Source organism: Oncorhynchus masou, chromosome 30, assembly GCF_036934945.1.
Source record: "Oncorhynchus masou masou isolate Uvic2021 chromosome 30, UVic_Omas_1.1, whole genome shotgun sequence".
Lineage (NCBI taxonomy): Eukaryota > Metazoa > Chordata > Actinopteri > Salmoniformes > Salmonidae > Oncorhynchus > Oncorhynchus masou.
In genome coordinates, this window is record NC_088241.1 from 10,521,479 (window position 1) to 10,809,836 (window position 288,358).

At 43.7% G+C, this 288,358-nt stretch overlaps 12 protein-coding genes across 26 annotated transcripts; 9 read left to right on the top strand and 3 right to left on the bottom strand.

Annotated features, from left to right (window-relative positions):
- The first annotated feature begins 6,362 nt into the window (after window positions 1-6,362).
- LOC135522044 (protoporphyrinogen oxidase-like) lies at window positions 6,363-14,334 on the top strand. Of its 2 annotated transcripts, none has more exons than XR_010452641.1 (13): window positions 6,363-6,466; window positions 8,107-8,214; window positions 8,382-8,516; window positions 8,600-8,715; window positions 8,855-8,987; window positions 9,081-9,225; window positions 9,352-9,545; window positions 9,691-9,751; window positions 9,901-10,019; window positions 10,129-10,242; window positions 11,797-11,946; window positions 12,688-12,797; window positions 12,921-12,963. XR_010452641.1 is itself a non-coding variant. In XM_064947948.1 (13 exons), exons 2-13 carry the CDS (start codon window positions 8,128-8,130, stop codon window positions 13,268-13,270), a joined length of 1,431 nt encoding a protein of 476 aa, XP_064804020.1. In that variant the 5' UTR covers window positions 6,363-6,466; window positions 8,107-8,127; the 3' UTR covers window positions 13,271-14,334. The 2 variants fall into 2 exon arrangements, 1 of the variants encoding a protein (XP_064804020.1); XM_064947948.1 differs by lacking the exon at window positions 12,688-12,797 and adding an exon at window positions 13,137-14,334.
- A 31,559-nt stretch (window positions 14,335-45,893) lies between these two features.
- Window positions 45,894-65,590, top strand: LOC135522045 (G protein-activated inward rectifier potassium channel 4-like). Of its 2 annotated transcripts, none has more exons than XM_064947949.1 (5): window positions 45,894-46,051; window positions 46,197-46,329; window positions 56,329-56,476; window positions 56,650-57,529; window positions 64,526-65,590. In XM_064947949.1, exons 3-5 carry the CDS (start codon window positions 56,387-56,389, stop codon window positions 64,885-64,887), a joined length of 1,332 nt encoding a protein of 443 aa, XP_064804021.1. In that variant the 5' UTR covers window positions 45,894-46,051; window positions 46,197-46,329; window positions 56,329-56,386; the 3' UTR covers window positions 64,888-65,590. The 2 variants fall into 2 exon arrangements, with proteins under 2 accessions (XP_064804021.1, XP_064804022.1); XM_064947950.1 differs by lacking the exon at window positions 64,526-65,590 and adding an exon at window positions 61,643-62,412.
- A 21,573-nt stretch (window positions 65,591-87,163) lies between these two features.
- LOC135522048 (rRNA 2'-O-methyltransferase fibrillarin-like) lies at window positions 87,164-90,782 on the top strand. Its single transcript, XM_064947954.1, has 8 exons — window positions 87,164-87,274; window positions 88,082-88,216; window positions 88,332-88,469; window positions 88,641-88,906; window positions 89,053-89,185; window positions 89,271-89,383; window positions 89,600-89,745; window positions 90,323-90,782. Exons 1-8 carry the CDS (start codon window positions 87,265-87,267, stop codon window positions 90,345-90,347), a joined length of 966 nt encoding a protein of 321 aa, XP_064804026.1. The 5' UTR covers window positions 87,164-87,264; the 3' UTR covers window positions 90,348-90,782.
- A 1,311-nt stretch (window positions 90,783-92,093) lies between these two features.
- LOC135522050 (dual specificity tyrosine-phosphorylation-regulated kinase 1B-like) lies at window positions 92,094-180,711 on the top strand. 5 transcript variants are annotated; one of them, XM_064947960.1, is made up of 11 exons: window positions 92,094-92,811; window positions 169,472-169,617; window positions 171,986-172,105; window positions 172,846-173,034; window positions 174,653-174,800; window positions 175,296-175,582; window positions 176,809-176,955; window positions 177,031-177,192; window positions 178,375-178,693; window positions 179,387-179,490; window positions 179,633-180,711. In XM_064947960.1, exons 2-11 carry the CDS (start codon window positions 169,555-169,557, stop codon window positions 180,392-180,394), a joined length of 2,301 nt encoding a protein of 766 aa, XP_064804032.1. In that variant the 5' UTR covers window positions 92,094-92,811; window positions 169,472-169,554; the 3' UTR covers window positions 180,395-180,711. The 5 variants fall into 5 exon arrangements, with proteins under 5 accessions (XP_064804032.1, XP_064804027.1, XP_064804029.1 ...); XM_064947955.1 differs by lacking the exon at window positions 92,094-92,811 and adding an exon at window positions 135,561-138,056; XM_064947957.1 differs by lacking the exon at window positions 92,094-92,811 and adding an exon at window positions 135,561-138,056 and having other exon boundaries at window positions 177,031-177,171.
- A 6,479-nt stretch (window positions 180,712-187,190) lies between these two features.
- Window positions 187,191-200,846, top strand: LOC135522051 (taste receptor type 1 member 1-like). 3 transcript variants are annotated; one of them, XM_064947962.1, is made up of 10 exons: window positions 187,191-187,265; window positions 187,384-187,569; window positions 188,112-188,245; window positions 188,504-188,593; window positions 197,490-197,689; window positions 197,800-198,100; window positions 198,294-199,040; window positions 199,154-199,366; window positions 199,501-199,621; window positions 199,773-200,846. In XM_064947962.1, the coding sequence occupies exons 4-10, from the start codon at window positions 188,510-188,512 to the stop codon at window positions 200,693-200,695; spliced, it is 2,589 nt and encodes an 862-aa protein (XP_064804034.1). In that variant the 5' UTR covers window positions 187,191-187,265; window positions 187,384-187,569; window positions 188,112-188,245; window positions 188,504-188,509; the 3' UTR covers window positions 200,696-200,846. The 3 variants fall into 3 exon arrangements, with proteins under 3 accessions (XP_064804034.1, XP_064804033.1, XP_064804035.1); XM_064947961.1 differs by having other exon boundaries at window positions 188,112-188,593; XM_064947963.1 differs by lacking the exons at window positions 187,191-187,265; window positions 187,384-187,569; window positions 188,112-188,245; window positions 188,504-188,593 and adding an exon at window positions 196,160-196,657.
- Window positions 200,847-200,895: 49 nt separating this feature from the next.
- LOC135522052 (aldehyde dehydrogenase, mitochondrial-like) lies at window positions 200,896-213,432 on the bottom strand. Its single transcript, XM_064947964.1, has 13 exons — window positions 213,191-213,432; window positions 212,435-212,539; window positions 211,849-211,989; window positions 209,143-209,222; window positions 208,093-208,204; window positions 206,911-207,039; window positions 206,235-206,348; window positions 205,992-206,094; window positions 204,982-205,166; window positions 204,157-204,321; window positions 201,785-201,942; window positions 201,531-201,645; window positions 200,896-201,336 (listed from the first exon to the last, which is right to left on the bottom strand). Exons 1-13 carry the CDS (start codon window positions 213,305-213,307, stop codon window positions 201,304-201,306), a joined length of 1,557 nt encoding a protein of 518 aa, XP_064804036.1. The 5' UTR covers window positions 213,308-213,432; the 3' UTR covers window positions 200,896-201,303.
- Window positions 213,433-225,013: 11,581 nt separating this feature from the next.
- Window positions 225,014-226,381, bottom strand: LOC135523074 (telethonin-like). The gene is made up of 2 exons (XM_064949796.1): window positions 226,122-226,381; window positions 225,014-225,886 (listed from the first exon to the last, which is right to left on the bottom strand). Exons 1-2 carry the CDS (start codon window positions 226,271-226,273, stop codon window positions 225,484-225,486), a joined length of 555 nt encoding a protein of 184 aa, XP_064805868.1. The 5' UTR covers window positions 226,274-226,381; the 3' UTR covers window positions 225,014-225,483.
- Window positions 226,382-230,732: 4,351 nt separating this feature from the next.
- On the top strand, window positions 230,733-246,548 carry LOC135522053 (frizzled-6-like). Of its 2 annotated transcripts, none has more exons than XM_064947965.1 (8): window positions 230,733-230,986; window positions 232,745-233,147; window positions 237,519-237,715; window positions 238,014-238,422; window positions 240,292-240,894; window positions 243,538-243,686; window positions 243,903-244,340; window positions 244,460-246,548. In XM_064947965.1, the coding sequence occupies exons 2-8, from the start codon at window positions 232,965-232,967 to the stop codon at window positions 244,614-244,616; spliced, it is 2,136 nt and encodes a 711-aa protein (XP_064804037.1). In that variant the 5' UTR covers window positions 230,733-230,986; window positions 232,745-232,964; the 3' UTR covers window positions 244,617-246,548. The 2 variants fall into 2 exon arrangements, with proteins under 2 accessions (XP_064804037.1, XP_064804038.1); XM_064947966.1 differs by having other exon boundaries at window positions 232,836-233,147.
- A 1,153-nt stretch (window positions 246,549-247,701) lies between these two features.
- Window positions 247,702-254,698, top strand: LOC135522056 (collagen triple helix repeat-containing protein 1-like). 2 transcript variants are annotated; one of them, XM_064947969.1, is made up of 5 exons: window positions 247,702-248,008; window positions 248,872-248,955; window positions 252,007-252,225; window positions 252,522-252,738; window positions 253,588-254,082. In XM_064947969.1, the coding sequence occupies exons 1-5, from the start codon at window positions 247,898-247,900 to the stop codon at window positions 253,728-253,730; spliced, it is 774 nt and encodes a 257-aa protein (XP_064804041.1). In that variant the 5' UTR covers window positions 247,702-247,897; the 3' UTR covers window positions 253,731-254,082. The 2 variants fall into 2 exon arrangements, with proteins under 2 accessions (XP_064804041.1, XP_064804042.1); XM_064947970.1 differs by lacking the exon at window positions 248,872-248,955 and having other exon boundaries at window positions 247,704-248,008; window positions 253,588-254,698.
- Window positions 254,176-266,314, bottom strand: LOC135522054 (solute carrier family 25 member 32-like). 3 transcript variants are annotated; one of them, XR_010452642.1, is made up of 8 exons: window positions 265,386-266,314; window positions 264,988-265,138; window positions 262,466-262,551; window positions 261,654-261,808; window positions 256,013-256,126; window positions 255,534-255,679; window positions 255,008-255,245; window positions 254,176-254,968 (listed from the first exon to the last, which is right to left on the bottom strand). XR_010452642.1 is itself a non-coding variant. In XM_064947967.1 (7 exons), the coding sequence occupies exons 1-7, from the start codon at window positions 265,573-265,575 to the stop codon at window positions 255,122-255,124; spliced, it is 966 nt and encodes a 321-aa protein (XP_064804039.1). In that variant the 5' UTR covers window positions 265,576-266,314; the 3' UTR covers window positions 254,176-255,121. The 3 variants fall into 3 exon arrangements, 2 of the variants coding, with proteins under 2 accessions (XP_064804039.1, XP_064804040.1); XM_064947967.1 differs by having other exon boundaries at window positions 254,176-255,245; XM_064947968.1 differs by having other exon boundaries at window positions 254,176-255,245; window positions 266,006-266,311.
- A 59-nt stretch (window positions 266,315-266,373) lies between these two features.
- Window positions 266,374-269,643, top strand: LOC135522057 (tRNA selenocysteine 1-associated protein 1-like). Its single transcript, XM_064947972.1, has 7 exons — window positions 266,374-266,509; window positions 266,888-266,985; window positions 267,161-267,260; window positions 267,483-267,535; window positions 267,797-267,950; window positions 268,108-268,141; window positions 268,365-269,643. Exons 1-7 carry the CDS (start codon window positions 266,486-266,488, stop codon window positions 268,508-268,510), a joined length of 609 nt encoding a protein of 202 aa, XP_064804044.1. The 5' UTR covers window positions 266,374-266,485; the 3' UTR covers window positions 268,511-269,643.
- A 2,616-nt stretch (window positions 269,644-272,259) lies between these two features.
- Window positions 272,260-279,452, top strand: LOC135523075 (syntaxin-12-like). Of its 3 annotated transcripts, none has more exons than XM_064949797.1 (10): window positions 272,260-272,361; window positions 273,347-273,501; window positions 273,955-274,024; window positions 274,785-274,878; window positions 275,293-275,430; window positions 275,610-275,656; window positions 275,799-275,910; window positions 276,377-276,449; window positions 276,611-276,693; window positions 278,807-279,452. In XM_064949797.1, exons 2-10 carry the CDS (start codon window positions 273,402-273,404, stop codon window positions 278,897-278,899), a joined length of 810 nt encoding a protein of 269 aa, XP_064805869.1. In that variant the 5' UTR covers window positions 272,260-272,361; window positions 273,347-273,401; the 3' UTR covers window positions 278,900-279,452. The 3 variants fall into 3 exon arrangements, with proteins under 3 accessions (XP_064805869.1, XP_064805872.1, XP_064805873.1); XM_064949800.1 differs by having other exon boundaries at window positions 275,613-275,656; XM_064949801.1 differs by lacking the exon at window positions 278,807-279,452 and adding an exon at window positions 277,096-278,795.
- The last annotated feature ends 8,906 nt before the right edge of the window (window positions 279,453-288,358 follow it).

Genomic DNA, 288,358 nt, shown 5'->3' on the forward strand with positions numbered 1-288,358 from the left:
CTCGGGGACTGGATTGAGTGAATCACCTTATCCTGTAGTTCACCTGTAGTGCATACATCTTGGACATGCAGGTTTGGTTAACAAACAGTTTCTCATATGTTCTATCTGATTATATCTTTAACTTCTATGCCTACTTGTTAGCAAACATTTTTGTATTATTAGTTTATTATTGTCACAGGATACTAGGAGTCGTGGGTTGGAATCAGGTGCAGAGGGCAGGGTTCAGTAAATCGTGATTTATTCTCTGGCCAAAATACGGTCACGCCGACAAGCAGGGCGCATAAAACAGACCAGCCCAAACACAGGACCAAACAGTCCGGAGAATACAAACATGAAAACCACAACCAACAGAGTAACAAAAAACAATCCCGCACAAAACAAAGGTGGGTCAAACTACTACATATAGGGAAGCTAATTAAACTAAAATACACACAGGTGAAACTAATAAGACAAAACCAACAGACAAACGAAAAAGGGATCGGTAGCGGCTCGTAGGACGGTGACGACGACCGCCGAGCACCGCCCGAACAGGCAGGGGAGCCAACTTCGGCGGAAGTCGTGACAAATATCCAATAGGCCACTAAGTTTCCTATTCTAGACCACAATTTACCCATCCCCCCTTTGATACCTGGCTATGCAAAGGGAACAGCCTTTCCTACCCTAAACAATGTTCTGACATTATCATGTAGGAACGCCCCTTTCATTCTCCACTTGTCCAATTATCCCTTGGGCATCCATTCATATCTATCCTGTACCAATTCTCTGTCAAGTGTCTTATCTATTTTAAAATAAAAATATTCAATGGATAATTAAAGCCAAAACGAATGCTAACCATATCATATCCCTTTCCTGTGTTAATGAAATCTCTCCTTTGGGAATCCACTGTATTTGATCTAAAAATAACATGGGTTAAACTTAAAAATCAGTCACATCAATAATTTAATATATGTTGCATAGTTTGAGATACCTTAACTACCGTAATTTACCATCCCTAAGAACTGCAACTTATTTCTATTTATAAATCATTTTAATGCTTATAAAATCACATTTTCTATCATGTATTTTCCTGCCCTATTGGCTTAAACTGTGTCCTGTCCAAACCTCAAAAGACCATCCTCTGTGGTTCAAAACTAATAATTGTGGTTCTGAACTAATAATTATGTCCAAGAGCTATAAACTCCATTATAATTAATTTACCTTAAAAACCAGTACCACCCATGACCACAAATTCATATTCAAATGGCTCCCCCCTGATCAGACCACCTGAGAATGCCATGAAAACTGGTCAAAAGTTACACCACCCCTTTACATTTGTGTTCCATACCATATTAGACATATTAAAGAACCCTTTATCTTACATTTTTTTTCACTTGTCGAATTCAAACTCAGAAAATAAAACTCCTAAAATTCCATATGTGAGTGTACCCCTTTAAGATATCTTGTCTCTGAGAACATGGAAATCCCCTTAACCCAAACGTTTACTACGAAAAAAAAACCTAATAATTATGATAATACCCTCAAATCATTCGTTTTAAATTTCTTCGATGTTTCATGTAACTCATTCAGTCTTTCTCCAAATTGTCTCCCCAAAATACTTTATACCCTGCCATTACACTCACACAACTGTGATAAACGTGCACTGTCCCTTTAAAATAAAACACTACCAGCCAGCCATACCCTATTGTAGACCTTTCATTGTTCCCCGTAATGAAAACAGATAATGTTTAGAATACATTAACTTCTTGTTCGAATTCACTGGCGTTATCTAACCAAAAATCAATACCCGGGAAACAACTACAACTTTTTACGATTCAACTATTCTTACCTCCCTATCTTATAGCAAATGGAACGCCTAGCAATTCTGTTGCTAGCTGTAGCATCTTTTCAGACTATCCTGACGATATTCAGCTACCTTTTAAAAATGTATATGGAACTTTTAGACACTTTTGAAAAGTGACTCAAAGCTATAATGCACGCATTTTCCCTCTAAATGACACAACCCATTTTCTCTGTCATAATTTGAGGAACGTTATTGTGTATTCAACGTAATGACGCAGCAAGTCAGCCTGCCTCTTGTCAAATATATATCCCCTATTCAGATTGAGTTCTGCTTGAAATTCTATCGAAAAAGTCAAACCAACCGAACTTCCCAACTTTCTATACCCCAAAATGTAAACGTACCATGTTCTTTGCTAAATTTATATCGTATGTCAGTCGATGCATAAAACAATATATAACATCCTGATGGCACAAAACTTTATCGTATCTCTCCGTTATTCCTTAGAATTCATCAGGTTTAGGTAACTTTCTCTTCTATGATACATTTATTTAAATATGACTCCCGTCTCAATATATTACACCAGCAGATAATTTTGGGCAACATAACGTATTACATCGAAATTGCCTCGCCATTATTTTGAATGAATTATTCTCTCAATTCAACCTGAACAACCTATTAAAAACGTTCAGTTCATATCTTATACAAACACTTGCGACCGTAAAACGTACAAATAGTTGAATTACAATTTAAAAAATCACATTTTATTCAAAAGAATTTACCGGGAAGCGAACTCATAATTCAAGTTTGTAAGGCAGCTATTTAACCACTGAACCACCAACACTATTTGGAATGACAGAAATTCCCCGCCAATGATCATATTATTATAATTTTCTGCAGTCGCAAACTCCGGCACCGAGAATTCCCAGAAAGTAGTCCTAATTTAAACCCTTCCTGACTATTTTAGCGGTATCAGTTTCTATTCAGGGTTCATCATCGTCTTTGTCTGAGTCAGACTTTGGGCGCCTCCCTTCCTTTTCCTTTGTTCTCAGCTCTCTTCCTCGCCTCAGCGAACCATTTCTGAGCTGTATTTAGCCCCTCTGCCCGTTGTTTATCTGTCTTGTCAATTCAATTCAATTCAAGGGCTTTATTGGCATGGGAAACATGTGTTAACATTGCCAAAGCAAGTGAGGTAGATAATATATAAAGTGAATATATAAAGTGAAATAAACAATAAAAATTAACAGTAAACATCACACAGAAGTTTCAAAACAATAAAGACATTACAAATGTCATATTATTATTGTCTCCACTAACCCTATTTATTTGTTTAATCATTGATTCCAGTTTTTCTTTATTTAAACGTTCATCAAATTCGTACTTACACCTCCATGTCTGGCTAAAATAGGTGTTCCTCTTATCTTCTTCCTGCATATATTTCTCTTCTCCCGTTAATTTCGGGACCTCCTCTGAGGATTTACTACTCATGTTTAATAAATCCTTGCCGCTCCTAGTAGCTATGGTATTTATCACTATCTATGTGTATATATTTTTATGATCTATGTATGTGCTGTTTACCATTACCTAATCACTATGGTTGTTCTACTGCCTGACTATGTGTGTCTCTTTAATGATTACAATCTATGTGTATGGATTTCTATTTGTATTTTCTCCTTTTTGGAAACCTTATCAATAGCTTTGACTGTCGATCAGATATTAGGTCTTACCTATACAACTATAAGCCCAGGGGTCGTAAATCCCTAGTTAACATCTTATTTCACGTTGTGTCGGAGGGCTTTTAAAGTACACTAATATCTCCTATCTCACGCCACTATTTTAGGTTTCCTTCTCTCCTGGACCCTTTTGTCTATAGATTTGGCCTTTATCCCATTCCTCTAGATTTTGGCTTCCCTCCTCCTTATTTGGACTTTATTTCAGTACTGTTTGTTGAATCGGAACGATGGTCAATTCTCCCAGAGTTTAATTGACCATTCAAGTTATCTTGTATGCATAGAATTCCCTTCCTGTCTCCCCAAGCCTAGTTAATATCCCCTCTTAATCCTATGGGTTATCCTTTTTGCACAAGATCACCGTCCTATCTCCCAGCACCTATTTAAATATCCCCTCGTGATTAGGTTTATTTTATTTATGGTAGTGCACTTTACCTGAGGTCATTTCAGACCTGCCAGTGTATATGGGTCATACAGAACCCAGTGTATATTGGTCATACAACACCCTGTGGATCTGTTTGGAATAGTACAGCTCCTATTAATGATAAATTCTACACATTTTAGAACATCAAATCAAAGATAACTTAAATCATTCCCCCCAGAATCGAGAATATAGGCTACTGACCTTGTCGCCGACTGGGAAAAGCAATATTAGTTGGATCTAGTCACCGTCCCTGTCAGTCTGGGGTGGATACCGGCCTGTTCTTTAACCTCAATTCAGAGGCCAGGTCTTAAAATAACGGGAATAGACCCGCCCGTGCACGATTTTCGGCGTACGACCTTCAGATGGCAGAGACAGTTATTTAGACCCGGCGTTCGAAGGACCAATTGTTAGAGGAATTAAATTCCTATATGTTTATTACCCAATTAAATTAATACACTCAGCCCATTTCTAAGGATTTGTAAGAAACTTATTTGCAGAAAATGGGCGGAGACCATTCTCAAAATCAAGCACTAGCGTTTATTCTCGAGAGTACTGAACATGATACAATTTACAACAGGTTAAAAACTGAAAATGACGTCATTAGGTTTCAAACTGTCCCGTCCTTCCTCCACTCCGATACAATGGCAGTATAGTTCTCAAGCCTTCCTACCTCATCCTTCACTAGTTTAGATAATTTATGACTAGGCCAAGGCCTCCTTGTGTAGATAAGCATTCTAGGCAGTCTGACGATATGTCAATTCGTTTCTACCAAGGAACAGACAGTCATTGTTCTAATTCTTGATTATAATTAGACACATTATATTCAGTACTAGGATTAAAATAAAATTCATACATCTATACACTAACATAATAGTATTCTGATTCGTCAGTCCTGATTGAAATGTATACATAATTAGTCATTATTGATAAAAAAAATCCCTTAACAAAGTCCTGCCTCTCCCATCTCCTCATTGGTTTATAGAAGCAGGTACCCATGTGCCATCTCCTCATTGGTTATACCCACGTGGGTGATTGAAAGACAACCTGTTTTGCCGGTTGTCGTGGTAATACTATGAAAGTATAGATGCCATCACCATATAAGATCAAAGATTAAAAAGTCTGGAAGAAGGAGAGATGACTAGAAACAATTTGGTTGGCTGTTCTATGTGTGGATTAATTGTCGGAGTATAGGACCTTGTGCATTTCAGGTAAAATAACAACTCAATGTTTATATCCCAGGACAAATTAGCTAGCAACAGCAAGCTAGCTAAATAGGACAAATTAGCTCGCAAGTGCAAGCTAACTAGCTAAATCGCCATACATGTTTAATGCTTTTCGACCTGTCCCCAAATGAATTTCATTGGTTCAGAATTTGTTTTGATATTTTAACCTGCGTGTGGTGATCGCGTTTGGTGTAGGGGGACAAAATAAATGTATGCGCATGCGCGCAGACGGTTTGGGTTACAGGCAGTATGCCCATTTATCATCTCCAATATATGGCTTCAACCAGCCTATGAATTCAGAGTTTGATTCCCACTCCTCTCTGTATTTTTGAGTGTACAGTTTAGACTGAGACATGATGAGCTAGCCAGCTAGATGTTTAACTTATGTCACAGAGAGGCACACACACAGTGGACAACATGAGTAAGTGACTGAGGCTATGTGAGTCAAATAGAGTGATTTATCTTTGTGCAGTGTTTTATTTTAGACAAAGAACATTTTACATTTACAACCTGCCCTGAATGTAAGCCAGGGCGGGATCAGCCAGCGGAGGCTTCCTGCATGTGCAAATCATTTGGTGAACATCTCCTGCTCTGACTGCAGCTGGGAGGGACTGCTGCGTGAGGACTGGGCGCGTGTGAGTACTTTGGGAGTACTTTGGGACCAGGGTGGGGCCCACCGCTGCTTGTTGAGAAGAGTAAGAACGATACCTGCTTTCATACGTGTCTCCATAAGTCTCCAATAATACCAGAAAAAGTTGCTAGATTTGTCGCTAGTCAATTTAAAAAAATAATTGTCACTAGAGGGGTATGAATACTCGCTAAATATAGTGACAAAGTTGCTAAGTTGGCAACACTGGTTAGTGAACCAGGCGAGGCATTCATTCGAGAAACCAAGGCTGTTGAGTCTGCCGATAAGAATACAGTGATTGACAGAGTCGAAAGCCTTGGCCAGGTTGATGAAGGTCGATAATAATCATTGTATGAGGAAGTTGTATCTAGTTTATGAAGTTATGGGTCATTATGGTTGATAAAATAACATTTTAAAACACTAAATACAAATACCGGTTAAAATGACTCATTGATTTTTTGAATGATTATGAACTCCACATAGCAATAAAAGAAAGCCATGTTGTAATTGCTTTCCCGTACACTAGATGGCAACCATACAGAAAGAACAAGCAAAGGATTTCCAGCAAAGAAGACGAAATTGGTGTAATTGGTTGTTCAAAGCAGCAACGACGAAGTCCGCTGTCATCAATGATATGTCACGGAGGTTCATATGAGTCGTGACTCCAACTTTAGACCGCAAAAGGTAAATTCTAGACATTTCTACATTTATTCCAATCAGCATATCGATATGTCTGTTTACCTCTCGTGAGGTTGTACCTTCCTTTGCAACGTATGCTACATCTTTTTCCCAGTTGTGTTGCATGCTAACCGGCTAACAACGTTTACGGTTATTTTGAATGCATTGGGTAACTCCTTGAGAACAGGTGTTGTGAGCGAAGACTCCTTCAAAACGAACGTTACTTTGTTCCATCTGATATGTTGCCGGTGTATTGTAATTTACAGTAAAATTGCACAAAACCGAATGACTGCCTTTGGTCCCTAGTGTAATTTGGCATCATGCCTTTGCACGTTCACTGGCCTTACTTATCAAACTTGTTATTAGCTAGCAAATCAAATCAAACTTTATTTGTCACATGCGCCGAATACAACGTGTAGGCCTTAACGTGAAATGCTTACTTTACAAGCCCTTAACCAACAGTGCAGTTCTAGAAGAGTTAAGAAAATATTGACCAAATAAACCTAAAGTAAAAAATAATAAAAAGTAACACAAGATCATCTTCAAGCTAGCTGGATTTAGGCTATTGCTGTATCCAGCTACTGCTAGACATATGCTCAACTGGAGCAGAGTGAAAACTGTCACTGACTGTACAGAAAGTATTTTTTTCAAGAAAGTACATTTCTCTTGTCTCTGAGTCTCCAGACAGCAAGCAGATTGAAAGGGGCTGTCATTATGTCATCTTATCAGGGGCCACCACCCAGACCCAACCCTCCTTCTCCACTCAATATTAGTGGGAGACATGGGCTACAACTCTCTCTGAGTCAGTTATCTGTTTGATGAGTGAGAGACACCGTCATATTGTTTTAGTAACGGGCCCTTGTAGCTAACTAAACTCAACTCTGTAGTGAAGGAAGTTTCTGATTATCTCTACCCACGGAGTTGAGCAGGGACCAGGCTTTGTGGAAGTCAGTCTCTGACTACATCGATTCACCCAAGGTCAATACTTAAAAAAAAAATGTCAATTATGAAACACTTACTGTGTACCTATGTTTGTCTTCTGTAGTTGCGTGCCTTTCTTTGGCCATGTTTTTAACAAAACGTTGTCAAATACAACCACTGACCATTTCAACTTTTCTATTGCTCAAAAACGTACATTACCCTGCCTAATCTGAGATTCAATTGGCACATTTTAGAGCAACAGAAATTAGGAAATGGTCGGTGGTTGTATTTGACGAACGTTGTTTTACAAAGTATGGATTTCAGCAAACAGGCACGCAACTACAGAGGACAAACATAGGTACACAGTAAGTGTTTAACAATTACAATTTTTAGAAGTATTGACCTTGAGCAAATTGATGTAGTCATAGCTGAATTCCACAAACCCTTGTCACTGCTTCACCCCGTGGGGAAGCTCATCTTCAAAAACACTTCATCATGGGGTCAGGTAGGCTTGGCCAGGCCTTTGATAGTTACCGGTCTGACAGTGTGCAGCTGTCCTTGTTTCCCCCCACTTTAACCAAAGCCAAGCTTGGGCACTTCACTGAAGTCTCTATTAACATTACTTGGCTTGCTCAGTTGCTCTTAATGCCATTTACACATGGATGCTTGAGGGATTTGTGTGGTACAGAATAGACATTACAGCCCTGTTCTGTCCCATTGCACAGAGCTGGGCATCCTAGGGCTGAATGCAGAAGACGGTGGCTGTCCTGGGAGGGGGGATTGGGGGCCTGTCAGCCTGCTTCCACCTCAGCAAGAGCCACCAGGTCTCCAAGGTAAATATCATTACCACAACTATCTCCACATATGCTACAGGTAGACTACATCTCTACTGTAAGTCCAAACATACTGTAATTAAGCTGTTATTACACTATTGAGATGCCCACTAGGCCCTGCACATGTACACCATTAGATTAATATCTCTCCCTATCTGTCTGTGTAGATAGTGCTGCTGGAGAGGGCTGGACGGTTCGGAGGCTGGCTAAGTTCAACTCGTAGGGAGGATGGAGCTGTGTTTGAACATGGACCCAGAGGGATACGACCTGCAGGAGCTGTGGGACGAAACACACTCAACATGGTAGGCACTGTAATGTGTGTGTGTGTGTGTGTGTCTGTGTGTGAGATTGATAGTAGGTAGAAATCTAAGTCTGTTTTCTACAGGTGGAAGAGTTGGGGCTGGAGAGCGAGGTCCTCCCAGTCACCTATGATCATGTGGCCTCTAAGAACCGTTACCTCTATGTGGGAGGCCAGCTACACAAGATGCCTTCTGGCTTAGGGTAAGGGGGGTAAGGATGAATGATAAAATAGTACCACGTTAGACACAAACAGCTATGTTCATGCATTCACAACATGGTGAATTGAATCAACTGTAGGTAGTCTGTCTATCCAAGTCACCCTCTGCCTCCCTCCATCCAGTGGAGTAGTGCGTACAGTCCCTCCGTTCTCTCGTCCTCTGGTCCAGAGCGTACTGAAGGAGATATTGATCAGCAGAGGAAAGGAGGAGGATGAGTCTGTTCATTCCTTCGTGTCGAGAAGGCTGGGCACTGAGGTGAGATGGCATTAAAAACAATACCCTGCATGATGTCCACACAACTTCCACATCAGTTCAGAGTGACAGTATTCTCTTCTTCTCTCTCTGCAGCTTGCAGACATTGCCATCGACAGCCTGTGCAGGGGAGTTTTTGCAGGGGACTGCAGGAAGCTGAGTGTGCGCTCTTGTCTCCCGCCACTCTACAACGCAGAGAAGGCCAGAGGTTCCATCATCCTGGGAATGTTGCTGGGCCCAGGTGAGAGAGAGTCCGCCACCACACTGAAGCTACATAGGAATTCTGAATCTTAAATGTCCCCATACCAGTCATATTGCTGACCTGTCTAATTGAGTAGATGAATAACAAGTGTGACTGTCCCCCCAGGCCCTGGACCAGACATACCCCACTCTACCCTGACCAAGAGGGCTGCTCAGGAGAACTGGGCCCAGTGGTCACTGAAGAGGGGCTTACAGAACCTTCCGGAAGCCCTGGAGGAGAGGATGAGGAATGGGGGACGTGTAGAGGTGCACAAAGACACCCCTGTGATGGGGCTATGTATTAATGGCACCGGCTGGGAGGTGAGACAGCTGGAGATCTGGGGGTTGGGACACATGTATGTGTACTGCCATTGCACTGGAGTTGTGGTATGTGTATTTTTAAGTTGTTCATTAAATCCAGTAAATGAATCAACTGATGTCTGTGCAATTTATTTTTTTAACACAGATTCAACTGGAGGACGGCACCATCAAAGCTGATCATATCATTGCTGCTCTACCAGCAAAAGGTAAATGAACTTTTACTAAACTTGATCACTGAGCCTAAATCTTTTAACTTCACACAGTGATTCTTAAATTCAGTCCCTGCCGTTCTGCCTGTGGACCTGGAAGCCTGTGTGGTTTTGGTCTTCAGTTGTGCATGTGTGTGTTGTTTTAGCTCTGGCCTCAGCACTTCTCACTGCTGCACAGCCCCTGTCACAGCAGCTACGTGAGATCGCCACAGTAACCGTTGCCGTGGTAAACCTGGAGTACGAGGGTTCCGTCCTGCCTGTCACGGTGCGAACAATGAAGCAATTTTTTTGGGGAAGATTCTTTATTTTCTATGGATATGTGTGTGTTTCAGAATGTGTGTATCTAATGTGAGTGTTGTCTTGTGTGGCCTCAGGGCTTTGGCCACCTGGTGCCATCCTCAGAAGACAGAGGTCTCCTAGGGGTGGTCTATGACTCTGTTCCCTTCCCCCAGCACAACCGCACTGGAGGACACACCACCAGACTAACAGTAAGAGACACAATATATATGTACTATATTCTCTCTCTCATACACAAACAATTACATAATGTGCGTGTTATAGGCCGTGCAAGAATGCTTTCCTATGTTAATAATGCACAGCATGGCAGGGACCAACCTTCCATGTATAAACTACAGTAGAACCCATCAAGATATGCAGTGTTCCTCTCAGCGTAAATTATACATGCTTTAGACAACAGGATGACAGATCTCCAAGTCACTTACAAACACAGTCCAGCCTCTGTCAGGCTTATGGGGTCATGTCACAAGGAGGTGGTGGTGGTAGGCGTTTTCTGTTTGGAATACCCTGGTGTGGAAGACATATAACTAACTGACAGAAATTGAATAATGTGTCCCTGAACAAAGGGGGGTCAAAATCAAAAGGAACATTCAGGATCTGGTGTGGCCACCAGCTGCATTAAGTACTGCATCTCCTCATGGACAGCACCAGATTTGCCAGTTATTGCTGTGAGATGTTACCTCACTCTTCCACCAAGGCACCTGCAAGTTCCAGGACATTTCTGGGGGGGAATGGCCCTAGCCCTCACCCTCCGATCCAACAGGTCCCAGACTTGCTCAATGGGATTGAGATCTGGGCTCTTTGCTGGCCATGGCAAATCATACACAGAACGAGCAGTGTGGCTGGTGGCATTGTCATGCTTTAGGGTCATGTCAGGAGCCTGCAGGAAGGGTACCATATGAGGGAGGAGGATGCCCGCAGGTGTGATTTCCGGATGTACCGATCCTATGCAGGTGTTATAACACGTGGTCTGCCACTGCGAGGACGGTCAGCTGTCCGTTCTGTCTCCCAGTAGCTCTGTCTTAGGCGTCTCACAGTACAGATATAGCAATTTATTGCCCTGGCTACATCTGCAGTCCTCATGCCTCCTTGCAGCATGCCTAAGGCACGCTCACACAGATGAGCAGGGACCCTGGGCATCTTTCTTTTGGTGTTTTTCAGAGTCAGTAGAAAGGCCTCTTCAGTGGCCTAAGTTTTCATAACTGTGACCTTAATTGCCTACTGTCTGTAAGCTGTTACTGTCTTAACGACCGTTCCACAGGTGCATGTTCATTAAAAGTTTATGGTTCATTGAACAAACATGGGAAACAATGTTTAAACCCTTTACAATGAAGATCTGTGAAGTTATTTGGATTTTTACGAATGCTCTTTGAAAGACAGGGTCTTGAAAGAGACGTTTCCTTTTTTTTAACGAATTTTGTTCCATTTCTTCAGCAACGGTCTTATAGGTCCTTTAGGACAAAGGATGTTTGATGATTAATTTATTATTTAACTGGCTGGCTGGCAGACAGACGGTTCTCTAAATCAGGGTTTCCTAAACTCAGTCATGGTGCCTCCCCTGGGTGTACGCTTTGGTTTTTGCCCTGGTAGTACACAGCTGATAAAAAAATAACTAATCAAGCTTTGATTATTTGAATCCGCTGTGTAGTGCTAGGGCAACAACCAAAATGTTGGACAGAGTTTGGGAAACCCTGCTCGAAATGGTTGGTGTCATGGCCTTACTGTGTGCTGTCTGTGTTCCCTAGGTGATGATGGGCGGGGCCTGGTTCCAGGAAGTGTTTGGGAATCCAGAGGAAGTGACCGAGCAGCTCCTCCTGGACAGGGCCACCCAGGCGATGACATCACACCTGGGCGTTACTACACCACCTATCTGGAGCGTCGTTGCACTGCTCAAGGTAAGACGTGTGAGCGAACTGTTTCACATGTCTTCATTTGTGTTTCAAGAGACTTGAATGAAAAGCCTCTTGTTCAATTTCATTCTTTAACCACTGTGTCACCATAGGTCCTCATTGGGCCCTGTATTCAGTTAGTATTCGAACCAACCAATGATATATTCAGTTGAGCTCCACTATGTCATAACTTATCAATGTCCCAGGGGAGCAAGACTGGAGCAAACAGATCAACAAGCCTGTTGATGATCACTATCTCACCGGATGGATGGCTCCTCTGTTTCTGTATTGGTCTTTCTGCCCATTCCCTCTATGGAACTGGATAGGCAAGATGGAGAGAGGCACTGGGATGTTAGATCATCTTCCCCTTTTCCTACACACACATCTTCACAGACACACACTACCCTCTAAGTCAGCTACATCAGTATTCATAGTGCTGCATCTCCCTGTTTCTAGCTCAAATCGTGATGTTTCCCTTGCTCCATGTCATTCCCCCTGTTGTATGCTCAGATGTTCTTGTCATTTATTTCATCAGCACCAACAAATCATTTTCCATTTGTGTTATCTCTGCACTCCCATGTCAACCAACAACCAGGCAGCAGAGATAGCAGGAAGTTTTGAGCAAGACAAATAGTTCAATTTGAATGTTATGGTCTGTATAGATAGACGACTCGATAATCACTTCCGAACTGACACTGTAGGGGAACAAATGTTTTTTAATTTTTCTTTATATACATTTGTTGACAGGATGGATTCATCATTCACTGCTATCTTCCATAAATGTGATCTGAGTGCCTGCTTTCCTGTCCAGTCAATCTTAGTTTTAACATCCTCCACCATTTGTAGGCTGGTTCCAGGTCTGTATGTGCTTTGCCAACTCCTTGGCATTACGATGATAGTTAAGCGATAGCTTTAGCTCATACAGGTCTGGGATCAGGACAGCTAAATAATTGTCTTAATATGCAATTTATCTCCTCTAGGACTGCATTCCTCAATATTACCTTGGACACTGGAAACGACTTGGTAAGACGGGGACAGTCTTCATGTAATAGATTTGACTTTTTCTATTGTGCTGGGTATCTGATTGTGTGTTCTGTCTTATCTCTGTGCCCTGTACTGAATTTTTTTAAATAATTTTTACAATATACCTATCTACCATGTATCTGTTGATTTGGGCTTGGTTTTTCTATCAACAGAAAATATGAGACAATACATCAGAGACCACAATCTACCACTTAGTCTGGCTGGGTCCTCTTATGATGGCGTCTCGGTCAATGATGTCATCTTCAGTGGACGGACGGCAGCAGAGGGCCTTGTGGGAAAAGTCTAACCAGACGTTCAGGTTACCAACCATGGATATAAGCTTATATTGTGAAAGATCTTGTTTTTTTTCCCTCATCGCATTGCGTTCTACATCTAGTTTTGCTTTTACACAACTGTATCACAACCGGCCATGATTGGGAGTCCCATAGGGCGGTGCCCAATTGGCCCAGCTTCGCCCGGGTTTGGCCGGTGTAGGCCATCATTGTAAATAAGAATTTGTTCTTAACTGACTTGCCAAGTTAAATACAAATACTAATAAAAATGTACATACAATTTACTAGTCACCCTCTGCATTTAAGCCCTCTGCAAAGGGATGTCATTTTTTTGCGCAATATTCCTGATTTATAAGCAGCATATTTATGAAGTTTACCATTTCTATCTCATTTGGACAAAGTACAGATTGATCCTCTAGAGATGATTCTATGTCTGAGACATCACGACTAGCCTGGAAACCACGGGTAACCCACAGAACAGTTCTCATTCTAATAAAATATTGTTTTTGAAATCAAGGGCTGGATGAAAGTAAATATGTCGTCACTACGTCAAATGGAACCACAATCTGAACTGTTTTAGGATGATTTGTCCCCGTAACCTTACTTCAAGGATTTAATTTTCCATGCAGTAGTTCAAAATGTAGAGTAACATTTTAAATTCAGGATGAGATTTCATATTTTAGTTATGGTGCCTTTTTGCTAACAGAAATCACCACCCCTTCATGAATGTACAGGCATATTTCATGTGGGAGACATGTTAAAGATGTGATAATCAGTGGTGTGTATATTCCTACTCCAACTCTCCTTTCCAGCCATCCATTTTTTTACCCTATCCTCTCTGTGAATATAGCAGACAAAAATATATTATTATTATGGTAAAGTATGTGCGCTGATGTTTTATCACCATGTTAACAGAACCACACAGACTGATGTGGTGATCTCGATATAGCAGTAGCGTGCTGTGGGCCTGGGCCTTCAGTGAGGTCCTACACAGTCCCACCCGAATTAATCCACCTCTTATTACCATCATTATGATGCCATGGCCCACAAACTTTGAGCTTTAAGTCCCCCCCCCCCCCCCCCCCAAAAAAAAAACATACAATGTGTTCACTAAACAGCGCATTGTCGCACCCAAAGCAGTTTCACCGTGATGATAAAGACATGACTATTCACTGAAAATAAAAGAAAGAAATAATTTGCAACATAGGCTATTTGCCATTTTATTTTGTTAATATATAGGCTATTTAATATTAATGAAATAAAATGCGAAACATACATACAATGCATTTAATTTATTAAATGTATATGCCTACTCACCAAAGACTGATTATTTGAACACACAATCCTTCCTCCTTTCTTTCCTCAAGAAGACTTCAATGACTCTGTTGTACAGTCTATCTGTGCGTTTTAGTTCCACCAATACGTCCTTTTCTATCGACAGGGAGGCTAATGCTGAAAGCCGAGTCTGTCCAGTAGCATTTCTGGAATACGTTTTGATTTGCTTTAAGGCCGAGAATGACTGCTCGACAGAAGCCGTGGACACAGGGATGGTCACTGTCACACATGCCAATGTGTAAAGTTGCCCCATGTCCTCATTCAGATTTTTCTGCTTAAGGAAATCAGGGAGATCAGAGGGACTTTTCCCTTAAATCAGTCATAGCATACATTACAGTCAGTTCTGTTTTTAGCTTGGATAGGTCGAACAGTGTTCCGTGACTCTGTTATGCTGGAGAAGGCTGTTTGTGGGATTTTTTTTCCGGTAGGTCTGAAAGTAATGGGGGTCCAGGAGGGAGAGAAACACAAATTTTTCATGGTCTTGAAACCTGTTTCGTATCTGGCAAAGAATGGTGTCCAGAATATTGCTGTGGAGTTGTTGGTAGTATGTGCGAGGGTCTCCTTGTGCTGGGCCTCTGCGTGCGTTGGGTGAACTTGAGATGCGTGCTGTGTCATCGTAGATTTGACTGAACCTGCGCCTCTCTCGCTCAATTGTGTCACAAAACTCGTTCACCCTTGTCAGGCAGAATTGTACATCCAAAGTTTGTTTCTGTAGAATTCCAAAAAGCACATCCGAATAATTAAAAATCCCATTGAATGTTTCAAGCAAAAAACAAAACTCAAAATCATCCAAACGTGCATTAAATCCATCAGCCATGAGCACAGTCATGGTCATCATGATGTTCCAGTAAGTGGTTCAACAGCTCCTTTAGGGCAACTCTCTTTTTAAAAACTGCATTGACCAATCTAGATATATATTGCCACCTCGTTGGTGCAACCTTAGGAAGCCTGTGAGCCATTGATAGCGCTCGTAGTTGGAACTTTGAAAGTGGCGAACAAACCCCTTTCCCACCTGTGACAGACTTTGTAGCGTCGGTGTCGGGCGACCTCTCCTTACAATGTCTAACTTTTCTTGAAAAGTTTGTCTTGAGAATGGCGTTATAATTATATCCTCGACCAAATCGATATCTTCTCCTTCCGCCATTGTGGGTTGAAAAAACAGCTTAGTAGTATGCAAATTAATTTGTTTATCAAATTCAGTTTCCTAGTTCTAAGGTTCTGACTATACCTGCCCATAGGACCTGCCTCTCAATATTGGTAATCCAATCAAAAGACGAGCACGCACTACGCCTGCTAGCTGGCTCCTGTGTAACACTGGAGCCAGCCAGCAGACATACAATAGCCAACTCTAAAGCTGATTGGTTGACACTAAAGTTTCATTTCCATTCACTTTAAGCTACAAGCGCCAGCACTGTTGATTCTGAAGGCCTGAGGGCAGATTTTAGACCCCTGGCAACACATGATGGCTGAATATGATTGGATAAAAGATCTAACATAAAGACTAGCCCTCCAATTCTCAACCTGGGGCTGGAAGCAGTGCAACCAAGAGGAAAGCTATGAAATGAAGAGTATAACTCTTACTCTGGGGAATAATTTAATACATATTTGTGGGAAAATATATTTAAAAAATATATATATTCTGATGTTTAGGCCAGCAGAGAAGGCCTCACTGGCCCTGATGGCCCACCACTGTGATATGGTGATCTATCATGTATTTGGAATCTAATTACGATATTGGAAACTTTAATTTATAGAGTGCATGTACAGTGGCAAGGGGATGGCTTGATAATGTATTTTTATACACAACTTTATTATTTGGAGAATGTTGCAGAGCAAAAAATATGATGCTTTATCTTGTCTGTCATGGACTGTCTCGGTGAAGGACAAATTGTCTGTAAAAAAAAATATATATAATGTTTGGCCTGCATCATGTCCTTTTCAACTGACAGTGAATACCAATATGTTTTACTACCCAATGCCCATAGCCAGGGTCCGAGGAAAGATCCTGCAGAGTAACCGCTTTACAACAGTGAGCTGATGACAGATTTAGGCCATAAGTCACTTCCCTCTGATCTGCTTCACTGAATGAAATAAAACAACTTGAGACCTTGAAAGTCAGTCGCATAAACGAGAGAGCGCCTTCCTGCTGCCTCTCCTTAGATATCTTGCGGACAGTTTAGACGCCACATTTAGGGCGAGTCGAACTGAATATAAATGTTGAGCGGCCTTGGCACGGTTAAGAGCTTTGCTTGACATACAAATTGGTTTCATGTAACCACTCAACGCTGGAGCAGACTTCCTCGTTGGTTTGGGGTTGAATTCAGGCATAACAACGGCATCTCACAGAAGTCCTCCACCTGCGAATCCGAGACCATTATTATTATTTTTTCAGTTGTGGGTGTGGTAGCGAAGCAACCTTTATTTGCATGCAATTAACATGTATTAATATTCATTACAATTCCTCTCGAAAGTGGAATAACTGCTCTGGCGCACTGCATGAAAAGGTGTGCTTCACCAACACCCCACCAAAAGAGTGGCAGAGGCTGCATAACTATTGTCAAAAGTCAGACAGGGCGCACTAAATGGTTTCAGAAGGCACGCATGCAGCATTCTAAACAATGGCGGCTGGCGGTCGGGAGCACCGGGACATTTCCCGGTGGCCTGAGGGTCGTTTTGGCTTGCCGTGAATAGTCAACTTGACCAGCGATAATATAGCAAACAGGAATGAGTTGACGGCGAATCCACGCATCAGGCTCGACTCTCACTCTCTCGCTGCAGTGTCCCCGCGACCAAAATGACATCGCGTCTCTCCGCGACGCACATAACCGTCTACCTGCTTCTCTACGGATAACATTTTAGACAAGTCGCACGGTGAAATGGACGGTCGGAAGAGGAAAGGTGGAGTAGAGAGGCAGAGAAAAAAAGAGAAAGGCCCTTGCCACACTTGCAGATAAATGCTGGAAAATAAGCTAAATGTTCGCCAGTAAGGGACCAGGTCAGTCAAAAACACTAGCTAAAACACACACACTGACACCCAGCATGGCTAGCTAAGTAGCATATCTAATAATAGTGACACAACGGCCGGTAGGCTGAACAGTTTGCGCGTCTTACGTGTTCCTGGAGGAATTATATCATAGCAATGAGTGCAACATTACGATCGTAATGTAACGACCCTGGGTTTATAAGCGCGGATATCGACTCTGCCACACGAGCATGTTTTTGGGGCACAGTCGATAGCTCGCAGTACTTCGGGCTAGAAGCTCGAGTGTTCGAGGTCTGCTCCCTGCCTGTTTTATTACAATAATATGGCATTGAATGCAATATGTTTCAACTAGTAAAAAAATAGTAAACCTAGACTATGGACTTGCCAGCATTCAGTCATGACATAAGCTTGGGAAAGTGCACATACACTGTACAGCGAGCCAGGCTACAGTAACCTAACCAGAATACATCCATGAACGTAACACAGTAGTAGCCTGTGTTATACAGCACAGACAAAGATCATTAGAGGCATTAGTACCAGCATTACAAGTTACTACAATAATATGCAGCTCTGGGGAAAAACTAAGAGACCACTCGTAATTTTTTCCCGAGCTGTATTAATGTAGCCTACTGATATACTAATGATAGTGAGTATGATAATAGAGTATTTTCTTTGCAAAGGTGGAGAAGGAAGCAGCAGCACTAAAGCTTCACGTGCTCCTGCAGAACTGGAGATGATGGTCAGTTCAGTCATACTCAGAGCAGGAACCTTCAGGCACAACTTAAGAGCACAAACCTTTTATTTTTATTTCACCTTTATTTAGCCAGGTAAGATAGTTGAGAACAAGTTCTCATTTCCGGCTGCGACCTAGCCAAGATAAAGCAAAGCAGTGTGACATAAACAAGCGTACAGTCAATAACACAATAGGGAAAAAAAGAGTCTATATACAGTGTGTGCAAATGGCGTGAGGAGGTAAGGCAATATATAGGCCATAGTAGCGAAGTAATTACAGTTTAGCAAATTAACACTGGAGTGATAGATGAGCAGATGTGCAAGTAGAAATACTGGTGTGCAAAAGAGCAGAAAAGTAAATAAAATAATATGGGGATGAGGTATGTAGATTGGGTGGGCTATTTATTTACAGATGGGCTATGTACAGCTGCAGCGATCAGTTAGCTGCTCAGATAGCTGATGTTTAAAGTTAGTGAGGGAAATATAAGTCTCCAGCTTCAGCGATTTTTGTAATTCGTTCCAGTCATTGGCAGTAGAGAACTGGAAGGAAAGGCTGCCAAAGTAGGTGTTGGCTTTGGGGATGATCAGTGAGATATACCTGCTGGAGCGTGCTACGGGTGGGTGTTGCTATGGTGACCAGTGAGCTGTACCTAGCATAGATGTATTGATGGCCTGGAAACAGTGGGTCTGGCGACAAATATGTAGCGAGGGCCAGCCGACTAGAGCATACAGGTTACAGTGGTGGGTTTTCTAGGGGGCTTTGGTGACAAAACGGATGGCACTATGATAGACTGCATCCATTTTGCTGAGTAGAGTATTGGAAGCTATTTTGTAAATGACATTGTCGAGGATCGGTAGGATAGTCAGTTTTACGAGGGTATGTTTGGCACCGTGAGTGAAGGAGGCTTTGTTGCGAAATAGGAAGCCGATTCTAGATTTAATTTTGGATTGGAGATATTTAATATGAGTCTGGAAGGAGAGTTTACAGTCTAGCCAGACACCTAGGTATTTATAGTTGTCCACATATTCTAAGTCAGAACCGTCCAGGGTGGTGATGCTATTCTGGCGGAAGGTGCGGGCAGCGAATGATTGAAAAGCAAGCGTTTGTTTTTACTAGCATTTATGAGCAGTTGGAGGCCGCGGAAGGAGTGTTGTGTGGCATTGAAGCTCGTTTGGAGGTTAGTAACACAGTGTCCGACGAAGGGCCAGATGTATACAGAATGGTGTCGTCTGCGTACAGGTGGATCAGGGAATCACCCGCAGCAAGAGCGACATCGTTGATATATACAGATAAAATAGTTGGCCCGAGAATTGAACCCTGTGGTACCCCCATAGAGACATCCCCCTTTGAAGAGGGGGATGACTGCGGCAGCTTTCCAATCTTTAACATATAATCGTTAACATAAACGTGTAGGCTATGGTTTTAGATTAATATGTGCTTTATTTCTGAAATTATCCGTAGGACTGTAATCGGGGGGCAAACAATTGATGACTACACAAGTAATACAAGTTTAAGTTTAGGTTATTTACCATGTTAATCTCATTCTGCAGAGCAACCAGTTGTGCAGAGAGAGAGAGAGGTTCAGAGCCCAGAACAGGGAAAATAGAAAGGGACAGCGAAAGAACTGAAAATCCATTTGTATATTTTGCCCGTCCTCAGTCCAAGGATTTTGACTTATTTTTCCAGTACCACCCAAAACAACCCCCTCAAAGAGTAATTCCCAATGTTTTCCACTCCAACGATGGCACAAACAGAAAATGGCTGACATACAATGAAGTAACTCACTCCTTGTTCTGCTCAGTATGTCTTGCATTCGCAAAACCTCCAGCCAGTGATAGTGCATTTGTCAAAGGAGACATGCAGGCCTGGAAACATGCCCATCTGATAGTACAGGAACATGAGAGAAGCAAGACTCATAGAGAAAGCGCAGAAGCTTTTTTCCTCAGAGCCAGCAAAGCAGACATCCGTACCCTTCTGAGTGATAAGCAAATGTCAGTTCAACGAGACCAGGTCAGAAAGAGGAGGCAGGTCATGGAACGTGTGATTGAAGTTGATAAAGTTATTGGGACACAGGCACGAAGCAGCAAATAACTTGGAAAACATGGCCGTCAAACATGGCAAGTTTCCTGAGCTTATATTGTTGCTAAGCAAATATGTCTGTCTACAATAGCATGTTAGTGATTGCATTGAGAAGAGCAAGAAGCAGATGGGAAGTAAAGGAAGAGGGTCCTTGGTAACTATGATGTCCAAAACAACATCAAATAAAGTAACTGAAGTCATCAGAATGTTGATTCAGCAGACAATTGCTGTTGAAGTGAAAAGGGCAGGGATGTTCTCAATACAAATGGACACAACACAGGATTTAACATCCAAAGACCCGTGTGCAGTAGTTTTGCGATATGTCACTGATGTTGTCCTCAAGAGACTCATTGCGGTCATTGACTGTGAGTCATCGACTGGACAGTACTTTGTGGACCTTGTGAAACAGACCCTTGAGAAGATGGACATAGATATCAAACAGTGTGTTGGTAATGCAACAGACGGAGCAGCTAATATGCAGGGACAATACAGGGGCTTCTCTGCATTGCTAACAGGTACACATATGGTGTTACTCACATGTCCTCAACCTTGTGCTAACTGACACCACTGGGGTTGTTGTGGCAAGTGAATCCCTTTTCTCAATACTGAATGACATTGTAGTATTCGTTCGAGATTCCTACAAGCGCATGAAGCTATGGGAAGAAACCAGTAACGACAGGAGACACAGACATCTTGATGTAATTGGTGAAACACACTGATGGTCCAAAGACGAGGCCTTGAGGAAAGTATTTGGAAGCTTTGCAAAGCGTGACCGTGCACTTTACACGGATGTGGTCATCACTATGGAAAGGATGTGACCATAAAACCTGCCATCTGAAGCAAGGCCCAAGGGTATAAGGATGCTCTCCTAGGGTTAGCCTACAAAATTAGCAGTCTGGTGGATTGCGTGGCCTGGGATGGAGTCGAATTCCCGGCCTGAAGTATTGTTTCAGTCCGCCCCTGATTCTTCAGTGCGTTCAAGACAATTGTGAGCTCCGACTTGGAAAATAATTTTGGACTCTGGCATCTTTCTAGAACTCCAACCTGAAGATCACTTGACGTCATGATTTGACCTCGTTTTTTTAATCGGCTTCTCACCTTTCGATCCTTCTCGCCAAGGCCAATCGCATCGCACCGAATGTGGATCTAGCATTCGTCTGCCAATCGTTAAGTGCGCTGTAGACGTCTGAATGCTGACATTTTTCACGCGATTCTACAAATAGAAATTGGTGCTCAAATTACATTCCGAGCCCTTTGGTGACAGCCCCATTGTGTTGGTTATCTAGGCTAATGCCCCAATTAATCAGTATTTATATTTGCATTGGGGCAGGTAGCTTCCAGAGGCAGTTTGAAACTCGATAGCGAGTGTTGCGACCGAGGACAGACAATTTTTACGAGCTTCAGCACTCGGCGGTCCCGTTCCGGTGAGGTTGTGTGGCCTACCACTTCGCAGTTGAGACGACGTTGCACCTAGATGTTTCCACTTCACAAGAACAGCATTTACAGTTGAGCGGGGTAGCTCCAGTAGGGCAGAAATTTGACGAACTGACTTGTTGGAAAGGTGGCATCTTATGATGGTGCCACGTTGAAAGTCACTGAGCTCATCAGTAAGGCCATTCTACTGCCAATATATATCTTTGGAGATTGCATGGCTGTGTGCTCGATGTTATACACCTGTCATACCCGAATCAACTCATTTGAAGGGGTGTATATATACTGTATTACAGGTCAGTGAAACATTTTTCAGTGCCATAATTCCGGTTTGTTTATCATCCCCGGGTCGCTGGCTTCTGAATGAAAACAGACAAGCATATTGCCACAGCCGATTCATTGTAGGAATGTGCCATGGCGACGGGGTAGAATGTGGAACTGCATGAATGGGGCCCTAGAATTGTTGTTGAATCATTTGATGTTTGACCGTCTTCAAATTTCATCAGGACCATTTGGCGGAGCGACCGTCCTCTCTTGGATTCCAGACAAAACCTGCTTAACTAGCCTACTGCTTCTGGCATCCACTGTATGGAGAGCAGTGGCAACTGCTGCTGCTGTTGAAAACTTTAAAATGGTTCCGGACACTGGCTTCCTCCACAGCGGATGGCCCTTGTCTCGAAGAGGAGGAGAGAAGTGATTGTGCTTCTATTTGATAAAAAAATCTATTGAGGAGGAAGTCAGGAAGACAATGAGATTTTTCCATCTATCTACTGTATTGCTCTCTCCAAGAATAGGCTGAAGGTAATTTCCTCGCTTTTTGTTCCTTGTCCATCAGTCTTAGGGCAGTGTGTCAGCATTTAAAATGATGTAGGCTATCAAGAAAGTAAGATTTCATTTTAGATTTGTGAAGAAAGTTTAAAGTTGGTGGTTTGATTTTTGTAGCCAATGTGTTTGTCTTAAGTTTGTACTCTTTCTCCCTCTCTGACCCCTCTTCTTCCTCTTCTGTAATTCAACAAGACTGAGAAACAGGGTTAATTCTCTCCCCACCACCCTCTTAAAGGAAAATTCCACACAAAACTATTTTTTGGTATTGGTTTCATTAGTTCATTGTTGACAGTCTCAAAATGTTTTGTTTGTCAGCAATCAAGTTTTCAAAATACAGGGATGATTTCTGATTTTTGAAAGTTACATATCTTGAAAACTTGATTGCTGACAAGCAAAACATTTTGGGACTACACTCTTAGAAAAAAAAGTGCTATCTAGGACCTAAAAGGGTTCTTTGTCTGTCCCCATATGATAACCATTTGAACAACTCTTTTTGGTTCCAGATAGAACCCTTTTGAGTTCCATGTAGAACCCTTTACACAGATGGTTCTACATGGAACACAGAAGAGTTCTACCTGTAATCTATAAGGGATCTACCTGGAACCAAAAAAGGTTCTCATATGAGGACAGCTGAAGAACCCCTTTGGAACCCTTTTTTCTAAGAGTATCAAGGGACTGATGTCAACAAGGGACTAATGAAACAAATACCAAAAGATTGTTTTGCGGTGGAGTTTTCCTTTAATGGTGTCTGGCAAAGAGAAACGGCAATATCGGCGAGCCGCATGGCCACCAACTCCAGACTCTCCTCTGGAACATAAAATCAGTCTGTGAATGCAACTTTCATTACATTTGTGAAACGTTGAGAGGTGAAGTGATTGGAGCAGACCCCGTCTACGTAAATCAACAGCCTCTTCAATGTTTATCCTCCCTCATCTGAATCGTTATACTGAAATGAGAATACTTGAAAGGTTATACTTTATTAGTTGATTTCAGGTTCAGATACTCTGCACAAGTTTTAAGTCAACTTAATTGGTTGTTTTGCCTCACTTTGAAGAGTTTTGTTTTTCATTATCACAATCTGGTGGTTAGGCACCTGCTTTCATTAATTTAGCGCTAACCCTCTATCTTCTTAGGCGTCGACTAAATGGGCAAATTGTAATGGTTTACTGTCTCTCCTCTGTAACTGCCAATCAAATATGTATCCTTTCACTTTGCCTGACTATATTCCCTTACTGTGTCTCAATGAGAGAGATATATACTGTATATTTACTATTTCTTTACTAAAGCCTGTTGTAAAACATTCTGCATTATGAGAGAATCATTGACTTTCTGTGGGAGTGGAAAACAAATGAAGATTGTCATCACGCTCTTAATTCTGACTCCCTGCGTGAAGGTGAACATATGAAATTTACTGCCCTTAACCAAAATGAGTTTTCCTTCCCTTTTTATTTAGAATACAAATATTGATAGCAGTTGGCCAAGGTTGTCGACCAGGTTATTGCACTCGAGTTGGTATTAATATCGTTGTGAAGTCTGCGTTGGTGATTGATAGCTGGTGTATTTGCACTGTGTTCTTTGGAAAGTCGAAGGTCATAAAAAGGCCCTCAGGTGTAGTGCACTTAAGATTATCTGAGTACTACAGTAATTATGGGTGAAAAAATATTTGCAGCTGCCACAGTGGAAAGGGGAGATGCAATGCATTATATAATATGGTGGTGTGAACCATAACACATTTTCATAAAGCTGATAATCCAGAAGGTTTCGCTTTCTGAGTGATGGTTTGATTTCCATTTTGGCTGCTAGTTTTCTGTTAGCTCGAGATTGTATTGTATTTCCCAATCAATCAGAACTGTCTAAGAGACACATCAGTGCTGTAACCTGTAAATGGCCATTTGTGTGGAGCCTTGTTTTCAGCTCAACCAACTCTCTCTGCAGGTCTCCTAAGAGGATTCAGTTGGACTAGTTTGTCAGTGCCCTGGACAGCCAGTTTATCTGGGCTTCCCCTCATAACCCACACTTTCTGTTTCAGTCAGACCATTACTATACAATGATCTCTGCTCTGCTGCAGTACACAGAGTCTGTCAGGCCACACCATGGACAGGAGAGGAGAGAGAGAGAGAACGCTCCCTCTGAGCCTCATTAGGGCTAGATTATGTAAAATACTGGCGAGCTAACTGCTTCACTGCAGCCGAGCCTGATTCCTGGGAGAAGAAAAGGGCCCCAGCAGTTGTAGAGTGGATATGGTCTGCAGTGCAGCACATGAGATGAAGTTTCTCAGCAATTAAAACCAAAGACAATGTCCCACTCCTTTGAAATGCGGCTAAGAGGTTGCCATTTCCACAGCCCTTACCATCTTATCCATGTTTAACATGCAATCAAGACAGAGGGAAGGAGAAAGACCATTCCCACTCGGCACACACTGGTTGAATCAACGTTGTTTCAATAGATGTTGAGTTGACGTCTGTGCTCAGTGGGTTGTGACGGTTGTAAATGTATCTAGGCACTTGACTCATCAACATGGCCCCCAAACCCCCGTTGAGTGCTGTTGGGCTGTGTGTGTTTAGTGGGGTTATATATCACTCTCCCTGTTTCCTTTCATGTTATGGATCATATTGACAAACTTATTACCACTGCATGCAATTACCAGGCCGTCTACGAGGAACATAAAAAAAACACTGTTGTCGAGTTTGCATCCAACCTCTTCATAAACATGATCCACAGGAGTCGAATTAATCAGCTAATAGCATTATCTCTGTCTGAGAGAGGAGGTGCAATTCGTGTGTGACAGTCTCTCTGCTTTTTACCCAAGCTGCCTACACTCACTCTGGCAGATCTGAAATAATAATGGATTTCCTTCGTCTTTAACGCGTGGTTTTACGTCCCGTTAATGAATGTATTATCATCACCCTTAATCCGCTCATCCAGCACCCCTCCCACCATGCGTTACTAATGGTCCCTAATCATTACTCCTTTTTCCCTCCTCCACTCATCTTCTCCTCCACTCATCTTCTCTTCTCCTCCACTCATCTTCTCCTCTACTCATCTTCTCCTCCACTCATCTTCTCCTCTGCTCATCTTCTCCCCCGCTCATCTCTCCTCCACTCATCTTCTCCTCTACTCATCTTCTCCTCCACTCATCTTCTCTTCTCCTCCACTCATCTTCTCCTCCACTCATCTTCTCCTCTACTCATCTTCTCCTCGACTCATCTTCTCTTCCACTCATCTTCTCTTCTCCTCCACTCATCTTCTTCTCCTCCACTCATCTTCTTCTCCTCCACTCATCTTCTTCTCCTCCACTCATCTTCTTCTCCTCCACTCATCTTCTCTTCTCCTCCACTCATCTTCTCTTCTCCTCCACTCATCTTCTCTTCTCCACTCATCTTCTCCTCTACTCATCTTCTCCTCTACTCATCTTCTCCTCCAAGCATCTTCTCTTCTCCTCCACTCATCTTCTCCTCTACTCATATTCTCCTCCACTCATCTTCTCTTCTCCACTCATCTTCTCCTCTACTCATCTTCTCCTCCACTCATCTTCTCTTCTCCTCCACTCATCTTCTTCTCCTCCACTCATCTTCTTCTCCTCCACTCATCTTCTTCTCCTCCACTCATCTTCTTCTCCTCCACTCATCTTCTCTTCTCCTCCACTCATCTTCTCTTCTCCTCCACTCATCTTCTCTTCTCCTCCACTCATCTTCTCTTCTCCACTCATCTTCTCCTCTACTCATCTTCTCCTCTACTCATCTTCTCCTCCAAGCATCTTCTCTTCTCCTCCACTCATCTTCTCCTCTACTCATATTCTCCTCCACTCATCTTCTCTTCTCCACTCATCTTCTCCTCTACTCATCTTCTCCTCCACTCATCTTCTCTTCTCCTCCACTCATCTTCTCCTCCACTCATCTTCTTCTCCTCCACTCATCTTCTCTTCTCTTCTCCTCCACTCATCTTCTTCTCCTCCACTCATCTTCTTCTCCTCCACTCATCTTCTCTTCTCATCTTCTCCTCTACTCATCTTCTCTTCTCCACTCATCTTCTCTTCTCCACTCCTCTTCTCCACTCATCTTCTCCTCTACTCATCTTCTCCTCCACTCATCTTCTCTTCTCCTCCACTCATCATCTCCTCTACTCATCTTCTCCTCTACTCATCTTCTCCTCTACTCATCTTCTCCTCCACTCATCTTCTCCTCCACTCATCTTCTCCTCCACTCATCTTCTCCTCTACTCATCTTCTCCCCTGCTCATCTTATATATATTTTAGAGGTCGTAAGTGACTGATGGAAATGGAGACTAATTGAAGGGAAAGCCATTCGGGATGTTTCCAGAGGGAATGAGGAAAAGATATGAACAGTTTCAATTAGACGCCCTGCCACTCACCCTAGCCAACAGCCCCCATCAGGACTCATGGAGTTTAACCCTGGTGTAGAGGTGAAGACTGTGATACCATACATTACTAACTAACTCTGTATCTCTCCTGTATGTCCTTTGAATCAGGATCCTAGGGTCTATTGTGTGTGTGTGTGTGTGGGGGGGGGGGGGGTTCCAGAAAGGCTCAGAGTACTTTTTATAAAATATATTTTTATTTGATGCTCTCTGTGCCCCACTATGCTCTATGGCAGGGGTACTCAAGTACTATTTGAGAAGGTCTGGTCACACAAATGTCCTAAGGGGCAAAGACCCGAATGGATAGTCATTTATCAGCATAGTAACAAGCCCCCACCTCACAACCCATTCAACCTCAAATTGTTCACACCCCTCATGTTGGCAGAAATAAATTGCAGTATTAAAGCTAATTTCCTGCAATTCTACACATTTTGCCATTCCTTATGTGTGTTCATATACCAGGGGTTGAAGCTCAACTGAGTTCCAAAAAAAATACCAAAGTGTCCACAGTCCGCCTGTTGAGCATGGCTGTAATGGTCTTCATGTAGAGTAGTGCTTTTAAAAGCCATATAATAACTCCAGCCGTGTGGTTGGAATATAGGAGCAGCTAGGACGTCAATAGCAGGTATTATAGTTAATGAGTGGTGTATGTTTCTCACATTAAATGACTCCTGAGACCTTGAGTATCCTACGTAGTGCTGCTGTGGTAATCTTGCTCCACACCGTACCAAATGGATACCTTACTGAGTGTACAAAACATTAGGAACACCGTCCTAATATTGAGTTGCACCCTATTTTGCCTTCAGAACAGCCTTAATTTGTCGGTGCATGGATTCTACAAGTTGTTGAAAGTGTTCCACAGGGCTGCTGGCCCATGTTGACTCCAATGCTTCCCACAGTTGTGTCAAGTTGGTTGAATGTCCTTTGGGTGGTGGACCATTCTTGATACACACGGGAACCTGTTGAGTGTGAAGCCCAGCAGCGGTGCAGTTCTTGACACTCAAAACGGTGCGCCTAGCAACAACTACCATACCTCATCTTCAATCTTTTGTCTTGCCCATTCACCCTCTGAATGGCACACATACACAATCCATGTCTCAATTCTCAAGGTTTGAAATTGTTTGTTAACATGTCTCCTCCCCTTCATCTACACTGATTGAAGTGGATTTAACAGGTGACATCAATAAGGGATCATAGCTTTCATCTGGATTCACCTGGTCAGTCTATGTCATGAAAAGAGCAGGTGTTCCTAAATGTTTTGTACACTCAGTATGTATGACTGTGGGAAATGGATTTGATGCAGTTAGAATAAGGAGCGCAGCCAGGATGTCAGATAACAGAGCGGACCTGAGTCCCCACCCTGCAGCGTGGCCCCAGCCCCAACTACACTGGTGATGTCAGATAACAGAGCGGACCTGAGTCCCCACCCTGCAGCGTGGCCCCAGCCCCAACTACACTGGTGATGTCAGATAACAGAGCGGACCCGAGTCCCCACCCTGCAGCGTGGCCCCAGTCCCAACTACACTGGTGATGTCAGATAAGAGCGGTGTTTGTGTAGCTTTATTAACGCTTTTCTACCACAGTTTGCACCATCCCTGTGCGTCACTAACAGGATAATCAACTTGTTTATCCCTGAATGAGGCTGAGCAAGATAGATGGACACATATTGCAGTACACACACACAGGTATATGCACAGCACGGGCACACATACACAGGTATATGCACAGCACGGGCACACATACACAGGTATATGCACAGCACGGGCACACACACACAGGTATATGCACGGCACGGGCACACGTACACAGGTATATGCACAGCATGGGCACACACACACAGGTATATGCAAAGCACGGGCACACACAGGTATATGCACAGCACGGGCACACACAGGTATACGCACAGACACACAAAGGTGCATGCAGACATACACAGGGATGGAGGTATGAATAATTCCCTGTTGGATCCACCAAGTGCTGTAGATATCAATCTTTTCATTTTGAACTACAGCAGAATTGTTTCAAGTCACCCAATTGAGCGCTGCATTATATTACTATGGGATTAAACAATTATTACGTTTTCTTGCAATGTTAACTCAAAAGTCTGAAAATGGCCAAATTAAATGCTGTTTTGTATTTTCCTCAAACTGGACCGTCCCAAACATGACTAATCTACATCAAACAGCCTCTGTGAGTTGAAGCAGTGACTAGCTTTCAAGTCTTTGAGAACATTTCTGAAAATACTCTCCTAAATCTGTATCTCCTGAGAAGCTGTGCTGGCAGTGGGTTTTCTGTTGACTTTGTGCTTAGCCTGGAGTCTTTAGGTGTAGTGCTGCGGCTGCCTCCCCCATCCTCTCCTTAAGCCCTTCTGTGGCTTCAATTCAGTTCCTGTCTGGCTTGCGGGCGAGGTTAAAATTGCTATTCTTAATCTTTAAGTACCTCTGATATCAGCCAAGGCTTTTTAATAAAACTCACTGTGACCTAAAGGCTTTATAAAACACCCACCTTTTCTGTTTTCATATTTGGCCATTCTAGTTTCATTACTTCATTCAAAGTATTATAATGGGGTAAAGTAAGGCCAAACCAAGCCTCCTGATGATCTCTTCTACTGTCTCATTTGTTTGAATGAAATGTAGCCCTATGGGTGTTTTCATCCGTGTAATTACTTTGTAAAATTGTTATGAGTATGAATTGTTATAAACATAAGACGTGTTATATTATGGTCTGTATCTTTTGCCATGGATGGCATTTTCTGAGGAGGCATTCATGGATGAAGTGCAGTAACAGTACAGCATGTTGCCAGCCTGCCTGCTTCCTTAGAGAGCTGGAGTTGCTTAACATCTATCCACGTCCTTAGCCAAATCATGAGGAGGACTTGGGCCTCACCAAAGCCCCTCTTCAAATACATTTAACTATGTACCCAAATTCAAGGTAACAACCTGGAGAGGTTGTCGGTGTTTATGTGAATTCCTTTGTGTCCTGTTGGCTTTCAGACCAATGGCTCAATTGAATGGCATCATGTTTTGTTTGAGCTGCACTCAATCTGTCTGTTTTACAAATAGGTCTGAAGAGTTTGTAGTATGTGACAGTGGGGTGATGTTAAATCACATATATTACTTGGACTTGTAATCAGCTAAGGGGATCCGAAAGAATCAGAAATGGGAGGGGGGCAGAAACTCAAGGGGAGAAATGTTTGCATAATTTGCCACTAGTATGTCATTGATTGCGAGATTAAACATTTGAGGGGCATTGACAAGAATAGCAGCTCTTTCCCTGGTAATCACTAGTCTTTGGCATTTACACTTAACCGGGTCTCTCTGAAGTGACTGGGACGTGGCTGGCATTAAATGAGACCGCAGAGATCTTTACTGCTCTCTCTCACTGGTCATGTCAGGAGTCTGTTGAGAAGACTGAGAGGGTAGGAGAGAATGGATGTGAGAGAAATTAAAATCTAATCAGAGAGAGTCCCTATGCGTCCTGAGAGAGGCATTCATTCAACACCAGTACAGTGTTTTTCCTAGTAAGAACCAAGGACTGTAGGGTATACGTGCCTAGTTAAATTATTATTATTATTATTGTTTTATTTTTTTTTATACCGGAAGGACATACTATCTGAAAATGACCTTTCACATCAACCAAACTATATCAGTCCAGGTGGTAATGTCCATTATTAGATGACTCCTGGGTTTAACTCCTGTGCTATTTCATACAACCATCTGGACTCTTGGTATGAACCATTCCCTTCGCTGCCATTGGACATTTGCTCTTCATTTCCAAAGGTTAACATATTCAGTAATGTTAGGAACAGCGTTTAGATCCCATCTTTCTGCCCACGCTGTTGTCAACTCGATAAACAAGGTTGATGAACGTCATGCCTTTTACTAAGAAATAGTAATCCGCCTGGTATGAAGTGTATCTTCCTACAGACCTGAATGTACCACCCAATTAGATGAGTGCATCGCTGCATTAATCCCATGTTCCAAACAGCTTGTTAGTAAGCAGATGCACAGAGACACAAACATTCTGAAGAGGGATCAAGGGATTTTCTGAAATAATTCCCTTATTTCTAAAATGCTTTAGTAATTCTGTGTGTTTGTGTGACTGCCTGCCTATAGGCTCTGAGTCAGTAGTTTGTTTGTAACATACAGAAGTAGATTCTCAGATTCATGTGAAAAGGGAGAGTTGTTTAGATTGTGCGCCACTGTATTCAGCATCGCCAAATTAAACTTGACTAAAATTGGAAGTAATTGGGCCGCTACAGTAGTAAAGTGAGTTGATTGCTCCATGAGATAATCAGAACCTTTTCCAACTCTTGAAACGCTTCCCTGCATGTGGTATTCTAAACATCTAATCTCTGTCAAATAGCAACTAATGATAGTACCTCTATCTCCACAAGCCAAAATATTTGTCACTCAATTCGGTATAATACACACACGCGGGCACACACGCACACAATAGGCTTCAGATATATGGTTTTTATGATTTATGAAATAATAAATAACCCCCTGACATCTACTACAATCCAGGGAGATTTGCATGAGTCTCTCACTGCTGGATCCCTGCTCAGATGCAGCAGTTTCCCTTGCAGGTGTTGTGAGTAAGTGACATCTACTACAATCCAGGGAGATTTGCATGAGTCTCTCACTGCTGGATCCCTGCTCAGATGCAGCAGTTTCACTTGCAGGTGTTGTGAGTGAGTTTATGATAGGCAGAAAGGTGTGGAGGATCACCAGTGAATCCCCAGGGGCTCTGAGTCCTACCGTCAGCCCCTCTTCATCTCCTCCCCAGCCCCCAGATACAGGACAAGGGTGTTTCTCCACATCTATTAGGCCTGTAAATGTGATGTACACACCAACACGACATCGTTAAAAACGGTAACTGCTTTTTGGGCAACCATCCTTCATCATAGGATTACACAGCAGCACCCAGTATGAATTCTTTTATGATTTCTGTGAAAGAATGGAGAGGAATGGAGTCTCTGAATGTGCTCTCATGAGAATTGAGATACAGGGGAGGGGAAGTTGAATAAAGGATGGGGAGTGGGGAATGGTGAGGAGAAGGAGAGGGGAAAATGGAAGGAAGAGTAAATAAAATATCAGTGGAGTGTTTGTGTGTACTGCACTAAGCAGACTGTCTGGGTTCAGTGGCAGTGAAGTGTATGAAACAGAGCGGGGGAGAGGCATGGGGAAGTGCTACTTAGAAATCCTGGGACCGGTACAGGCTGACTCATATCGCTGCAAAGAGATGAAAACAAGAGCATAACTGAAGACAGTGGTGTCTCCAGTCCTGAGTGTACAAGGTAAATGCTCTGTAGCTTAAGTGTGTATAGCCAGCCGCACAAAATTAAACATACCTCTATTATCAGCTCGCTGGACAATAATTAAAAATGAATGATCAGGGCTGGATGGAGGCATGAAAAACACGAATTCTACCCCAATGGATTGTTCTTTCAAATTGAGTAATGAATAAATGTGCTTAATTCAAGCACACATGGGAACGCAAATGAGAGTGTAGAATTACAGTTAATTCGTGAAGGGGGTCTTAGGACTGAGATGTAATTTTGTAGTTCCCCATTAGCTTCCAGAGAACAGTACAGAACAACAGCATTGTGGCATGAGGTGGCAGCTCGGTCTCTGAATGTACAAACACATCCTGCCAGTGCCCCTCTGATCCCTACTCAAGTAAATAGAGAGTGGGAGAATTTCCCACCCGTGTGTGTGTATACGTTAGATGTTATTTTTTTTCAGAGCATAAAAACACAGCACAAATGGAGACCAATCATGCACTGGGAATTTCTGGAGTGCTTTTAACATGGCTGGTTTTCAGGCAATTAGAAGGACCAAGCCAGGACTGGAGAGAGAGTTGAGAGGTAGTGGTGATGATCAAATCACATGTTATTGGTCACATACACATGGTTAGCAGATGTTAATGTGAGTGTAGCGAAATTCTTGTGCTTCTAGTTCCGACAGTGCAGCAATATCTAACAAGTAATCTAACAATTCCACAACTACCGTATACACACAAATCTAAAGGGATGGAATTTATGTATTTATTTCACCATTATTTAACCAGGTAGGCTAGTTGAGAACAAGTTCTCATTTACAACTATAAGAATATGTACATATGAATATATGGATGAGCGATGGCAAAGCGGCATAGGCAAGATGCAATAGATGGTATAAGATACAGGATATACATATGAGATGAGTAATGTAAGATACGTAAACATTATTAAAGGGGCATTGTTTAAAGTGACTAGTGATCCATTTATTAAAGTGGCCAATGATTTGAGTCTCTATGTTGAGAGCAGCCTCTCTGAGTTAGTGATTGCTGTTTAGCGGTCTGATGGCCTTGAGATAGAAGCTGTTTTTCAGTCTCTCGGTCCCAGCTTTGATGCACCTGTACTGACCTCGCCTTCTGGATGGTAGCAGGGTGAACAGGCAGTGGCTCGGGTGGTTGTAGTCCTTGATGATCTTTTTGGCCATCCTGTGACATCGGGTGCTGTAGGTGTCCTAGAGGGCAGGACACCTACAGGTAGTTTGCCCCCGGTGATGCGTTGTGCAGACCGCACCACCCTCTGGTGAGCCTTGCGGTTGAAGGCGGTGCAGTTGCCGTACCAGGCGGTGATACAGCCTGACAGGATGCTCTCAATTGCGAATCTGTAAAACTTTGTCAGGGTTTTAGGTGACAAGCCTAAAGAAGGGGAGAGAGGAGGATAATTGAGCTGTACATCATGCCTACTGTATTTGCAGTGTAAAACCAGCTCTCTAGCTTCCTGGAAGAGCTAAAGGTGCTTTAAACCTAGAATCTGCAGTTGAAACAATAACAAAGCTACCACCCCGCCTTGGTTTTGGTAAAAATTGAAGGATGGTCTTGGAAAAGTGTAACAACTCTCAAATTCATAGACGGAGCTATGGATTCAAGGACTGATTAACCATGGTATAAAAATGATAGTTTAAACCATGTTTGAGGCTATACAGTGTTAGTTATTTACAGACATTGGAGTAAAAAAAAATCTTATTGTAGGTTCTGATGGGGTACGACAGTTGAACTAAGCTCATGAGGCATGTATAAGTTATATTCTTGAAGAATCAATGGGTATACAGTATATAATTCATTTATAAGTCCAAAAATTGATGTAGCAACTAAGGATTCTAGCTTGAAATTAAACAAATAATAGCTGCAGAGTGAGCAGGAGAACAGAGAGACGAGAGGAGGTGGGAGGATGGGACAGTAGACCTCCGTTTGAGGTCAGTGCTGTAGTGCTAACATATCACATTTTGCAAGGTTGTCATGGAAGGTAAATCAATGGTATACTAGAGCCTATTGTAAGACTGACTGTGTCTGGGAGATTTGTGTTCCAAGAGAAGTTTGTCTGTGTTGCTTCCAATACCTTTTTGCAGAGCAATATACTGTCTATCTCTATATATGGCTCCAGAGTTTTGTATTTGATGTCATCACTCTGCCATAGTTCATTTTGTGCGGAACTGTTGACATGAATTATTTAATTCAAACACTCTGACTCTCTCTCCCTACCCCTTCTCTTTCTCTCTCCCTCTCATATCTCCTGTGCACTGCTCTGTGCTGTCCCGCCTGTCTTCTGTCCATCTTGTCTTTTCCTCCCCTCCTCTCCTTTTCCCCCTTTCACTCTGTCTGCCCTTTGAATGGTGCAATTCCGCACTCACACACACCAGCACTGGCAAGATTTCTTCCCATTCATTACTGACCAAAGTGTTCTCCCCTCACAACGCAGCTGTGCAGATTAGATAATGCATGAGCTACCTCAAGACAAGTTCTTTCAACACTCATCATCCCTTTAGGAAAAGGAACAGTTGCTAATGTTTAGTGGAAGGAGATGGATGAAATGAGACCAAGGGTATTCTCAACATGGAACCCTGAAAGTGTAGGTCTTAAGTCAAACAAGATCAAAAAGATGTAGAATTTGTTATTAGGCTGAGAGAAAAACGGCACGTACTCTCACACTGCCTGACTGCACTTGAAGTTCCCAGAAGCACCTGCTCCTCTGTGAAATAGAATACAATAATATTGGAGAAAACTACCAGACTGCATCCTCCATTAACTGCATCAATGTGCTTCAGATTCTGCACTTAATAATGGGTCTCGAATCAAAGCGGTGATGTCACTGTGACATGGTGCCAGAACTTCTGAGGCTGCATCAAAGGCCATCATCCAATAAAATGACGGCTTCATAAAGACATGAAATTCATCCCTCAAACTTCTTCATTGATTGCCATCTTCCTTCACTCTCTCCCCATCTCCCTCTCCCAATCTTTCTCCCTCTCCCCATCTTTATCTCCCTCGCCCCATCTTTATCTCCCTCGCCCCATCTTTATCTCCCTCTCCCCATCTTTCTCTCCTCATCTTTCTCTCACTCTTCCCATCTCTCTCCCCCTCCCCATCTCTCCCTCTCCCCATCCCTCTCCTCATCTCTCTCCCTCTCCCCATCTTTATCTCCCTCTCCCCATCTTTATCTCCCTCTCCCCATCTCTCTCTCCCTCTCCCCATTTTTATCTCCCTCTCCCCATCTCTCTCCCTCTCCCCATCTTTCTCTCCCTCTCTCCATCTCTCTCCCTCTCCCCATCTCTCTCCCTCTCCCCATCTCTCTCTCCCTCTCCCCATCTCTCTCCCTCTCCCCATCTTTCTCTCCCCATCTTTCTCTCCCTCTCCCCATCTCTCTCATCTTACCCATCTCTCTCTGCATCTCTATCCTCTCCCCATCTCTCCCTCTCCCCATCTTTCTCTCCCCATCTCTCTCCCTCTCCCCATCGTTATCTCCCTCTCCCCATCGTTATCTCCCTCTCTCTCCATCTTTCTCTCCCTCTCCCCATCTCTCTCCCTCACCCCATCTCTCTCTCCCTCTCCCCATCTCTCCATCTTTCTCTCCCTCTCTCCATCTTTCTCTCCCTCTCCCCATCTCTCTCTTCCTCTCCCCATCTCTCCCTCTCTCTCTCCCTCTCCCCATCTCTCCCTCTCTCTCCCTCTCCCCATCTCTCCCTCTCCCCATCTTTCTCTCCCTCTCCCCATCTCTCTCCCTCTCCCCATCTCTCTCTCCCTCTCCCCATCTTTCTCTCCCTCTCCCCATCTCTCTCCCTCTCCCCATCTCTCTCTCCCTCTCCCCATCTTCTCTCCCTCACCCCATCTCTCTTCCCATCTCTCTCTCCCTCTCATCCTCATGATGTCCTCTCACACTATGGAGCTTCAACCGCTACATATCCTTCACAGGAACCTCCTGGAGGCAGGCACTGTAATAGCCTCATTTCCACCATTTAGGCATTGTACAGTCATTGTGATGGGTAATTTGGTGGTAATTTATGCTGGGCCGTGGCCCCTGAAGGAATCCCATTTCACAGTGATGAAGGCTGTCTCCGGGACGACTGTGTGCCTCACTGAGCCACAGAATGGGCTACGCACCCCCCCCCCTGAATTTTTAGCAGGGATAATTGGCAGTAGCCAAAGCTTTTCCACTGGCCTTGAAAACAAAGAAGGGCAGAGGGTTGTACCTGCAGTACTATATGTAGCGTTAGTGTGTCACTCTGGAGGACATTCTCTGCACTACTGTGTCAGTCCATCAGATGGAGATATTTATTAAGAATGGATTGTGGTCATGGATCATACCCTGCAGAAAGGCATCCTAGCTAAGTGAGCCTGCTGGTATTATAGTTCCTCTGTGTGTTGAGCTGGTCTCTAATGATGACATCCATGGAGAGTGGTAGCTAATGGACACATCATTGACTGTGGGTTGAGTGTTTGGCTCAGTAACAGGGAGACAGAAGCAGGTGTGTATTTAATAAGATGCCATTTTCATAATTCTTCTCAGGTTGGGTGCAGTTACAGTTATTGTTGTGTGGAGCCAGAGTGGGCAGAGGGCCCTCTTAGTGCTCTTCAAAAGGCCCTCGTCGCTCATAATTAGGGGGGACATTTGAAGACGCGCTGAGAAGAAGAAACAGCACCACAAGCTCCTCAAGGGGGGCGGCCTCAAAGCCCAAGAACCTTTTAGAGAGAGAGGGAGAGAGGGAGAGAGGAAGGGAGGGAGGGAGAGAGAGAGAGGGAGGGAGGGAGGGAGAGAGAGAGAGAGAGAGGGAGGGAGGGAGGAGGACCACTTGTTTGTTATGTACAAGGACAGAAAGTCCTCAAGTTGCTCGTAGAATTATAAAAATAGTTGAGACTATCGTCAAGTATACTCTGCATAATACATTTTATTGTGCGAGTGTGGTGCAGTTATCCTTGAAAGTTTTCATTTGAGAAAGAGAGAGAAAGAGAGCGAGAGAGATGAAAAGGACTACTTCTCTTGTTTGTTATGTACAAGGACATAAATGCCTGTTGCACTATAAAGTGTTAAAAAATCCTTTGGCAAAATAATGTTCATGGTAAGAGACAGCAGAACATTCATCTATGTAAATGCCACAGAAGCACTGGACCTTAAGAGTTTTCCTCTGTAAAAACTACTTTACAATACTCAAGCTCCAAATTACAGGCACACACAGAGAGCACTGCCCTTACAGTCAATATAATTGTGGATGCGATAAGTTGGAGGGAGGTGGGAGGGAGGTTTGAACAATGTGAAATTTAGGACATGAGTAAGATTTTTGACTTTGTCAATTACCAATCTGGGTAAATGATGCAATAGAGATGAATACAATATGACACCTGATTGATTACCCTGCCATTCAGTCTTATCACTCAAATATCTATTCCTTACACAAAAGGAATTATGCTTGAGTCAAAATATTTTTTGAAGCATACCACACACGCTAATTGATATTCCTTAGTCTAGAATTGACTCCACAATTGTCTGGTCATGTATCACATTCATTACCTCTCATGAGCAGTCACTCTGTTCTCACTCACACACTCTCACCACTCCTCTTTCTCTCCATTCCTGTTTTCTTCTTCTTTCTCCTTCCCTTCTCCTTCTCCCTTTCCATCCTATGCTCCCCCCCTCCCCATCAGTGGTGTAAATTACTTCAGTAAAAATACTTTAAGTACTATTTAAGTTGTTTTTTAGGGTATCCGTACTTTTCTATTTATATTTTTGCCAACTTTTCCTTTTACTTCACTACATTCCCAAAGAAAATAATGTACTTTTTACTCCATACATTTTCCCTGACACCCAAAATACTTGTTACATTTTGGCAGGAAAATGGTCCTATTCACACACTTATCAAGAGAACATCCCTGGTCATCCCTACTGCCTCTGATCTGGCGAACTTACTAAACACAAATGCTTCGTTTGTAAATTATGTCTGAGTGTTGGAGTGTGCCCCTGGCTATCTGCCAATAAATAAAAAATTGTGCCTTCTGGTTTGCATAAGGAATGTGAAATGGTTTATACTTGTACTTTTGATACTTAAGTACATTTTAGCAATTCCATTTAATATTGATACTTTATGTATATTTAAAATCAAATACATTTAGACATTTACTCAAGTAGTATTTTACTGGGTGACTTTCATTTTCTATTAAGGTATCTTTACTTTTACTCAAGTATGACAATTGAGTACTTTTTCCACCACTCCTCCCCATGGCTCTTTCTTCGACCCCCTTGCCATCTCTTTCTTCATCTCTCTCTGGCTTGATTCAGTGAAGTTATCATTTACCAACTATACCAGTTCTACTAGCTGCTCGTCTCTGGTCTGCTGAGGAAGTGCTTGTTCTGAAGGGAGTGATAATGACGACACCACACTACACCAGCTTTTCCCGGAACGTCACAGGATTACCGTCCTCCTCCCCTCCCCTGGCTGTCACTCTCTGCCTCTCTCCCCTCAGCCTGGTGATGTATAAATACAGGATTACCATCCTCCTCCCCTCCCCTGGCTGTCACTCTCTCCCCTCAGCCAGGTGATGTATAAATACAGGATTACCATCCTCCTCCCCTCCCCTGGCTGTCACTCTCTCCCCTCAGCCTGGTGATGTATAAATACAGGATTACCATCCTCCTCCCCTCCCCTGGCTGTCACTCTCTCCCTCTCTCCCCTCAGCCAGGTGATGTATAAATACAGGATTACCATCCTCCTCCCCTCCCCTGGCTGTCACTCTCTCCCTCTCTCCCCTCAGCCAGGTGATGTATAAATACAGGATTACCATCCTCCTCCCCTCCCCTGGCTGTCACTCTCTCCCCTCAGCCTGGTGATGTATAAATACAGGATTACCATCCTCCTCCCCTCCCCTGGCTGTCACTCTCTGCCTCTCTCCCCTCAGCCTGGTGATGTATAAATACAGGATTACCGTCCTCCTCCCCTCCCCTGGCTGTCACTCTCTGCCTCTCTCCCCTCAGCCTGGTGATGTATAAATACAGGATTACCATCCTCCTCCCCTCCCCTGGCTGTCACTCTCTCCCTCTCTCCCCTCAGCCTGGTGATGTATAAATACAGGATTACCATCCTCCTCCCCTCCCCTGGCTGTCACTCTCTGCCTCTCTCCCCTCAGCCTGGTGATGTATAAATACAGGATTACCGTCCTCCTCCCCTCCCCTGGCTGTCACTCTCTCCCTCTCTCCCCTCAGCCTGGTGATGTATAAATACAGGATTACCGTCCTCCTCCCCTCCCCTGGCTGTCACTCTCTCCCCTCAGCCTGGTGATGTATAAATACAGGATTACCATCCTCCTCCCCTCCCCTGGCTGTCACTCTCTCCCTCTCTCCCCTCAGCCTGGTGATGTATAAATACAGGATTACCGTCCTCCTCCCCTCCCCTGGCTGTCACTCTCTGCCTCTCTCCCCTCAGCCTGGTGATGTATAAATACAGGATTACCATCCTCCTCCCCTCCCCTGGCTGTCACTCTCTGCCTCTCTCCCCTCAGCCAGGTGATGTATAAATACAGGATTACCATCCTCCTCCCCTCCCCTGGCTGTCACTCTCTCCCCTCAGCCAGGTGATGTATAAATACAGGATTACCGTCCTCCTCCCCTCCCCTGGCTGTCACTCTCTCCCTCTCTCCCCTCAGCCTGGTGATGTATAAATACAGGATTACCATCCTCCTCCCCTCCCCTGGCTGTCACTCTCTGCCTCTCTCCCCTCAGCCAGGTGATGTATAAATACAGGATTACCATCCTCCTCCCCTCCCCTGGCTGTCACTCTCTCCCCTCAGCCTGGTGATGTATAAATACAGGATTACCGTCCTCCTCCCCTCCCCTGGCTGTCACTCTCTGCCTCTCTCCCCTCAGCCTGGTGATGTATAAATACAGGATTACCATCCTCCTCCCTCCCCTGGCTGTCACTCTCTGCCTCTCTCCCCTCAGCCTGGTGATGTATAAATACAGGATTACCATCCTCCTCCCCTCCCCTGGCTGTCACTCTCTGCCTCTCTCCCCTCAGCCAGGTGATGTATAAATACAGGATTACCATCCTCCTCCCCTCCCCTGGCTGTCACTCTCTCCCCTCAGCCTGGTGATGTATAAATACAGGATTACCGTCCTCCTCCCCTCCCCTGGCTGTCACTCTCTGCCTCTCTCCCCTCAGCCTGGTGATGTATAAATACAGGATTACCGTCCTCCTCCCCTCCCCTGGCTGTCACTCTCTGCCTCTCTCCCCTCAGCCAGGTGATGTATAAATACAGGATTACCATCCTCCTCCCCTCCCCTGGCTGTCACTCTCTGCCTCTCTTCCCTCAGCCTGGTGATGTATAAATACAGGATTACCATCCTCCTCCCCTCCCCTGGCTGTCACTCTCTGCCTCTCTCCCCTCAGCCTGGTGATGTATAAATACAGGATTACCATCCTCCTCCCCTCCCCTGGCTGTCACTCTCTGCCTCTCTCCCCTCAGCCTGGTGATGTATAAATACAGGATTACCATCCTCCTCCCCTCCCCTGGCTGTCACTCTCTGCCTCTCTCCCCTCAGCCAGGTGATGTATAAATACAGGATTACCATCCTCCTCCCCTCCCCTGGCTGTCACTCTCTGCCTCTCTCCCCTCAGCCAGGTGATGTATAAATACAGGATTACCATCCTCCTCCCCTCCCCTGGCTGTCACTCTCTCCCCTCAGCCAGGTGATGTATAAATACAGGATTACCGTCCTCCTCCCCTCCCCTGGCTGTCACTCTCTCCCCTCAGCCAGGTGATGTATAAATACAGGATTACCGTCCTCCTCCCCTCCCCTGGCTGTCACTCTCTGCCTCTCTCCCCTCAGCCAGGTGATGTATAAATACAGGATTACCATCCTCCTCCCCTCCCCTGGCTGTCACTCTCTGCCTCTCTCCCCTCAGCCAGGTGATGTATAAATACAGCCATGGATCAATACCGAACAATGGGAGAAATGTATCATTAAGTCTCCTCGCCCCCCGTAACCTCTTTGACCTTTAGAAGATCAGTTCAGCGTACTTCTCTACACCCGAGCCCCACTCTGTTCCCCACTCTGAGGACATGGGCCTATACTGTGTATTATATGGATTATAATTCATGGGCATTTTTGTTGGGGTTGATACATTTCTTGTAAGGGAAAATCATGTCTAAAATTTCTAAGTGGAAACTCCAAACTTCAGAAGCCTTTTTAAACCTCAAATACACTACATGTTTTACATTTCCTGCATATACTCTGTAGCTACTACTGTGAACAGATTGGGAGCCTTAGATTAGCCTTTCCACACTGCATTCACCCAATGTGATGGAATGGAGTCATAAAACAGATTGTGACAGTGCTTTGGGGACTTGTGTGCTGCACGACTTCAACTGGGAATGGAAAAGACGGTAAGCCTTGAGTGAGCAAGATCACTGATTTACTCTTGTGGGTATCAGGAGGACTGATGGTATTCAACTTCAACACTTGTTTGGGTGTGTACAATTGGATAGATAGTAGTAAGCCTATCTGTGTACATCCTGTCTGTGTATAGCATTGTGAGGCTGAATAAACATTAAAGCGCCCTGAATCCTCTGTGAGAGTATAATTCCACATTCCATATCTGCAGCAGGCATTTATCTCTTTCATATCATTATTATGAAATCTATATTCTGTCAGCTCCCTGGCGCCATAATTTGGTTCTGAAGTATATTCACAAATAAGGTGCATGTAGATTTGAAGATGTAATGTTTTTTTTCCTGGGGAAAAATAATTATTCAGTCACTACTACATAGCGGTCATAAAAAATAGATGTGATTTGAATGAAAGCCCCGCGAGCCAATTAGCAACGGTAGTTTGAACGGGAGAGTGGGTCGATTGCTCACAGAGGAATGTGTGGGAGGGGGTGGGGGCATTCATATACAGAGAGAAGTGTAATTTCTGAAAAATACAATTATGTTCCGACCTTGATTCATTGTCACTAGTTACTTTTCTGCACCTGTGATTCAAGATGGAATTGGAAAGTGGCATCTCTCTTTCTTTCTCTCTAAATCATTAGGCTACTCAGGAAGAGACTGACATTGTTTTCTTTCTCTCTAAATCATTAGGCTACACAGGAAGAGACTGACATTGTTTTCTTTCTCTCTAAATCATTAGGCTACACAGGAAGAGACTGACATTGTTTTCTTTCTCTCTAAATCATTAGGCTACACAGGAAGAGACTGACATTGTTTTCTTTCTCTCTAAATCATTAGGCTACTCAGGAAGAGACTGACATTGTTTTCTTTCTCTCTAAATCATTAGGCTAACCAGGAAGAGACTGACATTGTTTTCTTTCTCTCTAAATCATTAGGCTACACAGGAAGAGACTGACATTGTTTTCTTTCTCTCTAAATCATTAGGCTACACAGGAAGAGACTGACATTGTTTTCTTTCTCTCTAAATCATTAGGCTACACAGGAAGAGACTGACATTGTTTTCTTTCTCTCTAAATCATTAGGCTACACAGGAAGAGACTGACATTGTTTTCTTTCTCTCTAAATCATTAGGCTACACAGGAAGAGACTGACATTGTTTTCTTTCTCTCTAAATCATTAGGCTACTCAGGAAGAGACTGACATTGTTTTCTTTCTCTCTAAATCATTAGGCTAACCAGGAAGAGACTGACATTGTTTTCTTTCTCTCTAAATCATTAGGCTACACAGGAAGAGACTGACATTGTTTTCTTTCTCTCTAAATCATTAGGCTACACAGGAAGAGACTGACATTGTTTTCTTTCTCTCTAAATCATTAGGCTACACAGGAAGAGACTGACATTGTTTTCTTTCTCTCTAAATCATTAGGCTACACAGGAAGAGACTGACATTGTTTTCTTTCTCTCTAAATCATTAGGCTACACAGGAAGAGACTGACATTGTTTTCTTTCTCTCTAAATCATTAGGCTACACAGGAAGAGACTGACATTGTTTTCTTTCTCTCTAAATCATTAGGCTACACAGGAAGAGACTGACATTGTTTTCTTTCTCTCTAAATCATTAGGCTACACAGGAAGAGACTGACATTGTTTTCTTTCTCTCTAAATCATTAGGCTACACAGGAAGAGACTGACATTGTTTTCTTTCTCTCTAAATCATTAGGCTACACAGGAAGAGACTGACATTGTTTTCTTTCTCTCTAAATCATTAGGCTACACAGGAAGAGACTGACATTGTTTTCTTTCTCTCTAAATCATTAGGCTACACAGGAAGAGACTGACATTGTTTTCTTTCTCTCTAAATCATTAGGCTACACAGGAAGAGACTGACATTGTTTTCTTTCTCTCTAAATCATTAGGCTACACAGGAAGAGACTGACATTGTTTTCTTTCTCTCTAAATCATTAGGCTACACAGGAAGAGACTGACATTGTTTTCTTTCTCTCTAAATCATTAGGCTACTCAGGAAGAGACTGACATTGTTTTCTTTCTCTCTAAATCATTAGGCTACACAGGAAGAGACTGACATTGTTTTCTTTCTCTCTAAATCATTAGGCTAACCAGGAAGAGACTGACATTGTTTTCTTTCTCTCTAAATCATTAGGCTACACAGGAAGAGACTGACATTGTTTTCTTTCTCTCTAAATCATTAGGCTACACAGGAAGAGACTGACATTGTTTTCTTTCTCTCTAAATCATTAGGCTACACAGGAAGAGACTGACATTGTTTTCTTTCTCTCTAAATCATTAGGCTACACAGGAAGAGACTGACATTGTTTTCTTTCTCTCTAAATCATTAGGCTACACAGGAAGAGACTGACATTGTTTTCTTTCTCTCTAAATCATTAGGCTACACAGGAAGAGACTGGCATCTCTTTCTTTCTCTCTAAATCATTAGGCTACACAGGAAGAGACTGACATTGTTTTCTTTCTCTCTAAATCATTAGGCTACACAGGAAGAGACTGACATTGTTTTCTTTCTCTCTAAATCATTAGGCTACACAGGAAGAGACTGACATTGTTTTCTTTCTCTCTAAATCATTAGGCTACACAGGAAGAGACTGACATTGTTTTCTTTCTCTCTAAATCATTAGGCTACACAGGAAGAGACTGACATTGTTTTCTTTCTCTCTAAATCATTAGGCTACACAGGAAGAGACTGACATTGTTTTCTTTCTCTCTAAATCATTAGGCTACTCAGGAAGAGACTGACATTGTTTTCTTTCTCTCTGAATCATTAGGCTACACAGGAAGAGACTGACATTGTTTTCTTTCTCTCTAAATCATTAGGCTACACAGGAAGAGACTGACATTGTTTTCTTTCTCTCTAAATCATTAGGCTACACAGGAAGAGACTGACATTGTTTTCTTTCTCTCTAAATCATTAGGCTACACAGGAAGAGACTGACATTGTTTTCTTTCTCTCTAAATCATTAGGCTACACAGGAAGAGACTGACATTGTTTTCTTTCTTTCCCCAGCCACTTACTCATGTTTTACATAATGGTTGAAATACAGTATATTCCATGTTTTACATGATAGACAGATGAATCTGACAGTATTGACCCAGGGTGTCTGTGCATCTTCAGAGACTATTTGAGCTCAGTTAACTAAAGCCCAAGGCATCCGCTCAGGGAGCTAACGTTAATCTTATGATTTCAGTTATAGTTATGTGACAATGTAGTCAAGCAAACTTCATACACTCCCCCTTTAAGCCCCTTTAACCACCTCCTCTCCACAGTCATCCTAGGTCATCTGTATGCCACAAGACGGGTTAGCCCACTGAACTAAAGCCGTACCCACTGGGCAAAAACGGATTGTATCAGCATTGTTTCCATTTAATTTCAACAGACAATTTCTGTGATTACGTTGAATCAATGTGGAAAACTGATTGGATTTTTAAAAAGTAATAAAAGTAAGGGAATTTCTTTCTTTTTTTTCACCCAACGTTGAACCTAAATCTAAGAACATTTTGTTGTTGACTTCAAATAGAATTCAGGTTAGTTGACAACTCAACCAAATGTGAATCAAAACTAGAAGTTGAACTGAGGTCTGTGCTGTGCCCAGAGGATAGGCATTAGCTTGGTGAGTTATAGCAAGTTTATGGTCTCAGCCAAGGTTTTTCATCATGCAAGAGTGTCTCACACATTAATGGGTGATACAATGTAATTGCTCTTAAATTAGCTCTTGAAAATGTAATCTCATAGATAGGTCATGCAGCCACCTACCTCTGCATTTCTTATAGTCTACCATTTTTCAGCAGGCAATCTTAGCATTCCCGCTGAGAAAAAAATGATCACTCTTAATGAACGGTAGATGAGAGGGGATGGTTTGTACCGGGTCAAATGGGACTACTGATGCCACCGCGCAGAGGGCAGTCAAAGCCGAATAGTAATGTTATCATACCAAGATGATTGCCACTCCACAATAGAGGTCTAGCGCTGAGCACTAAGCACAGCACGGAAACCCATATATTAGATCGCACATAATGAGAAAAGCCTAGCGGTCTGCAAAGTACAGGGGGCGGATGAGGGGGAGGGGATTTTTGCATTACGCGTACAGTAGGAGTGGCAAGCCTAGTCCGTTCCTTCGCGCACTATGAACTGTAGACTACAGCTGGCTGTTACGTCCAGTCTGTGAGACCGGGGTGGTCTACAAGAGGAACAAAAAAGTGACAGTTTACTGTGGTCTTACTTACAGCTTTGAATCCGCCACCTGATCTGCTATGGCAGCGATCATGGGACTCTCAAATCCAGTTCGGAAAGAAGGTAAGCACAGCGCAAACAGAGGATGCCTTGCCACTCATGGATAACCACCAAGCCAATATAACCAGACGTGTTAATTCCAAAATACTATATTGATAGTAAATGCAACTTATTATTTTAATTAATGCAGTTTTCTTTCAAATTACAGGAATACGATGTGTTGATATGTGGACACGCACTGGCGGCGCGCTCGGTGGTCGTGTTTGATGTAACCTACCTTTGACAGGTACTGGTCAGAGCTCGTGCAGACGTGTCGAACCAAGCACTGTTGTAGAACCGAGGTGAGGTATTTTATTAACTACCATAATTATTAAATGCTTAATACATTAGTAACCCTGACAATGCTGTATATATGTCCGTGGTAGCCTATATGACTGAACAGACAAGGCTATTAGACAACCAAACTGGGTTCATGTATGGTCGGAGTCTGTCAGGGGGGCAAACTTAATTTGCTTCAGTTTTGCGTAACCTATATGATGCTGGGTTGTTAGGCTATGTGTCTATTAAACTAGTGAAGTCAACATGCGGACAACTTCGTTTATTGAGGTTTCCATTTGTTGTGGTTCTAATTAAAAACCAGCGGGTAATGTGAGCTAACCTAGCCTTGTCAATCAATTAGGCTCTTAAAAGGCATGCATTTCAACAGTAACTAGTAGGCAACTAGAAGCCTAGCATAAAAAAAAATGAACAAATGATTTCTGAAAGTAATCTACTTAATTTGGGTATAAAAGTTGACTAATTACTGATACATTGTTGACGCCAATTAACAATTTAAAACATTGTAATACATTGTTAATTTATACTGTATTTATTTTCTATCCCCATCCATCCATCCCCAATTTATCTACGCTATTTCTTTCAGTCTCTTCCCCGCTCTCACTTCTCCCCTCTTTTTTATTCTCTCGGCAGTTTTTAGTGTGTTGCGTTATCGCCCTGTTTCATGTTGTTTTTCAGCAAGTGAGTGAAAACGTGCCCACGTGTTCTTCTTATGCTCCAACGCATTTCACGCTCGCCTAGGATTTTGACAGTTCGTCCAATTCTTTAGCCTACCCGGTACCCAAGTGTAAACTACAATTTAAAACAGCCCTACTCTTCCTTCCTGCACATCATGTGAAATGTTCCTGTATTATTTCTTACCCCATTATTAATGCGCTTTGTTTTAATTGCGCCTTGCTGCTGTTCGTCATCAACGATTCACGTTCTGAATAAATAATAGTTCCAGAACTAACAGTCAACTGCGACTATGCCCTGTGCGCTGTGTGTTCAACACATTCTGTTATCCATGTCAAGGATGTTTAGAATAAGATATTTTCTCTAACTATTCACACGTTGTCAAATTGGTTATATTTTTTACATAAAATATTCTTGAAATTCTAAAAGGAAGGCATGGCTGCTCAAGAGCAATTGACATGCTTCAGATTTGATGACAGCGAAGTGGATATCATGGAACCATCGGAATAGGATATATGGGCGTCAGATGGAATAGTTTAGATTTGTTCTTGAATATTAAATATGACTGGGAATTGCTAAATGGTTACACTGCCTACCCAGCTTAACCACTATTCATGGCTCTGAAGATGACCCTAAGGTCAGTGGGGTATTCATCTACCAAGGCTTTGTAATGGGTTGAATTTAAAGCCTTGGTGTATTATGAGTAGCTTTTGATGAAATTACCCTTGAGCATATTGCGAGAACATATTTTCAGTATGTTTTCACTAAGTTCAATATACAGTTTAAGTTAATAAAATATGATATTCCAAACGTGAATGTGTGTTGAATAATTATATCAAGGACTTTCAGCTAACACGCATTAGGAAACTCTCAAGAATTATATATAAGCTCTGAAAATGTTAAGTACTGTAACGACCCTGGGTTTATAAGCGCGGAAATCGACTCTGCCGCATGAGCATACTTTTGCGGCACAGTCGATTGCGCGCCGGACCTCGGGCTAGAAGGTCGAGGGTTCAAGATCTGCTCCCTGCTGTTTCATCACAGTACTGTTGTTTCTTCAAGTCCATTTCGTCGTAGAAATAGCCGTGTAGAAATAGCCTCTGTTTAATTCTAGGAATGTATTCATTTTCAATCATTGTTTGTGTGTCTATGTTTTCCAGCATTGTGATTTGTATTCTCTTTGCTGATTTAATTTAATTACTTGGCATGCATGCCTACACCTAAGGGATAATCAATTGAGGGGCGTTCTATGGAAAATAATGAAGGATGTGGAAAGTGTGTTCCAAAAATCACGACGCGCTAGCAGACTGGAACCTTGTATGGAGCTGCGTTATTTCCCAGAGAACGTATAGCGCCCTGAGTTGATTATCCCTTTTATACCATGGCTATAATTTAACATATTTGCTGCTATAAATGTGTTCATTTGCTGATAGAAATGTGTTTAACACCCACTGAAGTAGCTAGCAAGTTTACTAGATAGCTACAGTAGTTGCCGTGGTAACCAAACAAACAGACTTGCTAGTTTAGCTAACCAAAACATCAGTCCTGGCTTGCCATTATGAAAATCCATTTCAACAATGCCAATAATGTTTTCGTTTCAACCTTTGCTTTCAAAAGCAGCTCAAACATGGAACATGTAAGAATTAACTATAGCCATTTAATTTTACCGTGCAAATATACTGTGCGTTATAGGGAAATAATGCACGCTCTAGAATGCCCATCAAGCCAATCAGAAACAAGTATTCAACAATGTCATGGTACAATTAAGCAATAAGGCATGAAGGGGTGTGGTATATGGCCAATATACCATGGCTAAGGGCTGTTCTTATGCACAACGCAACACGGAGTTGCCATATACCACAAACCCCCGAGGTGCCTTATCTCTATTAGAAACTGGTAATCAACGTTATTAGAACAGTAAAATAAAATTGTCATACCACTTTCAGCCAATCAGCATCCAGGAGCCAAACTATTTGGTTTATATTATTATGTTAACACTAGTTGGATAATTTTTCATTTTTCAAACACCAAAACCAGCCATTTTCCTGCAATCTAGAGCCATCATCATTATGCTTAATTCTATTCAAAATGTATGTTTATTTTCATGCATATCTAAGCATACCTCTTAAGCTGTATCTGCCAGACTGGGGGTTATTTTTTAAAGAAACTAAATATGCTTCTCTGCTAAAATCTGGTTGAAAGATTGAAAGGAATGTGATCTGAGGGCCTAGTATTCACTGTGTCCGCTATGGGCATGAAGCCTCTGACTATTACCATGTCAGCCTGCCAGGTTTGGCTTTGGACATGATGCTGCAACAACGCTCCTCATTCACATTGTTCAGTTCACCAACAGCCGTAACCACATTATGCATTTTTCATATTTACTTTCCATTGATGTTGTTAGTTACAAATCTCTACATACATTTTTTGTGATTCTAAACTTAACCTATACGGTTCACATAGAGAACATTTGTTCCATTCAAGGTTTAAAACATTCTCTCTCTCCCACCTCCTTATCCCATCATCAGTCAACCTATCACTGAGTGGCTTTCTATTTCCCAAAGATAAATTAAAGGGTTTGCTTGTATGCCTCATCTGCCTGAACTTGTCTATTTTAGTTCATTGGGCTGGAAATGAGGCAGTGAGGGAGAGCGATTGGGAGAATATTAAGGACTACGGGTGTTGGCAATGACAGTGATTTGATTAAGAATACAGAGGTGCTGTTCTGGCATACTGCTCATGCTCAGCCACTCAGCACTCAGCAGAGTACTGTGCATTGGCGGAGCATAGGATCACGTATTGAGTTGTCCTTTTCACTTTCAAATTGCTCTCAAATTAAAATCAAAAGTGGTTTATGACACAATCGTGGCGAAGAGCAAATAAGTTGACACCATTTAATTCTGTCAATTTGTATTCTGTGTGCGGAGGAAGTTTATTTGATTTCTACATCTAATAGTGTTTCATTTTATCTGTAGCATTACACAGACAGTTAGAATGATGGCATGGAATGGAAACAGCTCAGACAAGCTCCACCAGTAACACTCACAGTTTACAGGCAACCTACAGTTGAAGTCGGAAGTTTACAGACACCGTAGCCATGTACATTGAAACTCAGTTTTTCACAATTCATGACATTTAATCCTAGTAAAAATTCCCTGTCTTAGGCCAGTTAGGATCACCACTCTATTTTAAGAATGTGAAATGTCAGAATAATAGTAGAGAGAATGATTTATTTCAGCTTTTATTTCTTTCATCACATTCCCAGTGGGTCAGAAGTTTACATACACTCAATTAGTATTTGGTAGCATTGCCTTTAAATTGTTTAACTTGGGTCAAACATTTCAGGTAGCCTTCCACAAGCTTCCCACAATAAATTGGGTGAACTTTGGCCCATTCCTCCTGACAGATCTGGTGTAACTGAGTCAGGTTTGTAGGCCTCCTTGCTCGCACACGCCTTTTCAGTTCTGCCCACAAATTTTCTATGGGATTGAGGTCAGAGTTTGTGATGGCCACTGCAATAGCTTGACTTTGCTGTCCATAAGCCATTTTGCCACAACTTTGGAAGTATGCTTGGGGTCATTGTCCATTTGGAAGACCCATTTGCAACCAAGCTTTAACTTCCTGACTGATGTCTTGAGATGTTGCACCCAATATATCTACACCATCCCAACCATGAAGCACAGGGGTGGCAGCATCATGTTGTGGGGGTGCTTTGCTGCAGGAGGGACTGGTGCACTTCACAAAATAGAAGGCATCATGAGGGAGGAAAATTATATAGATATATTGAAGCAACATCTCAAGACATTAGTCGGGAAGTTAATCCCCTCCTCTACACCCTGTTCACCCACGACTGTATGGCCAAGCACAACTCCAACACCATCATTAAGTTTGCTGACGACACAATGGTTGTAGGCCTGATCACCGACAACGATGAGACAGTCTATAGGAAGGTCAGAGACCTTGCCGGCAGTGTGGTGCAAGGACAACAACCTCTCCCTCAACATGAGCAAGACACAGGAGATGATTGTGGACCACAGGAAAAGGAGGGCCGAGCACGCCCCCATTCACATCGATGGTGCTGTAGGGGAGCGGGTCAAGAGTTTCAAGTTCCTTGGTGTCCACATCACCAACAAACTATCATGGTCCAAACACACCAAAAAAAGTAGTGGAGAGGGCACGACGATGACTTTTCCCCCTCAGGAGTCTGATCCCCAGATCCACAAAACGTTCTACAGCTGCACCATTGAGAGCATCCTGACTGGTTGCATCACCGCCTTGTATGGCAACTGCTCGGCATCCAACCATAAGGCGCTACAGAGGGTAGTGCGTACAGCCCAGTACATCACTGGGGCCAAATGTCCTGCCATCCAGGACCTCTACACTAGGTGGTGTCAGAGGATGGCCCAAAATATTGTCAAAGACTGCAGTCACCCAAGTCATAGAGTTGCGAAGCAGTCTATGGTACTGCATCTCAGTGCAAGAGGCATAACTGCAGCCCCTGGTTTGAATCCAGGCTGCATCACATCCGACTGTGATTGGGAGTCCCATAGGGCAGCGCACAATTGGCCCGGCATCGTCTGGGTGTGGCCGGAGTAGGCCGACATTGTAAATAAGAATTTGTTCGTAACTGTCTTGCCTAGTTAAATAAAGGTTACATTTTTAAAAAGTATGGCAAGCGGTACTGGAGGGTCAAGTCTAGGTCCAAAAGGCTCATAACAGCTTCTACCCCCAAGCCATAAGACTGCTGAAAAGTTAATAAAATGGCCACCTGGACTATTTTCATTTTACACTACTGCTACTTTATGTCTATTATCACTTTACCCCTACCTACATGTACAATTTCCTTGACTAACCTGTGCCCCCGCACATTGACATGGCACCGGTAACCACTGTATATAGCCTCATTATTGTTATTTTTATTTTTTGTTAACTTTAGTTTATTTATTAAATATTTTCTTAAAAAATTTTTTTTTTTTTTAAACTGAGTTGTTGGTTAAGGGCTTGTAAAGTAAGCATTTCACCTGTTGTGTTCAGAGCATGTGACAAATAAAATTGGATTTGATTTTAAATGAGTTAAACACGTCCTTCAGCTAACTTTAACTGTTGAAAAGTCTCAAGTATAAATACTGTAAAGTACATACACTAAGGGGTAAAACAAAATGTTAGAAGCAATATAATGTTTTTTGGAATGAACTGCAAACTTCAAGGAGTAGGACATTCAAGGAGTTGGTCGACTGGGACTCTGTGCTGTCATCGGTCTTCCCTCTTGCTTGAGGAACAATAGAGTAGCAATAGAAAACAAAAGAGGCAAGCCCCCCCCACACAGACACACACTTGGGCTGTGTAATGACTTACCTGGGCCACCTATTGAGATGTGCCTCTTGCTAAGTAAATCAGGTGTTAAATGAGGTGAAAAGGAGACCAATAAGAAAGAGATTTCAAAACCTCTCTACCAATAAGAGCTAGTTTTCAGTTTTCCCCTTTCCACACAGACCAGTCTTAGTAACATTTTTGCTTGGGAAATTGCTCTTCGCTAAGAGTCTATTTTGTTTATTTTTACCATTTTAATTGGAAACAATTACAGTAAGGAACTTAATTTCAACCCAGAAATGATTTGATATTAAGATAGCCACGGTTGCATTAGACATTTAAGATCATATCTAGCCATGTAAATGATTATGCTCATATCTACACAAGCTGTTTAAAAATAAAAAATAGCAGTTACAACTCATTCTCTGCCCCCCTAAGATGAAGTTCTCTCAAGGGCAGAGTGTTTAAGTGTGGTACAAAGCCCTTCATTAAAGATAGTGTGTAGACTACAGTGTGAAGTGGGAATGCAGTGAGTCTGCCTGGCTCTCGTTTCAGCCTCGCCCACTTCCTTTTACCCCCACTCCATTCTCATTCTTTTCACTTCTTCTTTCTTGCAGGAATCTTAAATTCCGTCTACTCATTCTTTCTCCCAACCACTGTTCTCTTTGGATATGTAATTTAATGGCTGAGGGGAGCTCAAGCATCCTCTCTCTGTCCTGGCAAGTCTGTCTGTCTCACTGTCTACCTGTGGCTTTCAGTTTGTACTGGACAGGTCATTTCATTATAAAGCATTACACTTCAATGAAGCCATTATACCCTCATCATCCTGAGCCAAAATGGGAACCCAGATGAAATGAGAAAAGTGACTAGGGAAAGAGACGAAGGAGCAGGGGAGAGTGATACATGGAGTGAGAAAATAAGAAGAAAAAAGTAGAGAATCACTGGTGCTCACGACAAGATTCTCACAAAGGCGACACAGAAAATGAGGCCATCTTTTTCTCATACTGCTGACATGACATTTCATTCCAACAGGCTGGCCTCCATCCCTTATCCCTGACAGAACTATTCTTTATTCTGGGTGGCATTGGCACTGTAACATGCTGTGCCAGTGGAGCTGTGCTGAGGAAGCAGATGCTGCCTGGCTGCTCTGCACTGGGGTCAGTCCTGTCTTTAGGATGAAGCCATGTTGGTTGACTGAGCCTCTAGGGAAAATGCTGTGGTCAGAAGGAAAACTTGGAGAGAAGCCTGTGAAAACACACACAGACATGGCCACTGCTACTGCTACTGGCAGTAGTGGTACTGGTGTCAACACTAGACCTAACACTCACCGATTCACCTAACACCTGGCTATTCCAGCCTCTCCACCAGTCACCATCTTCCCTCTAGCTTCTCCTCTTTCCAACCACACCTGTCATTTCCTTTCTAACCATGAACCCCTTCTCTCCATCTCTCTCTTTCAGTCCCTATTAAACTATTCTTTACTGTCTCTCTCGTTATCTCCCTCCCTGAAACCCTCTACTTGACCGATCTGCTCGCCAATCTACTCTGCCACCCTTGCCTTTTGCCCTGTCCAATGCTACACCTTACTCTGTCCCTCTCTTTCCTTCTCATTTTCACTCCTCATTTGTTTCTCTTTTCCCTTTCCTATATCTCTTTATCTACTTCCTTCTCCCTGTTTGTTTACTTGTCCCCCTCCCTCATTCCCTTGCTCTCCGTCCCCTGCCAGTCCTTGGCTAATGTCTCTCATCCCAGTCATACATGTATGCAGCATGTTGTCCCCTTGTCTCTTTAATCTTCTCTCGTCAGGCGGGCCCACCTCTAGATGGATCAGTGGCTGATTTGTGGCCTCCCAGCGTGTTCCGTCTGTCTCTGCCTGTCCTCCCCCCACGTACCCCACAGAGACCTGCATTATTAATATGGCTTTCAGCTTTCACACATTTGCTGCTGACTAACAGGCAACTCCTCATCACACCCACACCTACTGCCAGTGTTTTACCACTGGACAGAGCATGGGGAATGGAGGCTGATCGTTTTAAGCGTATGACTTCAAAGAAGTTTAATCAGGTGTGTGTGTGTGGCAGAGAATGTTTTCATCTCAACATCTAAAACCAGGGACTTAATGAAAATCTGCTGTTAGGTAGGGGTCATTAGAGAAATATGCTGAGAGTAGGTGGTGTTGGTAATGATGAATTATTTGTCCATTATACAGTGGGGCAAAAAAGTATTTAGTCAGCCACCAATTGTGCAAGTTATACTTCAACTATGACAGACAAAATTTTTAAAAAAATCCAGAAAATCACATTGTAGGATTTTTAATCAATTTATTTTCAAATTATGGTGGAAAATAAGTACTTGGTCAATAACAAATGTTTATCTCAATACTTTGTTACATACCCTTTGTTGGCAATGACAGAGGTCAAACGTTTTCTGTAAGTCTTCACAAGGTTTTCACACTCTTGCTGGTATTTTGGCCCATTCCTCCATGCAGATCTCCTCTAGAGCAGCGATGTTTTGGGGCTGTTGCTGGGCAACACGGACTTTCAACTCCCTCCAAATATTTTCTATGGGGTTGAGATCTGGAGACTGGCTAGGCCACTCCAAGACCTTGAAATGCTTCTTACGAAGCCACTCCTTCGTTGCCCGGGCGGTGTGTTTGGGATCATTGTCATGCTGAAAGACCCAGCCACGATTCATCTTCAATGCCCTTGCTGATGGAAGGAGGTTTTCACTCAAAATCTCACGATACATGGCCCCTTTCATTCTTTCCTTTACACGGATCAGCCATCCTGGTCCCTTTGCAGAAAAACAGCCCCAAAGCATGATGTTTCCACCCCCATGCTTCACAGTAGGTATGGTGTTCTTTGGATGCAACTCAGCATTCTTTGTCCTCCAAACACGACGAGTTGAGTTTTTACCAAAAAGTTATATTTTGGTTTCATCTGACCATATGACATTCTCCCAATCTTCTTCTGGATAATCCAAATGCTCTCTAGCAAACTTCAGACGGGCCTGGACATGTACTGGCTTAAGCAGGGGGACACGTCTGGAGAGTGTGGCTTTCTGCCCTGCCCTGCCCTGTCCCCTCCCCTGCCCCCCACACTTACCATGGGAGACTGGAACAAGGAGCTTTGATCCCAGCAGCTCACATCAGCAACTTCTGTCAATACAAAGGAACAGATGGCCATGGAGCAGTATCCTTGGACTGAGTAATCCTTAAGCTCACTCCCTCTCACATTATACCTGCTATACTGCCTTTAGATACCAATAATCAGCTCTGGAATCTACATAACGACAAATGAGGAAGCTGAGTTGTTTTGTTTTGCTGGTGGCAGACATTGCAAGTTGCAGTGCAACTAACTGAGATTTGTCTCAGGCTGATGATCATGCAATCTACAGCTCCAGTAGTCTGCGACCCATCTGAAGTTCAGTCGATCTCATCTTTAGAATCTTGCAAGTCACACACCGCGGTGGTGGATAGATCTGGATTGACTGGAGCGATTTGGAAGGATGACAAAAGGCATAATGAGGCAGATCACTTAAAAGGGTTTCACTTTATCCTTTCTAAAGTGAGCCAGGAGTCATGTAGTTAGCTGTGAAATAGAGAGGGTCATGGTGTATGTGTGTGTTTGTGTGTGTGTGTGTGTGTCCCAGTGTTTTATGCCCCAGTGTGTATGTGGGAAGGTGGGATTTAACACTGTGAAGTTGTTCTGAGCATAATGAAATACTGGCGTGTTCTCTGTTTGGCTTGAGGGTGTCTGCTGTCGCCGATCAATGACAGAAATGAACCATGTCTCTGAACCTCGCCTGCCCAGGCTGACAGAGGTGAACAGCAATAATGAGTTGATCTGGAGAGCTGTTCATAAAAGCTTGCGTTGGCTCTTCTATATTTTATGATGTATTACTAAAAAACCACCACACCTCATTTCAGTTTGATATGAAATGTCACAGGTTTGTCGCTAGTCCGCTACACAGTGGAATTTTAATCATCTTTCATGTAAATATGCTTTTATGTTTTCCAGCTAGAAAGTGTACTGTTTGGGGCCAGAAACAGCGACTGTGGCCCAAAGCTTTGAGGCCATGAATTGCTTCAAAAGGCGTTTTGGACAGGATGTGGAGAAACAGGACCAAAAGCTGTCAAAACCAAGATGGGATACACCCAAAAACAAGGTGATGGAAGTTTTGATGGAATGTATCAATTTAGCAATAACTTACTTTGTTAAATCACACAGTCATTAACCCTCTTCTTTTTTCTTTCTTTCTTTCTTTCTTTCTTTCTTTCTTTCGTTCTTTCGTTCTTTCTTTCTTTCTTTCTTTCTTTCTTTCACATGAACAACACACAGGTGCCCACAGACCGGACCATGGTGGTGGGTGGCAGGCAAGGTGGGGGCTGTAAAGGTTTCAACCGTTCAGGACATACCCTGAGGAAACGGCGCCAGCGCTACGTGGAGAAGGACGGCAAGTGCAACGTGCATCACGGCAACGTGCGTGAGAAATACCGCTACATGACAGACATCTTCACTACCCTGGTGGACCTGAAGTGGCGCTTTAACCTGCTGGTGTTCACCCTGGTCTACACAACCACCTGGGTATTCTTCGGTCTCATCTGGTGGCTCATCGCCTACATCCGCGGAGACCTGGACCACACCGACGATGGAGACTGGATCCCCTGCGTCAACAACCTCAACGGCTTCGTCTCCGCCTTTCTCTTCTCCATCGAGACGGAGACCACCATCGGCTACGGCTACCGGGTCATCACTGATAAATGTCCAGAGGGGATTCTCCTGCTTTTAGTCCAGGCCATCCTGGGCTCCATTGTCAATGCCTTCATGGTGGGATGCATGTTCGTCAAGATCTCCCAGCCAAAGAAGCGAGCCGAGACTCTCATGTTCTCCCACAAGGCGGTGATCTCTGTGAGGGACAGCAAGCTGTGTCTGATGTTCAGGGTCGGAGACCTAAGGAACTCACACATCGTGGAGGCCTCCATCCGGGCCAAGCTGATCCGCTCCAAGCAGACCAAGGAAGGGGAGTTTATCCCTCTCAATCAGATGGATATCAATGTGGGCTTCGATACGGGGGACGACAGGCTCTTCCTGGTGTCGCCACTCATCATCTGTCATGAGTTCAACGAGGGCAGTCCCTTCTGGGAGATCTCACAGGAACAGCTGGAGAGAGAGGAGTTTGAGGTAGTGGTCATCCTGGAGGGCATGGTGGAAGCCACAGGTGGGTTCATCTAATTTAAGGTTCGGACCTAGGGAGAATAAGATGATCCTAGATCTGTGCCGACAAACTTCTACCTTGTGAGATTTTTATTGTAATCATAATCATGTAGAAAATGATTATTAAAATGACATTAATAACACTATAAGTACAGGTACTTTAACGTATAATATGAGAATCTAATGCAGGTTTGTGTGACATTGTTTATAAGCATTCATTCACTTGGTGGGATGAAGAGGATGCAGTCGTCAAGGAATCACTCGAGACTTGCAGGGTATCACCAATTAACGTTGGCTGTGAATGCATTTGACAAGGACTGCAATTACACTGTCCTAAATGGCCACAACATTGTCCTGTACGCTAATGTCGTGTCTTTGGCTATGCCGGATTAAGTGATATGACATGCTATTCTATAAAATAATTTCTCCATAATTGATATCACCTGATTGAGCTAATCATGTAAATGTAATTAACTAGAGAGTTGGGCACCACAAAATAATAGTTATAGAGCTGTTATCTTCCAAATAAACTCTTAAAGACCTAGTAATATTTTACATCAATAGCAGTCAATATCAATCGTCATCTTAATTCAGTCTCATCTGAAAGTTGTAAATTCTTAGTTATCTGTACGAACCCTGGCTAACAAGTTGAATCAGCATTACAAAATTGGGTTTAATCATTTATTTACTAAATACCTAACTAATCACACAGAATTACACATACAAATAATTAAATCATAACTTGATTACAAATTACATCATAAAGCCCTAGCTGGCGGAACAGATATGACAGCTTGTTACACAAAAGAAAAGGGGCTGGGTTTGAGTGAAGGAGCGGGAAGACTGAGGAACAAAGACGAAGATGTGCTATCATAAATACAGTATCTAATGCATTCTAAATTACCGCCCATGCGCTTCATTAGGTTGGTGGTAGATGGAAGGCCGTGTTGCCCAACTGAGTCCTTTGAAGAATGTCTCTGGTTGTCAATTGCATACACTGTAGTAACGTTGTTGTGTGGTAGATGGGATACTTTGTCTGTTCCTTCCTAACCTGCGATTGCATTTGCTGTTGCTAACTCAACAGCTAGGAGGTATCACTTCTGTAGTGAATAAGAGTTCAAAGTTCATACCATTCGCAACCAAAGCTCACGCTGATGTTGGCTTCGTTCTGTAGTTATTATCTGAACCATTCTGACATAGGACCTTCGTCCTCGGAACAGGAAGTTATATTGTCGTCAATGGCTTATATAGGAAGGGAGAGGAGGGCGTGTTTGAAAAGTTTTATAGCCCATGTCCCTTCACAGGGGCGGGCCACTGATTGAGCAGAGCCCTATCTTATGAAAACCCAAATCTCACATTTTAGAAGCTAAAATCACATTTCATCCCATCACAAATAATTTTATATTCAAACATTTAAATTGAACAATTCCATGTGAATCCGATAACTCTGATGTGTAGACTTTCTACTGTAGAGTTTATGTCATCTTATCATTGATGAGAATGTCTCAGATGACAACCGAACTGACATCATATTCATTAAGTAACACTGTATATGTTCAATTGATTGGATTGTCAGAATATAGTTCACTTCCCCCCACCTTATGATGTTCCCAGAATCTCTATGTTAACCAAGTGTTTTGCAAATGTAACCTCAGTAGGGTAGAGAGAGGAAAAAGGGGGGAAGAGGTATTTATGACTGCCATAAACCTACCCCCCAGGCCAACGTCATGACACTAATATCCTCTATTAGGGTCTTCTGGCTGCTGTGAGAAGCGGAAGGGACTCCACGGAAGCCCGTCTGTGTGTTTGTGGGAGAATCCCAGACCTGTCAATAGCACCGCCTCTGGAAAATTAAATGAGTAGAAGACGTTGAGGGAATTCTGGTCGAAATGGTGATTGAATTGGGTCGTTCCAACAATTTTGTGCCTTTTGTGAAGTGTAAATTGGACAAAAGAAACGTTTGATTTCACCCACATAAAGAGCACATGATCAACTTAATAAAAAACTTGTTTTTGCATTTCAAGAGGATAAAAAAATATAGATAGATACATAGATAGATAGTAAGTGCCTATTAAGTGCCAAATAAAGTAACAGGGTTTAACGTAACAGGGTTGTCAATTTCTTCTTAAATCAGCCATAAATACCCTTGTGACAGGGAGAATGGAAGCTTGTTGTGTGCATCAGGGAGTGGCAATTGAATGCAAGCTTCCCCCCAAAAAGTATTTGTTAAAACATTTCTAGCCTGTCTATCTACGGTTGACGTGTTATGTTTGACCCTTTTAGTTTTCCACCACAAAACACCAGAAAATGGCCAAAAAGATTAGAACCAGCTCACCTGCTTTTACTCTAGGATTTGACTATTAGATGTTCAATGTTTCTGTTAGAAATGATTAGTTTCACCATATTAAAACGAGAGTTCAGTTCACTTAACAGGGTTGACCTTAAAATGCGGGACAGACGTAAATGAATCACTAATCACATGAAATAAATAATAATCTTCAAAAATGACTTTGTCATAGCAACAATATAACTAACTAGGTCTTTACAATGATGGTGAAACTTGGAGACATTTGGGGATTAAGTGGGTTAAAATCTTCCTAGAAGTGACATAGGGTTGACAGAGGGACATGTCAAAATGCAATGTCACGGTCATCATAATGAGGAGACCAAGGCGCAGCGTGATAAGCATACATAAATCTTTTAACCTCTCTGCGTACCGAACCCGTTAGCGGGATTAAATTCGACAACATACGGTGATCGCAATAAAGTAAATTGTTTTCCTTTGGCGATCTTCCTCTGTTTGCAATCCCAATGCTCATAGTTACACAATGAATGGTCTTTTGTTTGATAAAATCCATTTTTATAGCCTAACACAAAACATTTTGTGAACCGCCTGTGTCGTGAATTCCGTCTCATTCCATTTTCGACGACACATTCGATGTAAATACACACACTAAACGTGACTTTTCTAGTCATGTTTGGTTTCATTGCAATCAACTGGTTTGTTTGTAACACAACCAAACGTGATGGGTCATTTCACGGGATGTATTGACTGAAAGAAACCGATTTGAAGACAACAAGTAATGACATCATTGTGCACCAATGATATGACCGCTGTTTCGTTGATTGACTGTATTTTAACCCAATGACCACTGATCGTCTTGAACTCGAGCTGGGTAGATAGCCAATGATCTGAGGTAAACGGCAATATGGAATGTTTATGTGTTGGAAGACCAACCCATGTAGTAAACTCCGGCATAAAGAGGGTCAGGAGCCACGCATGTTACGCACAGCATTGTTTTGGTAAAGCACATCTTCAGCTGTTTATGTATCAATCAGTATGGCGACTAAGTCAGGGAAAGCTAAATCTAAGTCTAGATATACAGATGTACACACAATTTTAGAATAAATTGATCGGGAAAGTGAGATAGAGATTGTTGGAGGACGATTCATTTAGCGATTCCCAAATGGAGGAATATTTTTTGAACGGACAGGACATCGTTTAGGACTGGTAAGTTCTTCTCATGCTAATGCCGTTGTTTGAAATTAGAGCTGTAGCAATATATAAAAATGTAATGAAATGTGTAAAGTACACGTTGGCTATACATTGTGGGTGGGGGTATGTTTGTATGTATGTTTATGACCCATAGCCTATGTTTGTGTATATGTATATATATATATATATATACACACACACACACACACACACAGTGAATTAGAGGGAGCATGGCTGAGATGCGTGTGTCTGCCGCTCCACCCCACCCCCACATGAAATAGCCTATTTGAGGCTGTTAAATGGAGAGCTGGCCCACAACAATGGCCAAAGTGAAATGGAGACAGTAGATACAGCTGGTCTGTTGTAATATAATAAAGACAGTAGATCTAGCTGGTCTGTCATAATATAATAGAGACAGTAGATCTAGCTGAAATGTTATAATATAAAATAGACAGTAAATCTAGCTGGTCTATCATAATATAAATGAGGCAGTAGATCTAGCAGGTCTATAATAATATATTCAACCCTATGTTCCCTGTCCTCTATATATATCTGTTTATTATACCTGTTGATACAGGGCTCATATGTGAAACTATATTAACTGAACATTTTTTTTCACAGTGACACTGACTCCGAATGGGTGCCCCCAGTGCCAAGGTGTCCATCCCCCACTGAAGCTGGTTCATCCAGCTCCTGCCACAAGTGGTGTTCATCTGTCCAAATGTATTACTGCAGGCATGGATATGCCTCAGGGCCAAAAGGGCACAGCATGGAGGCGTCGCTGTGTTCTCTGCAAAATGAAGTCCCCCATCACCTGCACCACATGTTTGTGGTGCAGGTGATGTTGTGCATCGCCCCACGGACCTCCTGGTTGCAGCCGGTTACGACAGAGCCTAGGCGGGAACCCAGAGTCTCTGGTGACACAGCTGGCGCTGCAGTACAGCGCCCTTAACCACTGCGCCACCCGGGAGGCCCTCAGCAGCACAATATTGTGTAGAGGACTGAGGGTCTTCCAAATATTGAAAGTGTTATTTTGTAAATGTATATATATTTGTTCATGTTTTTTCTCCATTTGTTTTTTTTTTTGGGGGGGGGTGTTAGAATACCATTTTGGTATTTTGTATATAGTTACCCCATTCAAAATGTATAACTTCACCAATTTGGCCACTTGGGTACATTTGGGCTACTTGTGTGGGACACCTGGGTGACTTCATGATAAATGTCATGTAGCACACTCATTTTGGAAGTTATCATTCTGAAACTTTGCACAAGTACTGTTGCCCTCATGTTTTTCACTGAAATTGTCCTCATCATCCTATCTGAATGTTTGTTTTGTCTTGTTCATTTTAAAGATGATGATACAACAATAAAAATTAAAACTAGTTTTTTTCATTGTATTATCTAAACCAGATCTATTGTGTTATATTCTCCTACATTCAATTCACATTTACACAAACTTCAGAGTGTTTTCTTTCAAATGAAACCAAGAATATGCATATCCTTGGTTCTGGGCCTGAGCTACAGGCAGTTAGATTTGGGTATGTCTTCAGGCGGAAATTGAAAAAAGTAGGGGGTAGCTGTAATTAAAAGAACAAACACTGAACAAAATGAACCATGAAGCTATATGTCTAGTGCAAACAGGCAATTAAACATAGAATAACAACCCACAAACTAGCCAAGTAATATGGCTACCTAAATATGGTCCCCAATCAGAGACAACGATAAACAGCTGCCTCTGATTGAGAACCAATCTAGGCAACCATAGACATAAAAACACCTAGACTAGAAAAACCCCATAAACATACAAAAACCCAGAGACAATACAAAACTACACAAACCACCCTTGTCACACCCTGACCTAAGCAAATAATAAAGAAAACAAAGATAACTGAGGTCAGGGTGTGACAAGCAAGCCTTTAGTCATCTCATTTATTGAATTATCCATATGGTCTATATTAAAGGGCACTTAATTTAATATAACAGACTTTTAAAAATAAATATTGGTGCACAATTTCTACTTAAAATATCAATGGGACACAAAAGGCACTCTTTTCATGGAATGACCCAATTCCATTTCCCACCCTATCCCTCCCACTGGCAAGGATTATCGGTCCAGGAGTGGGCGGTGGCAGTGAACTGAACCACTGCTCAAAGACACACTGCGGGTGATTTACCTTTGGGTTTGTTCATGAGGATGCAGACCGGGTGGGTGTTATTGCTTCAGATTTGTTTTTGATATTCTACTCAATATATAGACTTTGGTTTAACAGAGGGAGAACGTTTGATCCATCGCACAGCAAGGGCTGTTTTTTCCTCAGTATCCCATGTCAATATTGACAGTTCAGTCAAGGGACAAACTAAAAGATAATGCTTTATTGAATTTTTAAAGCTATCGACAACAGTTTGTTGTTTTGCTCTTTTCCCTCAGGGATCAAACCCAATCAGGCCTTGAAGTGGGATTTGCCTGAAGTAGGAAAGAGTTTACTGGTTTGCTGTTAATCTCTCAGGTGCTTAAAGAATGGGAGCTTCTGCAACATAGATGCAGGGAGTCAGGAAGCAAGTGCAGTTGGTGAGTTTAATAAGGAAGAACATGACAATATACAAAACAAGAGCAGCGTACTGGGAATCAAAACCAAGACTGACTGAGGCTACTGAGGGCTAAATAAAAGGGAACTAATCAAGGTACTAATGAAGTCCAGGTGTACATAACGATGGGTGCAGGTGTGCGTAATGATGGTTGCCAGGTGTGATGCTTCATGAAAATACATAGGCTAATTGGTATGTTGATTGTATATTAAAAATCATCAGCAGGCACAGTATGTAGGTATCCCACAGTACACGCACAATATCTATCTATCTATCTGTGTGTGTGTGTGTGTGTGTGTGTGTGTGTGTGTGTGTGTGTACATTGGTCTGTCTACCTTGATATACCCCTGGTGCTGGCTGTGCATGGTCTGTCGGTTTGTTTCTTCATTCCTGTGGATAATATGTACTGTAATTGATGTGGCTCTTCACGGTTTACTTGAGCAGAGGATGAAAATACTCACAAGCTATTTATAGGCAATCCACGTATAAATATTCAGAAAGGTGTGTGTGTGTGTGTTTCTGCATCTGTGTGTTTGATGTGTGTACACGTGTGATTGAAAGAGAAGATGCACATCTCTGTATTAGAACCACTCGTCAGCCTATTTCCTTTTCCCCAGTGAGATCCTGTTTCTCTCTTGTCTCAGTTGTTTTAGTACAACCCTGGAAACTCTGCTAAAATGTTTGCTCAATGAAAGGAGTACAGCTCATTTAAAGTCAGGAAGACAAAGCATAGCAACCCTTAATTAGATCCTCAAATTACACCGACAGAGCTTGGATCCAGGTCTTAGTATAATTCCATGACAAGGGCTTTGAAAAAAAAAAACCATTTAGATTATACCCAATCACACAGTCGTTTCAAGTTCCTATCCTCTATTTCATGTCAGTATTGTCTGTCTCCCTCCCCCCTTTTCTCTCCAGGAATGACATGCCAGGCGCGCAGCTCCTACCTAGACTCAGAGGTCATGTGGGGGGAGCGCTTCACCCCTGTGCTCTCCCTAGAGGAGGGCTTCTACGAGGTGGACTATGAATCCTTTCACCACACCTACCCTACCCCGACCCCCACCTGCTCTGCCCGAGAGCTGGCCGAGCTGGCCAAGAAGGGAGAGGCCATCCCCCTACCTCCCCTGTCCCCACCTCCAGTCCTGGAGCCACCCCCACCAGGTCCAGAGAAGGAGGAAGACAGAGGGGAGGAAGAGGTTGGGGTGGAGGAACTAGGGGATGGAGAGGGGGATAACATTAGCAATGGAGATGCCAACAGGATGGATGATGGGCATGAATGAGTGTGCATTGGTGAAAACACAAACCATGTCATGTGATGATGCTGCTCACTGGTTTAAAACAAGTTCATACATGGAAACAAGGCTACAAGAGGTAAGATTTCAAAACCACAACATCATGAAGATAGGCAAGAAGTACTTGTGCAAGTGACTCAATGTCTCAAAATGGCTTTGATATCAAATTTCATCAACTGATGAGTGTCAAACATAAACTACGATATACTATAGTTTTTGACTACTATTAGAGGGACCAAAGGTAAGTCTTCACACAGACTCATCATTTTTTTATTACAGCATTTAGTGCCAATATTCTGATCTAAAACAACTTGAAGAACTGGGTAAATATGATTTTAAAAGTTTCAAATAATGGTATGTAAATGATTGAATACTTTGTACTAGACTAGAGCAATGTGTGTAAGAATGAATGTGAAAGAGGATGAATTAAAGGAGGCCTGGCCAAATGCCCATTCATTTCAAGTATTTTGATACACGTTTTGCTTACATGTGTTCATTTTCGTGAATGAATATTGACCTTGTATTCAAATCTTAAATCACCAAGTTTGAAAGGCCTTTGCCTTTGAATTAATTGTTTAAAGTTATGGTTTGGATTTCTTGCACCATTTTGTTGGCTTCACAAATGATTCCGTTCAAGGCATTTTGGAAGGGTTTGCTATTAGTGGGCGTTGGCAACCACCTAATAAATAATTGAGCGCTTATCATGGAAATTGAAATGATTGAAGCCTTTTTTGTATATTTTTACATTCACACCACAGTGACCACACAGTTTTTATAGAGGTTGATCATTCACTCTGAAGTTGTGCCATATCGAGTCTTACCTTGGTGAAGATTTCCCTCTACTGGCTGTAGAACGTCATGACAAGAGCAACCTGGTCCTCTCGGGTCTCTCTCCAACTCCTTCCAAGCCTGATCAAGTGAGGAAAAAGATGGAAGGAATGAATAATCAGTCCAATTTTGTTACCCAGTCATATATAAATCAGTCATTAATCATCTCACTTGATCGCTCTCGGATGCGGTGCAGCCAGCGGGTTTCTCCACGCATCGCGCCGACAGAAACAAACACCTTTCTGGTAAGACGAGTGGTGGGGCCTTATGGCTAACGAGACGTGGTGTGATCACAGAAACATACGGGAACTCAAATCCTTCTGTTCACCTGATTTAGAATTCCTCACAATCAAATGTAGACCGCATTATCTACCAAGAGAATTCTCTTCGATTATAATCACAGCCGTATATATTCCCCCCCAAGCAGACACATCCATGGCTCTGAACGAACTTTATTTGACTCTTTGCAAACTGGAATCCATACATCCTGAGGCTGCATTCATTGTTGCTGGGGATTTTAACAAGGCTAATCTGAAAACAAGACTCCCTAAAATGTATCAGCATATCGATTGCACCACCAGGGCTGGCAAAACCTTGGATCACTGTTATTCTAACTTCCGCGACGCATATAAGGCCCTGCCCCGCCCCCCTTTCGGAAAAGCTGATCACGACTCCATTTTGCTGATCCCTGCCTACAGACAGAAACTAAAACAAGAAGCTCCCACGCTGAGGTCTGTCCAACGCTGGTCCGACCAAGCTGATTCCACACTCCAAGACTGCTTCCATCACGTGGACTGGGACATGTTTCGTATTGCGTCAGGCAACAACATTGACGAATACGCTGATTCGGTGTGCGAGTTCATTAGAACGTGCGTTGAAGATGTCGTTCCCATAGCAACGATTAAAACATTCCCTAACCAGAAACCGTGGATTGATGGCAGCATTCGCGTGAAACTGAAAGCGCGAACCACTGCTTTTAATCAGAGCAAGGTGACTGGTAACATGACCGAATACAAACAGTGCAGCTATTCCCTCCGTAAGGCTATCAAACAAGCTAAGCGTCAGTATAGAGACAAAGTAGAATCTCAATTCAACGGCTCAGACACAAGAGGTATGTGGCAGGGTCTACAGTCAATCACGGACTACAAGAAGAAATCCAGCCCAGTCATGAACCAGGATGTCTTGCTCCCAGGCAGACTAAATAACTTTTTTGCCCGCTTTGAGGACAATACAGTGCCACTGACACGGCCTGCAACGGAAACATGCGGTCTCTCCTTCACTGCAGCCGAGGTGAGTAAAACATTTAAACGTGTTAACCCTCGCAAGGCTGCAGGCCCAGACGGCATCCCCAGCCGCGCCCTCAGAGCATGCGCAGACCAGCTGGCTGGTGTGTTTACGGACATATTCAATCAATCCCTATACCAGTCTGCTGTTCCCACATGCTTCAAGAGGGCCACCATTGTTCCTGTTCCCAAGAAAGCTAAGGTAACTGAGCTAAACGACTACCACCCCGTAGCACTCACTTCCGTCATCATGAAGTGCTTTGAGAGACTAGTCAAGGACCATATCACCTCCACCCTACCTGAAACCCTAGACCCACTCCAATTTGCTTACCGCCCAAATAGGTCCACAGACGACGCAATCTCAACCACACTACACACTGCCCTAACCCATCTGGACAAGAGGAATACCTATGTGAGAATGCTGTTCATCGACTACAGCTCGGCATTTAACACCATAGTACCCTCCAAGCTCGTCATCAAGCTCGAGACCCTGGGTCTCGACCCCGCCCTGTGCAACTGGGTACTGGACTTCCTGACGGGCCGCCCCCAGGTGGTGAGGGTAGGCAACAACATCTCCACCCCGCTGATCCTCAACACTAGGGCCCCACAAGGGTGCGTTCTGAGCCCTCTCCTGTACTCCCTGTTCACCCACGACTGCGCGGCAACGCACGCCTCCAACTCAATCATCAAGTTTGCGGACGACACAACAGTGATAGGCTTGATTACCAACAACGACGAGACGGCCTACAGGGAGGAGGTGAGGGCCCTCGGAGTGTGGTGTCAGGACAATAACCTCACACTCAACGTCAACAAAACTAAGGAGATGATTGTGGACTTCAGGAAACAGCAGAGGGAACACCCCCCCTATCCACATCGATGGAACAGTAGTGGAGAGGGTAGTAAGTTTTAAGTTCCTCGGCATACACATCACAGACAAACTAAATTGGTCCACTCACACAGACAGCATCGTGAAGAAGGCGCAGCAGCGCCTCTTCAACCTCAGGAGGCTGAAGAAATTCGGCTTGTCACCAAAAACACTCACAAACTTCTACAGAAGCACAATCGAGAGCATCCTGGCGGGCTGTATCACCGCCTGGTACGGCAACTGCTCCGCCCACAACCGTAAGGCTCTCCAGAGGGTACAGAGGTCTGCACAACGTATCACCGGGGGCAAACTACCTGCCCTCCAGGACACCTACACCACCCGATGTTACAGGAAGGCCATAAAGATCATCAAGGACAACAACCACCCGAGCCACTGCCTGTTCACCCCGCTATCATCCAGAAGGCGAGGTCAGTACAGGTGCATCAAAGCTGGGACCGAGAGACTGAAAAACAGCTTCTATCTCAAGGCCATCAGACTGTTAAACAGCAACCACTAACATTGAGTGGCTACTGCCAACACACTGACTCAACTCCAGCCACTTCAGTAATGGGAATTGATGGGAAAGGATGTAAAATATCACTAGCCACTTTAAACAATGCTACCTAATATAATGTTTACATACCCCACATTATTCATCTCATATGTATACGTATATACTGTACTCTATCATCTACTGCATCCTTATGTAATACATGTATCACTAGCCACTTTAACTATGCCACTTTGTTTACATACTCATCTCATGTATATACTGTACTCGATACCATCTACTGTATCTTGCCTATGCTGCTCTGCACCATCACTCATTCATATCTTTATGTACATATTCTTTATCCCCTTACACTGTGTATAAGATATTAGTTTTGGAATTGTTAGTTCGATTACTTGTTGGTTATTACTGCATTGTCGGAACTGGAAGCACAAGCATTTCACTACACTCGCATTAACATCTGCTAACCATGTGTATGTGACAAATAAAATTTGATTTGATGATTTGATTTGACAAGGCATAAAAAACCCAAACACAAGCAAACTGTGACATTGTCAAGTATGGTGAAAGGTGTGTTTATCATAATGAAGTAGCAGGGGTCCCTTAAAACTGCACCCATTCTAATTGTAAACAAGGAATACTGCACTGCCACTGAAAGCAAAGCTCAAAATGACATAATACTGTCAAATCACATTAGAAATCAAATTATACATAAATCAAATCATACACAATCAAAGTCCTACATGTGATCGCTACATGTTGTCATGTAGGCCAGGGCAGAGGTAGCTCTACAGCTGGAGATCGAATGGGAATATTGAAACAATGTTGCAAATGTCAAAGAGACAGACAGCAAGGTTTATACAAGTCTCAGATGTTGAAAACTAAATGTTAGTCTAAAATAAATGTGAGATAATGTCTAGATGCTTTTTATAGTGGAGATCAAGTTTATAAATTCACTGGCTGGGTTGATGAGATAGTGGATTGCACAGTCAGATGGAACAGACTGCCATTTTAACATCAGAGATTTAGCTAGTGGTAATTTGTGGAATAGACACTGGCTGGAATGATTACTGGGGTGGAATGAGGTTTTAACCAATCAGCATTCAGGATTAGACCCACCCATTGTATAACCTTTATTATAAACTGAGTGGTTCGATCCCTGAACGCTGATTGTCTAACAGCCATGGTATACCACGGGTAAGACAAAACATTTATTTTTACTGCTCTAATATATACCTCATTATACCACACCCCCTCGTAATCATTGCATGCAATATGCATTTGGAAACCTCAGAAACTATACTTTCATAGCACACCAAAATAGTTTTCTGGGGTCGTATTAGCGCAGTATTCTGCCTTTGTTCAGCAAGAAATATCTTGCTAAAATGCTTCTTATTGTAATTTCTGCTTGGCCTCAGACAAATATTGTGCTTGACTTGCATTTCTCCAGTCGGATGAGAATTCACCAAAGTGTACCTCTGGTATTTTTCTCAGCGTAGCCTACTTTTCTCTGGTACAATGCAAGATTAACTTTTAAAAAAACATTAGGAAATGTAACTGGCTACATTATTTATATGATAAACATTGGAAATATAATGGCCATGAATTGTTTTTGCAAAAAAAAAAAAGACCTTGCCTTTTAATTGAAAGCTCATTTACTTGTGTGGCTTCTAGCCAAATAGCATTGCACTGCTGTTGTCAGCTGATGAAAATTAAGCTATTTTCTGCCAAATGTGTTGCACTCATGTATTTTCTGTGAAGGAAAACTAATTGCACACCCCTGATCACGCTATGATCAAGTGAAACGGTTTAAAATGCAGATTTATTGATGGTCTGCGTTTTGAAAATATAGATTTCTGAACTCTACATGACTCCTGGGAGTCAGGAAGCAGGTGCAGATGGTGAGTTTAATAATAATGAACATGGAGAGTTACAAAACAAAAGCAGCGTGGAGACATTAAAACAGAACCAATACTGCCTGATGACTGAGGTTGGTGAGGGCTATATGTAGGGAGAGTAATCAGGGTGGCGATGAAGTCCAGGTGTGCTTAACGATGGGGAGCAGGTGCGAGCAATGTGGGTTGCCAGGACCGGTGGTTAGTAGACTGGCGACATCTAGCGCAGGAGGGAGTAGGAATGACAGTAGTAACCCCCCCGCCGATGTGCAGCCTCTGCCGCAAGATGACACCGGCCAGGAGGACGGCCCCAAGAGCGAGGAGCGGGCCGAACGACGGCAATGGATGATGTTGGGATGTCCGCCACTGGGCCCCATCAGGACTGTACCCCTCCCACTCCACCAGGTACTGGAGCCGACCCCCACAACATTGGGAGTCATGGAGAGACCTAACAGCATAAGTGGGGGTCCTCGAAGTCCAGGGGAGGGGTATCGCAGGGGATTGCATCAGCCAGGGGACCAGGAACCACCAGCCTGAAGAGGGAAACAAGGGTGGGATCTGGTAGTTGGTGGGGAGTTCTAAATAATAGGTTACCTCATTGACCCTCCTGAGGACCTTGAAGGGCCCCACAAGCCAGGGGCTCAGCTTCCGGCAGGTGGAATGGGAGGTTCCTGATGGAGGGCCAGACGTGATCACCAGGATGGAACACGGGAGCCTCACTGCGGTGGTGGACCGCCTGATCCTTCTGACGGCGGAACCACGCTTCAATTGCAGGGGCCTCTTTTGGCTCGGAGACCAAGGAACCAGGGGCCGGCTGATATCCCAGGATGCACTGGCTGAGAGTCAGCCTGGTGGTGGAGTGACGAAGTGAGTTCTGGGCGTATTTCGCCCAGGGAAGGAACTCGGGCCCACTCTCCCTGCAGGTCCTGGCAGTGACTCCTTAGGAACCTCCCCAGCTGATGTCTTCCAGAAGGCCATAGTGCCAGAAGACCTGCTGGAATAGTGCTTCAGCGACCTGGAGAGCGGTCGGTAGACCAGAGAGGGACATTAAAGTCTATGTACAGATGTGATCAAGGCCACTAAGACACGGGAAGGGGAGGTAGTTTACCTGCTGGAGCATGCCAGGAAATCTGGATTGAGTACATACCGAAAATGAGTTGACACAGTCGGCGACGTCCTGCACCAAGTGGGCGGCCAGTATTTATCTGAGAGGGATTGGATGGTGCGGGTGATACCTGGGTGTACAGCGGCGAAGGATGTGTTCTCAGGTCAACAGCCAATCTCTCACCCCGTGGGGATGTAGATGCGCTCTGGAGGGCAGATGGCAAGAGTGGATTCTCTCTCCAGAGCCTGGCGGATGTCCACATCTACGTTCCAAAACATTGAGCCAACAATACGGGAGGATGGCTTGATAGGCTGGAGAAGACTCGCATGACCCTCTAACGGTGTGAAACCAAAGGGTGCGGGAAAGCAGGTCCTCCAGCATCTTGGTCCCCAGGCGGTGATTCTCATCTTTGACCAGGAGATGATGGGGTTATGTTGTTGGAGCCACGGGAGGCCGAGTATGACTGTGTACGGGTGCGGTTTCCTGGTGCTTGGGTCCCATAGTGCGGGTGAGTGGTGCTGTGACATGATTAATTGTGCCAGTTCACAATGGTCACATATCCAGGGCTTGGACAGGAAAAGGAGAGGAGAGCGTGTATGAGGTTAAGTTCAGGGAGGAGGCGAAGGCCTGGTCGATAAAGTTCCGTGGCACTGGAGTCCACTAGAGCTGTAGAGACAACACTTTGAGGGACAGCCAGCGAAACGGAAACCAGAAAGGGTTTGGCAGAAAACGATGATAATGGCTCACGCCTACCCTGGGAGATGAAAGGTCACGGGGCCACCCCTCTGCTCTAATGGAACCCGAGTTAAGATGCGTCGGACACCACTAAAGCTGGTGCCCCTTCTGGCCGCAATAGGGACAGAGCCCCAGCTGTCTCCAGTGACTCTGCTCTGATGCGGAGAGGTGTGGCCCCTAACTCCATGGGTTCAGGCTCTGTCTCAGGACAGTCAAAGGAGGGAGGTGAGTGGTGAGGTGGACACTCCCAAAGAAGGTTATCCAGACGGATGGCCATCGAGAAGAGTGCGTCCAAAGATATGTTGTCATTCCGGCATTCCAACTCGGTCTGAACCTCTTTGCGCAGTCCACTGAGGAATAGAGTGCGGAGCGCCAGCTCATTCCAGCCGCTGGAGGCTGCCACATTCCGAAGGGTGAAGGCGTACTCCGCAGCAGTCTGGGCACCCTGCTGGTGTTGGAAAAGCCCTCCCTCTCTGCCCTCTGGAGGATGGTCGAAGACTGCCCTCAACAGAGCCATGAATCTCTCATAGGAACCCAGCTCTTCCTCTCCTCTCTCCCAGATGGCCGTAGCCCACTCCAACGCCGTCCGGTCAGCAGGGAAATGACCGTGGCAACCTTGGACATCTCTTTGGTGGGGGCTCCCGTCTGATAGGTAAAATAGAGGGAGCACTGGAGTAGGAAGCCACGGCATTCCGATGGAGTTACGTCATACTTCTCCGGAAGAGACAGTCAGGAATCGCTGGGCGGATGGCTGGGTAGACTGGGGGACTGGCTCACTGTGACGACCCATGGTAGGAGGCCCTCTGTCAAAGGTATGGAGAACCTTGCTGGTGTTGTCCAGGCGGTTGACAATGAGGAGGACCTCCTTCATGGTCGTACCCAGTAGACCCAGCTGGTCGTGGTATTGGTGGAGTAGATGACCCTGTTCCTCGACCGTCTGGAAGATAGTGTAATCATCTGCAGGGAGTCAGGAAGCAGGTGCAGATGGGGAGTTTTATAATAATGAACATGGAGAGTTACAAAACAAGAAACGTTGAGACATGAAAACAGAACCAATACTGCCTGATGACTGGTGGTGAGGCCTATATGAAGCGAGAGTAATCAGGGTGGTGATGAAGTCCAGGTGTGCTTAATGATGGGGAGCAGGTGTGCGCAATGAGGATTGCCAAGTGTGCACAATGTGGGTTGCCAGGACCAGTGGTTAGTAGACAGGCGACGTCGCTGGAGAGGGGAGCAGGAGCAGGAGTAACAGATACACTTACTGTCTGCTGTTTTAACACAGAATCCCACAGAGCTATTTTGCATTGCACATTGACCTGAACTACAAATGGAAATTTGGGAGGAAACAAAAAAACCTTGGCTTGAAGCTGTCCTACACAAAAAAAATCTTGGTGGAAATCTGTCATGAAATCTGTCATGAAATATTGTATATTTTGCAGTCTATTTGTAAAATTTATTTAGGGTGATAATTAAGTTGAGTGTTCAAGGTTTCCAAACCCGTATCAGAATCAAGGATCAGTTGTTTTTAGGTAGAGTGTTTCACGCTTTGATCAGTTCCCCTCAGCTAAATCAAAAGAAAGATTCGATAACTCTAATGCATTGTAGTCAGAAGGGTAAAGCCGAGGATAGGCTCCTTCACACAGAGCTAAATCAGAAGCCAGTGGCCTACGTGTAGTGTCTAAAAATGCATATAATCTTAAAGAGAAAATTAAGCTGGATTGCTAAATGCAAATGCAAATCCATGGAGAACAACTTTTCGATATCTTGTATGTCGTCACCATAGTCCCTATGGCAGGGGTCACAAGCTACATTCAGCCGCGGGGTGATTCTTTCTTGAGTGGATGGTCGGGGGGCTGGAACGTTATTATAAATAATTTGTACACTGCAAATTGACCACACGAAGCTCAAACAATTATAGAATTTGACAAAAACATAATTTAAAATCTTGATTACTTCTTCTTATTCTTTGGTATCATGGAGGTTGTGCATGCTGCCGCCTACTGTGTGGTAGTGTGTGTTCAATCACATTACATTTTGTTTGTGCATGCTGCCGCCTACTGTGTGGTAGTGTGTGTTCAATCACATTACATTTTGTTTGTGCATGCTGCCGCCTACTGTGTGGTAGTGTGTGTTCAATCACATTACATTTTGTTTGTGCATGCTGTCGCCTACTGTGTGGTAGTGTGTGTTCAATCGCATTACATTTTGTTTGTGCATGCTGCCGCCTACTGTGTGGTAGTGTGTGTTCAATCACATTAAATTTTGTTTGTGCATGCTGCTGCCTACTGTGTGGTAGTGTGTGTTCAATCACATTACATTTTGTTTGTGCATGCTGCCGCCTACTGTGTGGTAGTGTGTGTTCAATCACATTGCATTTTGTTTGTGCATGCTGCCGCCTACTGTGTGGTAGTGTGTGTTCAATCACATTACATTTTGTTTGTGCATGCTGCCACCTACTGTGTGGTAGTGTGTGTTCAATCACATTGCATTTTGTTTGTGCATGTTGCCGCCTACTGTGTGGTAGTGTGTGTTCAATCACATTGCATTTTGTTTGTGCATGCTGCCGCCTACTGTGTGGTAGTGTGTGTTCAATCACATTACATTTTGTGTGTGCATGCTGCCGCCTACTGTGTGGTAGTGTGTGTTCAATCACATTGCATTTTGTTTGTGCATGCTGCCGCCTACTGTGTGGTAGTGTGTGTTCAATCACATTACATTTTGTGTGTGCATGCTGCCGCCTACTGTGTGGTAGTGTGTGTTCAATCACATTGCATTTTGTTTGTGCATGTTGCCGCCTACTGTGTGGTAGTGTGTGTTCAATCACATTGCATTTTGTTTGTGCATGCTGCCGCCTACTGTGTGGTAGTGTGTGTTCAATCACATTGCATTTTGTTTGTGCATGCTGCTGCCTACTGTGTGGTAGTGTGTGTTCAATCACATTGCATTTTGTTTGTGCATGTTGCCGCCTACTGTGTGGTAGTGTGTGTTCAATCACATTGCATTTTGTTTGTGCATGCTGCCGCCTACTGTGTGGTAGTGTGTGTTCAATCACATTACATTTTGTGTGTGCATGTTGCCGCCTACTGTGTGGTAGTGTGTGTTCAATCACATTGCATTTTGTTTGTGCATGCTGCCGCCTACTGTGTGGTAGTGTGTGTTCAATCACATTGCATTTTGTTTGTGCATGCTGCTGCCTACTGTGTGGTAATGTGTGTTCAATCACATTACATTTTGTGATGCAAAAATGTAAAAGGAGAGGGAAAAGGAAAGAATTGCACCACCAACTAACCCTCCGCCTACAGTATATACCACTATTTCATAAATACATACAAATCACCACCCCATTCCACTACTTTGACCCTAACTGATCCTACACCAGGCCTATGGCCTGGGGGGACGGGACTCTTTCATTCAACACAACTTGTAACTCTTCTGCAGTAAAACATTGTACACCTGAGTACTTCTCCGCAACTGCCACCACAAAGAAACAATTATGTGATTTACTTTTCATTTCTGAGGTACAACTGATAACCATGGCAATGAATGCTAAGAAGTTAACCTTACTGAAGCACAACCTCGTATCACTCTGTACTGGCCTAGGCCTACTGCTCATCCTTGACCTCTCATCCTCTACGGTCTTCACTGCCTCAGCATATGGCACAATGTGTTCTACTCTGACTTTGGCAATCTTAACCTAGTTAGGTAGTTTGCCCCCGGTGATACGTTGTGCAGACCTCACTACCCTCTGGAGAGCCTTATGGTTGTGGGTGGAGCAGTTGCCGTAACAGGCAGTGATACAGCCCAACAGGATGCTCTCGATTGTGCATCTGTAAAAGTTTGTCAGTGCTTTTGGTGACAAGCCGAATTTCTTCAGCCTCCTGAGGTTGAAGAGGCGCTGCTCCACCTTCTTCACCACGCTGTCTGTGTGGGTGGACCAATTCAGTTTGTCCGTGATGTGTATGCCGTGGAACTTAAAACTTACTACCCTCTCCACTACTGTCCCATCGATGTGGATAGGGGGTGCTCCCTCTGATGTTTCCTGAGTCCACAATCATCTCCTTTGTTTTGTTGACATTGAGTGTGAGGTTATTTTCCTGACACCACACTCCGAGGGCCCTCACCTCCTCCCTGTAGGCCGACTCGTCGTTGTTGGTAATCAAGCCTACCACTGTAGTGTCGTCCGCAAACTTGATGATTGAGTTGGAGGCGTGCATGGCCACACAGTCGTGGGTGAACAGGGAGTACAGGAGAGGGCTCAGAACGCACCCTTGTGGGGCCCCAGTGTTGAGGATAAGCGGGTTGGAGATGTTGTTACCTACCCTCACCAACTGGGGGCGGCCCGTCAGGAAGTCCAGTACCCAGTTGCACAGGGCGGGGTCGAGACCCAGGGTCTCGAGCTTGATGACAAGTTTGGAGGGTACTATGGTGTTAAATGCTGAGCTGTAGTTGATGAACAGCATTCTCACATAGGTATTCCTCTTGTCCAGATGGGTTAGGGCCGTGTGCAGTGTGGTTGCGATTGCGTCATCTGTGGAACTATTGGGGCGGTAAGCAAATTGGAGTGGGTGTAGGGTGTCAGGTAGGGTGGAGGTGATATGGTCCTTGACTAGTCTCTCAAAGCACTTCATGATGACGGAAGTGAGTGCTACAGGGCGGTAGTCGTTTAGCTCAGTTACCTTAGCTTTCTTGGGAACAGGAACAATGGTGGCCCTCTTGAAGCATGTGGGAACAGCAGACTGGAATAAGGCTTGATTGAATATGTCCGTAAACACACCAGCCAGCTGGTCTGCGCATGCTCTGAGGACGCGGCTTGGGATGCCGTCTGGGCCTGCAGCCTTGCGAGGGTTAACACTTTAAATGTTTTACTCACAGTAGGCTGCAGTGAAGGAGAGGCCGCAGGTTTTGGTAGGGGGCCGTGTCAGTGGCACTGTATTCTCCTCAAAGCGAGCAAAAAAGTTATTTAGTCTGTCTGGGAGCAAGACATCTTGGTCCGCGGCGGGGCTGGTTTTCTTTTTGTAATACGTGATTGACTGTAGACCCTGCCACATACCTCTTGCATCTGAGCCGTTGAATTGTGACTCTACTTTGTCTGTATACTGACACTTAGCTTGTTTGATTGCCTTGCGGAGGGAATAGCTACACTGTTTGTATTCGGTCATGTTTCCAGTCACGTTGCCCTGGTTAAAAGCAGTGGTTCGCGCGAATGCTGCCATCAATCTACGGTTTCTGGTTTGGGAATGTTTTAATCGTTGCTGTGGGTATAGCATCGCCGATGCACTTTCTAATGAACTCGCTCACCGAATCAGCGTATTCGTCAATGTTGTTGTTGGACGCAATGCGGAACATATCCCAATCCACGTGATCGAAGCAGTCTTGAAGCCTGGAATCAGATTGTTCGGACCAGCGTTGAACAGACCTGAGAGCGGGAGCCTCTTCTTTTAGTTTCTGTCTGTAGCAGCTTTTCCGAAAGGAGGGCGGGGGAGGGCCTTATATGCGTCGCGGAAGTTAGAATAACAATGATCCAGGGTTTTACCAGCCCTGGTAGCACAATCGATATGCTGATAGAATTTAGGGAGTCTTGTTTTCAGATTAACCTTGTTAAAATCCCCAGCCACAACGATTGCAGCCTCAGGATATGTGGTTTCCAGTTTACATAGAGTCAAATAAAGTTTGTTCAGGGCCATCGATGTGTCTGCTTGGTGGGTTATATATACGGCTGTGATTATAATCAAAGAGAATTCCCTTAGTAGATAATGTGGTCGATATTTGATTGTGAGGAATTCTAAGTCAACAGAAGGACTTGAGTTCCTGTATGTTGTTATGATCACACCACTCCTCGTTAATCATAAGGTATACCCCCTGCCCCTCTTCTTACCAGAAAGATGCTTGTTTCTGTCGGCGTGATGCGTGAAGAAACCAGCTGGCTGCACCGACTCCGTTAGCGTCTCTCGAGTTAGCCATTTTTTCGTGAAGCAAAGAACGCTAAAGTCTCTGATGTCCCTCTGGAATGCTACCCTTGCTCTGATTACATCAAACTTGCTGTCAAGAGACTGGACATTGGCGAGTAGTATGGTAGGGAGTGGTGCGCGATGTGCCCGTCTCTGGAGCCTGACCAGAAGACCGCTTCGTTTGACCCTTTCACCGCGTTGTTTTTTTAGGGTCGCCGGCTGGGATCCGATCCAATGTCCTGGGTGGAAGGCAAAACACAGGATCCACTTTGGGAGAGTCATATTCCTGGTCGTAATGATGGTGAGTTGACGTTGCTCTTATATTCAGTAGTTCCTCCCGACAGTATGTAATGAAACCTAAGATTACCTGGGGTACCGATGTAAGAAATAACACGTAAAAAAGCAAAATACTGCATAGTTTCCTAGGAACGCAAAGCGAGGCGGCCATCTCTGTCAGCGCCGGAAGAGTGTTCAATTTCTGAGCCATCAGAGACAGTAGAATAGGGTTTGTACTTGGCCCAATTCTTAATCAACACACATCTTCCTACTACACTCTTCTCCTTCTTCCTCGCTGTCCATAACCACGTATATCTGTTCACCACGCACGCGCTTGCCGCGCTTTCATTGCTTGCAGAGCATGCACCGGCATTTCTCCAAAGCCCAACTTCTGTTTCTTAGCCCAAATTACTAGTCTGGCTATCTCTGGCATCTCCGTGATTCCATTTCCAAACCTTGATTACATTGGGATAAAATCAGTAGTGGGGTGTGGGTAAAATCACTGGGGAAGCCCCCCAAAAAAGGAATATTACAATTTATGCGGTGTGATAATTGCATTGTTTGCTCTATAAAGAGCTAATTCATATGCCTTGCGACCTCCAATATAAAGGCCTAAAGACAGAGACAATAAGAAGACACAGTGGCAGAATAAATTAAACCACACATTTGTTTTATCACAAAACTGGAGAGCAACCTCTGCCCAGTGGAGTAAACAAAGCATGTAACAGACAGTTACATGACCTACAGCATGGTCAAGCAAGTTAATGTTTACAACATTTTTGGACCACTAAACAACTATTGATTTGGAACCAAAGAGGGTTACCGCAAGTCATAAAGAAAACAGGAGCTGCCTCCACTATACCTGCACCATTTAAACTTGAACATTTCAATATCATCAAATCACCTCTGCTTAGTCTAATAAAGGGACAACTAAAAGTTACCAAAAACTATTTAGTCCAATCCACATAAGCTACATATGATGTGGTGGTCAATGTTTCTGATTTCTGTGTGCGTCTGTAGATAGTATCTGTGCATGCGCGTTAGTGCAAGTAGAAAAATCATGTTGACCCTACTTGTAGAGGAACGCCAATGCCATCCTCCTCTCTTTCATGTTGACAAAACGGTCTTTCACTCTGTCATGCAGTACATGCTTTCATGTTTTGTTGTCCTAGGCTACCTGGCTAAAATGCTTGCTCGCTAGCCTAACTTTCATTCATGGGCAACGTTAGCCTTTTACATCTAGCTACATATTGAACATCCATCCTCTCAGGCCAGGGGCACAACAATGTATATATTAATGGTTGGATCAGAATCACCTTCATAATCATTGGCCTGTAGGGAGAATGAAGGAAAACCAGTCCAAATCCCAGTCTCCATCCATGGCTAATTTAGGAAAGGGACAATTTTAGGTAGCTAGCTAGCCATTGAAGGACAACAATACATTAAGCTGCAACAATTCAAGTTCTTTCTGTACACTGCATTCGGACAGTATTCAGACCCCTTGACATTTTCCACATTATGTTGCAGCCTTATTCTGAAATGGATTAAATAGTTTTCCCCCCTCATCAATCTATACACAATACCCCATAATAACAAAGCAAAAACAGCTGTTTTGACATTTTTTTAAATGTATAAAAAAAATGGAAAGATCACATTTACATAAGTATTCAGACCCTTTACTCAGTACTTTGTTGAAGTACCTTTTTGCAGCGATTATAGCCTCAAGTCTTCTTGGGTATGATGCTACAAGCTTGGCACACCTGTATTTGGGGAGCTTCTCCCATTCTTCTCTGCAGTTCCTCTCAAGCTCTGTCAGGTTGGATGGGGCAGCGATGCTGCACAGCTATTTTCAGGTCTCTCCAGAGATGTTAAATCGGGTTCAAGTCCGGGCTCTGTTCTGGGCCACTCAAGGACATTCAGAGACTTGTCCCGAAACCACTCCTGCGTTGTCTTGGCTGTGTGCTTAGGGTCGTTGTCCTGTTGGAAGGTGAACCTTCTCCCCAGTCTGAGGTCCTGAGCGCTCTGGAGCAAGTTTTCATCAACAATTTGTCTGTATTTTGCTCTGTTCACCTTTCCCTCGATCCTGACTAGTCTCCCAGTCGCTGCCTCTGAATAACCTTCCCACAGCATGATGCTGCCACCACCATTCTTCACAGTAGCAATGGTGCCAGGTTTCCTCCAGAAGTGATGCTTGACATTCAGGCCAGAGTTCAATTTTGGTTTCTTCAGATCAGAGAATCTTGTTTCTCATGGTCTGAGAGTCCTTCAGGTGCCTTTTGGCAAACTCTAAGCGGGCTGTCATGTGCCTTTCTACTTAGGAGTGGCTTCCGTTTGGCCACTCTACCATAAAGGCCTGATTGGTGGAGTGCTGCAGAGACGGTTGTTCTTCTGGAGGGTTCTCCCATCTCCACAGAAGAACTCTGGGACTCTGTCAGAGTGACCATCTGGTTCTTGGTCAGCTCACTGACCAAGGCCCTTCTCCCCCGATTGCTCAGTTTGGCCGGGCGGCCAGCTCTAGGAAGAGTCTTGGTGGTTCCAAACTTCTTCCATTTAAGAATGATGGAGGCCACTGTGTTCTTGGGGACCTACAATGCTGCAGAAAGTTTTTGATACCCTTCCCCATATCTGTGCCTGGAGACAAGCCTCGGACAATTTCATCAACCTCATGGCTTGGTTTTAGCTCTGACATGCACTGTCAACTGTGGGACCTTATATAGACAGGTGTGTGCCTTTCCAAATCAATACAATTTCCCACAGGTGGACTCCAATCAAGTTTTAGAAACATCTCAAGGATGATCAATGGAAACAGGATGTACCTGAGGTCAATTTAGAGTCTCATGGCAAAAAGTCTGAATACTTATGTAAATAAGGTGTCTGTTTTTTTAATTTTATTTTATAAATTATCAAAAATGTCTAAAAACCTGTTTTCGCATTGTCATTATGGGGTATTGTATGTAGATTTATGAGGAACATTTTTATGTAATCCATTTTTGAACAAGGCTGTAACATAACAAAATGTGGGAAAAGTGAAGGGGTCTGAATACTTTCCGAATGCACTGTAAGAATACAACCAAGACAATATGTGAATCTGGGGGGATAAGAGGCCACAATCCTGTCCTTCATACGCCAACCTATCATTAACTATTACTATATATTCCACAAGTGCCAAGTCATCCACAGCAGCAATACATTCCAAGTTAACCTTCAAAGTAAAGAAGTTATGGCTCAATTCAGTCAAATCTGCAATAGTGTTTTTCGCCTACACCTGAGCTTTTTTGTATATGGGAATTCACGGTAACAGAATTACGCTTTGACTCAGATTTTTCACTTTAAAATGTATGCCAAACAAAATCCATACAACTATGCTGAAGGACTACTTTGAAGAAATAAAATGTAATTTCACAAAAACACATTTACTGGAAGAACTGTGCAGATGCAAAGTTTGGTAACAGAATATGAGCATAGAATTCATTTTTGTTGTTGCAAAAAACTATCCATGGCCATAATATTTATAATGCTTATCATAGAAAGAATGTGGCCAGCTACATTTCCTAATGTTTTGTTTTGAAGTTAATCTAGCATTTTACTGTGGAAAAGTAGGCCACACCGAGAAAAGTACCTGGAAAAAGTGGCTTCATACCAGTTAGAGCGCTGTCTGCTCATAGAATGCCCTTATGTGAATTCTCATCCAAGTGGAGAAGTGTAACTGAAGCAACAAATTAGTCTGATGCTAAGCAAAAATTACAATAAGAAACATATTAGATCTGCGTTTACAAAATGCAGAAAGATATTTCTTATGAGATTTGCATTTTTTTTCCAGTGTTAACGCGACCCCTGCATGGTGATGTACAGTGGCTTGCGAAAGTATTCACCCCCATTGGCATTTTTCCTATTTTGTTGCCTTACAACCTGGAAATAAAATAGATTTTTGGGGGGGGTTGTATCATTTGATTTACACAACATGCCTACCACTTTGAAGATGCAAAATATTTTTTGTTGTGAAACAAACAAGTAATAAGACAAAAAAAATTCAAACTTGAGCATGCATAACTCTTCACCCCCACCCCCCAAAGTCAATATTTTGTAGGACCACCTTTTGCAGCAATTACAGCTGCCAGTCTCTTGGGGTATGTCTCTATATGCCTGGCACATCTAGCCATTGGGATTTTTGCCCATTCTTCAAGGCAAAACTGCTCCAGCTCCATAAAGTTAGATTGGTTCCACTGGTGTACAGCAATCTTTAAGTCATACCACAGCTTCTCAATTGGATTGAGGTCTGGGCTTTGACTAGGCCATTCCAAGACATTTAAATGTTTCCCCTTTAAACCACTCGAGTGTTGCTTTAGTTGTATGCTTAGGGTCATTGTCCTGCTGGAAGGTGAACCTCCATCCCAGTCTCAACTCTCTGGAAGTCTGAAACAGGTTTCCCTCAAGAATTTCCCTGTATTTAGCGCCACCCATTATTCCTTCAATTCTGACCAGTTTCCCAGTCCCTGTCGATGAAAAACATCCCCACAGCATGATGCTGCCACCACCATGCTTCACTGTGGTGTTCTCGGGGTGATGAGGTGTTGGGTTTGCACCAGACATAGCGTTTTCCTTGATTGCAAAATAAATGTTTAGTCTCATCTGACCAGAATACCTTCTTCCATATGTTTGGGGAGTATCCCACATGCCTTTTGGCGAACACCAAACGGGTTTGCTTATTTTTTTCTTTAACAATGTCTTTTTTTCTGGCCACTCTTCTGTAAAGCCCAGCTCTGTGGGGTGTACGGCTTAAAGTGGTCTTATGGACAGATACTCCAATCTCCGCTGTGGAGCTTTGCAGCTTCTTCAGGTTTATTTTTGGTCCCTTTGTTGCCTCTGATCAATGCCCTCCTTTCCGTGAATTTTGGTGGGCAGCCCTCTCTTGGCAGGTGCCATATTCGTTCCATTTATTAAAATAATGGATTTAATGGTACTCTGTGGGATGTTCAAAGTTTCTGTTATTTTTTTTAGAACCCAACCCTGATCTGTACTTCTCCACAACTTTGTCCCTGACCTGTTTGGAGAGCTTCTTGGTCTTCATGGTGCCGCTTGCTTGGTGGTGCTGCTTGTTTGGTGATGCTGCTTGTTTGCTTGGTGATGCTGCTTGTTTGCTTGGTGATGCTGCTTGTTTGCTTAGTGATGCTGCATGCTTGCTTGGTGATGCTGCATGCTTAGTGGTGTTGCAGACTCTGTGGCCATTCAGGACAGGTGTATGTATATATGCTGAGATCATGTGAGAGATCATGTGACACTTAGTTAAATAAAGTCCACCTGTGTGGAATCTAAGTATGTGACTTCTGAAGGTAATTGGCTGTACCAGATCTCATTTAGGGGCTTCATAGCAAAGAGGGTGAATACATATGCATGGACCACTTTTCTGTAAAAACAATTTAAAAAATAACAAGTTTTTTATTTTATTTCACTGCACCAATTTGGACTATTTTGTTTATGTCCATTACATGAAATCCAAATAAACTCTACTGTACTGAACTCTACTGTGTTTCTAAAAACGTGTTTTCACTTTGTCATTATTGTGTGAAGATTGATGAGGGAAAAAATGATTTAATCAATTTTAGAATAAGGCTGTAACGTAACCAACTGTGGAAAAAGTAAATAAGTCTGAATACTTTCCGAATGCACTCTATGCTCTCAATGCGATTTGATTGGTGTGACACCAAAATCCAAGCTGGCTTCCCTTGACACTTTTTTTTTTAGGTGCACCAGGATACATTATTTTATGTTTTCTTTCTGTTTTTCCTTGGTTACATATTTGGAGAAGCCTGGCTTCCCTTGGCATCCATGAATACACGCCGCTTATATAGTGGGGTCCGAATTTGCGTATATATATATATATATATATATATATATATATATATATATATATATATATATATATATATATATTATATATTTTATTTTTATTTATTATTATTATTATTAGACAGTAACATGCAAAACACAAAAGACAGAAGAGCCAGAGGGATTACATAAAAAAATAAGGAAGTATAATTCTAATTAAATATAATTATAATAATACAAATACAAATTATACCAAATCAAATACAGACATGTAGCGAATACAATTATTTTTTAGACATTTTGTTTTGCATTCATTTTAATGATTCTAAATAGTTTTCCAAATCAGAATTTAAAAATTTTAAAAGGGCATTTTTCTTAGTACATTTTGATTTGGGTATGAAAAATGTTCCTAGTAAAATAATGAGATTTATGCCATACTGACATTCAATTGTGGAATCGGTGTAGTAAAATAATGTAAAATTGAGATATTTCAATGGTTATATGCATTTTGTTGCCAAGATATAGTTTCACATCAGTCCATAACACCTCACTATGTAAACAATTACAAAATAAGTGTTCAATATATTCCGTTTTTAGTTCACAAAAACTGCATTCACTGGTATCATCAGGTATATATTTAGAAATCAAGCTATTGCACAGGTAAAATCTATGGACAATCTTAAAGGAGATCTCCTTTTGAGGGGCACAGGTAGCCTAGTTGTTAGAGCATTGCGCCAGTAGGTTGCTGGATGGAATCCCTGAGCTAACAAATCTGTCATTCTGCCCCTGAGCAAGGCAGTTAACCCACTGTTCCCCGGGCGCCGAAGACGTGGATGTCGATTCAGAGGGGATGGGTTTAATGTGGAAGACACATTTCAGTTGAAACCAATTTGCGTGGAGTGAGCCAAGCACTGCACCAGTTTATATCAAACAATGAGGCCTAACAAAATATAGCAGAAGGAATAGAATTCCTGTAGAAAATATCCCTTAATAAACGATTGCTAACCATGAGGTTAATTTATTTAGATAGATTCAGTTACAGGATTGAAATGAAGTGTTTCTGATCTGTTTCACCTGTCTTTGTTTTTGTCTCCAACCTCCTCCAAGTGTTGCCCATGTTCCCCATTATCCCCAGTGTATTTATACATGTGTTCTCTGTTTGTCTGTTGCCAGTTCTTTTGTTGGTCAAGTCTACTAACGGTTTTCCCTTGCTCCTGTCTTTTTTGACCCTTCCGCCTGCCCTGAGCCTGCCTGCTGTTCTGTACCATGTCACACCACCCTGGATTATTGACCTCTGCCTGCCATTCTGTACCTTATGGACTTTGATCTGGATTACTGACCTCTGCCTGCCCTTGACCTATCGTTTTGCCTGTGTCTTGTCCTGAAACGTGATATTAGGCTCATTCACAGCCTTAAGATTTTTGGTGGTCTTTACACCTCGCTAGGTTACAGTATCTTTTTCAGTGATGTTACAATCTGCTGGATTGACAGCTCCTTTCAGAACAAACATCTCACATTTGGAAAGATATAATACCAAACAACCTCTCACTCAATGTGAGCAAGACAAAGGAGCTGTTTGTGGACTATAGGAAAAGGATGGCCGAACAGGCCGCCATTAATATCGACATAACTGAAGTGGAGCGAGTCGAGAGTTTCAAGTTCCTTGTTGTCCACATCACCAACAAACTATCCTGCTCCAAACACCAAGACAGCTGTGAAGAGGGCACGGCAATACCTTTTCCACCTCAAGAGACTGAAAAGATGGGTCCCTAGATCCTCAAAGTTCTACAGCTGCACCATCGAGAGCATCCTGACCGGTTGCATCCCCGCCTGGTATGGCAACTGCTCGGCATCTGACCCGTAAGGTGCTACAGAGAGTAGTGCGTACGGCCCAGTACATCACTGGGGCCAAGCTTCCTGACATCCACCTATATACTAGGCGGTGTCAGAGAGGCCCTAAAAATTGTCAGGCTCCAGTCACCCAAGTCATAGACTGTTCTCTCTGCTACCACACGGCAAGCAGTCCCAGAGCGCCAAGTCTAGGAACAAAAGGCTCCTTAACAGCTTCTACCCACAAGCCATAAAACTGCTGAATAACTAATCAAATTACCACCTGGACTATTTACATTTTGGAGAACTGCTTCACAATATCTAATGCTAATCTAGTTTGACACATTTTTCAAACAAAGGTGAGGTGTCATCTGCCAGTTGGGGATATCTTGATCTCTCTCACCTAGAATGTCATACCTTCAAATAGACTTTGATAAACTAATGGGCAGAATGTTTGAGAAACTAATAAAAAGGTGAGACTGGACAACTTTGTTGTATTCCTTTGTAAATGTTAAACATTGAGGATGTTCCATGACAGTTTGATACAGCTACTGCCACCATTATACAGAGTTCTAATAGCACCAACAACAGAAAATTACCAAACTTCAAATGCTTAAGACAATCAAAGATAAAATTGTGACTTACGGTATTGTGAATTGTGTAAATTGTGACTCCTTCAATTGAGCTTTCTCATTAAGATCAAGCTTCTTATAGAGCTCAGCTACCTTACATCTCCTTAAACCAAGCAATTTTTCACAAGTAATACAGGCTGAGTGGATTTTAAATTTCAGCCGTTCCCAATATTTCCCATATTCTACATTAGAGGTAGTTGCATTTCCATTAAACAGATGTTTTAAATCATCATGCAGTTATTCAATTTCCAATAACCACCAGAGTATTTCGTATCATCATTACTGCACATTCTTAGTCAGCCATATGACTTTATGATCCGTCAGGACTGACTGTAGGCAGTATTTATTTAATTTTTTACCTCTACAGTGTTCGGCTCAAGAAAAGTAAGTCCGAAATTATCGACACATGAGCAAAAGATGAGCAAAAACGACTGGGGTGTATTTATGGACGTCCAAGCTAGGTGGCGACAAAATCCCAAGCGTCCAGACCGTGGTGTATCATGGGAAGGAGGAGTCTGACACATGGTCACTTTATTACGTGGTTTCTGCTGAGTCTTCACAAGAAGGTAGAAGAGAACCGGTTAAGCACATTCGAGCTGTTTTAGATTGAGAGCACAGCAATCGACCAAATATGACACCAGGTAAGTTTATTTGATCAATTGGGCAAACATAACCGAAATGCGGGTCAAAGTCTTATTATGAAGCCCAAATATTATTGTCAAGTTGTTTAATCTTCCTGGTGTTGCGAGCAGTAACGTTAGCTATGGTTTCTCTCACACAACTTGGACAAAAAGTAAATAGTGCATATAGCTAACGATAGTTACAATTAGGACGTGTGTTTAATTTCTCCTAATGATCATTCATATTAAAGTGTTTGGACTGTATTTGCATCTGCTGTGATTTAATGCACATTTTCCGCAATGGTGAGGCCCGCATGGCACGAAAACTAAGCACGTGTTCATACGCACTAACGTTAGCTAAGTAGCTAGCAAGCAGTCTCGGTAGTTATTGTTCGCACACAACGCACGCATTCTTGTTATATTGCCTGAACGTGTTTTGGGTTTGAGTGCCCAGTCAAATCTTTAACGGTATTGGTACTCAACATGCTAGCATTGGTATCCAGGTCAATAAATAACTAACCCATTGCATTAGCTAGAGTCATGGGCGGCCATGTCATGCTGTTTACCCACTATCTTTGGTTTACCACTCTAGCGCAAAATGCAGTCTTCTAGTTAGATGGCAAACTAACACCGAGACATACAAAAAGTTATCATGGCTGTAAGACATAAGCATGCATTAGTTGTTGGGATCTATGATTCTATAAGTAATCTATACTGTAGCATGTACCATCAATCTGAAGCATCTCTCATGCAGTTGTTTGCACCAGGCCCTGGCAACATGTCATATGCCATACACATTTGAATGTTAATCTTTCATCTTCCTTTTAGGATTCAGCCCTCGGGGTGGTGATCGAGGAGGCAGAGGAGGCTTCCGAGGAAGAGGGAGCTTTGGAGACAGAGGTGGTGGACGGGGAGGTTTTGGAGATAGAGGCGGACGGGGAGGATTCAGAGGAAGAGGTGGTGGTAAGTCAAACATAGCTAGGTTTTATTTGATATTTTTTGGTTGGATGAAAGTTGTTTTCCGCACGTGGTTAATTTGGCCAAGAACTGGACATTAAGTGTTATTTTCGCGTTACAGGAGGTGGATTTAGGTCTCCAAGTGGTGAGGGTGGCTTCAGAGGCCGTGGAGGTGGTCGTGGCACCCCCAGGGGTAGAGGTGGACGCGGGGGCTTCGGCGCGGGCAGGAAAGTCACAGTGGAGCCTCATAGACATGAAGGTGAGTGGAAAAGTTGGGGAGCTGTGCAATACAAGCTGTCTCCAGCAGAGGCCTGTAGTTGCACTATTGTTTATTTTTCAGCAGCATCCACTCGACAGTTAAGAAATTGTGTAATGTTCCCAATATATTGGAGTGTTGTAATTTCATGCGTCTCTTTTTTTCTGCCTTCAGGTGTGTTCATCTGCCGTGGTAAGGAGGATGCCCTGGTGACAAAGAACATGGTAATTGGAGAGTCTGTGTATGGAGAAAAAAGGATGAGTGTCGAGGAAGGAGAAACGAAGATTGAGTACAGAGCGTGGAACCCTTTCCGGTCAAAGCTGGCAGCAGCCATCTTGGGAGGAGTTGACCAGATCCACATCAAACCTGGCTCGAAGGTCATGTACCTGGGTGCCGCATCAGGGACGACAGTGTCCCACGTGTCAGACATCGTTGGACCTGTGAGTATATTTCCACATCAGAACTCACTGGTTTAGTTGGGCTACTCGATAATGGTCTTGTTTAGAACAATTAACTATCACAATGAAGTGTGGACCTTCATTCCTTTGACCCCTGTACATGTAATGGCTTGTCCTCTGTTTTGTAGGAGGGTCTTGTGTATGCGGTAGAGTTCTCTCACAGGTCAGGGCGTGATCTGCTCAACGTTGCCAAAAAGAGAACCAATATCATTCCCATCATTGAGGACGCCCGGCATCCACACAAATACCGCATGCTTGTTGGTACGTCATCAAAATCATTCACTGATGCCAAAATACTCTGGTGTATGTATGTTTTACCAACTCTGGCTGTACCCGCTTTGTGCAGGCATGGTAGATGTCATCTTTGCTGATGTGGCCCAGCCTGATCAGACCAGAATTGTTGCACTCAACGCCCACAACTTCCTCAAGAACGGAGGGCACTTTGTCATCTCAATCAAGGTAAAACATTGAGACTGTGCAAAAAGCTGTTATTCAGAGTTAGTGGTGCCATCTTTTGGAATACTCTTAATTTAGCATGCAATCTAAGATTAGACATTGAACATTTGCATTGAGCTGCAAAGCTTTTGGTTTTAGGAGCAACCTAGATTACTGTTACTGAGGGCCAGTGCTTCAGGTACAGTGGGATTAAAGTACGTTTGTCTCGTCTCCCTCCAGGCAAACTGCATTGACTCAACGGCAGCACCGGAGGCTGTGTTTGCTGCGGAGGTGAAGAAGATGGGCTCAGAAAACATGAAGCCCCAGGAGCAGCTGACACTGGAGCCTTATGAGAGAGATCATGCTATCGTAGTAGGAATCTACAGGTGAGGAAATGCTTGTTTATGAATGTACATGGGTCATGTTAATGGAAAATACAATATGCATAATGAGTATCTGGCTGCGTTTTGTCGCTCATTTAGCTTCTGTTGCACTTTTCCACTCGGATGACAAACGGTACATATTCAGGCGGCGTTCTAAACTTCAAGCAAAACCTTAGGAAATTTAGCTTGCTTTTTCATTGTAAGCACATTTACTTGTGGCTATTAGCCAAATAGCATTGCACTTCTGTCTGATGAATGAAGCGATTTTGTGCTAATGTACTTTCTGTGATGGAAAACTTGTTGCACGCCCCTGGTCACTATTGAAGCAAACGAACTTGCTTTAAATATAAAATGCAGGTGAAATGGTTTAAAATGCAGATTTGTTTATGGTCTACATTTTGTTAATTCAGGTTTCTGAATTTTAACATGACCCCTGATGTATATTTAACTATTTTGCTTGGATTTGTTGCATAAATTCATCTCTATAAATCAATTTTGGCATCAAATTCATTTAAAAGCTTTTACCCTGCAGAATGTATTTTGTCTTTCATAACAATTAATCAAAGTTTCCTTCTTACAGACCTGCCCCCAAGAATAAGAAGTGAACTGGCCCTTAGCAGCTGTGGCATAGTGACTTTTTCTGTGGGCCCACCTCTGCCATGAGGGAGGAGGGGGGGTGCCCAGCACCGGGGCACTGATTGGACCCCCACATGCTTACACCCATATCCGAACTGACCATTTTAGTACTGCTGTCTCCAGAGCTCTGACAGTTGCTTGTCTGTCGCTTTAGAAGTACATAACTGTGTTTTTGTGTCTGGGGAGAGGATGTTGGGGTGGAAATCACTTCACTAAAATGAACTCTGTAGTGCCATGTAAAGTACTGTACAGAGGCAAAGCTTAACTTTTTTAGTTTTTAGGGTTTTGTATAATATTCACATTTGTAATCTTATGCTTTTAAAGAGCAACTATTTCTGTTTATCGTTGAAGTCAAAGACAATTGTTTTTCCTTGATGTTAAAACAAGACTATGGCTTACACCTACCTATGTGTACCTTGACTTTTTTTATTGAAACCGTATGTGATTGTATATTTGATTTAGTTCTGCACTTTAAGACCTGGTCAGATGAACAATGTGTTATCATGACAAATTATGTTCACTCAGAACTATACCGAACGCTGACTGCAGGAATGTCCTCCAGAGCTGTTGCCAGGGTATTGAATGGTCATTTCTCAACCATAACCACCAATTTAACAGTGTGTCTAGCCTCACAACCTCCGACCACGAGTACCCAGGATCTCCACACCTGGCTTCTTCACCTGTGGGATCGGCTGAGGGGCAGAGCATTTGTCTGCAATAAAGCCCTTTTGTTGGGGAAGCACATTCTGATTAGCTGGGCCTGGCTCCCGTTGCCTACGGGCTGCGCGGTCATGTGAAATCCATAGATGAGGTCTGAAATAATTTTATGAACTCAGTAAAATTGTTGCATGTAGCGTTTATTTTTCTTTGTGGTTTGCTATGGGTTAACTGAATGTGAACGCGCTTTTGAGTAATGACAATTCACCGTTACCAAATGACGGTTTCTGACTAGCTGCTATTGTAGTACTAAAACAACCTACACAACGATTGTCAGCTCGTGCGACAAAATTTATCCCAGTGGTGACCGCCGCCATTTTGAGTGAACGGCCATACAGATTGGTCAGTGGATTTCGCCAACGTGCGAATGAGGCGGGTAATTTGAACATGATTGGTGTTTAGTTGATGGGATAGTATGATTCACTGATAACTAGTTAGGTGCTGGTAGTATGATAGTCCCTCAAGAAAATTTGCTAACATTAAACAGTCATTCAAGTTTCAAGCACAGAATGTTTAAATTAATTGCTATTTATAATTTTCCGGTATTACGATAATTTATATAGCTAAACATATTTATCAGCATGTCCCTGACTAAATGTACTCATTTAGCTAGTTTGTTCGCTAAGGTGCTTACCGTATTGGTGATTACGTCAAGGTTTGCTGCTGTTCAGGAAACATGCGCGAGCTTGCTAGCTATGTTACGGGTAGCTAGCAACGTTGGCTTGGTAAATGCCGTGGCTAACTCACCCTAAAACCTAATGTTACCCTTTTCAAATACCGAGGCAGTTTACATAATGTATTACCGATATTATGAACAGGCGATCCATGTGCTATTTAATTTCACACCACGGGTAGTAGATAGCTTGGTCTGTTACAGGTTTATTTTGGCGGCCATTTTGTAGGGGGAATGCAGCTCAGACAGACGGGAACGAGCTTCGTGTCGAGGGCGCGCTTTTCGTGCAGACCCTTGTCTGAGCGATAGCTGGTGCTGTTGGTGGTGTGATCGAATTTAACGGCCAGAGAGGGGGGGTCCCTTGCGAATGCACATCGCTAGTTATAGCGGTGCAACAAATTCCCCAATTTTATTTTAATCGTTTATTTTTTATTTAAACACTACTCACCCTCCCGTTCACCACAACATGCAACACGTAGTTGGATATTAGTACTAACAGTTACAGTGAAAGCGAGCTAGTTAGTTAGCCAGCTAACGTTAGCTAGCCTCCCAGACTCAGCAGCTACGATAAACCGAACGTTATCCGTTTGCTAACGTTACATGGTTTCTTAAGTGAAACAGCGGCCACGAAAGAATCAACGGAGAGATAATGTCTATTTTGGACGACAACCTAGCCATCGCCATGCTACCCAAGCGGTACCACATCTGTTACCTGTGATCTGCTCAATTAACTAGCTAGTTTGCGCTGGGTGGACCGCGCCGCGCCGAACCTCCGGTTTCATCCTGCGCTCTTGCTGGACTGCGTTTTGGAGACTAAACTCACTGAAGACCCGAGTTTTTGACGGGGATTTATTGCAAAAAACGACACTACCCTCTCGTTATTAGGATATCTCACCCATCAGAGGGGTGACAGTTTGGGGGTGGGGGGATTGGTTTACCGGTTTTTTATTCTGCCCGGTACCTGTGGTGGAGGCTAGGACGGAGGGAGAGAGGAATACTGATAATGGCTGCTCCGGGAAGCTGGAAACGAACCACCGCCTGAGGTAAGAGAAGCTTGGTTTATTCACTCACTGGGTTTTAACTCATTTGTTGTGAAAATGCCGTTTTTTGTCATCAGTCGTCATGTGTTTGAAGAAGACCATGATGATAAACTGACACCCATACAAACAGCACCTTCCGTACCCTCCCATGTCCTCCAACCTTCAGCATCAATATGCCATTTCAATCACTATGGTTCTAGTTAATTGTACAGGACATTCATTTGGCTTGTAACATTATTTATCGATTCGTACACTTTGTGGACAATTGAGCAAGTAGCTACATTTTCCCCCGTAGTGATGCCTTGCAATGTAGTTGGTTGTGATTCGCCATGATGGAAAACTGCCATAGACAGCTACAATGTATCCGAGGCTAGTTCAGACTATCCTTTTCCATCGTTTAGAAATCACATTCTCAGTAGGAATGAAGTAGGATTATCAAAAGTCACCCTGCCCAGTAGTCTCAATATTTTGTATGGGCAGTGTTGGCCATGTAAGCTGTCCATGAGCATGCCTCATCATGGACTTATTACGATTTGATGTATGACTGGGATATCCTCCCTTTTCAATGCATCACAGCCACTGTTCCTACTTGTGGTAAAATTGAGAAATTATGGATGCCATATTGTAAATCACTCCTGCCTAATTTTATCTGCAAGTGTTTCCTTTAACTAGCTAATGCAAATATTTTAAAGAGAATGTCCAAAAGCCACTGCATTGCTGCAAACTGCATTTTAGAATTCACAGCAAGACAGCGTGGAAGGGTATTGTAATCTCTGATGAAGGCTGTGGTTGGTGATTCAGAAAAAAATGATACATTAAAGAATGTCATAATTATATATATATATTTTGATTTCAGTATGAAGGATGACATTACAACCCTAGGATCTTCATACGTTCACACGCGTGTGAATTGGGAGGGACATGCAGTTTCTGATGAAATTGCCACCTAAGACTGTGAAAAGCAGTCTGTTATTGTGTATTTGTTGGTGAATATTTTGAATAACCTTTGTCGCAAAGTCATACCATGGATAAATCTCGGTGCCGACACCCTTGATTTCCATGTAGCATTATGAGCAAGCCCCTTGCTGTGGTGCTGAAGTAGAAATGCCGGTTCAAAATGGATTCACTTTCCCCTGTCCTTACCATGTTGGCTTCATTCTCTTACTGTTACCACTGCACCGAAGTTAAACCGTTATTACACATTAATGCATATGTCGTTATGATTTGTACACATCAGAATTTGATGTATTTTGATCTTAATGAATGTATCCCTCATCCACGTCCATCATATGTTTGTTAACCCTAACCAGAAAAATCATTCCCTCCTTGGTTTTTAGGTGAAAGGTTGGGTGCCGTTTGACATTGTCTCTAAGCTACCGAGTCATGATTCTTTATTGAAGTGTTGCATGTCCTCATACATTTGGAGCATTAAAATGGAAGATTCTTAGTAAATGTTGTATTCCCAAGTTGCACAGATGATTTCCATGGAATTGGTCATTTGTAATTTATTGTGGTTCAGCATTCTGAACCATATTATGAACATTTGACTGCATGTGACAAGGACCCATTTATTTTGTCAACAGCTTTGCTGAATACACAGTTGTGATACATTCTCTTGCCAATATATTGAAAGACCAACTTGAGTGTGCATTACATCCCTCCATAACATAGCTTCATGTTGTAGGCCTGTACACCCGCCTCTAGTTCTCTTTCCCTCTCAATTTGGGGTGAGAGAAAAGCTCTGTTCGAGGTTTCTTTTGGTACCGGTAGCAGAGTGACACGCTGCTGTGAATGGACTGACTGACTAACTTCATTGTACCGAACCTTGACACGACTGTGAAGTGCAGCAAGTTGGTGTTGACTGGTCACCAAAATACTGACTGTGTGAAGAGGTGCTGTTTTGTGTCAGTCAAGCTGGGTGTTTGTGGGAGTGTGATTCCGGGATGATGAGATGCTCACCTGGAAGGATGACTTTCCGGTCATGTTGCAAATATGTATTAGAGCTCATGAGCACTTGGTCCAGTCAAAGGGCATGCCGCTGTTTTACTGGTGAGCATGTGTGAAAAGTTTGTGCTGGTGTTTGCAGGTGCAAGTCAGTGTGTGTGTGTGTGTGTGTGTGTGTGTGTGTGTCATGAAGCCTAGTAGCGATCATTATGATGATGATGGGGGTGGCTGTCCGTAATTTGGACTATTACTTGAATCTAGTAACTTCAACCCAGGTACCAGCTTGTCACCCCCACTCCCTTCCCATGCTCCTTTTCTGGTGAACCTGGCACTGGTGAGGCAACAGATCGCTTGTTTGTCTTTGGAGAGACCACTTGAGGGGGCCTTCCCCATTCATCTATTGATTTACTCCTGAGTTTGATAGCTTAGGGAGGGGTTGCAGGGGACACCCACTCGCACACAAGTTCCCAATCCCCCGCCCCCACCTCCCGCGCCTAGCGTTTACACTGTGGCAAACTTGATATACAGCGCAAGCAGTGTCTTGCCTGTTACTGAGAAGGCACAGTCCATAGCCCATGCTTTTCGAGGCAGTCCCCTTTGAGCACAAGCCCTTAAAGTGTGTCAGAGAGGGACTGGAAGGAAGCAGGTCCATGGAGTTTATAGTAGAATGAAAGTTTGCAAGTGGGTAGGGCCTGGAACGCTACTCGGACCGGGATTGATTGAACTGCAGCCTGTCGGTCCCCTATTAAACCTGCCCAATACGCCCCTTCCCCTCCCTATTCTATTCCTGTCCAGCAGTCCCAATGTGACTTTGCCCTCAGTGTCTCCATCTCTCTCTCTGAGAGGACAACCCCACCCACTTCTTCAGTCCTCTAAAAGTACATTTGATTTTGATCTGGCTCTGAATGAACCCATTTCCTGATGCACAGCAACTTCACTACCTCATCAGTACTCAAGTTTCCCACCTGCAGTGTTTCCCCTAACATCACCATCATCTCAGCCTAGATATGTTGCCCTGTATCTTGTCTTAGATTAGTTTTTATAGAAAATGTTGTTTTTAGGTGCCACTGGATACTGATTATGGGGCCTTCAGTGTCCCTCTGAAGATAAAATCTGAGGGACACACTGGTGAGTGTACCAGTAAGTTCATTGATGCTCTCTTGGTCACAGACTATATGAGGTATCTGCTTGCACCTTTGGCTCATTACCATCCCACCTTGACTGGCGCGTCTCAGTGAAGTTTGAGTTTCAAGACTGGGCTACCTGCACAGTGTAACCACAGAGTTGGCCACTAAACCTCTACTTCTTCAGCCAATTCAGCTTTGTGTTCTTAGAATTGTGTTTATAACTGTCAGATCGTCTAACGTAATGTTATGGAAACTGGAAAATGTTGAATGTGAGAGAAGGCAAAGGACATTCCTTATGCTAGGTCAGTCAGTAAAATCTGCATGGTTAGCTCAATTTACAATTGAGGAAAACTTGGAATGGATTCGATCAATGGCATCGCATGTACATTTGTCATCAGTCATTTAAGTAAGTGAGCGTAGCGACCATAATTACGTAAGTTGATTCCTCTTTGATTCATTATATGTATTAACTACAGTGATTAGCATGACCATAACTATTTAATTTTTTTTCATCTAGTTTTGAATGATAACTATTGGAGAAAGCCCAGCATATTAAAAACTGAAGGACACTACTGTAATCCCACAGTTCCAATTTCTCCCCCTGCTGTTGCCAGGAGCAACCAGGCAAGCTACAAGAAACCCACAACATTTCCTCGCTCTCACATTTACATTTTACATTTAAGTCATTTAGCAGACGCTCTTATCCAGAGCGACTTACAAATTGGTGAATTCACCTTCTCTCCCCCCTTCTCTCCTTCCATTTAACCCATATCCCCCTTTTTCATCACCTTTTTTCTTGAACAGATGTGAATCAAGGTATATTTAAAGAACTGAGGTGAGGGTTGGTGAGGTGAGGGTTGTGGATGATACCCACCAAGTCAGAATTAAATCCCAGCGGGGCCACCAAGGTGGAGCAGTGGTCTGAGGCTGTGCCACCAGAGATTCTGGGTTTGAGCCCAGGTTCTGCCGCAGCCAGCCGCGATCTGGAGGCTCATGGGGCGACGCACAATTTGCCCAGCGTCATCCGGGGTTAGGGAGGGTTTGGCCGGCAGGGATAGTCTTGTTTCATCGCGCACTAGCGACTCCTGTGGTGGGCCACTGACCAGGTCGCTAGGTGTACGGTGTTTCCTCCTACACATTGGTGCTGTTCAATTTGGTTAAAATAATGCAAAAACAAAGTGCAATATGTGCTATGTAAGAAAGCTAACGTTTCAGTTCCTTGCTCAGAGCATGAGAACATATGAAAGCTGGTTGTTCCTTTTAACATGAGTCTTCAATATTCCCAGGTAAGAAGTTTTAGGTTGTAGTCATTATAGGAATTATAGGACTATTTCCCTCTATACCTTTTGTATTTCATTAACCTTTGACTATTGGATGTTCCTATAGGCACTTTAGTATTGCAACAGTATAGCAGTATAGTGTAACAGTATAGCTTCCATCCCTCTCTTCGCTCCTCCCTGGACTCGAACCAACAACACAACAACAACAACAGCCACCATCGAAGCAGCGTTACCCATGCAGAGCAAGGGGAACAACTACTAGAAGGCTCAGAGCGAGTGACGTTTGAAACGCTATTAGCGTGCACTAACTAGCTAGCCATTTCACTTAGGTTACACCAGCCTCATCTCTGGAGTTGATAGGCTTGAAGTCATAAACAGCGCAATGCTTGACGCACAACAAAGAGCTGCTGGCAAAACATGCGAAGTGCTGTTTGAATGAATGTTTATGCGCCTGCTTCTGCCTACCACTGCTCAGTCAGATACTTAGATCCTTGTATGCTCAGTCAGATTATATGCAGCGCAGGACACGCTAGATAATATCTAGTAATATCATCAACCATGTGTAGTTAACTAGTGAATATGATGGATTGTTTTTTATAAGATAAGTTTAATGCTAGCTAGCAACTTACCTTGGCTTACTGCATTTGCGTAACAGGCAATCTCCTTGTGGAGTGCAACGAGAGAGAGGCAGGTCGTTATTGCGTTGGACTAGTTAACTGTAAGGTTGCAAGATTGGATCCCCCAAGCTGACAAGGTGAAAATCTGTTGTTCTGCCCCTGAACAAGGCAGTTAACCCACCGTTCCAAGGCCGTCATTGAAAATAAGAATGTGTTCTTAACTGACTTGCCTCGTTAAATAAACGTATAAAAATATATATAAATATAAATAAATAAAAAATCGGCGCCCAAAATACCGATTTCCGATTGTTATGAAAACTTGAAATCGGCCCTAATTAATCGGCCATTCCGATTAATCGGTCGACCTCTACTAGCAACCTTACAAGTTGATTTGTAACAAACTCATACAGTATTTGTTGAAAATGTAATTAAAACCAAAAGTCATTGGTTTAATTTGAAATTTCTGTATTTCTGTTGGAGTTTAAATTATAGGGAAAAGGCTGGCTTTCCGGGTTCTCAATATTACATCACCCCCCCAGGAAAAATATTTTTTCTGTTTATAGAATAAATAACTATTGCAAATCCATACGTTACATGTGTTTATGCTACCTACCCTTTTAAAACTGAATCCAACAATTGTAAAACATTTATTGAACTTATTAGTAGGGAGTCACTAAATGTATTAAATTAATTAATTAGCCCAAGTTTATCGTAAGACATAAACAGAATGCAATAGTGATTCGTATTTCCTGCAACTTTCTGAAGAGGCAACAAGAATTCCCCGTCTGTGTATGTGCTAGAGGTCGACCGACTATGATTTTTCAATACCGATACCAATTATTGAAGGAACAAAAATAGCCGATACCGATTTAATCGGCCGAATTATAATATTAATATATTTTTAAATATATATATTTGTAATAATGACAATTACAACAATACTGAATGAACAATTATTTTAACTTAATATAATACATAAATACACATGTATTTAGTCTCAAATAAATAATGAAACATGTTCAATTTGGTTTCAATAATGCAAAAACACAGTGTTGGAGAAGTAAGTAAAAGTGCAATATGTGCCAAAAAAGCTAATGTTTAAGTTCCTTGCTGAGAACATGAGAACATATGAAAGCTGGTGGTTCCTTTTAACATGAGTCTTCATTATTCCCAGTTAAGAAGTTTTAGGTTGTAGTTATTATAGAAATTATAGGACTATTTCTCTCTCTACCGTAGGCATTAATAATACATTTGACTTGATTAATATGGTCAAATCCGGAAACTATAATTTCTAAAACAAAACATTTATTATTTCAGTGACATACGGAACCGCTCCGTATTTTATCGAACAGGTGGCATCCATGAGTCTAAATATTTTTGTTACATTGCTACAATGTTATGTCATAATTATGTAAAATTCTGGCAAATTCATTACTGTCTTTGTTAGGAAGAAATAGTCTTCACACAGCTCGCAACGAGCCAGGCGGCCCTGCTGCATATACCCTGACTCTGCTTTCACAGAACGCAAGAGAAGTGACACAATTTCCCTAGTTTATATTGCCTGCTAACATGAATTTGTTTTAACTAATATGTAAGTTTAAAAATATATACCTGTGTATTGATTTTAAGAAAGGCATTGATGTTCATGGTTTGGTACATTGGTGCAACGAAAGTGCTTTTTCCGCGAATGCGCTTATTAAATCATCACCCGTTTCGCAAAGTAAGCTGTGATTTGATGATAAATTAACAGGCACCGCATTGATTATTTGCAACGCAGGACAAGCTAGTTAAACTAGTAATATCATCAACCATGTGTAGTTAACTAGTAATTATGTTAAGATTGATTGATTGTTTTTTATAAGTTTAATGCTAGTTAGCAACTTACCTTGGCTCCTTACTGCACTCGCGTAACAGGTGGTCAGCCTGCCACGCAGTCTCCTCGTGGAGTGCAATGTAATTGTCCATAATCGGCATCCAAAAATGCTGATTACCGATTGTTATGAAAACTCAATATCGTCCCTAATTAATCGGCCATGCCGATTATTCTGTCGACCTCTAGTATGTGCGGTACGCGCCACGTTGTGTAGCCGTTAGCGACGATGCTAATGAAAAGTCTTCTCGTAGATAGAAAGGTTTTCCCACTCAATTAAATGTTAACTACAAAGTAGCCTATGCATACCTGGCAGAATAAGATCATGATTATTTGCATCAATTGAGTGGGTATTTGTTTTTCACATGTGCGCTACAAAAACACGCCAAACAGCCTCAATCTAGGTGTACACTGGAATTAAATTAACATTTCTCAAACTTTTCCCAGACCTCAAAAGATGTTTCCTGGTGTGATTTAAGCAAAAAAAAAAAAAACAGATTTTATAGGGCTCTACTTTAGGCACAGATCTAGGATCAGCTTAACCTTTAAAATGCAGAGCTGCTTTTGTATGACATTCATTCACATATCTCCCTTCCTGTCTGTCCGCCATCTATCAGTCATCTGTACCGAAGGTGTAGGTCTTGGGTTTCGATGGTGACAAACTGTTTACTGATCAGTTTGGTGTTTGTGCAGTTCGAGGAATAGGACACCTGACCCCAGATCAGTGTTTTTAATTAGTAACTTCCAGAAAGGACCTTGCCAGGCTAATTCTCACTTTCTTGCCCTGCCCCTGTTAGTTTCCTGTCCCTTTTAATGCACTTTTCTCTCAGTTCTTCGAATGGCTCATAAATTACTAATGAAAGGCAACACTGGCTCCTTCACCACTGGCTGACAGGTGGAGGAGTGATCAGCCTGGCTCTTGATTGGGGGATGGAGATCATCACTTGTATGATGATCAGCCATCATCATACAGGTGACCTGCCAGCCAGGGATATAAGGTGAAATGGTTAGTGTTTGTTATCCTAAACTTGTCCCGTAATGAACAGTTTTGATTTATATTATAGCTCTGTGAGAACTGTATGTAGTCCCTCTACTGTGGATTGTTGTAGGTCTGTTGATTGTCTTCATGAATCCTGAATAAATTCAAAAAAAGCTTACTACCCTCCCACAGGTCACTGCTTCCCTCCACAATATCAGAAAGTTGTCTCTTGAGGAGGCCCTGGGTCATTTCCAGTATGTAGGTGTATTTACACTATATATGGGCGTACATGGGGTCATTGGGGTGGTTGATTAAGTGTGTGTTATGAGAGGTTTATTAAGCATGACGCCATGTTCCCCTGCCCTTGTTTGTGTAGTGGTAGGCACAGTGGCTTTTCTGAACAGTGCTGGGCCTGTTGGAGAGCTGACGGTGTGGGTGACAGGGCCCTGGGTGTGTGCCCTCCTTGGGGTGAGTCACTGCTGGGATGAGCCTGGCTGGTCTGGGGCTCCAGTCTGTCCATTTATCTTTACTGGAAAGAGGTAGTGGACTGGAGAAATTAAATGTTGTTCAACCCTGGGTCTGAAGACTCACCGAATGTGAAGGGCAGGCTTTTGCTTAAGCCCAGCACTAACACACCTGACTCTATCACCATAAACTTTTTTTATTTTAATGTCTTAGTACTCGTCTGGAACAAAAGCCTGCACACATTTGGTTCCTACTAACCAGGATGGAAGACTTGAGAGAGCAACTCCACTCATCACCGTCAACATCTCACTGTCATTCTGAGGGGGCCAGACTTTTATGTTGTTGCCAGAGTAGTCCATAATCAAAATCAAATCAAATTTTATTTGTCACATACACATGGTTAGCAGATGTTAATGCGAGTGTAGCGAAATGCTTGTGCTTCTAGTTCCGACAATGCAGTAATAACCAACAAGTAATCTAACTAACAATTCCTAATCTACTGTCTTATACACAGTGTAAGGGGATAAAGAATATGTACATAAGGATATATGAATGAGTGATGGTACAGAGCAGCATAGGCAAGATACAGTAGATGGTATCGAGTACAGTATATACATGTGAGATGAGTATGTAAACAAAGTGCCATAGTTAAAGTGGCTAGTGATACATGTATTACATAAGGATGCAGTCGATGATATAGAGTACAGTATATACGTATGCATATGAGATGAATAATGTAGGGTAAGTAACATTATATAAGGTAGCATTGTTTAAAGTGGCTAGTGATATATTTACATCATTTCCCATCAATTCCAATTATTAAAGTGGCTGGAGTTGTGTCAGTGTGTAGGCAGCAGCCACTCAATGTTAGTGGTGGCTGTTTAACAGTCTGATGGCCTTGAGATAGAAGCTGTTTTTCAGTCTCTCGGTCCCAGCTTTGATGCACCTGTACTGACCTCGCCTTCTGGATGATAGCGGGGTGAACAGGCAGTGGCTCGGGTGGTAGATGTCCTTGATGATCTTTATGGCCTTCCTGTAACATCGGGTGGTGTAGGTGTCCTGGAGGGCAGGTAGTTTGCCCCCGATGATGCGTTGTGCAGACCTCACTACCCTCTGGAGAGCCTTACGGTTGAGGGCGGAGCAGTTGCCGTACCAGGCGGTGATACAGCCCGCCAGGATGCTCTCGATTGTGCATCTGTAGAAGTTTGTGAGTGCTTTTGGTGACAAGCCGAATTTCTTCAGCCTCCTGAGGTTGAAGAGGCGCTGCTGCGCCTTCTTCACGATGCTGTCTGTGTGAGTGGACCAATTCAGTTTGTCTGTGATGTGTATGCCGAGGAACTTAAAACTTGCTACTCTCTCCACTACTGTTCCATCGATGTGGATAGGGGGGTGTTCCCTCTGCTGTTTCCTGAAGTCCACAATCATCTCCTTAGTTTTGTTGACGTTGAGTGTGAGGTTATTGTCCTGACACCACACTCCGAGGGCCCTCACCTCCTCCCTGTAGGCCATCTCGTCGTTGTTGGTAATCAAGCCTACCACTGTTGTGTCATCCGCAAACTTGATGATTGAGTTGGAGGCGTGCGTGGCCACGCAGTCGTGGGTGAACAGGGAGTACAGGAGAGGGCTCAGAACGCACCCTTGTGGGGCCCCAGTGTTGAGGATCAGCGGGGAGGAGATGTTGTTACCTACCCTCACCACCTGGGGGCGGCCCGTCAGGAAGTCCAGTACCCAGTTGCACAGGGCGGGGTCGAGACCCAGGGTCTCGAGCTTGATGACGAGCTTGGAGGGTATTATGGTGTTGAATGCCGAGCTGTAGTCGATGAACAGCATTCTCACATAGGTATTCCTCTTGTCCAGATGGGTTAGGGCAGTGTGCAGTGTGGTTGAGATTGCATCGTCTGTGGACCTATTTGAGCGGTAAGCAAATTGGAGTGGGTCTAGTGTCAGGTAGGGTGGAGGTGATATGGTCCTTGACTAGTCTCTCAAAGCACTTCATGATGACGGAAGTGAGTGCTACAGGGCGGTAGTCATTTAGCTCAGTTACCTTAGCTTTCTTGGGAACAGGAACGATGGTGGCCCTCTTGAAGCATGTGGGAACAACAGACTGGTATAGGGATTGATTGAATATGTCCGTAAACACACCAGCCAGCTGGTCTGCGCATGCTCTGAGGGCGCGGCTGGGGATGCCGTCTGGGCCTGCAGCCTTGCGAGGGTTAACACTTTTAAATGTTTTACTCACCTCGGCTGCAGTGAAGGAGAGACCGCATTTTTCCGTTGCAGGCAGTGTCAGTGGCACTGTATTGTCCTCAAAGCGGGCAAAAAAGTTATTTAGTCTGCCTGGGTGGACTCTGTAATCATTGGATCTTGTGGACAAACACAGATGCTAGTTGTTCTGTAGCACAGCTCCCTCCCAACCTGCTGGTTAGGTTAGTATTAACTTTGAATGTTGATCAGTTTATGGGTAGAAAACTTGTAACATCACTATAACTAGGGCCAGTACATGTGTCCTCCTGGCTAAGAAAAATGAATGTGACCTCCTGGCTAGGGCCCTAAGCATGACACCTTTCAGTCCGTAAAGAGTGCTTGTTTAGTTATTATGTAACCATCTTTGTCAGTGGCTCTGTGGTCTACTCCCATGTTGCTGTAAAAGCCACGGGATGGTTTTTCATTACCGTCAATACCGTTAACTATTTTATTCATTTTTTTATTTTTATGAATACCTGTAGTCAACTTGTGCAATACATTAGAAGATAAAGAACATTGCGTTCTTCATTTCACCTGTCATGTTATTAGGAAAAATATGTTTCACCTGGTGTTTGTTTACAAGCACACAACAACTAGAGACTGAAGCCTTGTGAGTCACTCACTGTTGTGCAGCATGCGCCAGATGATCTAATTACAGTATGGAATTCACAACTAAATGTTTACCAGCCAGGTATCTTGTAACGACTTAGCTAACTGTCTAAAATGTGCTAAATGCTCTGCAGTTGTGCATTTAGTTTGCTATTTAGTAGCTAGTTTGCCTCTTCCAAAATCAAGCATTCACTTGGTAACAGCAGAGAATCCCCTTCTGGATCAAGAGCCTTGCTGGCTAATATTTGAATTGTGCCTTCAGCAAACTGTGACTATCAATTTTTTGTTACTTGTAGAGTTTAGGTCACAATGCGCTCACTAGCATTCTCTATGGGATTTTACATGTACAGTTGAAGTCGGAAGTTTACATACACTTAGGTTGGAGTCATGAAAACTAGTTTTTCAACTAGAGGTCGACCGATTATGATTTTTCAACGTCGATACCGATTAATCGGACGATTTTTACAACAATACTGAATGATCGCTTATTTTAACTTAATATAATACATCAATAAAATCAATTTAGCCTCAAATAAATAATGAACATGTTCAATTTGGTTTAAATAATGCAAAAATAAAGTGTTGGAGAAGAAAGTAAAAGTGCAATATGTGCCAGGTAAGAAAGCTAACGTTTAAATTCCTTGCTCAGAACATGAGAACATATGAAAGCTGGAGGTTCCTTTTAACATGAGTCTTCAATATTCCCAGGTAAGAAGTTTTAGGTTGTAGTTATTAGTTATTTCCCTCTATACCATTTGTATTTCATTAACCTTTGACTATTGGATGTTTTTATAGGCACTTGCCAGTGTAACAGTATAGCTTCCTCGCTCCTACCGACAACAGCCACCCTTGAAGCAGCGTTACCCATGCAGAGCAAGGGGAACAGCCACTCGAAGTCTCAGAGCGAGTGACGTTTGAAACGCTATTAGCACGCAGCACGCTAACTAGCAAGCCATTTCACATCGGTTACACCAGCCTAATCTCGGGAGTTGATAGGCTTGAAGTCATAAACAGCTGCTGGCAAAACACATGAAAGTGCTGTTTGAATGCATGCTTACGAGCCTGCTGCTGCCTACCATCACTCAGTCAGACTGCTCTATCAAATTATAGACTTAATTATAACATAACAACACACAGAAATACGAGCCTTAGGTCATTAATATTGTCGAATCTGGAAACTATCAGCTCGAAAACAAGACGTTTATTCTTTCAGTGAAATACGGAACCGTTACATATTTTATATAATGGGTGGCATCCATAAGTCTAAATATTCCTGTTACATTGCACAACCTTCAATGTTATGTCATAATTGCGAAAGATTCTGGCAAATTAGGCGGCCCAAACTGTTGCATATACACTGACTCTGCATGCAATGAACGCAAGAGAAGTGACACAATTTCACCTGGTTAATATTGCCTGCTAACCTGGATTTCTTTTAGCTAAATATGCAGGTTTAAAAATATATACTTCTGTGTATTGATTTTAAGAAAGGCATTGATGTTTATGGTTAGGTACACATTGGAGCAACGATACGCACCGCATCGATTATATGCAACGCAGGACATGCTAGATAAACTAGTAATATCATCAACCATGGGTAGTTAACTAGTGATTATGATTGATTGATTGATTATTTTAAGACAAGTTTAATGCTAGCTAATGCTGTGGTTTTGGCAAGTCGGTTAGGACATCTACTTTGTGCATGACACAAGTAATTTTCCCAACAATTGTTTACAGACAGATTATTTCACATATAATTCATTGTATCACAATTCCAGTGGGTCAGAAGATTGCATGCACTATGTTGACTATGCCTTTAAACAGCTTGGAAAATTCCAGAAAATGATGTCATGTCTTTAGAAGCTTCTGATAGGCTAAATTACATATTTTGAGTCTTTTGGAGATGTACCTGGGGATGTATTTCAAAGCCTATCTTCAAACTCAGTGCCTCTTTGCTTGACATCATGGGAAAATGAAAAGAAATCAGCCAAGACCTCCGAAAACAAATTGTATCCCTCCACAAGTCTGGTTCATCCTTGGGCACAATTTCCAAATGCCTGATGGTACCACATTCATCAGTACACAAGTACAAACACCACACAGCTGTCATACTGCCCAGGAAGGAGACGCGTTCTGTTTCCTAGAGATGAATGTACTTTGGTGCGAAAAGTACAAATCAATCCCAGAACAACAGCAAAGGACCTTGTGAAGATGCTGGAGAAAACAGGTACAAAAGTATCTATATCCACAAGTCCTATATCGACATAACCTGAAAGGCTGCTCAGCAAGGAAGAAGCCACTGTTCCGAAACCGGCATTAAAAAGCCAGACTACGGTTTGCAACTGCACATGGGGAAAAATATTTTACTTTTTGGAGAAATGTCCTCTGGTCTGATGAAACAAAAATATAATTGAAATTACCATTGTTATGTTTGGAGTATAAATGGGGAGGCTTGCAAGCCGAAGAACACCATGCCAACCATGAAGCACGGGGGTGGCAGCATCATGTTGTGGGGGTGCTTTGCTGCAGGAGGGACTGGTGCACTTCTCAAAATAGATGGCATCATTGGGTAGGAAAATTAGTTGGATATATTGAAGCAGCATCTCAAGACATCAGTCAGGAAGTTAAAGCTTGGTTGCAAATGTGTCTTCCAAATGGACAATGACCCCAAGCATACTTCCAAAGTTGTGGCAAAATGGCTTAAGGACAACAAAGTTAAGGTATTGGAGTGGCCATCACAACGCCCTGACCTCAATCCCATAGACAATTTGTGGGCAGAACTGAAAAGGCGTGTGTGAGCAAGGAGGCCTACAAACCTGACTCAGTTACACCAGCTCTGTCAGGAGGAATGGGCGAAAATTCACCTACCTTATTGTGGGAAGCTTGTGGAAGGCTAAACGGTATGTTTGACCCAAGTTAAACAATTTAAAGGCAATGCTACCAAATACTAATTGAGTGTATATAAACTTCTGACCCACTGGGAATGTGATGAAAGAAATAAAAGCTGAAATAAATCATTCTCTCTATTATTCGGACATTTCACATTCTTAAAATAAAGTGGTGATCCTAACTGACCTAGGACAGGGAATTTTTAATAGGATGAATTGAATTGTGAAAAATTTAGTTTAAATGTATTTGGCTAAGGTGTATGTGAACTTCCGACTTCAACTGTACTTGTTAGTCTGTAATCCGAAGGTTAGCAATGCTATCGGTGGGGTTTGAAAACAGCGTCCTTTGGGTTCAGTGCCGGTATTACAGAATATGGCAAAAGGTCAGTATGAAGGTACACTATATATACAGAAGTATGTGGACACCCCTTCAAATGAGTGGATTTGGCTATTTCAGCCACACCCATTGCTGACAGGTGTATAAAATAGAGCACACAACCATGCAATCTCCATAGACAAACATTGGCAGTAGAATGGCCTGTACTGAAGAGCTTATTGACTTTCAACGTGGCACCGTCAAAGGATGCCACATTTCCAAAAGTTCAGTTGGTCAAATTTCTGCCCTGCTAGAGCTGCCCAGGTCAACTGTAAGTGCTGTTATTGTTAAGTGGAAATGTCTCGGAGCAACAGCGGCTCAGCCGTGAAGTGGTAGACCACAAAAGCACACAGAACGGGACCGAGTTCTTAAGCGCATAGTTTGTAAAAAATCGTCTGTCCTCAGTTGCAACACTGAATATAGAGTTTCAAACTGCCTCTGGATGCAACGTCAGCATAATAACTGTTCGTCGGGATCTTCATGAAATGGTTTTCCATGGCTGTGCAGCCGCACAGAAGCCTAAAATCACAATGCGCAATACCAAGTGTCGGCTAGAGTGGTGTAAAGCTAGCCGCCATTGTTCTCTGGAGGGATGAATCACGCTTCACCATCTGGCAGTCCGACGGAAGAATCCGAGTTTGGTGGATGCCAGGAGAACGCTACCTGCCCCAATGCATAGTGCCATATGTAGAGTTTGGTGGAGGAGGATTAAGGGCGTGGGGCTGTTTTTTTCATGGTCCGGGCTAGGCCCCTTAGTTCCAGTGAAGGGAAATCTTAATGCTATAGCGTGCAATGACCATTCTAGATGATTCTGTGCTTCCAGCAACAATTTGGGGAAGGCCCTTTCCTGTTTCAGCATGACAATGCCCCTGTGCACAAAGCGAGGTCCATACAGAAATGGTTTGTCGAGATCAGTGTGGAAGAACTTGACTGGCTTGCTCAGAGCCTAGCCTCAACCCCACAGTTACGAATTTTTATTGTTAGCTGACGGTGTTATCCACAGCAACTTACAGGAGCAATTAGAGTTAAGTGCCTTTCTCAAAGGCACACCAACATAGTTCCCCTCCTGCACCTTGTTTGGTCTGGGATTTTTACCTTTCAGTTACTTGCCCAATGCTCTAACCACTAGGCTAACTACAACCCTGGGATGAATTGGAATGCCGACTGCGAACCAGGCCTAATCACCCAAATTCTCTTGTGGCTGAATGGAAGCAAGTCCCTGCAGCAATGTTCCAACATCTAGTGGAAAGCCTTCCTAGAAGAGTGGAGGCTGTTTTAGCAGCAAAGGGGGGGACCAACTCCATATTCTTTCCCATGATTTTGGAATGAAATGTTCAACAAGCAGGTGTCCACATACTTTTGGTCATGTAATGTATGACAATCTGGATACTGCCCAAGCCTAGTGAATATGTTATTGATGCACCAGGAAGATGCATAATGGTGTGAGAGGGGTGGGTGGGTGTGTGTGTGTGTGTGTGAGAAAAATGCATGTTTTTGTGTAAGTGTGTATGCAGTGAGCGGCTGCTCTCATTGGTGCTGCTTTTTTCCTCGGCAGCCTGCTGACCTGTTTAACTCAGCTGAGAGAGAGCTGATGGAGAAGGAGACAGAGACACTGAAAAGCAAGGTAACAGAGGAAGAAAATAAATAAGGAGATTAATCAAGTTAAGTGGAATGGGGTTTACAAGGAGAAAGAAAGAGGGAGAAAGACGACAACAATACATCCCAAGATAAGAAAGTGTAGGTAGCCACTGTTTGTTAGTGTGGGGGAGGGAAGAGGACAGCAGCTCTTAAATAGACCTTACTACTTCATTACTTCAGCAAGCCTTGATCCATGCCTGTACTGTACTAGATGATCATCCTATGAATAAAAACATCTCTTCATTAAGCGTATTTTATATATGATGAGCTTTTATAGATGGTGGAGCGTACAGAGACACAAAACCTGACTGATGGATTGGTTCATGACTGTTCTACTGTAGCTTTCATAAATTTCCATGTGACCAAGGCTTGGAATTCAATCAAACCACCCATAGCAATGTTCACATTGTTTGTTAACAAACTACTATCCCTGCACTAGAGGTAGACCGATTATGATTTTTCAACGCCGATACCGATTATTGGAGGACCCAAAAAGCCGATACCGATTTAATAGGCCAATTTTTATTTTATTTGTAATGATGACAATTACAACAATACTGAATTAACACTTATTTTAACTTAATATAAAACATCAATAAAATCAATTTAGCCTCAAATAAATAATGAAACATGTTCAATTTGGTTTAAATAATGCAAAAACAATGTGTTGGAGTAGAAAGTAATATGTGCCATGTAAAAAAGCTACCGTTACAGTTCCTTGCTCAGAACATGAGAACATATGACAGTTGGTTCCTTTTAACATGAGACTTTAATATTCCAAGGTAAGAGGTTTTAGGCTGTAGTTAATATAATATTTATAGGGCTATTTCTCTCTATACCATTTGTATTTCGTATACCTTTGACTATTGGATGTTCTTATAGGCACAATAGTTTTGCCAGTGTAGCAGTATAGCTTCCGCCCCTCTCCTCGCCCCTACCTGGGCTCGAACCAGGAACACATCGACAACAGCCACACTCGAAGCATCATTACCCATAGCTCCACAAAAGCCAGCGCAGCGAAAGGGGAATAACTACTCCAAATCTAAAAGCGAGTGACGTTTAAAACAGTATTAGCGCACACCCAACTAACTAGCTAGCCATTTCACATTGGTTACACCAGCCATTAGGCTGATAGGCTTGAAGTCATAAACAGCGCTGTGCTTGCGAAGAGCTACAGGCAAGATGCACGAAAGTGCTGTTTGAATGAATGATTACGGGCCTGCTGCTGCTCAGTCAGACTGCTCTATCAAATCAGACTTAATTATAAAATAATAACAAACAGAAATACGAGCCTTTGGCCATTAATATGATCGAATCCGGAAACTATAATTTCAAAAACAAAACGTTTATTATTTCAGTGAAATACGGAACCGTTTGGGTGGCATCCCTAAGTCTAAATATTCTTGTTACATTGCACAACCTTCAATGTATGTCATAATTACGTTTAATTCTGGCAAATTAGTTCGCAATGAGCCAGGCGGCCCAAACTGTTGCATATACCCTGACTTTGCGTGCAATGAACGCAAGAGAAATGACAATTTCACCTGGTTAACCATTAATTAGTTAAATAATATCAACACTTATATTTCGTTTTGGAGAAATGATTTACCTTCTGTAAATTTAAGAAACATTGCCTTGTGCCTTGTAATTCTGTTACCGAAAACACACATCTGTGTAAGATATTTTCTAATTCCTCTCCCTCGTAAGGAGGATAATGAAAGCTCACAAAGTAACAAGTAATGGTAGATTAGTTAGTGTTTTTACTGATATCAAGTTTGTTTTTGAATTATGTGACTAAAACTCTTAAATCTGTTACGAAATTATAGTCATAAACCCCTGTTGGGTCACCTGCTACTGTTCTCCCTTCCACTGGCATACTGTTATTTAGCTAAGAACAGTTATTTTGTCTTTCTGTTGTCTGGTGGTCAAAGCAAGACTGTGAAAACAGTCTGGACAATCCTTCCCTCACTCTCTGTCTCTTGTCTCTCTCTCTGTCTCTCCAGTTGTCACTTCTCCTAGCCCTTACTGACACCTACCACCTACCCTGTTTCCATCTACTGTAACAAGCATCCTCACCCACTCATCACCGACAAATACCGGAAGTCCATGGATGTTGAAAAGTAGTTGAAATTTGGTCAGTCCGCCCTGGCCAGACCAAATCTGAGTTTGGACAGTACAGCACAGTAGAAAACAGTAAAGAAAAGTACACTACTGTAGAGCTCAGTACAGTAGCGCACACTACTATAAACTCTACGGTACTGTACTGTACTCTAGTGTGCTCTACTTTGCTGTACTGTAATGACCAAACTTGGGAAGCATGTCTATGATTGTTTCAGATTTGGTCTGGTCCGGACAAAACGTATGTGGCCTTCTTTAGGGGTGGAGCTCATTACAATAATATGCAAAAGAAGGATATTGCTTATTTCTACCTTTTGTGTACCTGTTCAGGATACATCACCATGCAGGGGTCGCGTTAACACAGAATTCTGTTTTTTTCACGCAGAATATATATATTTTTAAACACATAAGAAATATCGTGTTGCGTTTTGTAAACGCAGATCTAAAATGCTTCTTATTGAATTTTTTTTGCTCTGCATCAGGCTAATTTTGTGCTTCAGTTGCACTTCTCCGCTCTGAGAATTCACGGCATTCAATCAGCAGACAACGCACTAGCTGGTGTGTAGCATATTTTCTCCAGTAAAATGCTAGATTAACTTCAAACAAAACATTAGGAAATGTTGCTGGCTGCATTCTTTCTATGATAAACATTAGAAATATTATGGCAATGGATAGTTTTTGCAAAAGAAACCTTGCTTTTCCATTGTAAGCTCATTTACTTGTGTGGCTGCTAGCCTAATAGTGTTGCACTTCTGTTGTCATCTGATGAAAATGAAGCAATTTTCTACGGAATGTTTTGAACTAATGTATTTCTATTAAGGAAAATTATAGGAAAACACGCCCCTGATCTCTCTGAAGCAACAAAAAACAAAAACACTGACTTTCAATATAAACATAGGTGAAATGGTTTTAAACATAGATAGTTTTTATGGTCTGCATTTTTAAAATGCTTATTTCTGAACTCTAATGCAACTCCTGCCATGAAGTGAATGATATTCATATCCATAATTATGCAGTTCTGAATATTACAGGTCAGGGACCCATGATGTAAATCCATTTTACCTAATGTAGTTCAGTAACCAAAATATATATTTTTCAAACTCAAGATGTCATAGCTGACACCCATTCCTTCTGCAGATATTATTGGTTCTTAATTCTGAGATTTTGGAAAACACGGTCACACAAAAATATGAAGCATTAAAAAATATAGTAAACGTGTTTTTGAGATTCTATTTTAAATTGTTCAAAGTAGTCCTTGTGCATAGTTGCATGGTGTGTTAAACTTTGAAGTGTAATTTTTGTTTGTTTAGCATACAATTTAAAATGAGAAATCTGAGTCAAAGCGTAATTCCTTTACCGTGGTAATTCGCATCTACAAAAAAGCTTATGTGTAGACTAAATTCACCATTGCAAATTTGACTGAATTGAGCCATAACTTCTTTACTTTGAAGGTTAACCTGGAATGTATTGCTGCTGTGGATGACTTTGCACTTGTGGAATACACTATACTGTATTTTTTTTAATGATAGGTTGGTGTATGAATGGCAGGATTGTGACCTCTTATCCCCGCAGGTTCACATATTGCTCTTGTACTCTTACAGTGCATTCGGAAAGTATTCAGACTCGTTAATTTTTTCCACATTTTGTTACGTTACAGCCTTGCTTTAAAATGGATTACATAAAAATCTTCCTCATCAATCTACATACAATACCCCAAAATGACAAAGTGAAAACAGGTATTTAGAAATGTTTGCAAATTTATGAACAATTAAAAACAGAAATATCTTCTTTACATAAGTATACAGACCCTTTGCTATGAGACTCGAAATTGAGCTCATGTGCATCCCATTTCCCTTGATCATCCTTGATGTTTCTTCAACTTGATTGGAGTCCACCTGTGGTAAATTCAATTGATTGGACATGATTTGGAAAGTCACACATCTGTCTATATAAGATCCCGCAGTTGACAGTGCAAAAACCAAGCCATATTAGAGCAAAAACCAAGCCATGAGGTTGATGGAATTGTCTGTAGCGGCTTGTGTTGAGGCACAGATCTGGGGAAGGGTACCAAAAGCTTTCTGTAGCATTGTAGGTCCCCAAGAACACAGTGGCCTCCATCATTCTTAAATAGAAGAAGTTTGGAACAACCAAGACTCTTCCTAGAGCTGGCCACCCGACCACACTGAGCAATCGGGGGAGAAGGGCCTTGGTCAGGGAGGTGACCAAGAACCCGATGGTCACTCCGACAGAACCCCAGAGTTTCTCTGTGGAGGTGGAAGAACCTTCCAGAAGGACAACCATCTAAGGACAACCATCTCTGCAGCACTCCACCAATCAGGCCTTTATGGTAGAGTGGCCAGACGGAAGCCAAAAGGCACCTAAAGGACCCTTAAACAATGAGAAACAAGATTCTCTGGTCTGACAAAACCAAGGTTGAACTCTTTGGCCTGAATGCCAAGTGTCACTTCTGGAGGAAACCAGGCATTGCTCATCACCTGGCCAATACCATCCTTACGGTGAAGCATGGTGGTGGCAGCACCATACTTTGGGGATGTTTTTTTCAGTGGCAGGGAGACTAGTCAGGGTTGAGGGGGAAATGAACAGAGCTAAGTACAGAGAGATCCTTGATGAAAACCTGCTCCAGAGCGCTCTGGACCTCAGACTGGAGCGAAGGTTCACCTTCTAACATGACAATGACCCTAAGCTCACAGTCAAGACAATGCAGGAATGACTTCGAAACAAGTATCTGAGAGGCCCAACCAGAGCCCGAACTTGAACCCGATCTAACATCTCTGGAGAGACCTTAAAATAACTGTGCAGTGACGCTCCCCATCCAACCTGACAGAGCTTGAGAGGATCTGCAGAGAAACTCCCCAAATACAGGTGTGCCAAGCTTGTAGCGTCATACCCAAGACGTCTTGAGGCTATAATCGCTACCAAAGGTGCTTCAACAAAGTACTGAGTAAAGGGAGTCCGATTACTTATGTATATAGAATATTTCCGTTATATTTTGTTTTATATATATTTCCAAATTAAAATAACCATTTTTTTCTTTATCATTGGGGTATTGTGAGTGTGTGTGTGTTTGTGTGTGTGTGCGTATTGGTGAGGAAAATAATTAATTTAATACATTTTAGAATACGGCTGTAACGTAACAAATTGTGGAAAAATGAAGGTGTCTGAATACTTTCCTAATGCATTGTGTAAATGGTTAACAGAAAATCTGTGATATCTCTTTTGACCAGCCGTCTGAATAATGAGACCATAAGTTATAGCTAGAGTTAAAGCTCCCAAATCCAGTGTGTCCTCCTTTCAGCATGCAGCAAACCCATCTTTCATCAGAAATGACCCTCGAGGCACCGTCTGTGTACCGCTATCACAGTGTCTATGGGGAAAGTTTACGAGAGAGGAAGGGGTATCTGGTGGTCCGTTTGACTATAGGTAGTAGGCCTATTTGTTTGTTACTATCACTTTAAAGCTGTTGCTTAGTATCCATCCACACAGTAGCTTGCTTGTTGTGAATATTGTCCATTCACATCTCCCACAGTAGGGTGTTTCACTGACACAGGTCAGGTCCTGTTTAAGGGCAAACTCCACAAGAGTGAACCCTCTTCATTCCAAGGAAGTTACCTTACCTCGTATTCTCTCTTAACGTCTCCACTTGTGCCCTTCTATCCCATTCTCTATATCTGCCTCATCTCACTCACCCTCTTTTCCTTTCTCCCCTACCTTCTTCAGCTTGCTCTCGCTTCCACCTCCCTCCACCTTTCTACCTCTTCCTTTCTTATTCCACCCTCAGCTCTGTTTCTCCACCCCTCTCATAGTTTTCATTCAGCCTCAAATTTAGAGAATTGATTCGGCCCGCCGGGTTTCGTGCTTGCCGTGCTGTGGAAAATAAAACATTTAAATAATAACTCTGTGTCTGCATACCTTTTACTACTGCGCGCTCTCAGCAGCTGCAGCCACTAGCGGCTCCAGGATTCCAATATTGTCTGGACTAGAGAAATTTGTGGCCATGATGAAGCACATTTATCTGGGGTTTTTCAATGTTTCAAATTGCATTACGAATATGCTGGAGTGTATTCGGGAGAATGATGATCCACAAGACCACGACTGGCAGTGCATCCCAGAATTAGGAGAAACCCATATTCCAATGGCATGTGTTAACACTGGACCTGATAAACTATTGAAATTGGACCCAAAACAGATCAAAATGTTTTCCTCATCAGGCATAGGCTTCATGCAGTTATTTTGTAATAAAACATGCATTCATGTTTGGCAGAAAATCTATTTATTTATTGTTTAATTATTAAAAGCTCTTTATTTCCTTTTCAAAAGAAAATGGTTAATACACTTGATTTATGAATTGAATTTGAATACTAAATGTTTCTGATCAGTGATAGATGGCCAAATGAATAAATGAGCTACCACCTCCACTTGTTTGCCCAGCCATGTAGAGGTCAATTAGTTAAACCAAATCACATTTGAGTGATTATCAGGCACAGGCTTTTGGTTGGGAGTTGGACAGGCTGCTACTATGCGAGTGAAGAACAAAATCTACTTGTTAAGCTACATACAATTAGGGCTGCACGATATATCGGTGAGCATATCAGAATCAGCCAATAGATATTAGCTAAAAATGCCAACATCGGCCCGATGTCTAGTTTAATGCTGATGTGCAAAACTGATGTCAAAGCTGACATGCATACCTAATCAACGTAGGTAGATGATGTAATGATGCCACAAAAAAATACAGCGCTACACAGAACAAACGCAGAAAAATATGAAGCGCTCACTTCCAACTACTAAACAAGTTCAAGTTGAGCAGTTGTGGGCTAGTTATAAATCATGAGCACCTTATGTCAAGATCGCAGATCGCAAAAATGTCATATCGGTGCATCCCTGCATAAAATGCTAGCAAAATGTTCTGATCAGTGATAGGCCTACATGAGCCAACTAGAATAAAGATGATCATGAGCACACCTCAATTCAGCTAACATTTTCCCAGATATCCAAAGATTCGGTGAAAAGAAAAGTCTTATATTGATTTGTCAAGACTGAGTCCCCACGCTTGTCTCAAAGCAGCGTGATGGCACTGTCCCAATCAAAATGGTGCTGAAATGATCATCTTGTTGACCACACACTGCTATTACTTTACATTTTGTGTAATGGTTGGATATGACTTTTGAGATTTTCACTATAAGCAACAGTTGATACATGCATTGCCTTCAATTGCATTAGCCGGCTTGATTCCAATATTTTCCGTCATTCAGTTGCTCATAACTACGGTGAGTTTTCCTTTTCTGAGATGAGGGCTGTTTCCTCTCCTCACTCAACTGCCTCCCGCCTCCGCTGCATTGTTTTCAACAACAGTTTTAAATTAATATGCATTTCTACAAATCAGGCTTTTTCCCCGGGTTCGAGCTTAATACATTTCTGTGATGTAGGACCGAGCCTGGGTTCAGGCTTCAGTTCACCAGGCTGGGTTAAGACCGGGCTCTACTCTCTATACCCCTCACTTTGTCTTTTACCCATCCCCCTAACATCCCTACTCACCCTTCCTCATGTTTGACTTATGCAACTCATCTCTCCCCCTCCAGTCTGCAGCTCCCTGCCTGCATGATGTTGGGACACTAATGCTACGGTGGTGGACAGCAGGGGGGGTAGTGCTGTTGCTAGGGCTGCCTCCCAGCCCTCTTATGGAGAGAAGTAGAATGGATTGATTTTTGAGTCTTGACACTGGAAAAATGTCAGTGTCAGGACTCAGGAAAATTTTGCATCCCATTTATCTTGGCATGAGGGATTTTGAAAGCATTGAATGGTCTACCAGTATATGTTATGTGACTTCTCTTAGCAGGACGTTTACAGTGCTGTTGTGCGTGGTGCCACTGACAGGTGTGGTATTGTGACTTTTCTGAGGTGAACGGATTTCTGAACTGAGGGGTCTTACATCACTGTAAAGGTAAATCATTGAGGCCATCCCTCGCATGTAAAGTAGCGTTGCTCATTTCCCCCCAAAAGAGGACTGTATTGTTAGCAGAAGTGTCGTAATCTTCATAGTAAAGATGGTGTTTCACATTCTAGTTGTAATAGTGGGGGAAGCTATTTTGTGTGACACCTGCTTATTCCTCAATAGCTCTAAATGGGCTGTCGCTGATGGTGACTGTGCTGTTCCTGGCGCTTCACTTTAGATCTAGTGGGTGATGGTGGGGACGTGTCAGTGACCATTGACAAGTCTGCAGTTTCTCTCTCTGTCTCGCTCTGTCTTTCTCTTTCTCTCTGCCTCGCCCTCTCTGTCTCTGTTTCTCCCTCTCACAGCCTGGCTCTTCAGGCACTGAAGGCATCACTGTGATGTAATTTGACTTATGGAACAGGGTGGCTATGTGGGTGCTGTCTATAAGGGCTGTTTGCTGTGGCGTATGATGGCTATAGGATAGGATGTACACTGTGAGCAGTGCGGAGCGCGTATAGGATCTGTATCGGGGACGATGCTGGCTGGGTCACTCTCCTCACAGGGAGCAGAAAGTGGGTCAGCACTGGGGGAAGAGAAGAGAAGCTTTACACTGAAAACATGCCACACAGAGACAACCACGGATGGAGCGGGCCTCTATTATTTCATCATGATGCTCTCAAACACAGACGTGATCATGGTGGCCACCTTTCCACACTCAGGTTGACACATGTATCTGCGTCTTTCTGTGGGTTCCTAGAAGACCCAGTCGAGGAACAGAACATTACCCTGATCCCTTTCAGGCCAACCCAGGGCCTTTGTCCCCTAACTGGTAAGTAGCCTGCTTGCAGCACAGCCTTTGTGATCCCTGAAATAAAAGCATCAGGCTACAGTAATGGGCTTTAATGAGTCATTGGTTTCACCTCATCCTTCAGAAAAGGTTTTCGATGGAACGGATACAAGGAGAGGATACCAATTTTTTTCAGGGACAAAGTAACAGTGGCTTAGGAGAGGGTTGAAGAGCCTATGATGTGTGTGAACCTGTATGACATATGGCCTAGTCAAACATTTGACCAATGACGTATATAAACCCTGGATAGCAGACGCTATGTCTTGGCCAATAAGAGCCTTTGAAGCCACCCAGCCACCATATTCATACTCCTCCTTTTGAGGCTTTGAGCAATGGGAGTGAATCGAGGAAAAACTATATCTCCACATTTAAAATACCCAACTTTTGAAAAATACCACGATGTACGGCATATGGATGCAGCCAGCCCCAATTCAAGGGATATGAGAAGACCTTTCAAATGTACGTATTGAAATTATTCGTGTAGAAAATGTAATTGTAGGTCTATTTTGAGAGACTACTCCTGACAGCTTGTGGTCCTGTGTAACCTTATTAAAGCATGTAATCAAGTGTCCGTGGTTGAACTAAATTACATTAGCTAGCTAGTTAACGGCTAATGGTATGCTAGCTAGCTTACAAAGCAATAACCTATTGTTGATGTTATTAAGCATTGATAAGGTGGTGATAAATGTGTACCATTTTAACTGCTGTTCTTACGGAATTATACAGTGCCTTGCGAAAGTATTCGGCCCCCTTGAACTTTGCGACCTTTTGCCACATTTCAAGCTTCAAACATAAAGATATAAAACTGTATTTTTTTGTGAAGAATCAACAACAAGTGGGACACAATCATGAAGTGGAACGACATTTATTGGATATTTCAAACTTTTTTAACAAATCAAAAACTGAAAAATTGGGCGTGCAAAATTATTCAGCCCCCTTAAGTTAATACTTTGTAGCGCCACCTTTTGCTGCGATTACAGCTGTAAGTCGCTTGGGGTATGTCTCTATCAGTTTTGCACATCGAGAGACTGAAATTTTTTCCCATTCCTCCTTGCAAAACAGCTCAAGCTCAGTGAGGTTGGATGGAGAGCATTTGTGAACAGCAGTTTTCAGTTCTTTCCATTCTCAATTGTCTCTGGACTTTGACTTGGCCATTCTAACACCTGGATATGTTTATTTTTGAACCATTCCATTGTAGATTTTGCTTTATGTTTTGGATCATTGTCTTGTTGGAAGACAAATCTCTGTCCCAGTCTCAGGTCTTTTGCAGACTCCATCAGGTTTTCTTCCAGAATGGTCCTGTATTTGGCTCCAGCCATCTTCCCATCAATTTTAACCATCTTCCCTGTCCCTGCTGAAGAAAAGCAGGCCCAAACCATGATGCTGCCACCACCATGTTTGACAGTGGGGATGGTGTGTTCAGGGTTATGGGCTGTGTTGCTTTTACGCCAAACATAACGTTTTGCATTGTTGCCAAAAAGTTCAATTTTGGTTTCATCTGACCAGAGCACCTTCTTCCACATGTTTGGTGTGTCTCCCAGGTGGCTTGTGGCAAACTTTAAATGAAACTTTTTATGGATATCTTTAAGAAATGGCTTTCTTCTTGCCACTCTTCCATAAAAGCCAGATGTGTGCAATATACGACTGATTGTTGTCCTATGGACAGAGTCTCCCACCTCAGCTGTAGATCTCTGCAGTTCATCCAGAGTGATCATGGGCCTCTTGGCTGCATCTCTGATCAGTGTTCTCCTTGTATGAGCTGAAAGTTTAGAGGGACGGCCAGGTCTTGGTAGATTTGCAGTGGTCTGATACTCCTTCCATTTCAATATTATCGCTTGCACAGTGCTCCTTGGGATGTTTAAAGCTTGGGAAATCTTTTTGTATCCAAATCCGGCTTTAAACATCTTCACAACAGTATCTCGGACCTGCCTGGTGTGTTCCTTGTTCTTCATGATGCTCTCTGCGCTTTTAACGGACCTCTGAGACTATCACAGTGCAGGTGCATTTATACGGAGACTTGATTACACACAGGTGGATTGTATTTATCATCATTAGTCATTTAGGTCAACATTGGATCATTCAGAGATCCTCACTGAACTTCTGGAGAGAGTTTGCTGCACTGAAAGTAAAGGGCCTGAATAATTTTGCACGCCCAATTTTTCAGTTTTTGATTTGTTAAAAAAGTTTTAAATATCCAATAAATGTCGTTCCACTTCATGATTGTGTCCCACTTGTTGTTGATTCTTCACAAAAAAATAGTTTTTTATCTTTATGTTTGAAGCCTGAAATGTGGCAAAAGATCGCAAAGTTCAAGGGGGCCGAATACTTTCGCAAGGCACTGTATATAGTCCTTTCACTGTTGTGACAATGGATGTAGTTAACGTTAGCAGCCTGCCTAGTAAGAAGGCCAACAGTGAACCAGTTCCTTGGTTTATTATACTAAGAGTAATTTATTGATCTTGACTTTCTTGCAATTTATTTTTACTGGCTTCATGGGGGGAGTAAATTTACATCAGATTGATCTTAAATTGGTCAACAATATTTAAAATATTATTGGATCCTGTGTTAACTTCTCCAGCTTTACATTCTAGAAATTAACATTGTGCTGCTTTGTAGGGTAGAGGGGTGAGCTAAATGTATTCATTTCAATCAACTTTTTCCCCCATTACAAACACTGTAATGCATACTTTTTAAACAATACATATTGTATGAACTGAACAGAAGTCAATCCTTTCTCAATAAATATGAAAAATATTAACCACATTTCAATACATTTTTTGAGTTTGTATGTTGCTGTCCCCACTACAACAAATAAATACTTCAATGCATGTATTTTTGTCCTTTAAACATTCCATTGAATTAGTGTAAATTCCCATTAATTCCTATGGAGTCTGTTCCTAATAAGTAGTATCAATATGGCGGATGGTGACTTCAGAACAACCTCTGTCAGTCATCTAGTGAATACATATAGAGTACCAGTCAAAGGTTTGGACACACCGATTCATTCAAGGGTTTTTCTTAATTTCTACTATTTTCTACGTTGTAGAACTATGAAATAACACATACGGAATCATGTAGTAACCAAAAAAGTGTTAAACAAATCAAAATATAATTCAGATTTTTCAAAGTAGCCACCCTTTGCCTTGATGACAGCTTTGCACACTCTTGGCATTCTCTCAACCAGCTTCACCTGTAATGGAACAGTGGGTTAACTGCCTTGTTCAGGGGCAGAACGACGTGTGTGTGTGTATATATATATATATATTTTTTTCTTTTTCTTTTTTACCTTGTCAGCTTGGGGATTTGATCTAGCAACCTTTCGGTTACAAATCCAATGCTCTAACCACTAAGCTACCTGCCGCCCCAATGATTCCATATGTGTTATTTCATAGTTCTGATGTCTTCACCATTATTCTACAATGTAGAAAATAGTTTACAAAAATAAATAAAAAACCTTGAATGAGTAGGTGTGTCCACACTTTTGACTGGTACTGTATATCATTGCATATGTTTGACAAAAGAAATAGCAGTAAAGACATTTTTTCCACGTCATTTCAGCAAGCCATGACACTGGAAGAAAGCAAGCCATGACACCCACCATCCCAGATTGTTCTGGAATTGTAGAGAACTGGTTGTTCGGTTGGAATTGGTGTGGAGGGGTCCGCAAGTGGCTTTTGTTCATTTTATTGGATTCCTCATGTCTTACTCATTATTAGGAATATTATGGTCCAAATCAAATGTTCGGTACTATATTTGTTGAAGATATTAATCCTATGAATTAAAATGGCCAATTTGGGTGAAATCAATAAACTTAATTTCTCAAATCAAATGATCGTTCAACTAAATGTTTCAGGAATGCTAATCTTATCGGTTTCCTAATTAAGGACACAATTTCAACACAATCTGAGATGGTGGGTGTCAAAACCCTCTTTCTTGTGCTTTTTGAGGTGGAACGACCCTATTACAATTAGGGATGCACGATATATCGGTGAACATATCGGAATCGGATGATTATTAGCTAGAAATATATCCGTCTGTCAAAAAAGAAACAGTAGCACTGTCAAAAAAGTCTGCAAACAAGCAAACACTGGCCACGACTGATATGTTTACAATACCGTGTTGGTAATAATGCATCATTTATTCAACCGGAACTTCTGGGGTAGCTAGCTTTAGCTTGTTACCTAGCTAGCCCCATACAACCAGCCTGAAAACAATGATCAGTAGAAACTGCAGTCATTTTCATTATTCTTAGCAATGATTTTCTGAATCCTTTTGAGTAAGTATTAGCTATGTTGCCACTTGTTCATCTCTTGAAATTGAACTTCAGTTCATGAAAATACATAGCTAGCCAGCTACTTAACCCTGTTACACAAAGCTAATGTTATAAGCAGCCAGCTAGCTTCATCTGGCTAGTGAGGCTCGACCGGACCAGGTTATGTGTTGTGAAGCTAGCCACAATAAGGATTAGGCACAATAGTAGAATTTGCGGTTTGCCTTCATAATAAAAGTATATTTTTGACAGTGATGCAAATTAATAAAGAGTAGAATTATGCCATACTTTTATTTTGAAGGCTAACCTGCAAAGTCCACTATTGTGGCTAATCCTCATTGTGGCTAAGTTCACCATTAATCAATTATGAACTGTCTTATAAGTTAGGGTTATTTTAGATGATGACACCTAGCTGTATAGTTAGCTAGCTATATAGTTAGCTAACTATAGCTACTGAAACAGATTGTCATGTTATTTGACACATCAAATAGTGTTACTTGACATGTCTCTTTTTAGACACGGAAAGACCCAAATGGTGTTCCATAGCAATCCTGGTTGAGAATGAAATGACTGAACAAATGAACAATGAAACAGCACAGCAAGTAAGTGAAAGAGATAGGTTTTGATTATGTTTTACTGGTAATGGGGACATGCGTAAATGCCACCAAAATAACTTTTTGTTCAGTGTGTGTGTGCAACCTTTTTTTAACTAAGCAAGTCAGTTAAGAGCAAATTCTTATTTACAATGACGGTCCAGACGATGCTGAGCCAATTGTGCCACGCCCTATGGGACTCCCAATCACGGCTGGATGTGATACAGCCTGGATTCGAACCAGGGACTGTAGTGATGCCTCTTGCACTGAGATGCAGTGCTTGAGAGCGATGTGTCCATGTGTGTATGTAACTATTTAACTGGACTAGAATGCTTAATAAGGATCGGCGTCCCGTCAACGGGCTAGTTCTAAATTATGCAGCACCTTGACCGACAACAAATGTCGGTACATATCGGCTGAAAGCTTAAATTCTTGTTAATATAACCGCACTGTCCAATTTACAGTAGCTATTCCTGCGACTAGAATGCTTAAAAGGGTGCTAAAATGTTAAATATCGGTATCGGTTTTCTTTTGGCAAGGAAGATATTGGTATCGGACAAATGTCATATTGGTGCATCACTAATTACAATTCATAAATCTGACAACATCAATGCGGGGTAGAGTAGTGTTTTTGACTTCGATACCAGGTTTAGTATCACATTACTCAATACCAAAATGATACCACAGCATTGAAAGGCATATTATCCAAAGTCACAGAATAGCACTTGATCCAGACAAACTCAGCTACTGCTTTATTCAATCGTTGGGTGTGTTCAATATCAGTACATTTGCATTTTTTTACATAATGGTAATCACTTATTTGAATGGTAAATCTCTATTGATAAACTGGGTAAATCAAGCTGTAGTCTAGGCCTATCCACAATACAGGTGAATGCATATTCAATAGTAGTGTGTGCATGCATTGAATTATTCATTAGGCTACAAAATAAACTTTTCAGTGACACTGACACACCCAATGATGAAGATGAAGCATAGACTACTCACCGGAGATGGCCTATGCACTCGTGCCAATATCTCAAGGTAAGCTACTTTGAAAAACAGTGCTGTTCGCTCCGACTCGCTCAAAATGGTTTACTTCTACAGACAGATTAGTCTTCTCTTTTCAGCAGCAGGCATTTGCTTTACAAACAGTAGGCCTACGTTTTTCTCACAATTGTATTTTGAAATTTGTGAAAGGCAAACTGACAGCTGCAACCAACCATAAAAATATCATTCATAGATGGAGGTTCCCATTCAAGCCAGGTGCACACAGTCCGACGCACAAAGTGCCAGGGTTAGTGCTTCCAAAATCCCTCTGTGGATTATATCTATGACCACAACACAACAAGCTGTTCTACACTGAGCGTACAAAACATTAAGGACACCTGCTCTTTCCATGACAAACTGACCATGTGAATTCAGCTGGAAGCTAGGATCTCTTATTGACGTCACTTGTTAAATCTACTTCAGTCAGTGTAGATGAAGGGGAGGAGACGGGTTAAAGAAGGATGTTTAGGACTTGAGTGGGCTTTTTAGTGCCATTCAGAGGGTGAATGAGCAGGACAAAATATGTAAGTGCCTTTGAACAGGGTCAGGTGAACCTGTTTGTGTCATGAACTGCAACCCTGATGGATTTTTCACATTCAACAGTTTGCTATGTGTATCTACAATGGTCCACCACCCAAACAACATCCAGCCAACTTGACATAACTGTGGGAAGCATTGGAGTCCACATGGGCCAGCAAACCTGTGGAAGGCTTTTGACACTTTTGTGGAGTCCATGCCCCATTTGAGTTGAGGCTGTTCTGAGGGCAAAGCGTTTCAGTATACAGAAGTTTCGTATACTGTTCGTGCAACACTAGGGTAGAGAGCAGTCACATATTCATAATTGCGTCCCTTCAAACACTTAGGCTGCATTTATACAGGCAAACCAATTATTAATTTTCCACTAATTGTCTTTTGAACAATCACATCAAATCTTTTCACCTCAGCTCTTTTTCAGAGCTGATTAGATTGGTCGAAAGACCAATTTGTGAAAATAATATCAGAATTGGGCTTGATGTGTGAACACCGCCATAGAGATCCACCCACACACATAATTATCCATACCATAAAGATGTTCAGACACCTGAGGGGCCACATTACCCTTGAGCATACTGAACTCATATCCATGCATGCGCTGAGCCCATGACAAGCAGACACATGCCAACCCGCCTTGACATATGTCCACCCCCTGCACACACCTCCATGTGCCCACATACCCGAATGCATCCATATGACACTGGCAAACAGTGGCAGGGTCCAAAACGTGCCACCAGTCCGAGCTGCCCAGCCCACCCACCTGCCACAAAGATCCCTTGTTTGGACACAGGAGTGACCAGTATATCAGCCAGACCACTCAGACCCAGTTGGACTACGGACAAAGGGCACCATTCCTTAATCCCTTCCTTGAAGTAACCACAGATCTGAGATGGTATGGAGTGGTCAAAGCTCTCTCTTATCCAATCACACACAGATCTGTGATTACCTCTAGGAATGAGGAAACATTGTCCAACTATTGGAGTAGGGCCCTAAGAGGTAGAGTTGTGTGGGAGTGTCAGGAAGCAGTGTTTTGGAATTTCCAGGTGCGTGGCGTGATGTGTGGGGAAAGGGGGTGGTGGATGTGCCCTCTCCGGTTGGTCTGCCCCAAGGTAACACCCAGCACTTTACCCGGATTGCCCTAGAGATAAACCCCTACTACAGAAATGGGTTCCACAAATTGTAAGTGGCTTTGGATTAAACGTGTCATTCTCAAATAAATTAATTAGCTAGCTTGTCTGTCTGCCCAGTAGACTCTAGGCAATGGCTATCCATCTGTGTTAATGATTGTGAATATTTACGTATTTTGTCCCTTTTGACATCTTGCCCTTCTACACCTTTGCTTGTGCTGCAGACCGTGTACTCCCATGGACAGGCCATTTGTGCTCACATACGTGTGTTTGTGTGTGTGTGTATGCTTGTAAGTGAAAGGCCCTGTTGTCTCTGTGGGAGTGTGAGACTGTTCCCAGCTTCAACAATGACAGCCAAAGTGACTGTCTGTATGCCTGCACATACCCTTTGCCAGCCACCATGCCAGCTCTAAACTGGCACAGCAAGAATTAAGTAGCCAGAGCTTCTAGAGATTATGGCTGGCTTAACAGAAGCTTAATCACATCATATGTGCAGTATAGGGTGAATAGGAAAGGCACAGCGACCAAGAGGGGGAGGAATATATATATATATATATATATATATTACAGTGAAGACTGGGAGGGGACTTTAAAAGTAGATGGGAAATTGTTATTTTAGGTACTTTGCAGGCTACAGCTCTACCACTGTGGATTTGAATATAATGAATGGTAGGTGCAGGTTCCCCTAATAAAAGCCTGTTTTACCCTGAAGCCAACATCAGCTACCTTCTGTTTTTAGGGTTTTCAACTCCGGTGCTCTTTGCTGTAACACATTTCGTAAAGTTTACGCCACTGCTAGCCGAGTCACTGAAGTCAGAACTCTTCAGATAAACTTGATGACAGCACTCTTAACTCATAACGCAGAGCCAAACATGCTTTTGTGAGGCAAACCACACGAGTAACGCGGTCCTTGTTATCGACGGACTGTCAAGCATGATCCTTTAAATTACAGTCAGATTTTCTCTTGGGGACTTTCCTTTACTCCTAAGGTGTCAGTTGGAATTAAATTGTGCAGCTATTTATAAACCGTGATCCATCTTTACCCATTTTGTCTGCGTAAGTAGTCCTATGTCCGGTGCTGTGTCAGTTACAGGGCAACCTTGTATCCTAGTGCCGATGCAGCGCTGGACTGGCTGGATCCTTCCAAGTGAAGCAATTATTACCCAACGAATGTGATAAGTAGTATTGATTGGATTTGTATTTGACTACATCCTCCACAAGCCCTCCCTCTGCAGGAAGAGGCCACATCTGTGACAAATCCATGTCAATTAACCCACAGTGGCCTGTTAACCTGTGTACCTGAAGTTAATGAAACATTATTCAATACTCAGATGTGCCTGGTGTGAAACACTGGACATGAGAGGAAGACTCTAATGAAATGCTGCTTCAGAGTGTTGGGCTCCCGTGAGGAAAAGACCACCACATTTGAGACCTTGGGGTGACTGGAGGGCGGAGGCCAGTGCATTTTTGTCATCAGTTTAAAGTTGCAATATGCAGAAATCGCTCTGCTATTTCCTGGTCGCTAAAATTCTAATAGTTTCCCTAATTTCAGTTTGTGACCCAAACAAGTGTAGAGAATCATTGTACCATCTAAACCGCTGTGAAATATATTTTTAATAACCAAAAATATTGTATTTTCAGCTGTTTGAAGCTGGTGTACAAAACCAAAAGTAAAAGATGCAAAAACGCAACTTAAAAACGGTACGCATAGAAATAGCCCACATAGAACAGATCTACTGCGTCTTAGACTTGCTTTCAATGAGTGACAGATCTATAACTCACATAAAAAATCAAATGTTATTTGTCACATTCGCCGAATACAACAGGTGTAGGTAGACCTTACAGTGAAATGCTTACTTACAAGCCCTTGACCAGCAATGCTTTAAGAAGTTAAGAAGAAAAATGTAAAATAGATAAGTAAAAACAATCAAAAAAAGGAACAAATAATTAAACAAGCACAATTTCTATGTCAATTTGATCAGGTTTCCCAAAAAGTTACATATTGCAGCTTTAAACTGGATCGGTTGCTTGCTGGATGGCAAATTGAGTGTCTTATTATTTTTATGTCTCTGTTTTGACATTTGAATAGTCGCTGCAGCTGTCCTTGTCTGTCTGTTCTTCCTTACTGTACTTTATTTTGTAGCAATGCTACCGTACCTGTAAACTTAAGGTAATTGTGCTAACGCTAGTTAGCATTGGCTTGCGAAACTTCCTTCATACTGCATGTAGAGACAAACATTTTAGAACTCCAGATAAATGCCAGAATCTCTCAGTATCTCTTTAAGGCAGATGTTTAGATTTATATAAAGAAAACTGCCACTGTTGTTCATTGATAACAGCTAACCGTGTGGTGTTCAGCTGGGGGTTTTGGGAGACCACAGACTACAATATATATAATGTCCTCACTCCCCTATCAGAATTGAGTCGGTGTCTACAACCGACCGGTACTTAGGCTACAATTTATTAATTTCAGTCAAAGTTATGTCACTGTTTCTTTATCATTATGCATATATATTGTAATGAATCTAGGATGGAGAGCAGGTAGATTTGACTCCAAACTGTAGGTTACAAATAACTTCAGCCTGTTTCCAGAAAATCTGCAAATTATTGTTGTGATGCTATTTCAGTTAGCTAGTCAGTACAAGGTCTAGTCCTGGCTGTGGTGCTATGTGTTCTGTTTTCCAATAGATTTTGTAATGGGTTTGTCTTTTGGCAAGTCATACTGCCGGAGCCATTTCTAATAATGTTAATGGTGACTGTGAAATGTGTCTGCCTGCCTATCCCTCTCCAAATCCATCCTGACAGTATAAACTGCAGCTATTTTAGGAGTTATAAGTTCATGTTGAAGCAGGAGCTGATGGTAAAAAGGAGTTTCTCTATACTTGACACGGAATCTAGAAAATGTTGACCTACATGTATTTATTTATTTCAAATCAAATCAAAATTTAATTTGTCACATACACATGGTTAGCAGATGTTAATGCGAGTGTAGCGAAATGCTTGTGCTTCTAGTTCCGACAATGCAGTAGTAACCAACAAGTAATCTAACTAACAATTCCAAAACGACTGTCTTATACAAGTGTAGGGGGATAAAGAATATGTACATAAAGATATATGAATGAGTGATGGTACAGAGCGGCATAGGCAAGATACAGTAGATGGTATCGAGTACAATATATACATATGAGATGAGTATGTAAACAAAGTGGCATAGTTAAAGTGGCTAGTGATACATGTATTACATAAGGATGCAGTAGATGATATAGAGTACAGTATATACGTATACATATGAGATGAATAATGTAGGGTATGTAAACATTTTATTAGGTAGCATTGTTTAAAGTGGCTAGTGATATATTTTACATCATTTCCCATCAATTCCCATTATTAAAGTGGCTGGAGTTGAGTCAGTGTGTTGGCAGCAGCCACTCAATGTTAGTGGTGGCTGTTTAACAGTCTGATGGCCTCGGTCCCAGCTTTGATGCACCTGTACTGACCTCGCCTTCTGGATGATAGTGGGGTGAACAGGCAGTGGCTCGGGTGGTTGTTGTCCTTGATGATCTTTATGGCCTTCCTGTAACATCGGGTGGTGTAGGTGTCCTGGAGGGCAGGTAGTTTGCCCCCGGTGATGCGTTGTGCAGACCTCACTACCCTCTGGAGAGCCTTACGGTTGTGGGCGGAGCAGTTGCCGTACCAGGCGGTGATACAGCCTGCCAGGATGCTCTCGATTGTGCATCTGTAGAAGTTTGTGAGTGCTTTTGGTGACAAGCCGAATTTTTTCAGCCTCCTGAGGTTGAAGAGGCGCTGCTGCGCCTTCTTCACGATGCTGTCTGTGTGGGTGGACCAATTCAGTTTGTCTGTGATGTGTATGCCGAGGAACTTAAAACTTACTACCCTCTCCACTACTGTTCCATCGATGTGGATAGGGGGTGTTCCCTCTGCTGTTTCCTGAAGTCCACAATCATCTCCTTAGTTTTGTTGACGTTGAGTGTGAGATTATTTTCCTGACACCACACTCCGAGGGCCCTCACCTCCTCCCTGTAGGCCGTCTCGTCGTTGTTGGTAATCAAGCCTACCACTGTTGTGTTGTCCGCAAACTTTATGATTGAGTTGGAGGCGTGCGTGGCCACGCAGTCGTGGGTGAACAGGGAGTACAGGAGAGGGCTCAGAACGCACCCTTGTGAGGCCCCAGTGTTGAGGATCAGCGGGGTGGAGATGTTGTTGCCTACCCTCACCACCTGGGGGCGGCCCGTCAGGAAGTCCAGTACCCAGTTGCACAGGGCGGGGTCGAGACCCAGGGTCTCGAGCTTGATGACGAGCTTGGAGGGTACTATGGTGTTAAATGCCGAGCTGTAGTCGATGAACAGCATTCTCACGTAGGTATTCCTCTTGTCCAGATGGGTTAGTGCAGTGTGGTTGAGATTGCATCGTCTGTGGACCTATTTGGGCGGTAAGCAAATTGGAGTGGGTCTTTAAAAAAGCATTGTGTGATGTGATCCTAGCCACATCCATGTAGTATTTAATTGCACTTTGCACTGGAGTGAGTTTCTCCCCTAGAACGCAGTTGCTTGGTGCTAGTCAGAAAAGACATCACTTCCTCTGGCAGTGCCCAGCCAGTGGTTTGTTGTAATAACTATGGTTGGCCACTGGGGGCAGCAAAGGAGGGACCACCAGACCCTCCTCAAATGTAACAATGTTTTGCCTGCATCACACCAGTTAATCTACTTCTCTGGATGTTTATCCCGGTCCTAAAGTCAGCCCGGTGCTGTCACAAAGCCTCAGTTCCAATTCCTCCTACTACCATCAGTTGATTAAAAAATATTTTGTTATTTTCTGCCTTTACTTGTATCTGAAATGTATGCTGTTAATTTAAATGGAAGAGCAGCAGGTTATTGTTTTGCACACAGACACAGACTGTCACAACTAGAACTGTGCCATTGCCTCTTATGGGTATATCCCAAACAGAAACCTGATCTCAACATAAACTCTCCCTGACCCCTTAAGAAAAAATAACCCTTAATCCTGGCATTGTAAACCATGACATAGTGCAACATTGGAAATGTCTACATGCATGCCAAGACAACATTGTGTTATGTACAATAGATGAGGATCCTGTCTAATGCTTTTGGGTCTCTGTGGGACACAGTTTTGTGGTATGTGTGACTAGCTCTGTCTGTCTGTGTCTGTGCTGGAATGAATGTGTGTGTGCTTTTCAGGTGAAAGGTCGAGCAGGGGGGGGTGGGGAGCCTCATTGGGGATTAAGGGTGGGGATTCTCTGTCTCTCTCCAGAAAAGGGTCAGGCATAAGCGCTAAGACACGTGCATAGTGATGCCGTGTAAGCCATTTCTCTGTACCATTATCCCTCCCCTTTAATACAGACACAGTAATGCACACAAAATGAGGGTGGACCTGCACCTGCTTGAGAACAGGTTACAAGTTTCTGGCATATATATATATATATATATATATGTATATATATATATAATATTTTTTTTTCATCACAATTTAATTAATTAATGATACTTCTCTATAATTTTCCAATATTTTAATTCCCAAATTTCTTTTGGCTCCCTATATATAGGGAATTAAAATATTGGAAAATTAAACAAAAATTATTTGTTGTAGACTGCTTCCTGAATTTATTAGAATTGAAATGGAAACGATGGTAACTAAGCAGAACACATTTATAACTCAGTTATGTTCAGCAGTTTCATACAGGAGAATGGAGACCTCTAGGTGTCATTAGCAGACATTGAAGGAGATGTTTGACTTGAAAGATTATCCTTTTTTTTATGTGATCATACAAAAAAGTTATTTCCTCTTTTCTATTCAACAGTTATCATTTCTAAGCATCACATAACAAAAACATAACATAAGAGATTGTGGGACTTTATGAAATTATTTGTTGAATTTCATTTGTAAATCTGCATGGTTACTCACAAGGAAGCAAAAAAATTAAAATTTACCCCTGCTATAAAAGAAATGTCATAACTTTGTGACACTGATATTATCTAGATTGAACAATCTGTTTGTCCAGTATTCCCGGCACGGCCCGAGTATTTGCCTCCCCTTTGCTACACTCCTACACCTGTCCTTGCAGGGACCTCCCGGGTCCTATTTATGGACGAAGCGCCTCAAACTTCTTTCAGTGTTCAACTTGACTCTGCCTGCTCTTGCGTTTCTTGGCAGAACTCTAGTGGCAGTAGCAACATTAGGCCATTTTTGTCACATGTAACTCCAACCTTTCCTGTACACTATATAGCCCACTGGGAAACATAACACATGCTCATGCTCATCACCTATGACATGCCTTGCGCCTGTTTTGTAAATGCCTGTAGTTGCCGGGTGGAATTATCGGTCATGGCTAGAAGGGATCCAGCTTTTGTCAAATTAATGTCAAAAGTATACTTTTTTGGCATTTTAGCTAGCCCTAAACCTTTTCCTAACCTTAACCTAATTCTCCTAACATGCTACGAAAAGTCAACTCTGATGTTAATTTCACAAAAGCTGGATCACTTCTAGGCATGACCAGGAATTCTGCCACATTTCCCATTCCTCCCCGAGGTCCTTAAGCTGTTGTGATGATCAGAGGGGCATGTTGTAACAGAGGATGAGGCAAAGATGTATATTTTGTTTTACATTGTTTCACTCAAGTCAAAGTTAGAGGTTCAAATATCAGTTTCTTGTCAGTGTGTTACTTTTAACAGTTGCAGCTTGATGTAACATACTGCAAGTTCCAGATAACTTTAATGAATCAAGCATTTGACATCACTTTCTATTGCATAACTTTCTATGTTTTACAAAGTGAATACTATTATTGGCTAATTGTATTATATTCCATTCCAAAAGGACTGGCATGGGATGTCAAAGGGTAGTAAAAAGGTTAGTGCCTATTTAAAAAATGTAGAGACCTTGGCGTCACAAGGAGCCATGTAACCTTATTTAGTTGTCAGGATTTCACTGGTCGGCAATGAGATCTATGATATATATTTGGATATTCTGCCTGTAGATAGGGAGGTTGAAAATACAGCAGAGAAGCATGTGATTCGTTGTTGGTAAGGATTCCATCATGCCTGCCCTGGGTGGGAATGAGTGATGATTAAGATGGGTGAAATCAGTGCTTGTCTCTGGGTCTACTTATCGCAGAAATTAAATTACAGTTAGTTCAACAGTATACACACACACCTTATAAAACATCTTCCCAGGCTTTAGCTGAGCTGAAACGCAACCCCGCAACCTCCCCGCAGTGTAATTGTAATTCGCTGCTGTGTTACCCCTCCGTTCCTCTGGCGCTCGCTAGCTTCTTCTGTAGAGTTCGACTACCGTATCTTCCCACTGCATCATGTTTACCTAGCAACACGCATCACCCGCTGCCGGCCCTCCCATTGGTCATTTCAAAACGCACCCGGGACCAATGGCAGGGCTGTTACCATGGTACAGTGTGTAGTTGCCGGGTGGAATTTTGCTGCAAGGCACGTGAGTCCCGGAGTCTTCGCCTTGCGTTTTTAATCTCGGGTGTCTGGGAGCTTTGCAAACGTGATTTATTGGAACCGAGTCACACTCCCTTTGGAGAGTCAGCTCACATAATACACGTACACATTTATCTATACATTTGTGCGTATACAATCAAAATAGTGTTATGACACAAGGAGGCTGCACCAGTTCGGTTTGGACTGTATGTGCCATGCTGTGCCTCTGTTCGGGGCTAAGGGGAAAGAGGGACTGAATTTGCTGGCTAATTGCTCAACCAAGTTTAGTATAACGTTATGATGTTGCTATTCATATTTGGTTTGTCATATTTTGGAACAAAGATGGAGAGAGGCTGTGGTGTCAGTCTCCAGATCCGATTAAAGACGGTCAAAGTCCCTGGCATTTTGGAATTAAGTTGTAAGCAGTTTACACATACATTTGGGGACATAATTGTTATTTATTCTATTAGATATTAAATGTATTGTTTAGGCTACCTATTGTTATTTTTCTCATTTGTATGTTTCTGGTAACACAGTTTGTTGTTATGTTCAGAACATTGAATCATTGTTGTTGGTGACAGTTTACATCCTAATTTGTGGTCTAGAGGACATTCATAATTGAGAAATATAGCAATACCCTGCTACTTTTAAATTGCCTGTTTTACCAGAACATAGCAAATGCATACACAGTGCAACAGCAGAGCAACCCCGGGTGCTATTGCAAAAGTAATTCTAAAGTTCTTGTCCTGCATGCAAATTGTACATTTATTTTGGGTGTGAGCACCCACATCCCCCTTCCCATGTCACCCACCACCTCAGTAACATCCCTAACCTATAACCTGTAATTGGGGTTTAGTTTTTGCATCAACAGTGCTCTCTCATGGAAGTGACACAGTGCTGCATCGCTATTGCAAATATCTTCAGCTCGCAGTTTGATTAAATTGTGTGCTGAAATCTATCCCAATCCTTGCATGACGACAGTAGCTGTCTGCAGTGAAGTTAAAGTTTTTCTGAAGGGGGAACACGCACATTCACTGGCTACCGTGGAGGATGAATGACGGCATGGTTAACCTCATTTTGTACATCCCCTCCCATCTTTTCAGTTGCTGTTCTTTTGGGGGAGAATATGGAAACGAATACCCAACATGAACATGCAGGGATTCACAACATTCAATCTCCTTGAGAACAGACAATGTTGTTTCGGTTCCACACGTCACAGGGAATTATTTTCAGAGCTTTCAAAATACCAAGGCTAAATTATCACAACATTACTTAACCTGCCCTTTGTGTTTTAGTGGATTGAGATACATATACATTTTTGAAGTCGTCTGTTATGTCATATAGATAATAATTTACCCCATTGCCATTTATTGGTGTCATGAGGGTGTAAAATAGTTTTTCTTCCTGTATTTGATTTGAAGAAGAAACAAAGTATATTTTGTTAATATTCCCAAAAAGTAACTCAGTTTGATCACATTGTCAGTGTTTTCAGATATACTGGATCATGTAATTGCCTGTTTTGCTTACGTTAGCCTAGTTTCTGTGACTTGCAGGCAAGTTTTGTTTTTAATTTACTGGACATAATATTTTAACTAGATGTGAATGGTCACCTGGCAGATGTCCTCCCGTTTTCTGTGTTTTTGTGCTCTATCAAGTTATGGGAAGTTTAAAGTATTGTTTGAACTTTTCTATATCGATCTTTTTTTGCATGACTTCATGAGCTACCCCTTTGGTCGCATTTCTAGTGGTCTTTCCCCCTTCCCCTATCTGTCTACCTGAGGTCTTTTAACTGTTTCCGCGGGCACGTCTTTCTGCCTCCGCGATGCATTTGGCGACGACGAGGAGGCAAGGGGACAGGGCAGCCTCATTTTCTATCTCCGCCCACATATCCAATTTGACCAATTCCTGCAACTGAAGGGACGTCGTCTGACCAATCACGCTCGAGCTGCCGCGGCGTCGGATAGCAACAGAGCCTGCGAACGCGCACACTGGGGGTGGGGAGTGTTGCGCTCACGATCGAAGAAGGCGCGTCAGGGAAAGCGGAGAGTAGTGGCGGTGGAAAGCAATAAGAGAAGAGGAAGGGTTTTGTCAGTGTGCGTGCTTTAGCACAGAAAATTGTGAAATCATTCTCAAGGACTGGTAGAACTAAATGAAGCTTGTATAAATAGACATGGTGAAGGACAGCAGACAAATAGCTGTCTTAGTAATTCTTTTCTGAATAAACCTGAGGAACAGGAAGCAACTTTGGTCATTATCATGACTTGTAATACATTTCTGAAAGATATAGTCATAAATAGGCTACAGCTTCAAGTTGACTCAAATATAGTGTCACAAAATGATTGCTTTACTGATTACATTACTGGTTCTAATGTAACTTGTTTGACTTTATCCAATACCTTAGTTATTAGTTAGATATAACTCACTTGCATATTTTCCTTATGCGCCATCGGACTCGAACTTTTGTTATAGATTGAGACGAGTTGACAGATTTTTCCCACAGCATGTATACTAGTATCTCGTTAAGGAATATTGTTGCGGTTGTCATTTTCAGATATTGTGTGAAGTGGTAAGGGCTTTTATTTGGGCACGTGCACCTAGTGCCGCCCCATCAATGTCGTGTGTGTGTGTGTGTGTGTGTGTGTGTGTGTGTGTGTGTGTGTGTGTGTGTGTGTGTGTGTGTGTGTACAGTATGTATGTATGCCTGTTACTATAAATGGAGAGGAGCAACTTTGTGGCGCAACTACTCTCGAAAAGGGGGTATGCGAAAAGTCTCAGGGTTGCCATCATGTAGTTGTGTGTGTTACAATATTTCAAGTACCCCGCGTGTAATTTCACATCAACAGAGAAATGGAACTATGCGTAATATCTCCTTGCTGTACTGTGACTAGGTAGCCCTGCTAATTTGAACGTTTTAAACATTAATGTGCGTGGAGCTGCGTCAACCCAGCTGCTATCGGATTGTATCTCCACAGCCCCCCTGCGCTCTTATAGCTGTTGGAACAATCCGCATCGCAGGGTGTGGATCCGGAGCGGTCCAGAAAGGGTAGCCAGCACAGGGAGTAATAACGGGAGAGGGGCGAATATGAGTTAATGCTACCCGGGAAGAACACCACCTCGGAGGTGAATATCCTGCGAGAAAAATCAGAGGATTGAATGAAAATATAGTTCATTGTTTGACCTGGAGGTATCAAAGGCAACAGTAGTGTGAGGAGAGAGCATCGAGACACATACGGAAGCTCCGAACTGACTGGCAGCAAACGACTGCGTAGAAGACTGTGTGAGAGGGAGGTGACAGTGCTGAAAAGTATATTGCTTTTGTTCAGTTGGAACTACGGAGTATTGGGTTTTGTTTTAAAGGCACGTTTTTATTTTACTTTCTCGAGGATCACGACTCACTTCCGGAAAGCTACTTTATTTTTTGTTGAGCAATCGCTACAGTTTTTGTATCAAAACTGACGAAGAGACTCCAAAACCGGAATATTGTACTGTCGCCAATGTCTTTTCAGACGAGATACATCAATTTAAAATAAAAAAATATATATGGGAGAGTGCGGACCGGATTTATTGAATATATGTGAAATATTATATTCAAGTATTTGACATTCTGTAGTTAACAAACCGCCTTTGCCACCCAAGAACTGGAAGAGAGAAGGATACATTTTTGCTGCGTATGTGGACGCATCTCTGGCACATCAAAGCAAATCAAAACTGAAGATTCACTTCTCTTTTTTTATTATCAAGAGAGGCGCATTGACTCTACCTAGATCAGAGACTTTGGAATAGAGCGCAATAAACTGACACTGAAAACGGTTTTACTTTTGTTGTGCCTTGGAATACACTTACTTGCACATGAACACTTTGCTTTGTCGTATTTCTTTTGGCATGCACATGTTTATTTCTTCTTCCTGCACACGGTAACATTTTTCACAAGCTGAAGGTTGTTGTCACTCGTGTTTTTAGTTCCGTGTCCCTCTCCTCCCACCTCTCGACCTGGCAGGCTTAAAGGGCACCAGTTAACTGTGGACTTCGCTAGTTCCTTCAAGGGGGAAGGGTAGATTTTTATGTTTGTGCATCTGGTGGAGGAGACAAAGACAAAAAGCTTTTACTGTGGATGATTTATTTCTCTGAACTGTACCTGTTGTGTCACTGGATTAAACCACCAGGTTGAAGTCCGGGAAAGAAAACAGCACAGATGTTTTTGGATTGCTTTCACCTGCTTATTTTTTGAGTGATTAGTTCACAATAGGATACTTACACAGAATCTAAGAGGCAAAGGCTATTTTTAGGGAGAGTGATGGGGTAAATGGTGGTAGTTGGAAATTGAGACCCCCACCCTCAGCCCAACAACACTTCCAGCTTTAGCTCTGGTTCCATTGTCAGCTGCTGAATTATCAAAACTGGAAATCCGAGTGGGGGTCCCGTCTCAGTCAAGCTCCCAGATATACATCTCACCCATGTCTACTATCTGACTGTATCTTCTTTGCATCTTTGACTGGAATTAAAAAATAAATTCAACAAGAAACAATGCATGAAACTCCGCACTTATAAGAAGCAAACTTGAGTAACCAAATATTTTCTTCCCCATATACACAGAGAAGCATATTTTTATATATAATATATATATTAAAATAAGAAATAGCTATGAATTATATAAGAATATGTAGTTTAAATAATTATATTATATTTTTACGTCAGAAATAAGTATTGTTGCCTGAAACCCAGTTCATTGCCTTAGAGAAACATTGTAATAAAGAATACAGAGGAAAGACGACGTGAAACTTTTTTGGAAACAAGTTAATGGTGCCTTTTTAGTTTAGTTGGTTCCTAATGTCTCCACCACTTCAGGATTGAATTGTTGACAAAGAAATATTTTTGTGTGAAACCCTTATTTATATACCTGCCTTTCCGGTTCAAACTTGAGTTATATTGTCGTTGGATGTATATTGCTGAATTGCAGAGATTTCTGAAGATTTCTGAGACGAGGATTACCCCTTCACTCTCTACACTTGATGCATCCTCGTAGTTTTCCAAGGTAATTTTGGAACCCCCAAATTATAAACTTTGACTTGATTTCTGGGATACAGCGGCCCAACACACAAGAGTTTCCGATGGTGATCACTTCGTCAGTGGAGGAGAAGCCACAGCCTTCTAACAGAATGGTCGCAAATCTGCCGACCGAATCCTGGATCAACAACCCAGAGCAAAGTCGCTACTTACCAACTCAGTCACACCTACTCCGGAAACCGACAAAAAGTTAGTACCAATATTGTTGGTTTGTGAATGAGTATACACACTCTTACTTGAACATACAGATGCACATAAACACTCACTCACACTCTCACTCTCACTAATCACATGTGTTGTAAACTTTTAGTGGATCAATCTAAGCAAAAATAGTTATTTGTCATACTTGAATGATGAGTGTGGAATTATAAGTAGTAAAGTATGTCACTATTGCTTCACCTGTGTAGTTCTCTGTGAGACCCCCTCCTCTCTTCCAAAAGGTTCACCACCTCTGTGGGATGTTGTCATGGAGCTTTTGTACCATGTGATATCCTCAATGCTCTTAGTTGAGATATGAGTATTGTGTATCCTTACACGTTCATCCTGTATGACACAAACTGATAAGACCGATGTTCATCATAGCATGAGTTGAATCAAGAAGTGTCTGCCTATGGCACAACTTCCTGGTTTCTCTTGGTTGGTTCAATGCGTGTAAATGTTCGGTGTTGTGAGCTGAAGCAGTTTGGTCTTTTTGACTTGAGCATTGTTCATGCACAGTTTTGACTTGTGTGTTGTTCATGCACAGTTTTTTCTTGTGCGTTGTTCATGCATAGTTTCTACAGTCTGTGGTGTTGATTACACTGTGGCGCTTATCCTCCTCCAAAAGTCATGAACAATCACAAAACTGCGTGCCATCGTAACTGTAAAAAACCAAAAAGAATCAGGCATTATAGTGATGACGTAATGAGAGGAGGGTGAGAGAATGGGGGAAAGATCTATCCATTATTTCCATAAGAGTAGGAGGATTAAACTTGAAGCTGCAGAGCTCCATTGGTCGGTGTCCTACTACTGTTCGCATGGATGAATCAAGTACAGTTTTCATCATTGTTGTAGAGCACTTCGGTGGAATAGCGTACACATGTTTTAACCAAGTAGAATGGAACTAATACAGATATTGTAATGTTTTGTCACTGGCATAACAATGATGTAATTACAGACTCAACCTATTCATATTGTTCTGACTTCATTTTGGACCTCAGGTTGGACAAAACCACTACTTCAACAATAGCTGTGTTAAACTTTTATGCTCTAACATTTTAAGTTGTTTTAGGTTTATTTTAGTAGGGCCTGGGATTCCCAGGAATACTCATCACAAAAACTCAAGCAAGCCCCACCTAGAGGAGTTCCACCTAGGAGACCCCTGCCAACCCCCTCTCCCCTTCTCCTTTCCCACAATTGTCTCCAGCCACTTGTTCAAACAATTGTGGGAATAAATTCATTCCCTTTCAAGGTTACTGTTGCCCAGGCTTTACTACTGCAGCCCATTGATCTTTTGGTCCCAGTGTTTCCATGGATGGACACATGCCTTTTATGTTCTGCACAGCTGTGCTCTACTTGTACGAGTCGTGTGGTTCACACTTCAGCGTGTTTTACCATGACAGCCCGGCAGCTGGGAAATCCTAGCAAAGCTGGGAGTTCCACAGTCCGTGCGTGTGGTTGCAAAACAACTTTATTGATCTGAGTGTTAAACCTCAAAGCCTGTGATGGGGCCCTTCTCCACCTATCCTTTTCTTGGGGTCTGATGCATATTTTTAATTCTTAGAAGCGTAATCTATCACCTCTGTTGTGGAGATTCCCTTAAAGTTCCATAGGGTTACATAATATTTGACATTTGTGCAATTCACAGTTTATTTTATGAGTATCATGACATATTATGTTGTTGCTGTATAAGTCAAATGCTTCACGGAATCCCTGCCCCTGGGGAATTGCACATCTTATGTTCTGTCACGTTTCACAGTATCTGACTGTTGTAGACAGATTCTCACTGTCTGGACCTGCTGGATCAATACAGGTCAATCAAAAGCAACACCTGGACCTACAGGTGCAGGGGTTTGAACTACTTTTGAACACCAGGCTTATTGTTGTTATTACAGAGGATGTAGTCTGTTTTATTAATGACAAAGATACCTTAGTGTGGTGACATTCAGGCAGTGAGTAGCCAGGTCTGTGTTTAGTACAGGAAGCAGCTTGTGGAGATGGTGATGCTGATTCAATGGACGGAAAAATAAAGATGGAAGTGGAGGGAGTGTTGGGGATGGGGGTAGATGAAGGCATGAATGAATACTGAGTTTGGAGTTTATTGGTTTATCCTTTCATTTGATTATTTATCTGTATAGGGGTTTCCCATTCTTGCCCAGTTCCGGCATTTGCTCAAGAAGGGAATTCAATTATCCGTCAATCATTTATCCACTTAATGCTCTTTAGATGTAAATTACTTAATTGGCCCATTTTTAAGAAAGTTTTCAAGCAAGCAAGCAATCTAAAGCTTCTACGAGGACGACCACCCCAGCCACCACCCCCACTGATCCCAGTCTGACCAGCTGGTCCTGCATGGTAGCAGGGAGCCACCTCTGACACCGCCATTGGTCAGTCAGTCAGTCAGTCATGCACTTTGTCCATGGCTGTGCCCTTGACGCTTGACATTGTAGCACTTATTTTAAGGTCACAGCTTTCCAAGGTGCCGTTTATCTCAGGAGTTTCCCATAAAACTTAAGTGAGTTATCGGCATGCGGCTGAGAGGCCAGGGGAAAAGTTGGGTTGAAAAGTGAAGCACGAGTAGGACACTTGTTGAATAGCTGACGGGATTCACCTTGTAGACTGATTAGTGTACAGTAGTTTAATGCAGGTTCTCCCCATAAGCCTTAAATTGGATTGCAGCTTGGCTCAGGAAAGGGCTGTCTGTGTGTCCCTCGCTGGCCTGTCGTCCCATCCCCCTGCTGAGAGACTCCCTCTCATGACACAGTGAGCTGCCACTGAAGTGGGCACGGTGTCTGGGGGTTACGTTGAAACTTAGCTCACCTACTGTTGTCTGTCATAGCATGGTTGGTGGAAGTCCAGTCGATATTAAACAAGGTCTCTGCTTGATCAGAAACAAAAATGATCATGCACTGAAATAACTTGACTTGGTGATGACCTAAGTTGGTGGCCAGAACGTTTTGGCAGTTGGAAAGTTATCTAGTCGCCCCGCCCCGGCTCCCCTCAACCATAAGTATTTCTCATTGGCCAGACCTCGGGCTCACTCCTAATATTGCTATCTACATTGGAAGGGGTTAGGGAGATGGTGACACTTCGAGTCCAAGTTTACAGCTGAGTGCATAACTTTTCAATGCTGCCATTATCACTTCCTAGTAACAGCAATTTAGCAGGCTAATTGTAAATCAACACATGGCTGTAGTTGTCAATTGTAACTCAAAGCTCCTCTCTGGACTTTAAGAGGTATCAGACTCTGTGAGACAGGAATAGAAAGTGCAGTCTTTATGCCCACAGATCTGGGTGACTTTTCAGCTATTTCCCCCTTTTAATTTAAGTTATTTCTATCTGAGTATCCAACTCTCTTTCTCTGCTGCCTATTTCCGTCCTCACAGTGTGGTGCAGGCTGAGCGGCCGTGTGTAGGTTACTGACTTGAGTAACTGGGTAAGCATTTCACTGTTAGTCTACACCTGTTGTTTACGAAGCATGTGACAAATAACATTTGATTTAACTGTCTGAAAGATGCCTGAGAGAAATGTAACATGCTTGAGAAAGAGTGACTTTCTGTCTGGTTCATTTATTTTCTGTCTTGAAATGTTGAAGATATGATAATAATTAAGTCTAAGGCCAAAGGTAAAGGCATGGTGGGAGCTTCTTTTCCAGAAGTAGAAAAACACACGACGAAGACAAGGGCCATATCAGATCTGGGGAAAGAAAACAAATCTCAGGTTAGGCCCTCCGTTAGTGGAGTTTGGACTGTGAGACTGAAAGCAGCGGTATCTGAAGCAGTCACACAAACACCACGTCCCCACCGCTGCTCTTTGCTCCTTTCCCCCCCTTCATCTTGTTTGTTTCCTGCTCTAATTTATGGTCTAAAGGTGAAACGTCTTGTCCCCTTGCTTACTGTGGTTGAGTCATGTTTATCTTTCTGACTTTCCAGTAAACAAGATACTGAAGTTATCATTCATTCCCCCCTCCAAGAATGTGACTGAAGTGATGCAATCAATGCTCTTGATTGCTGTGTTTTAAACAATATCCCCAGACAGTATTGTCTGTTGGTGTGGTTACAGTTAGTGGCAGGTGCCTGTTACAATGAGCCTGTCCTCCTATAGCTCCTCCCACCAGCCTCCTCTGGTGTAGAGGATGTGGTGGTGGAGTGGTGCTCTATAAACTGTTGTCCCACTCCGTGGAATGTGATTCATGTGGAAGTAAACAAATGCACCGTCCAATAAATCAGTCTGGATTGAGTATCCTTGTTGTTGTAGCTTAGCTGGGAGGCACTGGTATACAGGGTTAGGGGGGACCTCTCTGCAACGCTCCCAAGTCTGTCAAAATAGCCCTTCAGGCTTCACCCCTCCATCTCCCTCAGACTAGCTAAGGGGGAAAGTAAGTTTGTCCTTTTCTGTGGCTGTAACTTTTAGACTGTGGTGATTAAGCAATAGGGATGTGTGGACTAGAGATTGTTAGCGAGGCGAGTACGTAGGCTAAGTGTTGGTTTCGCTTCACACTAGTTAAAGGGTAGGAAGCACGAGGTTTTACTTAGTTGGAGTCATGATCTGATTACTTACAAGTACAAACATAGTTATGTTTTTGGGTTATTACATATTTATTACCTTATTCCTGGATAACTTCTAAAGTTCAAACAATGCACTATTTCTCAGTCATTTGGAGGATATATGCTGTGCTATTGAGTTTGTATGCTTGTTCAGTAGCCATCTTAAGCTGGCTAACGTTAGCCACTAGCCATGCTAGCATGTAATTCAATTCTAGACCATGTGTTGGCGGTGGTTACCTACAATCCACCAATCACAGGAAGTGTGTCCATGGCACGTATGGCCATGGACATGGCAGGCTCTAGTGCCTTCGTGCAGAGGCCTTGTCTGTTCTCCTTTTTGTTTTGTCAACTTTTTAGGCATGTTCTCTAACATTGGGGCGGCAGGGTAGCCTAGTGGTTAGAGCGTTGGGCTAGTAAACGGAAGGTTGCGAGTTCAAACCCCCGAGCTGACAAGGTACAAATCTGTCGTTCTGCCCCTGAACAGGCAGTTAACCCACTGTTCCCAGGCCGTCATTGAAAATAAGAATTTGTTCTTAACTGACTTGCCTGGTTAAATAAAGGTCAAATAAAAAAATAAAAAATAAACATTAGCTGTCTAGTTAGCTTGCTGGCTAAGATAACTGCATATAGCTAACATTCTTTGATAACTGGTTAGATGGCGTTATGTATTTCTAAAACTTTGGTTTACTTTAATGTAGCTATAAGCTAGTTGTTATTAATTGCAACTGGCTGACTCGTAGTGCTAAGGTAACATTAGCCGTCTGGTAGGGCTAATGTTAGCAGCCTAGTTGGCTAGCAACCTTGCAGGTTGATTTGGTACAATCAATTGATTAAGTATTTGCTTTTAAGCTGGCTGAAAATGTAATTGAAACCAATAGTCACGAGTGCAAACAATTTGGTTTAATTTTAATTTATACATTGTGTTAGTTTACCACCCCTTCGACCTCCTCTCAACCTCCCCTCCCCAACACCCCCTTTGATGACACAAGTTTGAAAGGAAAACATTTATTGTGCAGCAGAAGCAGAGCTCAGTGTGCTTGTAGCCTGCAATCTGCGTGACCAAGCGGTGGTCCAGCCATCCAACATCTTCTGGCAGACAAACCCCCCCCCCCCCTGCTGCGCATAACTCACAGTATCCACGCTGACACAGCCACTTCCATCACGGAAAGCACATAAAACATTTAGCAAGCAAACTCTCCCCTGCTTCTCTCACTCTCTCTCTGACTCTCTCCTTCTCTCTCTGTCTTTCTCTTGTTCTTTCATAAGTAAAATAGGCAGTTTGTGAGGCTGTATGTAAGTTCACACCTCAGTGGTGAGTTGTGACTTCTCTCTCTGCTTCCTCCACATGAAGAGTCAGACTGACCTCTCCTGTTGGTAGGCAGGACTAGATAGATAGCTGCTGCCTCTACAGGAGCTGACATGCCCAGGCTGCCCACCAAAGGAGCTTGATCACTCTGAGATCGATTAGAGCTGGTCAGTCTAATGACTTAGTCCAGAGCTGAGGAGAACCTGCAGCCGTCTTAAGTAGAGGTCGACCGATTTAATCTGAATGGCCGATTAATTAGGGCCGAGTTCAAGTTTTCATAACAATCGGGAAATCGGTATTTTTGGGCGCTGATTTCCGATTATTTAAAATGTAAAAAATGTAATTTATTTTTTATACCTTTTTTATTTAACTAGGCAAGTCAGTTAAGAACACATTCTTATTTTCAATGACTGCCTAGGAACTGTGGGTTAACTGCCTTGTTCAGGGGCAGAACAACAGATTTTCACCTTGTCAGCTCAGGGGTTCCAATCTTGCAACCGCACAGTTAACTAGTCCAACGCTCTAACCATTGCACTCCACGAGTAGCCTGCCTGTTACGTGAACGCAGTAGAAGCCAAGGTAAATTGCTAGCTAGCATTAAACGTATAAAAAAACAATCAATCATAATCACTAGTTATAACTACTAATCCAGTTTAACAGGCAATATGAACCAGGTGAAATTGTGTCATTTCTCTTGCGTTCATTGCACGCAGAGTCAGGGTATATGCAACAGTTTGGGCTACCTGGCTCATTGCGAACTAATTTGCCAGAATGTTACTTTATTATGACATACATTGAAGGTTGTGCAATGTAACAAGAATATTTAGACTTAGGGATGCCACCCGTTAGATGAAATACCGAACGGTTCCGTATTTCACTGAAATAATAAACGTTTTGTTTTTGAAATGATAGTTTACGGATTCGATCATATTGTAATGAAACTGGCAAGGAGCAGGTCTCGAACCCTCGACCTTCTAGTTCGAGGTCCAGCGCGCTATCGACTGTGCCGCAAAAGCATGCTCGTGCGGCAGAGTTGATTTCCACGCTTATAAACCCGTTAGCCATAATAAACCTGTTATTATGTTATAATTAAGTCTGATTTGATAGAGCAGTCTGACTGAGCAGCAGCAGGCCCGTAATCATTCATTCAAACAGCACTTTAGTGTGTTTTACCAGCAGCTCTTCGCAATCACACCAGTTTATGACTTCAAGCCTATCAGCCTAATGGCTGGTGTAACCAATGTGAAATGGCTAGCTAGTTAGTTGGGTGTGCGCTAATACTGTTTCAAACGTCACTCGCTTTTAGATTTGGAGTAGTTATTCCCCTTGCGCTGCAAGGGCCGTGGCTTTTGTGGAGCGATGGGTAACGATGCTTCGAGTGTGGCTGTTGTCGATGTGTTCCTGGTTCGAGCCCAGGTTGGTGCGAGGAGGGGGACGGAAGCTATACTGTTACACTGGCAATACTATAGGGCCTATAAGAACATCCAATAGTCAAAGGTATATGAAATACAAATGGTATAGAGAGAAATAGTCCTATAAATACTATATTAACTACAACCTAAAACCTCTTACCTTGGAATATTGAAGTCTCGTGTTAAAAGGAACCACCAACTTTTATATGTTCTCATGTTCTGAGCAAGGAACTTAAACGTTAGCTTTTTTACATGGCACATATTACTTTCTTCTCCAACACTTTGTTTTTGCATTATTTAAACCAAATTGAACATGTTTCATTATTTATTTGAGGCTAAATTGATTTTATTGATGTTTTATATTAATTTAAAATAAGTGTTAATTCAGTATTGTTGTAGTTGTCATTATTACAAATAAAAAATATATTAAAAAAATTGGCTGATTAATCTGTATCGGCTTTTTTGGTCCTCCAATAATCGGTATCGGCATTGAAAAATCATAATCGGTTGACCTCTAGTCCTAAGATGTGAACATGCCCTTCTCAAAGGGGGGTGAGAACCTAAGGTCCTTGGGGTCACAGTTGAAACTTATTGGGAAAGGGGGAGTGGTGTAGGTGAGTGGCTGTAGGTCGTGAAGTTTTTGGAAACAATGACCAACATGGCCACCTGACCCAAGAGGCATGGGAAAGCATCCATGACGTTGTGTGTGTGTGTGTTTGATACCTACTGTTGTGCCACCCTGTGTGCCATCAGGGGTTTCAGGCAGCAGATTAGCTTCAGTCGTTGCTGACAAGATGGGCATTTGGATTGACCAACAGGAAGAGAAACATAATAAAAAAAATACATCAAACGCGGGGTACTAAGCACATCCTCATCCGTATTAGCTCTCTCTGTAGTAGAAGTTGTCGAGCCAGAGCCCAGAATGTACCACGGCCACAAATCGTCCTGTACCAGGGCTGTCGTCGGCCCTCTTCTCCCATTGCATTTGGGAGAGGATTTAGTTATATTTGTATGGACTGTGTGAGCTCTCAATTTACCAGTGTCACTATTTGATGAGAGGTCGACCCAGATGGGTGTTATTTATTGCTTTCAGTCTGATTCAGCTTTGGGGGGCTGACTGACTGAAGTTCATTGGGGGCATAGCCGAGGTGTTGGGGTAGAGGAGAATTATTTGAGCTGCTCTCAAATAAATAAAGCACTCTGTTGCTGCCCGCCGGCCGGCGCTGTGAGCAGGCCAGTGATATGAGGAGGTTTAGCTGGTGTCTGGGCATTGGCAGGTGGAGATTGTCACCAGGAGGACAAGGAGTTTTTCCTGACCTGGACTCAGTTTATAAGCCTAATCGGCAGTCAGTTCACTCCATAGGATGGCTCACACTTCCAGTGAATGCCCAGAACTTCCTCCTTTATCAAACTACTGTGATACTGTGGTCATATGATGATAGGTACTTCCCTCCGGCCTGTCTTCATCCTGTTGGATTGTATCCGAAGCCAAGGTGGTTGTATTTTCAGTCCAGTGATTGACAATGACCAGATGTACAAGCCAGTCATGTCATGACAATGATCTGATGCAGCAATCATGTCGGGCAGTGCAGGCTGGAAGCAGGCATTACCGCTGTGTCCTGATTGGATTGTTGCCAGGCATGTGGAAGCAAGAGTGTGACATTTGACCTTTGAGAAGTAGCTAATGGTCAGGGTCACAGTCTGGGCCTGAAAAGCGCAGTGTCAGAGTGCGCAGTATCTGTGTCTCAGCTGTGCCTGTCCCTCAGTGCCAGCGAGCCGGCCACGCCGGGAGAGATGGAGGGAGAGAGGAGACTGAGTGTCCTCAGTGAGCAGACCTGGCCCAGTCACAGTCGGCACCAAGAGGGCATGGGCTTAGCTTCCCCTGCCACTCTAAATCAAATCAAATCAAATTTTATTTGTCACATACACATGGTTAGCAGATGTTAATGCGAGTGTAGCGAAATGCTTGTGCTTCTAGTTCCGACAATGCAGTAATAACCAACAAGTAATCTAACTAACAATTCCTAAACTACTGTCTTATACACAGTGTAAGGGGATAAAGAATATGTACATAAGGATATATGAATGAGTGATGGTACAGAGCAGCATAGGCAAGATACAGTAGATGGTATTGAGTACAGTATATACATATGAGATGAGTATGTAAACAAAGTGGCATAGTTAAAGTGGCTAGTGATACATGTATTACATAAGGATGCAGTTGATGATATAGAGTACAGTATATACGTATGCATATGAGATGAATAATGTAGGGTAAGTAACATTATATAAGGTAGCGTTGTTTAAAGTGGCTAGTGATATATTTACATCATTTCCCATCAATTCCCATTATTAAAGTGGCTGGAGTTGAGTCAGTGTCAGTGTGTTGGCAGCAGCCACTCAATGTTAGTGGTTGCTGTTTAACAGTCTGATGGCCTTGAGATAGAAGCTGCTTTTCAGTCTCTCGGTCCCTGCTTTAATGCACCTGTACTGACCTCGCCTTCTGGATGATAGCGGGGTGAACAGGCAGTGACTCGGGTGGTTGATGTCCTTGATGATCTTTATGGCCTTCCTGTAACATCGGGTGGTGTAGGTGTCCTGGAGGGCAGGTAGTTTGCCCCCGGTGATGCGTTGTGCAGACCTCACTACCCTCTGGAGAGCCTTACGGTTGAGGGCGGAGCAGTTGCCGTACCAGGCGGTGATACAGCCCGCCAGGATGCTCTCGATTGTGCATCTGTAGAAGTTTGTGAGTGCTTTTGGTGACAAGCCAAATTTTTCAGCCTCCTGAGGTTGAAGAGGCGCTGCTGCGCCTTCTTCACGATGCTGTCTGTGTGAGTGGACCAATTCAGTTTGTCTGTGATGTGTATGCCGAGGAACTTAAAACTTGCTACTCTCTCCACTACTGTTCCATCAATGTGGATAGGGGGTGTTCCCTCTGCTGTTTCCTGAAGTCCACAATCATCTCCTTAGTTTTGTTGACGTTGAGTGTGAGGTTATTTTCCTGACACCACACTCCGAGGGCCCTCACCTCCTCCCTGTAGGCCGTCTCGTCGTTGTTGGTAATCAAGCCTACCACTGTTGTGTCGTCCGCAAACTTGAAGATTGAGTTGGAGGCGTGCGTGGCCACGCAGTCGTGGGTGAACAGGGAGTACAGGAGAGGGCTCAGAACGCACCCTTGTGGGGCCCCAGTGTTGAGGATCAGCAGGGAGGAGATGTTGTTACCTACCCTCACCACCTGGTGGCGGCCCGTCAGGAAGTCCAGTACCCAGTTGCACAGGGCGGGGTCGAGACCCAGGGTCTCGAGCTTGATGACGAGCTTGGAGGGTACTATGGTGTTGAATGCCGAGCTGTAGTCGATGAACAGCATTCTCACATAGGTATTCCTCTTGTCCAGATGGGTTAGGGCAGTGTGCAGTGTGGTTGAGATTGCATCGTCTGTGGACCTATTTGAGCGGTAAGCAAATTGGAGTGGGTCTAGGGTGTCAGGTAGGATGGAGGTGATATGGTCCTTGACTAGTCTCTCAAAGCACTTCATGATGACGGAAGTGAGTGCTACGGGGCGGTAGTCTCCCTCGCCCTGCACGAGGTCAGCTCAGAGACATTTCTAGAAGAAGATTTAGCTTTTGGAACTTTCTATAGACAGTGGTGCCTTCGCTTGTGACCACTGACAATGGACAAGATCAGTCAGGAAAGTAGTCTGGCTGTCGTCAGCATGACAGAAGGGAAAGTGTTCTATTTACTGTTGTTCACTGAAGTAACTTGTTGGCAGCATTGTGAATGAGTTGCTGTCTTCAAAGTTCAAGGTGATTTTACCATTCACAGAGGGAGCTCTAACGGTACTGGGTTTACCTGCCTGTTACCTGGCTCTGTCAGGTGTGCCTGTATGAGAGCATGGAGATCCTGACCGGGCAGTGGAGAGATGACGGTGGTCCTCCTTGCCCGTGTTGTGGCGGTGAGTGTGTTAATGCGTGTTGTTAGTGTGTCAGTGTACCAGCCAGGCATCCACAGTGTCGTTGCCTGAATGGGAGCATATAGACCTGACTCTTTACCTCCACTCTATCCCTTCCTTCCATCATTCCATAGCTCCCCCCCCCCCCGCCTTTTGCCCTGTGTCCAACTTTGGCTTGGTGGCACCACTGCTCCCGTTACCCTAACAGGGTATGAGAGGGGTCGACAGGACCAGGGAGGGGGAAGGGTCGGTGGGTTCAGCTGTTGGCCTTACACTCCCCACCCCATTTAATTCCTGTACCTTGGAGACAGGGAGTGGGCTAGTCTGTTGCTATGGTGACACCCTGATTGGCAGCTGTATTTGGGCAGCTGTAGCGCGGTGTGGTGGGATACCTCATGGTCCATGCACGGTTAATTGGTGTAAATGATTACTTCAGTATGTATATATTTAACCCAGTCCGATATGACACTTGCATAAGTGAGGATGAATTCTACCCTGTGCAGTACATCTGTGTGTTTGTTTGTGTGCCCTTACCTACTATATTTTATTAATATCCAGCCCCATTAGAGACAACATTTGTGAGTGCTTTGGCTGATTGGGTGAGAGAGAGAGACTGGGGGTGAGAGAGAAAGACTGGGGGTGAGAGAGAAAGACTGGGGGTGAGAGAGAAAGACTGGGGGGAGAGAGAGAGACTGGGGGGAGAGAGAGAGACTGGGGGGAGAGAGAGAGACTGGGGGGAGAGAGAGAGACTGGGGGGAGAGAGAGACTGGGGAGAGAGAGAGACTGGGGGGAGAGAGACTGGGGGAGAGAGAGAGACTGGGGGTGAGAGAGAAAGACTGGGGGTGAGAGAGAGAGACTGGGGGTGAGAGAGAGAGACTGGGGGGAGAGAGAGAGAGACTGGGGGGAGAGAGAGAGACTGGGGGGAGAGAGAGAGACTGGGGGGAGAGAGAGACTGGGGGGAGAGGGAGACTGGGGGAGAGAGAGACTGGGGGAGAGAGAGACTGGGGGAGAGAGAGAGACTGGGGGAGAGAGAGAGACTGGGGGAGAGAGAGAGAGACTGGGGGGAGAGAGAGACTGGGGGAGAGAGAGAGAGACTGGGGGGAGAGAGAGCGACTGGGGGGAGAGAGAGCGACTGGGGGGAGAGAGAGCGACTGGGGGGAGAGAGAGCGACTGGGGGGAGAGAGAGAGCGACTGGGGGGAGAGAGAGCGACTGGGGGGAGAGAGAGCGACTGGGGGGAGAGAGAGAGACTGGGGGGAGAGAGAGCGACTGGGGGAGAGAGAGAGACTGGGGGAGAGAGAGCGACTGGGGGAGAGAGAGAGCGACTGGGGGGAGAGACTGGGGGGGGAGAGACTGGGGGGAGAGAGAGAGACTGGGGGAGAGAGAGAGACTGGGGGGAGGGGGAGAGAGAGAGACTGGGGGAGAGAGAGAGACTGGGGGAGAGAGAGAGAGACTGGGGGAGAGAGAGACTGGGGGAGAGACTGGGGGAGAGAGAGACTGGGGGGAGAGAGAGAGACTGGGGGAGAGAGAGAGACTGGGGGAGAGAGAGCGACTGGGAGGAGAGAGAGAGACTGGGGGACAGAGAGAGAGAGACTGGGGGACAGAGAGAGAGACTGGGGGAGAGAGACTGAGACTGGGGACTGAGAGAGACTGGAGAGAGACTGAGACTGAGAGAGACTGAGAGAGACTGAGAGAGAGACTGGGAGACGAGAGAGACTGGGAGACTGAGAGAGCGAGGAGACTGAGAGACTGAGAGAGAGGAGACTGAGAGACTGAGAGAGCGAGGAGACTGAGAGAGAGAGAGACTGGGAGACAGAGAGCGAGGGAGACTGAGAGACTGAGAGAGCGAGGAGACTGAGAGCGAGGAGACTGAGAGACTGAGGGAGACTGAGAGACAGAGAGCGAGAGAGACTGAGAGACAGAGAGCGAGAGAGACTGAGAGACTGAGAGAGCGAGGGAGACTGAGAGAGCGAGAGAGACTGGGAGACAGAGAGCGAGGGAGACTGAGAGACTGAGAGAGCGAGGGAGACTGAGAGCGAGGGAGACTGAGAGAGCGAGGGAGACTGAGAGACAGAGAGCGAGAGAGACAGAGAGAGCGAGGGAGACTGAGAGACAGAGAGCGAGAGAGACTGGGAGACAGAGAGCTAGAGAGACTGAGAGAGAGCGAGGGAGACTGAGAGACAGAGAGCGAGAGAGACAGAGAGAGAGCGAGGAGACTGAGAGACAGAGAGCGAGAGAGACTGGGAGACAGAGAGCGAGAGAGACAGAGAGCGAGAGAGACTGGGAGACAGAGAGCGAGAGAGACTGGGAGACAGAGAGCTAGAGAGACTGGGAGACAGAGAGCGAGAGAGACTGGGAGACTGGGAGACAGAGAGAGAGGGAGAGAGAGGGAGACTAAGAGGGAGACAGAGAGAGAGGGGAGACAGAGAGAGACAGAGAGAGAGAGGGAGACAGAGAGAGAGAGGGAGACAGAGAGAGAGAGGGAGACAGAGAGAGACTGGTAGACTGAGAGAGAGACTGGTAGACTGAGAGAGAGACTGGGAGACTGAGAGAGAGACTGGGAGACTGAGAGAGAGACTGGGAGACTGAGAGAGAGACTGGGAGACTGAGAGAGAGACTGGGAGACAGAGAGAGACTGGGGGAGAGAGAGACGGGGAGAGGGAGAGACTGGGGGCGAGAGAGAGAGGGAGAGACTGGGGGCGAGAGAGTGAGGGAGAGACTGGGGGCGAGAGAGAGAGGGAGAGACTGGGGGCGAGGGAGAGACTGGGGGCGAGGGAGAGACTGGGGGCGAGAGAGAGAGAGACTGGGGGCGAGAGGGAGAGACTGGGGGCGAGAGAGAGAGGGAGAGACTGGGGGCGAGAGAGAGGGAGAGACTGGGGGCGAGAGAGAGAGGGAGAGACTGGGGGCGAGAGAGAGAGGGAGAGACTGGGGACTGTGAGACGGAGAGCGAGGGAGACGGAGAGCGAGGGAGACGGAGAGCGAGGGAGACGGAGAGCGAGGGAGACGGAGAGCGAGGGAGACGGAGAGCGAGGGAGAGAGACGGAGAGAGAGACTGAGAAAGCGAGAGAGAGACTGAGACAGCGAGAGAGTGGGAGACAGATAGTGGGAGACAGATAGTGGGAGACAGAGAAAGAGCGACTGGGGGGAGAGAGAGCGGGAGAGACTGGGGGAGAGAGAGCGACTGGGGGAGAGAGAGAGCGACTGGGGGGAGAGAGAGAGAGACTGGGGGAGAGAGAGAGAGACTGGGGAGAGAGAGAGAGACTGGGGAGAGAGAGAGCGACTGGGGGAGAGAGAGGGCGACTGGGGGCGAGGGAGAGAGAGACTGGGGGAGAGGAGCGACTGGGGGAGAGAGAGAGACTGGGGGGAGAGAGAGAGACTGGGGGAGAGAGCGACTGGGGGAGAGAGAGAGACTGGGGGGAGAGAGAGAGACTGGGGGAGAGAGAGAGACTGGGGGAGAGAGAGAGACTGGGGGAGAGAGAGAGACTGGGGGAGAGAGAGAGAGACTGGGAGACTGAGAGAGCGACTGGGGGAGAGAGAGAGACTGGGGGAGAGAGAGAGCGACTGGGGGCCTGAGAGAGAGACTGGGGGCCTGAGAGAGAGAGACTGGGGGGAGAGAGAGACTGGGGGAGAGAGAGAGAGACTGGGGGAGAGAGAGAGACTGGGGGAGAGAGAGAGCGACTGGGGGAGAGAGAGAGCGACTGGGGGGAGAGAGAGCGACTGGGGGGAGAGAGAGCGACTGGGGGAGAGAGAGAGACTGGGGGGAGAGAGACTGGGGGGGAGAGAGACTGGGAGACTGAGAGCGAGAGAGACTGAGAGCGAGAGAGACTGGGAGACTGAGAGAGCGAGGGAGACTGAGAGACTGAGAGAGCGAGGGAGACTGAGAGAGAGGGAGACTGAGGAGACTGAGAGAGCGAGGGAGACTGAGAGAGCGAGGGAGACTGAGAGCGAGAGACTGAGGAGACTGAGAGAGCGAGGAGACTGAGAGACTGAGAGAGCGAGGAGACTGGGAGACTGAGCGAGGAGACTGAGAGAGGGAGACTGAGAGAGCGAGGAGACTGGGAGACTGAGAGAGTGAGGAGACTGAGAGACGAGGAGACTGAGAGACTGAGAGCGAGAGAGACTGAGAGACAGAGACTGAGAGAGCGTGGGAGACTGAGAGAGCGAGGAGACTGAGAGACAGAGAGCGAGAGAGACAGAGAGAGCGAGGGAGACTGAGAGACAGAGAGCGAGAGAGACTGGGAGACAGAGAGCGAGAGAGACAGAGAGCGAGAGAGACTGGGAGACAGAGAGCGAGAGAGACTGGGAGACAGAGAGTGAGAGAGACTGGGAGACAGAGAGAGAGGGAGACTGAGAGGGAGACTGAGAGAGAGAGGGAGACTGAGAGAGAGACTGGTAGACTGAGAGAGAGACTGGTAGACTGAGAGAGAGACTGGTAGACTGAGAGAGAGACTGGGAGACTGAGAGAGAGACTGGGAGACTGAGAGAGAGACTGGGAGACTGAGAGAGAGACTGGGAGACTGAGAGAGAGACTGGGAGACTGAGAGAGAGACGGGGAGAGAGAGACTGGGGAGAGAGAGAGAGAGGGAGAGACTGGGGGCGAGAGAGAGGGAGAGACTGGGGGCGAGAGAGAGAGAGAGACTGGGGGCGAGAGAGAGGGAGAGACTGGGGGCGGGAGAGGGGAGAGACTGGGGACTGAGAGAGAGGGAGAGACTGGGAGACTGGGAGAGAGGGAGAGACTGGGGGCGAGAGAGAGAGAGACTGGGGGCGAGAGGGAGAGACTGGGGGAGAGAGGGAGAGACGAGAGAGAGAGAGGGAGAGACTGGGGGCGAGAGAGAGAGGGAGAGACTGGGGGCGAGAGAGAGAGGGAGAGACTGGGGCCGAGAGAGAGGAGAGACTGGGGACGAGAGAGAGAGGGAGAGACTGGGAGCGAGGAGACGGAGAGACGAGGGAGAGCGGAGAGACTGGGGGCGAGAGACGGGGAGACTGGGGGCGAGACTGGGAGAGACTGAGAGCGAGAGAGAGAGAGAGAGACTGAGACAGCGAGAGAGTGGGAGACAGATAGTGGGAGACAGATAGTGGGAGACAGATAGTGGGAGACAGAGAGAGTGGGAGACAGAGAGAGGAGAGACTGGGAGACTGAGAGAGAGACTGGGAGACTGAGAGAGAGAGAGACTGGGAGAGCGAGAGAGACTGGGGGCGAGAGCGAGAGAGACTGGGAGACTGAGAGACGAGGAGACTGGGAGAGCGGGAGAGACTGGGAGAGAGAGCGAGAGACTGGGAGAGCGAGAGAGACTGGGAGACCGAGAGAGACTGGGGACGGAGACCAGAGAGACTGGGAGACTGTGAGAGGAGAGCGAGGAGACGGAGAGCTGGGAGACGGAGAGCGAGGGAGACGGAGAGCTAGGGAGACGGGAGAGAGCGAGGGAGACGGAGAGAGAGACTGGGAGACTGAGAGAGCGAGAGAGACTGGGAGACAGAGAGCGAGAGAGACTGGGAGACTGAGAGAGAGCGAGAGAGACTGGGAGACTGAGAGAGAGCGAGAGAGACTGGGAGACTGAGAGAGAGACTGGGAGACTGAGAGAGAGACTGGGAGACTGAGAGAGAGACTGGGAGCCTGAGAGAGAGACTGGGAGCCTGAGAGAGAGACTGGGAGCCTGAGAGAGAGACTGGGAGCCTGGGAGAGAGACTGGGAGGGAGACTGGGAGACTGAGAGAGAGACTGGGAGACTGAGAGAGAGACTGGGAGACTGAGAGAGAGACTGGGAGACTGAGAGTGCGAGATAGAGACTGGGAGACTGAGAGTGCGTGAGAGACTGGGAGACTGAGAGAGAGACTGAGAGAGAGACTGGGAGACTGAGAGAGAGACTGGGAGACTGAGAGAGACTGGGAGACTGAGAGAGCGAGAGAGACTGAGAGAGAGAGAGAGACTGGGAGACTGAGAGAGAGACTGGGAGACTGAGAGAGAGACTGGGAGACTGAGAGAGAGACTGGGAGACTGAGAGAGAGACTGGGAGACTGAGAGAGAGACTGGGAGACTGAGAGAGACTGGGAGACAGAGAGAGACTGGGAGACTGAGAGAGCGAGAGACTGGGAGACTGAGAGAGCGAGAGAGACTGAGAGACCGAGAGAGACTGGGAGACTGAGAGACCGAGAGAGACTGGGAGACTGAGAGAGAGACTGAGAGAGCGAGAGAGACTGGGAGCCTGAGAGAGAGACTGGGAGCCTGAGAGAGAGACTGGGAGCCTGAGAGAGAGACTGGGAGCCTGAGAGAGAGACTGGGAGCCTGGGAGAGAGACTGGGAGAGAGACTGAGAGAGCGAGAGAGACTGAGAGAGCGAGAGAGACTGAGAGAGCGAGAGAGACTGAGAGAGCGAGAGAGAGACTGGGAGAGTCAGAGAGAGACTGGGAGAGTCTGAGAGAGAGACTGGGAGAGTCTGAGAGGCTGGGAGCGAGAGAGACTGGGAGCGAGAGAGACTGGGAGCGAGAGAGACTGGGAGAGCGAGAGAGACTGGGAGAGCGAGAGAGACTGGGAGACTGAGAGGGAGACTGGGAGACTGAGAGAGACTGGGAGACTGAGAGAGAGACTGGGAGAGTCTGAGAGAGAGACTGGGAGAGTCTGAGAGAGAGACTGGGAGCGTCTGAGAGGCTGGGAGCGAGAGAGACTGGGAGCGAGAGAGACTGGGAGCGAGAGAGACTGGGAGCGAGAGAGACTGAGAGAGCGAGAGACTGAGAAAGCTAGAGAGACTGTGAGACTGAGAGCGAGAGAGACTGGGAGACAGACAGCGAGAGAGACTGGGAGACTGAGAGAGCGAGAGAGACTGGGAGACTGAGAGAGCGAGAGAGACTGGGAGACTGAGATCGCGAGAGAGACTGAGAGCGAGAGAGACTGAGAGAGCGAGAGAGACTGGGAGACTGAGAGAGCGAGAGAGACTGGGAGAGCGAGAGAGACTGGGAGAGCGAGAGAGACTGGGAGACTGAGAGAGCGAGAGAGACTGGGAGAGCGAGAGAGACTGGGAGAGCGAGAGAGACTGGGAGAGCGAGAGAGACTGGGAGAGCGAGAGAGACTGGGAGAGCGAGAGAGACTGGGAGAGCGAGAGAGACTGGGAGAGCGAGAGAGACTGGGAGAGCGAGAGAGACTGGGAGAGCGAGAGAGACTGGGAGAGCGAGAGAGACTGGGAGAGCGAGAGAGACTGGGAGACTGAGAGAGCGAGAGAGACTGGGAGACTGAGAACGCGAGAGAGACTGGGAGACTGGGAGAGCGAGAGAGACTGGAAGACTGAGATAGAGAGAGAGACTGGGATACTGAGAGAGACTGAGAGAGCGAGAGACTGATAGAGCGAGTGAGAGAGACAGAGAGAGACTGAGAAAGCGAGAGAGAGACTGAGACGGCGAGAGAGTGGGAGACAGATAGTGGGAGACAGAGAGAGTGGGAGACAGAGAGTGTGGGAGACAGAGAGTGTGGGAGACAGAGAGTGTGGGAGACAGAGAGTGTGGGAGACAGAGAGTGTGGGAGACAGAGAGAGTGGGAGACAGAGAGAGTGGGAGACAGAGAGAGTGGGAGACAGAGAGAGTGGGAGACAGAGAGAGCGGGAGAGCGAATGGGAGACTGAGAGAGAGACTGGGAGACTGAGAGCGCGAGAGAGACTGGGAGACTGAGAGTGCCAGAGACTCTGGGAGACTGGGAGCGCGAGAGAGACCGGGAAGCGAGAGGGACTGAGAGAGACTGGGAGACTGAGACTGAGAGAGCGAGAGAGACTGGGAGAGCGAGAGAGACTGGGAGAGCGAGAGAGACTGGGAGAGCGAGAGAGACTGGGAGAGCGAGAGAGACTGGGAGAGCGAGAGAGACTGGGAGACGAGAGAGACTGGGAGAGCGAGAGAGACTGGGAGACAGAGAGCAAGAGAGACTGGGAGACAGAGAGACTGGGAGAGCGAGAGAGACTGGGAGACAGAGAGCAGAGAGACTGGGAGACAGAGAGCAAGAGAGACTGGGAGACAGAGAGCAAGAGAGACTGGGAGACAGAGAGCAAGAGAGAGACTGGGAGACTGAGAGAGCGAGAGAGACTGGGAGACTGAGAGAGCGAGAGAGACTGGGAGACTGAGAGAGCGAGAGACTGGGAGACTGAGAGAGCGAGAGAGACTGGGAGACTGAGAGAGCGAGAGAGACTGGGAGACTGAGAGCGCGAGAGAGACAGAGCGCGAGAGAGACTGGGAGAGCGAGAGAGACTGGAAGACTGAGATAGAGAGAGAGACTGGGATACTGAGAGAGACTGAGATAGTGAGAGACTGATAGAGCGAGTGAGAGAGACAGAGAGAGACTGAGAGAGACTGAGACAGCGAGAGAGTGGGAGACAGATAGTGGGAGACAGATAGTGGGAGACAGATAGTGGGAGACAGAGAGAGTGGGAGACAGAGAGAGTGGGAGACAGAGAGTGGGAGACAGAGAGAGCGAATGGGAGACTGAGAGAGAGACTGGGAGACTGAGAGCGCGAGAGAGACTGGGAGACTGAGAGCGCGAGAGAGACTGGGAGACTGAGAGCGCGAGAGAGACTGGGAGACTGAGAGAGCGAGAGAGACTGGGAGACTGAGAGCGCGAGAGAGACTGGGAGACTGAGAGCGCGAGAGAGACTGGGAGACTGAGAGCGAGAGAGAGACTGGGAGACTGAGAGCGCGAGAGAGACTGGGAGACTGAGAGAGACGAGAGAGACTGGGAGACTGAGAGAGCGAGAGATACTGGGAGACTGAGAGCGAGAGAGACTGGGAGACTGAGAGCGCGAGAGAGACTGGGAGACTGAGAGAGAGACTGGGAGACTGAGAGAGAGACTGGGAGACTGAGAGAGAGACTGGGAGACTGAGAGAGAGACTGGGAGAGAGAGAGACTGGGAGAGTGAGAGAGAGACTGGGAGACTGAGAGAGAGACTGGGAGAGTGAGAGAGACTGGGATACTGAGAGAGACTGGGATACTGAGAGAGCGAGAGAGACTGGGATACTGAGAGAGCGAGAGAGACTGGGATACTGAGAGAGCGAGAGAGACAGAGAGAGACTGAGAGCGAGAGACTGAGAAAGCTAGAGAGACTGTGAGACTGAGAGCGAGAGAGACTGGGAGAGCGAGAGAGACTGGGAGAGCGAGAGAGACTGGGAGACTGCGAGAGCGAGAGAGACTGGGAGAGCGAAAGAGACTGAGAGACAGAGAGAGAGACTGAGAGAGCGAGAGAGACTGGGATACTGAGAGACTGGGAGAGCGAGAGAGTCTGGGAGACAGAGAGCAAGGGAGACAGAGAGCAAGAGAGACTGGGAGACTGAGAGAGCGAGAGAGACTGGGAGACTGAGAGCGCGAGAGAGACTGGGAGACTGAGAGAGCGAGAGAGACTGGGAGAGCGAGAGAGACTGGGAGACGAGAGAGACTGGGAGAGAGAGACGAGAGAGACTGGGAGAGCGAGACTGGGAGAGCGAGAGACTGGGAAGCGAGAGAGACTGGGATAGCTGAGAGAGACTGGGATAGAGACTGGGAGAGAGACTGGGAGACGAGAGAGACTGGGAAGCGAGAGAGACTGGGAAGCGAGAGAGACTGGGAAGCGAGAGAGACTGGGAAGCGAGAGAGACTGGGAAGCGAGAGAGACTGGGAAGCGAGAGAGACTGGGAGAGCGAGAGAGACTGAGAGAGCGAGAGAGACTGGGAGAGCGAGAGAGACTGGGAGAGCGAGAGAGACTGGGAGACGAGAGAGACTGGGAGACGAGAGAGACTGGGAGAGCGAGAGAGACTGGGAGACTGAGAGAGACTGGGAGAGCGAGAGAGACTGGGAGAGCGAGAGAGACTGGGAGACCGAGAGAGACTGGGAGACCGAGAGAGACTGGGAGACCGAGAGAGACTGGGAGACTGGGAGAGCGAGAGAGACTGGGAGACTAAGAGAGCGAGAGAGACTGAGAGAGTCTTGGAGACTGAGAGAGCGAGAGAGACTGGGAGACTGAGAGAGCGAGAGAGACTGGGAGACTGAGAGAGCGAGAGAGACTGGGAGACTGAGAGAGAGACTGGGAGAGCGAGAGAGACTGGGAGACTAAGAGAGCGAGAGAGACTGGGAGACTGAGAGAGCGAGAGAGACTGGGAGACTGAGAGACCGAGAGAGCGAGAGAGACCGGGAGAGACTGGGAGAGACTGGGAGACAGAGAGCGAGAGAGACTGAGAGAGTCTGGGAGACTGAGAGAGCGAGAGAGACTGGGAGACAGAGAACGAGAGAGACTGGGAGACAGAGAGCGAGAGAGACTGGGAGAGCGAGAGAGACTGGGAGACTGAGAGCGCGAGAGAGACTAGGAGACTGGGAGAGCGAGAGAGACTGGAAGACTGAGAGAGCGAGTGAGAGAGACTGAGAGAGTGAGAGACTGAGAAAGCGAGAGACAGAGAGCGAGAGAGAGACTGAGAGAGTGAGAGAGTGGGAGACAGAGAGAGTGGGAGACAGAGAGAGTGGGAGACAGAGAGAGTGGGAGACAGAGAGAGTGGGAGACAGAGAGTGGGAGACAGAGAGTGGGAGACAGAGAGAGTGGGAGACAGAGAGAGCGAATGGGAGACAGAGAGAGCGAATGGGAGACAGAGAGAGCGAATGGGAGACAGAGAGAGCGAATGGGAGACAGAGAGAGCGAATGGGAGACTTGAGAGAGCGAATGGGAGACTGAGAGAGCGAATGGGAGACTGAGAGAGCGAATGGGAGACTGAGAGAGCGAATGGGAGACTGAGAGAGTGAGAGAGCGAATGGGAGACTGAGAGAGCGAGAGAGCGACTGGGAGACTGAGAGAGCGAGAGAGACTGGGAGACTGAGAGCGCGAGAGAGCGAATGGGAGACTGAGAGCGCGAGAGAGACTGGGAGACTGAGAGCGAGAGAGACTGGGAGACTGGGAGAGCGAGAGAGACTGAGAGAGCGAGAGAGACTGGGAGACTGAGAGCGCGAGAGAGACTGGGAGACTGAGAGCGAGAGACTGGGAGACTGAGAGACTGGGAGAGAGACTGGGAGACTGGGAGAGCGAGAGAGACTGGGAGACTGAGAGCGCGAGAGAGACTGGGAGACTGAGAGCGCGAGAGAGACTGGGAGACTGAGAGCGAGAGAGACTGGGAGACTGAGAGCGCGAGAGAGACTGGGAGACTGAGAGCGCGAGAGAGACTGGGAGACTGAGAGCGCGAGAGAGACTGGGAGAGACTGAGAGAGACGAGAGAGACGGAGAGACTGAGAGCGCGAGAGAGACTGGGAGACTGAGAGACTGGGAGAGAGACTGGGAGACTGGGAGACGAGAGAGACTGGGAGACTGAGAGAGCTGGGAGAGACGGAGACTGAGAGCGCGAGAGAGACTGGGAGACTGAGAGCGAGAGAGACTGGGAGACTGAGAGCGCGAGAGAGACTGGGAGACTGAGAGACGCGAGAGACTGAGACTGAGAGCGAGAGAGACTGGGAGACTGAGAGCGCGAGAGAGACTGGGAGACTGAGAGCGAGAGAGACTGGGAGAGCGAGAGAGACTGGGAGACTGAGAGAGAGAGAGACTGAGAGAGCTGGGAGACTGAGAGACAGTGAGAGAGAGAGACTGGGATACTGAGAGCGAGAGAGACTGGGAGACTGAGAGCGCGAGAGAGACTGGGAGACTGAGAGCGAGAGAGACTGGGAGACTGGGAGAGAGCGAGAGAGACTGGGAGACTGAGAGCGCGAGAGAGACTGGGAGACTGAGAGCGCGAGAGAGACTGGGAGACTGAGAGCGAGAGAGAGACTGGGAGCGCGAGAGAGACTGGGAGACTGAGAGAGCGAGAGAGACTGAGAGAGCGAGAGAGACTGAGAGAGCGAGAGAGACTGGGAGAAAGAGAGAGAGAGAGACTGGGATACTGAGAGACAGAGATAGAGAGACTGAGAGAGAGAGAGACTGAGAGAGAGAGACTGAGAGAGAGAGAGACTGAGAGAGACTAAGAGAGAGACAGAGAGAGTGGGAGACAGAGAGTGGGAGACTGAGAGAGTGGGAGACTGAGAGAGTGGGAGAGCGAATGGGAGACTGAGAGCGCGAGAGAGCGAATGGGAGACTGAGAGCGCGAGAGAGACTGGGAGACTGAGAGCGCGAGAGAGACTGGGAGACTGAGAGCTCGAGAGAGACTGGGAGACTGAGAGCGCGAGAGAGGGAGACAGAGAGCGAGAGAGACTGGGAGACTGAGAGAGACGAGAGAGACTGGGAGACTGAGAGCGCGAGAGAGACTGGGAGACTGAGAGCGCGAGAGAGACTGGGAGACTGAGAGCGAGAGAGACTGGGAGACTGAGAGCTCGAGAGAGACTGGGAGACTGAGAGCGCGAGAGAGACTGGGAGACTGAGAGCGCGAGAGAGACTGGGAGACTGAGAGCGCGAGAGAGACTGGGAGACTGAGAGCGCGAGAGAGACTGGGAGACTGAGAGCGAGAGAGACTGGGAGACTGAGAGCGAGAGAGAGACTGGGAGCACGAGAGAGACTGGGAGACTGAGAGCGCGAGAGAGACTGGGAGAGCGCGAGAGAGACTGGGAGACTGAGAGCGAGAGAGACTGGGAGACTGAGAGCGCGAGAGAGACTGGGAGACTGAGAGCGCGAGAGAGACTGGGAGACTGAGAGCGAGAGAGACTGGGAGCGCGAGAGAGACTGGGAGACTGAGAGAGAGAGAGACTGGGAGACTGAGAGCGCGAGAGAGACTGGGAGCGCGAGAGAGACTGGGAGACTGAGAGAGCGAGAGAGACTGAGAGAGCGAGAGAGACTGGGAGACAGTGAGAGAGAGAGACTGGGATACTGAGAGCGCGAGAGACTGGGAGACTGAGAGCGCGAGAGAGACTGGGAGACTGAGAGAGCGAGAGAGACTGGGAGACAGAGAGAGAGAGAGACTGGGAGACTGAGAGCGAGAGAGACTGGGAGACTGAGAGCGAGAGAGACTGGGAGACTGAGAGCGCGAGAGAGACTGGGAGACTGAGAGCGCGAGAGAGACTGGGAGACTGAGAGCGAGAGAGAGAGACTGGGAGACGAGAGAGAGACTGGGAGACTGAGAGAGCGAGAGAGACTGAGAGAGCGAGAGAGACTGAGAGAGCGAGAGAGACTGAGAGAGAGAGAGAGAGAGACTGGGAGACAGAGAGAGAGAGACTGGGATACTGAGAGACAGAGAGACTGGGATACTGAGAGACAAGAGAGAGAGACAGAGAGAGAGAGAGAGAGAGAGAGAGAGAGACAGAGAGAGAGAGAGAGAGAGAGAGACTGAGAGAGTGGGAGACTGAGAGAGTGGGAGACTGAGAGAGTGGGAGACTGAGAGAGTGGGAGACTGAGAGAGTGGGAGACTGAGAGAGTGGGAGACTGAGAGAGTGGGAGACTGAGAGAGTGGGAGACTGAGAGAGTGGGAGACCGAGAGAGAGTGGGAGACTGAGAGAGACTGGGAGACTGAGAGAGTGGGAGACTGAGAGAGTGGGAGACTGAGAGAGTGGGAGACTGAGAGAGAGGGAGACTGGGATACTGAGACTGAGAGAGTGGGAGACTGAGAGAGAGAGACTGAGATAGTGGGAGACTGAGAGAGAGAGGGAGAGACTGAGAGAGAGGAGACTGAGAGAGTGGGAGACTGAGAGAGTGGGAGACAGAGAGAGAGAGAGACTGAGAGAGAGAGACTGAGAGAGTGGGAGACGAGAGAGAGTGAGAGTGAGAGACTGAGAGACTGAGACTGAGAGAGTGGGAGACTGAGAGACTGGGAGACTGAAATAGAGAGCGAGAGAGACTGGGAGACTGAAAGAGAGAGCCTGAGAGACTGAGAGACTGGGAGAGTGAGAGAGTGAGATAGCGAGAGATTGAGGGAGCGAGAGAGCGAGGGAGCGAGAGAGTGAGGGAGCGAGGGAGCGAGAGAGCGAGCGAGCGAGCGAGCGAGGGAGCGAGAGCGCGAGTGAGGGAGCGAGAGCGCGAGCGAGAGAGCGAGAGCGCGAGAGAGCAAGATAGTGAGCGCGAGACTGCGAGAGAGACTGGGAGACTGCGAGAGACTGAGAGAGACTGGGAGACTGAGAGAGACTGGGAGACTGAGAGAGACTGGGAGACTGAGAGAGACTGGGAGACTGAGAGAACGAGAGAGACTGGGAGACTGAGAGAGCGAGAGAGACTGGGAGACTGAGAGAGCGAGAGAGACTGGGAGACAGAGAGCGAGAGAGCAAGAGAGACTGAGAGAGCAAGAGAGACTGAGAGAGCAAGAGAGACTGAGAGAGACTGAGAGAGCAAGAGAGACTGAGAGAGCAAGAGAGACTGAGAGAGCAAGAGAGACTGAGAGAGCAAGAGAGACTGAGAGAGCAAGAGAGACTGAGAGAGCAAGAGAGACTGAGAGAGCAAGAGAGACTGAGAGAGCAAGAGAGACTGAGAGAGCAAGAGAGACTGAGAGAGCAAGAGAGACTGAGAGAGCAAGAGAGACAGAGGGAGAGGGAGAGAGAGGTAACATGCAGAGCGAATTAGAGGAGGAAGAGGGAGGGCGAGAGCAGCATTGTGGGAAGGGTTGCTGATACAGCACAAGCTACCAGGTTTATTTATAGAGACCTCGCCGCCCAGCCCTTGGATACTAGCAGCCAATGAGCAGCCAGAGAGGAAGGGGGTGTCACACTCAGGAAGTTCTCAATGTGTTCACTTCAGCATTTAAAGGCACAGTGTGACATTTCTCAGTGCTCGGCAGATAGCCCTCATAACTGTCGTCATATCCCTCCCAACTGAGGCCAGGGCAGAACAAGGCCTCTCATAACAACAGCAGTTTCCGTGCGTTCTGAAATTTCTCTTGGTTTTTTGTAGACCGGTTTTCTACTGCTTTGCAATTCTGATTCCAGTGCATCTACAGTCATTACTGTAGCATAAAACCACAACATTGCAGGTGCAGCTGTTGACCATTTTTGTTGACCATTTTAAAGCTGGGCTGTAACCTCTCACAATGCATGGCCAATGCTGATGGAGATTTATTAAACAGTCTTTGCTGTAGAACGTTGTCGTATTGATCTGAAAGGCTGATTCACTGTAACACTGTAAGCTCTGGATACAGGTCTGGTGTGAGTGTGGTTACCTGCTCACAATAATGCGATTATTGTGGATAGTCAGATGAATATAATAGTTTGATTAAACTGTTTACATGCTTTGCAAGAAGAAGGATTTCCATAATAATCCTGTTTACATGGACACATCTGAGGTCAGGCTTCCTGGAAATAAATGTTCTACCACAGCGAGCATTTTTCATTCTGAATTCGGACAAAGTTTGTATGTGAAAACGACTTCTAAAACACACTTCACTCGGGCTACAGAGGGAGGCTCGCCCTGCTGGTGCTAGCACATGTGCAGATCAAAGACACCTCTGGAATGTCGGTGTTCACATGTCCTAATAATGAAAAAGATTGCTCAGTAAATGATCTGCCTACTGACATAATCAGTTTAATATTGAATTATTAGTGTACATATAAACATTCTGTGTGTTTCAGGGTTTATGAGTCGTATGTTACAGGATACACATGGTATACACTGTTCAACGTAGTGTTTACCTGCAGGTTCCATACTGTGTTTCAGGGTTTATGAGTCGTATGTACAGGATACACATGGTATACACTGTTCAACGAAGTGTTTACCTGCAGGTTCCATACTGTGTTTCAGGGTTTATGAGTCGTATGTACAGGATACACATGGTATACACTGTCCAACGAAGTGTTTACCTGCAGGTTCCATACTGTGTTTCAGGGTTTATGAGTCGTATGTACAGGATACACATGGTATACACTGTTCAACGAAGTGTTTACCTGCAGGTTCCATACTGTGTTTTATGTCATACACACATGTATACACTGTTCAACGAAGTGTTTACCTGCAGGTTCCATACTGTGTTTCAGGGTTTATGAGTCGTATGTACAGGATACACATGGTATACACTGTTCAACGAAGTGTTTACCTGCAGGTTCCATACTGTGTTTCAGGGTTTATGAGTCGTATGTACAGGATACACATGGTATACACTGTTCAGGTTCCATACTGTGTTTCAGTGTTTACCTGCAGGTTCCATACTGTGTTTCAGGGTTTATATGTACAGGATACACATGGTATACACTGTATGTGTTTACAGGTTCCATACTGTGTTTCAGGGTTTATGAGTCGTATGTACAGGATATGGTACACTGTTCAACGTAAGTGTTTACCTGCAGGTTCCATACTGTGTTTCAGGGTTTATGAGTCGTATGTACAGGATACACATGGTATACACTGTTCAACGTAGTGTTTACCTGCAGGTTCCATACTGTGTTTCAGGGTTTATGAGTCGTATGTACAGGATACACATGGTATACACTGTTCAACGAAGTGTTTACCTGCAGGTTCCATACTGTGTTTCAGGGTTTATGAGTCGTATGTACAGGATACACATGGTATACACTGTTCAACGAAGTGTTTACCTGCAGGTTCCATACTGTGTTTCAGGGTTTATGAGTCGTATGTACAGGATACACATGGTATACACTGTTCAACGTAGTGTTTACCTGCAGGTTCCATACTGTGTTTCAGGGTTTATGAGTCGTATGTACAGGATACACATGGTATACACTGTTCAACGTAGTGTTTACCTGCAGGTTCCATACTGTGTTTCAGGGTTTATGAGTCGTATGTACAGGATACACATGGTATACACTGTTCAACGTAGTGTTTACCTGCAGGTTCCATACTGTGTTTCAGGGTTTATGAGTCGTATGTACAGGATACACATGGTATACACTGTTCAACGTTCAAGTGTTTACCTGCAGGTTCCATACTGTGTTTCAGGGTTTATGAGTCGTATGTACAGGATACACATGGTATACACTGTTCAACGGTGTTTACCTGCAGGTTCCATACTGTGTTTCAGGGTTTATGAGTCGTATGTGTTGGTACCTGTTCAGGTTCCATTCCACTGTGTTTCAGGGTTTATGAGTCGTATGTACAGGATACACATGGTATACACTGTTCATGGTACACTGTTCAACGGTTCCACTGTGTTTCAGGGTTTATGTCGTATGTGTTTACACTGTTCAATGGTGTTTACCTGCAGGTTCCATACTGTGTGTGTTTCAGGGTTTATGAGTCGTATGTACAGGATACACATGGTATACACTGTTCAACGAACCTGCAGGTTCCATACTGTTTTCACCTGCAGGTTCCATACTGTGTTTCAGGGTTTATGAGTCGTATGTACAGGATACACATGGTATACACTGTTCAACGAAGTGTTTACCTGCAGGTTCCTTCTTGACAATTCAACAACAGTAAGAAATATTCTAAATATTTGTGTCTGTGTGTTTCTTTCTTTCTCTCTGTATCTGTGCTGAGACAGAAAACAGTTTGAGATGAGTCTCGTAATGTTTCCTCCTGCAGTCACCCCTCGTAATGTGTCCTCCTGCAGTCACCCCTCAGGATTGATGGTGCTCAGACGTGCTGTTTTGCACTTTGTTTAAACTACGGCCATTGACCGGCGGGCTATTTCAAGTTGTAATGTGTCGTTGATAAATTTCACCCCCGTTATTCCTCACTTTAAAATCCAGTGATAAAAGCATTGGCTATGAAATATCTCATCAATTTCATTAACCACTTATCATATGATTTTTTTCTGCACTTTACTGGAGACGTGCAATTAATGTGTTGGTTTTGCAGGACTCTAGCACAGTGGTTGAGATTTTCATCAGCAACTTAGAACATTGCTCCGTACGATGTGTTGAAAGGGTTTGCACTAAAAGTAACCAAACCGTTGAACAGGACATGCTGTTGGTGCTGTTGAGTAGTGTAAGGTCATTGGAGCACCATGTACTCTGTTTAATCTAACCTCACATCTGGAGTGAAGAACAGAGTTTGGGACGGACAGACTGTATAAGTTGAGGGACATCTTTTCCCTGTCTTGACATTTGACCGGCAGCATTTTTAATTGACCAGACAGTTGAGAGATTTACCGGACCCACATGTATTGGGTGTGTAACCTGATCAGGGAGTCCACCCACAGTCCTCAGAATGACAGAAATCACATTTTACATGATGGTCATTCATATTAACAGAACATGCAAGTCGAGGATGCAACGATGCGCGTCCTTCTTACTGAATTCTGACGTTAGAATAACTGCACGTTTACTTTTCCAACAAGAACAAGAAGAGTACCGAACAGCAACATCACTAGCCTGTCAATCTACTTTCCCCATGGTGGAAAAGTTTATCGGTCAGCTTGTCAAGAAAGAAATGGCCCATTCCTAACAGACTCTGGGACAGTTGTGGAACAAGATATCCCAAATTCATACAACCAGTAGACCTAGGCTACATGAAAATGAGTCTGATGCAACCGATCAGAACATTTAGCTTAAAATGTTGATAAAATATTATTTCACATTATAAGCTCAGCAAAGCACACATGGTAGTAGGCTACGCGCAAATGTTCGTTCCATAATGCAATTCGCAGGAAAGACCGTTAGCAAAAGCGTAAAGCACATACGAGTGGTTTCCTGTGACAGAGATGGAAAAATCTGTTCGAAATTTAAGAAAGAGTGAAGTCTAATATGCAACAACTAGCACGGGTTGCAAATGTGACTAGTATTGTGCCTTTGGCTATGGGACAGTGTAAGAAAAGTTGATTTAAAATAATTCCCTCGAATATGGTCTAATTTTGGCTAGGCTACTTTGAGGCAAGGTAAGACATGCCTCATAGGTAGTGAAACGTGATGTTTCCAACCATTAAGTATATGTTTTCAGATTTTCAGCTCTGTATTTGTATGCTGTACGTGTGATAAATATGATACATAACGAATGTACTGTATATGCGCCAATTTAATTCCACAGAATTATGCAAATTAACCTAATAGACCGATAAGCATGACCAGTCAAGTGTATTTCCATCGACGAATAGGTTAAAAAGCATTATTTTGCAATGTTTTGGCCGGCACCAATTTTATTCCCTAGCTTTTCTTTATTCTTTTTTATTGGCTAAAAAGCAGTCTAACGGAAACCCTGGTCTGAACTTAAATTTGATTCAAACTTTAACTTAGAACAACCAGGATGGACATCTTGTTGTAAACCTTCCATCATCCACAGGTCAAAGCGTGGTCTGACGCCTTCTATGTTGAATGCCAGTGGAATGAGTTTCCAGGCTGGTTTGCTGAGCCACTGGTGGATGTTTTTTGTTTTTGTACAAGCGACCAGCCCACCTCTAGCTAAGTGAGTGAGTTCAAAATTCTGCAGAGGCCAAGGTTTACCCAGGAGCCAGCGGTCTAAACTGCTGTGTCTTGGCTTTGGTGGAAATCAGGCTTGAGCGTGCGGCACTGTCAATACCACCCTCGACTGCTCTTACCAAGCCTGCTGTGTTCCAGCCATTTTAGCTCGACTGCAGGCAAAGCAAAGTCTCAAGACTGCAGAGAATCTCAGTCAAGTTGAACCTGGGATTCTGACAGAAAAAAGTCTGGTGGAACTTAATGACGAAGCAAAGCAGCACACTAAACAGTGACTCGTCATTTTTTTGTAGGATGATGCAACAGTCTTATCACACAGTGGTTTGTCCCATTGAAGCTCAAACCCACGTTGTCCATCTTTGCTAGCTACCTTGACAGAATCAGAAGATTTTAATGCTCACAACATTCAGCAACAAAAAATGGTTGGGTTAAGTTCCATCTTCTATATCTTGTGAGAAGCCAACTCCTTTCTCTTTCATATAAAAGCAGGAGTTGGAGCGAAAGAGTTCTGCTTGGAAATACCCTCCTGGTTTTGAGGTGTGACAATGTGGACTACTGACCTCCACAAAGGTCTCATATCTTTCTATATGTCACACACTCACACAGACACACACACTCAGACACACCGGGTTTGTCAGGTTGACCTGCGCTAATGCTTTTTCTACTGAAACAGGACACCCTCTTGCATAGAGATATTTCACTCCACCATTATTTGTGTGGTCTTTCTGGCAGGGAGCTAAATGGCCCTGTGTAGTGGTACCCTACTAAGGAGCCATCCCACCCTCTTGCTCTACATTCTTGATAGGGTGTATGTGTGTGACTTCAAAGAACAGCCAAGAAGGGTGTGTGAGAGAGCACATGTGTGCTTTTCCTCTGCAGTGCAGTGCTCGTGCCCACACCCACGGCAGTGCCAGTGTATGTATGATGAGTTAGGAAGCTTCATGTCGATGTATTTTTTTCTAAAATCTTCTCCCCCTTCCCTCCATCTCAACGTCTATCCTGTGAAGGTGGAAGCAGCTCAGGATGCAAGCCCCCCTCCTCTACCCTCTGCCAGCCTGCCGCCTTGGGCTTCTCCCCCGCTGAGCCAACCATGTCGAGCCAGCACAGCCACCCCTCCTTCAGCAACATCCACTCCATGGCTGAACAGCAACAGGTACCCAGCGGCTAATGCCCTCACAGGACACTCCTCTAATGCTCTGTTTAGAATAATACTCTGTTTAGGAACTGACCTTATACTGACGCTATATACACACCCTGATGCTATACACACACCACACACCCTGATGCTATACACACACAACCTGACGCTATACACACACCACACACCCCTGATGCTATACACACACAACCTGACGCTATACACACACCCTGATGCTATACACACCCTGATGCACACCACACACACACCCTGATGCTGATGCTATACACACAACCTGACGCTATACACACCCTAATGCTATTCACACACCACACACCCTGATGCTATAGACTCAACCTGACGCTATATACACACCCTGATGCTATACACACACCACACACCCTGATGCTATACACACACCACACACCCTGATGCTATACACACACAACCTGATGCTATACACACACACCCTTATACTGACGCTATACACACCCACAACTCATCACGTGAACATAGGTATTAGCATCACATACTGAATGGACATAATGATAGGCTGACCAACCTGTTGGATTGTACTATACATCCACAACCTCAAACACGTCAGTATCACGTACAGTACCAGTCAAAATTTTGTACACGCCTACTCATTCAAGGGTTTTTCTTTATTTTTACTATTTTCAACATTGCAGAATAATAGTGAAGACATCAAAACTATGAAATAACACATGGAATCATGTAATAACCAAAAAAGTGTTAAACAAATCAAAATATATTTGAGATTCTTCAAAGTATCCACCCTTTGCTTTAATGACAGCTTTGCACACTTGGCATTCTCTCAACCAGATTAATGAGGAATGCTGATCACTTGTTGGCTTCTTTTCCTTCACTCTGCGGTCCAACTCATCCCAAACCATCTCAATTGGGTTGAGGTCGGATGATTGTGGAGGCCAGGTCATCTGCTGCAGCACCCTCACTCTCCTTCTTGGTCAAATAACCCTTACGCAGCCAGGAGGTGAGTTTTGGGTCATTGTCCTGTTGAAAAACAAATTATATTTCCACTAAGCCCAAACCAGATGGGATGGCGTATCGCTGAAGAATGCTGTGGTAGCCATGCTGTTTAAGTGTGCCTTGAATTCTAAATAAATCCCCAACAGTGTCACCAGCAAAGCACCATCACACCACTACCTCCATGCTTCACTGGCGGAAGCACACATGCAGAGGTCATCCGTTCATCTACTCTGAGTCTCACAAAGACACGGCAGTTGGCACCAAAAATCTAAAATTTGGACTCATCAGACCAAAAGACAGATTTCCACTGGTCTAATAATGTCCATTGCTCGTGTTTCTTGGCCCAAGCAAAGTTCTTCTTATTGGTGTCCTTTAGTAGTGGTTTCTTTGCAGCAATTCGACCATGAAGGCCTGATTCACGCAGTCTTCTCTTAACAGTTGATGTTGAGATGTGTCTGTTACTTGAACTCTGTGTAGCATTTATTTGGGCTGCAATCTGAGGTGCAGTTAACTCTAATGAACTTATCCTCTGCAGCAAGGGTAACTCTGGGGCTTCCTTTCCTGTGGTGGTCCTCATGGGAGACAGTTCCATCATAGCATTTGATGGTTTTTGCGACTGCACTTGAAGAAACTTTCAAAGTTCTTTAAATGTTCCACATTGACTGACCTTCATGGTGGACTGTTGTTTCTCTTTTCTTATTTGAGCTGATCTTGCCATGATATGGACTTGGTCTTTTACCAAATAGGGCTATCTTCTGTATACCACCCCTACCTTGTCACAACATAACTGATTGGCTCAAACTCATTAAAGAAGGAAGGAAATTCCACAAATTAACTTTCAATTAATTAACAGATGTGCCTTATTAAAATGCATTCCATGCGACCACCTCATGAAGCTGGTTGAGAGAATGCCAAGAGTGTGCAAAGCTGTCATCATGGCAAAGGGTGGTTACTTTAAATAATCTCAAATATAAAATATATTTTGATTTCCTGAACACTTTCTTTGGTTACATGATTCCGTATGTGTTATTTCATAGTTCTGATGTCTTCACCATTTTTCTACAATGTAGAAAATAGTAAAAAATTAAGAATAACCCTTGAATGAGTAGGTGTTCTAACATTTTGATTGGTACTGTACTCTATTGACAAGCAACTACAACCACCATCACTGATAGATTGTTCTGTGGCTAGGCAACCGTGTTGCCTGTATACATAAGTTAACTCAAACATGCCCAGCTATCTCATTGGAAATTACTCCTTCCACTCATATTGTATAATGACCTTTACTTACTTTAGTTTTTATAACCGCTAGTTAGAATACTTCAGGGATGTCTTGGCCAGTTTTGGGGCTCCCCTCACCACCTGTCCCTTCCAGGTGCTGTCTGATGCGACCATACTGCAGAGGAGGATCCCCCCAAGTTTTAGAGATCCCGCCAGCGCCCCGCTGAGAAAACTCTCTGTCGATCTGATCAAGACTTACAAGCACATCAATGAGGTGAGTGGAGTGTGTTTGTCAGCCAGCCATCAGGTCCTACAGGACTCTGCTGCTGCAGGAGTCAGAATCTCTAGGAAACGTCACCTCACAGTTTACCTGCTGGGATCCGGCCCGCGAGGGTCCAATCCGGCTCACGGGTGGTTTGAGTAAAATAAAAATGTTTTTATTTATGTTTTTGTTTTTTATTATTTATGTTGGGAGGAGGCTTTCAATATACTTTCAAATGACTAAATAACTAAAACAAAATAATCAAAACTGTGTAGAATTGATAATGGACTTACATTCATACAGTTTCTTGACTGTCCAGCTCACTTAGCACCAAAATGAAAGCTAGCAGGTCAGGGAACATCAGACATTTTTTTGAAAATATTGACGGCGAGGAAGTATAACCAATTTTCAGTGCCACCCTCCGGACCTCGATAAAGACCGAATGAGGCCTCCAGGGCAAAATTAGTTTTACACCCCTGGTATAAACATTAGATTCTGGTTGCTTTCCCAAATGTCCCTGGTTTTCCAGAAATCCCAGTTGGAAAGTTAACAGTTTTTCAACCCTAGGTATATGTAACTGCATTAGCATAAACTGATGTACAAGTGAAGGATATCAGTTTCATCATTGGTTTGGTCCTCCGAGATCTAGCCAAATAGTAGTGTGGCAAAATGAGAAATATCAGTGATTTACCCCCTCTTTCTCTTTTCCCGCCCGGCCCTTCCTCTTGCCATCTCCTCTCCTCCGTGTCCAGGTGTACTACACGAAGAAGAAGCGGCGTGCCCAGCAGGTGCCCCCAGAGGACTCGAGCACCAAGAAGGAGCGGAAGGTGTACAACGATGGCTACGATGACGACAACTACGACTACATCGTCAAGAACGGGGAGAAGTGGCTGGACCGCTACGAGATTGACTCGCTCATCGGCAAGGGCTCCTTCGGGCAGGTCAGTGGACATGGGGGAGAGAAGGTACAGGGGAGGACAGGTCAGTGGAGAGATGGTATAGGTGAGGATAGGGGGGAGGATAGGTCAGAGAGTGGGGGGAGGATAGGTCAGGTGGTACGGGGGAGGATAGGTCAGAGGGTGGGGGGAGGATAGGTCAGGTGGTCAGGGGGAAGGATAGGTCAGGGGGTGGGGGAAGGATAGGTCAGGGGGTAGTGGGAGGATAGGTCAGGGGGTAGGGGGATAGGTCAGGGGTAGGGGTAGGAGGGGGTAGGGGAGAATAGGGTAGGGGGGATAGGTCAGGGGGTAGGGGGAGGATAGGTCAGGGGGTAGGGGGAGGATAGGTCGGGGGTGGGGGAGGATAGGTCAGGGGGATAGGGGGATAGGTATAGGTCAGGGGGTGGGGGAGGATAGGTCGGGGGGGGGATGGGTTAGGGGGGGTAGGGGGAGGGGGGGGATAGGTCAGGGGGAAGGATAGGTCAGGGGGATAGGTCAGGGGGTAGGGGAAGGATAGGTCGGGGGTAGGGGGAGGATAGGTCAGGGGAGGATAGGTCAGGGGGTAGGGAGATAATAGGTCAGGGGGTAGTGGGAGGATAGGGTAGGGTAGGGGATAGGTCAAGGGGTAGGAGGGGGGTAGGGGGAGGATAGGTCGGGGGAAGGATAGATTAGGGGGAGGATAGGGTAGGGGGGATAGGTCAGGGGGTAGGGGGAGGATAGGTCGGGGGAAGGATAGATCAGGGGGTAGGGGGAGGATAGGGTAGGGGGGATAGGTCAGGGGGTAGGGGGAGGATAGGTCAGGGGGTGGGGGAGGATAGGTCAGGGGGTAGTGGGAGGATAGGGTAGGGGGGATAGGTCAAGGGGTAGGAGGGAGGAGGGTAGGTCAGGGGGTAGGGGGAGGATAGGTCAGGGGGTAGGGGAGGATAGGTCAGGGGGTGGGGGAGGATAGGTCAGGGGGTAGTGGGAGGATAGGGTAGGGGGGGGATAGGTCAAGGGGTAGGAGGGGGAGGGTAGGTCAGGGGGTAGGGGGAGGATAGGTCAGGGGGTAGGGGAGGATAGGTCAGGGGGTAGGGGAGGATAGGTCAGGGGGTGGGGGAGGATAGGTCAGGGGGTAGTGGGAGGATAGGGTAGGGGGGATAGGTCAAGGGGTAGGAGGGGGAGGGTAGGTCAGGGGGTAGGGGGAGGATAGGTCAGGGGGTAGGGGAGGATAGGGTCGGGGGAAGGATAGGTCAGGGGGTAGGGGGAGTATAGGTCAGGGGGTGGGGGAGGATAGGGTCGGGGGAGGATGGGTTAGGGGGTAGGGGGAGGATAGGTCGGGGGAAGGATAGGTCAGGGGGTAGGTGGAGGATAGGTCAGGGGGTAGGAGTGAGAAAGAAGAGGATGGAAGAAAAGAGAGGAGAAACACTTCCAAAGTTTAAGGTGAAGAGTTGCATGGGGTGAATGAAGTATGTCTTCAGACGTGTGGAGAATAAACGGGTCATTGCTCTTGTGGGCCAGAGGAAAGAGGAGAGTGATAATGACTGTATTTTGTTTGGTGAAGGAGCTTTCCCTTGGCCCCTACCACCTGCATATACTACAAACAACATGGCTGCCTGTCTGACCTGTGACCTTTTGCATCCCGCAGGTGGTGAAAGCCTATGACCACCACGAGCAGGAGTGGGTGGCCATCAAGATCATCAAGAACAAGAAAGCCTTCCTGAACCAGGCCCAGATAGAGCTGCGACTGCTGGAGCTCATGAACAAACACGACACCGAGATGAAGTACTACATAGGTGAGGACACACACACACTGCCTTAAGCCCCCACTTATGATCTAACACTATTGCATTGTATACCATCTACTAAAATGAGTTCATACTGTGCCTCTTTGACGTCACATGCAATCTGCTCCACATTTTACATCTCAATTGAAATATAGACCAATGCCCTACTTCTCATATATCCCTATGTATAAATTTCATGCTACATACATATCAATCCAGTAGCCTTCGCAATGATAAACCTGTCACAGAATCACCTCTACCTCACTAAGCTCCTATAGCGCTGAGCGAGGTGATTGACACACAATAATATAATAATAGATGGCGTTTATATGGCCGAGCTGTTTTCCATGTGGTCAAAGCACCTTGCTCTCCACTCCAAGGGCACACTGTCACTCTGGAAGTCACCTCAACCACTACCCATGTAGAGCAGAGCACCCAGATAGGTTACTGCAGTATACTGCTTCCCCTACTAACCTCCCCCTCTTCCCTCCTCTCCCCCTCTAGTCCACCTGAAGAGGCACTTCATGTTCCGGAACCACCTGTGCCTGGTGTTCGAGCTTCTCTCCTACAACCTGTACGACCTCCTGCGCAACACCAACTTCCGCGGCGTCTCTCTCAACCTGACCAGAAAGTTTGCCCAGCAGCTGTGCACGGCGCTGCTGTTCCTGGCCACGCCCGAGCTCAGCATCATCCACTGCGACCTCAAGCCCGAGAACATCTTGCTGTGCAACCCCAAGCGCAGCGCCATCAAGATCGTGGACTTTGGCAGCTCCTGTCAACTAGGCCAGAGGGTAAGGAGACTAGCTGACTAACCAAGCACAAAGATATAGAAGACCATAATGAACCCAATGCATGTGCTGGGTGGGGGTCAGGCGAGGGGTGTTGAGGAAAGAACACCATTGGGCTAGGAGAGAGGGAGAAGCAAGGGGAGGGAGGACTACACCTTACCAAGCACATCAATATACACAGTCCACTCCTGAAATCTGTGTATTGCAGTTCACCACTCCCAATGGATCCTTTGTGAATTGTTCTGGCTATATCTGCATGCTCCTGTGTGTTATATTTAAGATCAACCTAAACCAATGCATACATCAGCAGTCGACTGTGGTTTAATATAGAAGGACCTTAATGCACGCTATATCCCCTCTAGATGCTGGGGGGGAGGTTTGGTAGAGAAGAAAATTGGGGCAGGGAGAGAGGAGGGAGACAGAGAGATGCCGGGGAAGGGAGGAAATGGTAGAGGTAGAATTAATAAGAGACAGCATTTTGTAAACCAGATAAATGTTCATTGTATATTAACCTTTTCTAAAACATTGTATTATTTGTCTGCTAATGCCTCTGGATATCTCAGGAAGAGGGAGAAGAGAAGGGTGGGGTAGACGGATGGATGAGGGAGAGAATAGCCCACAGATGATGATTCCGTCTCTCCTTTTCAAAAGAGAATGGGCTCAGTTTTCTGCAGAGGGTAAATAGACATGGAGAGGGAAGCTATGGAGGGAGGCCGTTGCCAGGTTGAATAGGAACTGGCATTCACAGCACGTCTTTGAGGACTCTTGGGAAGATGAGGAAATGGGCCTCACTACAGTGCTCAAGTATAGAATCCCAGCGGCTCTGCTGCACCCAGTTTAGATATTTCTACTCAGCTTGGCCTGCCCCCGTGTGGACGAACGGTGTCACTGCACCACTTCCACCACCATCCTGTCTCCCTCCACCAGTGAGTGTGCTCTAATTTAGATTAGAAATGTTATTAAAGGGCCACAGCTCTGTTCTGCTCTAACCAACATACTGGAGCTAATACCTCTATTTTTTCTCATCACATTTTCTCCCCTCGTCTTTCTATCTCGCTCTCTTCTTTGGTCATATTTTATTTCTTTACTTCACCCCTACCTGTCCATCCCCCCTCTGTCCTCTCGCCCCTTCTACCTACCTACCTTCTCTCCCTCTCCACCTCTTTTTGTTTCTTACATCACCTCATTCTGTCCCTCCATCCTCTCCGCCATCCTCTCCTCCACCACAGATCTACCAGTACATCCAGAGTCGGTTCTACAGATCTCCGGAGGTGTTGCTGGGCATGCCCTACGACCTGGCCATTGACATGTGGTCCCTGGGCTGCATCCTGGTGGAGATGCACACGGGAGAACCCCTCTTCAGTGGCTCCAACGAGGTAGGCTGTGAGAACACACACAGCATTGGGTGTCGATGCCGAATCTGTCCCTGACCTGTCCTGTTGTTTCTCCAGGTGGATCAGATGAATAAGATAGTGGAGGTGCTGGGGGTCCCTCCCAACCACATGCTGGATCAGGCTCCCAAAGCACGGAAGTACTTTGACAAGCTGTCCGACGGTCTGTGGACCATCAAGAAGAACAAGGACATAAAGAAGGTACTTTACCCCTCGGCCTCCGTGAGTAAAACTCTGCTCTTACTTAATCTTCTCATCTCATCTCCGAACCACATCTCTCCTGTCACTCACAACGCAGTAGGTTCAAGTTCTCCTGTCACTCACAACGCAGTAGGTTCAAGTTCTCCTGTCACCCCATAAATCTTGGATCAGATTACCTTGCTCTTACCTCCAAACCTAAACCTAACTACTAAGGGGATGGAAAGAATTTGACCCTAGTGTCAGAGGTTAGAGGTAACATCGCTACGAACTTCCTACTTGTATTAACCATTTACCCGTAGATACAGAGAGATGGGTAGAAAACCGAGGTGGAGGAGGGTTAGTTTGATTTTGGAAAGTAGTTTGTGCAGAAGCGGTATTTTCCCCCTTTTCTCCTTTCTAACCTAAACTCCCACTCTTAGGAAGGAGATCTGAGTCCTCAGCATCTTCCTCTCCAGTCATCATCTAAACTGTAAAACCCCTCGTCATAAACTTTCCCTAATCGTCTAAAAAGGTGGTTTTTATCGTTCCATTATTGTGTGTATCAGAAGCATTACATAGCCCTTAATAAGATATAGGGATGAGGTGAAGGTTCAGCGGAGGCAGGTGGAAGGTGGAGGTTGAACAAAGGGAGAGGTCTGGGTTACGTTGGAGGTGAGAGAAAGAGGGGGAGAAAGGTTTGGATCAGAGGTTCATTAACTTTGTCCAAAAGGGATTGGAGATGGTGGGGGATCAGCCATCTCACCCCAGAGGCAGGCACACCTGTGTGGGTGTGTGAGCACGGGTTTACACTAATGGGTGTTGGCATGTATTTTCACTAGATGATTAGGGGTTAAGTGAATGATATAGTGCAGGATAAGAACTTATTGTTAGTTGTAGAACTAGGAACTGATGGTCTTTAGACCGGAGACCATGTAAGGATACATGTTGGTTTCAACATTCCAGCTTCTCATCACTGGCTTGGTGTTATGTAAATAAAGTAGACCTAATAGTGAGTCTATCCATTCATAATATGCATTCTACTGACCATCAACCATTTCACCGTCATAACAACATGCTTGCATGTGTGAAATTCAACAATAATAATAACTAAAAGTCACTAAAACTGCCTCGAAGAAAATGAGAACTCGAGTGTTTCTCTGCACCTCCCCACATCTATATTCTCTGTTCTCCCCCTTCCCTCACTCCCTCTATCTCCCTATTCAGGAGTACAAGCCTCCTGCGACGCGGCGGCTCCATGAGATCCTGGGAGTGGAGACCGGGGGTCCTGGCGGGAGGCGGGGCGGAGAGCAGGGGCACGCTCCCTGCGATTACCTGAAGTTCAAGGACCTGATCCTGCGCATGCTGGACTACGACCCCAAGACACGCATCACGCCCTTCTATGCGCTGCAGCACAACTTCTTCAAGAAGACGACGGACGAGGGCACCAACACCAGCAGTTCCACCTCCACCAGCCCGGCCATGGACCACAGCCACTCCACCTCCACCACCAGCTCCGTCTCCAGCTCCGGTACGGGACACAGCAGTTAGTATACAGTATACCCTTACCATAAGTCACAGTCCACTGCATGGGGAAACATCTAGCAGAAACCACTGCAGAGGTCAAACCTCAATAGAGCGAACTAAGCATTGGCAGCCTATTTGATCCCATATTCCTACTGCAGTGTTTCCCCCCAGATAATTATCTCCTATGTTTGTGAAAAACACCAAGATTCCTTAGATTGAGAGCTATTCAAAGTCCTTTGAAGCCATTTTGGTTAGTACAGTACTGTAAAGGATCTTGTCTGGGAGATCCCTCCCACCTACATAGTCTTCGGGGGAACACTGCAGTCTACTGCGTCATAGTGATGGTGGTTCAATGTTACATCTCAGCCAGCCCCTACAGCCCCTCACTCTCTGCAACAGCTACACAGTCTCCATAGAAACAAGCTCCTAGTCACTTCATCCGCAGCTCAGTCCCTACAGCCTGCAGCACACCGTCACCATAGCAACAGCTCAGCCTCAGCGGCCTCTCCTCTGCCACAGCTACAGCTCCCATTCACCATGGCAACAGCTAGTCATCTTAGCTACAGCACCATGTTCAGCAGCTCAGCAATAGGTTATGGTCCCAGCAGTGATGGACTGTCAGTATGATGACGTAACACAACTATTGTGTATTCTGATTGACCGAGTGTCTTTTCCCCTTCTCTGTCTCTCCTCCCCTACTCCCTCTGTCCAGGTGGATCTAGCGGTTCTTCCAATGACAACCGGAATTACCGGTACAGTAACCGGTACTACAACAGTGCAGTTACTCACTCAGACTATGAGATGCAGAGTCCACAGGTGAGCGGTTTAAATCTGACCTCACTCTGATGTCTCAGATCTCATCACATGAAACAACATGTTCTTCCTCTATACATGATGCACTGTAGATGCTGCGTTCTCTGTTTCTAACGATGACCTCTCTCCCCCCCCCACTGCCAAGGCTCCATCTCAGCAGCAGCTACGCCTCTGGCCGGGGGGAGAGGGGGGCATGGGTCCCCTGTCCAACAGCGGCAGTAGCGTCGGCGACCCCCCATACCCCCAGCTGCTGCTGCACAAGCCGGCGGCCACCCAGCACTCGCGCCACTTCCTGGGAGGCGGTGGCGTCGGGGGCATGATGGAACCCCACCACCCGCACCCCATCTACGGCAGTCACCACGGCAACGGGCGGGGCCTGCGGCAGACTGGGCAGGTGAACCAGCCCCAGGGCCAGGCTTCACAGGGCCAGCAGGGCCAGCCCCTGATGCCCATCTCCTCCCCACAGATGCCGGACAGCATCGAGCTCAGCCTCACACACCACCACCATCTGGGTCAGTCTTCCATCATGCCGCCCCCATCCAGCTTGGACTCCAGCCAGTACGGCTCCTCCAACCTCCACCTGGGCCTCTCTGCCTTTCGGACTAGGACGGTCATGGCCCCCCAGCCGCCCCCCGCCGGCTCTCAGCAACAGTTGGCCCAGCCCCCAGCCTCTCAGGACAGCTTGGTCGCTGCCTCCGGGCTTGGATACATCCCCCCATGCTACCCGGGAAGTAACAACAATAACAACCCTCCCCAGGGTAGCGTGGTCGGGGGCGGAATGCTCACCGGGGGGCCCCCACCCAGGGGAGTAGGGGGCGGTGGGGGGAGGCCGGACTCTGAGGAGTCCACCATGATGGGTGTGTGCGGCAGTGGAGGAGGCGGTGGTCAGAACACGACCAACTCTTGATAAATCTTGAACAAATTCCAAAAGCCATACAATTTTAACAATGACAACATTACAATTTCAACACGCATACATATACATTATACACACTTGATTTTGAAACAAATACAGCCACACATACAGAGTTACAGAGACAAACTTGTGAAATATCAAAGGAGTTTTGTTTTGTTTTGCATGGGAGAAGGTCGAGGGAGAGAGGGAGGGGGAGAGGGAGAGGGAGAGGGAGAGGGAGAGTGTGAGAGTGAGAGTGTGAGAGTGAGAGAGGGAGAGTGAGAGAGGGAGAGTGAGAGAGGGAGAGTGAGAGAGGGCGAGTGAGAGTGTGAGAGAGAGCGAGTGAGAGTGAGGGCGAGTGAGAGTGAGAGAGGGCGAGTGAGAGTGAGAGAGGGCGAGTGAGAGAGAGGGCGAGTGAGAGAGAGAGGGCGAGTGAGAGAGGGGCGAGTGAGAGAGAGAGGGCGAGTGAGAGAGAGGGGCGAGTGAGAGAGAGAGGGCGAGTGAGAGTGAGAGAGGGCGTGAGTGAGAGTGAGAGGGGCGAGTGGGCGAGAGAGAGAGTGCGAGTGGGCGAGTGAGAGAGAGAGGGCGAGTGAGAGAGAGGGCGAGTGAGAGAGTGAGAGAGAGAGGGCGAGTGAGAGAGAGAGAGAGGGCGAGTGAGAGAGAGAGGGCGAGTGAGAGAGAGAGGGCGAGTGAGAGAGAGAGGGCGAGTGAGAGAGAGAGAGGGCGAGTGAGAGAGAGAGGGCGAGTGAGAGAGAGAGAGGGCGAGTGAGAGAGAGAGAGAGAGGGCGAGTGAGAGAGAGAGAGGGCGAGTGAGAGAGAGAGAGGGCGAGTGAGAGAGAGAGAGGAGTGAGAGTGAGAGAGGCGAGTGAGAGAGAGAGGGGCGAGTGAGAGAGAGAGGGCGAGAGGGCGAGTGAGAGAGAGAGGGCGAGTGAGAGAGAGAGGGCGAGTGAGAGAGAGAGGGCGAGTGAGAGAGAGAGGGCGAGTGAGAGAGAGGGCGAGTGAGAGTGAGAGAGGGCGAGTGAGAGTGAGAGGGCGAGTGAGAGAGAGAGGGCGAGTGAGAGAGAGAGGGCGAGTGGGCGAGAGAGAGAGAGGGCGAGTGAGAGTGAGAGGGCGAGTGAGAGAGAGAGAGGGCGAGTGAGAGAGAGGGCGAGTGAGAGAGAGGGCGAGTGAGAGAGAGGGCGAGTGAGAGAGAGAGAGAGGGCGAGTGAGAGAGAGGGCGAGTGAGAGAGAGAGAGGGCGAGTGAGAGAGAGAGAGAGAGGGCGAGAGAGAGAGAGAGAGAGAGGGCGAGTGAGAGAGAGAGAGAGGGCGAGTGAGAGAGAGGGGCGAGTGAGAGAGAGCGGGGGCGAGAGAGAGAGCGAGGGGAGAGAGAGAGAGAGGGTGAGAGAGAGAGAGAGGGTGAGAGAGTGAGAGTGAGAGAGGGCGAGTGAGAGAGAGAGAGGGCGAGTGAGAGAGGAGAGTGAGAGAGAGGGCGAGTGAGAGAGAGAGGGCGAGTGAGAGAGAGAGAGAGAGAGAGTGAGAGAGAGAGAGAGAGAGAGAGAGAGAGGGTGAGTGAGAGAGAGAGAGAGGGTGAGAGAGAGAGAGAGAGGGTGAGAGAGAGAGAGAGAGGGTGAGAGAGAGAGAGAGTGAGAGAGAGAGAGAGAGAGAGAGAGAGGGTGAGAGAGAGAGAGAGAGTGAGAGAGAGAGTGAGAGAGAGAGAGAGGGTGAGAGAGAGAGAGAGAGAGAGAGAGAGAGAGAAAGGCTTTGAAACCATTTTTATCCTTTTTTCTGTTTTTCTTTCGTTGAAGGAAAGAAACGGGGCTCAGTAGTTGGAATGGAAAGTTTCAGATAAGTTTGTTTTTATTGTTATTAATATTATTATTATATTATTTGATTTTATGTAATTTAAGGAAAGGTTTGCAGCGAGATTTTTGTTGTTTGGGTTGTTTTTTGGAATGAAGACCGCAAAGGTAAATGAATGGTTTGAAAAGTGGTAATTGTTGGTTAAGAAGAGGGAGGCACGAGAGAGTACCCTTATGCTATTTTTTTCAATCTTTTTTATTTTCTTTGTTTTTGTTTAGTTTTTCTGAAGTCTAGGTTTAATTGTATATGTTTTATTTATTAAACATCACTACATGAGGAGGAGGGTAAGCGGGGAGATCGGAAGAGCGCTAAATTGAGAGGTGGTTTATTTATTCATTTTAATTTATACAGGTTTTTTTCCCGCTGATGGACAGTAAACACTTGTGCATACACAGAGAAACAAACCAACTAGGGTCTTTTTAGTTTGTTTTTCAGTTCAGTATATCTCACCCCCGAAACACACACACACACTTTTTATTTCCAATCTTCTCTCGCTTGACACTGGCTTATATATCTGAAACTACGAAACAGATCATAGAAATTAAATGAAGCAAATGACAAAAACCGTAGTCACCACACAGTGAGAAACTATACGATGAGGAGGCTGAAACATTTGACGAAGTGAGACGCTTTCAAGAGGAGAGGGGGAACAGAACTTCTACACAAAAGGAGGAAGTGATTCAAGAATGAAAAACAACAAAACATTTTGCCACAAGGAAAACCAAAATGCTTCCCTGTTGTTTAAAAAAAAATAGTCTGCCTTCTACTTCAACATCTAACCAGACTCTTTCACCCTCTTTCTCTGTCTTTCTCTCTCTTTTCTTACTCAATTTTGTTTTGGACCATAAACTACAGAAATGTAACACATTTTGGGTTGGAGTAACTGGATATGCTAAGCCAAATCTTGCTCGCTCTCTCTGTCTCGCTCTCTTCTCCTCTGCCCCATTTTTCTGTTGGAAGGGAGGGGGGAGGGGGGCAATATATAGCAGGAGGGAGGAGTACATACATATGAGGGGACACTTTCATGCCCTCCTTACCCCTACAGCCCCGTGACTCTGACTTCTCTGGCCTCTTTTCTTACTCCTGTCTTTTGTTCTCCCCTTCCCTCCCTCCTTCACGACACTCTGTGAGTGCTGTTTGCCATCAAGTAAAAAAAAAAAGTGAACTACTTCTCTCTCGGCTGCTATCTCCACTTTCAACCATGTTCGGATTGCTGCTAAAGAAAACAGACAGACAGACAGATAAATAAATAAAAATGAAACTTTTTAACCCTCCTGCTTCAGAAAAAATTTAAAAAATAAACCACTGCATCTCATGTATTTATTACTATTTAACAAGAAAAAGAAAAGGTAAAAATTAACCTGTTTTCTGTTTTTTGTTTGGTTGCCTTCTTCCTGCTGGTGAAAGTTGGGCATTGACTAAATGTAACAGTTAAAGGTGGTATTAAAACACTGACTTAGTTTAAGTCAGCCACTGGGCGGGGCCTGAACGGGGGAAACTGGGTAAGAATAAAGTTGGATATATAAGAATAAAGAGTATACTTTTGCACACAAAGGTCAAATGCAAATCACAGCTTTCTGCTTTTTTCAGCTTTCAGTCGACAGACCCTCATCTGAGCAATGTGCATACAGTAGCAGGCCTACCACAAAGACAAACTGTTGATGTGGCAAGCTAAGTGATCACTGACATGGCATAATAAATCTGAGATTTGCGTTTGACCTCAAGTTATTTCATTCTTTTTTTTTTTGTACCTGAGTAACTGGTGTTGGTTGGGTGTGGTGGGGATGATGTCCATGAAGAACCACAAAGTTGGTGTTGCTACTAATTAACTTCTTAGGAATCAGTCTAGTCAATTGGATAGTCTTGCACTCTTGTGACAATATTTTATTGTTACCAATATACAGTAGCAGGCAGCTCTGAGTAAAGTGTAAGTGTAAACATAGCATTATAGCTAGATACATTGATTGGTGGTTTACATTCAAATGGGTACACTAAGAACACAGTGTCTCCACTGTATTTGAACCAGTGTCTTCCTAGAGGTGACGATTGATGAACACGTGCTACTGGAAGTGTTAAATACATGTTATTGTTACCCTGAAGGCCTACTCTATGCCCCTAGCTGTATCTTTGGTCGCAGCTTACATTAGCACAATCCTCCGTTTATCTATTCCATTGTCAATGGTAAATGCTGTTTAGTTCAAAGGGTTGTCTGTGGGGTCACCTATACCATAAAACCACATGCAATTAGAACCAATTTAGGACCGTTTGACTCATGTGCACCAACACTTTTGCGCTCTTCCTAGTTGAGAGTTATTGAATATGAATATAACAGGTGAAGGCCAAGTGTTGTATTCACACAAGTCACTGAGTAAAATTGAGAGCACAGTTTATACTGGCATCTGGTGGAAAGATAAGTGAATTACATACATTAACAACATTGTAGGCTATGCATAATACGTTTTCATATATCATTGCAAATATGAAGTGAATCATTAATTGATCACCTACGCCCAGTAGCCTACATGCAACGAACGTCGCCGTGTGTGCCAAGTGCGTAATTGTTGCGCCAAAACCAGTTGAGCGCAATTATCAAGCGCCTACAACATTAATCTTTGAATGGTCACTAGTTTGCTAACAATAGTGTGTCCACGTGGCGCTCTGGACAACGGATTTTTTTCTTCTGCGGCTTTGGTCACGTTGAACATGGCACAAGTTGCGTGGATGTTTTGTCTATTTGTATGGATTTTTTCTGCCTTTCCATTCACACAAGTATCAGCGGAGGCTGATTTTAACGTTGACATATGGGGTGATCAAGAGCATCAAGACTACCAATTTGCGGAGCGGCACCTCCCGGGGAATGTACTAGTGCGTGAGGTGATCAGGCCTCGGATAGGGGAAGACGATGCCATCAGTGCCCCTCGGTCAGAACCACCATACTACTTCCTTCCCATGTTCCAGCACTCTGCGGTTCCCGTCATCGATAGGGACTTGTTCAGACCAGTCACCGGGAAAATACGTTTCCCCAGTATCTTGACCAACCTCTTGCTTCCACCACAAAATAGTCCAGAGCGCAACCACTTCTCTCCCGTGCGTAATCCGCGTGGAGTGGAGGTGTAGTGCGGGTACAACCAGATCTCCGTGCGCATCAACAGAGGTCAGCTCAGGTTTAGGTATCTGGCCTCCATGCTCTTCCTGGGCACCCCACTTTTCTTTTACTTCCATTTTGACCTGAATGACGGTGGCAGTACTCAAACGGTAAGATGTGTTGGGATACATTTTGCCCTCACTATCCATTTGGAGCACACTCTTAAACTGACCCTAACATATGTACTCTTTATTCTGTTAATGACTTCCAGACCATGAATGGCCAGCTGGTGTACTCCAGCTCACTTCACTTTTCTCCAGAACCACAAGGGCCAATGATAAGAGCCATACCTCTCAACTTCCCCATTCAGCGCATATATAACCGGTATAGTGCCCAATAGACTAGACTACAGGAGACATTTATACTTCAGTCTTACTACTGTGTGAATTAGTGTTTTTTGCCGTTTACCATCTATTTCTTTAAGATTCCACTACTCCTACAAAGTTGGTTATGTACCCGAGGTGCATGACCGCACTCTCTTGAAGAGTATGAATGGCAAACGCATCTTTAGGCTCACTGCATGCAATGGTAAGTAAACGTGTCCCATTACAAGAGTTGGCAAGTTGATTTAAGGTGCAGAGAATGAGGGGGAAATATTTTTCTCAACATCTAGAGCGATGGGAACAATTGTCGTCAGAAGAGAGCTACATGCTTGGGGAGCCAATGTACTTCAAAGCCTACGCAGCTTTTGTCCCCAGAGATGGGTGTATTTGTTGATTCCTGCTTTGTTACGATATCCAAGGACCCACATACCACACCCCGCCATGAAGTAATTCACAACTTTGGGTAATCAAACACCTAAGTTCTCACACACTGATGTAGCTATAGCATTTGTATCTATTCTAGTGGTGGGTATATCCGCGTGTATGTGTTTTAGATGTATGGTGGACAGCAAGCGGAAAGGCAGTCAGTCTCTGTTCTTCTCCCGAGAGTCAAATGTCCTGCGTTTCACTGTGGATGCTTTCCTGTTCCACCGAATCACTGCCACGGTTAGGCTATATGATTTTATGGCAAAGAAATGTTTCCACAACGGTAGTGAATAGTGATTTATATAATCCGTACTCTGTTCCACAGTTAAATGTAAAGATACCTTAATACTCAAGTAATAGTAAGTCACCCAGTAAAATACTACTTGAGTAAGTATTTTATTTTTAATATACTTAAGTATCAAAAGTAAATGCTGATCCTTTTCAAATTCCTTGTATTATGCCAACCAGACAGCACTATTTTATTTATGGATAGCCAGGGGCACACTGACATAATTTACAAACAAAGCATTTGTGTTTAGTAGGCCTGGAAAATCAGAGACAGTTGTGATGACCGCGAGTTCTCTTGATAAGTCTGTGATTTGGAACATTTTCTGTCCTGTTAAGCTCTCGAAATGTAACGAGTACTTTTGGGTGTCAGGGAACATGTATGGGAGTAAAGCGTTTTTTCCCCCGGAATATCTGTAGTAAAATAAAAAGTTGTCAATATAAATAGTAAAGTACAGATATCCCCAAAAAGTTGTACTTAAAAGTATTTTTACTTTACACCACTGTCAAACAATCATTCGCTCAATAATTACGTCACAAGTTAGACGGTGGTCATGATTAATGTGTAGGACACTGATAACTAAATGACTTAATGATTTCATTATTAAGTCATGCGTTGTTTTTTGCACTGGTTAAGTAGAGGTTTATTCACTCGAAACCAAACAGAAGCTAACGAAACAGGGAGAGACCTACCTGAATTTGTCCAATAGAAACCTATTTACTCCAAACTGAAATCTCCGTTGCAAAACGTTTTGGACTAATGATTACACCCCTGGTTGTTATGTCTTGTTAGGTGGGAGGAGCTATATGACCCTCACTCTGTGTGCTCCTGCTGTGATTCTGTCTGTGACTTGCCAGAGTTTTGTAAGTATACAACACAGTTAATGCTGGACCACCTTTTTTCTCTTTAATTCATCTTAGATGAATTAGTCAATACAATGTATGCTGATCTGTAACCTGTGGTTCTCCCTGATGTAACCAGGGCCAGCCTTGAAGTATCCTTCAGTGAAAAGCCTGATCACCAGTGAACCCTGGAGAGTTGGAGGACAGGGAGAAGAGTTTACCCATTCAGGCTGAGGAGAGACAGCCAGACAGCGAGGAAAGGGTGGAGGAGACCTTGGTAGTCACTTATAAGGAGAAAAACACGTCAGTCGCTGTTATGAATAAGGTAGAGGGGGTTGTCGTGGAAATTCTGTATTTACCAAATCATGAGAGCAAACCACACGCAAGTCAGAGTTTATCACATAGTCCATCTTTAATTATATGAGCTCCATCACAACCCTTTGACTCTCAGATCAATTCGGTGTCTATCAATGAATTCTCTGAGAGTCCCTTACACATTGCAACTGAGATCCTTTATAGCAAAGACACACATAACCAGACAGCATTGGCCATAATTTATCGTTCAGCTTTGTCTCCTAAACTATGTTCTTTTCTCAAACTCAGAACCTAAACAAATCCTCATATCAACAGGCATATATCAAATCCATCCTATCTTGACAAGATCACAGAGACACATTGACTGGCACACAGACATTGTGGAGCCAAGAGATTGACCTCTCTCCGGCCCACGTAACTTAGTCCTGACAATTAAACCCCGCCACAGTATTATACAAAATAAACATTCTGATGAGAAGTAACTTACAAACATATGATGAATATAAAACATCTTACCTATGTTACCAACTAATTCTGATTATTCCCCAACAGGGTGCAGTAAGGGATAGAAGTGCGAGAGGGGGTGGTAGCCAGAAAAGAAGGGGGTGTGGAGGAGCCGATTGGGGACAAACGGGGCTGAGAAGGAGGTGGTAGAGGCTGAAGAGAACGGCACAGGCCAAGTGACAGTAAGTGTAACTTTGGAACATGTACCAGAGGAGGAGAAACCTGAGGGTACAGAGGTGGAGGTAAAGATTGGCAATATTCCTGAGGAGAATACTGTGGTTAAGGAGGTAGCTCAGTGGAACATGTTGAGTGTTGTCACCACAAATGCTAAGGTGTCAAAGAAAGTTAAGGAGCAGGTTGCTGGGATAGAAGGATCAAAGGTTGAGAGAGTGGCGGTTGGACAGATGCCTTTGGTGGATGAAGCAGCAGCGTTTCTGCAGGGGTACATGGAGCCTGCTGAGTGGAGAGAAGATTTCCAAGGACCAGTCCTAGAGGAGGAGCTGGGGAGGTTTTGGACACCATCCACAAAGGTTAGTTTTCATATAGTCTAGTCAATGTTTCAATGCCGCCTACTTGAGTTTCAATGTCAGTTTCAGTTGCAATCATTTCAAGTGTTTGTCATACCAGCCATTTTAAAATTTACCTAATTATTCTTTTCAAGACAAGCTTGCTGTGCTGGAAACTTCTGTCCCTATTGGAACATTGACATAAATTAACTTAAATTAAATTACACCTAAGTGTCCTTGTATGATTGAATATTAAATTACTCTTGTTATAAGCAATGAACAAAGCTCTGAACGTTTTTATGGTAGCTGGACATTTGAGGGATTTATTTTTGTGTGTATGTACAGTGGCTTGCGAAAGTATTCAACCCCCCCTTGGCATTTTTTCTATTTTGTTGCCTTACAACCTGGAATTAAAATTGATTTTCTTTGGGGGGGTTTGCATCATTTGATTTACACAACATGCCTACCACTTTGAAGGTGCAAAATATTTGTGAAACAAACAAGAAATAAGACAAAACAGGAAACTTGAGCTTACATAACCATTCACCCCCCCCCCCCCCCCCCCCCCCCAAAGTCAGTACTTTGAAGAGCTACCTTTTACAGCATTTCCAGCTGCAAGTCTCTTGGGGTATGTCTCTATAAGCTTGGCACACCTAGCCACTGGGCTTTTTGCCCATTCTTCATGGCAAAACTGCTCCAGCTCCTTCAAGTTGGATGGGGTTCCGCTGGTGTACAGCAATCTTTAAGTCATACCACAGATTCTCAATTGGATTGAGGTCTGGGCTGTGACTAGACCATTCTGAGACATGTAAATGTTTCACCTTAAACCACTCAAGTGTTGCTTTAGCAGTATGCTTAAGGTCCTTGTCCTGCTGGAAGGTGAACCTCCGGTTAGTCTCAAATCTCTGGAAGACTGAAACAGGTATCCCTCAAGAATTTCCCTCTATTTAGCCCCATCCATCATTCCTTAAATTCTGACCAGTTTCCCAGTCCCTGCCAATGGAAAAACATCCCCACAGCGTGATGGGGATGATGTTCTCGGGGTGATAAGAGGTTTTGTGTTTGCGCCAGACAGCGTTTTCCTTGATGGTAAAAATCTCCATTTTAATCTCATCAGAGTACCTTCTTCCATATGTTTGGGGAGTCTCCCACATGCCTTTTTGTGAACACCAAATGTGTGTGCTTATTTTTTTCTTTAAGCAATGGCTTTTTTCTGGACACTCTTCTGTGAAGCCCAGCTCTGTGGGGTGTACGGCTTAAAGCGGTCCTATGGATAGATACTCCAATCTCCGCTGTGGAGCTCTGCAGCTCCTAATCATTGGTCTCTTTGTTGCCTCTCAGATTAATGCCCTCCTTACCTGGTCTGTGAGTTTTAGCAGATTTGTTGTGGTACCATGTTCTTTCCATTTTTTTATAATGGATTTAATGGTGCTCTGTAGGATGTTCAAAGTTTCAGATTTTGTTTTATAACCCAACCCTGATCTGTACTTCTCCACAACTTTGTCCCTGACCTGTTTGGAGAGCTCCTTGGTCTTCATGGTGGTGTTGCAGACTCTGGGGCCTTTCAGAACAGGTGTGTATGTATAGAGATCACATGACTGGTCATGTGACACTTAGATTGCACACAGGTGGACTTTATTAAATAATTATGTGACTTCTGAAGGTAATTGGTTGCACCAGAACTTATTTAGGGGCTTCATAGCAAAGGTGTGAATACACCACTTTTCTGTATTTTTTGTTGTTTAATTTTTTTGAAACAAGTGATTTTTTTTTCTTCTTCACTTGACCAATTTGGACTATTTTGTGGATGTCCATTACATGAAATCCAAATAAAAATTCATTTAAATTACTGGTTGTAATGCAAAAAAATATAGGAAAAATGCCAAGGGGGATGAATACTTTTGCAAGGCACTGTATATTGAAGATTTAAACAGAATGCCATAACTATTTTACACACAAGACTGCAGAAGTAGGGTTGCAAAGCCACTTGTAATTTACCAAAGTTCCTGAAACATTCTGTAATTTTGGTAATTCACATGTAATCTATGGTAACATTGGTCATTTTATACTTGAATAACTTTTTTAAATGCATTCATAGTATTTTTTAAGTGTATCAAATCAAATTTATTTATATAGCCCTTCGTACATCAGCTGATATCTCAAAGTGCTGTACAGAAACCCAGCCTAAAACCCCAAACAGCAAGCAATGCAGGTGTAGAAGCACGGTGGTTAGGAAAAACTCCCTAGAAAGGCCAAAACCTAGGAAGAAACCTAGAGAGGAACCAGGCTATGTGGGGTGGCCAATCCTCTTCTGGCTGTGCCGGGTAGAGATTATAACAGAACATGGCCAAGATGTTCAAATGTTCATAAATGACCAGCATGGTCGAATAATAATAAGGTAGAACAGTTGAAACTGGAGCAGCAGCACGGCCAGGTGGACTGGGGACAGCAAGGAGTCATCATGTCAGGTAGTCCTGGGGCATGGTCCTAGGGCTCAGGTCCTCCAAGAGAGAGAAAGAAAGAGAATTAGAGAGAGCATATGTGGGGTGGCCAGTCCTCTTCCGGCTGTGCCGGGTGGAGATTATATCAGAACATGGCCAAGATGTTCAAATGTTCATAAATGACCAGCATGGTCGAATAATAATAAGGTAGAACAGTTGAAACTGGAGCAGCAGCACGGCCAGGTGGACTGGGGACAGCAAGGAGTCATCATGTCAGGTAGTCCTGGGGCATGGTCCTAAGGCTCAGGTCCTCCGAGAGAGAGAAGGAGAGAATTAGAGAACGCACACTTAGATTCACACAGGACACCGAATTAGACAGGAGAAGTACTCCAGATATAACAAACTGACCCCAGCCCCCCGACACATAAACTACTGCAGCATAAGTACTGGAGGCTGAGACAGGAGGTGTCAGGAGACACTGTGGCCCCACCCGAGGACACCCCCGGACAGGGCCAAACAGGAAGGATATAACCCCACCCACTTTGCCAAAGCACAGCCCCCACACAACTAGAGGGATATCTTCAACCACCAACCTACCATCCTGAGACAAGGCTGAGTATAGCCCGCAAAGATCTCCGCCATGGCACAACCCAAGGGGGGTGCCAACCCAGACAGGATGACCACATCAGTGAATCAACCCACTCAGGTGACGCACCCCTTCCAGGGACGGCATGAGAGAGCGCCAGTGACTCAGCCCCTGTAATAGGCTTAGAGGCAGAGAATCCCAGTGGAAAGAGGGGAACCGGCCAGGCAGAGACAGCAATGGTGGTTCGTTGCTCCAGAGCCTTTCCGTTCACCTTCCCACTCCTGGGCCAGACTACACTCAATCATATGACCCACTGAAGAGATGAGTCTTCAGTAAAGACTTAAAGGTTGAGACCGAGTTTGCGTCTCTGACATGGGTAGGCAGACCGTTCCATAAAAATGGAGCTCTATAGGAGAAAGCCCTGCCTCCAGCTGTTTGCTTAGAAATTCTAGGGACAATTAGGAGGCCTGCGTCTTGTGACCGTAGCGTACGTGTAGGTATGTACGGCAGGACCAAATCAGAGAGATAGGTAGGAGCAAGCCCATGTAATGCTTTGTAGGTTAGCAGTAAAACCTTGAAATAAGCCCTTGCTTTGACAGGAAGCCAGTGTAGGGAGGCTAGCACTGGAGTAATATGATCAATTTTTGGGGTTCTAGTCAGGATTCTAGCAGCCTTATTTTGCACTAACTGAAGTTTATTTAGTGCTTTATCCGGGTAGCCGGAAAGTAGAGCATTGCAGTAGTCTAACCCTGAAGTGACAAAAGCGTGGATAAATTTTTCTGCATCATTTTTGGACAGAAAGTTTCTGATTTTTGCAATGTTACGTAGATGAAAAAAAGCTGTCCTTGAAATGGTCTTGATATGTTCTTCAAAAGAGAGATCAGGGTCCAGAGTAACGCCGAGGTCCTTCACAGTTTTATTTGAGACGACTGTACAACCATTAAGATTAATTGTCAGATTCAACAGAAGATCTCTTTGTTTCTTGGGACCTAGAACAAGCATCTCTGTTTTGTCTGAGTTTAAAAGTAGAAAGTTTGCTGCCATCCACTTCCTTATGTCTGAAACACATGCTTCTAGCAAGGACAATTTTGGGGCTTCACCATGTTTCATTGAAATGTACAGCTGTGTGTCATCCGCATAGCAGTGAAAGTTAACATTATGTTTTCGAATAACATCCCCAAGAGGTAAAATATATAGTGAAAACAATAGTGGTCCTAAAACGGAACCTTGAGGAACACCGAAATGTACAGTTGATTTGTCAGAGGACAAACCATTCACAGAGACAAACTGATATCTTTCCGACAGATAAGATCTAAACCAGGCCAGAACTTGTCCGTGTAGACCAATTTGGGTTTCCAATCTCTACAAAAGAATGTGGTGATCGATGGTATCAAAAGCAGCACTAAGGTCTAGGAGCACGAGGACAGATGCAGAGCCTCGGTCCGATGCCATTAAAATGTCATTTACCACCTTCACAAGTGCCGTCTCAGTGCTATCATGGGGTCTAAAACCAGACTGAAGCATTTCGTATACATTGTTTGTCTTCAGGAAGGCAGTGAGTTGCTGCGCAACAGCTTTTTCTAAGATTTTTGAGAGGAATGGAAGATTCGATATAGGCCGATAGTTTTTTATATTTGGGTCCATATTGTCCATGAGTTTCTGGTGGATACACCTTATGGTTAATGAGAAAATAGCCGAGTTAATGAAAAAATCTAAACAATGGCATTATTTTCAATAAACTCTGCAACTCTTCCAACTTGATTGTCTTTCACAACTGCCACCAGTTGGGTGCAAAAACATTAACAGGGATAAGTTTGTAAAATAAATAAAGAATATTTAATGCTGAAATCCTCATATTAAATACCAATGGTATTCACTAAGTTAAATGGTTTATATTGAGGAAAATATTTTACAGCTTGTCATTCTATTTATTTTAATTTTACAATCATGTTATCTTATTCATGTATCTATTTACATGTGATAAGGCCACACAGAGGGCCAGAGATAGACACCTGTGATAATCAAAAGTACCCAAAAAGGCCACTAGAAGTCCTGTGATAAAATTCCAAAGAAACTTTAAATTACCCAAATTCTGGTAGTTTACTGGTAAACTTTGAAGGTTACCAGTAATATACCCTCCCATTGAAATTGTATTGGTCCCATCTAGCATTTGGAGCTAGAAACAGAGCTGCCATGTCTATCAGAGCCCCCTTGGTCGCTACATGCAACCCTAGGCAGGACTGATGTAAAACTCTGTTTCAAGCTATAATGTGGGGATGGATAAAGTGGTGAATGAACAGTGCCTTTCAGATGCAAATGATGATGAGCATATGTAAATTGCATAGTACAGTGTGGGAGAACTTGCTCTCTCTCTCTCACACATACACACACACTTTACTCTTTCAGCATAGTTGGCCTACTTCTCCAATAGAAATCCGAGATGACGCTTGTAGGCAATGTTATGGCGAAGTGTGCTAGCTAAGCTCATGTACAGAAACTCGTCATCAGGTCTTATTCGATCACGCCGACATCTTAAAATGGTACGCAGCATCATCTGGATATTTGTGCAACAAAAGTTCAACATTCACCTACCATTTCTGTCAAGCCGTCTAAGCATACAGTTTGACTCATACGTTCGATAAATCCAACATATGCACCACACAGAACGCCCTGCAAATGCCTTTGCAAGGAAAACACAGCGTTCCATTGGAAATTAATATAATTCTGGTGGACCAAAATGCAATGACGCAGTTGGTGTGATCGAGGTGTAACTGTCGTCTTGCGCTGAACTGCAGACCGTCAAGTAAAATGCACTCCTTAGATATGTTGTTTTTGACAAAAAAGGAAATCTTGTCACTTTCATGAGGTTGGCGTAATAACATGTTCATCGACTTAAGACATTGGTTCAGATATAGATTGTGTCTTTTAGATTTTGAGAAAATGAACTAAGGAAGAATTTTTCACTTCTCATTGACTTCTCAAACACTAAACCCCATCCTGTTCTGCTTTGTCTGTTTCGCAAGCATTCCCGTAAGTCTCACAATGATGTGCCTCTGGGTTTAAAAACTTATTGAAAATCAGGAGGCTGGTGGGAGGACCTATAGAGGGACGGGCTCATTGTGAAATACAGTACATTGAACAAAGTCAAAGGTTGTTTCCATGTTCGAAACCATTCCATTTATTCCCAGTGGTGTGTATTCATGGATGCAAAGGAAAGCCAGGTTCCCCAAAATTTTTCCCAAATCTCACCGGAGAACGCATCCGAGCGAGCTAAACAGCACTGTCTGTCTCTGCATGTGTAGGCCAATCTATCTGATGCTGTCTGGTCCAAAAGAGTATGTTATTGATGGCACCAGTAGCATTGAATGCAAGGCAAGCCTTTTGTATAAAATAATAGCCAATCAGTATAGCGCTCAACTGTGAGTGGTCCTGGCACACTTTTGCCCATTTGGATTTGGCTTCACTCCAATCACATTGCATCGAGAGCAAACATTGACCGAAACTCTTTGCTCATCTCATCTCATCCTAATTGTCCCTAGAATTTCTAAGCAAACAGCTGGAGGCAGGGCTTTCTCCTATAGAGCTCCATTTTTATGGAACGGTCTGCCTACCCATGTCAGAGACGCAAACTCGGTCTCAACCTTTAAGTCTTTACTGAAGACTCATCTCTTCAGTGGGTCATATGATTGAGTGTAGTCTGGCCCAGGAGTGGGAAGGTGAACGGAAAGGCTCTGGAGCAACGAACCGCCCTTGCTGTCTCTGCCTGGCCGGTTCCCCTCTTTCCACTGGGATTCTCTGCCTCTAACCCTATTACAGGGGCTGAGTCACTGGCTTACTGGGGCTCTCTCATGCCGTCCCTGGAAGGGGTGCGTCACCTGAGTGGGTTGATTCACTGATGTGGTCATCCTGTCTGGGTTGGCGCCCCCCCTTGGGTTGTGCCATGGCGGAGATCTTTGTGGGCTATACACAGCCTTGTCTCAGGATGGTAAGTTTTTGGTTGAAGATATCCCTCTAGTGGTGTGGGGGCTGTGCTTTGGCAAAGTAGGTGGGGTTATATCCTTCCTGTTTGGCCCTGTCCGGGGGTGTCCTCGGATGGGGCCACAGTGTCTCCTGACCCCTCCTGTCTCAGCCTCCAGTATTTATGCTGCCGTAGTTTATGTGTCGGGGGGGTTGGGTCAGTTTGTTATATCTGGAGTACTTCTCCTGTCCAATTCGGTGTCCTGTGTGAATCTAAGTGTGCGTTCTCTAATTCTCTCCTTCTCTCTCTTTCTCTCTCTCGGAGGACCTGAGCCCTAGGACCATGCCCCAGGACTACCTGACATGATGACTCCTTGCTGTCCCCAGTCCACCTGGCCGTGCTGCTGCTCCAGTTTCAACTGTTCTGCCTTATTATTATTCGACCATGCTGGTCATTTATGAACATTTGAACATCTTGGCCATGTTCTGTTATAATCTCCACCCGGCACAGCCAGAAGAGGACTGGCCACCCCACATAGCCTGGTTCCTCTCTAGGTTTCTTCCTAGGTTTTGTTCTTTCTATGGAGTTTTTCCTAGCCACCGGGCTTCTACACCTGCATTGCTTGCTGTTTGGGGTTTTAGGCTGGGTTTCTGTACAGCACTTTGAGATATCAGCTGATGTACAAAGGGCTATATAAATACATTTGATTTGATTGTATTGTTGTCCTCTGGTGGCTAGCTAGCTAGCTCGCTATCTAAAATTGCCCCTTTCCTAAATTAGCCATGGATGATAGGGATTTGGACTTGTGGTTTTAATTCATTCTCCGTACTGGCCAATGATTATAATGGCGATTCTGATCCAACCATAAATTCATACATTGTGCCCCTGGCCAGAGAGGATGGAAGTTCAATGTGTAGCTAGTTGTAGAAGGCTAATGTTAACTCGCTAACATTGCCCATGAAAGGAAATTAGGCTAGCGAGCAAGCATTTTAGCCAGGGTAGCCTAGGACATCAAAACATGAAAGTGTGTACTGTATGACAGAGTGAAAAACCGTTTCATCAACATGAGAGGAGGATGGCATTGGCGTTTCTCTACAAGTAGGGTGAGTCAACATGTTTTTTCTATTTGCACGAACGTGCATGGCCACATCCATATTTAGCTTATGTTGATTGGACTAAATTGTTTTTGGTATCTTTTAGCTGTCACTGTATTAGACAAAGCAGAGGTGAAAAGGTGCTGGAATAGTGGAGGCAGCTCATGGTTCCTTTGCGACTTGTGGTAACTCACCATGGTTCTAAATCAATAGTTGTTTAGTGGTCCTAAAATATCAGAATCAGTAACTTGCTTGACCATGCTGTAGGTCATGTAACAGATTGTTACATGCAATATGCTTTGTGGACTGCACCAGACAGAGGTTGCTTTCTGGTTTTGTGATGAAACAAAGGTGTGGTTGAATTTATTCTGCCACTGTGTCTTCTTATTGTCTCGGCCTTAGGCATATATATCACAGTCGCAAGGCATATGAACTAACAGGTTATAGAGCACAATGCAATTATCACAACACAGGTTGTAATATGGCTTTTTATTCTGGCTTGGCTTCCCCAGTGATTTTACCCACGCACCGCTACTGTTTATTCCATTCCATCCATTAATGTGCCCATCCTCCTATAGCTCCTCCCACCAGCCTCCTCTGGTGGAAATGTCTAATTATTTTGTATAAAGGGATATGTGAAAGATATTTTCATAAACCTCAAGACATTTTTCCATAATAGCCTAACCATGGATAGGTGGATGTGGTTATCCAGGTATCTGGGGCATGGAACACGAACAAGGAAGTAACGCAACATGTAAAACAGAGTGAGATGATTGGTATCAGTCACCTCAGTAGATGGAGAGCATTTCAGCCTCTGCTCTATCAACTCTCTCTTACTTAGAAACCTACAATGTTGTTTCTTGTGGTGATGGTGTCATTTCACCTGGTGAAACAAAGTGACACATGCTCCTCTTTACCACGACTGAGCCTGGATGGAGACTACATTGTGGGGGGACTATTCCAGCTGCATGAGAAGTATGGAGGGACTGGTCCAGCGACTGACACTGAAAACAGAAAACCTGAGGTGCTTCAATGTCACAGGTAAGGCAAAGTCTGCTTTCACCACTGGGGGAAAAAAACAATACTGTAAATGTCAAACTTTTTTTGTTGCACACATGGACAGTAAAACTATACAACCTTCTACATCCCAGGTTTAAATTTTCCTCAGCAAGCTACCAGCAGATTCAAGTCATGAGGTTTGCTATTGAAGAGATCAACAACTCCTCATTGCTGTTGCCTGGTGTCAGCCTGGGCTATGAGATTTTTGACTACTGCTCTGACTTGCTCAGTTATGGGGCTGCTCTGGACTTTCTGACCCAAAAGGGAAGAGGAGGCATCCCTGTGTGGAACGGTACAAACTACAGACCTAAAGTCATCTCAGTCACTGGCCCGTTCGGAAGCAGCCAAACCATCAGTGTCGCCCCTCTGTACATGTCTGAGATGATTCCAATGGTAAGTAGTATTTTATGGCACAATATAACCTCATGATGGTGCTATTTATACAGTAGCTGCCTTGTGTTTGTACTCTTCAGGAATGGTTCTGTAGAACACTGCAATATAAATGTACCTGCACTGTAATGCTTATTCAAATAAGACAATCCTTGTTCTCACAAAAGCATTATCGTTTTGTGTTTTACTTCAACAGGTGACTCATGGGGCATCAAGTGTCCAACTGAGCTCAAAAAACAGATTTCCCTCCTTTTTCCGAACCATTCCCAGTGACAAATATCAGGTGGAGTCTATAGTCCGTATACTCCGACAGTTTAACTGGAACTGGGTGGCTTTCATCGGTGGTGACAATGACTACAGCAGAGATGCCTTGACAGTTTTTCAGGATAAGATTAGACCAGCTAACATCTGTTTGGCGTACCAAGACACCATTCCCCAAAACCAATCCTTCATAGGGCGTCTATTCAACAACATAGCCATGTTCAATGTCCAGGTTATTGTAGTCTTTGCCAATGTGGAGTTTGTCATTCCTTTCATCCAAAAGGCCATAGATCTCAGAGTGAAGGAGAAGATATGGATCGCGAGTGAGACATGGTCCATGAACCAAGAGTTGATCAAGAAGAGTCAGATTGAGAGGATAGGGACGGTCTTAGGTGTCACTGTACAGAGGCACAAGGACCTGAGAGGATTTGATGAGTTCATTAACAACACAGTAAAATCCAGACATGAGAATGCATGCACTGACATGGACTTGAAGGAAAGATGTGGTCAGATTTGCTCTGACTGCAACTCCACCAGTGCCCAGACAATTATTGAAGAGGACCCAACATACAGCTTTGTCATCTACTCTGCAGTGTATGCTGTGGCTCATGCACTCCACAGTGTTTTGCAGTGTGGGACACGGAACTGTGCCAACTCAGAAATCATTGCTTATCCTTACATGGTAAGTGAGCTGCATCTCCTTCAACATGAAGCCTTATGGTCAACCACATCACCAAAAATATGATTATTAATTGACATGATCTTTTATTTGACCATTTTGTCTTGCATTCCCAGGTCACTGAGGCACTAAAACAGGTCAAATTCAAATTGGACAATCAAAGTATAGAGTTTGATGAGAACGGGGACCCACCGGCTCATTACGACATTGTACACTGGGACTGCAAAAATAAAACATGTTCTAATGTGGACATTGGCTCATACGTTACCAACCCCACACCAAGCTTCCACATTAATGAAACTCTCATACATTGGTTTGAGGGCACAAAGGTTTGTACTATATTGTTCAAAAACATGCAAGTATACATTATACACCATCAAAACACTGCGTGGTATTCAAATGATTGATAACTGATGCTGGTCTTTTCAACAGTGATATTTTTAGCTGTTCCTACTTCTTGCAGGCTCCAGTTCTGCAGTGTTCTAGTGAGTGTAAATCTGGCTCCAGAAGAGTTCAAACTGGCTTCCACACCTGCTGTTTTGAGTGTGAGATCTGCTCTGATGGAAAGTACATCAACCACACAGGTACTGAGCATCTGTTTTTGCCTGGAGTTTTTCCTGGACAGGTCAAGAGGTCAGAAAGAACACCTATGAATCATATGACAAGAATGATCGTTATCTGTACACATATTAGAATCTGTCACCCAGACGTTCTCTTCCCTTCCTCTCCCAACAGCCGATCCCTACAGCTGCATAGCATGCCAAAAGGACGAGTGGGCCAGGAATGGCAGTACCTCATGCACTAAGCGCTCTATAGAGTATTTGCATTCTGATGCTTCGTTGGCCATTTTTCTGATGTTCCAGGCCAGCTCCATCATCCTCATCTCAATGGCCATCTTGGTTCTGTTCCTTTGTAAGAAGGACACCCCTGTGGTAAAGTCAGCCGGTGGGAGGCTCTGCTTCTTCATGTTGTGTTGCTTGTCCATGTCCTCCATCAGCGTCTTCCTCCACATCGGCAAACCCACAGAGGCCATCTGCACCGTACGCAATTCTGTGTTTGTAGTCTTCTATGTGGCCTGCCTGTCCTGTCTCGCTGTTCGCTCCTTCCAGATTGTCTGTATCTTCAAAATGGCCGCCAAACTGCCCAAAGCGTATGATTTCTGGGTCAAGCATGGTGGTCAGTGGATCACTATTATCACAACCACTGTCATAATGCTGTTTCTGTGCATTTTGTGGATAGCCATTGAAGGACCCAGGCCCAATCAGATAACATTGTATAGCGAGATAATTTTGGATTGCACATATGGAGTCATCCCCATCTTTTATGTGATAGTACTGTTTGCCGTTTTGCTGGGTATTGCATGCTTTAGTTTTGCCTACATGGGAACTGACCTGCCCAAGAACTACAACGAGGGTAAATCTATCACTTTCAGCTTGCTTATCTTCTTCATCTCTTGGGTCATCTCTCTGACGGTGCACCTGTCTACCAAAGGAAAGCACACACTCTCCGTCAATCCTTTCTCTGTGGTGTGCAGTCTGTATGGTATACTCTTTGGTTACTTCTTCCCTAAATGCTATATCATTATCATTACACCGGAACGTAATACAGCAGCCTATTTTCAAACTGCAATCCAGAGTTACACACTTCAACCTAGATAATGTACATATGTTGAGACATATTGTTGTGTGGCACTAGAACTGCCAGTTAGTTCTGTGATGTTTATTTTCAGTCTATCTATATTTTTTAATCCCATACTGTTTTCCTCCATAAAAGCATTTTAATTGTTTTCCCATTAATAAAACATTTTCTAAATTATTGTTTGTGTCCAATCAGATGAGACTAGGTTAAAAACAAGTAATAGTGAGTATCAAGTGCATTTATTATCCAAAATCCTTTCAAAGGTCACACTTTCACTCTACAAGAGTACAAAACTACTCTGCATTGTAGCAGGGATTCACCATATTAAAACAGGATGAACATCATGACTGAAATAAGTATTATGGCACACTATGAAGTGCTTAATAAGCTGCTGAAGTTTGACAAGGCTGTACAGCAAGCTGGGTGTAAACTAACAGCACCATGCCTGGAATTGTTTTTTCATCTTGTTTGGAAATTCTTTACATGAAGTTAGAGATGAGTAGAGGCTAAATAACACTAAAGTCTAACTGAGTAACTCTGTGATAAACCAAATAAAGGCTGATTTAGTTCCATAGAGCCTTCCTATGGTCAGTTAGTTTCCTTGATTGGAGGCAGAGTTCAGACGTCTTTACGAGTTTTTCTGAGGGACCTTGATCGTTACCTGAGGTAAAGAATAAAATGTGTTTTGAAGCTTTGACATTAACACATTTTGTGAACATAGATACAGCTGCTTATGAGATGTTGCTGTATATTACGTATGCAACGTGTGGCAACAGCGTTCATACATTTACTTTGTGGCCCAATGGGGCCTGAACATTTTCTCCTAGAGTATTGTGGTAGTGATGGGGTCCTTACCGTTTTCACTTCAGTGTAGTTGTCCAGGCCATACTCTCCCAGCTCACGACCATTACCAGAATATTTGTAGCCACCGAAGGGGGCTTGTGCTCCAAACACATTATAGCAGTTAATCCTTAGGAGAAAGAAATGGATAAACCACATACACAATTATCGTATTATAATGGGTCAACGTCTGGACCTTTATACTACGGAAAGAAATAGATAATTTGATAGACATACTGTAAAATAAAGTAAGCTAGAAATCAGCGTACCAGACAGTGCCGGCGCGAATTCCGCTAGAGATGTAGTTGGCCTTGTCGATGTCTTTGGTGAAGACAGCAGCTGCCAGGCCGTACTTTGTGTCGTTGGCTCTCTCAACCACCTCCTCCAGAGTCTTAAACTTCAGGATCTGCATCACCGGCCCAAAGATCTGAACACAGAGAAAGGCAGTGTTATAGAGGATAAATTAGGTTAAAGAATCTAACCTAAAGAGATCTGTTCTCTGAAGAGAACATGTTACACATGTACGAGCTTGTCTGGCTACTTTCCTTAGAGCTAGAATACTTCATTGAACAAAAGTGTTCTCCTTGCCATGGAAAAAATGTAACCACTCAAATTCATAGACAGTGCTATGGATGCAAGCACTGACCATCCGTGATATCCCATGTATAGTTTTAACCATGTTTTGAGGCTATACATTGTTTGTTTACGTTTGTTGTTTACAAACACGAGTAAAACAAGCTTATATTGTAGGTTCTGATGGGGTATGAACTAAGCTCATGAGGCATTTATACGTTTTATTCTTTAAGAATCAATGGGTATACAGTTGAATTCGGAAGTTTACATACACTTAGGTATACCTAGTTTTTCAACCACTCAACACATTTCTTGTTAACAAACTATAGTTTTGGAAAGTTGGTTAGGACATCTACTTTGTGCATGACACAAGTCATTTTCCCAACAATTGTTTCCTCAGATTATTTAACTTATAATTCACCGTATCACAATTCCAGTGGGTCAGAAGTTTACATACACTAAGTTGACTGTGCCTTTAAACAGCTTGGAAAATTCCAGAAAATGATGGCTTTAGAGGCTTCTGATAAGCTAATTGACATAATTTGAGTCAATTGGAGGTGTACCTGTGGATGTATTTCAAGGCCTACCTTCAAACTCAGTGCCTCTTTGCTTGACATCATGGGAAAATCAAAAGAAATCAGCCAAGACCTCAGAAAAACAATTGTAGACCTCCACAAGTCTGGTTCATCCTTGGGAGCAATTTCCAAATGCCTGAAGGAACCACATTCATCTGTACAAACAATAGTACGCAAGTATAAACACCATGGGACTATGCAGCTGTCATACTGCTCAGGAAGGAGATGCGTTCTGTGTCCTAGAGATGACTGTACTTTTGTGCAAAAAGTGAAAATCAATCCCAGAACAACAGCAAAGGACCTTGTGAAGATGCTGGAGGAAACAGGTACAAAAGTATCTATATCCACAGTGAAATGAGTTCTATATCAACATAAACCTGAAAGGACACTCAGCAAGGAAGAAGTCACTGCTCTAAAACCGCCATTAAAAAAAGCCAGACTCCGGTTTGTAACTGCACATGGGGACAAAGATCGTACTTTTTGGAGAAATGTCCTCTGGTCTGATGAAACAAAAATAGAACTGTTTGGCCATAGTGACCATTGTTATGTTTGGAGGAAAAAGGGGGAGGCTTGCAAGCCGAAGAAGAACACCATCCAAACCTTGAAGCACGGGGGTGGCAGCGTCATGTTGTGTTTGTGCGTTGCTGCAGGAGGGACTGGTGCACTTCACAAAATAGATCATCATGAGTAAGGAACATTATGTGGATATATTGAAGAAACATCTCAAGACATCAGTCAGGAAGTTAAAGCTTGGTCGCAAATGGGTCTTCCAAATGGACAATGGCCCCAAGCATACTTCCAAAGTTGTGGCAAAATGGCTTAAGGACAACAAAGTCAAGGTATTGGAGTGGCCATCACAAAGCCCTGACCTCAATCCAATAGAAAATTTGTGGGCAGAACTGAAAAAGCGAGTGCAAGCAAGGAGGCCTACAAACCTGACTCAGTTACACCAGCTCTGTCAGGAGGAATGGGCCAAAAGTCACCCAATTTATTGTGGGAAGCTTGTGGAAGACTACACAAACGTTTGACCCAAGTTAAACCATTTAAAGGCAATGATACCAAATACTAATTGAGTGTATGTAAACTTCTGACCCACTGGGAATGTGATGAAGGAAATAAAAGCTGAAATAAATAATTCTCTCTACTATTATTCTGACATTTCACATTCTTAAAATAAATTGGTGATCAAAGACAGGGATTTTTAACTAGTATTAAATATCAGGAATTGTGAAGAACTAAGTTTAAATGTATCTGTCTAAGGTGTATGTAAACTTCTGACTTCAACTGTATATTATTAATTTACAAGTTCAAAAATGAATGTAGCAACTAAGGATTCTAGCTTCAGAATAGCCACACAAATATACTTTAGACAACCAAAATATACTGGCTTTTCTTTCCATTTTCATGGGTATAGCCAGTAGGGGGATTCTGCCAAGGCAGCCGCAGGAGCCAAAATGGTGAATCTTGTTAATAAAGAAAATGCCATGCTGTACCTCCTCATGGGCGATGGTCATGCCGTCCTGGACATCTCCAAAGATGGTTGGTTGGATGAAGTAGCCACGGTCTGCAGCCACCCCTCCCCCGCACATCAGCTTGGCCCCCTCACGCTTCCCACTGCTGATGTAGCCCAGAATCTTCTTGAACTGTTCCTCATCCACCTAGATAGGGAACCGTTTTACAGAGCTCGTAAGTGGGTGCCTTATTAATGTGTTAGGGAGAGAGCTATAAACCAAACCAGACTACATGTGCTTGTGTATATGTATGCAATGCAAGTGCATTCTTGTAGTTGTTTTCTGATAAAGGCTCTGCATTTGGAAATGCTGGTACCACAGTTATTTCAGTATAATAGAGTGTGCAGCTCTTCTATTTTTATCCAGTGTCTTATGTTTGTATGTTTGGGTGTGTGTCTTCAACTCCTACTCTACTCGTCTGGGCGTGTCTTCAACTCCTACTCTACTCGTCTGGGCGTGTCTTCAACTCCTACTCTACTCGTCTGGGCGTGTCTTCAACTCCTACTCTACTCGTCTGGGCGTGTATTCAACTCCTACTCTACTCGTCTGGGCGTGTCTTCAACTCCTACTCTACTCGTCTGGGCGTGTCTCCAACTCCTACTCTACTCGTCTGGGCGTGTCTCCAACTCCTACTCTACTCGTCTGGGCGTGTCTCCAACTCCTACTCTACTCGTCTGGGCGTGTCTCCAACTCCTACTCTACTCGTCTGGGCGTGTCTCCAACTCCTACTCTACTCGTCTGGGCGTGTCTCCAACTCCTACTCTACTCGTCTGGGCGTGTGTTCGTGCACCATGCAGTATTTCTAACCTGCGGTCCCTGCTCAGTCTTCATGTTGAAGGGGTCTCCCACCACCCTGCTCTTGGCCCGCTCCACACTGCGCTCCATAAACTCATCATAGATGGTGTCCTGCACGTATGTACGGGAGCCGGCACAGCAGCACTGGCCCTGGTTAAAGAACAGGGCAAAGTGGGACTGTTCCACCGCCTCCGCCACTGCAGAAAGAGAGAGCGAACACAGTCATACATAGCCGATATGTTTCCACTTGCCGTTTTGCAGCATTGGACTCCATGAAATTGACACCTGGCCTTGGGGTGAGTAGCTTCTGGAAGTGTTGTGGAATCCAATGGGCTGCTTTAGCATTAGCTAGCCTAGCATGCTGACGAAAAAGGCAGTTTAAAAAACTAGCAGTATTTCAATCTTCCCGGTTTTCTATGTCGGATAATGGGATAATTAGGAGTACTGTGACATCTTCCATCCCTGGACTGAGGTATGTTTTCTAGTCCTGTCCTGCATTTGTCACTGCGGCGCAAACATTATAGCTGAGCAAAGTTTTGACTTGAAGCGGAAGGTGTATAACCTCAAGTCAAAACATATCAGCTAAGTCAGACACAGCATTCGCAATCAAACAAATAAAAGACACACAGGCAAACATGCACACGCCTTAGTATATTTCAGAGGAGGCTGGTGGGAGGTACTATAGGAGGACGGGCTCATTGTAATGCTGGAATGGAATAAACAGAACGGTATCAAACACGTCAAACATATGGAAACCACGTTTGATTCTGTTTCATTACAGTCATTACAATGAGCCTGTACTCCTATAACTCATCCCCCCAGCCTCCTGTGGTAGATGTCCGTTGTAAAAGTAGCAGCTGCCTGCTGCAATTGGTACTTCATAAATAAAACGGACACCACACTTTGCTTAAGATATTGCTAAATAATCTGTAGCTGACTATCCAAATGAAGTGTTCCCATTTTAGACATATTTCTAACTGGATGCCCATCCCAAAAGTAAAGTCGCCTTGAGCCATACTCACTGTTGGCATCAGACATGATTATGTTGGGGCTCTTTCCTCCCAGCTCCAGAGTGACCTTCTTCAGGTTGCTGGAGCCAGATGCCTGCTGGATCAGGTGACCTACCTGGACACATAGAGCATGGAGCTGCTCAGACAGTGCAGGGTTCATTCTCATACACACACTAATACACCAAAACACATTGGCCCTTTGAAAGCAGTGACTCAGTTCTTTGAGATGCCTGAGGTATGGGCGGTCTGTCTTACCTCAGTAGATCCTGTGAAAGCCACCTTATCCACATCCATGTGGGAGGCGATGGCAGAACCAGCAGATGGACCCATACCAGGCAGGATGTTCACCACACCTGGAGGGAAACCAACCTGTGAGGAGAGAGAGAGAGGAGAGAGAAGGGAAGAGAGAGAGAGGAGAGGAAAGAGAGAGAGAAGAGAGAGGAAAGAGAGAGAGAGAGGAGAGAGAGGAAAGAGAGAGAGGAGAGAGAGAGAGAGAGAGAGAGAGAGGAAAGAGCGAGAGAGAGAGAAGAGAGAAGAAAGAGAGAGAGAGAGAAGAGAGAGGAAAGAGAGAGAGAGGAGAGAGAGAAGAGAGAGGAAAGAGAGAGAGAGGAGAGAGAGAGAGAGAGGAAAGAGAGAGGGGAGAGAGAGAGAGAGAGGAAAGAGCGAGAGAGGAAAGAGAGAGAGAGAGAGAGAGAGAGGAAAGAGAGAAGAGAGGAAAGAGAGAGAGGAGAGAGAGAGGAGAGAGGAAAGAGAGAGAGGAAAGAGAGAGAGGAGAGAGGAGAGGAGAGAGAGAGAGGAAAGAGAAGAGAGAGAGAGGAAAGAGAGAGAGGAAAGAGAGAGAGGAGAGAGGAGAGAGAGAGGAGAGAGAGAGCTTAAGAAGTGTGGTAAGGAGGGTGTGTGTGTGTGTGTGTGTGTGTATTAGTGTACCAACCTCCTTGATGAGACTGGCCACATACAGGGCAGTGAGGGGGGTCTGCTCAGCCACCTTCATCACCACAGTGTTGCCTGTAGCCAGAGCTGGCCCCAGCTTCCATGCCTGCATCAGCAGAGGGAAGTTCCACTGAGGGAAGATAGAGGAAGACAGACCATATCAAACGTGTGCATAAACTCATGCAAAGTACACAGACATAAATCCATGCAGGCACTCAACACATTAAAGTCCAGGCTGCCACTATATTTATACAACACAGCCTTGCAGCTCTACCAGGTTTGGGGTCAGGGTGTCAGGGTGTCGCCTTAAATTACATATTGAGAAAGTATATTGAGAATGTTGCTTAAGATTCATCAAGGAGGTCCATCTCTAACCCCTGAACAGCTTAAGATTCATCAAGGAGGTCCATTCCTAACCCTTGAACAGCTTAAGATTCATCAAGGAGGTCCATCTCTAACCCCTGAACAGCTTAAGATTCATCAAGGTCCATCTCTAACCCCTGAACAGCTTAAGATTCATCAAGGAGGTCCATCTCTAACCCCTGAACAGCTTAAGATTCATCAAGGTCCATCTCTAACCCCTGAACAGCTTAAGATTCATCAAGGAGGTCCATCTCTAACCCCTGAACAGCTTAAGATTCATCAAGGTCCATCTCTAACCCCTGAACAGCTTAAGATTCATCAAGGAGGTCCATCTCTAACCCCTGAACAGTTTAAGACTCATCAAGGAGGTCCATCTCTAACCCCTGAACAGCTTAAGATTCATCAAGGAGGTCCATCTCTAACCCTGAACAGTTTAAGATTCATCAAGGAGGTCCATCTCTAACCCCTGAACAGTTTAAGACTCATCAAGGAGGTCCATCTCTAACCCCTGAACAGCTTAAGATTCATCAAGGAGGTCCATCTCTAACCCTGAACAGTTTAAGATTCATCAAGGAGGTCCATCTCTAACCCCTGAACAGTTTAAGACTCATCAAGGAGGTCCATCTCTAACCCCTGAACAGCTTAAGATTCATCAAGGAGGTCCATCTCTAACCCTGAACAGTTTAAGATTCATCAAGGAGGTCCATCTCTAACCCCTGAACAGTTTAAGATTCATCAAGGAGGTCCATCTCTAACCCCTGAACAGCTTAAGATTCATCAAGGAGGTCCATCTCTAACCCTGAACAGTTCCTTCACTCACCGGGATGATCTGGCCACACACACCGATGGGCTCATGACGGGTGTAGCAGAAGAAGTCTCCATCGATGGGAATGGTCTTCCCCTCCCACTTATCTGCCCAGCCCGCATAGTACCTGTACAAACACAGACAGTAAACACTTGGACTCAAGAATCCTCAAAAATATTACACCTTTCAGATACATCAAAAGGGATTTGGGGGATGTCAATATTTCTCCACTGCATTAAGTACTCACTACATTCCATATTCAGTAAGTACCAGGACACTAGACTCAGTAGGGCTACCAAGTATACATGTTTATTATGAAATAGATCTGCAACAACTATAGTTTCAGATTTCAAGAGTAGAAGGAAATGTGTATTTTTTCAAAGAAGGAAACTGTAAATGAGTCTATTTCCAATCCATTAAAAAGGTAAATAAGCAGACAGTAGATTGAGTAAGCAGTCTAGGTCATGGTGCTGTGTACCAGCCAATCAAATAAGGGAGGTTTGGCAGTCTGCAGTCACATTCTTTTAAGAACTAATTCAGTCAGTCTCACCCTCTTTCCCCCCTCTCTTTCCCACCATTCTGTCTCTGCTTCGCCCTACAACTTAACACACACTTGAAATGTAACAAACATTCAACCATATAGCATTACGCCACATCTGGCACTTAAGATTCATGACAAATCATACATTTTGGTTTGCAGAAAGTAATAATAATAAATGTATTCCATTTGTAAAGCCCTTTTCAATATACAGAATAATATCAAAGTGCATAAAATAAAAACCAAATAGAATGTTAGAAGGCAACTGACACAAAGAACACAGCTGACTACAAATGACAAGGTCACCAAGGAGCACAGCTATCAACAGAAAGCCTTCCTAAAGAGAAAGGTTTTTATGCTCGTTTTAAAGGAGCCCAGAGTCTGTGGTGCCTTCAGCTGATCCGGAAGGGGCCTTCCAGAGGCCGGGGGCAGTCGAGCTGAAAGCCTGATCCCCCAAGGATAAAATGCATGCGTGCATTTCACTGCTCTCACACATACACACTGCAATGTATATTACTGTGACTGACCTGAGGCACTTGACCACCATGGGCACGTCCACGCTGTAGGACACGGCATAGGGCTTCCCATTGTCCAGGGTCTCCAGTTCCTATGGCAAAATAAGGTCAAAGTGTCAGAGTTCCGCCATGGCCTAATTAATGAAGTTTGATTGAGGACAGATAGTAGCAAGGCTGTATTCTGTATTACGTAACATTGTCAAACAAAAGTGTCATTGTACACGGATGATTCATGTTTTCTTTTAAGTCCGCGATTTGGATCCCTCCACAGCCTCAGAGGATCTAGATGGCAGCATCATTAAATAGTACCCGCAAAACACCAGTCTCAACATCAACCGTGAAGAGGCGACTCCGGGATGCTGGCCTTCTAGACAGAGTTGCAAAGAAAAATCCATATCTCAGACTGGCCAATAAAAAGAAAATATTAAGATGGGCAAAAGAACACAGACACTGGACAGAGGAACTCTGCCTAGAAGGCCAGCATTCTGGAGTCGCCTCTTCACTGTTGACGTTGAGACTGGTGTTTTGCAGGTACTATTTAATGAAGCTGCCAGTTGAGGACTTGTGAGGCGTCTGTTTCTTAAACTAGACACTCTAATGTTCTTGTCTTCTTGCTCAGTTGTGCACCGGGGCCTCCCACTCCTCTTTCTATTCTGGTTAGGGCTAGTTTGTGCTGTTCTATGAAGGGAGTAGTACAGAGCATTGTACGAGATCTTCAATTTCTTGGCAATTTCTAGCATGGAATAGCCTTCATTTCTAAGAACAAGAATAGACTGACGAGTTTCAGAAGAAAGTTCTTTGTTTCTGACCATTTTGTGCCTGTAATCGAACCCACAAATGCTGATGCTCCAGATACTCAAATAGTCTAAAGAAGGCCAGTTTTATTGCTCCTTTAAATCAGCACAGCAGTTTTCAGCTGTGCTAACATAATTGCAAGAGGGTTTTTCGAATGACAATTAGCCTTTTAAAATGATAAACTTGGATTAGCTAACACAACGTGCCATAAGAACACAGGAGTGATGGTTGCTGATAATGGGCCTCTGTACGCCTAAGTAGATCATCCATAAAATAAAATAAAATCAGCCGTTTCCAGCTACAATAGTCATTTACAACATTAGCAATGTCTACACTGTATTTCTGATCAATTTGATGTTATTTTAATGGACAAAAAAATTGCTTTTCTTTCAAAAACAAGGACATTTCTAAGTGACCCAAACTTTTGAACAGTAGTGTATATATACATACATACATACATACATTTGTTGTTTTTTAACCAAATAAATATATGGGGGATTGGAAACAATGCAGACAATTACATTGCTGGAAGCCATCTGCAATAATAAAGCTGATCTACCCCCTAAAAAAATGTCAATACCTTCCTAGAAAGAGCTAATAGATCCAGTGTTGTACACAGAAGCATACAGTATGTATTTAGAGGTAGGCTCTGTAACATGCTGCTAATGGGCCAAACAGATGTTTTACTATAACATTGTCATATCAAATTACAGGGACTATTTACTGCTACAGGGTGTTAATCAGTTCAGAGTCCAGTTAAACACCAGTAACCATCACTTTAGTTCAGTCACATTAGAATCCAAAGCAAGACAAAAACCCGGGGAATTAATTGGCTCATCGCCAACAGAGTGAATCAAAGATTATCGTTGTCCACGCACCATTTATTTGGCTTGGCAAATGGGAACAAAAGGGTATATGTGGTCAACATAACACACACGACAAAACGTATCTAGATACAACATTTACAGCCACATACAGTTCATGTTTAAGACATTGGACTGAACTTACTTAAACAGATTGGCCAGTCTTACAAGTACTGACGAGTCACTGGCTTGGCTCTGGACAGAATCCCTCTCAAATACACACCATATCCATATTTAACATGTAGGTGGAGCCGGTTCAGTGGACAGAATCATTGCTATTTCCAGACCTGATGGACCTTGCACCCCTGATAAGCCAATCTGACAGTCGTTAATCAAGTCCAACCTAAATACTGTACTAACAATCCTACTGTCTTGTAATACACCACACACACACTAAGAATCTTTTTTCTCTCTCCAAGAACCAATCCCGTGCGTAAACAAAAGGAAATCTGATTTTAGCAGAGCCTCATTTACCAGGCAAAGTAGGGCAGCTTCCTATGCTGAAGCTGTTCATTCTTCTATCAAAACAAGCCCAGAGAAAACCCTTTCACGACTATAGCCTTTCCCCTATTACTTTCACCAAACAACACCAACAAATATGTTTTGTGTATGTCTTGTAAGAGCAGCACTAAGGAATTATTTTACTCCACTTCCTCAGCGGTTTCTCAGTGTTGATCATGTGACCTAGCCGTGACCCTGCGTCTCTATCTCTGCCATGTGACTTCAGCGTGGGAGCTGCTCAGGTCTGCAACCTGTGGAATACAGGACGAACAGTGACTCTGCAAAATATGGCGCTGCTGTTTTACAAGCCAAATAAATCTATCTGAACATACTTTTTTTGAAGATAATATTTGAGTAAAACATTTCCACCACTGGAAGGTAACATTTGTCATCAGACAAAGCACTGTGCCACACAAGTAAACTCTAATGCAACCCAAACAACTGCTTTCTTTGGCATGAGTGCCAGACCAGGAATGTTGTGCATCTAATTAGCCGCTCATAACACCACTTCAGGTTAATAATTTCTATTGACCAGCAGTAATGGGACGGCGTCACTGACCGCTAGGTAGGCTGTGTCCCTCTCGATTGCGTCTGCCAGCCGGCTCAGGAGCAGCCCGCGGTCCGACGCGTCCATGCGTCGCCATGGTGACCCAAACCGGAAGGCCTCCCTGGCAGCCTTCACAGCCTTGTCCACATCTGCCTGGAAAGACAGAAGGAGGCCAGAGGGAAAACAGAGGGAAATGAAAAGACAAGCAAACCAAATCAGAAATATTAGATTATATAATTTAAAAAATGGAAAACAGAAAGGAAAACAATGCACACTGCTGCAAGATTGTGCTCTAATTACAACCTTTTCCATGTTTATTTTACCCTCTCGTCCTCCTACCACACCTAATTGTCATGTTTCTGCTTCAGGCAACTTGTTGTTGTCTTAGCATGCCAAGGATGTAGTGTTGTTGAATACAGAAACAGTGAGGGGCATGTACAAATGCTTTGAAAAATGCCGTCTTCCTTCCTCCCTTGAGACAGACCTGCTTTCACCAATCCAATTATATTAGATCAGTGATTACTCCAAGGAATCGAGAATGTAAGTATTGTAATTAGACAGAACAGGGCCAGGTTTCAAGGCAGTTCCAGCCACTGACCTTGTCTGCCTCAGCCACCTGACAGATGACCTCTCCTGTGGCTGGGTTGATGGTGGGGAAGGACCTCTTGCTGACGGCATCCTGCCACTCGTTATTGATGAACAGCTGTAATGAGACAGATGAGATTTGATTAGGCTCTATGTTTAGAGTACATGTGTTATCACAACACTTTGATCCAATAGACTGAAAATAAATTGGGAGCCAGTATAAACACTATTGTCCAGTTGCATCCCATTACGTCCCTTCAGTTTTTATTTGTGCAGTATTTTAAGATACTGTCTCTGACATAATATTACAATGGATTAGAAGTCTCTTTATACATTTCTCCAAAACAATTGAACAGAAACACATGCATGTACATTATGTGTGTTGTGGCTCTCTATGTACAAGCTGGTCTTTCAACTCTAGCAAAAGTTATATTAATGCAACCCAGGAAGGTTTCTGGCTGTCTGCCACATTACAGTTTTGCATAACACCATCATACCCAACAATTATCTAGTGTATATGTAATTCAGCTGACCTAATGTATCGGATAAGTACGTTCTCACAAGGTTCAATCAGGTCAAGTGTTTTAATGTCAACAAGAGTTAATAATAATGCATCTATCCAAAAGACATTGCAGTTCTCACGTAAGCCTCGTTGCCTTGCAATGAATTGCACATGACAGAAATACACTAAACCGATCATTTCAGTAGTGTGCAAAAATTATAATAGCTAATCAACGGGTCATTCAACAGGTCAATGCTTATCGCTTACCTTGTTATAATGGACTTTGGGCTGTGCGCTTGGAACCGGGATGGCGGCCGCCGAATACTGACAATTGGAAATGCCAGAGATCCGAGGAAAAGTTCGGGATAACACAACTCGAAGCATGGTTCTTCTTCGACACAAATGTGTTTGTCAACCAGGGAGAGCGGAGAGCGGGCTTTCACAAAGTATTGTACAGTGAAGTCGATCGTCATCTGTCACCCGCTCCCAAGAGCATGCGCAGTAGAGCCTTCCTTAGATACGTTTTCAAAGTGAAATGTAGGCTATAGCGCCTGCATCAATACCTCTCAAGTTCATTAAGAGGGAAACAGTGGGGTAAAACATAACATAAATTAAATAAATATAGCAAATCAGACGTAAAAAACACATTTTGTTACAATATTTCACTTCATCTTTGCAACAGCCTCCCCAACATCCAACATAATGGAGAGTAAACTATTAAGGGAAACATTAACAAAGCAATATTATAAATGAGGGCACATTTTCAACACAAGAAACCATGAGCAAAAACAAGCAGACAGGTTATATGCACACCCTCATTCCCAGTGGTGTAAAGTACTTAAGTAGTGTAGGAGTGTGCCCATGGCTATCCATAAATTTAAAAAACATTTAAAAAACATTGTGCTGTCTGGTTTGTTTAATATAAGGAATTTGTAATTATTTATACTTTTTCTTCAACTTTTGATACTTAAGTATATTTTAGAAATTACATTTACTTGTGTATACTTAAGTACTGTATATTTAAAACCAAATACCTTTATGATTTTACCCAGGTAGAATTTTAGGGTGATTATGCAACTATGGGCACTACTATGTCCTCTGGTCAATTTTGGGGATTTTATCAAAATAAAACAAATACTTGTATGTTAAGTTCATACTGGAATCACCCCATCATTTTTTAAACAGCTCTCTATCAAGTATTCTAGCTACTTTTCAGATGCCTTTTATACTTCAATTCCACTGTTTTGCCCTTGTCCCTGACCCAGACCTTTAAGCTTCTACTATGTCTTTCTATGAGAAAACATTAATAATTACACATTATATAATGTTTTATGGAAAGCTGAGAATTACAAAAAAAGTATGATCGACTGATGAACAAAATGGAGAGACACGATTTCCCAAAGACAAAACAGAAAATGAAGGGAACTCAGAAGAACTTGAGAAGGATTTTTTTGTTTCAAAATACCATCCTTGTAGAGTTAACACAAAAGTATTTTATTTTAAAGTGCAGTGCCAAGGTCAAACAAGTGGCTTCAAAAATGCTTATGGGCAACATCCTGAGAAAGTATGGCCTGGTCAAAGCCGCAAACAGAGATTTTTGCTTTTCAGCAAAAGCAATGAGGGCAAATGAAAACAGGCCATCAAGTCTTCAATACTCCAGGAAAAATCTGTGTAACAGAATTAGCACAGCCACAGAAGAGAAAAATCACTAGATTCTATGAACGTGATGACAACAGCAGAGCAACAACAGGGAAAAAGGACACACTAACGAGGAACAAGAAGAAAAAGCAGAAGCGCTTCTTGAATGGCACAATTCAGAACCTTTATCAGAAGTTTGAGGGAATATTCAGAAATTCCAATTTCCTCCTGTGAATTCTGCAAAAGACGTCCTTTTTGGGTTGTCAAGTCAACAGTTCAAGATAGGGACACATGCCTCTGCAAAAACCACGCCAACCTCCAGTTCATGGCGGACAAACTACAGTATCACAAAGTGATAAGCTGCAACAACAATGAGAACCTTAATGAGTCTTTCTGCTGTGAGAACCTGAAGAAAGACTGCATGTACACAGAGTTCTCCCTTTGCCAAGCCAAAGAGCTTAAATATCTGAAGAGCTGGAGAGAGAGAAGGAAAAACAAAGTGGGAAACATGGAAAAGTTCACTATACATTTGACAGTTTAAGAAAAGGTGTGAGGCACACTACATATTCTACTGGAGGACTTCTCCAAATGATTGAAAGAGAAGTTGGGGAAACACATGTACAACTTTCGACACCAATACTCCAAACTGAGAGAATTAAAAGATAATCTGCGGAAAGAGGAGATCATTGTGCATATTGACTTTGCAGAGAACTCAGGGGCGCAACTATCACTGGGGAAGGGGGACGGGGATTCTGAAATAGCATTTTTGTCCCCTCCAGTTTTATCATTTGAATGTGATACAAAATGAAGCAATGGTGTGCTTTAGGACCATGCAGACACCTCTGAGAGGTCGGGTATGCTTTTTGGATTGTTTATCCAACTGGATAAAAGTAATTATAATAATTATTCCCCCTCCCCCACTTCTAAAACCAAAGTTTGCCACTGAGAGAACTACCTGCATAAATACACCCGTGAAATCCAAGCAGTTCGCTTTGGTTAATCTCACATGCAGGTGACCCTCCACACCTGTGTTGGACATACCACAAATGATACAGTTTCATTTTGCTCACTGAGCTCTTCTGTGCGGATGACCCCTCTGCAATCTGGGCTTATCTCTCAAAACCACTGACCTACTTCCTTAAGCTCTGCCCACTTTTGGAATTTACATTTACATTTAAGTCATTTAGCAGACGCTCTTATCCAGAGCGACTTACAAATTGGTGAATTCACCTTCTGACATCAGTGGAACAGCCCTTTACAATAGTGCATCTAAATCATTTAAGGGGGGGGGTGAGAAGGATTACTTTATCCTATCCTAGGTATTCCTTGAAGAGGTGGGGTTTCAGGTGTCTCCGGAAGGTGGTGATTGACTCCGCTGTCCTGGCGTCGTGAGGGAGTTTGTTCCACCATTGGGGGGCCAGAGCAGCGAACAGTTTTGACTGGGCTGAGCGGGAACTGTACTTCCTCAGTGGTAGGGAGGCGAGCAGGCCAGAGGTGGATGAACGCAGTGCCCTTGTTTGTGTGTAGGGCCTGATCAGAGCCTGGAGGTACTGCGGTGCCGTTCCCCTCACAGCTCCGTAGGCAAGCACCATGGTCTTGTAGCGGATGCGAGCTTCAACTGGAAGCCAGTGGAGAGAGCGGAGGAGCGGGGTGACGTGAGAGAACTTGGGAAGGTTGAACACCAGACGGGCTGCGGCGTTCTGGATGAGTTGTAGGGGTTTAATGGCACAGGCAGGGAGCCCAGCCAACAGCGAGTTGCAGTAATCCAGACGGGAGATGACAAGTGCCTGGATTAGGACCTGCGCCGCTTCCTGTGTGAGGCAGGGTCGTACTCTGCGGATGTTGTAGAGCATGAACCTACAGGAACGGGCCACCGCCTTGATGTTAGTTGAGAACGACAGGGTGTTGTCCAGGATCACGCCAAGGTTCTTAGCGCTCTGGGAGGAGGACACAATGGAGTTGTCAACCGTGATGGCGAGATCATGGAACGGGCAATCTTACTTTTTCAACCATGTTCTACAATGGTTGTTTTCAAAATGTTTGCAATAAAATATTATTTTCAAAAGTTTATTTTTTTTACATAATATAATTTCCATCACACCTTGTCATTTCCACCACACCCATATTTTTTAGGTAAATTAGTATTTTGTGTATAATTTACATTGATTGATTTGTTTTAGATAGGGAAATCATATGGTTGTTATCATCATATGGTTGTTATCATCTCACAAAAAGGTTGGGTGGAAATATCTTATTTTATGATAAATAAATATTTTCAGCTGTTTATAGGCAAGTTTATACATTCAGGCATTGTGTTGAATTATTTACTTTAGGAAAAACCTAAAAATATAATAAAATAAAAATAATATTCAATGCTTCTTGCGACGAGCAATCCCGTATCCGGGAGCGTAATCATAGCCTCAAGCTCATTACCATAACGCAACGTTAACTATTCATGAAAATCGCAAATGAAATGAAAGAAATATATTCACTCACAAGCTTAGCCTTTTGTTAACAACACTGTCATCTCAGATTTTCAAAATATGCTTTTCAACCATAGCTACACAAGCATTTGTGTAAGAGTATTGATAGCTAGCATAGCATTAAGCCTAGCATTCAGCAGGCAACATTTTCACAAAAACAAGAAAAGCATTCAAATAAAATCATTTACCTTTGAAGAACTTCGGATATTTTCAATGAGGAGACTCTCAGTTAGATAGCAAACGCTGTTTAGAATCAATCCTCAAGGTGTTTTTCACATATCTATTCGATGATAAATCATTCTTGCCAGTTGGGTTTCTCCTCTGTAGCAAACGGAAAAGTGCTGGAGATTACGCAATATTTGCGACGGATGGACACCAAGCGACCACCTGGTAAATGCAGCTTCTTATGGTCAATCTTCCAATGATATGCCTACAAATCACGTCACAATGCTGCAGACACCTTGGGGAAACGACGGAAAGTGTAGGCTCATTCGCGGCCCATTCACAGCCATATAAGGAGTCATTGAAACACAGCGCCTTTAAAATCTGGGGCACTTCCTGTTTGAAATTTCATCTTGGTTTCGCCTGTAGCATCAGTTCTGTGGCACTCACAGACAATATCTTTGCAGTTTTGGAAACGTCAGAGTGTTTTCTTTCCAAAGCTGTCAATTACAGTGCCTTGCGAAAGTATTCGGCCCCCTTGAACTTTGCGACCTTTTGCCACATTTCAGGCTTCAAACATAAAGATATAAAATTGTATTTTTTTGTGAAGAATCAACAAGTGGGACACAATCATGAAGTGGAACGACATTTACAAAAAATTTCAGTCTCTCGATGTGCAAAACTGATAGAGACATACCCCAAGCGACTTACAGCTGTAATCGCAGCAAAAGGTGGCGCTACAAAGTATTAACTTAAGGGGGCTGAATAATTTTGCACGCCCAATTTTTCAGTTTTTGATTTGTTAAAAAAGTTTGAAATATCCAATAAATGTCGTTCCACTTCATGATTGTGTCCCACTTGTTGTTGATTCTTCACAAAAAAAATACAGTTTTATATCTTTATGTTTGAAGCCTGAAATGTGGCAAAAGGTCGCAAAGTTCAAGGGGGCCGAATACTTTCGCAAGGCACTGTATATGCATAGTCGAGCATCTTTTCGTGACAAAATATCACGCTTAAAACGGGAATGTTTTTTATCCAATAATGAAATACCGCCCCCAGAGTTTCAAATGCTTGTGTACAAATGTATAAGACATGTGTTGTAAAATATTTGTATGATATTGCATTTTCAACTAAAATGGATGTTTAATGATGTGATGGAAATGACATTTGTCTATGGCTGTCTGAGAAAAATTACGAAAATATATAAATTCCTGAATAGTACGACCGCAGCCATGATCAGATATTATTTCTAGACAAATCAAAGACGATTATAATACAGGTGAAATGGTGTTTCAAAACATTTTAATTTGTTAAAAATTGCTGGGCCAAGGTGCCTGAAGTTGCAGAATCACCCTTTACTGGGTGACTTTCACTTTTACTTGAGTCATTTTCTATGTATCTTTACTTTGACTAAAGTATGACAATTGGGTACTTTTTCCACCACTGCTCATTCTAAAGAAAAGTAGCCAATCACCTACATCGTCCATAGTCCAAAGGCCGGCAAATGGTGATATTGAGTTGTTTCGTTTTACGGTCCTCCACCATACTAGAGTGATAATTCCTAGGACTGTTAGTCCCAGATGTTACATATGACGTTTAGCCAATCAGGTTGCAGCGGTCTGTTGTTTACCCCTGGCTGAAGGCTGGTGCAACATCTTGAAGAAGCATTAGCCGCTCTAGCATGGTAGTGGAAAATTGTGTTTCATGAAGAAAGTATGCTTATTTTCCCAGTTTTTTTCTCTCGCTTTCTTGCCATTAAACGAGTTAAGGAGGAAATCGACAACTTTGCAACCTGAATGATGAATGTTTAATGTATGAAGCGGTCCACATGGGATACATGTGTGTAGCCGGCTGCATGCATTCCCTTTGGATGGTAAAATGAAACGACTCAATATCGCCATCTGCTGGCCTTTGGGCGACACCTGGCTTAGCTGTCAGGAGAACAATGGGCAGGTTAGGGATGGATCAGAATTGACAGAATCGTTAATTGGAGGGAAATTGGGGAGGGTCATGCTTTTTCAATTTCAGTCAAGGGGAAGGTTTAGTATTTTTAAAATCTAGTCCAGGGAAGGGTTGTGTAATTTGTAATCAATTACATTTCAATATTTCTCAGTGTTTTAGAATTAGTTGCTTATTAGGTTATGGATAGCTATCAATGTGTGCCAAGTGCAGCCCCCCATCTCTGATTCTTAGCTGGTCATGCAATATCATGGACGCATGCGCAACTATAGGGCAAAACAGGGTTGGCTTAGATTGGTGACAACATGTAAACTATATATAGTCTCCAATGTTTATTGAAAACAAATACATTTGCACAATGAGGACTTGTCTCTCAAATACATCATTACAGTTGTTGGTTATCCAGCTAGCAAAACATAGCCATATTAGCATTGACAGGGAATCAGTCAAAACACCTCAAAATAAGATATGGTATCAAGAACAAGATGAAATTAGCTTAAACAAGCCACTTTAATTCTCCACATGGCAAATCCATTTAGCTGAATTGAGGGCCATTCATGTTCATTTCAGAGAGGTACGAGTTTCTCCATGTAACCCTTATTATAAATAGCGCTCACTCCCTTAATGGGGCAGAAGTCTATGAGTTGTTGTGATTCTGGATGGCCAGATGGCTAGCAACAATTGTTATGGGTGTAAGATGGCACAGTGATGCCATCTTTTGGTAAATGTGACATGAAACTGCCTTGTGGGGAATTGTAAGTGGGTCGTTTCAGCTTGTTTCATCTTGATTCCATATCTTGTTTTGAGGTGGTTTGACGGATTTCATGTCAATGCTAATATGGCTAAAATGAGCTAGCTAGCTAACAACTGTAACTACACTACCAATCAAAATCTGGTGTCACTTATAAATGTCCTTGTTTTTGAAAGAAACACATTTTTTGACCATTAAAATATCAAATTGATCAGAATTAGATTGGGAACTAATTCAGGCCACCATAGACCTACATATACCTAGACATACCAAAACCCCATAGAATACAAAAACCCTAGACAAGACAAAAACACACATACCACCCGCCTCACACCCTGACCTAACGAAAATAATAAAGAAAACAAAGATAACTAAGGTCAGGGCGTGACAGTAACCCCCAAAAGGTGCGGACTCCCGGCCACAAACCTAAACCTATATGGGAGGGTCTGGGTGGGCATCTATCCTCGGTGGCGGCTCTGGTTCTGGACGCCACCCCCCTTCTTTACCCTGAGTCCGCTCTTGTAGCACTGACCCGTGGATCATCGTCGGAGGCTCTGGACTGCGATTCCTCGCCATAGGCCCCGGGGTGGGGACCCTCGCTGAATGGCCCGTCGCCGGACGCTCCAGACTGGGTACGGTCGCCGGACGCACCGGACTGTGGCCCGTCGCTCCGGACTGGGTACTGTCGCAGGACGCTCCGGACTGGATACTGTCGCCGGACGCTCCGGACTGGGTACTGTCGCCGGACGCTCCGGACTGGGTACTGTCGCCGGACGCTCCGGACTGGGTACTGTCGCCGGACGCTCCGGACTGGGTACTGCCGGCGGATGCTCCGGACTGGATACTGCCGCCGGACGCTCCGGACTGGGTACTGTCGCAGGACGCTCCGGACTGGGTACTGTCGCCGGACGCTCCGGACTGGGTACTGTCGCCGGACGCTCCGGACTGGGTACTGTCGCCGGACCTTCATATCATCGCCATTCCTCTATCTCCTCCTTAGGACAGCGATACTCCCCCGGCTGTGTCCAGGGTCATGCTCCATCTAATATCTCCTCCCAGGTCCATTTCCGCATTAAGCGCTGTTCCTCCTTTTTACACTGCTTGGTCCTGTTTAGGTGGGTTATTCTGTCACTACTCCCTTCACAGAACAGCGCAAACTGTCTCTAACCCGAATAGAAAGAGGTGTGGGAGGCCCTGATGCACAACGGAGCAAGAGGACAAGTACATTAGTGTCGAGTTCAAAGAATCAGACGCCTCACAAGTCCTCAACTGGCAGCTTGATGAAATAGTACCTGCAAAATACCAGTCTCAATGTCAACAGTGAAGAGGCGACTCCGGGATGCTGGCCTTCTAGGCAGAGTTCCTCTGTCCAGTGTCTGTGTCCTTTTGCCCATATTAATCTTTTATTTTTATTGGCCAGCCTGAGATATGTCTTTTTCTTTACAACTCTGCCCAGAAGGGCAGCATCCCAGAGTCACCTCTTCACTGTTGACGTTGAGACTGGTGTTTTGCGGGTATTATTTGGATTAACTAACACAACTTGCCATTGGAACACAGGAGTGATGGTTGCTGATAATGGGCCTCTGTATGCCTTTGTAGATATTCCATTAAAAATCAGCTGTTTCCACCTACAATAGTCATTTACAACACTAACAATGTCTACACTGTATTTGTGATCAATTTGATGCTATTTTCATGGACAAAAAAAATAGCTTTTCTTTAAAAAACAAGAACATTTCTAAGTGACCCCAAACTTTTGAATGGTAGTGTATGTATTTGAGAGACAAATAGTGCTCATTGTGCAAATGTATGCCTATTTGTTTTTAATAAACGTTTGAGACAATTAGTGAATATAATGTGAGGATTGAAAATATGCTTTGCCTATCATGAGGGTGTCTGTGTATGTTAAAAGCAACATTTTGCAACATATGATGTGACTAGCGGAAAGGCTGTGGCTGGCCTTGAGGTGTAGGCAGCTATCATGAGTTGTGGGAGACACCTACAGCATGTAGGCAGTTAAACAGACTGTCTTTTGTTAGAACTCAAACTTAGCAGTAACAAGAACCAGATGTGAGATAACGGTATTTAGGGTATGAGCGCATAGATATTCTGCCCAGCAACAACTACACCTGCCAATGGGAGCGCCCGGGGGCTGGGACCAGTTAGGGCGCCAACAATCAACATAGGTTGAGTAAGTTTAAACCACACTTGATCTCTACTCTGACAGGCCAGCTCGGAAGCAGGAACTACTACTGTCAGAGTATTTAAAGAAGATATCTTTAGGGTGTTGGCCAGTTCTCTGTTTGCCCTGCGAGGTTTGACAGAGAGCCTGTATATACAAAAATTGCATTTACCACTTATTGCTTGGCTAATAAAAAATACATAGCATAAAATTGGTGACTCAGTGTCATATTTATCCTGATACCAGATTCGATCAGCACAACCCTTCACAATAGTGACAATTAGTGATTAGTGAATATGAACCATGTGAACCATGACTAGAGAACTGTGCACCCATATTTCAGAGGCAGTGCCTTTATAATAGTGGTGTGTAACATCAGACTGTTCAAAAGAGACAAATATTTACTCAAGAAACAGGATCTGGCCTGCCAGCCCGATAAGGTGAGTTAGATAAGGATAGATAAGACAGGTGTGTCTGCCCATGCTTTATCAGCTTCCTGAAAAAAACTTGCAAAGTTCGGTTGAGACTCATTGTGTGGCTGTGAGATAGACAAAGATGTGTATAAACCATGGAATGCTAATGCCATGTAATGGCCAATGGAGGCTTTGAAGCTACTGGCTGCAATATTGGTACTCCCCAGAAGGAGCAGTCCTCCATAGGAATTAATGGAATTGTACTATATTTTGTTTAAATGTTTCACGGACAAAATTACATGTATTTAAGTATTTCTTTTTCTAGTGGGGACAGTAACATTTGTAAAACAAAAATGCTATCAGGAATATTTTTGTATATTTTTATTTAGAATTTTCAGGTTCATTTTTTATATATATATATATTTTTTTAACCTTTATTTAACTAGGCAAGTCAGTTAAGAACAAATTCTTATTTTCAATGACGGCCTAGGAACAGTGGGTTAACTGCCTGTTCAGGGGCAGAATGACAGATTTGTACCTTGTCAGCTCGGGGGTTTGAACTTGCAACCTTCCGGTTACTAGTCCAACGCTCTAACTTAATATAATTTAAAAGTATGCATTATGGTGTCTGTAATAGAATATACTTGTCAAAAACAAATACAGACATGAATAAATACATTTTATAGCATCGAAATGGCTGCGTGGTGGCTTCAAAACAGCCCTCCTGCCAATATTTAATAAACCTTAGTACTACATTCGGGTAGGTATGGTAATCCTTGAGGCATGGTAATCCTCTATCTGCTGTATCTACCGCCAGGAACATGTCATTTCCCCCCACCTCAGACAAGGGTGCTGGTTCTAGGCTGAAGCAGTAGCCCGGGGTGCCCAATGTTCCTATGTGGGAAGGTGGGACAGAGGTGTGGAACTATAACTGAACTTGAACGAGGAGGACCATGGACGGGACCTCTAGAGATCATTCAGCTTCTGCTACTGTGATGCCTAGTCACTTTACCCTGCCTTTATGTACATACATGCAAATACCTCGTACCCATGCACAGTGTTATGTTTCTGGTACTCCCTGTCTATAGCTTCATTCTTTTGTATTTTATTCTTCTTGTGACATATAAAATTATATTTGATTGATTTGATTGGGTTTGGTCAGCAGTACTCTGCAGAGTGGGTTAACTACACTGAGTGTACAAACATTAGGAACACCTTTCTAATATTGAGTTACACCCCCTTTTGCCCTCAGAACAGCCTCAATTCGTCAAGGCATGGACTCTACAAGGTGTTGAAAGCGTTCCACGGGGATGCTGGCCCATGTTGACTCCAATGCTTCCCACAGTTGTGTCAAGTTGGCTGGATGTCCTTTGGGTGGTGGACCATTCTTGATACACACAGGAAACTGTTGAGCGTGAAAAAAACAGCAGTGTACTACCATACCCAGTTAAAAGGCACTTAAATATTTTTTCATGCCCTTTCACCTTCTGAATGACACACACAATCCATGTCTCAATTGTCTCAAGGCTTAAAAATCCTTATTTAACTTGTTTCCTCCCTTTCATCTAAACTGATTGACGTGGATTTTTCAACTGACATCAATAAGGGATCATAGCTGTCACCTCGATTCACCTGGTCAGTCTGTCATGGAAAGAGCAGGTGTTCCTAATGTTTTGTACACTCAGTGTATACTGTATACTGAGTTGTTTTGCTGTAGTAACTGTATGTTCACTATGCCACCTGGTGGCGTAGATGTTTTACTGCATCATCAAATACAACATTACCACAGAAATGAATTAGTATAGAGTACCACAGTATGAGTCATAATACCAATAAAACCTAGCGGTCAAACAGGGAAATCGTTTTTCCACCGTTCATTTTTCCCATAGGGATTTTTGAAACACTTAAAATAAGGGCTGTGTATTGTGTAGGCATACCCAGAGGTAGTAATCTCTGGATTAACTATCTAATGTTAGCTAAATGTAGTAAATAATACATTGGCTACATTTCTTTAAATTGACAATCCTGTGAACTGTCTTGTGCAAGTTTTAAATTGGCACAATACCTGTTAGAAAAGGTGTCAGCTAGATATGACCTGCAGAAGCTTGCAGGGATTTGCAGTCTTGCATGATGTCTACTTTGATGATAATTAGCATTTTCGAAACTGAGAGTAAATAATGCCGAATATATTGATAAAAGTTGTTTGAGAGATATTTACATTGTTTTCAAAACGTCTTGCCAGGCAGGGTAAGCATACATGAAACACAGCCCTTATTTCCCTATGGGAAAAATAGTGGAAAAACGATTAGAACCATTTCCCTGTTTGACCGCTAGGTTTTATGGGTGTTACAACACCTCCACTGTGGGGCTCTATTACACAGAACCTTTAGAATTGTATTTACTGATGTCCACTATGAGCAAGTCTGTCTGTTAATGAAATAAAATAAACACACCTGTGTGGTGGATGAGATCCCATAAATAAATCCTTTGTTTGGATTCATTTTTAATATTTGATTTATTACATTACAGATCACATCACAGTACACCAGTCAAAAAGTTACATATAGTATAAGAAAGGCATATACATCTCCATGCTGATGCTTCATCCCTAGATGGTGACATTACCTTCTGTTTCCTTGTATAGCAGCACCAGCTAATGTCCATGAAAATACCTTAAGAGGTTTGCCAATAAAAAACTTTCCTAGGTTGAATATACTGACCATGATGTCTATGATACTGACCCAGAAAATGGTGTCATGCACTGTTCCATTCAAATTCACTTTATCCTTTCCACACGTTAACAGCTCCCTCAACATAACTTTCAGAGCCAGAAGTATGTTTAAATTAAAAGTCTCTTTTATAAATAAATTAATAATTCCCTTCAACTTTCCCTCTTTCCATTTACACATTGCTGATATCATTTCCTCTGATTTTACATTTTACCTCCAACGTCCTACATTCATTCTTCCCTTTCAACCCCTGAAGGAGTGTGAAAACTCACGTGTTGGGGATATAAGACTAGATGCCCTGAAGTTAACACGGATAGGTTGGGAGACCTTAGGTAAGTCCTTAGTGATTTCGAAAATCTCCTGTTTATCTGAACATACTCCTTTGGCGATCGTCTCAAATTCCATGATAGACTTGTACTCTGATGGAGAAGGTGATCTGTACAGGTCTTTGGATGGGACGGCTTTGCTGAGAGTGAAGATGGGCACACGGATGGCGTTCTTGTATGGCAGCTGGTACTCCTTCAGCATTCCACCCCTTGTGCCCATCTTGATCCTCTGACTGGGGTTTCTCTGGACCAAGAAATGAGCCACCTGTTTCTGCTTGTAGGTCTCCTTTCTCGAGGAGTCGTTTTCAAACAATGTGGTCCTGGAATCAAGCAATAGCATTTTTTAAAGAGCAGTTTGAAAGTGTCCTGCTGTTGTTGCTGTTCTTAGACACTTTATTTGTAAGACCAATATAATCTTTGTGAAAATGTGTTCATTTAGTGAATGATGATAATGAATTTGTGGCACACATTGACCATGACCACCACCAGCACTCGGCTGGAACAGTGATTAAAAGCTAAATTTGATGAAACTCTCTATCATGCTAATATACATACTGTTGTTCTGGTCTCGTTTCCATCACCAAGTCCAGCCAAGTGGCCTGGTAGGACTCCTTCTTCTCCTGGTCCTTCTCCTTTACATCGCAGTGGGCATTTACCAGATACACATCCCCACTGTTTAGACTGTTAATCTTGTGTGTGTAGAGCATAGTGGAGACAGAGATGAGAGAGTTGACTGACTCCCTATTCGATGTGCTAATCTATAGGCTTCTCTGGGACTTGCTTTTGGATGGAGATGAAGGACAGTTGGTCTGTGTGTGAGGTTGTGTGTTGTACTGTGGTTCTCCAGAGCCTCTTATAATGTTAAGGTTCTATTTTTACCCTACTACATCATACCATTGCCAATGCTGTCACCGTGGTTGGCTCAGGTTGTTTGGCGTTTCAGGTTGGTTTACAGCTGTCCTGTGAGGAAGGCGACCAGTGGAAAGAGTGACGAACACCACTTTAATTTCATTGAGTTGTATTAGCGTTGTATTAGCCAGTCCAAACCACACAAAGAGGTTAAAGGTCAGTCATGCTCCTCAGACTTCTCAGATACCTCATAGGGTAAATGCTTCAGGATATTGCTCAATGTAATATGACCTCTGGTGGCAGAATTGCACACATAGTATACATTGTATTTCATCTTTCACCCAAATGTCAGAGCCAAAGTACAGGGAACATTTTCACCTTCATCTCAATGTATTTAACATTCATTCATCATCTATTTTTTCCCCCAAAGAATTGTACAGTTGTATAAATAAACCTAGGTGGAGATGTTCAGAGTCCATTGTTCTTCTATCATGCGTCAAAGTTTTCATCATCAGTGCATGTATTAGTGGACAGATTACCCAGGTATTCCTCAGTAAGGGTTGCCCTGTAGTTATATCGGTACAATAATTCCATGTGATGATGTAGAGGTATAGATCCTGGAAATGCTAGCATGCTATCTGGAAGTTTTGCAATAGACGGACATCTCTTTACATTGTCCTTTAACAATACTTATTTTGTCACTGAACAGATTTGACCAGATTTGAGTAGTAAAGAATATATTTAAGATATTTTCAACATCAGGGCCTTTTTAGCGATGCCATACATGTTATCTAGATCCTTTTCTAAAGAAAACAGAATTGTACAAGTTTATGTATCTTGATTGATCACCAATCATCACTTTAGACAAACAATATGTTATGCTACATTTGTCATAGACCAACTGTGGGTCTCACAAGCAAGTTGTTGTGTATATAGTGCCTTTCTGTTAAATGTGATCTTTACTTTACACCATTTTAATAACAACATGGTAGATTAATCATTGAAACTAAGAACTGACTATTTAGATGTGATCATTTTCTTCTAATCATAGCTTTAGGGAGGAATACAAACACCAATCAAACTACACTGAACAAAAATATACAGGTACAGCTCATATGGGGAAATCAGTCAATTTAAATAAATAAATTAGGCCCTAGTCTATGGATTTCACATAACTGGGCAGGGGTGGTCTGTGGTTGTGAGGCCGGTTGGACGTACTGCCAAATTCTCTAAACCGACGTTGGAGGTGGCTTATGGTAGAGAAATTAACATTACATTTTCTGGAAACCACTTTGGTAGATATTCCTGCAGTCAGCATGCCAATTGCCCCTCAAAACTTGAGATATCTGTGGCATTGTGTTGTGTGACAAAACTGCACATTTTTTGCGGCCTTTTATTGTCCCCATTACAAGGTGCACCTGTGTAATGATCATACTGTTTAATCAGCTTCTTGACATGCCACACATGTCAGGTGGTTGGATTATCTTGACAAGGGAGAAATGCAGGGATGTTAACAAATTTGTGCATAGATTTTGAGAAAAATATGCTTTTTGTGCATATTTTTTATTTCAGCTCATGAAACATGGGACCAACACTTCACATGTTCCGTATATATATTTTTCAGTATACATTGATAAATCATGGCTGATGAGTCTATGAGACAGTATAACGGCCTCTTTAAGATTGAGGAACATCAAGTGCCCGCTGGGGAAATTATTTGGGGTCATTCTGTAAGGTGCATGGTCAGGTTTCAGAGTCATTGCCAGATCAACACAGCCTCAGAAACAGACACCTTGGCTGTCAACCTCGGCAGCTATTCCCCAGCCCCAGCCACTTTCTGAAGCTATGTCCCAGCAAGCCTCTGCGTTATTCACTTTCTGTCCCACTGAAAAGGACACTATGATGAAACAGCTTCATGCCATGAGTTCAGCGGGTAGGCATGTGAGCAATGATTGATGCAGTGATGGAAGATTGATGATGCCTCCCTGAACTGACATTCTCTGCATACCTCATACCAACTTTCCCTCTTTCCAGCTTTGAAAATGTACTGTCGATGATTCAGGAACAGAACAGCCAAAGTTGATTATGTCATAATTCAGTGTCACATGCCATTGTCAGCAACAGGTGCTGCAGCTGTTATCATGCATTGCTCCAGGAAGCTACATTGGTGTCATAAAGCTTAGTACTTCAAATACATCAGCAATTCTTCAGCCCAATTTCACATGGAAAATGAAATGAACAAGCTGTCACAGGCTATGGCGTGGGTTCTTTGGCATTACCCTCTAGCCGTGAGGCTGAAACTTAGTAAGCTGGTATTGGGCAATGACAGTTAACTTGGATTCATCCCAATGAGAACAGCCTGTTCTGTTGAATCCATCAGTTCCCAAGGAAAATATGTATGATGCAGAGTTATCATGGCACTGAAAGTAAATGAGCTAAGGTTCATCTGTTTTCTTTCCTCCGATAATGCTTTTTATAACTTTATAACATATAAAATATGATGCATCACCCTCCAGGTATGGTATCAAGACTAATTCAAGGTTGAATAGGTTAAGTAAGACTTTTGTCCACAAATGTACTGACATTTCTATTATATGTAAATAGTTTATGATTAGTGAAATCAATAATGTAGCTATTTTGTTAGATACTTCACCCTATTAGCAGAAATCTTATTTTTTCAAAGTCATTTTAGCTGTCGGCTGTGGCATTAGCTGTTCGGTCTGAACTGATTCAAACTGATTCACAAATCATGGGAATGTATGGTGCTTTGCAGACTGACTCCCAGAGGCCGGTGTTGCTAGGCAACCCCCTGCACTTGGGCGCAGGTGGACTGCTCCCTTCGTGGCTAAAGCCAATGTGAGAAACGTGCCATTAAACATTTGTGCTATGAAACAAAATAAATACAGCACGCTGCCCCACAAACATTTTTTGATAGATTCATGATAGTGTTGTTAGACAAAGCAAGGAAAGTAAACTTCAAAACTTGATGATGTTTTATTGGAATTTGCAGCTGCTGTCGGTAAGTAATGAATCTGCTAGCTTCTGCCTTGACTTACTATATCTTTAATTTTATGATATCGCTGATTAAGACATTTCAATTAGGTCTCAATGGTGAAGAAACTTGATAGGGTTGGTGGACATAGATGGAGAAAACAGGACATTCTCCAAGACAAGATCCAGTGGAATAATCAGAAGAGTGAAATACACGTGTGATTAAATTAAAGATGCAGTTCGGGATCTTATGCACAACACATTTGTAACGTTGTACGAATTGGATTCATAACATTTTATACGAATTGCAAAAATGTTACATATCTTATGAAATGAATGAGAAAGTACACCATTGGATTCCATAGTACACAAAAAAAACGTAGACCATTTCTGGCTTGTGAGCACCGCATTCAAAACTACTGGCTGAAATAATTCAAAAGTTCTGGAGCATCACTTTAGTGTTTCCCTGATGACAAACTGAATTATTCAGCTCCATTGTTCCTACAAACCAACGTCAGTGGGCGCGGCGTAGCGTTTCGACGGAGTAAGGACTTCCGGTAGCCAGGCATCTTTAATGTATGATCATGTTTCAGTGGTCGTCCACTTAGAGATACATGATGGAGGCTACTTGGGTGAAAGAAACAGCTGCTGATGGAACAGCCTGAATATAAGTGTTTTTCAAGTAAATATTTATTTGCTGAAGGCAAGTCTAGTACTATGCTGCAAGACCCAATCACCTAATTTCAGGAAAAGTGAATGGGCAGCACCTTTGACCAAAAATAGAAGGTATAGAATGCAGCCGGAATTGTACGCAATTATTGTGATAACATGTGACCCTCCAAACACGACTTCAGTTACTGTAGTGCACTGCCTCTCATTTGTTTTTTATAACCCGATAGGCCTACTACCTAGTCGCAAGGTGTCTCAACTCAAGACTTCTCATCTTTATGTGTCTAGATGTCTCCAGACATCAAGATGAATATGATGGCTGAGTCCTATGCATGACATTTAGATTTTTGTAACCGATTTTTGTCCCCAAAATTGGCTACAATATGATACACTGTAGGCCTATGCTTCGTAGAACCATTCCTGCCATCTGCTGGTGAACCCAATCAATCACATAATACAATTATGATCAGCATTTCTTTGTGACATTTTATCTGTAGCCTTTTTACGTGAATTTTGTGTCTTTAATGTACAACTTGAATTCTCCCCTTACAGTGAAAAATATAATAATGTAAGAAAAGTCATAATTTAATTGTACAAAGTTGATACAGCGTTATGATGCATGTATTATCTGAGATCGAGGACTATCCATCTTGGAATAGTACCATTATAAAATACATCATGTTTTTGGCTACACTGTCTACGCTTGATAACAGCACCTGCATATAACAACGGCCAATATTTCCCCGGATAATTACTGTATATGGGTGTTGTATCGAATACCGAGACAGACAGGATGTGGAGCTGAAAGAAAGAAGGCGGAGAATAGCTGAAAGTCGTTGGAAACATCGCAAAATCCGAAAGGATTGCAATGGAATGATGTCCTTTATTTAGGATAAACTAACAACGAAAGGGTAAGTGTAATTGATGTAACTTTTCTGTCCTTGTCTAAACAAATGTTACATTTTAAACTTATCGAGGCCCTTTCCAAGGCATTGAGACAGGGATATTTACTAGTCGCACTTCCCGAAGTTGGCTGCCAGACATGGGGGACAAATGGAGTTTTCGAATTCCCATTTGGGGGAAACACATAGGAAGGATATATACCTATTCGAAGTATTCCATGTAACTGCAGAGTAATTTTCTTAAACCTTTGATAATAGGTTTTATTCTGAAGTAGTTGTTTTTTACATTAAACATGAAAAATCTGTGTTTAAAAAAAAATTGACCGGAGTGTACGTGATTTGTGACCAAGTCAAAACATTTTACTATTCAATAGCCCTTTCTCAGTACTATTTTTGTTAGTAGCCTAATCTGGGAATCGAATATGTTTTTTTGCTGGCTGAACTATTCTAAGCTACTGAACATAATGGAAAAAGTCATGAAGGGGTTCGTATGGTTCGCTATATGCCAATCGATACAGTAGCAAAACATTCGATTGTTTGGTGAAGTCATAATAATAATCATTACATCAGTTTTGATTTATTTGTTTATTTCTAAAGCAATTCTCTCCACAGCTCAAACACATGTAAACTAAATAAAACAAAAAAATAAACAACCATACAAAAGTGCAAATGGCTATTACAACAGATGAAAAAGTGAAATAAGTGATTTATGTTCTGAGGTACAGCAAATTATACACTTATTGAATGCAAACTGCATGCATTCCAGACAGTGCTTTCTGTGAATGATTACCTGTGTGAGATTAGATGGCACAGAATGCTCCAATCAGACATTGTTACATACCAAGCTTCAAGCATACCAAGCTGATGTTGTTATTAAATTAGTCTGCAATTCAACCACATAATCTTTTCCCCACTGCAGAAGAGACTGGACAGATGTATTTCTCACTAGCAATAATCCACTCAGATCAATATGAATTATCTGTGTGTACCCTTTATTTAACTAGGCAAGTCAGTTAAGAACAAATTCTTATTTTCAATGACGGCCTAGGAACAGTGGGTTAACTGCCTGTTCAGGGGCAGAACGACAGACTTGTACCTTGTCAGCTCGGGGATTCGAACTTGCAACCTTCCGGTTACTAGTCCAACACTCTAACCACTAGGCTACCGTATCTGTGTGTACCCTTTATTTAACTAGGCAAGTCAGTTAAGAACAAATTCTTATTTATAAGGACAAGTTTATCAGTCATTTTTAAAATATTGATGTTAAAGGCCCAATGCAGTGAGATAACGTGATATTCCTGTGTTTCATACATATTTCCACATAATGAGGTTGGAATAATACTGTGAGATTGTGAAAATTATGACAATGCCCTTTTAGTGTAAGGGCTGTTTGAAAACACACACTGAAATTTCAGCCTGTTTTCATGGGATGGAGTTTTGGCCTGCCTGGTGATATCACCAGTTAATAGACCAATAAGAAAGAACGTTCCAAACCTCTCTACCAATAACAGCTAGTTTTCAGTTTTTCCCTCCCCACTGAGACCACTCCCAGACAGTCCTAGCAAATATCTTCACTAAGAAGCTAATAATTTTTGCGGGACCACTTTATTTGAAAACAATCACAGTAAGGTACTTAATTGTTAACCAGAAACTATTTGATATTGAGATAAAAACTGCTTTGCATTGGACCTTTAATGCTTTGGAACCAAACTCCATACGAGCCCTTCAAAACATACCAGATAAATTATACTCTGTTCTTTTTTAAAGCTTGGGATTTCCGAACGTGCCACCGTGCTGATGCCGTGGTGGCTGATGGGGATGTTTTACCTGTCGTTACTCCTTTTGTCTCCATGGATAGGACCCCAGCAAGCCTAGAGGAATGTGGATGAAGAGTGATCCGGCCTCCAACATAAAGTTATCCCTCCACTGAACCATATAGAGCTGTTTATACACAAATAATTTTGCCTAGCAACTGGCTGCCACCATAATGATACCTAGGCTGGTCTGGGTGTGCCTGGCACTGATAGGGGCGAGGAGCTGCCACGCCCACAGTCTGTTTACCTGTGAACCCATCAAGGTGCATCGCTGCCTGGGGATGCTCTACAACATGACCTTCTTCCCCAACATGATGGAGCACTATGACCAGGACATAGCAGCCAGCAGGATGGAGGTGAGTGTTTCTCACTGTGATAAAACCCTTAGATTTACCATCAAACTTGGAGCATAGTGGGAAAAATGACTTTGCAGTTTGTTACAGATGTAGGATCTTAATTTGAGCCAATTTGCTACAGCAGGAAAATTATCCCAAAATAATCCTGCAGCAACAGGAAATGTGAATTATTTATTATGTTGATTATAATTAATGGACATTTTTGTAGGGTTTGATACATTTTTTGTAAGGGAAAATCAAGTCTAAAATGTCAAAATGGAAATTACAACCTACAAAAGCCTTTTTAAAACTCTAAAATGTGCCATGAATCCAACAGGTGCAAAAGGATAATTGTGTATTAAAATAACTATTTTCAAACCATTCTCTATGAACTTGCTAAGATGTTGAGGAAATGCAGTCTTTTAATGGATAAATATTTTCTTAACTTCTTGAACTGCACTGTTGGTTAAGGGCTTGTAAGTAAGCGTTTCACAGTAAGGTCTACACTTGTTGTATTTGATGCATGTGACAAATAAAGTTTGATTTGATAGCTGAGTATTGAAGCTTGTGTGTCTTAGCATTCTCAAAGGTCTTCCATCCTCTCTCACTGTAGCTGCAGGGTTCAGTTCAGTAATGTAGTTTACGAAAGTTCAATCAGAAGACTGAATGCTTGTTTAACTTCATCCAGTAAGCATAACATAATTCGCTTTTGTTTCCTATTCCACAGGCATATTGGGAGTGAGTACAAACGTATCATCGTCAGCATAGCGTCTTGTTTCTTCTCTTTCCTATTAGCCATGTGTGGAATGTCATTTACCTAATAGCCTATAAACACGGCACAATAATGCACATTCCTCATGCTTGCTGTTTAACCTATGGACTCACTTTTGCAATTATCACCTTCCTCTCTCTCAACCAATGGGTGTAAATCTAGGGAGGTATTTATATGTCAACTTACCCTCGTTCTCTCACTTGCTGTTTTTCAGCAACAGTTTTTGACAGCCATCCACCTCCACCAGCTATAATATCCTTAAGGATCGTCATTGGAACTCCTTTCCCCCAGTGGGGGGGTTCCGATGTCAGCAGTCCCGGCTACCTGCCATCATTGCCAAAAGAGACCCTACTGTTAGGTTTTTTTTTACACAGAGCAGCACATAGGTCAGAACGCAATCATGGTTACATTAAGACATCATCGTCGGCGTGAGATATGGGTTGGAAAAGATACCTCAATGCAGAGATGGGATATACCTCAACTTCAATAGAGGAGTCACTACCGTGTGAATGTTCTCTTTTGCTTTGAAATTGTACTCCAAATGTTACCTTTATCCACACTGATGCATCAAGAAGATTGAAATACTGCTAGTTTTCCCAAAAAACGTTCCTTTTCGACCTTATGCTAGCTAGCAGTAGTCACCGCAGCCATTTTGGAATGGCAGTGTCAGCCAAACAGCGCCTTTTGTTGTTCATTCTATAATAGCTGCTGTGGCTACTGGTAGCTAGCGTGAAGACAAGAAATGGCAGTTTTCCAGGAAAAGTAGCAGTATTTCAGTCTTCTTGATGGAACAGTGTAGATAAAGGTCCAATTTTGACTACAATTGTATATCCTATCCCTGCATTGAGGTACGTTTTTCGACCCGTATCTCACGCCGGCTCCACAGTGTTTTCATGTAACCATGATTGAGTTCCAACCTCATTGTAAACAAGCGTAACGGTATGGTCGGTATCCTTTGGCAAGCTGCCATCACATCATCTGGCTTTGATGATCTTCTCTCAGAGACAAGGCCATTCCTCAAACTATTTTATAAAATGTCATATTGCATTCCATCTTTATGGTTAATTCAGTTAAGCCTGTACCCTATTTAAATCAGTGTGGGGCAGACAGTGATATGCTGGAGGACTCTTTGTGTGATGTCTATCTATCAGGCTGAGCTGAGGTGCTCCTCTTATTTCAGGACAACCTCAGGGAGCCACAGGGAACTCTGGGTACTTTGTCGTGTGGGGCGTCCTTTGATTTAGGAGAGGAAGGGGAGGGAGACACCTACCTCACACAAAGACTAGCCAGCATTCCTTCTACACTGTACTCTCTCTCTCTATTTTTACCCCCCCCCTCACTTCCTTTCTTTGTCTTTCACTCCTTCACTTCACTTAAAAATGTCAGTGTTAGGTATCTAAAGTAATAGATGCATGCAGTACCTACTGCTGACAGACAATCTGACCAAATGGCCTGTTGGAAAGTGTCATAATGGGATCTAGGCATTGTTATGAAGTTGACTCTCCTGTTGCTCTTCTGTTCAGTATTATTTGATAGGATTTTCCGGGTTGAGGACTATCCCTTTCCTTTAGGGGCATTGTTCCTGTTACAATGTCAATGTGCCAAAATTCCTTTAGTGTTTGGCAGCTTAGTAGTAACACTTTCAGCACCTGTAAGGAAATAGACCTAAATAGAGTGAAAACTAGTATATGTTTTTAGTATACATTACATACTCAACCATTGCATTTTGAAGTTAGGATGCCATATTGCGTATCCAGCCCTTTCCTGCAGTCAAATGACCAAATTAATAAACATATATTTTTTTAACTGAAGGGAATCCGGTGTTTCTATGTCAAAGTTTTTGTTATATTTCAGTTTTCTGTAATGTATATAAAGTGTAATATTGGGATGCAAAATTTAAATTGAATACATTTCAACTCTATATCTGACATGGTACAGGTGTTTTTGTTTTTTAAAGCCCATAACCATGTGTGTGAGGTGTATACTTTTGTTTCAAAGTAGATTTGTTTAACAAGAAACATTCTGTGTGACCCTGATTTAGCCCACTGCAGTAAAAGGTTCATTGAGTCATTGTTATCCATAGTTGAGGGACCTTGAGTGGAAATCCACAGTAGAGGGATCATTCTTTTTGAATGAGGACATACAGAGGCCCCAATTCCAATACATAATAAATGTCTAACTATTTACAGTGGCTCCACAGAAAAATACAAGAAACGGCAGATTGTAGACTAAGAAGAGCTCTTTGAGATGGAGTTTGGGACCTCCAAAGAAGTGAAACAAGGACTCATACAGTCGGAGAGCCAGTTCCCCAGCCCCCGTCTAGATCTGGGCTGCAGCCAGCCTGGAGCTGGGGAAACCGTCAGGGAGAGAACGTTGAATAGTGTGGTTGTTAGATTGGCCCTGTGCTGATGGGGAAATGTTGCTTATACAGTGTAAACATCAGCTGGATTCACTGCCTCCAGCAGTCATAGATCTTTCTGAATAACTGCATTTGTAAACTGAACAGGACTGTTTGATAATATAGTGTATCTGATCCAAACCAAGTGGCCCTTAGATTAAGATGGCCACATGATACAGTCTGTAGTCTTTGAATAATCCAGTTATACTTGTTTTGTTGAATGATTTGCGGCATTCGTTACAGATGGTATCTTAAGATTTTGTGATATGGTCGTTACTTCGACAAGATCTGATTATTTGGATAAAGTCGTGTTTAGCGTGACTCAACAATGCCACATATAACCATTCATGCTTTGGTAGAAATCACTGTGAACTCGAACGGTTGTTAGATCAGAGCTGCAGCTTTAGTGTGATGGAATGGATACTAAGCAGAAGTCCAACAGTTCTGTCCATTCCAGTCAACATCCCTCTCCTTGTTTCCAAATAGTCCCAGAGTCATTTCCTGATGCCCCCCCCCCACTAAAATCTGTTGAAACGAAAGAAACTGAGTCCGCCTGTGAAAGGAATCCTTTGTGTGGCACCATAATACAGTGCATTACAGCCTCTTATGTACTGTAGACCTTTTAGCTTTTGCAACCAAGTCACGTGTACAGGAAAATAAAACTATTCTATTTCTGGATCTGCCCATGGCAAGGGAACTGCATGGACTGTAATTGTGGCCGTGGGTGACAGTATTAACCTCATGTTGACTGACTTTTAATTACAAACTGTTGTGATGTCTAGATGAATCGAGTTGACATCAATATTGGTTGTTTGATTAAAAACATGTCTGACCATTTGTTCAGCTCCATTCTTACAAGTACAACTACAGTACTAGTATTTACTAGGGTAGCAAAATTCAGGTCACTTTCACAGGTTTTCCCCAAATCCTGGTTGGAAGATTCCTAGAATTAGGACAAAAAGACAGAAATCCAGAAACTACAACCAGGACTTCTGGAAAACTTTTGAATTGAGGAAAATATACTGGAATTTTGTAACCCTAGCATTTACTGTATGTTCTTGAACCATAGACAGAGATAAATTCCGATTTTTATCTTTCGCTCTCTCTGTTGATCTCCCTTTCACTCCCTCATTCTCCCTCTTTCTTTCTCTCTTCCTCTTTCTCTCCCTTTCTCCCTCTTTCTCTCTCGCTCCCCCTCTCCCCCTCACTCCTGTCTCCTTAGCCCTTCATGCCGTTGGTCAATCTGCGCTGCTCTCCAGACGTACATCACTTCCTGTGTCAGGCCTTTATCCCAGCATGCACTGAGGACACCAAAGTGATCCAGCCATGTCGTGACCTGTGTGAGAAAGTGAGGTCAGACTGCAGGAAGGACATCGGCACCTTCGGCATCACCTGGCCTCCGGAGCTGCAGTGCGACAGGTAAATGTGACTGACTGAGTTGAACTCAATTCTCCAGGTCTCAGGCAAGGTTACTCATCACGTGTGCGAGGTTCACTGAACCACAACATCAGTTACATACATAGGCGTGTTGTACTGTGCCAAGTTTTATAGATGAACAGGCACATGCCTGACATTTTTCAGGTGACCAAATAGTAAACGTTTATAAACTGCTTGAAAACAGACAGTTGACCAGTTATTCCATTTATCAGCACTATGTTTTGAAATGGTATTCATTTATTTATGGTTTTGAGTCTTTACCCTACTTTTTCTCCTCTAGATTGGAGTATTGCCTCTACTCTCCTGATGGCTCAGCCCTGCCACCAACCAGACTGACCACACCCAAGACCTCTCTGTCTGCCAAGAGGGACATGGGCTTCTGGTGCCCCCTTCAGCTGAAGACTCGGCCCGGCCAGGGATCCACTTTCCTGGGTGCCGGGGACTGCGCTCCCCCTTGCTCCAACATGTACTTCAAGCCCCATGAGATCGAGTTCGCCAAGACCTTCATCGGGGTGTGCTCCATCGTCTGCCTCTGCGCCACGCTCTTCACCTTCCTCACCTTCCTCATCGATGTCAAACGCTTCCGCTACCCCGAACGGCCAATCATCTTCTACGCCGTGTGCTACAGCTTCGTGTCGCTCATCTACTTCATCGGCTTCCTGCTGGGGAACAATGCATCCTGCAACAAGGTCTGTTTGTGTCTGTGTCTGAAATGACAACCAATCCCCTGTATTGTGCACTCCTTTAGACCAGCCCCCAGAGCCCTATGGACCCTGGTCTAAACTATTGTAATACAGTGCATTCGGAAAGTATTCAGGCCCCTTGACTTTTTCCACATTTAGTCTTATTCTAAAATTGATTTAATTTTTTCCCTCATCAATCTACACACAGTACCCCATAATGACAAATATTTTTTTTTTGCAAATGTATTAAAAATATATAAATATCACATTTACATAAGTATTCAGACCCTTGACTCAGTACTTTGTTGAAGCACCTTTGGTAGCGATTACAGCCTTCTAGGGTATGACGCTACAAGCTTGGCACATCTATATTTGGGGAGTTTCTCCCATTGTTCTCTGCAGAACCTCTCAAGCTCTCAGGTTGGATGGAGAGTGTCGCTGCACAGCTATTTTCAGGTCTCTCCAGAGATGTTCGATTGGGCTAGGCCACTCACGGACATTCAGAGACTTGTCCCGAAGCCACTCCTGCATTGTCTTGACTGTGTGCTTAGGGTCATTGTCCTCTTGGAAGGTGAACCTTTGCCCCGTTGGAAGGTGAACCTTTGCCCCAGTCTGAGGTCCTGAGCACTCTGGAGGAGATTTTCATCAAGGATCTCTCTGTACTTTGTTCTGTTCATCCTTTCCTCGATCCTGACTAGTCTCACAGTCCCTACCACTGAAAAGCATTATGCTTTACCGTAGGGATGGTGGCAGATTTCCTCCAGACATGATGCTTGACATTCAGGTCAAAGAGGTCAATCTTGGTTTCACCCGACCAGAGAATCTTGTTTGTCATGGTCGTGAGAGTCCTTTAGGTCCCTTCTGGCAAATTCCAAGCGGGCTGTCATGTGCCTTTTACTGAGGAGTGGCATCCGTCTGTCTGGCCACTCTACCATAAAGGCCTGATTGGTGGAGGGCTGCAAAGATGTTTGTCCTTCTGGAAGCGTTCTCCCATCTCCACAGAGGCACTCTAAAGCTCTGTCAGAGTGACTATCGGGTTCTTGATCAACTCTCTGACCAAGGCCCTTCTCCCCTGATTGCTCAGTTTGGCCGGGCGGCCAGCACTAGGAAGAGTCTGGGTGGTTCCAAACTTCTTCCATTTAAGAATGATGGAGGCCACTGTGTTCTTGGGGACCTTCAATGCTGCGTAAATGTTTTGGTACCCTTCCCCAGATCTGTGCCTCGACACAATCCTCCTGTTTCGGAGCTCTATGGACAATACCTTTGACCTCATGGCCTGGTTTTTGCTCAGACATGAACTGTCAACTGTGAGACCTTATCTAGACAGTTCTGTGCCTTTTGAAAGGCTGTCCAATCAATTGAATCTACCACAAGTGGACTCCAATCAAGTTGTAGAAACATCTCAAGGATGATCAATGGATAACAGGATGCACATGACCTCAATTTCGAGTCTCATAGCAAAGGGTCTGAATATTTATGTAAATAACATATTTCTGTTTTTAATTTTTAATAAATGTGCAAAAATGTCAACCTGTTTTCTCTTTGTCATTATGGGGTATTGTGTGTAGATTGATGAGGAAAAACATGAATTTGAATACATTTTAGAATAAGGCTGTAATGTAAAAAAAAAAGTGGAAAAGGTGAAGGGGTATGAATACTTTCCGAATGCACTGTATGTAAGGAATAGGGTGCCATTTGGGACACAGCCCATGTCTGGTGATGTATGTCCTATGATGATATCTGAAGTCATGTAGCTATATATTGTGATGTTTATATGTATGCCAGGTATACCTCTTCTTTTCCTAGAAAACTTCTCTACGGGACATAAAAGTTATCATTCATTTGTTAATCTATTTATTCATTCATTCATCCCAGGCAGTGCACCCGGCTGCCATGGACACGGTGGTGCTGGGCTCCCAGAGTAAAGGCTGTACGTTACTCTTCATGCTACTCTACTTCTTCTCCCTGGCCGGCATCGTCTGGTGGGTCATCCTCACCATCACCTGGTTCCTGGCCGCCGGGCCCAAGTGGAGCTGCGAGGCCATCGAGAAGAAGGCTGTGTGGTTCCACTCTGTCGCCTGGGGGATCCCTGGAGCACTAACCGTCATGCTACTGGCTCTCAACAAGGTGGAGGGAGATAACATCAGCGGGGTGTGCTTCGTGGGGCTCTATGATCTGGATGCGCTGCGGTACTTTGTGCTGGCGCCACTGTGTATCGGGGTTGTGGTTGGGCTGTCTCTGCTCCTGGCTGGGATCGTGTCGCTCAACAACGTGCGTCAGGTGATCCAGCACGATGAGAGGAACCAGGAGAAGCTGAAGAAGTTTATGATCCGTATTGGGGTGTTCAGTGGTCTGTACCTGGTGCCCCTGGTCACTCTGCAGGGGTGTTATATCTATGAACAGAGCCAGCGCTCCACCTGGGAAAACACCTGGATCAATGACCGTTGCCAGGAGTACAGCATTCCCTGCTCACACAAGGTAACACACGCTCAGCACTAGAACATTTTCATAATAATTTGATATCTCTATGAAGATATGCCACTGCAAAATTAATCTAAAATTAATAGTTGTTAAAAATCATTGCTGTTCTTATGCCTTCTTTCAGCCACAGTAAAATGTATGAATATATTTGGCAGACGTTTAAATGGAAATGGTGTCATTATGCAATAAGGCACGGGGGTGTGGTGCTCTACAACATCCGTAGAGGACGACCCTACCTCACACAGGAAGCGACGCAGGTCCTAATCCAGGCACTTGTCCTCTCCCGTCTGGACTACTGCAACTCACTGTTGTGCCATCAACCCCCTGCAACTTATTGAGAACGCTGCAGCCCACCTGGTTTTACAACTTTCCCAAGTTCTCCCATGTCACCCCACTCCTCAGCACACTCCACTGGCTTCCAGTCAAAGCTCGCATCCACTACAAGACAATGGGGCTTGCCTTCGGAACACTGCCTCTCCCTACCTATGCTCAAGCCCTACACCCCAACCTGAGCACTCTGTTCTGCCAACTCTGGTCTCTTGGCCAGCTCCTGCTCAGCCCAGTCCAAGCTCTTCTTTGTTCTGGCACCCCAATGGTGGAACCAGCTTCCCCCTGACAGCAGAGTCCCTTCCCATCTTCCGAAAGCACCTGAAACCCTACCTCTTCATAGAGTATCTTAAATAATCCCCTCCCAAAAAGGATAATAATAAAATAATCCTGAAACAACAAAATTGTTCTTGAACCCCCCACCTTCTTTCTAGCTTTGCTGATAGCTACTTTATTGAGAAAAAGTGTACTTACTGTGATATGTGGTTGTTCCACCTAGCTTAAGATGAATGGAAGTCTCTCTGGATAAGAGCATCTTCTAAATGACTCAAATGTAAATGTACCCTACTGGTCCAAAGTTTTAGAACACCTACTCATTCAAGGGTTTTTCTTCATTTTTACTATTTTCTACATTTTCGACATCAAAAAGACATCAAAACTAACACGTATGGAATCATGTAGTAACCAAAAAAGTGTTAAACAAATCAAAATATATTTTATATTTGAGATTCTTTGCTTTGATGACAGCTTTGCACACTCTTGGCATTCTCTCAATCAGTTTCACCTGGAATGTTTTTCCAACAGTCTTGAAGGAGTTCCCACAGTTAGCTGCTTTTCCTTAACTCTGTGGTCCGACTCATGCCAAACTGTCTCAATTTGGTTGAATTTGGGGGATTGTGGAGGCCAGGTCATCTGATGCAGCACTCCATCACTCTCCTTCTTGGTAAAATAGCCCTTACACAGCCTGGAAGTGTTTTTGGGTCATTGTCCTGTTGAAAAACAAATGATAGTCCCACTAAGCCAAAACCAGATGGGATGGCATAATCACTGCAGAATGCTGTGGTAGCCATGCTGGTTAAGTGTGCCTTGAATTCTAAATAAATCACAGACAGTGTCACCAGCAAAGCACCCCCACACCATAACACCTTCTCCATGCTTTTACAGTGGGGAAATACACATGCGGAGATCATCCGTTCACCCACACCGCGTCTCACAAGGATATGGAGGTTGGAACCAAAAATCTCCAATTTGGACTCCAGACCAAAGGACATATTTCCACCGGTCTAATGTCCATTGCTCGTGTTTCTTGGCCCAAACAAGTCTCTTCTTATTATTGGTGTCCTTTAGTGGTGGTTTCTTTGCAACAATTCGAACATGAAGGCCTGATTCACGCAGTCTCCTCTGAACAGTTGATGTTGAGATTTGTCTGTTACTTGAACTCTGTGAAGCATTTATTTGGGCTGCAATTTCTGAGGCTGGAACTAATGAACTTATCCTCTGAAGCAGAGGTAACTCTGGGTCTTCCATTCCTGTAGCGGTCCTCATGAGAGCCAGTTTCATCATAGTGCTTGATGTTTTTTTGCGACTGCACTTGAAGAAACTTTCAAAGTTCTTGCAATTTTCCGTATTGACTGACCTTCATGTCTTAAAGTATTGATGGACTGTCGTTTCATTTTGCTTAATTGAGCTGTTCTTGCCATAATATGGACTTGGTATTTTACCAAATAGGGCTATCTTCTGTATACCACCCCTACCTTGTCACAACACAACTGATTGGCTCAAACGCATTAAGAAGGAAATAAATTCCACAACTGTACTTTTAACAAGGCACACCTGTTAATTGAAATGCATTCCAGGTGACTACCTCATGAAGCTGGTTGAGAAAATTCCAAGAGTGTGCAAAGCAGTTATCCAGGCAAAGGGTGGCTATTTGAAGAATCTCAAATATAAAGTATATTTGGATTTGTTTAGCACTTTTTTTGTTACTACATGATTCCATATGTGTTATTTCATAGTTTGATGTCTTCACTATTATTCTACAATGTAGAAAATAGTAAAAATAAAGAAAAACCCTTGAAAGAGTAGGTGTTCTAAATCTTTTGACTGGTAGTATGTCTAATATTCCACCGCTAAGGGGTTGGCCATATACCACAAACCCCAGAGGTGTCTTATTGCTATTATAAACTGGTTACCAACGTAATTAGAACAGTAAAAAGTATTTTTATGTCATACCCGTGATGTACTATGGCTTTCAGCCAGTCCGCATTCAGGGCTCAAGCCATACGGTTTATAACACTGTAATGTCTGTTTCAGACTACAGAGTCTGGTCGTCCAGACCTGTCCCTATTCCTAATTAAATACCTGATGACTCTGGTGGTTGGGATCTCAGCTGTGTTCTGGGTCAGCAGCAAGAAGACCTGCTCAGAATGGGCCTTCTTCTTCAACAGGGCCAGGAAGAAAGAGTAAGGACACTTCACTAATGCCTGTCTTTCAATTGCTGAAACAAATCATATTCTTCAATGGATTGTATCCCAAATGGCACCATAAGGCAAAAGTAGTGCATTATATAAGGAATAGGGTGCCATTTGGGAAGCAACTTGGGTTTTTACAGTATGCAACGTTCCCAGATTGCAGATCGATATAATTCTACTGTGTTCTAATTCTATTTCTCTATCTAGCCCCATTAGTGAGAGCCGCAGAGTTCTCCAGGAGTCCTGTGAGTTCTTCCTCAAACACAACAGCCGTGTCCAGCACAAGAAGAACCACTACAACCCCGGCTCCCACAAACTCAAGGTCATCTCCAAGTCCATGGGCACCAGCACCGGTGCCTCAGCCACAGGCAACCACTGCACCTCAGCAGTGGGCAACCATGGGGCCATCCGGGGCCAGGCTTCTTTCTCTGAGGCCAGGGGCTCATCTGATGTCTCTGCCAGGGAGAAGCTGGAGAGGGGCAGCTCCACCCGTGGCTCCAGGCTGGGGGAGAGGGACAGGGAGAGGCAGCCCAGTGGACAGGCCCTGTCTGGGGGGAGAGAGGGGGCAGAGAGACGTAGTAAAAAGGGCAGCTCCAGCAAGGTTAGCAGCCGCTCAGAGAGCTTCCACAGAGTCCCAGAGGGAAGGTAAAGACAGATACTTTCACCGTTTTGCCCAAGTACTTTCTGACCTACACATACGTACTTCAAAAGGTTTTGTCCGCTCCACTGTTTATAGGTTGTTTTTTTACAAACTTGTCTTGTAGGATGACTCCCAGGAGTGAACTATCAGAGACGAGACAGATGCCCAGTGGACAGCACCTGGCTTTAAGCCACTCCCACAGCGGCAGTGCGAAAGGCTCCGTCCCTCACCTGGTTCGCCAGTTACCAGAGGAGAAAAATGAGAAGGACAGCAGCTGCTGAGCCCAATCAACAGGGTCCTATGATACTTAACACCAACAGAGACGGGCAACTCAGGTCCTCAGGGGCTGGACTGAATGTCTGCTGGTTTTTGTTCTTCCTTTCAAATGAGCAACTGATTTAGCCTGTCATACCATACCAGATGTGTACACTCTCAGAACAACCAGTGATATTAGTGGATCGATTAAGTACCAGAGGGAGAAGAGAAAACCAGCAGGAAGTCAAGAGAATTCAAAGGACAAGAGTTTTCCTTCACACCACAGAGACAGGAAGGAAGAGACTAGGTGGGCCACCAGGGTCCTAGAGAGTTCCCTGCAGTGACCGACCCAACAGGTGTAGCTACTGTACATCAGTCAGCTTGACTGGATCACTGGCCACATCAAGGTGAATGATGTTAGAGAATCATGCAGCTCTTCAGACCAATGGTTGCATTTCCCTGCTGGAAAACAGTCACTTTACATATTGTTTATTTACTTATGAAAGCTGTACTTTTCTGAGGGTAGATTGATATGTAGAGTGTGTAGAATATACACTGGCAATATTTATGTAAACTATTATATTTTCTATCACTGGACTAGTCTTTACACTGAGTTTAAGCACTTGAAAATCTGAAAATCGTGAAGGTTTCACCAAACAATCAGAATTTCAACGATATCTAGCTGTGGTGGTTAAATCTATTTTATTTTTGTATTCAAATGGTCAATGTCATGTGAATGTAGACAATTCCATCATGAAACAATGAGTAGCAAGCATAGCAGTTCTGTAATTAAAGTAATTGCAGTAGACAGGAGGTTCTCACTACCAATACACTCAGTATGCTACTCTACTTTCATTCCATTTCCATTACAGTGTTTTTCAGTATTTTTATAAATAGTTACATAAGCATTTTTTCAATTTTGCTGACTCTCATCGTAAACTTCATTTCCTGTAAATCTGAGTGGAGCATGTGTTTTTTATACTACAGTTTCTAGAAGAATGTGCCCCATGAACTGAATCATGGTCTTCAGATAACCTACTTTTGTCTGTCTACCTACAGATGCTTTACATGTGTGACATAGTCATTCCATGTGTGCATTCATCTCCAGTGAAATATGTGGACAAAGTAACCAGGCATATTTCTGGCTCTTGACCAACAAGTTGTTATGGTTGGACATCTCACTACACTAGAGGAGTTACCACTTAAAGATGAACCCAGTGCAAAGACTGATTGATACTGTACAATTTGTACTGAGATAGAATGTATTTTTTTGAAGTTTATATTTCTGCTACGCAATTATCTTTAAACCAAATATAGTAGTATATATATCTAACATAACTGATGATAGAATATGAAAACACCAGTAGAAAAATCAGAGACGAAATCCAATCCAATGCATGTACCTAGTTGAGTTGATCTTTTTTTGACAAATGTGTGGGTTTTGTTCAGTATTTCAATTGTCATGATTCCTACCGGTAATCCATGTTTGACGACACATTCTTCTTGCAAGCATTTTCCCAAAAGGCCTGTTGGGAATAAGTCTTGTACACTGTATTAATAAAAACCATTTATCCATCCATACATACTCACAATAATTTGATAAGTATTTGAATCCCTCCATGCTGTATTGTTTTATTGTCTTTAATCTGACCCTGTCCTTGATCTTCATCCAAATCTATTGTATATTATTATGTGGCTATCAGAAGACAAAGGTTCCAGCTAAAGGGAATGTGTTATCTTGCTTCCAATCCTTCACACCTGAATAATATAACCACTATTCATCCTTGATTGCATATAGACTTGTTAGGCTGTAGAACATTTTTATTTTCAATTTCCTATACATTTTTGTGAACTTCTGTAGTGTTATGTTGTATGTACTATTTGATATATATTTTGTATCAATTTTATTTCCTTTTAATAAAAGATTATTGAATAGAATAAACTGAAATGTAATTTGTCTCATGAATGGATGCCTGGTTTTGTATCGCCCATACAGACGTTGAACCATGTTGTCATGTCTGTGTTATTTGTCGCGTTCAAAACAATTGGGAACTTGGAAATCTCAGACTTCTGACTTCAGTGTGTTCAAGATGGGAAAAAACTAGCTCCGACTGGGAAAAATCTTTTTGAACGTTCATCCAACTTGGAATTACAAGTCGAGAAACTCTGTCTTTCTAGAGCTCAGATTTTTTGACCTGATAATAGCTGACGTCATGATTTGACCTTGTTCTTTTCTTGGTTCCTAGTTGTCTTGAAAGCACCAATAGACATAAGCTATAATTGTTTGTAGTCATCAACATAATCATCAACTAGCCTACAGGAAAAATACATAGGGAACATCTCAAATGACTTAAATGTAAATGTAAATGTACATAGGGAACATCTCAATTAAATATGCCTCCTTCTCAAAACCCATTGGAGGAGAAGATCAGACGGGCGGGACCTCTGACTTTCTCATCCAATGGGTTTTGAGAAGGAGATGAGGCGAGAGGACACAAGGAGTATGCCATATTATTCCAAATTTCATGAAATAACAGACTAGGATACCCACATATAACTGATTCCATACCATGATGTGGGTCTACAATAGATGAGAAAGTACATAGTTCCATTTCCCCAATCTGTTATTAGTGGTGGGGCACAGGGCAGCCCACAACAACTGTAAACAAGCTGAAGCATAATCAATATGTTGGGTTCTGTTCAATCTATAACGCTGAAGACGTTTCTTCTTTTGTCCTTTATTGCTCCTCTATTATTCCTCAAGCAAGGTGGGAGGCCGATGACATCACCGATTCCCATCACACCAACTCCTTGAAGTTTGCAGTTGTGTCTAAAAACCCCACTATACATCAAAAGTGTTTTTTTCCTTTCCTTTAGTGTGTGCTCTTTACGTTATTTATACTTGAGATATCGCTTTTCAACAGTAAATGTTCCAAATTCGCTGGAGCCCTTTGTTATAGTGAAGCAATTGAGGGGGGACAAATAGCCTAAAACGGGTCTTGAACAAGTGACCACGTGGTTAACACACGTTCCAGTTCCAGACCAATAACACGCAGTAGGCTTACATTAAGATAATTTATGTTTTCAAATAAAATGTTATTTCCCGCCCATGACAACATACGAGAAGGTCCAGACATTTTACAAAGTTTAGTGACAAAAACTCATGAATCATACGCTATGTGAGAACACATTTATAGGCAGAGCATAGGCGCGCTCTTAGCTTCGCTCATCCACACTCACTTGAAGTACAGCGCAGCAGAGCAGCAGGGAAGTGCTGTGGTCTCTCGATCTTTTGGGAAAATAAAAGATGGTATCAGCTCTAGCTCGTCTGCTGCTCATCACCTGCGTGATTCTACCTTTCCATGGAGCAGAGAAATTGAGAAAGGCACTTGACAGGAAGGATGTTGAATACGAAAAGGTAAAAAAAAAAATCTCAAATCAACTATTGTGGGTTTAAAGATACACATCCCTCAAAGTGCCGCAACTACCGAATCTCATCCCGATTAATTTAACCAATGTTTAAGCCTTTAATTGTTGCAATTTCCTTTCATTATTTCATCATTTAGAATATCAAAACGTTTTTTTCAAAGATGTCTGCTTTTTTAGTGATTTTCAGTTCTATACCTACTATCATCATTTTGAATGTGCTGTGGATGATTGGTGCCACGTTGACCAGTGGCCACTCGCTAATGCTCTTTCAATATTATATGGCATGTTGGGCATAACTGATGCAAACAAGAAGTTGACAAAGGTCCAGCATGCAGAAGAATAACAAAGACCCAGACAGAAGTCATGAGTGGTCTGACTGGTTCATTGTTCACTGGGCACAGACGTCATTTCAACGTCGAGTTTGATTCATTTACATTACATTTACATTTAAGTCATTTAGCAGACGCTCTTATCCAGAGCGACTTCATTTGGTTCAGTTGTCAACTATCTTGAATTCAACGTGAAATCCACAAAAATGTCACCATGTCATTGGATTTCGGTTAAACGTTTTTTGGGGAAAAAAGACGACATTCCATTATGTTGGTTACTTTTTGCAAATCCAATGAGTTTTCCACGTTGATTCAACTCCCCACGTTGATTTAGTTGGGGTTGGAACTAAATGGAAACGAAATTTTCAACCAGTTTTTGCCCAGTTGGTTTAGCCTACTGTAAAATAGTGGGTGGGTCCTTTGGTGTACTCCTAGTTTAAACATCTGACGAGCAGTAAAGGACTGCATGGTAATAACTGAGTAATGTGATTTGATGAACAGCATCTTGTTATTATCTGTCTAGTGTACTGGAAACGATGCAGACAAACCAAACTGCACCAGAATCGCTGCTGAATCCGATTCAAGAACCTCTTATTTGAACAACATGGTAATAATCTCATCCTTTCCAGAGCATATAGCTTTTTCTTGCCAATGTAACGTTACTGTGTATTCTGTGTGTCTTTAGCAGCATGCTCTCACATTGGCTTGAAGTCTGCACACTGTTTGCTGAGACATCACTTTTTTCGCTATTTTAGGTCTTCTTTTTTCCAGCTCGTTTGAAAAGTTTGGATCTGTGTGTGGTGTTTTGGGGATTTCCCAATGTTAGTCCATAGTTGCAATAACATTCACTTTCTCCGTTATCACAGCAGTAGTATGTTTGTCTGTGTAAATTATAAACGCGGTATATTATACAGTAGGCTACTGCAGTTTGTTCAGCACGTTTCAGAAACAGAGGTTCCTTTGATGGCTTTTGAATTCTCTCCAGAAATAAATCAAACCCGAATAAACATCTGCGACATTCATTCCCTCAACTGTGGTCTTATAATTATATTGTATCCAGTCCTGTATGGCTCAGTTGATAGAGCACGGCGCTTGCAATGCCAGGATTGTGGGTTGGAGTCCCTGGACCACCCATATGTAACAATGCATGGATAAAAGTGTCTGCTAAATGGCATATGTTAATAAAGGATAATAACCACATTCAAATATATGTATAATCACAGATGCATTTACATATTGTCACTTATAGGCTACTTACTGTATTATGTATCTCAAATCCCATGCCTGTGCTCAAGTTCTTTTATAGGAGAATACTTGGTTTATCTTAGACACAATCTGTCATTTCACCAGCATGACCCTGGTACTTTGTTTGGTGAGCTGTGGGACCCAGACACATCACTCCCCCAGTCAGAACAGACCCCAGGTGACTCCATCATTGCCACTTAATGGCAAAAATAGACCGGGGTCTCGTTTTCCAATAGCGATGGAATGTAGGCGAGTGTTTTAACGATGCATCTTTCCTACAAAGGCCGAAGATATATCAGGCGTTTCCCCAAACACCATACAGAGATAATCGTCGCTAAGTGTATTGTTGGAGCACATGGTGATACTGTTAGGATCGAAAGAAAGCGAGTGCTGCTCTCGGATCAGCTTTCTCCATCATAATCTTCCCTTAAAGTTATAATGATTTCACAATACCGACGACGGAACAGTTCCTAGACCGAGAGAGATATTACTACTTATGGCTGGAAATATTGAGGGGTATTATTCTAATGATAAATTTGCACAAAATCACTGATTTGGCAGATCATTGTGCACATGTTAGGCTACACATCATAAAATATGTTGAGACAAATTAAAGACAGCAAAATATAACACATTTTATTAAACATGAAATGTATTTCAATATGATTGAAATAGGCCTATAGCTTACTGTTTATATTTTAATGCGGTCATCTCTCATTTGAAACATATTTTTATAGGTCGCTAGTTTGTATCATTTGCAAAGACAGTGGCAACTTTGATTTTTTTTTTGTTCTGAAGTTATCATGCTTACAGAGATTGATTCTATGTTTAGCAGAGATCTTCTGTGTATAAAGTGACGTGTGAGGGCAAAAAAGCATCTTTACGGCACGCTTAGCTGTTCTATGAGTGGTCTGAGGCAGGCGTTAGATTTCGAGTGTTTTCAAGTGCAACGTTAATAACGATGGTTTTGGGAAACAGCTCGGAGATACAACGATGCTCCTACGAAGGTTCTAACAATGAACTTAAGATGCTTTTGGGAAACCGGGCCCAGGTCTCTTCAAGCCTGGTATATTGCTCACTATACCATTTGTGTCTCGACAGCTGGAATTTAAATGCGACATGTAATTACATAGTCTACCCCATTTTATATTTGATTTTGGCATTCCTGAAATTCTCATTGTCTAAAAGTAATATGAACAATATCAGCTCAAGTTAGTTATTGAAATAACCAGTTCACTGTAATATAAGCAGAAGTTGTCTTTGGTTTCTTTTTTGTTATAGAAGACTCAGGATTTGCACAGCACAGCACAACCTAGCACAGCACAGCTGCATGACTAATAAAAAGCGGAGATTTTCCTAGCCGATTCTCAACGGTTACTTATGACTTCATTGAGCACTGGCTCATTTGTTCCTGTTTGTTTATATCCTTTGAGTGAATGTTCTTGATCTGAGAACATGGCTACATTATTTATTCTGATACAATGTGCTTAGCTAAGAGTATCACAAGTTTGTATGTTAAATACTGGACTCTAGGCCGAGTACATCAGACAACAGCACAGAAAAATACTTCCTGATTTCCCCCCATTTACATTTACTGAGTTGCTGATTCACCAAGTATATCTACTTTTGAGAGTTACGATAAGCAGTCATGTTAGAGAAGCATGGTTTCTCTCTCTGTGTGGTATGGTTACTCTGGCCAGCCAGCCTGTCTGTATGTCTTTGAGTCACTGTGAGTAAGAGGCAGCATCTGTTTAAACAAAAACAGAACTGGACATTGAATCATGCTGGTCTGTCTGTCTCAAGTCACTGACTGACCACAAACACAGGAACACAGATTTACACTCTGAATTCCTGCTTCATTCACTCTGTCACTCACGTATTTTGGTCACAAAAGGCCCAGACATTTGACATCTTCTTTTGCACTTTTGTGATTGGGAGTCAAGTCCCCCTGGACACAAACTGGTTGAATCAGTGTTGTTTCCACATCATTTAAACAAACAAAAATTAATGTGATTGGATTTGCAAAAAGTCATCGACGTAAAGGAATTTCATAAATGTTTGTCTTTTTTTTCACACAACTTTTAGCCTAAATTCATGACAAGGTTCACATTTCTGTTGATTTCAGATTGAATTCACATTAGACAACTCAATCAACTGTAAATCAAAACGAGATATTGAACTGACGCCTGTGTCCACCATTATCCATTGCAGGTCTAGATGTTCATTGTGGGCACATACATTTGATGTAGTTCATATGATGCTTAGATGACAACCTGGTATTTCTTATCTCTAGGTGGTATGTTATTAGTGTGGTTATTAGAACAGTCTGTTTCTCCTTCTTGTTCCCCATTATAACAGTGTCTCTCTCTCTCCCTCCATCTCTTCCTCTCTCCCTCCCTCTCTCATTCTCCAGTACAACAGCTGCCCCCAGGGTCCGGCTGGCACCCCTGGCAGGGAGGGTAACCCTGGCACCAATGGCATCCCTGGGACCCCTGGCATCCCGGGGCGCGATGGCATCAAGGGGGAGAAAGGAGAGTGTGTGAGTGAGGTGTTTGAGGAGCCCTGGAAACCCAACTACAAGCAGTGTGCCTGGAACTCACTCAACTATGGGATCGACTTGGGCAAGATAGCTGTAAGTGGCTGGCAATGCTCATTAGACAGGATCTGGGGCACAGAGTAATATAGTTACATCAGCATTATTACTATATTGATCATCCATAATAATGTTGATTGTGTTCATTTAGAGAAAAGCATTCGTTAACATGTTATTTTAATTTGCTCTTAAGACTCTGTACTAACAGTATAATTACTGTTAACAACATTGTATTATTCACACTGAATTGAAACGAGACATGAATACAAAACATAAAACATTGAAGATGCTATCATTGGATGCTAGTGTCTCCACCTCTTGTGTCTCCCCTGTAGGACTGTACATTCACCAAGCTGCGTTCAGACAGTGCCCTGCGTGTGCTCTTCAGCGGCTCCCTGAGGCTGAAGTGTAAGACAGCCTGCTGCCAGCGTTGGTACTTCACCTTCAACGGAGCTGAGTGTACAGGACCTCTGCCCATCGAGTTCATCATCTACCTCGACCAAGGCAGCCCTGAGCTCAACTCCACCATCAACATACACAGAACCTCATCTGGTAATCAACCTTACACTCACTATACACAGAACCTCATCTGGTAATCAACCTTACACTCACTATACACAGAACCTCATCTGGTAATCAACCTTACACTCACTATACACAGAACCTCATCTGGTAATCAACCTTACACTCACTATACACAGAACTTCATCTGGTAATCAACCTTACACTCACTATATACAGAACCTCATCTGGTAATCAACCTTACACTCACTATACACAGAACCTCATCTGGAAATCAACCTTAGACTCACTATACACAGAACCTCATCTGGTAATCAACCTTACACTCACTATATACAGAACCTCATCTGGTAATCAACCTTACACTCACTATATACAGAACCTCATGTGGTTACAGATTATACCACCAACATGTATAGCTCATCCGGTAAGTGGAACGGAGCTAAACTGAGCTATTTTAGCTAGTGGTAGCCATTTGTTTGTGGTGGTATTTTGCTTATATATCTCAAATGTGAAATCTATTGTAGCCTTAAAATATGAATAATATCTCTACTATTACTGTTTAAATTCTACTGTGAAGCAAGACATTTTGCATATGCATGCCCACTTCATAGTTTTCTGTAGCTGCCAAGATCACCAGTGTAGCAAGACCAAAACAAAGCCATTAACAGCCCTCGTATTGGCACACATACGGCAGTGTGTGTGTTCAATGTAACTCAGGAAGTTGTCTTGTAAATATACCTCAATGACCTTAGTACTTTTCTCAGTGACACTTTGCCTTAAGTTGCCCTTATACCCTTTTAACTATGCATTAATGACTGTAGAAACAACACTTTGTTAACAGTCGTTAGAGTAACTCCTCTTCTTGTCTTGTCCCAGTTGAAGGGTTGTGTGAGGGGATCCGGGCAGGCCTGGTGGACGTGGCTATCTGGGTGGGGACCTGTGCTGACTACCCCAGAGGAGATGCATCTACAGGGTGGAACTCTGTATCCAGGGTCTTCATAGAGGAGCTGCCCAAATGAGGCCTTATTTATTAAGTGATGGGACCAGGCCCCATAGAGAAAGAACCCCTAACAATCCTTCTGAAGCCTTTGACTACATATCAGTTTAGTTTCTGGATGGGTTCCTAGTCTTTGACAATGTCCTCTGGCCAATCAGACAACTTCAGTTGTGGCTAAAGCCTACTACAGTATCACTGATGTTCACTTGAATGTTTTGTACTACAGCACCTGGGTAGGGTCTAGTTTATTGGCCACCTGAAATTAGATTTATTCCTCATTAGTCCCATTCCTGTTTAATAAGGCAATAATTTGAATTACTGTCAATTAAGTCATATTATATGAATCATGCATTGTGTTACTCATTACACTATAACATGTTTTCCTATCGGATATGTTTTTTGAAAATTGGTGAATTCATAAAGAAATGCATAGGTATATATTTTTTAAGTGACAAGTTAACACGACACAGCTTTAAAATTTTATCTGAAGCAAAAAAATCTAACAAATGTTTTCCTATCAAAGAAGAACATAATTTTAACATTGGTTTATGCATTACCAGGCAAATGAATAAAGAAATGCATGTGTTAATATCTTTTTCAAGTGAAAAGTGAACACATGACAGCTGTTAAATGTAATCTGAAGCTACAAAAAGCTAACAAATGTTTTACTATCAGAGAACTTTTGTTGCATGACCAGGTGAATTCATTAAAAAAGGAATGTGTTCATATTGTTTTGAAATGACAAGTGAACACAGCACAGCAAAATGTAAAATTATCTGAAATGAAAAAGCAACATAAAGCATTAAACTTTAGTAGAACATTTTAACCGAAAATTAACTAATGCCAATTCAACACTGATATTTCAGATTAAGACTTCTGAAATTAACATTATTTCAAAGATGTTAAACGGTGCAATCAGTCATCTGTGATCATTTCCTATGACATAATTATATGCACTACAGTATGACACCAATACATTAAATAAAAACAAATTGGGCGTACATTAGTCCCCTGAAAATAGCAGGTATGCTCTTTTAACACACACACACATCACAGCCAGCAGCATTGAAATGGTTCATTTTGCTTTGATGTTTCACACCCACATCCTGTATAGTATCTCCAGTGAGGTCTGTTCTTCTCTGATGCATCCAAGGAAGAGACAGAGACCAGTCTTTAATTATCAGCATTGTCAGCATCATGTTTTGACTCGGCTGCCAGAGGTGCATCCAGGTAACATGTCTGCTTCAGTTGTCCAGTTACCTGCTGTGACAGTTCTGGAGACTTCAGTTGTCCAGTTACCTGCTGTGACAGTTCTGGAGACTTCAGTTCATGGCTTATCTTATCTAGCGCCACATACACTGTCCGAGTCCCTTCCTTTTTGTGGTCCTTCCATGGCTGTCTCCTTAGTCCTCCTCACTTCTGGCCCATCAGGAAGCGAGACACGTTCTCATAGACCACGAAGGTGATACAGCAGGCTGGGGTGACACGGATCAGGTTGGGCACCATGCCTTTATAGAACCCTACAGCTCCCTCATTCCTGTGGAGGGGCCAAAAGAAACACAGTAGTCACTATGTGGGAGAAGAAAAAAAACAGACTGAAATGGCAAGATTGGAATGGGCGTTATAGCAAGCTTTCTCATGGCTCTCTGTAGGGTTAGAGTTTGAAGCTGCAGATCTTCGTTGCTTCACACTGTTATGTTACCTAACCCATGAACATGGTTATATGCCCAGTTAATAGTCAATTATACCAAGTTTTGGCAAGTTAACCTAAAACTAGCTGTTTTCCCTGTATGTACAGTTAACCAACAGTGTGGTCTTGGCCTACCTCCATGTCCTCCTGACCACATCCAGGACTCCATTGTACTTATTATGCTGGTCCTGCAGGCGAGCCCGCACCACCTGGTAAGGGTATGTGGTAGCCACAGCAAATATTTTGGATAGAGCTGCCATTGTGATATATTCCAATGGATTCTGGTCAGACCGAGAGAGAGAGAGAGGTTTGGAGGAATGATGCCTGTGAGTCACTTCTTTCAGAAGCATTACAATAATTCTTCCAGAAATCCTGCAACACTTAGATGTGTGTTTTCTTTATAAGTACGTTAAAGGTTTATTCCCCATATGGTTGAGTCATTAAAACTAGGTGTGGTTATCAAAGTCAGTAATTCTTCCAGAAATCCTGCAACACTTAGATGTGTGTTTTCTTTATAAGTACGTTAAAGGTTTATTCCCCATATGGTTGAGTCATTAAAACTAGGTGTGGTTATCGAAGTCTTAATGTTTCCTCACTCTGCAGTCTGCACTCACCAGTTTAGCTTCTGAAGGCATTTTCTTGTATTTGTTGTAGTCTCTCTTCAACTCCTCATAGGCCATGAACTGCAATGCCCCATGTGACGTGCCAAATAAACCAGGAACATACCCCTGGAGGATTAAACACAGAGGTCATTATCTGTACCTGACAAATAAACTTTGAAATGAAATGTTATATATTATCTTCCAAATCCAATTGATATGATCATGGTATTTATAATATTGAAAAATACTTATAGCTGATTTAAAGACACTAATATCTTGAAAGACAATTTATCCTATCGACTACCCAGGCTGTTCAATTCCAGTCCTGGAGGTCTGAAACACTTCTGTTTTTGTTTCTACCTGGTAGTTAATTGCACTCAACTGGTGTCCCAGGTCTGAATTAGTCCCTTATTAGAAGTAGAGGATGACAACCAGAAGTGTTTTGGGCTTAGAGGACTGACATTGATCAGCCCTGCCCTGTGCACGATCTACTCCTACTAGCACTACTAACTACTTTATTGAGGAAAACATGTACTTATTACTATGACTGTGAACAGCTGTGTAAAGTAGTTAAGTAAAAATACTTTAACATACTACTTAAGTAGTTTTTGGGGTAGCTGTACTGGTTTGGTGCAGTCTGGATTGCCTAATATAAGGAATTTAAAATGACTGATACTTTTGCTTTTTATACTTAAGTATATTTTAGTAATTACATTTACTTTTTATATCTGGTTTTGAAGTATATTTAAAACCAGATACTTAAACTTTTAATCAAGTAGTATTTTAATGGGCGACTTTCACTTGAGTCGTTCCCTATGAATGTGTCTTTACTTTTACTGAAGTATGACAATTTGGTACTTTTTCCACCACTGACTGAAATGTTGTTGTCTCACCTAGCTATCTTAATTAAGATGAATGCACTAAATGTATGTCCCTCTGGATAAGAGTGTGCTAGAATTGCTCAAATGTAAAATGAATGTACTGCCCCCTAGTGGTAGTCTACAAGACATACATTCAAATTTTATGCAACTACAGTACATGTAAAACTTCAATAAAAGCAAATTACCAAATTCACATAGAAATTTGAGTTATAGGTATGTCACTCATTGAAAGCATGTCTAAGAAGTGGTACATCTGTTCTGTGTGGCTATTTATATGCTTCTTGTTCTTAAGTTTTGTTTTGCGTTTTTTACTTTCAGTTTTGTACACCAGCTTCAAACATCTGAAAATACAATATTTTGGGGTATGGAAAAGCTATTTCACAGCGGTTTAGATGGTACAATGATTCTCTACACCACACTAAATTAAATGAGGCTAACTCAAATCAAAGTTTATTTGTCACGTGGGCCAAATACAACCGTACAGTGAAATGCTTACTTACAAGCTTTAACCAACAGTGTAATAAACTATTTTTTTTAAGTATTAGGTGAACAATAGGTAAGTAATGAAATACAAACAACCATAAAAAGACAGTGATAAATAACAGTAGCGAAGCTATACACAGGCAGCTGTTAGTCGGGTTGATTGAGGTAGTATGTACAGTGCCTTGCGAAAGTATTCGTCCCCCTTGAACTTTGCGACCTTTTGCCACATTTCAGGCTTCAAACATAAAGATATAAAACTGTATTTTTTGTGAAGAATCAACAACAAGTGGGACACAATCATGAAGTGGAACGACATTTATTGGATATTTCAAACTTTTTTAACAAATCAAAAACTGAAAAATTGGGCGTGTAAAATTATTCAGCCCCTTTACTTTCAGTGCAGCAAACTCTCTCCAGAAGTTCAGTGAGGATCTCTGAATGATCCAATGTTGACCTAAATGACTAATGATGATAAATACAATCCACCTGTGTGTAATCAAGTCTCCGTATAAATGCACCTGCACTGTGATAGTCTCAGAGGTCCGTTAAAAGCGCAGAGAGCATCATGAAGAACAAGGAACACACCAGGCAGGTCCGAGATACTGTTGTGAAGACGTTTAAAGCCAGATTTGGATACAAAAAGATTTCCCAAGCTTTAAACATCCCAAGGAGCACTGTGCAAGCGATAATATTGAAATGGAAGGAGTATCAGACCACTGCAAATCTACCAAGACCTGGCCGTCCCTCTAAACTTTCAGCTCATACAAGGAGAAGACTGATCAGAGATGCAGCCAAGAGGCCCATGATCACTCTGGATGAACTGCAGAGATCTACAGCTGAGGTGGGAGACTCTGTCCATAGGACAACAATCAGTCGTATATTGCACAAATCTGGCCTTTATGGAAGAGTGGCATGAAGAAAGCCATTTCTTAAAGATATCCATAAAACGTGTCGTTTAAAGTTTGCCACAAGCCACCTGGGAGACACACCAAACATGTGGAAGAAGGTGCTCTGGTCAGATGAAACCAAAATTGAACTTTTTGGCAACAATGCAAAACGTTATGTTTGGCGTAAAAGCAACACAGCTCATCACCCTGACCACACCATCTCCACTGTCAAACATGGTGGTGGCAGCATCATGGTTTGGGCCTGCTTTTCTTCAGCAGGGACAGGGAAGATGGTTAAAATTGATGGGAAGATGGATGGAGCCAAATACAGGAACATTCTGGAAGAAAACCTGATGGAGTCTGCAAAAGACCTGAGACTGGGACGGAGATTTGTCTTCCAACAAGACAATGATCCAAAACATAAAGCAAAATCTACAATGGAATGGTTCAAAAATAAACATATCCAGGTGTTAGAATGGCCAAGTCAAAGTCCAGACCTGAATCCAATCGAGAATCTGCGGAAAGAACTGAAAACTGCTGTTCACAAATGCTCTCCATCCAACCTCACTGAGTTCGAGCTGTTTTGCAAGGAGGAATGGGAAAAGATGTCAGTCTCTCGATGTGCAAAACTGATAGAGACATACCCCAAGCGACTTACAGCTGTAATTGCAGCAAAAAGTGGCGCTACAAAGTATTAACTTAAGGGGGCTGAATAATTTTGCACGCCCAATATCCAATAAATGTTGTTCCACTTCATGATTGTGTCCCACTTGTTGTTGATTCTTCACAAAAAAAGACAGTTTTATATCTTTATGTTTGAAGCCTGAAATGTGGCAAAAGGTCGCAAAGTTCAAGGGGGCCGAATACTTTCACAAGGCACTGTATATGTATATATGGTTAAAGTGACTATGCATATATGATGAACAGAGAGTAGCAGTAGCATAAAAGAGGAGTTGGCGGGTGATGGGACACAATGCAGATAGTCTGTGTAGCCAATGTGCGGGAGCTCTGGTTGGTCGGGCTAATTGGGGTAGTATGTACATGAATGTATAGTTAAAGTGACTATGCATATATGATAAACAGAGAGTAGCAGCAGCGTAAAAGAGTTGTTGGGGGGAACACAATGCAAACAGTCCGGGTGCCATTTGATTACCTGTTCAGGAGTCTTATTAGAACTACACTGCTCAAAAAAATGAAGGGAACACTTAAACAACACAATGTAACTCCAAGTCAATCACACTTCTGTGAAATCAAACTGTCCACTTAGGAAGCAACACTGATTGACAATAAATTTCACATGCTGTTGTGCAAATGGAATAGATAACAGGTGGAAATTATAGGCAATTAGCAAGACACCCCCAATAAAGGAGTGGTTCTACAGGTGGTGACCAGACCACTTCTCAGTTCCTATGCTTCCTGGCTGATGTTTTGGTCACCTTTGAATGCTGGCGGTAGCATGAGACGGAGTCTACAACCCACACACGTGGCTCAGGTAGTGCAGCTCATCCAGGATGGCACATCAATGCGAGCTGTGGCAAGAAGGTTTGCTGTGTCTGTCAGCGTAGTGTCCAGAGCATGGAGGCGCTACCAGGAGACAGGCCAGTACATCAGGAGACGTGGAGGAGGCCGTAGGAGGGCAACAACCCAGCAGCAGGACCGCTACCTCCGCCTTTGTGCAAGGAGGTGCAGGAGGAGCACTGCCAGAGCCCTGCAAAATGACCTCCAGCAGGCCACAAATGTGCATGTGTCTGCTCAAACAGTCAGAAACAGACTCCATGAGGGTGGTATGAGGGCCCGACGTCCACAGGTGGGGGTTGTGCTTACAGCCCAACACCGTGCAGGACGTTTGGCATTTGCCAGAGAACACCAAGATTGGCAAATTCGCAACTGGCGCCCTGTGCTCTTCACAGATGAAAGCAGGTTCACACTGAGCACGTGACAGACGTGACAGAGTCTGGAGACGCCGTGGAGAACGTTCTGCTGCATGCAACATCCTCCAGCATGACCGGTTTGGCGGTAGGTCAGTCATGGTGTGGGGTGGCATTTCTCCATGTGCTCGCCAGAGGTAGCCTGACTGCCATTAGGTACCGAGATGAGATCCTCAGACCCCTTGTGAGACCATATGCTGGTGCGGTTGGCCCTGGATTCCTCCTAATGCAAGACAATGCTAGACCTCATGTGGCTGGAGTGTGACAGCAGTTCCTGCAAGAGGAAGGCATTGATGCTATGGACTGGCCCGCCCCTTCCCCAGACCTGAATCCAATTGAGCACATCTGGGACATCATGTCTCGCTCCATCCACCAACGCCACGTTGCACCACAGACTGACCAGGAGTTGGCGGATGCTTTAGTCCAGGTCTGGGAGAAGATCCCTCAGGAGACCATCCGTCACCTCACCAGGAGCATGCCCAGGCCTTGTAGGGAGGTCATACAGGCACGTGGAGGCCACACACACTACTGAGCCTCATTTTGACTTGTTTTAAGGACATTACATCAAAGTTGGATCAGCCTGTAGTGTGGTTTTCCACTTTAATTTTGAGTGTGACTCCAAATCCAGACCTCCATGGGTTGATAAATTTGATTTCCATTGATACTTTTTGTGTGATTTTGTTGTCAGCACATTCAACTATGTAAAGAAAAAAGTATTTAATACATTTTTTTGAGCAGTGTATTAGAATTTGTGAAACCAAGAAATGTCAGAGAGATTTCTGCATCTTTAATAGCCGTGGTGTCTATTTGCTTCAATCACTGAACACAATCTGTGCTTATTAGAGACAGGTTTCTATCTGAGCCAGGCGACTAGTTCCTTAATCCACACAGCTTTTGCTCAATCAAAAGTTGAAAGGACTACCACACTGTTTATTGTGACCAGTATGACCAGTATAAACATTATAATAACAAATTCATTGTAGATCAGACTTGCAAAGACTAGCGTGCCTATTATACACCCTATTTTCGCGCATCAGCTCCATAGAGAGCTCCAATTGATCTCGTGTTTTCTTTTTGGTGGCGCCATGGCTGGCAACAATGACAGAATAAATAAAAAAAATGTTGACTGTGGGAAGAACAGAGCTTTGTCCATGGTGACCACGTAAACAATTCATTTAGACCCAGCGTTTATTTGAAACAGGTGTTTATTTGCTGAAGTGTTTGCCGATGCCCGGATATTAAAAAGGACAGGTGGCTATTTGAGACAGCGTTAAAATTAAGTTTTATGGTACATTGCCTAATTTTAGGCTGTGAAGGATCATAAGGAGAAAACATGTTTACATATGACACCATTCACATGTCCTGCACATTCACTGGACCTGACCTGTAAGCAGACAAGAGTCCTAATAAGCTCTATTCAGGATACAGCCATCATACATACAGATGACAAAACCTGGGTTATACTGAGCCTCACCCTGTACAGTCCAGGTATCCCCTCATGCCGGTAGATCTTCACCAGTGCATCTATCATCCCTTTATACTGTTTCCTGGTGGGATCAGCGTTATACTGCAGCACCAGGCGAGTCTTAGTCACCCAGATAGGGTTGGTTAGGGTGAGAGTCAATATACCTGGAGACAGAGGAAGAGGTGAGTTTCTGAGCTATCACACACACGCACACAGCTGCATTTAGTGTACAACATGAATTAAACCAAACTACAAGCTCTACGCTACATTACATGGAGCCTGTGAAGCATGGAGCTGGTGAAGCCATCCCTATCTCATTAAGTTTAATTAAAGTCCCTTGAGGTTGGTAGAACACGACACAGAGCAGTCAGTGTCTTTCTTCCCTTTACCATTGTCTGGTAGTGAGTGCAGTGCATTAGTTTATTCCACTGAGCTCTCTAACATCATTAGGCTAGGGTAAATCAAATCACATGACTGTATATAGCCAAAAAAATAATAAAAGGTCAGAAAATTGACCACTAACTGTATATATATGTACTTTTTCCTGAGTCATAAGAGTCAAATATTTTGTTCCAACCAGCCAGTCACACGCCTGATTCAACTAATCAAAGTCTGGACTAGAGGAGCAGACTATGATATGTTTATTTAGCTGTGTAACGGTAACTGTTTGATTGGAATGAAAGCATGGACCGACCCACACTGGTCCAATGCGAATAGATCAAACAGTGTTGACCTTCCAAGTTGTGGTTATAGACATTGTATTGACCTCACACCACCATCAGTGTGTGTGTCCCTGGGGTCTAGACAAAGGCAGTACTAACCTGCTTGGGTGGCTGACAGCAGGTGTTCTGTGGCACTCAGTTCAGACTGACGCCCTTCCTTAGTGTACTCCTTGATGGCATTGTAACTGTGGGGGAAGGTAACACAGACAGTACAGAAAATTAATTGGACACTTCAATAGACAAATCCCTAAGCTATCATTGCTATTTAAAAGTGCTATTATCAACAGTCATGTTAAGTTATGAGTTCATATTTGATTGGATAGATCAGGGGATTTCAAACTGGGCTGCAGGGCATACACCCAATTTTTTTTTTTTTTTTTTGGGGGGGGGGGGGTTTAATGTGAAAAATAATTATTTTATGAATATTGCTAGCTGCAACAGAATACCATCGTGGATACAATTTTTTATGTCTCTCTGTCCAGTATGAAGGAAGTTAGAGGTAGTTTCACCAGCCAATGCCAACTAGAGTTAGCGTAATGACTTGAAGATTACACTAACAGTTAGCATGCTAGCTGTTTTGTTCAACCCGCTCTGGGGAAGTAGATAAATGGCTTCATTGCCAAAATCTCAAACTACCCATTTACTCATTCATTTTTTTTTTTTTTACTATTTTCTACGTTGTAGAATAATAGTGAATATATCAAAACTATGAAATAACACATGGAATAATTTAATAATCAACAAAGTGTTAAGGAAATCAACATTCATTTTATTTTTGAGATTCTTCAAAGTAGGCACCCTTTGCCTTGAAGACAGCTTTGCACACTCTTGGCATTCTGGGGCACCAGGTAGCCTAGTGGTTGGGCCAGTAACCGAAAGGTTGCAAGATCGAATCCCCGAGCTGACAAGGTAAAAATGTGTTGCTCTGCCACCGAACAAGGCAGTTAACCCACTGTCCCCAGGCTGTCATTGTAAATAAGAATTTGTTCTTAACTGACTTGCCTAGTTAAATAAAATAAAAAAATTAAAATTTAAATTCTCTCTTAACCAGCTTCATGAGGAATGCTTTTCCAACAGTCTTGAAGGAGTTCCCACATATGCTGAGCACTTGTTGGCTGCTTTTCCTTCACTCTGCGGTCCAACTCATCCCAAACAATCTCAATTGGGTTGAGGTCGGGTGATCGTGAAGGCCAGGTCATCTGATGCAACTCACCTTCTTGGTCAAAAAGCCCTTACACAGCCTGGATGTGTGTTTTTGGTCATTGTCCTAGCGAAAAACAAATGATAGTTCCACTAAGCCAAAACCAGATGGGATGGCGTATCACTACAGAATGCTGTGGTAGCCATGCTGCTTAAGTGTGCCTTGAATTCTAAATACATCACTGACAGTGTCACCAGCGAAGCACCCTCACACCTCCTCCTCCATGCTTCAGCCACACATGCAGAGATAATCCGTTCACCTACTCTACAGCTCACCAATAAACCGCAGTTGGAACCAAAAATCTCAAATTTGGACTCATCAGACTAAAGTACAGATTTCCACCCGTCTAATGTCCATTGCTTGTGTTTCTTGGCTCAAGCAAGTCTCTTCTTCTTATTGGTGTCCTTTAATAGTGGTTTCTTTGCAGCAATTCAACCATGAAGGCCTGATTCACAGTCTCCTCTGAACAGTTGATGTTGAGATGTGTCTGTTACTTGAACTCTGTGAAGCATTTATTTGGGCTGCAATTTGAGGTGCAGTTAACTCTAATGAACTTATCCTCTGCAGCAGAGGTAACGCTGGGTCTTCTATGGCGGTCCTCATGAGAGCCAGTTTCATCATAGTGCTTGATGGTTTTTGCGACTGCACTTGAAGAAACTTTCAAAGTTCTTTACATTTTCCAGATTGACTGACCTTCATGACTTAAAGTAATGATGGACTGTCGTTTCGCTTTGCTTATTTGAGCTGTTCTTGCCATAATATGGACTTGGTCTTTTACCAAATAGGGCTATCTTCTGTATACCACCCCTGTCACAACACAACTGATTGGCTCAAATGCATTAAGGAAAGAAATTCCACAAAGGAACTTTTAACAAGGCACGCTTGTTAATTTAAATGCATCCCAGATGACTACCTCATGAAGCTGGTTGAGAGAATGCCAAGAGTGTGCAAAGCTGTCATCAAGGCAAAATGTGGCTACTTTGAAGAATCTCAAATATAAAATATATTTGTTTTACACTTTTTTAGTTACTACATGATTCCATATGTGTTATTGTGTTATGTGTTATTGTCTTCACTATTATTCTACAATGTAGAAAATAGTAAAAGTAAAGATAAGTAAAAAACTTTTGACTGGTACTGTATATATTTTAAATAATACCACATTTGAGCACTAACAATCCAATAATAGCTAGACAGTCAGAGATTTTGTTATAATGTCTGAGCAGCAGAACACAGCATTAAGCATTGCAAAATGCATGGAATTGCTGGAAATTAGCTTTAAAACTGCAGAATTGTCTCTTAGCTCCATGCCAAACTGTGTAGAATTGCTGTAAACTAGCTTCAAATCTTCAAGTGTCATATTGTAAAGTTATTATCCCTGAGAAAGTAGACCGGTTTTACTTCTTCTGGTTATACATACAAGAAGAAGTAGAGGCCCCATGATGCCCCAGCACCCCAGATGTTGGGGGTGACTCCTTGGTAGAGTCCTCGAACCCCCTCCTGCTGCCACACATTTCTCAAACAATGAATAATGCCATTATATTTAGGTCTCAGGTCCAGTCCATCACTCACTGCAGGAAAAAGACAAGGCAGGGGAAAACATGCACTGTCAGAGTCAACAGAACATCAACTGTCCATTCAAGTTATAGCCAGGTAGCAAGCTACTCCTATGTTATTACCATGTGCCGATTGCATAATTTTCAGGTTCTTACACCTGTCAAAGGTAGAAGTTACCTAGCTGCTGAAAATACTTTTTAGTCAGGACAAATAAACACCTTGTAGCTAAGAGTTTTAGAGCCACACATTGACTTACGTTACCTGCAAACCTGATTTTGACTAGGTCAAGAGGGTGAAGCACCAGTGTTGACACGACTCCTCCACTGAGTCCTGCAACCAAATTCTCTATTTTGACATGGCTATAGACTTGCTGGATATGTCCAGTTATGGAGAAAGGGGTGCTACTTCCAGGGGATCCCGAAGAAGCAGGAAGTCCTGTAGCAGGACTCATGTTTACCTAGTTATTCTGTGAATTTAGCTTGAAGGTAACGTCAGCTAATGTTACTTGATTCTTTCGATTTTATTCAACTGAACGCGCACGCTATCGTGCTACTGTAAAATATAATCCCGGAATCCAAAAGGCACATACTTAAAGTAACCACATCATATTTTAAGACGTTTTAGTGACCCACGTTTTTGTCATGTGGTACAAGCTACATTTATGTTTGGCACGACCTTTCCAATGACTAGTTCGCAGCAGATATGCCCAGTTCAAAACAACTGGTACTCAGACCTCGGAAACCTCCGACTTCCGTGGGTTCAAGATAATTGGGAACTCGGAAAAAAAATAGCTCCAACTGGGAAAATCGTTTTGAACGTCATCCAACTCGGAATTCCAACTCGGAAACTCGGACATCTTTCTAGGGCTCCGAATTTCCTACCTAATATCACTGACTTCATGATTTGACCTCGTTTTTTCCCGCGTTTCCAGTTTTCTTACGATGCGGTGTTCAAACAACAGCCAACCCGGAAATCTCAGGCTTCCGACTTCAGTGCGTTCATGACAACTGGGAACTGGGAAAAACGAACTCCGCCTGAGAAAACGGTCATCCAACTCGGAATTCCAAGCCGGGAACTCGGGCCTTCTTCTCGAACTCGGTCTTCTCGAACTCGGTCTTTCCGACCTGAAGATCACTGACGTTTTTTTTATTCCCAGTTGTCTTGAACGCACCAAAAGCGCCAATACGTTTTAGGAAATGTGACGCAATGTGGAGGACTTTAATATCCCACAATGCAACAGTAAAAGGAACACCCCCAACCACCATCCACAAATCCTCTAGATGGCAGTCTGCAGATTTGCAACAATCGCAGCTTGTGTTATGAAGTTGTGTTTACGTTGGTGAACTAAAATTGTAAACAAAATGAGTTGCTTATGGATGGGTAACGTAAGTCCTGATATGTTATTATAACAACTTTGCATGCATAGAAAACTAGCATTAACATATCCTAGCTCTTGTGTGATTCCCACTTGAGGATAGCTAGTGTTACCTCCCCTCAGTGCTACCACCGTGATAACAACTAGCTCGTTAGCTAATAGATGCACCCTCACTGACAAGCCCCAAAGAGCCCCTAGTCTAGTGAAGACTGTCATTTCCAGGTGATAAAGACCACACCAAGTCAGTGACCCTGAACGTTTGAGAATATGTTCAGTTGAATGTAGCTAGCTAGCTAGATTGTAGAGTACAGAGTGTAGGCAACTTACAGTAGCTAGCTAGAGTATAGGTTGTCTGTTAAACTTAGTGTTTTTCTCTCATCCCCTGTAGTTGGAGCCTTATATGGACGAGAAGTTCATCTCTCGTGCATTCGCCACCATGGGAGAGCTTGTGGTGGGGGTGAGAATCATCCGGAACAAGATGAACTGGTAAGACGGGAGAACATTAGGCTACTACAATAGAATGTTTATGACTGATGCAGACTTTTTTTGTCTTTGGGGATGTCTTGTAGCTACTGTATTACTATCACTATTCAATAACAATAAATTGCACAACCATCAAACACGACACCTATGTGTTTTGGTCCTTCTCCACCTTGTCTAGGGGTGCGGCAGGCTATTGCTTTGTTGAGCTGGCAGACGAGGCCACTGCTGAGAGGTGTCTCAGGAAAGTTAACGGGAAGCCTCTCCCTGGAGCCACACCGGTACAGGACCACCACACACACACAGCACTTAATGATTCCACATTGATTTCCAATGCCGAATCAACCCATAGCCCCTACCTACTACACCTATTTCAGGCACTCTGAGAGGATTGGATAAGTATAGGGCATATGGTGAACTATTGATATAACCATTAACTTTATTAGAGATAAATAAGGTCTGGAATAATCCATTCTGAACAAAACACTCTCTCTTCTCTCCAGCCGAAGAGGTTCAAACTAAACCGCGCCACATACGGAAGACAAGGAGAGAACAGGTATGTACTGCATGCCTCTGAACTGACTTTGTCCAGGGACTAACAGAGCCTCCCTTCATACAGTAGAGAAGGTAGTTGTGAGTAGATGAAAGAAGACGCTTTTACTCCATTTGTTTGGTATGTTCAAGTTGTCTCCCATCACAGATGTAGGACATATCCCAAATAATCCACACTTTTCATTCATTACTCATTATTAATAGCATATTGATTTTTAATGACCTTTATGAATAAACATGATATTTTTCTTTCCTGTAAAAACAGAGGTGGTTACACAGACAACAGGTACAGTCAGCCATACTCGTACAACAACCAGTACTACCAACAGTACCCTGACTACTACTCCAACTGGGGCTATGACCAGAACACAGGCAGCTACGGAGGTTACAACTACAACCACTATGACTATAGCAACCAGGTGTGTTCTCCCACCCCCTCTACTCTACCGCTCTTTACATATAAATAAGCTGTACCATTCTAATGACTACTGAATATGTGATGTTAGAGGTTAATAACTGTGGTTCTCAGGGTTAGGGTATGGCTGTTGTGAGTAAAGACCTTTCTTTTTGTTTTAGGGTTATGGGGAGACTGAAGATGATGGACTGGAGTGTGAGTGCTCTCTTTTCTTTCATTTCTCTCTTTCTTTCTCATTTCTCTCAAAAAAGCAGCTTAAGTACTTGACACTATTTGATATAATGTATTGGACCCAGGCCTGGAGTATAGCCTTCAAACTGTCCAGTCTGTCTGATCTTTAAGGCTCTCGGGCTGTGCCCCTTTGTCTGTGTGCCTGACTGTGTTCTTACTGTGTGCCTTGCGTGTGTGCCTCCTGCAGACCCCATGGTGGCATTGGATGTGGTGGCTGCCAACAGGCAGTACATGGAGGAGAGTGAGGAGCTGTATGATGCCCTCACAGACTGCCACTGGCCTACCCTGGAGCCTCCCGGTCCTACTGCTGTTGCACCATCCAAGGCACAGTAGAGCTAGCAGACCCCCTGGTCCACAGACAGCAACAGTCAGACTCTCTCAACCTCTCGATGTGGATTGTTTGGAACAGCCCAGTGTGAAGGTTCAAAGGGTAAAGGCATCTCGTCCTGCCTGCCAAGAGTAGCTGGTCATCAGTGTATGGTACTCTTGCAATGGGCTAAGCTAAGCAAACAGACCACAGTGTATGATTTGTGTGAACCCAGCTCCAGTGACTGAAAGGATGCTCCCCTCATGTTTGAATTTTTATTGCTCACCCCCACTCATTTCTTTTGGGTTATTGGGCACTGGTTTTGTTCCAATTGATTGCCCAATGAACAGGCTTGTTTCGGTGCTTGATGTCTTTGTAATCATCTTAAAGGACCGAAGTGCGATTATGAGCCTCTTGTCTTTTCCCTCCCTCACATAGCTTCCTTTTCATATTTATTGTCCACACTGGAAAATAGAATAAGATTGAAATATAATCCCTATTCGACACCCTATTCAACCTATTGATTATCTATCTAGGGTCACTTGCTTCTTATTGTGGAGTGGAAGACTGTGTAGTGGGTGTTTTAAACCTTTCTCCTCCATGTTATAATTTGAAAGCTGTGGTACAGACAGGATTGTTGATTCTGCTTTGTGTAAATAATCTTCAACAGAAGACAATGTGGAGGTGCGTGTATTCATTCTCAATTCATCAGTAGCACTTTATAATAACTTACATGAATAATACGTTATAAATGCTTCATAAATTAATATATATGCTTTTTCGTGTTTTCATATAGTGAAATACTTTAAGTAGGTTATGAATGCTTATTCATTAGAGTTATTATAAAGTGGAACTGTTTCATCAATGTCAAATGGAATGTCCTGTTTAGCAGAATATGATGGTATTCTTTAAGGCTAGTCTACGGATCACCTCATATTACTGTAGTAGAAATACAGTATCAGATCAGCTTGTTCAGTGTTAATTAGCTCCGAGACCACATGCTGACTGCAGCGAAGAATATCCGTATCTACAAGCTCACATCACCAGTGTTCATATGTCTTGCTTTTGAAGATAAATACATGTGACATTGATGCTCTGAGACCGACATGTATTAAAAGCTAATTTTGATACATTTAATTAATTATATAACATATTTGGTTGTGAATTTATTGCATTTTTTGTCTTTTAATTTGTTATTTTTCAGGAGTGTAGCTATGTCTTGACAATGTGGAACAACCTAATTCCGAAAAAAACTTTAGGGCCCAAAAATAATCTGTTACTCTATATGAAAAGATTAACTAAAAACCTGCTCCGGTAATAACAGAGTAGTGAAGCACAAAAAAATATGATATATGTTTTTACTCCATGCACATGAAAATCCATCTTTTACGGGGGGGTTATTCCGTCCTAGAATCCTCCTTAATTATAGGCTGGAATCAGAATCCTGAAGTGAAACAATAGTGAAACAGAGCCATTCAGGTTGCATCCAGCTACCTCAATCATTCTACACACCCAGCCCCAGAGAGTGTCTATCGTTGCAGACTGTTCTCATAGACTAGATGTAGCATAGTATACGTACATCCGGGACACTCAAATTAGTATATTATGTTTAGTTTGGTATGCTCACATAGAAGGGTTCTTATGGCAAAAATGAAAGTGGGATGGATGGATGGATGGATGGATGGGTGGGTGGATAATGTGAACATCTAGCAACCTGAAGGTTGCATGTTCAAATGTCATCATGGACAACTTTAGCATTTTAGCAAATTAGCAACTACTTAGCTTGTTAGCTAACCCTTCTCCTAACCTTAATCCTTTTAGCTAATCCTTCCCCTAACCTTAATCCTTTTAGCTAACCCTTCTATCCTTAACCCCTTGAGCTAGCTAACATTAGCGTTATCAAACATATATGTTTTGCAAATTCGCAACATATTGTACCTTTTTCAATTGGTAACATACGAAATGGATGATGAACATGAACAAATTAATACATACCATATGAAACGTAACATATACTAAATCAGTGGTCACCAACCGGTCAATCTACAAGGCATTCCTAGTCGATCACCAAACATTTCTGTAAAAATGCCAACGATTAAGCCTTGTGTTCCTATTTTCCGTATTACTTTCACGCTGTTGGCGGTAGGTGCACTTGATTCAACAGCCCTAACACCGGGAAGGCAAAGTGTTCCCATTTTGAACCATTTCATGTGTCTGAAGGCAGAACTCTGCCTACCCGGCAGGTCCAGAGAGCAAATCAAGTGCATCTATAGGCCTACAGTTTGCCAATCAAATGGCTCAGATTACTGTGTCTGCACAGTTTATCGAGCCATAGACTGGAAAAAAAGAAGCATTGAACACAGCAAAGTTGATACTGACATTTAAAAACTTTTACAACCATGACTAGAGAGAGACGACGAATACAGCAAAGAGCTGCTGTTTTTATGTGTAAATTCATGTTTAAATTGTTATTCAACACTGTCAACACTTTGTTCAAAACCGTTATAAGCCATGAAATGTGCGTTCGCCCTATTTCCAAACGCTACAAACAGTACTGCAGCTGCAATGAATGAGTTTTGCAAAGTGTTCCGATAAACTTGGGTTGTTATTATTAGCGGCTTATCTTTTTTAATATCAAGGAATATTTCACTTTCTCTGGTCAAAGGATTAACACCATGAATTGGTGCATGAGGCAGAAATAATGCCGTGTGAATGCCGTGTGAAAAGACTGTCTTCTTTTCTCATCTGATGGTCAGTCTGAGGGGAAGGAGGACAGAGGACAGAGGGACAATGAGTCGGGTGAGAGGCAGTCTCACCGCTGGTCCTTCCCCTCAGACTGACCGTCAGATGTAGGCCATCAGTCCAATAAAAATGTAAAATAAATGTATATTATGCTCACTCAGCGGTGCTTCATGAGTAATACAACAAATTGATCATCTACCTGTTTTTCCCCCACCAAAATGGTCTGAGAAGAACAACATTGGCAGGGCAATTCCAGCATTGCCAATACGCAGTGATGATGTATTGGGCCTATAGCCTACTGCACCAACCTCATTGCTACAGTACTGTTTTAATTGGTTAATGTTGCATAGGTTTATGTTTTTTAAGTCATGATTTAAAAAGTCAGCGGTAGATCTCCGCTTGCATTTTGACTGAATGGAGTGTCACAGATTTACGTACAGAATAATACAAAATGCTCTGAGACCATGTTGCAAAATCCTACCCACTCAATCTGTTCATGTCCTACTAATGGGCCTGACACCGGCTGGTCATGTGAGTGAAGCTCAGTGCAGCACCCTTAGGGATCCATTATAAGAAGCAGTATGAAAGTCATGGGACAGGCACAGGGCAGCCTACTACTGCTGGTCTCTATTAAACCAAAAGGCTTAGTTATTCTATCGTTAGTTATGTTGACCTAGATTTTAGGACTGAGTGACGGATGTTGCTCATAGTGGTCTGATAATAATGAACCTGCAGACTGAGCTGCACTCCAATCATATCCCAACCCTCATATCAGAGATACGAATCTCTCATAAACAGAGAAAGTAGCCTATAACCTAACATAAACAAATCAGAATTCATAAAATTAGTTACTTTTCTATAGGGATACACTTGACCCGAGGTTACCATTTTACTTATTTAGTAGAGATCTAGTATGTTGTTTCAGCCTATGAGTTTTTGTCTGCTGCCTCAGAATATGATCAGAGTAGCGATTTTGACACAATCACATCACAATCGCACACTGAAATCGCACACTGAATTACTGTGACCAACAACCATCGTGTGACGTCGCATTATGGGCTCGGTCTTAGATGAAATCTCATAATACGGAGACATAAACGGGAAACGACGCATTATACTGCAATCGCATTGAAAAGTAAGGGTTTTTATCATAATATTTTATCAACCATTTTACATATGTAAGTAGAAAACAGATTTATGTTGATTGTCTACACTGGTAAAACCACCCAGAAAGTAGGCTACGTTGCGACTGCCAGTGCCTATAACTGTCAGTGATTCAACTGGATAGGTAGGCTACGTTGTATCTACAGCGTTCAACACATAGTATGGAACTGGTTACAGTTGTTTCTGTGTAGCTGTAGCTGTTTTCTTAATTAAGTTGAATGCTTGTCTTCTGCCATTCGATTTTAATTAGCCGAGTGGCCTATATGCTACACAACCCATTGAAACCAATAGCCGATATGAGCATGTCAGACTGACTGAGGGCTCTCCATAAAAAGGTTTAATGCAATGTAGGCTTGTCGCTGTCACTTTATAGTTTTTAGCTGATATTTCAGATGTTATGGCTGAATAATAGTGTTAGACCGAGCCTATTCTTAAATAGTCATTCATGTTCAATTGGGCTACACTATAGCCTATAATCATGAAATGAGCAGCTCACAGAATTGTGTAATTAATAATCAGCTAAAATTATAACGTGACCTCATATCTTGGTCATGTTTGACCCGCTCAATAAGGTTTCTGGGATATTTTTTTGCAACAGTAAGCTACTGTTATTTGGGCCATTACAATGAAGTAGCGCGCCAAATAGAATGGCATTTTTGTCATGTGCACATGGATAGCCAGCCTACAGTCGGCTCGGGTGCCTGCCGAACCTTCGCTTTGATTGTAAACAACCTGCGTTCATGACGAAATGTGGCCTAGCCTATGCGGCAATGTGCACTGTAAGTAGTCGATATATTATAGCCCACCAATGTGGTCGGATGGAGGATAAACCACAACTATCTCTGTCTTTCCATCCTCACTTAGTCTTATGTAGCGTCAAGTGATGATATTATATGCACTCTGACAATGGTGATTGTTTGAATATATGAAGGCTGCTATATGTGACTGTATGACAGGTGTGTCCAACAACTCAGTCCCCACTACGGAGTGTGACAGACGCCAGGAGCAAGGATGTCATACGGGAGAACAGACAGCTACCACTCGCAGCCACGAGACTTCAGCAACCTCACCCAGACATGCAGTGTCAACATCCAGAAAATCACACAGAATAGTGAGTGGTGAAATGAACAAGACAGTGACAGAACCCAGTGTTCTACTGCTGCGAGTGACATGTTGCAATGCACATTTCCCTATATGGTATATAACCTACAGTAACACCAGAAACTAGGCATATTCTATTCTATAACCTAACCTAACACCAGACACCCACACTTTGGACAATTGACTATCACAAATAAGCCGAGGACGCTTGATGTTTTGGGTCTATTTGTGTCTTCCACCTACTTCTGATCTCATCTCTTGAATTAACTAATATTAGGCAGAGGTGTCTGAAGTTAAAAAAATGAACTTCTGAGACAAGAATAGCCTGAGTATGCCTACAGTATATAGTGCTCTATTTAGAGAGAGAGAGAGATAAAGAGAGAGAGAAGAGTTGGTCTATCCTGCTTTCTCAGTTCCCCCTTCTCTTAGTTCAGCTCACCTCAGTGTTTGTTTTGCTATACAGCTGGGCAGATCAAAAACATGCTGTACCAGATGGGGACGAGGCAAGAGACCCCAGAGCTGCAGGACAGACTGTGAGTACTACTGACACTACTGCTGACTACTACTACTGACTGCTATTCAGTACTACTGACACTACTGCTGACTATTACTACTGACTGCTATTCAGTACTACTGACACTACTGCTGACTATTACTACTGACTGCTATTCAGTACTACTGACACTACTGCTGACTATTACTACTGACTGCTATTCAGTACTACTGACACTACTGCTGACTATTACTACTGACTGCTATTCAGTACTACTGACACTACTGCTGACTATTACTACTGACTGCTATTCAGTACTACTGACACTACTGCTGACTACTCCTACTGACTGCTATTCAGTACTACTGACACTACTGCTGACTATTACTACTGACTGCTATTCAGTACTACTGACACTACTGCTGACTATTACTACTGACTGCTATTCAGTACTACTGACACTACTGCTGACTATTACTACTGACTGCTATTCAGTACTACTGACACCACTACTGACTATTACTACTGACTGCTATTCAGTACTACTGACACTACTGCTGACTATTACTACTGACTGCTATTCAGTACTACTGGCACCACTGCTGACTATTACTACTGACTGCTATTCATTACTACTGACACCACTGCTGACTATTACTACTGACTGCTATTCAGTAACTAAGTAACTACTAACACTAACTGACTACTTCAACACTTAGCCTTTTCCACCACTGATGGGGACAACAAGCGCATCACTAATGAAATATATGAATGTGTGTGTGTGTGTTTGCTACTCACAGCCAACAGGTACAGCACTACACCAACCAGCTGGCCAAAGAGACCAACAGACACCTGAAAGATCTGGGCTCCCTGCCTCTCCCTCCCTCGGAACAGGTGAGTGGAAGTTATATGCATAGATACTGTATATGTTTTATAGTTCTTGGGAAGAATTCCACATCTATGGACTGGCCCCAGATCTGTTTGTGTAAGCATATCTGGGACCAGGCTACATCAAAGTCCTACTAATGCTAACATTTTAACTAACTGTATGTCGATATTCTTGTGTTCTATTTCCTGATACAGTATATCATCTTATCTAACAACCCAAATGTGTAAATCATATCTAACTCTGGTGAGGACATCTCACCGTACAGTATATTCTACTGAATCTATTCTATTCTGCTCTGCTTTACTCTATTCTACTGTACTGTACTGTACTCTGCTCTATTCTACTGTACTCTTCTCCTCTCTACTTTGCCGTACTCTGCTCTAATCTACTTTACTGTATTGTGTGATTGATCCTTCCAGAGACAGCAGAAGATCCAGAAGGACCGACTGATGAATGACTTCTCTGCAGCGCTCAACAACTTCCAGGCAGTCCAGCGACGGGCGGCCGAGAAGGAGAGGGAATCAGTGGCCAGGGCCCGGGCCGGGTCCCGCCTCATGGTAAACACCCTGCTTTCTCATAGGCCTGGAATTAGCCGCCTGTCATAGTCACTCACCAATAGTATTATTAGAAAGGCAAAATAAAACACTGTTTCATTGTCATATTACAGTATGATGACTGATTAGTTTAATGCAATGTGAATGAGAGTGTTTCAATGATGAGTTTGTTTTTATTTCAGCAGGAAGATGAGGGGAACGTCGATGAACAACTTGTGACATTTGAAAAGTAGGTACACAGTGAGGTAGAATCCTATCAAATATACTGCTAGAATAAAAATGTTAAGTTGTAACAAAGTTGTGTGTTTGTGTGTGTCTGTGTCCGTGGGTTTGTGCGTGTGTGTGTTTGGTGTGTGTGTGTGTGTGTGTAGAGATTATGATGACTGGAGTCAGAGTCAGACCCAGCAGCTGGAGGAGCCAGAGGTCACAGAGGAGGACCTGGAGGTCATCAAGGAGAGAGAGACCAACATCAGGCAGCTAGAGGTACTCACAGCTACCAGCTCCACTCACATTCCATACAGGAATCACAGAGCCATATTACATTTACATTTGAGTCATTTAGCATACTGTTGAACTCCAAATCAACCCTTTGCCCAAACTCTCTAGACAGTGGAGGCTGGTGGGAGGAGCTATAGGAGGATGGGCTCTGTGTAATGGCTGGAATGGAATGAATGGAACGATATCAAACACATCAAATATATGCAAACCACATGTTTGACACCGTTCCATTCATTCCATTCCAGCCATTACACAGACCCCATCCTCCTACAGCTCCTCCCACCAGCCTCCACTGTCTCCAGTATAGCCTGACCTTTAGCCCCTATTCCTGAGTATAGCCACTCCTGTAGATCTGACAGGACTGGGGTAGGGGCTAGGGAGTAGGGTTCGATTTGGACTTCAGCCTAACTAACCCTCGTGGTGACTTTCTCCCTTTCTCCTCTCCCTCCAGTCTGACATCATGGATGTAAACCAGATCTTTAAGGACCTGGCAGTGATGATCCACGACCAGGGAGAGATGATCGGTTAGTAGATTTGACATGGATTTTCTCCCTCTCTGGTTTTATAACATGCTGGTTCAGAAGGTTGCTGTCTGTGAAGGTTTAGAACTCCATCTGATACCGTATCAGTCCTGGCTCCTGTGACCCTGTCCTTCACTGTGTCTCCTCTCCTCTCTGTTTCACAGACAGCATTGAGGCTAACGTGGAGAGTGCAGAGGTCCATGTAGACAGAGGCACCGGACAGCTCCAAAGGGCAGCCTACTACCAGGTAGGGTTGTGACAATTATGGAATGACCACCATTATTGAAAAATGTTTGAGCTTAAAATGCATCTTTGAAAACTAGCTATGGCATACCTAATGAATACTAGTCTAATAAAAAAACAAGAGCTAGCACACACCCAGAGAAAATGATTTAGTGTACAGTCGTGGCCAAAAGTTTTGAGAATGACACAAATATTAATTTTCACAAAGTCTGCTGCCTCAGTTTGTATAATGGCAATTTGCATATACTCCAGAATATTATGAAGAGTGATCAGATGAATTGCAATTAATTGCAAAGTCCCTCTTTGCCATGCAAATGAACTGAATCCCCCCAAAACATTTCTACTGCATTTCAGCCCTGCCACAAAAGGACCAGCTGACATGTCAGTGATTCTCTCGTTAACACAGGTGTGAGTGTTGACGAGGACAAGGCTGGAGGTCACTCTGTCATGCTGATTGAGTTCGAATAACAGACTGGAAGCTTCAAAAGGAGGGTGGTGCTGGGAATCATTGTTCTTCCTCTGTCAACCATGGTTACCTGCAAGGAAACACGTGCCATCATCATTGCTTTGCACAAAAAGGGCTTCACAGGCAAGGATATTGCTGCCAGTAATATTGGACCTAAATAACCCATTTATCGGATCATCAAGAACTTCAAGGAGAGTGGTTCAATTATTGTGAAGAAGGCTTCAGTGCGCCCAAAAAAGTCCAGCAAGTGCCAGGACCGTCTCCTAAAGTTGTTTCAGCTGCGGGATCGGGACACCACCAGTACAGAGCTTGCTCAGGAATGGCAGCAGGCAGGTGTGAGTGCATCTGCACACACAGTGAGGCGAAGACTTTTGGAGGATAGCCTGTTGTAAAGAAGGGCAGCAAAGAAGCCACTTCTCTCCAGGAAAAACATCAGGGACAGACTGATATTCTGCAAAAGGTACAGGGATTGGACTGCTGAGGACTGGGGTAAAGTAATTTTCTCTGATGAATCCCCTTTCCGCATCCGGAGAAGCTTGTTCGGAGAAGGTGAGCGCTACCATCAGTCCTGTGTCATGCCAACAGTAAAGCATCCTGAGACCATTCATGTGTGGGGTTGCTTCTCAGCCAAGGGAGTGGGCTCACTCACAATTTTGCCGAAGAACACAGCCATGAATAAAGAATGGCACCAACACATTCTCCGAGAGCAACTTCTCCCAACCATCCAGGAACAGTTTGGTGACGAACAATGCATTTTCGAGCATGATGGAGCACCTTGCCATAAGACGAAAGTGATAACTAAGTGGCTCAGGGAACAAAACATTGATATTTTAGGTCCATGGGCAGGAAACTCCCCAGACCTTAATCCCATTGAGAACTTGTGGTCAAATTCTGACAAGCATTGATTATGCAAGAATGGGCTGCCATCAGTCAGGATGTGGCCCAGAAGTTAATTGACAGCATGCCAGGGCGGATTGCACAGGTCTTGAAAAAGAAGGGTCAACACTGCAAATATTGGCTCTTTGCATCAACTTCATGTAATTGTCAATAAAAGCCTTTGCCACTTATGAAATGTTTTTCATAGTAACATCTGACAAAAATATCTAAAGACACTGAAGCAGCAAACTTTGTGGAAATTAATATTTGTGTCATTCTCAAAACTTTTGTCCACAACTGTAGAGGTGCTGACTAATGGAGAATATACCTAATCTTGTTTTTATACCTAATGAATACAACACAGCTTTGGTGATACCCCTGTCTCCAAAACTAATGGTTTTGACCATTTGGAGCTTTGGAAAGGAAGTTTTCCTAAAATAACTTTACCCTCTTCATATAACAATGAAAAACTGCTATTGGGTGAACTATTTGTAAATGAAAATAAAGTTTAATCCTAAAATGAACGTATTAAGACGACTATGACAATATTTTGGGTTATTGTCCATAATTGCCGGTGACACAATTATACGATTATTGTGTCAGCCCTACTACCAGGTATCAGCACAACACCATCACAAACTGGGCCGTGTTTGATATGTAGACCAAATGATCTGTCGATGATCAGCGTCCTTCATTTAACCAGGCGAATCAGTTAAGAACAAATGATTATTTCCAATCACCAATCACGGCATGTTTGTGCTCCCTCCCCCCGTAGAAGAAGTCCCGTAAGAGGATGTGTATGCTGGCCATGGTGGTGTCTCTGGTGGTCACCGTCCTGGCTATCATCATCTGGCAGGCCATCAAATGAGAGGACAGGAAGAGCACTGGGGAAGGATTTTAATGGCACATCGCAATGACAGCCTAGAATGGCTTCCAATGGAGCGTCTGAGTGAGTGAATGTGTGTGCGGGTGTGCGTGCCGGTGTGCGTGCCTGCTTTCAAGCAAGATATAGACAGAGGCGTAAGGAATAGATTGTATAAATTCTCTTCCCCATCTGTATATATGATATACTAACTGATCTAACAGACCTGCACTTACTTCCATGTCAGCCATGCAAATCATCTCTGTCATCATTACATACATTACTGTGTTAGAATATGTCCTATCTAATGCAATGCTGCACAAGTTTGTATGTATATAAATGCCATGTGTACGGTTTGATATGGTTTATTTTCTGCCTCCCTATTCTCTTCATGTTGTAAATGTCTGATTCTCTTCCAGATGTCTTATAGTATTACCACAAGGATGATGTAGTTGAGATAAGGAGGATTCCTTTGATAGCACATAAACAACAAACAAAATGATGATTATTATTATTATTATGCTCACTTTCATTAATAAAATCAACTGTGCAAAGAGTCCTGACTGTGTCTCGCAGGGCTATGTACTTTCCACAAGATGGCGCTGTTATGCCTGTATTATGAGGTCAACATGTAAGGTGCACAAGCATCATGTAGTCTACCATGCTTTTATTTAGCTATTAAACAAGTCAAGATATACTAAAGCGTGTAGTAGTCTTGCAATTTTGCAGTAGTGTTTATGATGTGTGGTAGGTTGGTTAACATATTGGTACCTTAATAAAACATGTTTACTAGATGTTTATAAGACACTGTCCTGCTAACTATGCACAAGATTAGGGAGCATTGTCCATGGTACTGTCATGGGGATTTGCAGAGGTGATGGTGGTTATTGTGGAGACTGTGTCATGCTCGACTCACACCTCTCCCTTGTGATTAGTGAGCTAGCCTAGTTTACCCCTGCTTCAGGTTTATTACCTACGGGTGTTGCCTTGACAGGTCTTGTCCCTATGTAAGTGCCCTGCTGATTCCAGCTGTGACAGCTACAGTCAATGATCGCCAGAGTGGGAGAAACCTGTATTAAAAACCACTCAGCAAGACAACTAACTCAGGAGATAGGGCGACCTGTCACGCCCTGATCTATTTCACCTGTTCTTGTGATTGTCTCCACCCCATCCAGGTGTCACTTATTTTCCCCAGTGTATTTATCCCTGTGTTTCCTGTCTCTCTGTGCCAGTTTGTCTTGTATGTTCTCAAGTCAACCATCGTGTTCTTCCAGTGCTCCTGTTTTCTATTCTCTTTTTCTAGTCTTCCCGGTTTTGACCCTTGCCTGTTTTTCTGCACTCGGTACCCGCCTGCCTGACCCTTCTGCCTTGGACTCAGAACTGGTTTTGACCTTTTGCCTGTCCACGACCATTCTCTTGCCTACTCCTTTCGGATGATAAAAAAACAACAAAGACTCTGTGTCTGCATCTGGGTCTCGCCTTGTTATACGACCAATAGTTTCCCAGACTCTCCTAGGACTATAAGATACTTTCTCCACTCGGCAACTGTCATTATTAAAATAATTTTTACACCTACAGGTGCACGCAACAAACCCTTCACCTGAGGACCTGGAGTTACTCCCTGTAATGGAACTACTGTTCCATGAGAGGTATAGTTACCGTCAGGGTTGGTTAGGTTACTTTCTAAATATTATCCGTTACCGTTACTAGTTACCTGTCCAAAATTATAATCAGTAACTTAACTTTTGGATTACCCAAACTCAGTAACGTAATCTGATTACATTCTGTTACTTTTAGATTACTTTCCTCTTAAGAGGCATTAGAAGAAGACAAAAATGGTTGTTACCAATTAAATGACATTTTATTGCAGGATAAATCAATGTTAAAGTTTACATAGCTGGTCATAAATGGATTTTAAATTTTACTTTATGGGTTGGTTATGTAGACTTCCTCTAACCCATCGCTTTCTACTACATATGATTATGTAGTAGAAATTCCAGTCATTCCAATAAATGTGAAACCTCTTGATCTTCTAGAAAAGGACATTAAATTATGGAAATATAGATTAGCCAAATTGTTTTACTGGAGCATGACCCCAAAACTAAGGAGCCAGCCCTTCTCTGTTGTTTATGATATTGTTGTCATGGAGGACTGATTTGGCTCATTGATTCGAGTTGAAAATAAATGCTGCACCCGTAGAATGGCATGCTTTGAGCACTACTGAAAAGGGCTGTTTACATGTGAAAAATGAATGCCATATGCTGCATTTGCTATAGGACTGTTTACCTTTTTGTTGGTGACACTTGGCTATCTTGATAATATGCAGCTGTTTAAAGGGTAAATCCACAGATGAAGAAATAACAAAACGGCACCCCGTCTCTGTTTTGGTAAAAAAGCTGAGGGGTGGGCCTGGAGAAATGTAACCACTCTCAGATTAATAGACAGACCTATGGATGCAAAGACTGACCATCCATGATAAATCCAAAAATGGATGTAGCAACTACAGATTGCCCCTTTAAGTCTATCAAAAGCGTACAAATTTGAACATGTGTCCATTAGGCCTATGGATTCCTTTTTTTATCAGCATGAATTAGATTGAGCAATAAAACCCCACTTTTATTCCATAGGCTGGGATCTGCACTATGCAGCTGTTGCAAGAGGGCATTTTTCACTGGCTGTTCACTGGTTTCAAAAACAATGATTGATAGGCAGCTTAAACTTCTTGAATTCAACCATTATTGGATTCAAATACACATTTAGATTGGTGAACAGCAATCCACAACACCGACAATCTGTTAGGCGCAAATAGCTACATTTATAATCCCTTACATGCAATGGATCACATGTAATCTGTTACTCCCCAACCCTGGTTGCTGTGTCAGTTAGCCTTGTTCCAAAAAGTTGATCTAAAAACAGCAGTAAAATAGCAAAATAATCCAAATCCCCTCTAAGCAAAATAACCCAAAAGGAAAGAGATTCTATCCCTCAAACAATGATTTATATACTGACATACCCTTTAACTCCTACTTCAAAACGGGTTATGTCTGGTCCATATTGGACTCACCCACCCCCAAGCCCCATTTTTCGTTGCACTTGTCGATCTCCAGAAGGACGTCAAAGGAGGGGTTGGAGGAAGTTCATGTTCCATTGCCCTTTCTTCAACCTACCTTTCTGGTTCTTCCCCAAGCTCCACCCTTGGATGCTGGTGTTGGCAGCGAAGGTGCTGATGTTGGCAATGACCATGCTTACTCTGCAGTCCTTGGCTGACTGAGACGCTGCCCAGCTTTCCCCTTACTGTTTTTCCTCCCCCACGATGCATCTCTATTTTTCTGGCCTCATGCTCCCTCCTAGAATTAACTGTAGCTCAGCAGGGGGGAGAGTTACATCCATCCCACTGGTCACGACACCCCCTCCATGGATTAACTCTCCCCCCTGGTAGATAACCTTTCCATTGGCCAGGTGAATGGTCTGGGTTCAAAATCAAATCAAATCAAATGTATTTGTCACATACACATGGTTAGCAGATGTTAATGCGAGTGTAGCAAAATGCTTGTGCTTCCAGTTCCGACAATGCAGTAATAACCAACGAGTAATCTAACTAACAATTCCAAAACTACTGCCTTATACGCAAGTGTAAAGGGATAAAGAATATGTACATACAGATATATGAATGAGTGATGGTACAGAACGGCATAGGCAAGATGCAGTATATGGTATCGAGTACAGTATATACATATGAGATGAGTAATGTAGGGTATGTAAACAAAGTGGCATAGTTTAAAGTGGCTAGTGATACATGTATTACATAAAGATGCAGTAGATTATATAGGGTACAGTATATACATATACATATGAGATGAGTAATGTAGGGTATGTAAACATTATATTAAGAAGCATTGTTTAAAGTGTCTGGTGAAATATTTTACATCAATTTCCATCAATTCCCATTATTAAAGTGGCTGGAGTTGAGTCAGTGTGTTGGCAGCAGCCACTCAATGTTAGTGACCTCTCCTCTCCACACTGTAGACCTCTCCACACTGTAGACCTCTCCTCTCCACACTGCAGACCTCTCCTCTCCACACTGTAGACATCTCCACACTGTAGATCTCTCCACACTGTAGACCCCTCCACACTGTAGACGTCTCCACACTGTAGACCTCTCCTCTCCACACTGTAGACCTCTCCTCTCCACACTGTAGACCTCTCCTCTCCACACTGTAGACATCTCCTCTCCACACTGTAGGCCTCTCCACACTGTAGACCTTCCCACACTGTAGACCTCTCCTCTCCACACTGTAGACCTCTCCACTCCACACTGTAGGCCTCTCCTCTCCACACTGTAGGCCTCTCCACACTGTAGACCTCTCCTCTCCACACTGTAGACCTCTCCACTCCACACTGTAGGCCTCTCCACACTGTAGACCTCTCCTCTCCACACTGTAGACCTCTCCACTCCACACTGTAGGCCTCTCCTCTCCACACTGTAGGCCTCTCCACACTGTAGACCTCTCCTCTCCACACTGTAGACCTCTCCACTCCACACTGTAGACCTCTCCTCTCCACACTGTAGGCCTCTCCTCTCCACACTGTAGGCCTCTCCTCTCCACACTGTAGGCCTCTCCACACTGTAGACCTCTCCTCTCCACACTGTAGACCTCTCCTCTCCACACTGTAGGCCTCTCCTCTCCACACTGTAGGCCTCTCCTCTCCACACTGTAGACCTCTCCTCTCCACACTGTAGGCCTCTCCACACTGTAGACCTCTCCTCTCCACACTGTAGGCCTCTCCTCTCCACACTGTAGGCCTCTCCACACTGTAGACCTCTCCTCTCCACAATCCACACTGTAGACCTCTCCACTCCACACTGTAGGCCTCTCCACACTGTAGACCTCTCCTCTCCACACTGTAGACCTCTCCTCTCCACACTGTAGACCTCTCCTCTCCACACTGTAGACCTCTCCTCTCCACACTGTAGGCCTCTCCACACTGTAGACCTCTCCTCCCCACACTGTAGACCTCTCCTCTCCACACTGTAGACCTCTCCACACTGTAGACCTCTCCTCTCCACACTGTACACCTCTCCTCTCCACACTGTAGGCCTCTCCACACTGTAGACCTCTCCTCTCCACACTGTAGGCCTCTCCACACTGTAGACCTCTCCCCTCCACACTCTAGTCCTCTCCTCTCCACACTGTAGGCCTCTCCACACTGTAGACCTCTCCTCTCCACACTGTAGGCCTCTCCACACTGTAGACCCTCTCCACACTGTAGACCTCTCCTCTCCACACTGTAGGTCTCTCCACACTGTAGACCTCTCCTCTCCACACTGTAGGCCTCTCCACACTGTAGACCTCTCCACACTGTAGACCTCTCCTCTCCACACTGTAGACCTCTCCTCTCCACACTGTAGGCCTCTCCACACTGTAGACCTCCCCACACTGTATACCTCTCCTCCCCACACTGTAGACCTCTCCACACTGTAGATCTCTCCTCTCCACACTGTAGACCACTCCTCTCCACACTCTAGGCCTCTCCACACTGTAGACCTCTCCACACTGTAGACCTCTCCTCTCCACACTGTACACCTCTCCTCTCCACAATGTAGACCATTCCACTCCACACTGTAGACCTCTCCTCTCCACACTGTAGGCCTCTCCACACTGTAGACCTCTCCTCTCCTCTCCACACTCTAGGCCTCTCCTCTCCACACTGTAGACCTCCCCACACTGTAGACCTCTCCTCTCCACACTGTAGCCCTCCCCACACTGTATACCTCTCCTCTCCACACTGTAGACCTCTCCACACTGTAGACCTCTCCTCTCCACACTGTAGACCTCTCCTCTCCACACTGTAGGCCTCTCCACACTGTAGACCTCTCCACACTGTAGACCTCTCCTCTCCACACTGTAGGCCACTCCACACTGTACACCTCTCCACACTGTAGACCACTCCACACTGTAGGCCTCTCCACACTGTAGACCTCTCCTCTCCACACTGTAGGCCTCTCCACACTGTAGACCTCTCCTCTCCACACTGTAGGCCTCTCCACACTGTAGACCTCTTCTCTCCACACTGTAGACCTCTCCTCTCCACACTGTAGGCCTCTCCACACTGTAGACCTCTCCTCTCCACACTGTAGACCTCTCCACACTGTAGACCTCCCCACACTGTATACCTCTCCTCCCCACACTGTAGACCTCTCCACACTGTAGACCTCTCCTCTCCACACTATAGACCTCTCCTCTCCACACTGTAGGCCTCTCCACACTGTAGACCTCTCCACACTGTAGACCTCTCCTCTCCACACTGTAGGCCTCTCCACACTGTAGACCTCTACTCTCCACACTGTAGACCTCTCCTCTCCACACTGTAGACCTCTCCTCTCCACATTGTAGACCTCTCCACATTGTAGACCTCTCCACACTGTAGACCTCTCCACACTGTAGATCTCTCCTCTCCACACTGTAGACCTCTCCTCTCCACACTGTAGACCTCTCCACACTGTAGATCTCTCCTCTCCACACTGTAGACCTCTCCTCTCCACACTGTAGACCTCTCCACACTGTAGAACTCTCCACACTGTAGATCTCTCCTCTCCACACTGTAGGCCTCTCCTCTCCACACTGTAGACCTCCCCACACTGTAGACCTCTCCTCTCCACACTGTAGACCTCTCCTCTCCACACAGTCGGTACATGGTGGTTCCCCTGGGGTCAACCATAGGTAATCCATACATGGGCAATCCCGAATGTTCCACAGTGGGCCTACAGAAGCAAACGGCCATTGTTAGCATGTAAATAAACCCACGAGTGACTGTGACCCCTCATGAGTTCAGAATGTTTGTGTCCTCCACCCCCAGTTGGAGCCCCGACTTGTTCGCTCTGTATAGAGGATACCGTACATTATTAAACATAACATAATCAGTCCATTTATTTGTAATATAATCAAATCAAATCAGTCTAATGCTGTGAACAATCCCAACACCAGCAGCCACCCTGTGATCTTACACACAGCCCAGTAGTATCTGTCACCACAGATACACATCTGTCTGCTGTACACCCCATTGTTACGCGCTGTTCCCAACCTGCCTTGTTGATGCACATTCTTGCTGCGCATGTTCACACACATCACCAGATGTATTCCTAAATACACCACTATCAGTGCTTCTATCACCCACAACAGTGGCCTCAGGGTTCCATACCATTCTAATCCTACGTCCATAGCTTGCCACACCATAAAGACTCCCCATTTGCAGCACTGGTCCTTGTCTTGTTCCATAGGGCATCTCCTCAATAGGTAAACCATAAACCAACTGCATTAGTACCTCCAGGGCGCTGCCAACCATATCCGCCCTCCTAGTTTGATGTTTCCTCCTAGTAAAATAATCATCCTAATTACCCAACCCTCCTTCCATGAGCCCTGTACACAGTATCCAAACCAAGGTATAGTCTACTCACTCAGATCTCATTCAAGTGTGTCTCGTTCTTGATTAAATTGCCCTCATTGATGCTGGTGAGGTTAGCCGACATCTCACCCCTTGGCTCCTATCCTCTCAAGTGCATCCCTCACCTACAACACTTGGAGGGACACGTACAGGGGTTGCTATTTTAGCCCATTCTGTCAGAAATTCTTACACTCACCAAAAACTGAGCCCCTTCCTACACGCGGGAGACCAGGTTCAGTCTCTAATGGGATGGGGAGCCACTCCCAGCTATGCTCCCTTCCACCAAGACTATTATTAACCTGTTTACTAACTGCTCTTGTTCAATTATTTCAGGTTCATCACGGAGCACCTCGGATTCCTGTCTTGCGTCAAACCATGAAACTTTTGACATATCTCAGATAGCCCTTCTCCTCTCCTCCATCTGCTCCCTGAATGTTTTCCGAGTGCCCAAACTCCTAGGTTCAGATTTGACCAACTTAGGGGGACCTCCTTCCCTAAGGTCTCCTCCATTCCCTGGTGCTATATAGCCACCTGGCCCGGAGCGTGTGGTTCTGTCCCCACCAGCCCCCTTGAGGCCCCTTTGGCACAGCTCCACTCCAGTGGTTATTTTCCAACCCTTTAGCAAAACAGCCAGATCCTCCCGGGTACATTCATCCCATAGGTCAAGACATCTGTAGCTAGTGGTTGTCGTGGAGACAGTGGAGGAGATAGCTGTGCTGCTGTTGAGGTGCCATGAGTGGTCCTCATCACTGAGAGATGATCTGTCATTCCTCCCCCGCTCTCTGTCTCTGTTACCGGCCACTTTGGCTCAAAGGCTTGTCAAATCAAATCAAATGTATTTATATAGCCCTTTGTACATTAGCTGATATCTCAAAGTGCTGTACAGAAACCCAGCCTAAAACCCCAAACAGCAAGCAATGCAGGTGTTGAAGCACTTTGGCGAGGAAATACTCCCTAGAAAGGCCAAAACCTAGGAAGAAACCCAGAGAGGAACCAGGCTATGAGGGGTGGCCAGTCCTCTTCTGGCTGTGCCGGGTGGAGATTATAACAGAACATGGCCAAGATGTTCAAATGTTCATAAATGACCAGCATGGTCAAATAATAGGTCTGGGACAGGTAGCACGTCTGGTGAACAGGTCAGGATTCCATAGCCGCAGGCACATCAGTTGAAACTGGAGCAGCAGCACGGCCAGGTGGACTGGGGACAGCAAGGAGTCATCATGCCAGGTAGTCCTGAGGCATGGTCCTAGGGCTCAGGTCCTCCGAGAGAGAGAAAGGAAGAGAGAAAGAGAGAATCAGAGAGAGCATACTTAAATTCACACAGGACACCGGATAAGACAGGAGAGGTACTCCAGATATAACAAACTGACCCTAGCCCCCCGACACATAAACTACTGCAGCATAAATACTTGAGGCTGAGACAGGAGGGGTCAGGAGACACTGTGGCCCCATCCGATGATACCCTCGGACAGGGCCAAACAGGAAGGATATAACCCCACCCACTTTGCAAAAGCACAGCACCCACACCACTAGAGGGATATCTTCAACCACCAACTTACCATCCTGAGACAAGGCTGAGTATAGCCCACAAAGATCTCCGCCACAGCACACCCCAAGGGGGGGCGCCAACCCAATCAAACCGCCCTCCCCTTCTCCCCTTCATCTACAGTACACTGATTGAGAATGACTAGCTAGGTGGAAACAATATGGTGGACGCTCATCATTAGGCTGGCTTTCACGTTGTCAGGTCTTTCAAATCAGTGCAATGAAGGAGAGGAGGCAAGGAGAGGACAGACTTTTAGACAATGGAAAAAGAGCCAGTGAGTCAGTCCTCTTGTTTCACACACACACACACCTCCCTGGTCCTCCTAGATGTGATTATGCAAGCAGCTTCCTGATTACTGGAGTGGGACCTACAGGTACACTGACTAATGAAGAAGACAAGGAAATTAAGACTCTCTCCTCTGCTCCTGGACATGTGTTCACATGAGTGTGTGTGGGAGAGATGGAGAGTTTACTGAG

Excerpts from the sequence above, each read along its gene's own strand:
- LOC135522053 (XM_064947965.1), top strand. The coding sequence starts at position 232,965 with ATGATACCTAGGCTGGTCTGGGTGTGCCTGGCACTGATAGGGGCGAGG. Across the intron at positions 237,716-238,013 it reads CCGGAGCTGCAGTGCGACAG|ATTGGAGTATTGCCTCTACT; the intron begins GTAAATGTGACT and ends TTTCTCCTCTAG. Across the intron at positions 240,895-243,537 it reads GCATTCCCTGCTCACACAAG|ACTACAGAGTCTGGTCGTCC; the intron begins GTAACACACGCT and ends TGTCTGTTTCAG.
- LOC135522052 (XM_064947964.1), bottom strand. The coding sequence starts at position 213,307 with ATGCTTCGAGTTGTGTTATCCCGAACTTTTCCTCGGATCTCTGGCATT. Across the intron at positions 211,990-212,434 it reads AGGTGGCTGAGGCAGACAAG|GCAGATGTGGACAAGGCTGT; the intron begins GTCAGTGGCTGG and ends CTGTCTTTCCAG. Across the intron at positions 204,322-204,981 it reads AGACTGAGCAGGGACCGCAG|GTGGATGAGGAACAGTTCAA; the intron begins GTTAGAAATACT and ends TTCCCTATCTAG.
- LOC135522048 (XM_064947954.1), top strand. Across the intron at positions 89,186-89,270 it reads CAAATACCGCATGCTTGTTG|GCATGGTAGATGTCATCTTT; the intron begins GTACGTCATCAA and ends CGCTTTGTGCAG. Across the intron at positions 89,746-90,322 it reads ATCGTAGTAGGAATCTACAG|ACCTGCCCCCAAGAATAAGA; the intron begins GTGAGGAAATGC and ends TCCTTCTTACAG.
- LOC135522044 (XM_064947948.1), top strand. The coding sequence starts at position 8,128 with ATGCAGAAGACGGTGGCTGTCCTGGGAGGGGGGATTGGGGGCCTGTCA. Across the intron at positions 8,215-8,381 it reads AGAGCCACCAGGTCTCCAAG|ATAGTGCTGCTGGAGAGGGC; the intron begins GTAAATATCATT and ends CTGTCTGTGTAG. Across the intron at positions 12,964-13,136 it reads TGGACACTGGAAACGACTTG|AAAATATGAGACAATACATC; the intron begins GTAAGACGGGGA and ends TTCTATCAACAG.
- LOC135522050 (XM_064947955.1), top strand. The coding sequence starts at position 137,912 with ATGGTGATCACTTCGTCAGTGGAGGAGAAGCCACAGCCTTCTAACAGA. Across the intron at positions 175,583-176,808 it reads CCTGTCAACTAGGCCAGAGG|ATCTACCAGTACATCCAGAG; the intron begins GTAAGGAGACTA and ends CCTCCACCACAG. Across the intron at positions 177,193-178,374 it reads TACTTTACCCCTCGGCCTCC|GAGTACAAGCCTCCTGCGAC; the intron begins GTGAGTAAAACT and ends CTCCCTATTCAG.
- LOC135522054 (XM_064947967.1), bottom strand. The coding sequence starts at position 265,575 with ATGAGTCCTGCTACAGGACTTCCTGCTTCTTCGGGATCCCCTGGAAGT. Across the intron at positions 265,139-265,385 it reads AGTCAAAATCAGGTTTGCAG|TGAGTGATGGACTGGACCTG; the intron begins GTAACGTAAGTC and ends TTTTTCCTGCAG. Across the intron at positions 261,809-262,465 it reads GCTGTCAGCCACCCAAGCAG|GTATATTGACTCTCACCCTA; the intron begins GTTAGTACTGCC and ends CTCTGTCTCCAG.
- LOC135522051 (XM_064947961.1), top strand. The coding sequence starts at position 188,366 with ATGTTGAGTGTTGTCACCACAAATGCTAAGGTGTCAAAGAAAGTTAAG. Across the intron at positions 188,594-197,489 it reads TTTGGACACCATCCACAAAG|AAACCTACAATGTTGTTTCT; the intron begins GTTAGTTTTCAT and ends TCTCTTACTTAG. Across the intron at positions 198,101-198,293 it reads TGTCTGAGATGATTCCAATG|GTGACTCATGGGGCATCAAG; the intron begins GTAAGTAGTATT and ends TTACTTCAACAG.
- LOC135523075 (XM_064949797.1), top strand. The coding sequence starts at position 273,402 with ATGTCATACGGGAGAACAGACAGCTACCACTCGCAGCCACGAGACTTC. Across the intron at positions 273,502-273,954 it reads CCAGAAAATCACACAGAATA|CTGGGCAGATCAAAAACATG; the intron begins GTGAGTGGTGAA and ends TTTGCTATACAG. Across the intron at positions 275,911-276,376 it reads CCAACATCAGGCAGCTAGAG|TCTGACATCATGGATGTAAA; the intron begins GTACTCACAGCT and ends CTCTCCCTCCAG.
- LOC135522045 (XM_064947949.1), top strand. The coding sequence starts at position 56,387 with ATGAATTGCTTCAAAAGGCGTTTTGGACAGGATGTGGAGAAACAGGAC. Across the intron at positions 56,477-56,649 it reads GGGATACACCCAAAAACAAG|GTGCCCACAGACCGGACCAT; the intron begins GTGATGGAAGTT and ends AACAACACACAG. Across the intron at positions 57,530-64,525 it reads GGGCATGGTGGAAGCCACAG|GAATGACATGCCAGGCGCGC; the intron begins GTGGGTTCATCT and ends TTTTCTCTCCAG.
- LOC135522056 (XM_064947969.1), top strand. The coding sequence starts at position 247,898 with ATGGTATCAGCTCTAGCTCGTCTGCTGCTCATCACCTGCGTGATTCTA. Across the intron at positions 252,226-252,521 it reads TCGACTTGGGCAAGATAGCT|GACTGTACATTCACCAAGCT; the intron begins GTAAGTGGCTGG and ends TCTCCCCTGTAG. Across the intron at positions 252,739-253,587 it reads CATACACAGAACCTCATCTG|TTGAAGGGTTGTGTGAGGGG; the intron begins GTAATCAACCTT and ends GTCTTGTCCCAG.
- LOC135522057 (XM_064947972.1), top strand. The coding sequence starts at position 266,486 with ATGAGTTGCTTATGGATGGGTAAC. Across the intron at positions 267,261-267,482 it reads CTCTCCCTGGAGCCACACCG|CCGAAGAGGTTCAAACTAAA; the intron begins GTACAGGACCAC and ends TCTTCTCTCCAG. Across the intron at positions 268,142-268,364 it reads TGAAGATGATGGACTGGAGT|ACCCCATGGTGGCATTGGAT; the intron begins GTGAGTGCTCTC and ends TGCCTCCTGCAG.
- LOC135523074 (XM_064949796.1), bottom strand. The coding sequence starts at position 226,273 with ATGCTCTACACACACAAGATTAACAGTCTAAACAGTGGGGATGTGTAT. Across the intron at positions 225,887-226,121 it reads GAAACGAGACCAGAACAACA|GACCACATTGTTTGAAAACG; the intron begins GTATGTATATTA and ends GCTTGATTCCAG.